Source organism: Erigeron canadensis, chromosome 2 (genome assembly GCF_010389155.1).
Source record: "Erigeron canadensis isolate Cc75 chromosome 2, C_canadensis_v1, whole genome shotgun sequence".
NCBI lineage: Eukaryota > Viridiplantae > Streptophyta > Magnoliopsida > Asterales > Asteraceae > Erigeron > Erigeron canadensis.
Genome location: NC_057762.1, coordinates 27,638,514 through 27,913,008, shown reverse-complemented (window position 1 = coordinate 27,913,008; position 274,495 = coordinate 27,638,514). Strand labels below are relative to the sequence as shown.

Sequence of the window (274,495 nt, the reverse complement as noted above, 5' to 3'; positions counted from 1 at the left end):
CCTATAATACCCTTAATGAGATAATTTACAGTATAGATCCTCTGACACTTAAAATAACTACAATATCACTTTTAACATCAAATATTACTTTTAAATTCACCACCATCATCGCCCCATCACCGTCCCCACTGGCCACTGCCGTTCCCACCACCGTCACCACCACCATTACCTCTATCGTCGCAACATTGTGCGGGCATAAGTGTAGTAATTACCAAATAACAAATGTCTCTCAAAATCTAAGGGTGGAAGTTCACTTAAATCAAAATACGTCTAAACCAGGCACAAAGGCCCGTTGAATGGGAATATGAGATTAACAAGGATCGGACTCTATCTGTGCATGGGGACCTAGATATCGCTATTATTTAAACTAACATAATTGACAAACAAAATCTATATTTATTATCACTTTTCACATAAACAAATGAACCTTTTATTTTAAAAAAGTACTTTTTGTTTCTTAATAACATAAACGCACTTTATAATGATAAAGTTCATATACTTTTCTTAATAGTGTATTTAAATGTTAGCGACAATGAGAAACAAATTCTAGTAATTTCTCGATTTGTTTGAACGCTGATAATTTGCTTGATATAGCTTCAGATCATTAAAAATTGAAATTTGTATACTTTCGGTTGATAATCTCGAAACATGTTTTTATAAAAAGAACTTTTCAAACTTTGTTATAAATGCAGAAAACTATTGAAAAACAAGCTACTCAAAACTACTGGATAAATGGCAAAAATACATTACTGGAAAACTAAATTAAAAATCCCCGTGAAAAGTGGCTCTAAAACTATGAAAAGAAATTCAATTTGCCACAAGGTTTAATGGCGAAATCGGCAAATATGTAATGATAGTACGATAACCAATATGAATCTAGCTTTGTAAAATAAAGCATCATGTTAATGAGAGGTGTATGCTTAATATTCTTCATATTTTTCAATGGATTTACTTTACCATTAATTGAAAAACTAATAAAAGTGCTCCTAAAAATATTCATCTTTGTTATAGTTTGGGTTAAGCTACAATGAGAGGTGACTGTTTGATATTCCCTGATAATTTTTTAAAACCAATTTTCAATATCATAAGATGCCAATATATATAATATACTCTTCATGTTTAAAAAGGAAAGAAAAGACAAATTGAATGATATAAATTATAATGGCACAATAATGTTTCGCATATGATGCATAAGCGTATGTATGTTTGTTATGCAGTTTGTTATGCAGTCACGTACTGTGGGGCAAGAATTAATGTTGTGTTATACAAATTAAGTGACTTTAAACTGTCTATTAGTCAGCCATTGGTGACACAAATCAACTTAGAAGATGCTTGTTTGGACAATAGAAATGCCGAAACCCTCTCCTCATTTTGTAAATATTTATTGGTTTTGGGTTAAATCTTAATTTTCAACCAGATGGTTTATATCTAGAGTTATTTAATATCATCTGTTGTTAAAAATAAAAATAAAAAGAAATGTGGATATATGGTTTCGTATATGCCCATTAGTCATGTCATGTGTTTCAGGCAACCGTATAACGCAAAGACATGTCCACATATGGTCAACAAAGAAGAAATCCAAGCCATGTGCGGTTAGGCGTTTGTTGCTATCGAGCAGGGGACAACAAACTATTTGACTATGAACTCCATATTCAAGTTTACTTCTTATAAAAGGACATATTCATGTTTATTTCTACTTGAACGAACCTATTTTATGTAGTTGAAGACAATTTCTCTTAGTATATATTGTCATCATTTATTTACTCAAGCATTAAATTGCATTTGGAATTAGCACCGTCACATTAAAGATAGTTTATTGAAGCTGAACGAATGGGGTTTCATTCACAAATAGGAGACTTGCGTTTATGTAAATGTATGTATTTATATTTATATCTATATTATAAAGTAAAAAGCCTCTAGATTTTCAACATTGAACTTAAATTTTTAATATTGATTTTTAAGTACTTCCTCAAAATGCTTCTGCTATCTATTCTATATTTACCTAAAATAACCATAATACCTTTTATCTCTCATCAAATTTCAACCAATCATTTTTTTTTTCTCTCATCCATAAATCATTTATTCCTCCAATTCATTCAAAATCTTTTATCTCAAAAACCGTACATCAATAAATCATAAAAATTATATGGGTGTTCTTAAAGTTTCATGTTCTTTCATTAGAGATGTCATTCGATATACTTTCGATGAATTTTTAAATCCGAGGACGGAGCCCGTACGGCTAAGACATTTGACTATCATACTCTATGACATATCAACTCCTATGACCTATTACACTTTATGACATATCACACTCTATGACCTAGCTATCACCCCCACCATTTCACTTCCGCAACGCACGGGTACTTACTCTCGTATATGAGAAAGGGAAATGATTAATCCTTTTAACTAAATAGCCTAAAGATTCTCTTATTATGATTTCATCTATTAGACCTTAGTTTTGTTATATGTTGTTTGAAGATAAAACATATAAATATTAAAAACTGATGATGTACAGATTACTTATAAATATGTATTGGGGTGAACGGTGTACTCCGGGGACCAAGCTGGTAACGGTTGGTCATCAGATTGAATCATTCCGCCCTATAGATACTTGATGGGTGGTGAGGGAATTGAGGAGGTTGGTGTCCGGGTTCATCACCGGTCACTTTTTTATTGTTGTTTCTTTTGTTTTTATTTGGGTGCGTATAGAGTAGGGAAGGGTGGTAAGATATTCCGTGATGATGGGGAAAAAGTAGAGAGAAGTAGAAAAGGTGGGAAAAAGTGATGATGAGTTGTAAGGTACTCCCCCACCCTTAGTATATATGCATGACCCGTATATTGACTTTGCATATATAGTTTACCAAAATTGTTTTGTCTTGAGTTGCATCTGAAAACCTATTAAGGCCGGGACCAACGGCCTGTTGTTGGCCACTTCGTCACCCGTGTCGACGAGGAAAGGGTTGGCAGCAAGGTGTTCGTGGGGCTCTTTGATGAAGGTGGTTCGTTGGGTGGAATGGGGATGACGAGAGAGAGAGGAGCGGGTGTGGGCCATTTTTTTGTATTTTATTTGTTTTGTAGATATTATATATGTATATGTGTAGTATATATTTATGTATCTGAAGAAGAGAATTTGTATTTTTTTAATAATCAAACACATTTTATTATCAAAACACATTACAATAACAAAGACAACACAAAATTAAAAAAACATAGTACTTGATAAAAACAAACTAATAATAATATAAAAGTTGATTTCTTTTTTAAATTATATAATTTTGTTAAATATAAAATAAGAATAAAATAAAAGTTGAGGAAGAGTTGAGAAAGAGGTGAGGAAGAGGTGAGGTTGGTAGTGAGTGATGAAGAGGTGATTTAGGAGAGAGAAAAACTGATGTGACAGTGAGGAAGAGGAAGGATGGTGTCGTGGGTGGCTATGACCTAAGGACCCATGAACTCTTCTGCATGCGTATCTTAAATTTGTTCCACGCTTCCACCGAACAAATATAAATGTGTTTTTTAGTGACTTTTTTCAATGAGAGTGTCTAAATATACCCCCAATATAGTAATTACACGCCTATACAATCATTATTTTAATTAAGTACCTTATTAAATATCTTTTTATTCATCATAATCATTAACTTTCAATTATAACATTTATTATTTTTTTTCTCTTTCTTAATCATTACATAATTTATATATTCTTTTTATTTTATTTTATCTCAAAAAAGAAATATATTTAATCTTAACTAAATTTTTTAAATAATTTATATATAGTTGTGTTAGTGATATTATTAATAAAAAAAAACTTATGTTTTTTATAAAAAGTCCAAAAATAACAAAAATAAAAGAGAAATATTTCAAAAACAATTGCAAATATAATGACATTAGAATATCTAATCACTTATATCAACAAAAATTCTTTCATGTTGACAAAGTTGATCTTATAAATCTACATGTTGTTTATACACATTTTTTTGAGAGACAAGTTATGCTTGTCGCTCCCTTAGCTTTGTGTTTACTATCAAGATCACATTTAAGTGCAACTTTGTATATAAAATTGCTTGTATTTGCTTTAGATCTTTTGTAACAATGACATAACCAAGAGAGTGAGCCGTTGTTTGTACCCAATTTATCTATAAGTGACGTGAATATCTACGATAATTATTTTATAAAGTAAAACAAGAAGTTCAAACAATAATAATAATAATAATAATAATAATAATAATAATAATAATAATAATAATAATAATAATAATAATTTTTATTTTTTTAATAATAAATTAAACTTAGTGTTTAAATAAGAATTTACCTTATTTGATGCATTAAATGCAATGTTTGAATATAATTAATTTGATATGTTTAATGTTAATACTTGATATAAAATTTATTTAAATATTTCATTAGGAATATAGATGAACTAAAAAATTGACTGAAAATTAATGCTATAGAGTGTACCTAGTAAAATGAAGTTTCTATAGCATGTCCCTTTTCAATGTTTGAATGGCGTCGAATAAAGTGCTAACACATAAGAGAGTTCTCGGGTTGTAGGTGGGTTTTTAAATCTAGCTCAGGAGTCTGCGTAAATTTTTTAAAGACATGCCAAAACATGCTTACATTTTAAATTTTTTCTGAAAGAAATAAAGGATAACTTAGTTACACTCACAATTTTGGTGCGTTCACCTCAAAAATGCTGGTTAATGATATTTCATTTTCCTTTATTGATTTTTTTAATAAACAAAGTTTAAACAAGTTTCCTCTTAAAAAAGGTTAGGTTATAAAATTACAAAGTTTATATACGATTTTTATGAAATAAGTTTACTTTACATTAATTATCGTTAGAGTTACTCTTAGATTATATTTTTATCCATAAAACAAAATATAAATGAGAGATGTTAGACAAATTAATTACAATCAAAAATAACAAATTTATGTGTCATCAATAAAACAGGGAAACTGGGAAAGAGAAACATGAACGGGAACAAAAATATTTTTTAATTGGTATACATCTAACAAATAAGTTTGTAAATATTTATGGCACATGGTAACACCACCAGGAAGAAGGTCAACCCCACCAGGGTATTAGTGGCGACGTCGTCGTTAATAGTGGGTCCCCGGACAACCCTGTACGTTTGACTGACAAAGCACGTTTTCGACTCGCCACGTATGAGTATTAGCGGCGATGTCGCCGCAAATAAGTATGACGTGACCACTGAAATACATGATGTGTCCGACAACCGTGCCGCTTGTCCATGGTCCCACTATTAGCGGCGACGTCGCCGCTAATAGTCCGACATGGAAAAATTCTGAACCATACAGTCCAATTAGATATTTGTAGTTTAGGTATATATATAATCTTTCTTTCGTTATCAAAAACACTCAAATTCTTTCCATTTCGCAAAATCGTATTCAAAGCTGCAGACCAATATTCATATCTTTTGCAAATTCGTTTTCAAACCTGCTGACATTTATATTTCGCACAGGTATATTTCTTACGTAAACATATATATATATATATATATAGATATAGATATAGATATTATACCTATGTGTAAGTTATGTATTTAGTATGGATACCGTCAATAGTTACTGAACCAAATGTTTACTGAATTTATTCAGATGGATAGTTTTGAGGATATTTGGGCAGACCCAGAAAACGTACGTATTGAAGTGCCGGATAATGTGTTTGAGATACCTGATGCGGACGGTGATTTTGACTGCGAAGCTGGAGACTTACAAACCGATGAGGTGTTCGATTCCGTTGAAGACTTGACAGAATGGGCTCAAAGATCAGCAATGGAGTTGGGTTATGTTCTAGTCATACGGCGAACGAACAAAAACTCGGTAAAGGTGGTTAATAAAATTACACTAATATGTCACCACGGTGGACCACGCGATAAGAGGTTAGTTGGGCCACCAAAACGGTCCAATAAAATAGACTGTCCCTTTACTTTGGAAGGTCGCCCCGGGCGTGATGGTGGTTGGAGGGTAACTGTCAAGGACTTGAGACACAATCATGATCCAACTGCCGATCTGCATGGAAATGCATACGCGAGACAGATGACGGAAGAAGAAAAGGAATATGTGGGAAACCAATCGGATCACGGTTTGTACCTACGTCAGATCCTGGTAAACCTCAAACATGAATTTCCGGGAAACCTGACTCAAAGAGGAGACATTACCAACTTTCTGAAATCAAAACGAAGGTCGTGCCAAGCTGGACGTACTCCAATGCAGGTACAAACATCATATTAGTGATTATGTACTACGTTGTTGGAAGTGACTTATTTACTATTTGTTGTTTACTTTTCGCAGGTTATGTTCTCATTGCTGCAGGATAAGAACTATTTTTACCAGTTCACTACAAATAGTAAAAATGGACAGTTGGAGAACCTTTTTTTCATGCATCCAACATCAATGACCCTATGGCGCGCTTTTCCCTAGGTTATTGAAATTGACTCCACGTATAAAACCAACGTGTACAACATGCCGCTTGTTGAGATTGTCGGTGTGACTTCAATGGGCAGGACCTTCAGTTTAGCATATGCTTTTATCGTAAACGAGCAGGAGGCTAATTATCGATGGGTGTTACAATCTCTGAAGTCCACCCTTGTTGAAGGCTTTGCCGTTCGTGTCGTTCTAACTGACAGAGAGTTGGTCCTGATGAGAGCATTGAAGGTTGTTATGCCTGAAGCGAAACAATTGTTGTGTAGGTTCCACATATGGCAAAACATAACCAAACACTGCGAACCGACATTGTGGCTGGAAGATGTTTCCATTGAAAGGCTTAAGGTCTGGTGGAAAGGGGTCTATGAATCTCGGACTGTTGACGACTTTAACTCAAACGAGAAAGAGTTGAAGAAAAAATTGAAAGATTTTCCATCTGTCTACAACTACCTGAAAGATAATTGGTTGTCCCTGTACCGAGAGCAGTTTGTGTCATGTTGGGTCGATGAACATCTCAACTATCAGAACCATACCACAAACAGAATGGAGGCCGAGCACCACTTGCTGAAGGAAGAGCTGAAGGGGAAATGTACGTTTACCAGAATTTTGCAATGTGTTGATTCTGTCATCATCGGTCAAGACACAGAAATAAGGGGGCAACTAGGGTATAGTAAGGAAACCCAGCAGGGTAAACACAACTACAACTGTGTGAAGGCCCTGCTGGGAAAGGTTTCACATAAAGCATTGGACATAATGGGCAATGAAATCGTTCGCTTAGACAAAGAGCTGAATAAACAGGTGAAAAAGTGCGGGTGCAAGGTTCGGTCAAGTTGTGGGCTACCATGTGCATGCAAGATTGCCGAGTACATGCAACGCGGTTAGTATGTTTTTATATATATTTTTTAAATCATAAAGACTTAATGTTGTAAAGTTATTGATATCCAAAAATGCAGAGAGTCGTATCCAGCCGAATGTGATAGACCCGTTTTGGAGAAAGCTTGACTTAACGCCGGCGACATGCTTAAAAGACGTAAACGATGAAGAAGATGTCCATGAAGTCGTAGGTCATCTTACGAATTTCTTGGTTGAGCAAACCAAGCCCCAACGGAAACATTGGTTGTCAAAGATAAAGGACATTTTTAAGTCGGGTGGGTCAAAGATAATCCTGAATTTTTCGGAACCTGCACCCATATCCAGGTGCAAGGTTCGGTCAAGTTGTGGGCTACCATGTGCATGCAAGATTGCCGAGTACATGCAGCGCGGTTAGTATGTTTTTATATATATATTTTAAATCATAAAGACTTAATGTTGTAAAGTTATTGATATCCAAAAATGCAGAGAGTCGTATCCAGCCGAATGTGATAGACCCGTTTTGGAGAAAGCTTGACTTAACGCCGGCGACATGCTTAAAAGACATAAACGATGAAGAAGATGTCCATGAAGTCGTAGGTCATCTTACGAATTTCTTGGTTGAGCAACCCAAGCCCCAACGGAAACATTGGTTGTCAAAGATAAAGGACATTTTTAAGCCGGGTGGGTCAAAGATAATCCTGAATTTTTCAGAAACCTGCACCCATATCCAGGTCTTGATGATATATGTACATTCGGGGAGCCGTCCCAATCCTACGGGGTCTGGGAAACACCATATGTGACACAAAATTTATATGGCTTTGGGGAAACGTCCCAATCCCATTGGCTCAACTATGACCAACCATATTCCAACTTAGTTGATGACTTCTTCGGGGCACCATCGACACAAGTATACAACCAAACTACGCACTCATATATGAAACAACGCATGAACAGGTGTCAGAGCCAGAGCTAGAGGCCAGTTGGGTTGGGTATGTTGCAGAACCGATGAACGTCATGATGTCCACAAATTACAATTGGGTACTTCCAGAGCTACCATCGTATTTACGACCTTACGTTGTGGGCGCACAAAATGTAAAAGGAGATGGTAACTGTGGATTTCAAGCTACCGCTGTTGCTTTGGGGCTAGATGAGGACTACGGTTCAGAGTGGGTTCATATGAAGATGCTCGAGGAGTTTGAATCAGACCACGATGGGTATATGGAAATGTTTGGGGACAGAGAGGGGCCACGCATGTTACAGGCACTGAAAACATCTTATTATAAACAATGGCGACCCGAGCAATTTTGGATGAGTAAAGTGTGGTTCCATATCCTCCTGGCCAATAAGCTGGGTATAATAATCAACTGCATAAGCTTATGTGACCCTCGCACCGTATTCCCGATGCATCATGGGTTGGATGAATTAAAGTTAGGTCAACCGATAAGTATTGCTTTCATAAATTGCGAAACCCATTTTGTTGCAGTGCAATTGGCAGATGAGTACCCTATGGCTTTCAAGAGTCTAGAATGGATTCACCACGCAACCGGTCATGCACGTGCAGTGGCAGCAATGTACGCACATCGAGAACAAGCATATCAGAATTGAATGTATGAAAACTGCCCAAAAATACCAGTCGGGCCTCCTATTGTTATAAATGATTAAATTCATTAGATGTTGTATATACGTTGGGTATTATGTATTATGTGTGAACCACACCATATGTATTATGATAGAAAACGTAGAAAAAAAAATTAGTACATATTCAAAATAACGATACAAACCTTAGAGAGGAATAAAACATATTTAAAATACTACATAAACTTTTTAACATAAACCGTCTTCAGCTTGCAATTTATAATATGTTGCAAAGTCCATTTTGTTGTCATTCAACTTTAGCAATTTATCAAGTTCGGAGGTTATTTCTTTGATCTTTGGTAAGGTCATTTCAAGATATTTGCAATGCATATCTTCACTTATAATGGTTTGCCTGCCCATTTTCCTTATTTCTTTGATTTTCTTCTTATGTTCGACAATTCGTTGTTCCATAAGAAGCTTACAATCATTAATTTTGTGGTAAAGCTAATACCCATCGTCTATATCATCTTTACATTGCGCTTTCAATGCATGAAATGTTACCCTAGATGGTGATGATGGCCCAGATGACGATGAAGAAACCATTACCTTTTTTAATAGGAGACGGTGATCGGCGGTAAATGGGTAAATGAAAGAAATATGGAGAGAATTTCGTATGTGTCCGGATGGTTTATATAGAAAACGACACCTTATCCGCAGATTGGGACGGGACGATTCCCGAGGTGCCACGTGGCAGCATTTGTTGCGCAAATTAATTTAACATATTCTTAACACAACAATTTTTTCCAACTTATTATCCCTAAATGAGCACAAATTTTCAACTTCTTTTTATAAGCTTATTTTCTAACAATAATACTTGCAATCATATTAACGTAATAACAACTATATTAACAATTACAATTATACTAACAAGTGTTTATTAACATAATATCGTATATGGGTGACCATAAAATTTCAAACATTCATATCATTTATAACAATGATAACATAACATTTATAACACTAATTACAATTATAATAACTTTTTCTAACATAATATACTAACAATCAAATAACCAATAATCATAAACTACAAAAAATTTATAAAAATCACTGAACTTGTAACAATCATATCATTTTTAACTATAATAACATAACCATCTAACACTAATTTATAACAATCATATCATTTTTACTAACAATGTGTTTTCTAACAATCATATCATTTTTAACAATCATATCATAATTAAATTATCATAATTAAATTAAAAATAATAACATTTCTAAATATAATAGTATAACATTTCTATAACAAACAAGTTATATTAAAAATAATAACAATAATAAAAATTTAAATGAGTGTTGGTAAATATACCAAGAACACGTCGGAAAAGTGGGTCGTCGGAAAAGTAGTTCGCCGGAATTTGGAACCGGTTCGTCGAGAAAGGAGTCGCCGCTAAAACCTCGTCTGAAAAGTAAGGTGTGTGATGGCCGGAATTTTCGCCTGAAAATTCTCGGTAACAACAAAAACGGCCGGATATACGTCACAAAAAAAGGGTGGGGTGGCTAGATTCTTGATAGGAAGACTGACATGATTGATGGCCGGAATATGGATACAAAATGGATCGCCGGAACTGAGGTTTTTTTTTTTTTTGGGATGGCCGGAATGCTTTTTGGAAGACTTTTCCGTTTGGAGGGGATAGTGTGTGAGGGAAGATGGTGGAGTGGTTGCCTTTTAAAATTTTAGGGTTTATAATTAGCGGCGACGTCGTCGCTAATAGTGGGTCCCCCAGGCACGTCTTTCGGTCAATCGTTACTGCAGTCTGTCAAACGGGTCCCGCATTATTAGCCGCGACGTCACCGCTAATACCCATGGTGGTGTTACCCTTTTTTGCCTAGTGGTGTTACGCGTTTCGATATCTATTTATAATTTATTTGTCGTTATAGCATTTATCAATACAAATATTAAATGTTGGATAAAGTAGAATGTGGGGGGCGGCGGGACAGTTTTATGCGGCCAACAGTTTGTTAATCTATCTAGTAAGTAAACGTTTGTTTTGTGTCGCTTTAGTCTATGACGAGGCGTGTAGTGTCACATTGGTTTTTTAACACTTCCAAAATTGCGTTTATTTAATTTTGGCTAATCTTTGCCTCTTATCAAAAATGGATATTTTTTTCCGTTTTTCTTTTCTTCATTTATCATCATATAAAATAAATTGTGTTGTCATAATCGAACTATTTAAAGAAAACGAAAATTGTCGTCCATATCTTCGGGGTAATTACAAAATCATATGTTTACTTAAATGGCTGGTGATTTTTACACGGCTCATTTTGATCCATGCAAGGAATATTGATATGAAATTACCATATTGTCCTCAATTTTGTTTATCCAATGTGAAAGTCAACATCAGGATGACCTTTTCCTTTTCTATTAGGCTTCTTTCACGGGAGTGTTTAACAATTAACATATTTACAAATCTAATTCTATATACACAAAGTGCATCTTAACAAATACATATCAAATGATCTGCAAGATAGTAAATTAACATATAGCAATATAATAAAACCTTCATCTTCCTTCTTTCTATAATCAACACAAGTTCATCAAATCACCACATCAGATTCGCATAATTTTTTGACAAGATAGCCACGAACCCTAGATTCCGTCATTACCTTTTCGGGTTTCGGGTTTTGTGGATTGTTTTTATTTCTACATGTTTTGATACATGAGGTTACTAAGGCTTTGTGGAGATGATCTGTGAATGAATAGCGAGTGTTTAAACCTTTGTATAGCTTATGAAAACATCGTATTTGACGTTGTGATAATGATGTATGAGACTGATTTTTTAAATGATGATGATGATGATGATGAAGATGAAGATGAGTGAATCCGTCATGAATCTTTCAAGTTTACAAGGTGTGAAATTTTAATTGAGAGGTGGGTGGATTATCAACGAATCTAAACTGGTCAAGGGATAAAAGATGGTAGAATAAGATCTACATCGTAAACATCTATGAGTTGACTTGGCTAATTGGGTTGATTAATACGAGGGTATTAATGTTCAAAAAATATATGAGGGTATTATTGGAATTAAAGTAAAATATCCGTGAAACTATAAAAAACTTCTGTGTAAATATCACTTCGCTTTTATAAAATACATTGTCTTCAAATTTTTAATTACAAAGATCCAATATACCTATTATGCCCTTCTCCATCAACATGATTATTATCTAACTTACATTTATACCAAAAAGGCTAAAATGTATGTGATAAATTAATTTACAACATTTATGCTTTAACTTTTAAATAAAATACACTATTCTTTTTCACATCAATTATATTTATATCAATATTTTACACTACTCACTGTCACTAACCACCATTCGTCGCTATTACCACCACACCATCGCTGTTAACATCATCGTTGTTGCATCACATGACTTCCGTACATAGTATTTATTAATATACATTTTTAAAAAGGTATAGTGGTTGAAATCTCTCTATATAAAAACGTATAGATATTCAACTAGATTTTAGACCAGTGTCCAACACTGGACACGAGGCTTACGACATTATTAATATTAAATATTAATACATGTAACTCGTAAAAGCTTATAAAGTAAAAGTTAAAGATATAAGTAGATACTGAGTGTTCAATTCAAATACAACCACTACTAAAATCTTAATATATTTACAATAAATTTTATTATTTTTATACATATGATAGAACGATATATTAGTTATTATTTTATTTAATAGATATTTGCTATTATTTTATTGGATATATATAAGCTATTATTATTTATTTATTATATTTAAATTATTGGGTAAAAAGTGTAAATTTGTGATTGAAAACAAAAAAGTGTAAATTAAAGTCAAAATTGAAAACAAAAGTCAACATTAAGAAATCGTAATTTATATATATGATAGAACATATTGTTGGATATATATTAGTTATTATTTTATTGGATAAATATTAGCTATTATTCTATTGGATATATATAAGTTATTATTATTTATTTATTATATTAAAATTATTGGGTAAAAAGTGTAAATTTGTGATGGAAAACAAAAAAGTGTAAATTAAAGTCAAAATTGAAAACAAAAGTCAACGTTAAGAAATCGAGAGCTGATTGGTCAATAAGTTATTAGAACAATTGTGATTTAGTATAATAAAAGATGTTCCATGCAGAATATTCACCTTTAATAATTTACTTTATCAAATATATAGGAAAAAAACAAATTCATATAAATAAAATAAAATACGATAGAGAGTTTGGAGTGTAGAGTGAAGATGTAATTAACGGTATCTTGTCGGGAGAAAACGACTAAACGGCAAAAATTAAGCCATCCCCTTCCACAAAGAGTCAATTTATATGCATGTGATTTGATATCTATTTGGCTAAGCTGGGCTGGCTGGCTCTCTGTCAGCTTCAAAAGCTGCCTCACTTATAATGGTTTCTCAATTTGACACATAATGTTTAAGATATGAAATAGAGAGCAATAAGAAAACGATTAATTCTTACCAATTATTATCTTAAAAATCATCTTGTAACCATAAAAAAAAACATGTATTGCACTTATTCTTTTTTTCAAACTTCATCTTTCAGTTTTGTCGTATATCATAATTTTATAATTAGAAGAGTTTCTATGAGGATGAATTCAAAAGATATTTCATTAACAGCAATAAACTATAATAAATTTCAATCATTCATAACAACATGATTTATGTACTTGCTTAAATAAGAACTATTTAAATAGTCATTATCTTTTCAACATTTGTATGTAAATATTACTATTGTATCATATACTTGTCACTTCTATTGTATCATACAGTTGTCACTTCTCATTGTGTGAGTCGGCTTTGTGAATAATATAAATAATTTATCAAAAACAATGTAATTGTATATTGCTATAAAATATACAATATACAATTAAAACAGTTTTAAATTTATTGTGAATAGTTGAAAATTGTTTTATATCTATTGTCATACGAATAAATTAGTCAAAATGTTTAATAAAAAAATGCTAAACTCAATAACAATTATAATTAACATCGTATAAAAAAAATTATATTTTTTATATCAAATATTTTATTAATGATTATCATGGAAAATGTACGATTAATTTATGTACATCAACTACCATCAGTTAAGTTGTATTACTACTTGTATTTAACAAACCTATGTTTGATTCATAAGGGGGAAGAGAGTCATGTAGTTAAAAATCTCAACCCTTTCAAATTCTACCAATTACATTTTTCCAACTCATTTATCCTTTTCAACCCTCTCAACCAACCCTCACAACAATTTTTCATGTCATTCATCACTTTCTCAACTTTTCCAAAATTTTTTTTTTTTTATTTAATTTAATCAATCATTTTTTATCACAAAACAATATAAATAAAACATAAACCATTCATAAACAATACAATAAAAAAAGTTCGACAAACTCTTGTTATCTTTTGACCAACCAATCTTAAGCTGTCACGTAGTCACTCAAATTTGCAAAATAGTTTCTTCTTGTGGTCTTTGTGGACGAGAAACACACCACACTCCACACCACACAAATTATTTGTCTTAATAATTTATCAAAAGATAACAAGAAGCAAAGTATAGCAGCAACAACAACTCAAAATATTTATAGCTTTGTGGTTTTCTTTGAGGCCACACAGCAGCAGCTCAAGAAAAGGCAACGGACAATTCTTTTTTCTTTTAATAGATGCAACGGTCAATTCAAAGTTGGACCCTACCTCCTCACACGCTCCTCAATGTTCGAAATCTCCTGACCCGCCACCAACTTAAAGGCCGCGCAACTTCAACCCTGCTTCAACCCGCATGCATGGTGGCGGTGTGCCTGGGAGGGCTGAGCCAACCCACACCCAACCCGCCCACCACTCCCTTCCCCCTAAGAGTTATAAATGAGTTCTTATCCATTTGGGAATTGCATTAAATGTGTTATGTTAACACTTTATGTATATCGTAATTTTTTTAAAAATGTTACTAGCATGGTACCCGCATAATGTTGCGCGGTGACAGCGACAGTGGTTTAGTGATGTCGGGACGGGTGGTGATGACATCGAAAATTATCGTCGAGTGGTCTAACTAAAAGGATTAGACTCGATAAACCGAAAAACACAAATATTTTTTATTTATTATTTTTTTACCCCTACTGTGTCGCAGTGGGAGAAAATCATCTCGGAGCCGCGGGTTTTCACTGTGCCACAGTGGGCAAAATCACCCCCACTGCGCCGCATTGGGCATCAGATCAACAACCCTAAACTCATTTCGACACATGATCAAACTTACAACCTTCAAATTTCAAAACGAACTTCATACTCAATCTTCATGAGATTCAAACAAGTAATTGACACATTTTTGAACATAGTTATAACGTCCATTTGATTCAACATTCATATACACCATCAAATGGGTCATTTTACCCAAATTGACGCTTTTTAAGTCAAAATACAAGTTTTGTAAAATCATGGAACCACACTTGATCAAAACTTTGCTGACATGAACCAAATATACAAATGTATCAAGGAGCCAAGATGAAGAGGGACATCTAAGTCTCTAACCAAAAGTATACCATTCTTCCGTGAATGGCCAATTACCTTCAAAATTCAACTAGCAACTTCCAAACCAACGCTTCAAATCAATCGAACCCAGTTCCTTCTTTCGGAACTACCTATAAAATGGTAAACAACTAAAATATAAGCAAATGCTTAGTGAATATACTTGCATACATTTATGAACACAAAGGAGGGCAACGTACAAAGGACTATTACATGTAACCTATGACATCGTCATGTCACATTTACATACTCACCTTTGCACACTAAACACTTGACATGGATCCATATAAGCAAACAACATAAACATGATCGACTATCGGGGTTCTTAGGCCCCGGAGGTTCTTAGGCCTCACTAGATCAACTATCAGGGTTCTTAGGCCCCGGAGGTTCTTAGGCCTCATAACTATGCCCCATATGAGCCTACGCCAAATCAATCACCACACATGGATAAACAAACTTCAACATAATGTAGTCGATTGACCCAACGTATACATGAAGGTATGCAAATATACTCACCTCCTCCACAACTTGAACAATAACGCTAAAACGATAATGCACAAACAAGCTTCAACCTATGATCATAACATACAATGTATAAACTTATATTCACAAATTGACTAGCTCAACCTAGTCATACTCAATCACTAGCCTTTTCTAAGCCCAAACCCAACCCATTTGTCATTAAGTTGCTTTCATTCTCAACAATAATACTAGGTAGTTCAACCTACCATTTTCATCAACATTTCAATAACTAGTAAAGACTCATCTTTTCTCATAAACTAAAATTATCACATGAACTTATAAATTTTATAATCAAACTCAACACATAACTCAATGACAAACTAGGTTATCTAAGTAATTGGGGTAAATTAACCATAATCTATATTCTAGCAAAAACCCCCAAATTTGTTCACTCCATGAACCCTAATTCAAAAGAAAGATGAAAAACTCAAATAAGGGAAATCAATACCTCCACAATGGAAGAAAATAGATTAGGGTTTTCAATTCACAAATTCCTTCCATTTTTTTCCCCTTATATTTTCGGCCACCACCACAAACCCTCAAACCCTATCTTTTCAATTTTGCTTGATGAGGATTATTGGTGATGATTATTATTATAACTTCTATCTTGAATTTGAAGGAGTTTAGCTTTGATTTGGAAGAATTAAGAAGAAGTTGCATGAAGAATGGTGAAGAGCAAAATGGAAGTGTGAGTCATAGGAGAAGAATTTGGCTGGCACTTCATGGGCTTGCCACGTCCCTTTCTCATATTTGTTGGTATTTTACTCGCTAACCGCTAAAGTTCCAACTAAATTAATCTCAAGTCTAAAAATAAAATACTAGGAAATTAATTAAATGTCAAAACTATAAAACGGGTTAATTTCTTTACCTTAAAAACTTTGGGGTGTTACAACTCTCCCCCACTTGGAACGGATCACGGCCTCGTGATCCAAGCCATATGCAAAGACGGATAGTAAACTAGAACATCATGCTCGGACTCCCATGTACAATCGGACATCCTACCATGCTTCCACAAAATCTTATAAGTCCTCACCGTCTTATTTTGTACTCTTCTAAGCTCTTCTTCTACTATGGCAATAGGCTCTTCAATATAGTTCAACTTGTTATCAACCTCAATTTCGTTCAATGGCACATAAGTAGATTTATCGGCAAGGCATTTTCTAAAATGAGATACATGGAACATAGGGTGAATTCCCGAAAGCTCCTCCGGTAACTCTAAACGGTATGCAACCTTGCCGACCTTAGCCAAGATTTTAAACGGGCCAATGAAACGAGGGCTTAACTTCCCATGCTTTCGAAACCGTAGAACGCCTTTACATGAGGAGACTTTCAACAAAACACGATCACCCACATGAAATTCAATCGGCCTTCTCCTTTTATCCGCATAAGATTTTTGCCGATCTTGAGCCGCTCTCAATCTCTCCTTGATCATCTATCTTCTCAATAGTTTTTAACACCACTTCCGTGCCGCCTATTTCTCTTTGGCCTACTTCTCCCCAACAAATGGGAGATCGACACTTCCTCCCATACAACATTTCATATGGTGGCATTTGGATGCTAGAATGGTAGCTATTGTTGTATGAGAATTCTACCAAAGGCAAGTGAAGATCCCAAGTACCTCCAAAATCGATAATGCATGACCGTAGCATGTCTTCAAGCGTTTGAATAGTTCTCTCACTTTGACCATCCGTTTGAGGGTGATAAGCGGTGCTAAGCTTGAGTTTGGTACTCATATCATCATGAAATTTTTGCCAAAAGTGAGAAGTAAAACGGGTGTCCCTATCCGAAACAATGGAGATGGGAACTCCATGTCTTGCTACCACTTCCTTCACATAAATCTTCGCCAAAACTTCGGGGTTGATAGTTATTATAAAGGAGTATAGATAAAAGTTATACTCCCATCATTTCATATTAAATTTTTTATTTTGATTTTTAGATCGTTTCCTTTTAACTTTCAATATAAATATATATTGGGAAAAGTGAGTATGAGCCTGTTATGCATCTAACTTAGGTGAAAAACCCCTCACATATTAATTTTTTTTAATATTTTGAATAAATATTTGGGCCCCATGTTTTTTATGGTTTAAAAAATGGCATATGATGGGTTTTTCACCCAACTTAGAGGCCAAATAGCCTCATATTCCCTTCCCCCATATATATTTGTTTGTATCATATGCTAGTTGATAAAACTTATATCAATAAATTCAATCCATTCATGTATTTATATCAAAATTTATATGACACAAACAAAAATAACTATAATTAAAGTTGAAAAAAACCCCATTAATAGTCAAACTATGATATCTAAAGTGAAACGAAAAAAATATCTCTTTATATAACAAAGAGAAGATATGTTATTGATTATGTGACAATTATCTTTATTTAACACTTAGGATCTTTGCTTAAGTGTCATTGTATTCTTTTCTTCTTTTTTTTTGATTTTTTCTTCTTATTTTGTAACATTACTTGATCTTGTAACATCCCAAAACTTTTTGACGTTGACCGTTAACATGCCGTTAGCGACCGTGAGTAACTATGTATTTTGTATGTGCTTATGTGAATTAAATGATTTACGTGAGATATGTGTTAAAGTGATTTAAAGTAATGGAATCAAAGTTGATAATGATTAATAAAGTCAATTAATGTTCCCGATAAAATATAAAGGTCGATAAGTATTCTCGTAGGTGTTAAAAGAGTCGTTAAGGGCCGAAACGAGTTGTAACGAAGTGCGAGGGCCTAGATGTAAAGTTTTGAAAGTTGTTCCAGCATATAAAAGGCATAAGGCACAACCCAAAGGCTGGGAAATCAGATTAAAACCCTAGAAAAGTCTTTCACACAAAACCCTAGGTCAAATCTTCAAGTTATAGTCGAATTCGGGGGATTTCGGAAAGGTTTTTGCTTGGTTTTCGATCCGTTGATCAACCCTACAGGTATTATATCATCAATTGATTTTTGATTAAGTTTTAAAGTATGTTTTGTCCCTGTAGATTCGACCATGGCGGCTGGTGTTGTTGGAAGTTGATGTATTCGGTTAAAAACGACGTTTTCGTGAGTAAAATCGTTAATAAAGTTGATTAACTATGTCAAGATGCAAACTTTAATGTTGAATAATGTTGTTTATATGTAAGTAAGTGAATCCCAGGTGTTTAATTAGATGCATGTGTGTTTAATTGTGTTTTTGAACCAAACGTTGCAGTTTCGAGTCGTTTTGAAGATCAAAAAGAGGGATTCATTTATGCAATTGATTCAAGGATTAATTGATGTTTTCACATGCTTAATTGTGACCTATTTGATGTCAATTAAATGGGTGTAAGCCGTGGTGGAGGTTTGGGATCCGTTTGGAAGGTGAATAAAGAGAAACGAAGTTTGTTTTGCTGGTCGACACCCGAGGTGCGGCGCACCTAGGCCTTGGTTTGGCGCACCTGATGCTTGGCAGAAGTCAGTGGTTGTTTGGTGCGACGCACATATGGGGGGTGCGGCGCATTTGGAGGTCTGGTGGTCGTTTAAGCTTGTTTTAGTGCTCATTTGACCCATAGACCTTAGGTATAAGTTATGTTGATGTTTAGGGAACTTGGAGATGTTCTTTAAGATCCCGTTTATGTTACATGTCGATTATATGTGTGATAGGTAGTCGGGAACTTGAACAAGATATGTTAAAGTTGCTTATTGATCGTTGTGCTCGTCATTAGGTAAGATACATGACTTTTCTCACGCTGGAGGCACAACAAAAGTAGTTTTCTTTAATTAACCTCTTAATCGGATTATCTTATGTGTGTTGGGTTATCCGGCTCATGCGGGAGGTTATATGGGAGCATATGCATGTTGAAGTAGTTAGTTATGTTGTGATGACTTTTAAAGTTGAAGTAATTATATGCATGTGTAGTGTGATGATTACAATGATGTTTCCATGAAGTGTTTATGATATGTGTTGTTGAAATGATTTATGTTGATAAGTTGACATTTAAAGTAGAAGTAAATATGTGTATATAAAGTATGATGCTTATAATTACGTTTCCATGATATGTTTAAGCTATGTGTTGTTGATAATGTCGTTGATATGCCCTAATGTTGATATATGATGGCTTATATGTGCACTTAAGTATGAAATGTCTAGTTCACTAGATACACGAAGAATTGTTATGAGATGTGTATGTTAATGTGGTTACACGTTGAAGTAGGTGTGAAACTCATTAGGTAATGAATATACCTAAAAGTAAAGATGTTGATATGTGATTAGTTTAGGTGAAAGTGTAGCCTAAGCTAATATAAAATAAAGTAAAGATGTTGAAAAGTGATTGGTTTAGGTGAAAGTGTAGCCTAAGCTAATAAAGATAAGAAGTCTCGAGCATATGTTGTGTTAAGCTTAACCCGTGCTAGTTGAAAAGCTAGTGCGTACGTGGTCGCTTGAGTGGCTCCTTGCAATATAGTTATGTTGATCTAGTATTTCCGGGTGGAGTGACTAACCATCAAGACGAGATACTAAAAAGTGGTCGCTTGAGTAATTTTTTGCGACATAGTTATGTTGATCTAGTATTTCCGGGTGGAGTGACTAACCACCAATGTTAAAAGCATAACAGAATGCTTAAAGTTGATTAAAGTTGATAAGTCAATACGTTGATTAAAGTTGATAAGTTGCTAAGACGATAAGTTGACATGTTGATAAGTCGATACGTTGATTAAAGTTGATCAAGGTTGATAAGTTGATAAAGTTGCTTACGTTGATTACAAGTATGATTTATTGTTGATAGGCACAATTAGGAGTATATATCCTACATGTGCTATACATATATGTGCGATATGTTTAAGTGTGGTATGTAAGACGTGAGATGAAGTTGATTAAGTTGATAATAAGATTGATATATGTGTGAAAGAAGTATATGTGCTTTACGTTATAAGATCACAATGTGACGTGAGAATATGCGCTAATATGAATACGTGTGACAAGTTTATGTGTGATATGGCAAGATATGATATGAAGTTATGTTTAAGTGGTAAGTCTTTGTTGATATGATATAAGATATTGATTAAGATGTGAGTATATGATGATACGATGTATATGTTGCTTTGAAATGAAATGTGATGCAATGTGGGAAAAGGGAAGTGTGGGTTGATCTATGATTGTTGTGGATGTTATGTAATGTAATTATGTTTTGATAAGTAAAATATGATGAAGTTTTATGAAAGTAAAATGAAGAACATTTTATCAAAATGTATGTATCTTACTTAGCTAATTTTATTAGCTAACACTTGCTTTTATGAAAATGTTGTGTCTTTCAGGATAAGCAGGTTTGAGCTAGGAAAGGGTTAGCTCGGTGAGATGGGTAGATGCAATAAAAAAGACTAGCATAGTTTGTTGAATGCTTAGACTTTCCCTTTTTGCCTTATGTCTTGGCTACTTTCATTTACGATTTATGAACATATAATCATGATGACATTTATGTTGGTGCCATAACTTGGATTTCATTTATGTTGTTTTGATGATGCACGTTAGTAACACCATTTTATAAAAGTACCATCCGGTTACGGATGGAGCGGTTTTAAAGTGATCCTTTTCCGCTACTTTTTAAACGCTGTTTGGCGAAGTTTTTTGAAATCCAGGTTTTTAAAATGACGGGTGTTACAGATTTGATAATTGTCATGTGTGTTGTCATGTTGTAATTATTTATTAACCATTAGTTACTTCTGAAAAATTGTAACATCCTAAACTTTTCATGTTTGACTTGTTGACTTGTCCGTTAGTTAACCATAGGTTCCGTCAAGTTATGTGCCTTAATTGGATTATGTGATTAAATGCTTATGTATTTAATATGTTATGATTAAAGTAGGCTGAATGAGAGTAATTAAAAGTAAAGGTATGACAGTCAAGTGTTGGTAAGTTATAAAGTATTCACGATAGAAAGAAAGTCCTTAGATGTAACGTTTATAGAGTTAAGGAACTTAAGATGGAACTTAAGGAGGTTATGGCCAGGGGTTATATGATAATTAGGTTCCCTTAGTTATGATTCTTCAGATTTTACGTGAGAAAGAAACCCTAAGCCGCCCCCTCTTCCCCCTCAAATCAATTCTCCATCCAAGACCCTACGTTTCTTGGTGTTTGATTGAAGTTTGATCAAGATCCTTCGTGCTTGTGATTATATACATGTAATATAGATGATTTCCCTTTGATTTGTGATCATATGAGTATTGATCTTGTTTCTGGTCTTAGGGTTTGGGATGAGATGATTGCAATTCGTTATCGATTTCGGGTCATTCGGGTGATCAAATTGAGTGGGTAATGTTTGTGTTTGATTAAGGGATCAATTGATGAAATAAAGTTGATTATAAGAATATGTAAGATGTAAGAATAAGTTGATTAAGTTGATTATAAGAATATGTGAGAAAGATGTACATATAGTTTAAGACGTGGGATTACAATGTGACGTGAGATTTAATAAGATATGATAAGACGTGTGATAAGTATGATATATCGTTGATCGGCACAATTAAGAGTATAAACTCTACATGTGCTAATATGAATACCTGTGACAAGTTTATGTGTGATATGCCAAGATATGATATGAAATTACGTTTAAGTGGTAAGTCTTTGTTGATATGATATAAGATATTGATTAACATGTGAGTATATGGTGATATGATGTATATGTTGATATGAAATGAAATGTGATGCAATGTGGAAAAAGAGAAATATGGGTTGATCTATGATTGTTGTGGATGATATGTAATGTGGCTATGTTTTGATAAGTAAAATATGAAAAAGTTTTATGAATGTAAAATGAAGAACGATTTATCAAAATGTAGTATCTTACTTAGCTAATTTTATTAGCTAACACTTGCTTTTATGAAATGTTGTGTCCTTCAAGATAAGCAGGTTTGAGCTAGGAAATGATTAGCTTGGTGAGATGGGTAGATGCAATAAAGAAGACTAGCACAAATTGTTGAATGCTTAGACTTCTCATATCCTATGTTTCGGCTAGATTACCTATGTTTATGATATATGTAATAATGAATGGCATTTATATTGGTGTCATGACTTGGATTTCATTTACATTATTCCGATGATACTATTAGTAACACCGTTTGACAAAAGTTTTTGAAATTCAGATTTTTAAAATGACGGGTGTTACAAAAATAAACACTCAACAATTTATTTAAATTAAACTTTTTTTTATTATATAACTAAGAGAAGATAATTTTTCTCTTAATTGACATATAGAGTTAATTGCCACATTAGATTTGTAACACCCTGCTTTATTATAAATGTGAATTTCCATAAATTTTAAACATTAAATATAACAACGTTAACAAAATGTGAAAGTGACGTTAAAAGTCCCAATTGATTCCTAAATGGATCATTTATCAACTTTAAATGGTGTTACTAGCAATATATCATTACAATAATAAAAGGAAATCCAAAATCGACATTATGAAATACCAGTCGACATAGCACATAAGTCTACTTAAAGCTATTAGCAAATGGGTAACTAAAAGCCATCTTTATGTATTATAATAGCTACCTCATATCTCGCAAATCTACTAGCTCCATCAACGCCTAACCTGAGGGCACAACACATTTTCCACAAAACACAAATGTCAATTTAAAAAGCCGAGTAAGATAATAGGTTGATACAAAACCATAATTGCCAATTAAAATATTTCATAAGAAATCATTTCACACATATGTATAGGCACATCACACACATCCACATAATCACACAAAACATCAATCCTATAATGTGCCTAGCAATCCTCAATACTCCACTTTAATCCACTTAATAATTCCACCTTTATCAACTTTGATCCACCTTAGGTTATGCCAATTATTTACATCTTTAAAGGTTTTGTGTGTAGGCGGTCATAAGACCTCACAAGAAACCTTACACCCGACTTGATGGGTAGACCTTATGGTGTTTCATCGTTGTCGTTATGGATAAGCGTAACCATATCCACGAGTAATCCGTTACACACTAATGGTCAACCACGCTACCGGAAATACTCTACCACTTTAGGTTGTGTAACACGGGAGCATGTATGGTACCCCCGAGTGATCCACTTTCCACAATAGCCAATTAGACTAGTGTGGTTAAGCTTAACTCTTTTCCACTTTAGTGCTCAAGAAATTTGCACACTTAATAATGTCCACAAATCCACTTTATCTATTTTATTCACTTTGTCTACTTTAATCCACTTTATCACATTAGGGCCCTTAACGTGCACATGACATGAAAACATTAATCAAGTTTAGTGTACTATGTGTACAAGTCCACAAATATCCACAATATCATATTCACAAACCACTTTAATCCACATTATCATAATATAGCTCACAATTACTAAGCATGCATACATGATGTCATTCATAAACTACTTTAAGCCATAATATCACAATAGAGATAATAACTATTAAGCATGCATAGCCATACCCATCACCTGCCACATATATCTCGTACCCAATATATGCATGAGATATTTTAAAATACATAAAATGGAGAATAATTATCAAATCTATATTTTGTAGTGTTCCTCGTGTGTCAAAAGTAAATTATCTTACCTTTAAAAGTTTCATAAACAACACTTGATAATTTGCCGAGTGTATTCCCGACGACGGATAATGTCGATCCATCCATCATCTAATATTGAAATCTTGACAATTATGAAATCTCCCTTTCAAACAGCGGCTGCCGGCTGGTAAAGCACCTCCCAAGTCTTCTAATTCTCTTATTGAGATTCTAAATTAAACTATACTATTAATATTATTATTATTATTTATTTTGTTTATTGAAATTAATCAAACAATGACATACCTTCTTTTTGCTGCTTGACAAGACAAAGGGATAATAGACTTTTGATCCTATATTATTTTTACTTCTTGATCTACGGCTACACCAACGAAACAATTATCTCTATTTCTTTTGTTATACTCCAGCGGCTACATAAAGGCATGAACCTTTTTTTTTTGTTCGACGGCTACTATGGATAGAATGGGAATAATTTTAGACTTTGCATGTTTTATGTAATTAGTATCTTTAATAAAATATACTCTAATCAGTTTACCCTATTCATTAACTTTTAACCCAAATAAGTTTTAGTTACCCTCAAACTGTATAACTATATTTTACTTCGCTTAAGACCTAACGGCTATCCACAACATAATAAGTATTAATGGTAAACATTTATCGACATTTTTAATCACACTAGTGAGAACACTATCCGAAATTATCCACGTAAATGACACACCTTATTCTACTTAATTAACTCAAATATTAATCCACGTAAATATATTACACCACTTGGACGACAAGTCAACATTGACTAATGGTCAAAGTTAACTGAATAGAATATAATAGATCGGGATGTTACAAGATTTTTGATTATTTTTAATTTTATCGCAATATGTAGTTTATTACGTCATGTGTATAGTCATGTCATACGCATTACTCCAAGTAATAAGTTGACTAATAAAATATTTTGTCAATCAATATAAAATTTAAGAAATATTAGTTGATATAAATTTATTTTTACTTTTCCACGTCAACATATCATTATTTAGTTTAAATTATAGTCTAAAATTTATAGTAATAAAATAGCTTATTGTACAATAATAATTAAAAAGAATTGCAATTAAAAATGTTTGTATCAAATTTATAGTATAGATTTTTTAACAACTGCGCATCGCGCGGGAAACAAACCTAGTTTAAATATATAAATGAATGGATGTTTATTAAAAATATATTCACCTTTATCTTTGAAGTTTCTTTAAGAAAATACCAAAATCGTTATGTAAATTACTAGCTATCATGTGATATGCATTTATTAGTACATATAAATATAAATATACAAAATATATATGGAAAGTAACAAAATAAATTTAACACTAATAAATATAACAACCAGGAATATAAAAATTTAATGTCTCACGAAATTTAATACTTTTTAGTTTTTAATCTTTTTTATAAATCGCTATTATTCGTGTACGGTGTATCGATTTTTTTTTTTATCTAAGACTAGTAAATCTTTATACAAGAAAAGAGAGCAAAGTGATCAGAAAATCCTAAATCAAACTGTAAGCACATATTCAAATACCTAGCAACTCCAATCTTTTGTTTAATTTCCTAGCCTTGGTTTGTGGATAGATATTCTGTACGTGATATGTAGCAAATGTTTTGCACTTTTGCATGGTTGGTTCTTCGTTTTGATGTCTAGAAGTCAGGAGTCAGGACTTTGTGTGCTAGTTTTTTGGAACTTTCTTGTTGAATGATTCACTTTGATATTCTATTCTTGTTGAATGATCCACTGGTTTAATGGTATGTCACCTGAGTTTTATTTTTTCGATGAGCGTAAGCCTACCAGGCTAAAAAAAAGTCAAACCCCGACCAGGAAGTGTTGACGGTGACGTCGCCGCTAATACTGCAGGCCCCCATGTCCATAATGGTAAATCTGACAGAGAAAATAGCGAGCCCCCTGTCAGTGTCAGAGTATTAGCGGCAACGTCGCCGCAAATACTTTAGTCGGGTTGACTTTTGCCTTGTGGTGTTACCCTGTGCTTTTTTTTCTCATAGCAAGAGTTTCTATCTTTGTCAAAGTGTAATTTTGTCTCATATTAATTTCAATGGTGTTAAGAGAGGGAGACCTAGTTTACACAACTGACTGCCTAATATTGCGAATGTCATCTTTAAATGATAAAGAATATGCTGGCATTATAAAATGATGTATATATTTGTAAAAGAAAATAAAAATTTACCATTTAATGATGATTGTATATGACTTTAGTAGCGAGTCCGACTAGTCAGAGGTACTCTTGTTTTACCTAATGTCTTAAGTTTAATCTTTAAAATTGACAAACCTTGGGATTTTTTTCTTCCGAATACTTGTAACGGATCATACATGGTCAACATTTCGTAATCTAGGGTATACGTGCAAGACTTACGGCGAGGTTTCTTTGATGTCGTATCACGACTAAATGTTTGGAAAAAATACGACTTTAGTCATTCATTGTTCCACATTCTTCTATGGATAATTTAATTTGCATTTAATATCTATTATGCTCTATATATTCAACCTCACTTGTCTTTTAAGGAGGTATTTAATAAAAAAAATAGAAATGATAAAAAAAAATGAAAATGAGTTCTCTTGGTTTGAAAAAAAATGATAAAAAAAAGAACGAAAATGATTTTTATTCTCTTCATTCTTTATAAATTGGATAGAATAGTGAGAATGTAAATAGTTTTTGTTTTTAGTTTTGATGGGTTTTATCTATCAATCTTCATTATTTATTAAATGATAAAATGATTAATTTGTATTTTTTTTTATTATTATTTTTGCTTATTTTGTCATAATTTTCTTATCTTCATTTTATGTTTAAACTTTAAACTATATATTTTCTTTTTAAATACTCATTTTCTTTTTTATTATTTTTATTTTTTACTACGTTCCTTTTCTTTATGCTTATTTTCTAGCAAATTTATTGGAGAGAATGTTTCATTGTTAATACCTATTGTTCATTGGTAAAGTCTTAAGCCTTAAAAAATTCATCAGAGTTCGGATCTCACTTTTTACATTTATAGGAATGGATTATTGGGTGAGGGTTTTGAGAATTCCAAATTTCATCTCAGACATGTGTGGTTTGATCTCTACTGACTACCTAATTGAATAATGAATGCTAACTACTTGTTATCATACAATTTTGAACCCGAATCAAGTGACTATGTTCAAACTTTAAAAGACTTTAATATTCCGTAAAGCATCTCTTCGCACGATTATGAAGTACTCACAAAATGAAATATTTAATTGCCGACCAACGTTTAATACTCCGTTCTTTTTTGTTCCTGGCCTTATGAAAGTGCATGTTGCTAACTTGCTATGTGTCAAAGTCTACCATGTCGAGTTGCCGCAATGACGTTCCAATAATGTCAACCTAAAATAATTCAACTAACAATTATTATATAAAGATTCTAAAACCATAACACTTCGTTATATCTACAAACTTTGCATTATTTAGAAATAATAATATAAAATTTAAAGGATCGATTTCACATCTATTATAAAATATTTTAGTCATGTAACATTGTGATTGTATCATCAAATTTGTATAAAACTGGTTACGAAATTGCTGTTTTATGTTATATTTACTAATGTAATTTTTGTAAGATTCTAGAATTCAAATGATACACGAACTGATGAGATCCTAAAGAAATAATAACATGAAAAACTACGCTAGCCTAACAAATGACTCTTTATTAATAAGTATATAGAATAAAAAACACTAAAAGATCTCTCCATTGCTAAAACAGAGCTCACATAATGTATATATTTCATCTAAGATTAATTCTATCGAAATGACAATACTAAAACTTATAATATGACTATATGAGACAAAAAGAGTAGGAATTAAAAAAAAAAAACTGAACACAATTCTACAAGTTAATATTTGTATATAGAAAAACTTTTAAGATTCTTATTCATCGAAAGTGGATCCAAGAAATTATTATAATAGGGTCAAACTAAAAAGAAAACTGAAATACAGTATTTACATAAAATTGGAAAAAGTCAAGAAGTCTTGCAACTGCTTTGACTCATTGTAACTCCGCCCAAGATGTTCATCAATTCATAATCGCACTAGAATACAATTTGCAACAAGTAATCGACATAATTTTTTTTTTTTTAAAAAAGGCAAGAGTATTTTCATATCCAATTTTTAATAATATACTGTAAACAAGGCTACTTAAAATATTCAAAAGTTGGATTATTTTAAGTTTTCACGGCGGCGATTTTATCATCATGCATAATAATGATTAAGCAGTAGAAGACAAAATTTGCCAAATATTTAATTTATTTATTTAATCTTATTACATTAATACAAAGAGTAATAATCAATCTTCTTAAGTTATTAGCCTAAAAAACTTCTTGATTAATAGGATTGTGATATATAAAAAATCAGAGAGTAAGATTAGAAAAAGAATTAATGATATTCACATGTCACCATCTAAAGCTATTAAGAAGCTAATTTTTAAAAGGATAAATCATTTTTTTAATACAAAATGTTGATTAACAGATACTCCGTATTTATTTAAGAGAAGGAGAAAGCAAGTCAAATGTCCAAATTTCATAATTTTAAGAGTAGTTGGCCGTTGGCTTGACTGAGGAGGTTTACTGCCCCCAAATCAGTGTTCAGGGTCACTTTACATTATTTTATTGCAAAACATGTTAATGGGAATATCTTAAAAGGAAAATGATAGATAGATATGTAGTACGAGTAATAATTTAATAAAGTTGTAATGAATCTACACATACATATATTAGCTAGTAATTTAATAAAGTTGTAATGAATCTACACATACATATATTAGCTAGTAATTTAATAAAGTTGTAATGAATCTATACATACATATATTGGTTGGGAGCTTCGACACATGTTTAGGGATTACTGTGGGCAGTTAAACGAGAAGTTTTCAGATCGACAGTTGTATGATTAAATGTGTAAAACATGTTGAGTGCGCAATTGCTTTTTGATATTCGTATATCATAATTCAAAAGTGCACGGTCTTGGAATTTAATTACTTCTAGACAAATTCATTTTGATTAAGGCCTAGATTATCGGGTATTTAACAATCCACTAATATCGACCTTGGGTGTTACTCATCCGTCCCATTTTAATTGTCCAATTTTGACTAATCAAGCCTTTTTTTTCCGACTTTAACCGTAAATGTCTTTATTCGTGTTATATATTATTTGATGAAAATTATATCAATGAAAAATACATGTAAAACTCAATCAATTCTATATGTTATATCAAGGGTTATCTAACACAAACAAAGATATTTACGGTCAAAGTGAGAAGAAAAAGACTTGACTAGTCAAAATTGGACAATTAAAATGGAACGGAGAGAGTATATTATTGTCATATTGTTTTCGTCATTTCATTATGTATACATTAAATTTATTCAAAATATTCCTTAGCCCTTACCATGTTATTTTTATGTAAAGAAAAAGGAGGAGCCCTTTGTACTCTACATCCAACTGGTTTTCGAACAACGCTTCAACCAGAGGACCCCCACGCCAAGATCCATACATATTATGATGACCATGGTGGCTCAAAACGCCCAACGCAAATAGTATGTATTTGGTGTTCTTAAGATCGATTAAGTTCTTTGAGGTCTTTATAGTACTAGGAGGAATTCGTCCTTATGGCCCGTTTTTTTAAGTCATCAAGTGCTGAGTGTATTAAGTGGTTGAATGCATTAAGAATGTCTGTATGTATTAAGTAAAATATAAGTAATTGATGGTTTTTTTGTATGTATTAAGTTAAAAAAAACATAATATTTGACTGAATGATTAAGTTATTAACTATTAAGTTCATTAAGTAAAAAAGAAATGAGTCTAATGGATATCGTGATTTTAGCAAAAGGGGCATAATTGCTTTGGAGATTATTTATTTAAAAAATGTACTAATAAAATTATGCTATTGATTTTTATAAAAAAGTAAATAAACATATACATGTGTTACAAATGACGTACAAGTCATCGAATTAAATATATCTAGAGTTGTGAATTTCAGCTATTTTTACTAGTTTTGTCAAACATATCTATAAAAAAAACCAAAAATGCATCATATGTTCTCAATGTATAAGTCTTGCTATACAATGTAATAGTGTCTTTTTTTCCGAACATCGAGATACAACATCAAAGAAATATCACCGTATAATGGTGAAGCCTTGCACGAACCCTAGACAAAGAGATGTTGACTATAGGCCGTTACAAGTATTCGGATAAAAAAACACCAAGACTTGTCATCTCAAAGGATCGACCTCAAGACTTCAGGTAAAACTTAAAAGTATATCTGACGAGTCATCATTGGCTCAATGTAATAGTATATAATGTCAATAAACAACATCATTAACATCAAACATATCCAATCTCATCATGAGTGGGATATGAGATATTCCCAAATAAACAATGTTAAGATAGTGTCACATAGTAAAAAGTTCACGTGAGAACCATTTAAATTAGAGAAACCAATAGAACTTCTATATTATAACTTGATATTCAAATATGAATGATATATGTGAATATATTCGTTCATATATGAACTATCAAGTAATACTTATAATTCCTTATGTTCATTGAATATTTCTCACATGAATCTTACCCGTATCACATATATACAACTTAGACTGAATATATATATATATATATATATATATATATATATATATATACTAGGTCTTTTACCCGCACGATGTGCGATTGTTTAAAAAAGTTGTTCATATTGTTTAGTTATATCTATAAACAAAAAATGGCATGAACAAAAAGTAATCAATAAACATAATATGTTCAATTTAGTTGTGAAAATTATGATTTTTAAAAAAATATATCTTGATATAATATAAATATTAGAATAGATTGTAAGCTATATGTGTTATATCTTGATATAGGATTTGATTTTTTATTTTTATTTTCTTAAAACTTTATGCATACATAGTTTTTATTTTACTTTTTTTTTTTAATTTTTTGAACGGCTAAACCTACTCCTATTCTAGATCTAATATACCAATTGCTCCTTATGGAGCTCGAACCTTCGTTCGCACCACCAGAGGCATAATGCCCCACCAGCCCACTAAAGTGAAACTGGCTATATGGTTTTTATTTAATTTAGTATATTTTGATAGTACGAGGACTCAAAAGCTCGTGCTACGCACGTCGAATGTGAAATTCGTTGTTTGCATGCATTTTGTTGCCGATGTTTATACAGTAATATTTTTTAGTGTCTAAATCAGGTTAAATATGTGTATAATAATAAACTTCTTATGGTATGTAAAAATAGGCAAGACTTTACGGAGGCAATCTTCATAATAAAGAGTAAATAGTCTTGATATGTGTGAGAGACTTATGTCTTCCATCTTAGATCTTACCTTATTAAAAAAAAATTCAAGTAATTTTATGCGATAACATTATGCAACCGTTTGCAGTTAAGACCATGTTGATGCCAAATAAGTCGACACACACCTAATGAGCTTATTGGGGTAAATAGGTAAAAGTATTACAACTACTATTGAAGCGGGTGAAAACACTCACCTTCTTCCACAAATTCCAGTCAGCATAACCCAACAATAATGACGTTAAAGAAACTCGAGGGCAGGAGACCCTTCCCAAGAGATGTCAAAACATTATGCAATAGTGCCTTTAGTGATTTACTGATTTTCCTTTGAAGTTGGAACATCATGCTCCATTCTACTTGACCCAGTCAGTTGCAAGTACCTTTAGACTTGACCGTTCAGTTGCAAATATGTGGCAAGACACTCCATTAGTGCAGAGCTTGTTGCCTATGAATGTACAAGAAAAGAAAATAGTCCCAATGGGAAAGCGCACAATTTGATTAACAGGGATATCCTTGACACAAATAGAATGTCTTGATATGTTTGAAGTGATAAACTTCAAAAGCATGTAAAAGTAGAAGCCGTTTCAGTATGTGTTGTAAGTTCTCTATGAGTCCTTGGTCATGGCATCTCCAAGGAACCTATATGACACATCGGAAAGCAATTTTGGGCTGAACAGAAACAAATCAATGACATGTTCTCTTTTTTGTCTTACACACAGCGAGTCTTTGTTATCTCGGTATTGCTCAAGCTTTGAGCCGCCACCTGAGAAGTGTCAACATCAGCTTCAAAGTCTTGATAAACAATCTTGGCGAATCAACAAATGAAAGGGTCATTATAGCTTGGGTCCATATGAGTTACCATCTGCGGTTATTGTGTCACTTAATATTTTCCTTTTACTGGGTTCGTCCGCCTTTATAATCATAAATTTTAACCCACTCAATTATATGATGATATACCTCTATGCTCATGTGGTTTAACCGTTCAGTTATACAATACTCATTATATAATGAAACACCTTTATGCTAATGTGGTTTATAACATATCATTATTGTTGTTTGGAAGTATGAGATAATAAAACAATTGGGTAGAACTAAGACCTCATATATAAACCACACTTTTATTAACATAGCTTCTATTTATATTCTTTGAGTGATGGTCCAACTTTCGAAGTAAAATTCTATAGGAGAGTTATGCGTTGAAAGTGAACTTTGAGAGATTTTTTACCAGTTTGACCCATTTCCTTGATTGGTTTTAAAATGTACTAAAATATGCCATGTTTCAACTCAAACCCATCTTGAACCAATACCCACTTTGCACAACCCACCCAATTTGCCGCCTATAAAGTATTGGAATTACACAAATTAAATACTTAGCTACTGGCGTAAAAACTGCCATTTTAGTATGTGCAAACAAATTTTGTGAATTGGTGGTCCATTAAAGTTGAGTTACCCTGTTTTCAGATTCGTGATCCAAATTTGGTGGCAATTTGGTCTTTATAGAAGAAGATCATCATTTTATGTGGATGGGGCCTTTTGCACAAATCTTGTGAATTAGTGTCTAAAAAAAGTAGAAATAAAACTTAATAGTTTATAATGATCAAAGTGATTATTGTAAGGATACCTAAACACCGCATTGTAAAAAGCACACACGTTAGGTTATCAAAACTTTTGACAACTACAAAATTTGTGTTTACCATGTGCATAACATATTGTGATTTGCTATGAACCATAAACCTCATGGTGCTTTCCCTTCTGGGTCTGTGATATGCCACGTAAAAAAGTTCCCTTCAATAATTTATACACACACACACACGTATATATATATATATGCCTGGATATAATTTCCATAATGTTTTTGAACTTTGAAGTAATTGTTATAGTTAAACATACCGTACTAATTTCTATATTTAATATGACTGTTGGGATCCATTAGCTCATTTGGTGTTGTGTCCACCTTTTTGAATACGCGTAGGGTTGTATCCACCATGGCAGCCATCGATAACTCCGTGCCAAAGTGAGCGTAAGCATGCATAAGGGTCTTGTTGGAATTGGGTCCTCACTAATATTTAGCCTTTTAATGCTGCATCTGTTGACGTTGTCGCCGCTGAAATGCCCAAGTAAAAGAATCTCGTCTCCGGGAAATGAATTGCAAAACGATGCAAAGTAAGAAAGTGTTCTTTCTTAAAATCATAACCCATAACCTACATTTGTTTTGTATACTGATAAATAATTCTTTTAAGATATTTTTAGATCAAAACTACTTTGCCAGCAGTTCTAGATGCAACTCAACCATTCACTTTAGTCGAGGTGGTGAGTCGATCCAGTTACCCAGGTATGGGTTGATTACATTTTCTCTCAGAAATGAAAGTTAGCTTTATAGGCAATAGGTCTAACGGGTAGAAAGTAGCTAATGTATGCTTTAAAGCAATTATATATCTTATATCAACTTTTTTCTAAAATTTAGATTAGTATGATAATAACTTTATTAATAATTCATAAAATGAATTTAAAGTGGGCAAAAGGTGTTTTCATGTGAGACCAAACGGGCACACTTACATCTACAAAAAATTGACCCGTTACCCAACCGGCTTACCAGCCCATCTTGACACATGACACTGCCACTGAATCGAGACAGAAAAGTTAAACATAGATACATTCTTGGGGGGTAATAGTTTCCTTTTCAATGAATCAAGAATGTTCTAATAATACATCATTGTTTCCGTCATATGGTAATTCCCTATTTCACACATTTAGGTAAGGTGTAGTTACCTGAACTTTTGATCGAACGGCTAATGACATCCCCCGAATATAAACGACAGTTAAAGTCCAGCAACATGTGATCAATGAGACTACTACTATTGATTTCGTGTTGTTCAATGAGCCTGCAGAGAAACAATTAAAAAAAACCTACGAAGATGACAATTACAAAAATCCATTGGTATGACGTATGATTTTAATTTTTGAACTTCATATTTGTAAAAGATTTTCTTTGACTCTCTATTTGAAACATGTATTTTGTGCCGATGCCGGCTTTCAGAGCAGCCGGCAAGACAGATGCATCGAGATGCTCTGGCAAAATAGATGCATTAGGTGAGTCATCCCGCACCTGTAAAGGGTGAACTGGCATATTACATCAACACAAAAGTGCACATTGTTCACCCATTATCTACAACATCGCATTGATGCATTTATACCTTAAGGTGTTCTTCCAACAGTGACTTGGCATCCCTATGAGCAGCTTCTCATTGGTTTCATCATGCCATCATCAATCTCAAGCTAAATCCTATACATGTGAAACAATGCAAAACCACAACAGTAATTCTAGTCAAAGCGTTCATCATCTAACATAGACAATGTAAGTAAAACTGTTACTGCATGCTAACATAGGGAATCCGTGTAGGTAGAATCAATACCTTGTCCGTGGATGATTGACTTTCGCTTTGGAGCCTTCACAGTTAAAATGCCCATCCTCTTGCTTGAGATCTTTCCCACACAAATTCAGATGATTAGAACATTGAACTTACAAATTTAAACCCAAATGTGAGTAGTACTTTAAAACCAATAGCTAAATATTGAAAGCCAAAATCCAAAAGAGGCATGAAGAAACAACAAATAAGAAATCTACAAAGTCATGCTGGCAAGAGGTTTATTTGACGACTGATTTTGACCACTATATTTCATAAGCAACCATTTAATAGGATGATGTGGTTTAATGCAATACCAATTAAAAGGGATGAAGGAAGGCTGGAAGGGTCATGTGTTTAATAGAATAGTTATTTGTCAGAGGCAAACAACTTTACCCTTAACTATGAGAAAACGAAAGATACTTCTAATTAAGTAAGCTGCTTATGAATTAATTGAAACTACATGAGATAATTAATAATACCATACTGTTAACGTTTCCAATTCCCAAATTTCACTAACTGATTACATTCTCTTTCAGCTTCCGGCGATCATAACTCACTCACTAATTACATAACCCATCATACATAATTCACTAACTTATTACTAACTTATTACATTCATTCATATACATAAATCGGAAAACGAACAACTTTTATATATATATATATATATATAAAGATTGCAAAATTTAAAAAGACACTCAATAATTCATGAATCATTCCATTAATAACAATTAAATAAAATTTAACACCTACATATACATAAAATTTTTACTATAGCTCCGAATAACCCAATCACCACCATTAATAATTAGTAAAATCATAAATCCAAGTAAAATCATTAAACCCTTAATTAATTTTTAAGTCTTAGCATTGATTTCATTTTTACAACTTTTATATATATATAAGATAATTAAAAGAATTTAGGCATTGAGTAGCTGAAGAAATATGAGATGAAAAGATAACTTTAAAACCTCTAAATCCTATATATATTGTATTCGATGAACACTAATGTGTTTTATGGGTAGGTAATATTTAATTCATTATATGATTAATATTAAATTAATGTTAGTATAATTAGAGGAAGGTAGGAAACCAAATATTTGTTAAAGAAAAATATCGTCCAACGTTAAATAATATCTCTTGAGTTTTTAGTTTTATTTCATTTTTTTCATAATTAAATTAATGGCAAAAAATTTATAAAAATGCCACATAGGATTAAAGCTTATGTGGCAATGTTATAAGATAGTTTTAATTTGAGGATGCTTTAGTTACATTCGGTTAACTACTATTTTAATAATTACTCTCATATATATATATATATATATATATATATATATATATATATATATATATTCGAGCGAAATATGTGATTCGCATTGGATAGTCTGAACCAGGATCGCTTGCTGCGATAAGTGAGTAATTTAAAAGACATGTTGTGTTTTATTTTTTTTGGGGTTGGATATTGTAAACAAGTATTAATGTAAAACAAATAGAACAAGATCTTACCCCTTTGATTATGGTTAAGTTGATGCACAAAGATTCACGAGTAAATTGATGCACGATGATTTTCAGTGAAAAGAAACCTATTGTTTTATTTGTTTTACTTTTATACTTGTTTTATTTCAACTAAAATCTATTTTTCTTTATATGTATATCTTTAATTTGATGTAACTAATAACCATGTGTCAATTTTCGATATAAATGAGGAGGCATTATGGGAGGCCATTTCTATAACCTACAATTGAATAACGCTTGCAGTACTTTATATCCATGTAATATCGTGTGAACCGATCTTGAGAGAGCACTTGTACTTTGGCAAATAGATAAAAAATTATAGCAATTAGCAAATGTAGGTATAGACACTAGCTAATAAATAATTTGTCACAATCTTAAATTAGATGACACTGTATTAGTTTAAAGTAATGAGTAGTGATACATCTGTAACACTTTTTTTTTTTTCAATTTACAACAATCACTAATTGTCTTAGACAATTATATATGAAGAAGTCAATATAGGGATGTTAGTATGTTACACACCTAATTTAGGTGAAACCTCCTAACAGATTAATTTTTAATACATAAAAATTATGGGGGTTCAATTATTTATTTAAAATGTTAAAAAAAAATAGTATATCAAAGATTTTTCACTTAAGTTGGATGTATGTTAATTTTATACTCACTTTTCTCATTATATATTATACATTAGTAATAGATTAATAAAAACGGTCATAGTTTTATCACCACTCTAAAGAATGTGTAGTATTTTGATAAAAATGTGGTGCATGTGGCTTATGACTAAGCACACAAAGAATTTACTATAAATATGTCATCCTCTTCTCCTTCATTATCTTTTGCCATATGTGAAACAAAGACACTAACACAGAGACAATTTAAGGGAAGAGAGAAGTTGTTCTCTCAAAAATCGTAAGGGCTGAAGCATTAAGGGGTTAAGCAAGGCTTCAAAGAAGAAGGTAGAGATGGCTAGCTAGTTTCGAACACCACGACAAGGTAAATTCATCCCTGTACTTTACTCCTTATTAACTTCAACATTGTTGAAGTCAACCTATGAAACATTTTGTTTTGTTTATAATAATAATAATAATAATAATAATAATAATAATAATAATAATAATAATAATAATAAATCAGCCCTATATGCTCTAATTCATGTATTCTAATGTATTCTGTAAGAAATAGATGCAAGGATCATTTGCATTTCATGATCATAGTTAGAAAATATTAAGCACACACAATCATTATGCTACTTTTGGTTATCTAGAAATAAATATATAGCTTTGAAGTTGGGACTTATTTGACATAATTCTAACATGCTTTAAATATGTTTAAAAAGTTACTAGTCATGTGCCCGTGCGATACAACAGTGTGATGGCGGTGGCGGCGCGTGATGGTGCTGGAAAAAAATAAAAATAAAAATTCAAGAGGGGCAAAATTTAAAAGAAGGTAGTGTAATTATTATAAAGACCGATGGATGTATATAAATAATTTTTATTAATAGTATTATAGATATATTAGATAAAGATATTCAAATTAGTGAATAAAAAAGATATATAGTTTTGATAGATCAATTTTCCTTTTAAAAAATGAAAAAGAATCGCATATTTTATAAGATAGAATAGATATAGAAGCAGGGGTTGTGAAAGATAAGTTATGAATGATAGGGCATTAGGGCTTTAGGGCCTTTGATTTTTGAGACTCCACCTCAAAAGTTGCCTCAAAAGTCAAAGGCTTAAAGCCCTAATGCACAAGCAGCATGGTTAGATCAGTGGTAAACACCCTTGCCTCTGGAGACAGAGGTCATGGGTTCGATCCTCATCCCATGCAAAGGTTGAAGGTCTTTTCTACCATTTAGGTAGAAACTTGAAGCAGCCTCTCTACTTAGATAGAGGTAAGGTCTGCCTACATCTTAACCTCCCCAATATACCGTCGAGGTATTGGGGCTCAAAACTCACGAAAGGCGACACTGAGCAGTTATTTTTTTTTTTCTTTTACTTTTGAGGCTCCACATTTGAGAATTATGAGCATACTACATAAGCTCATTGTTGATACCAAAGAAATATGCAAATTGAATTTTGAAGGTCCATTAATTTTTGGGTTTTGCTAAAACACTAAGGACTGTAAATAACATGTATTAAGAGGGTGTTTGGCTTTGGTATTGTGATTACATAATAAATTTTGTGTTTTCAAACTAAATTATGTGTTAACAAAACTGCGTTTTGAAAAAGCATGCATACAAGTTTTCCCAAAATTGTGTTTTTGTAGCAGCTAATCATTTTTTCATACAAGTACTTTTTAAAATTATTAAAGCTTTACAAACATAATAATCAGATACATTTCAAAACGTAATCTCAAATGCCCTCTAAATTGTTGTATATTTACCATAATGAAACCCATATTTGTATCACAGATTTTTTTTATTAATCTACCACACTGTGCAACTTTATTAAAAGTATATAATGATGGCAACTTTATTAAAAGTTGTGGTACGATTATCAATCCCCATAAAGCGCATGACTAATTTTTGAAAAACTTTATAAAGAAATAAGCCAAAAGCGTATCTAACCTTTAGTATGGAATGTGAAAAGTCTAATTAGTAAGGCCCTATTGCATTAATTTGTTCTCGGCAGGCAAAAGCAGTTGAGATATCCCTATTATTAGATAAGCGTTTTGTATGTAAAAAAAGTCTCTATATGGGAAGTTGGTAATTTTAGAACGGAACAGAAAAACATATGTAAGTATGTAACTACTAACTAGTGACTATTTATATATATTTACTTTGTATATAGATCGTTGCTAACTAAACAACACCAGGTTCTAAGGATTGTTAGGCCTATGCCGTTTTTCAACAATTTTCTCACCTATTTCCTAAAAACACCATTGCAAACATGTTTTCTCCACTATTTTCTAAAAAAAAAAAAAACCCATTAATTTTCTGGTAAGAAAATCCCAGAAAATAGAGGTAGAGGATTAGGTAAGAGAATTTGTTTGTTTTATATATGTTTGATTTAATATAATTGGAAAAGAGGTGAGAAAAATATATAGTTAGTAGTAGTATTTTTTAAAATATAAAATGAAATAAAAATGACGCTGATATAATAGTGAAAAAAATGTGAAAAAAAAGGTTAGAATTGATCGGTTGAGTAAGGCCTTAGTGACACACTTTTTATGCTGACTAATTAGTAACCTTACGTTTACTTTTAACTATGTCATATACACTTATATGTTTAATGTTTTTTAGACTTATTAATCATCTTCCTTCTAATAAAACTACTAACAAAGAACCTAATACCAAGACTTTTGAATTATGCTAATTCACATAATAATTGAATTCATTTACTCTAAATGTAATTAATTAAGTTTATATGCTAGTAGAAAAGAAAATTCAATACCTTAAAATGGTATATGTAACCATTAAGGTGGTGGTCTATTGGTAAAGACTTTTGTTTATAAAAGTTAAAAAATAAGTTTTATCCTTGGCATAAACCCCCTAATGGCCACAGTTATGACTTCGGGCTTGCGATGCAAGCTGTCTCGGGATTAACTTGCTCGCAAGAAAAAAACACATAAGAATAATAAAGAAAGAAAGAAAATTACGAGTATAATTTAACAGTTAATATCGTTTGCGATTCTCCTAGAGAACATGGTGGTAGGTGGATGATAAAAAATCCCAAATGGTCAAAATAAGGGTTGGTGAAGAGTTTACAAAGTAGCCACCAACCACTACAATTAACTACTAATTAAACTTGTAATTAAAACTTAATGATAAAAAATGACAATTTGTTGGCATTAGATTAGTCAAAATGCAAACCACATGCGGATTATTTAGTACACAAAATCAATTTGGATTCTCCAAAAATATATATTATATATAAACTTTAATTAATAGTTACACTATTACATGGAAGAACTTGTGCGAAATCACGTTTTATATGGCTCAATCTAGGATAAGAGTTTAAGTGGGATAAATGTAAAAAGATTTGACATTCATTTTTAGAACATAAATGAATGTCTTTTATATATTCACGTTTTATGTTCTACTTGCAAAAAATAATGAAATCTGGTCGCAATTTTAGTTACGTTACAAGTGAATATTTAAAAGACATATACCCACGCATAGTTAAAAAATCATACCAAAACCACCTGACGGCCACGTTAGCGATGCCGGAGGACGCAGCCCCTATACTGTTGCTCTAGTGAAGCTAAAACCCAAAAGTTATTGGCTTATAAGTTATAGACATAGAGTACAGATTTAAATTCAACTGTTTTGCAACACTAATGAAAAGACAAGATGCCTCAAAATAGATTGAAAATACTTATCACTACCAACTGAATGATCATTTCTCTTAATTGTTTACAAACTATTAATGGCAGTTGCAATTTGTTCGCAGACGATACAATACACATGGATTCGAACAATCAAGATTAAGGCGATATGAAGAGATCCCATGCATAGCAGAGAAAAAGTAAACCCTAGATGACTCCTTCCATCTGATGTATTAAAATTTAGAAGTTTTTGATAGGTAGCCCGTTCTTGACTATTTTTTGACATCTTTTCATAAACTAGTGATTTCAAAGCTGACTTTTAGGGTCCACGGCGACACAATCATAACGCAATCATGATCATTCGGCTGGCACATCCACCTACTAAGCTATTTCATTGTCAATCTTTTAAACTACTTTTAATCCTAAATGAACTTCTAGTCTACATCCTACCAACTTTACACGCCTTTCATTCTTAAACAAAGATTCATGTCACTTCTCCAAAAACCTGAAAAAATTCTGATTCACAATCACACCTAAATGTCTGTCAAAAGAAGTGTCATTTGATGTTTGTTTGTAATTTTAATGGGTCTGAAATGATCTACATCATCCAATTTGGTCATAGTTTAAATATAGAACTTACGGTTTAGACCCATTGATTTCTCAATAAGTCTATTTGGGCTATTTAGGTCAGGCCACCAGGCCGTTATGACCAGTACTAAAAAGAACCCATCTCAATTCTAAACCAGTATGTATTTAACTCTTTGCCCAATCCATCATGCCAACTCCGCATATGTTAAAAATTTTTAAGGTAAACAATCAAGATCAGGGCATGTGAAGAAATCCATTGATGTTGGAGATAGGAAACCCACCAGACCCACACCATAAAACTAATGACTAAGACCACACGGCATTGCACTTGTGTACGCTGAAGTGAAAGACTTAAGTTCAAACTTATAGAGATCATCTGTAGTTTGTCTTAATCCAAGAATTTTTTTAACATTGGGTATATATGTATATAGATATATGTGAATGTGTTATGATGATACATGGACAAAAGTTCCCTGTATAAAACAAACGAATAAAACCTGACCCAGTTTAGTCGATAAAACTAAGAACTAATCACTATAAAAAAAATAAAAAAAATAAAAACAAAAGAAAAAGAAGAAGCCGGTATCAACACTAAAACCCCTATATAGGTTAATTGTTTCATATGAATAAAACCCCGAACTAGATAATCTATGTGAAACAATGTTAAAATGGTCAAGCAATCCCATATTAGTGGCATAAAAGATGATTAACAGCTTGTCATTCGACTCAAAAGCTAAAACTAACCATATCTCTGCCATATTTTTCTTTGGTTTAGAACTGGTTTTGTAAGTGTAGTCTCTACATGATTTCTTACATCTCATGTATTGCAATTCCAAAGGTCTTGATAAATATTCGCTTATTCTTGACTATCTGTGAGATCTTTTGTTAAATAATTACGTGGTTACGTAACTACTAGTATAAGTTTTGCGGTCAACAATGCAACCCTCAAGATCATTGGTTGACCAGTCCACCCAATAAATTTTCATGGTCAATCCTTAATATAGTTTGTTTGTGTTCCTAAATTAACTTCTAGTCTACATCCTACCAACTTAAGACACCTATTACTCTTAAACTAAGATCCACCATCCCTTCTTTCAAAACCTAGGAAAAAGATGTTTCTACCACCAGACCTGTATGGCTAGATGTCTCTATCTCAATATATAGAAGAAATATTCCTGAAATGATCTACAACTTCGTTTAAAAAGGTAGTTACTAAACACGCCTAGGTCCCCGGGCGTCGGGTAAAACGGTTTTGGTTGCCCAGGAAGTCGTTTAACTAGAGGTGACAGTATAGGGTGCTATACCTTTGGCCACGGAGGTTCACCTGCTATAACGTTGGGCTCGCAAACCGAGTCACCTTGGGATTACTCTGCAAACTTCTGAGAGGCCCAAAAAGGGGAGGAAGAGGAAAAACTGATACCATTACTCACTAGTCGGTAGTCGCTACATATTTGTGGAAACTTTTGAAATACAAGTGAAGACACGAAGTATGTACTTGTAATGTAATTTTGTTATGTAGAAGTGATTTTTAGTCAATTTAAAGCATTTTTTGGTAGAAAATGGTATATAATATTGATACAAGTACTCAGTGAAAAAGGGGTCATATATAGAAGCACCTAGCGACCATCATCTTAATGTGCTGACCCTAATCGCGTAGAAGCACCTATCACCTTTTAAAACCAAGATCTACAAGACTTTATACCTAAAACTTGCGATTTAGACCAATTAACATCTAAATGAGTCTATCTCGGCTTTGTTGGTAGGTCGACTAATACTTCAAAAGAGCCATCTGAAATCCCTCAAGGCCTATTTATCCTTTACCCAACCCGCCCATCTTGTCAACTTTAACTATACATCGTTGAAAACAAATAACGATAAAAGAATTAAGGCAATGCTAAGCTGGTAAAACAAGGGGTAGTATATCTGAATTTACATTAAGAAATGAAGTTCAATACAACATTTATCAATAAAAAATTACAAGAAATTGAAATCAACTATGATGTTGGCACACATTAAAGCACTAATCTGGGTGACTAACAAAATCAACATATATGAAAAGTAATTGAAGATGAGAATCATGACTCACTGGGTTCTCCGCAATCATTTTGATAAAATTGTGATAATAAAAAACTTCTTTGAATTCCTTACCTAAATCTCAGTGTCAAAGAGACGGATTGTCACTTTTGAGACCATTGCACGAGCAAAAGGTATGTAGCTCAAACTGTACCTGAAATAATTCTATGCAGGTTACATTTTCATTTGAGGAGACCATTGTGTCCACACATGTAGCAAAATGGGCTGGTTAAATAAAGAAAAAAACGGGTTTGGGTTACATGATGCAGCATGTCAGGTAGGGTAGACATGAAACACTATTGTCTCCATATGTAACATTTTTACGAATTTACTAAGTTATATAATTACAAAAACTATAGTTCAATTATCTATTTTTTGAGGAAAAGAATTAGGATACCGTAAGAATTATAGATACACTATGATCGCCTTTGAACCTGTTCGGCATATTTCCTTTTTAAATTTTCATTTAAGGGTAAACTATAATACTTTCTTCCCATATTATGCAATATGTTTCATTGAATGGCTGCCTGGCTGGTAAAGGCATATTTGTTTGCATTAAACTTTGAATATCTAGATAAAAAATGATAATCATGTTGCAGTTATCAATAGAGGATGAATAGTGCAACACATTTCTTGTATTTTGCACATCTTTTTTTTTACCAACTGACCCCATTAGCGATAAAACATAAACAGTAAATGGTTCCACATTGCCACTTTATGTACACATTTATGGCATGCAGGTAAAGAGTTTGCATGGAAATGATCAAAGGTGACAGACTCACCAGATAAGTGCACATATCTCACATAGTATGGCAAGGAGGGTTAGTAACTTATCGTGAATCTGCATAAGAACGGAGAAAACAGTTACATAAAAAGTGAAAAAATTGCAAATGGTCTGAGTTTACTATCTATAATAATTAATAAATGTACATGTGGTATATAGAAAGGAGATTAACTAGTAAAGTTCAGCTTCTTACCCAAAGACCACAAATGAGAGCTAGAAGAACGAACCCAATATAAATAGTTGTGGCATACAAACGAACTGGATCAAACATCATTTGCAGTTGCCGTGTAGCTCCCATAAGGAAAGTTGTGCTGTGAAACAACCAACAACAGCAAAAAGTTTCAGAAAGCGTATAAATCAAAAGAGTTGACTGATGGGCCAGCTACAAGAAAAGTCGGTTTTCCCAACAAAACATAACAATTTTATATTTTAAGATGTTTACATCAGTAAAGTATTTGTTTTTTCCATTATTGAAACGTTAAAAATTTAATTTATAGTTAAAAACACTTGCTAAGCTCTATTAGGAGCAAATTCTGTGTTATATAAGATGACGGGTCTAAACATCAACAAGAAAATATGTCCTTTGGTATGATTTCATATTCACAGCAAAACAACTTTTTTTGAAAACTTTGGGACATATAAATGGAATTGAAACGTATCTAGTTTATATATACGTGGATTTGACATGGCTCCACTTCCGGGCAGTGAAATTAGGAACCAAGTAACGAGAGATAAATTCAAATGCTATTGGCTTGACAAACTATAACCCACCTTCCAACAGCCAACAAGTTGCCAAAAGTAAACAACATAGCGAACTTAATCGGTATGGCAAACACAATCATTGACTGCAAAATAAAAACCATTTGGATAAAATGAGGTATCAGTATGGCAATTTTGAGCGATTTTATAAAAACAAATTGCTTATGATTGTCTGCTTGTTTGAGTGAAATGAGCAGCCGTAAGAAGGCGTTTAGGATTGCATATTTCAAATGCTTATGGTTCAAATGTCTTGTTCAAAATAAACACACTTTGCTTAAATTAAATGCATTTTTTCCTCTTAAATAAGCCAAAATGCACCTAATAGCCAAACAATTCCAAACTTAATTTTTCCATTTCAGTACATTTAGAGCGATTAACGTTGTCAAACAGTCCACATCAAAAAAGCCTGCTACGTCTACCCTCACAATCACACTAAACCCCTTTTTACCTGTAGCAGATCACACTAATTTTAAACATTCAAATTTTGGGACTTTTCTATTCATAGCCTTTTAGGGCTATGGCAGGGTGTTGTACCCGGCACTATAAAGTGGTTATGCCTCCACCCCAACTGCTCTTACCAAACACTCGAAATGGTTACTACTTATCATTCACAATTTCACATACTAGATCAAAATAAAAAAAGGGTGGGGGGTCCAGTTATATCAAAGTCAAACTAACACTTGATCATTTTTCTTCATCTTTAACCATAATTACCACTCAATAGTGTGTGTGTATATCTATATAATATTGTAAAGAATGTAAATACTTAGTACCAGGAACATACAAACGAGTCCAGCTAACGAACAAGCAGCAAACCCATATAATCTCTGTATATATATTTTGTGGGATTCATCAATTAATTGTCAAAAGATCTGAATACATACAGAAATATAGATATAGATATATATATGTACCTGTGTGGGAGATAAAGAACAGAGATTATCAGTATCTTCCAAAAAGTTTTCTTGCAATTCTTCATCTTCTTCTTCTTCTTGTTCTCCTGCGAACAAAGATTGTGCCTGCTTCCACATTTTTTTTTTTAAATTCAAATCTTGAGATCGCTCATCAATGGCTATTTTACTTCTTTACACATATTTCACAGCTGTGATTATTGTTACAGGGGTGTATTGGTGAACTTCACAATTATTGAGGGGCGTAATGGTGAACTTTACCATTATTGAGGGGTTAATTGCCAAAAGTAATATTTTTTTTTTCCTTTTCACCAAAAAGAAAACCTTTTAGTCTTTTTCTTTTTTAAACATTCAGTCGGTATATGACATCAAAAAAACCTCATCTTATAATGGTGAAGTCTTGCATGTACTCTAGACAACGAGATGTTGACTATGAGTCGTTACAAGTATTCAGAGGGAAAAATCTCAAGGTTTTGCCATCCTAAGGATCGAACTCAAAACCTTGAGTAAAACCGGAAGTACCTCTGACCAGTTGGACTGACCTCATTGGCCTAATAAAATCGACTAATTAAGTGATAAAATTTGAAAAGTTTTTTTTTAATCAAAATTTGTGTAAAAATATATAAGAGCATTTTTAAGAAAAAAAAATTATGTATTACAACGGTTAAAAGTTTTACAAACATTAAAACTAAATAAATATATTATCGTACCTTATAGCAAGAATAGGTTAAAGAAATAATTAATACACTATTAAGTATAAATCCATAATTTATTAGAATAAAAACTTTTTCAGTTATACTATTAGAGATAGAGATGCTTTCAAAAGAAGTATGGTCATTTGCATTTTTGGTAGTTTAGGGTAGTCCCAAAATCCACCTTTAGGCAACTATTACTTCAAAATATTAAAAAATAAAAATCACATGACAACTTGTATGAGTAGCTCGGTTTACACACATTCTCTCTTTCGTGTCTCCCTTTCTCTCTAATAAATAAATAAATATACTATAATATTAACCCCATATGGCGCAAATCTCCCCATATTAGGTTAACCTCACTCATCGGATAGTGATTGTCTAAATTTGTAAACAACTCTACCAAGTAAAGTTAGATGAATATTGATCCTTAGATTAAAGTTGTTGTGAACTTATATTTTTAATCTTTTCTTTTTCTCATTTGTCATATATCCACATCTCTAATCCATACATTTTATGTATTTATGACTTGTCATTTTTATTTTATAAGTGTTATTGTTAATATATAGTGATATTTTTGGCATGGAGATTGTGGGAGCTGTTAAAGTTTGACTTCATTGTTTAGTAAATTCAAAGTTATAAGTTTTGTTTTTCAATAAAAACTAGTGTTATACCCGGCCAATGGCCGGGGATAACAAACTATAAATAAAATTTACTTTGTAATTTTATTGTTCATTCTACATTTTAGTTTATAAATAATATTTAAAAATAATTCAATAACAAAAGAAGCAAATTTAAACACATAATAACATTATATGAAAAGAAAAATATATATTCTTTTTTTACCATTAGAATATTATAATAATAGTAGTAATAATAAAAACTACACAACATTGTAGAGACAACAAAATAATGACAATAAAAATTAATAATAATGATATATTGATATTAATATAAATAATATTAATCTAATAATATTATTAGCACAAAAAAAATATTAGAATTTGGTTAGTCTGAATTCGAATTTGGTCTTAGCGAAAAACATGTAATTGTCCATCTTAGATATTATTATAAATAATGAAAATATATTAAATCAAAGAAATAAATAAGAAAGGTTGCATTATCTTCCAACAATCCAACTAATTGATTTAGTGGAGATCAAACGACAAAAAGTGTTGGTGTTTGTTTGAAACCCACAACCTAGCTAAAGAAGGCAAGCATGCAAACCAATCAACCTATCTTAAAAGTAATGAACCACTAATGAAAAGCCACGAGGACAACTATTGTTAACGTGAAAAGTTTTTAATTAGGTTATAATTCTAATAGCTTATGTTTATATAACTTCCAAAACTATAAGCAACTTGAAATAGTTTTTTAAAAAAACTTTCATATGTAAGATTTAAATCATTTTATTTTTATCAATAAAAATAATGAAACCTATTGATGAATTTATTGTTACTGTTGAAGATATTAAAAAACAAAAGTTGTCTAATATCCAATGATAAATTTTTGTTATTAGTGTTATGATTATAATTATTTTTAAAATTATGGAAAGAAAATAATAATAAATTTATTATCTCCAAAGGTAATTATTGTTTTGATCGTCATACGATCTCAAATGAATCAATCGCTAGTTATTTGATGGGGTAAAATTTATTTGAGCTAAGATAGTAATTTTATGAAAATTAAAGTGAAACCTATAATTTCATGTTGAAATTCTAAGAGGATGTTTGGTATAATAAAATGGAAAGAGAAGATATAGAATGAGAATAACTTCTCTTGTTTAGTTGCATCGGATAATGAAATGACAAATGAGAAGTGAGAATTGTTTTCATTATCTACAAATTCTAAATAATGAATGAAAATAATAATAAAAAAATTAAAATTTTATATTACTTATTTTGTATCAATAACATAATTCATCTATACTGCCTTATAAAAATTATTAGGTGGTGTTGAAAGTTTAAAATGTTTGGGATATGTGAATTTACTTATTTGCCCATACAACATCCATTAGTTATTACCCTTCTTTTCCATATTTTATAGCCTTTTTTTTGCAAACACTCTCCTCTTTTTTTGGCAAACAATTACACTATATTCTCGAGTTTTTGTTAAATGAAAAGAAAGGAGAAGATTGGATAGGGGAAGAAAGGATAGATAATTACATAAAAAAGAGGCATTCTCGAGCTGAAAGAAAAGAAAATAAAGTTGATAGTTAAATGTATTATTGAGTTAGAAGGGAAGGAAAAGAAAGGATAAAAAGATACAATTTTACATTTATAGCCTTGTAGTAATTAAAACCTTTATATAAGTTTGAGGGGTATAATAATAACTTCACCACTTTTCTTTCCAAATCTTGCCAAAAGTGGCAAGAAAGTTTTGAGATCAAAACATCCTACTTTTCCCTTTCTTTTAAAACAAAAACTCAAGAATATAAAAACTAAAAGTTTCGTACCCTTTATTTTCTTATTTTTTCAAAATAAAACTCAAGAATGCACTCTTAAAGACACAAACGAACCAAATCAAGAGTCAAAAACAAAATAATCATGATACGATAAACCCTGTCCATGATATCCGCCGCAACGTGCGAGTTTCTCGTTCTCTTTCAAAGTATTCTTTAAAAAAAATAGTATTTTCTGTCGGAAGTTAATATTTTCTTTTTTGTTACATTTACATTCTTTACCAAACACCCCCTTAAAAAAAAACAATCAATCCCAAATCCAATTCCAGTCACTCCTCGCTTTTCCATTTCTTCTAAAACCCTCGATATCCAGAAACCCTAAAATTCAATCAATCGAACCAAACCGATATCACAAAAATGTCATCTACGCTATTAGAGCTAACACGAGCGGCTCACGAAGACACCGAGCGGCTCGAGAGACTAATTGTGAAGGATCTACAAAAAGATCTGGCTACAACCAAGGACCGTCTTGCACGGAGCCACCGTGTTCGCCATATCATTGATCAAATCACTTCTACAACTCACAAACTCGTAAGTTTTTTCTACATTTATATTACTTTGTAATATTCTGTATCTATAGGTTTTGAAATCGGATATATGTACTGTATTTTTAGGTCACCTTTTTTGATATATTCCATTAAAATGATATAATGCTTGTAATAAATTAATTGTTTATAGTTATATGCTGCTTCTATATTTATATAAATAATATATATGCTATATCTATAGGTTTTGATGTGGACCAGTGGACGCATGTTTTGTTTTTTAGGTTATTTTGCGAGTATAAATTTATACGGTAAAATGCATGTTAATAATATAATTTATATGTGTTAATACTTAATACTTAATAATGATACGCCGTATCTATATGTTTTTTTAGGCTATAATCTTCTTATTTAGGTGTTTGAAATCCGGTAGATGTATATTTTCTAGGTTATTTTTTTTTTGTATATATTTGTGTTTTGACTGTGTGATTTTATGCTGCATCTATAACTCTTTGAATTGACATCTGTACTGTTTTATAGGTTACTTTTGGATATATTAGGTTAAAAGTATAATGTATGTAACAATCTAATATTCTCTTTTAGTATGTTATATATAATAGAATTATATAAATAGGGAAATGTGCGTTGTTAATATACTTATACCGGCTTTGGTAGGCTATATGTACAGGTTTCAGAATGGATCATATGTACGTTTGTAGGTATATATATAAGCTAATAAGACAGTTGTAATACATGCTAATGATCTAGTTATATAGGTATTTGTCTATTTGATTTGTAACTGTATGCTATAGGTGTTGAAATCGAAGGTTGTACTATTTTGTAGGTTTTCTTGTGAATCACATAAGCAATGTCACTCATGTTTATACATCAATTATGTAGGTACTGGATTTCTGACAGTATGCTGCAGGTTTGAAATCAGATAGGCGTACTGTATTTTTAGGCTGCATTTGTGAATTATGCATGCTTATAATCCAACTATGTAGTTTTTAGATCTGCGATGATTTAACTTTAAATTATTGCGCATCTGATAACTAGTTATGGTTCTTGTGATCCCAGGTTGAAATCTATGAAGATCAAGACAATTCGAGGAAAGATGAAATAGCTGCCTTGGGTGGACAAACTGCATCGGGCACTAATGTTTTCAGCGCATTTTATGACCGACTGAAAGAGGTAACGCTTTCAGATTTTTGTTGTTTTTCGGATTGTAATTTAATTTGTAGGCCTCATGTATTAATGGTTGGTTACCCCTGTAGATAACATGCTAAGTAGGTTTTTGGGTGGCTATTGTATCATCAGTGGTAGTTGCTTTCATAGTTATTTAATGTTGCATATCTGTAACAGTAGTTTAACTTCCTCCCAGTTTTGTCTTTCTAATGGACACACTGGCAGTCTGCTGGAATGGTTGTGGAGCCATTTATTTTGTGCTTGTATCATATGTTATTTTACATTGTTTGATCATGTAGCTTTTGATCAAGTAGTACAACCCTGTACTTTGTTGTAGTTTTTATGATTGGAGTATCAGCTTATTGAAAGTATGAAATTCTCCCTCGTTCTCTATAGTTTCTTGATGGCCAGCTTTGAGAAATCATAATAACTCACATAATTTAGAAACACCATAACGTCCTAGAGGAAATGAATTTTGGCTAACATACCCCGGGCTATTCAGATTATGTTGTCACTGCATATACTTAGTTGTAAAACTTTCTTGCACAGATTCGTGAGTACCATAGGCGGCATCCATCAGCACGAGTTATTGACACCAGTGATGAATCCGAGCAATTACTTGAAGAGGAACCACAAATTGAGTTCAGTGGAGAGGTTAGTCACTCTCCATGTTTATCCTAGATTCCTAGCATCTCTTTCTCTTTCTACGCATTCACATTTAATCTTTTGGAGTTTTTTATACGAATCATATTTATCCAGTTTATAATTTTTGGGCATTATTTGCTTCCCTGTTAAGTTATTTCACGAAGCTCCTTTTTTGCAGGAAGCTTCTGGACGCTACCTAGATCTGCATGAGCTGTATAATGATTACATCAATACTAAGTTTGGCAAGGAATTCATCAAGCAGTTTGACAAGCAATTTGATTATTCCTCTTACCTTGAAGTGTTTTCACAACCACATCTTATCCCCCGAAAACTGAAAATATCAAGGTATTAGATTTAGAATGTTACAAGTTCTGGCTGTAGTATCTTATATGTGTTTATACGTGTTATGTGGTTATATAGTTACTGATCACTTAGTTGCAAGTTACATGAAATCTGTGGGAAAATTTGTAGTTATATGTTAACATAATATAAAATTCTTTTGAAGATTATTATAAACTTAGTTGTGGCGGCATATTGGTGTCTTGATGTTTATCTAACGTTTTGGTATATGTGGCTGGCCTAAAGAAGGGAAACCCTTGATTGAGTGTCTAGTTCTTGTTATCTCTTGATTTTTAATTTTCAATGAATTGTTCCTAAAATCGTCTGTTTATCTAAGCATGTGCATTTTCATCTATAGATCTGATTGTTTTTGTCTCTCAAGGCAATACAGGGAATATCTCAGCAAAATGATAGAGTATCTGGTGTATTTCTTTGAGCGCACAGAGCCCCTGCAAGATCTTGATAGAATATTCTCAAAGGTACTTACTTGTGTGATCTGCTTGTGTCTTTAATTTAGTGCCCATGTCAATTTTTCTTTCATTTGTTATTAAATGATGTACATATGTTTTAAGCTATGGGTAGCTTCAATGTTTGACATGCAAGCTGAAATGTATACTGTTATTTATCTGTTGAATTGCTAAGCAGATCTAGGGGACCTCTATAGCTTTGTTGTTTATGGTTTATCACTAATTATGTGGACACTTAGGTGGAAATATATGTAGTTCATCTCATAATATATGAACTATTATTGTTTTTTAGATTTGGCAAATATATATGAGTATGAGAAGTTTCGTACTATACTATTTCATACATTTGCCTTTTGAAATGACTAGTTTTAGTGGTAGAATTACTTGAAGGACTGCAAAAGTTAAAAGATAACTGATGAATACAGACTAGTAAAGCTGATCAGTTGTCAGCTCTAAATTTCTTGATTCTGTGAATAGTTCCTAATAAAAACGAAATTTATAATGGAGTCATATGTCCAAGCATCCTAAAGATTGGTGCTGCTAGTAACTTAGAACTATCAGCTAAGTTTTTTTGGACCTTCTTAGTGTCACACACAATAGATTAGCTATTTTTTGGATCATATTATTGGTCAAACGTGAAGGTGGCAAAATAGGCAGGTCGGGCTGGTTGGATATCCAGTTGAAACATTTAATGCAATACTTTTCTTCCCATGTCGGGTTTGGTTGTTATGGAATTCAATTAAACTAGCATACTAAATATATCTATCTATCTATCTATCTATATATATATATAATAGTATTATCTTAATGCTGTTATTGTTAGAACTTAACCTGAAAGTAGGAACTGACTCAGTTTTGGTTTGATCAGTCCTTCGGGCATACTACATGTTGGGCAACCCCTTTTGACCAGTTTTGGATGCTTAGATGGTGACTTCAATAGTTCAATCTACCTGTCTTAATTGGCAATCTATGCATGTACTGATTCTTAAGCATATAAATATGCACTAATTTGTCAAAAATCTATTCACGAGTTTATCTTATTTCTTGGTTTCAGGTTGTATCAGAGTTTGAAGAGCAATGGGATGATGGCAAAGTTGATGGGTGGAAGGACGAGGCTCAAGAAAATGGACATGATCCTGAACAGCATGCTTCAATTGATCTGGACTACTATAGTACAGTTGAGGAACTCATCGAACTTGGTCCTGAGAAGCTGAAGGAGGTAAGAGGGCATATTATACAGATTTTTGGTAATATCGTGTGATCCTAATAATGGACACAATATAGGGTATTAATAGAGAAATTTTAACTTTATTTTGCTAACTAATATGCTTGAAGTACCAAATCTAACATGATTTACTATCTCTTTATATTGCAGGCATTGAGTGTCCTAGGATTAAAGACAGGAGGTACTGTTCAACAGCGTGCCGAAAGGCTTTTTCTCACAAAGGTATTTGCGTTATGTTTTGTTTAATTTGTTTCACTCTTTACTCTTCTATTACGCGTAAGTAAACTGAGTGTTTTTGTGGGGTAAATGATCTTTTGAAAAGCTAAGAAGTGAAATACTTATTAAGTCGTAATGATAAAGTAGTATTTCGTTTTGCATCGGGGATATTACTCGTCATAAAATCATGATAAATAAGGATGTGGTGAATCATTCCATTTACATTGAGACTTTACTTTCAGGTTTTGGGGCAGATGTATCCTCAATGTGAGTTATTCCATGGCGCTTGTATTCTGTGTCTTTTATTACTAAATAAATCAAATACCAGGGTGTCACTTTTATTGACATTGTATTTTCTTGCAGCACACCCCTCTTGAAAAGCTGGACAAAAAACACTTCGTTAAAGGTGCCCAAAGACCCCAACAGAATGGGGTGGTTGCTACTTCACACCAAGATGATTCTAAAGAAATTGCCCTCATGGAGGCTAAGTTAGTGAAGCTATGTGAACTCTTATCTGAGGTAAATATTTTTTTTTTACTTTTTATTGTTTTTTCCCTCCCTTTGGATGATGTAAGAGACCTTTTGTATCTTTGTGCAGATAATTACTCGAACCAAGGAGAACTGTGTGAACAAACAGGCTCAGCGATACGAGGAAATAGATAGAGAGGATGTAAGATCAGTTTTATGATTTTATCTTATTATATATATGTAATGTCTACTGTGGCCTACCTTTTTTACCATAATTTTCAGGAGGAAGTACCTGAAGTGGAGAGTGACGAAGATGACCAGCAGATTTATAATCCTTTGAAATTGCCAATAAGTTGGGATGGAAAACCTATTCCATATTGGCTCTATAAGCTTCATGGTCTTGGTCAGGTAATGTTATACTCCCTTCATCCTATAATTTTATTTGGTTACGTTATGCATATTGATATTTTATATAATATAATATTAACATTTATGTATTTGTGTGTCTAATTATCCTTCAGGAGTTCAAGTGTGAAATATGTGGAAACTACAGTTACTGGGGGCGAAGAGCTTATGAGCGGCATTTCAAGGAATTTCGACACCAATATGGTATGCGTCGACTTGGCATCCCCAACACCAAAAATTTTAATGAGATTACATCAATAGAGGTATGTCTTACTATAAAAAAAAGTTTACTTATTTTGTTTAGATTTGGTTCATGTATATTTGGAAGTATTATAATCTTGTTTATTACTTCCGTGATTACTACACAGGAAGCCCAAAAACTTTGGGAGAGAATCAAAGAGAAGCAGGGGGTAAACAAGTGGCGACCGGAACTCGAGGAAGAATATGAAGATAGAGAGGGAAATATTTACAACAAAAAGACGTACACCGATCTCCAGCGCCAAGGCTTGATATGATTCTCAAGTAAGTTTATCGTTACGTTTATAAAGGTTAATTATTGATGATACATCCACATTCTACCTTTAAGTTTCTGCTCTGCTAATGCGTTTGCTGTGTTTTGTTTGCAACATTTGTCAGAGTGGAGATTCGAATTGTATCTGGGTTGCATTTTCTGTGAATCTGTGTAACCTATGTATTGAAGTGAGAGGCTGCTAGCGTAAACTGAGTAACTTTTGGTCAAAGATGTTAAAATCTTTATGCTTATTTTCCGAGAGCTACATGGTAGTATTTATTATAATGTTTAGATCATTGATGCTGATCAGTCAGTTTGTTAAATCTTTCTTTTGTCACATACAAGGAAGCCTGACCTCCATCTCTGTTATGCACACTAGTTATCATTTTGTGTTGGAGCAAATGTAACAAGCTATTCAGGTCCTTTGCCAACTCGTTCTGAGGTTTAAATTAGATGTAATAATATCCTTCTGAATGTCGACCTTTTTGCGTCAGGTTTTTGTTATTTGTTTTGTGCTATGAACATGTTAGATGTTTACAAATTATCATATAAGCATATATAATATCTGATAATATTCTGCACCTATTGTCCACTTTTATCTCACTATATCACTTTGTTAAGATGCTGAGTAGGTTGCTTAAAAATCATATGAGGTTTATCAAGCTCACCAAACTAATGTGATGTCTTAATGTTCTGAATAGAGGTCTTGATTTAATTTATGTTCTCAAAGAAAATCTCAAGTTTGAACATTCTTAGCTAAACTACATCTCGGGGATGGCGATTATCGTCACATGTTAACCTGGTCAGGTTATATACATTTGATTTGAAGATTCGTTTTCCCCAGCTAACTTGAACATGTAGATTTGGCCCAGGTTCAAAACTCCTGGCTTACCAGAACTTTACTGAGAAAACCTATTTCATTTATGACCAAGGTGCACTTCACTTGATAGGCACCAAGGAGAAAAATCCCAAAGTTGTCCAAGTTTGTGTCTTGCACAAAAAGAAGTTTTATTAATCCAAGATGCCTAATACATCAAAGATCATAAATTCTTATAGATCATAAATTATCTTCATGTTGCAGTGAATGTTTTCTTTTTTGTAAATTTTCAATTGAATGAAATATGAACACGATGTATCTCACCATATATCAAGATTATAATGATAATTTACATGATATTATAACATTAAGTAACTTGCTAAGCAGTCAACAAAATACTTAGAGCAAATCAAAAGAGTCATAATAAGCCAAACTTATCATATCAATTAAATAGCTACCTGGTTTTGTAGTTTAAGCTTACCCGGTTGCCCGACAAAGTTCAAAAAAGAAACTTTACCTATTTATCTGAAGTACATTTAACTCGATAGAGATTTACATAAATCGGAAACAAAACACCAAAACTATGATTGAAAAATTAATGAGGTGCCTATTAATGTAGTATCTTTCGAACAACCCTAAAAGCCTCTGCTACAGGTCTTTTACTATATCTAACATTCTTTATTATCTTATACAAAAGAAAACAAAAAAAAGCAGGTTAGGTTAGTAGAAGAGCTCCTCCTTTGTCAAAGACACCATTTCTGTACTCTTTTCCCCTATATCGCTATCACTCTAATTCATAAATTTTCTGCAATTCGGTGCTTTACATAAACACGGGACTTTGCTGTCATCACTCTCATCTGGATCAAACAAGTAATCGTACCTATAACCACAAAATACCAATCAAGGTCAATAGAAAGTAAATCTGAGAGTTAATTTGGTGACTGGTGTGGCAATAAAATCACTTACGTTAATTCATCACCAGTGGTCACATTTGTTCTTGCGATAAGTACAATGCGGCTTTCGTCACCACCAACACTCATGATCCTTGCGTAGCAGTTTGGCATGCACTAGGGACAAATAAATGGAAAATGATAATCGGGTGAAATTATGGCAAGATAGATAGGGGTGTTAAATGGGTGGGTCAAGTAATGGGTCAAAACAGGTAATGTAAAAGTATGTGGTTAAATACTTAAATGAGCCAGGGTTGACCTACAAATGTTTTTTGTCCATTTCTCAAAGAACTAAATAAAGAATAGACATGTTAAATATAATTACAACATTTTACTAATTACAATAAACAAGTATTTTAACCCGGGCGTTGCCCCGGGAGAAAAACAAAACTCTCATGACAAAAGTTAAAAAACATTAAGCCGGAAAATACAAAAGTTAAAAAACATTAAGCCGAAATATAAAATTTTCGTGGCAAAAGTTAAGAATAAAAATTGTGATCAAATGTAAAGAGAATGAAGCTTTGGTAACAAAATTTGGAAACCAAAAGTTAGGTGGTAAAAAACAAATAAAAAAACTTTCGGAGCATCAATAAGTACTTGTAACTTAAGCATGTAGGGGTGTACTTTTAGCTACAGTACTCCCCCCTCACATGCCAAAGTTCCATTTTAGTATATATATATAATAATTATCAAAGCATTTTTATAAATGATTTCAAAGGTTATATCAATAAACAAATGAACAATCCACTTTGGGCTATTTGTGACCAATTTCATTTTTAGCATCAATTAACCTCACCTATTTGACCCATTTGAGGTTAAAATAAAGATAATTCATATATAAATAGGTCGAAATTGCCAATTCTGGAACATAAATTATGTTATAAAAGAATAGTTCGGGGGCCTACAGAGTGATTGATAAGGCGAGCAACATTTCCTTTATCTGTTGCGTCTACAACGACTTCTTCACTGATTTTAAATAGCTGCGAAGAAACAAGATTTTGACCAATATGATTCAGTTTTATTCTTGGTTTGAAGTTGTCACTTGTATGAAAAGATAGGAAAAAGTCAAAAAGCTCACATAGCAATCTTTGCCTTCTCTTCGATATTGTGCTTCCCTTAAATCAGCAACACTTCCCCTCACTTGTTCACCACGATATTCCAGAACCTGGAAAGAGTGTTCATGTAAATGTCCAAAATACCCATCAACGAGGACAGAATAGAAGAATCTAGTTGAACCAGTTTCTTCTATTGGCTACTAGTCTACTGCACATAATATTTATAAGTATAACAGATAAAGTATTCGAATTTACCATTTCACCTTCCATGATATTTCGACGTGCAAAAAGGCCCCATCCATGAATTCCTGATTTACCAAAGCAGACACGATCATTTTCTGTTCTCTGCATGTGCAACGAAAGCAAAAACTTTACAAACTCATTTTAAAGAAAGATGGTTAATTAGTATCATATCCAAGATTGAACGCCCACTGCAGAAAATTATTAAATGAAGCATGCTGATGTTTAAAAAGGTTGATAACTTGCCTGTAAATGACACAGTCTTTCTCTGAAAGTAGAAAAACTTCGAGGTTCTTGCATTTCCTGTTAAAAGAAAATATCATGAATTTGATCAACAAGGCTTTTACTGAAATTAAAGCTAATACACTCAACGTCAAAACTTTATTAATAAGAAAAGAAGAGAATACCCTATGGCTGTTCAACCGTTGAATTGTTGTTAAAGAGTGATGACATGGTCTGGTAACTCGGTGCATAATTAGCCCATCTACTGTCTTCTTGCAATAAAAAATCAAACAGGGTGTAAATCATTATGTTTGTGGCTTAGTAACCTTCACCCAGTTTACTTATACATGGATCCATTTGGATTATTATCTCAAATCAGTAAAATAAAAAAGCCTTGGCTAAAAAGGGAAGGCTCAAATGAGTCAAAAGTCATCCAGTGTGCATTTTCAATGCATTCAACAGTTCAACTTCATAAATTGTTGAATTCAAAAACGATTATTTAATACTACAGTTAACACATTAGTTACTCACTTTTTCTAAGACAAATGTTTTTTGGATCAGCCCAAACCAACCATAACCCGCACTAAATATTGGTCCTTTCGACCAGAATGTGTTTCAATCTGCAACCTGCCCCTTTTGCCATGCCTACATATCTACTACTTAGACTACCTTGTTGTGTGATCTTTGATGCACCCTGCACCTTGCTGCTGAATATGGCTCCACCTCTGTGGAAATTTCAGAGATTGAAGCTTCTTGTAGTTGTAGTCTTCTAGGTGTAATCAATCGTGAAGCAGTCTTTGTATTGTTTAAAATTAGGCTTTTAGCAGAAATGACCCCACCAGGTGTCTGTATTATTAACACGGTATCAGGATTCGGAGCCCTGAAAAAAAAGAACACCCCAAGACTGAGACTCTACTAGAGGCAGAAATTGGTGAATTGGTTAACAGGTAGATTTTTGTATGGGTCAAATTGTGTTGGGCAAGGTTAACCCAAAACACTATTGACCTGCCCATCACAAATGATTTGTGTCAAATATGATTACAAACATCATATTTAGTGCATTACTAACCTAATATTTTACATAAAAAAAACTTGGGAGGTTTATGCACTAAAAATATTCTTTGCATCATTCATGACCTGTTTGACACATTTCTTTTTTAGCTGACCTTTCTTTAATACCCATTTCGGTTTGAGAAATACCATACCCCAAACTGACCCATCCATATGTAATATGGATGGAATTGCAATGCTATCGCTTGGTTTAGAGCAAAATGTGAATTGAACCAAACTGTGAACGTCTTCAAATCAAAGTCAACGGCTGATTTGGTTCAGTCCAACGATTTATAAGTTTTCAGTTATAAATTTTTTTTGAGTTGTATCAGTAACTATAATCCAAGTATTGGTTGATTGAACTTGAACTTAAAACTCAATACACTTGACATCTTGTGAACTATTACCTGTGATAAGCACAGTATGACACCATTTTTGTAATCTGCTTTCCATTCTTTTCCAGGGAATGCAGCTGTCGAAGAACAATAGACTTAGAATTGTTGTAACTTCCATTTCGAGGCTATGGAAGACTGATGATTATAGTTAACAAAAAAACCCGAGATATTGTATGGTATATTAAGTAGAAAATTAACAGGCTCACCTCCATGCGATAGCCAGCCCTTGATGCACATGTTGCATGATAATAAGTAGAACACTTGGAACATTGTGTACATGATCCATGACTTTGCTTACAAACAACACATATCTGAATTTAAAAAAATAAAAAACAAAGTCGAGTCAACTTAAAGACATTAGAGTCAAAGAAGGCCGGATGTAAAGAAAACTGGTGCTAAGAAGTTTTTTTTTTTGCCATTCAAGGTTGTCTTACGAAAGAAACCAAAAAAGCATACTTTTGATGTCGGTAGTTATTTGGTCCGAAAGAATCCATTTTTTGGTTCATATTCAGTGTTATTTTTGCAATTTGACTAACAGTCATTCTCCTCAGACTACATCAAGTCAAACATCAATCCTTTATAGGCGGAGAGAGTAACTATTCTTATGCTTTTCTGTATAGTAGAAAACAAAACATGGTGTACCTTTACAAAAGTATTAGACGGGATACTTAAAATTCCAATCGCAGGCTCCATTTTCTCATCATTTGCAAAACAAACTTCAGGCCTAAACCAAGCACATGTTACGTGAACCCACAGCGGCTGAACATCGGTAGGTTTCAAAGCACCACCTAAAATAGAAACCAGAAAGTGAAAATCTGATAATTACCCTAACTGAAGCTTACTAACAGAACTGTTCATGCATTTGAGAATAATGTGTGAACGCAATATTCATAGATAATGTGAAAAGTACATGCCTTTTACAGGACAGAGGCAGCATTCCCGCTCAATATGTGGCGTCTCACAGGATCGGCAGACCCACGATGTGAAATCCTGAACATTTCTTGCACCATAGCATTCTTGATGCACAGCTATTTGACATCTGTCATGCATAATGAAATATCAGAAAGATTTCTCAGCATCTTTTAATGAGACCCACCAAAGTGAAAATGTTAAATGACCAAAACAAATAGGATGCTGACTAGACCTGATGCATATAATGATTTTGTTGTAGTCCCAATCTTCAATCCAGCGGCATACAGCACAACGTTCGGTTGTCCACTTGGCATATACTGGCTCATATTTTTCTATAAAATAAATCAATTTAAAATATGTGAATAAACCAGAGGTGGCAAAATGGGCGGGACAAGAAATGGGTTAAAGGGTAATTTGGGACGGTTCTGGTTGATCCAAAACACATTTTGTCCAAACTATATAAACATTCTAGAAATAATTAGTTTGTCAAGTATCTCTACTAAGCCAAATTTATCCGTAATAATCCCATGTTTTCATGACCAATTTAAAAGATTTAATGCATTGAAATTGCTATAAGGGCAACCTTCGACTCATTCATCCCGTGTATTAAAAGATTCTTAGAGCCGCTAGAGATAATACATAGCATGAATTGACTTGATGACAGGTGAAGGGGTCAAACTTAACACTCTTAACATATATATAAGTTATTAACCTCAAGCCTACGTCCTAGAAACTTGTACAAACCTTGTAGAAAGCTAAGCAACTTCTGCTTTCGTGCTTTCAGAGAGGGGCGTTTTTGAGAATTGGCGGAAGCAGCAGTACGAGCATGATACTCAGCAACTTGAAGCATCTGCAAAATAATAAATTTTGTCAAATTCTGAAAGCAACCCCTACATTATTGGTATCCAAGTGTAAACTGCCGAATGAATTTAACAATAATCAGAAAAGGCAATAACCGGTTCTGTGTACAGACCCATTGTTCTAAAGGCAGCAAAGAATCCTTCACTCTGATGCTCATCTTCCAATTTTTAACTTTTGACCCTGTATGCCGCTCCCATTCACTTAGTGCCAGTTTTTCTGTACCACAAGATCCACAATTGCACACAACCCTAAACAAGAAAGGATAAAAAAGTAAAGTTACAATATTAGATTCATTTAACTATAAAAAGAAGTGCAAAAATTGTTTAAACATCCCATCTATCCACATTAAACAGTTTAAACTAATAAAATGACATTTAGTCATAAGCTAAGTGAATCTTTTTGAACTATATATAAGTATCAATTTAATGTACATAAGAGGCTTATACATTAGCATGCCACTTTACTCATATAGAGTTCCATCTACAAGCCACCCGTATAAGACATTTACATCAAGATTTATATGATTTAACCAATACGAGAAAACACAAAAATAATACAACTCTGACCAAGTGTAACATTTTCAGATAGTGCAAGTAATGTAATCTAATAAGAAAAAACTATCATCAAACTCAAGTTTCCTTTTTTGAAGAGAGATAGTGTCATAGTGACGTGTTGTATTAATTACTAAAGGTTTCATAGTTTTTATACATATATTAAGAAAAAGAAATAATTACTACATTTTAAAACAAAATCATGCATTTTCGGGACTAATTAAAAGTGGATACATAACCTATGGCCTGAAAGTGATATATATGCTTACAAATGCAAGCTCGGATAATATATGCCTTCCACGCCGGTGCAAACAACAGTGACCTTGTCAGGTTGTACCATATCCTCCTGCTTTTTATTATATCTGGAATACAAACTTTATCATTAGTAAAGAGACATTGTTACTTGCTTTGGTATAAAAATGTTATCAATAACTAATTTAATAAAAACCCTAAATCATGCATGTCTAAGTAATATATCACAGACTTACCTGTTTTTAGGCTGATAAGTTTCTGAATCAGATAACTCAAAATTAAACTTTACTTTGCAATCCGGGCAGTAGTAATCGCTTGTCCCCATATCCTACAAAATGAACTTAACTTATAAGCATGTAAAAAATTATACACTAGACTTTTAAATAGCTGCAAAGCTTGATGATCACCTTGAAACGATGACCAGAGATTTTATCGCATTCTGCATGTACCCACACTTTACAACCATCGCATCTTACCTGATGTAATCACAAACTTAGTTCTTGAACGGGAAAGATTTCAAATAGACTATGATATGTTTCTTACCCATTTAACAGTATCGGAACGATTCCATATTTTTTTGCATATTCCACAAAAATGTTTTAATTTTGTCATCTGCAAAAAAAATTATACAAAAAATAGAGAGAGAGAAGAATGTGATTATCACAACTATATGATGACAAGCAAGAAGTGAACAGCATAAAATCAGACATGTTACACGAACCCTGGCACAGGTGTTACAGAGTAGACGGTTATTAGAAGACGCGTCTTTCATTTTCTGCAACATTCTAAGCGAGATAGTTGAGCCACAGCCTTCACATGACTGGGAGGACTGCCTCTTGATTATTTCCTGCAAAAAAAGCACAGAATGTTAATATACATGAAATATTTGAACATTAGAGAAATTGTTTACTTACCATCCTTTGAGAAACACGTTGACGTTCATGTTCTTGATTTGTTTCCAGGGACTCGTGAAACCCTTTTGGGATAGAATCAAGATAATCTAAGTTACCAGCCGCTGCATTGATTTCAACCATTAACATTTCCGTAAACCCGTGTTCCGCTAGAAATGCCTCCTCAATGGCTGAACGAAGCACACTCGGTTCACTGTCATGCAAGTCAGTCTGACCCTGAAACCTGAAAAACAATAAACTTCTCATCATATCCATCCCATTATTAGCTACAAGGTGAAAAAACATATTAAAAAAAACTGAAGTACAAGCAAACCTGTCAACATTTTCTAAGAATGAATATATCATGTCACTTCCAATCCATGCATAGTCCTGTTTATCGAATATTAGCATATCATAATTTTTCACTATCCGGTACCAAAGACTATAATGACCAATGAAAAAAATCCAAATAATCTTACCCTTTGTGTGCCATTTCCCGAGTACCCAAAAAACATGACACAATAAGCATCGTCAACCCGAAAGCCAAGAACTTGTTGAGGAGCATGCATTATCGGGTCAAGAACAATAGCTGGCCAAGCTGGATAATGCTTTCCAGATTTAGCCCACACAATATCACCAGGTGAAAATTCATCCGGCACTTTGGTAATCTCATTATTCTTCGAAAAAGCTTCTCTTTTCTTCCCAACCAACATTGTCTTACCATTCTCACCATTTTTTGGCTCATTATACCTCGAATACTTCTTCACCTCAAAACCCTTAGACACCTCCTCCTCTTCCTCATCCTCGAATTCTTCAAACTTAGGTATCGACTTACGATTCTTATAACTAACTTTATCCACATTAGACTTCTTGGGCAAAACTTGTTCTTTAATTTTCGTTACCTTAACACTAGACTTAGGTGCAAATTCAGGGTCTAAGTTAAATTCTTGCTTATCATTATTACTACCATTATTATTATAACTATTACTACAACCATCATCATCAAGTTTACATTTTTCTTCTTTTTTCCAATTATCTAAAATCGAATCTTTATACCGAGAAGGCAATACCTGAACTCTTCCTCTTGATGTCCTCACCAATGGGGGCCTTTGCACCGGTTTCGCCACAATTTCATCACAAACAGCCACATTGCTTTCATCTTCCACCACTTCCGGTTTAACGACCACATTCGGTTTCGAGTCAACGATCACCACCGTGCCGGCATCCGTACAGATACGCGGAATCACACCAGCAGCAACATGAAACCCCAATTCACTTAAACTTATGATCCCAGCAGCAACTTCACCCAAAAGATGTAAAGGATAATACCCACCATTATTTCTCCGGCTGCCGTCTCCGGCGTCAATTTTCCGTTTCTTCCGTCGTTCGCCGTCGCCGGAGTTACTATTACCACACCGTTCAATACTCGGCATTGCTGATTTTAACTTCCTCTTAATTATCATATTCTCCCCAAACCCTAATTTATTAATTTAAAAAAAAAAAAAAAAACTAAATCTTAGAAAATTGAAAAACATAAAAGCACTGAAATTTAACACAAAATCGAAATGGGTATTCGATTTTATAACTGGGTTTTTGATTTCATGAAAGAAATTTGATTAATTTTGATGGGAATTTGTGTATTTATATAAATATATATAGATATAGATACAGATAGATACAGGTAAATATATGTATAGATATAGATATATGAGTTGTTGTTTTTATGTTATATATAAAAGAAGGTTAATAATTTCGTGAAACAAACGTTAAAACAAATCATATGAAGTGTGAGAGATTATTTTAGAAGAAAGAGATTTTGTTTTATTTATTTTTGGATATATAGATACAATGTTGTGTATGTATAGGTAAGACTGAAAGAAGGAAAGAAAAATGAGAGAGAGAAAGTTTTAGTAGCATAACTTTAATGGCTGGCTAACTTGTACCTAAATTGGATTTCAAAGAAAAAACTTTTAAGTTAAACTAGTACCAGTACTTTCTTTGATAGATTTGTATATATCTATATCTATATCTATATATATATATATGTTGTACTCGTTCTTCATTCATCATTTGAAAAAGTTTTGTTTCTTGAAGAAACTTGAAATTTGTTTTGGTTTTTGTAAGAAGTGATATAAATCAATTGATTTATATTTTTGGTTATGTAATTATAAAGGCTGAAATAAAATTCTTTGATTTTAAAGATTTGTGATGATGATTTAATTAGCTAGCGAAATTTTCAGGAAACATTCTTTTTTCACTTTCGTACTTATATAGTCCCGCCAAGTTTTGTAACAGTGATAATGTGTTTTTGATTTGAAAATATAAATGAATACCCTTATATATATTTAATTCACATTGGGTCTTAAGTGAAAAAAACCACAAACAAAAAAGTTATATTATGATGGGCAAAATTGGTATTTTATATTGGAACTTCGATCATAAGAATGATGAAACAGAGAACCATGATCATGGTTCATGGCTGCCGGATTAAAAACTTTTGGTAACCGGGTATCAAAAAAGCTAGTGATAATGTCTCTTTAAAATCTATTTTATTACAAAACGCAATGTTTCGGTTTTGGTTTTTAGTTTCTATGCAACTAACAAAAAAAGAGTCATGTCTTTTTGTTCTTTAATGGATGATAAATGGTTGTACAATGATGTATTGATGTATAACACCGCATTTTCTTGAACTTTTTGTGATCAATTATTGGCCATTTTGGGTGAAACTAACCATGTGAGCTACGCCGGATGTTCGCCGGAGTGTTGGACCTCTGATCATGTTTCTGGATAGGTTGAAAAAGACACACCCAAAGAGACTATTCTTTTATTTATGGTCTATATATATATGAGGTGGTTTTATGGTCCAAATGCAAGTGGAGTTTAAAGTTGTGCTTTTTCTTGGATGGGGTCAATGGTGTGCCTATACATACATGTATATATAGATATATATGTGTGTATGTGATGTTTTCATAGTTTACTTTATAGTCGGAGTTCGTTAAAGAGTAAAGGTTTTAATTTTGGTTTCTTATTTATATGAAAGAAAATGGATATGGTAGCTAGCATACAAGTGGGAATTGGTTGGTTTAAGTTAAGTTGGGTTGGTAGCTAACAAAAAGTATGTAAGAAAAGTTGCATTTTTATCCAGAGTTGTAAGGATTCTGGTTTATATACATATAAATCGACATAATCGATAACTTATGATGATAGCTTTTATTTCTGTGTAAAATGATGTGAGAAGCTACCGTTTGACTTGAAAAATGATATGTAAGTGGTCAAACTCGGGTTAAGTTTGTTTATAAGAAAAGTCAACTATATTGTGAAGACTTTTGCAGAATATTTCACTTAAAACACTACATATTGATTAAGCACAATTTGGAAAATAAATAATCCTTTAGTTCCATTTTGATTGTATGTACTAATATTTAAATAATGGGGAATATTTTTTTATCTTTAATACTCGTAATATCTTTTCTTACACTTGCTATTTGAAGAGGAACAAGAAGAATACCATTATATGGGATAATCGCTTCTAGATCCTCTTTTGCATTGTTCGGATCGAGTTTCTGGTGGCAAATGATGGTTCGGTGTACTATCATTTGGTGTGTTTGTGTGGAGCAATTTTCTGGAAGTAGGTGTAATGGCCAACGGGAGCATAGTAATAGTGATATTATTTTGGAGTATTGTTGATGGGAGTATAATAATAGGAGCTACGCTGACATTTTTCGGAGTGAGAATCGAGTGATTATCTTTGGACTAAAATGCGATGTATGTTTCCCTCCTGTTTGTCATAGTTTCGGTGTACCTCTCTCAGCTATATCAAGAACACGAGTAAAAAACGATAACTCGTTTTTTTGCAAGATGAGGTTTTTCTCATCTCTCAAGATCGTAATTGACATGGATTTTTTTTAACCCTTTTGATGTTTTTACAGTTAAAGGCCTGAGATGGATATAGAATAAATAAGTGTTGATTTCTAGATTTGTAATCGTACATTTTTGTTACTGCTAGCTCCTTATTAATGGCTTTATTAATATATATATATTTTTTTTCGTTCAAAAAGAAATATATATACATCAATATATCTTATAAACTTTTACCTTCAATTAAATATGATAACGAGAGTTATATAAACTATTTGGTCTTAAATCAAGTGGCCACATGGAACATTCTTTGGGGATTCCGGGAAAAAGATGTTGATGACTTGAATACCAAGGATCGAATCTCAATTCTCTATAATTTCAAATATTTACCTCTTTAGTCTCTATGAGTGCCTTCAGGTTTCAACTTTTAGCATATTATCCATTTGGATGTCACTTCTATTGTCCAAACCACTTACATGTAGTTCTTAAAAAAATCAAGTGAGAGTTATATAATAATTGTTTGTATTAATCGTACATTATACCTTATACTAATTTTAATAAGTTAAATATAGTTAGTTTTGGACTTTTTCATATAGAAAAGGTTATTGGTAATTAAACAAATTTTAGAAGCCTAATTTTTAAGTGTTTGTTCACCGTAATGAAACTTAACCAAAATACCAAGTGACATTATTTTGATTGAAAAATCATGTTTTAATTTGTATTCTTGAATTAAACATATTAAAATTAGATTAAATTACATCAATCTATTCTATTATATAAAGCACTTTGCCATTTTTTAAAATTTTAAAAGATGATTTGAACTATCTAAATTATCACTATTCTTTATTCACTAATTTTAACATCTCTACCTAATATACCTATAATACCCATAAATCTCACCCATTCATTTTCTTCTCTCTCTTCAAATTTCAACCACTCATTTTTTTTCTCTCCTCCATAAATCATTTTATTCATCTAATTCATTCAAAATCTTTTATCTCAAAAACCGTATATCGATAAATTATAAAAATTGTATGAGTGTTCTTAAAATTTCATGTTCTTTCATTAGAGATGTCATTTGATATACTTTCGACGAATTTTTAAATCCGAGGTCGGAGCTCGTACGACTAAGGCATTTGGCTATCACACTCTATGACTTATCACATCTTATGACCTATCACCCCATCATCTCAAGGTCGTAACGCGTGGACATTTTCCCTCGTTTTTGATAATACGTAACGATGTAAATGCAAAAGTTGACACTGCCGCATTTTCAACATTTATTTGAAATAATTTTACTCTCTTACACACACTAGTCTCTAGTTCTTCATATACGCACGCATACATACACATGTCTGCGCGTAATACTCATTGAAAATTGATACTAGGAAATGGCTGAAAAGTGTCACGACGAAAAAAAGCGAGAATATTATAGTGTGCTTGAAGACATTATAGGTCGTCGTAGATTCCGATGCTACGACGGTGAACAGAAATGAATTTTTTAAGGATGTTATTCAACTGTTTAAAGATCTAAAATGGACCCCATTTCTTGATATTATATTGAGTGATCGACACAAACCGTCCTTGTGGTTTGTCCAAACAGTCAGGTTTCATCCTTTAACTTTCAAAACCTCAGAGACAATTCTTTATAGGCGGATAATGTTCACGTTTCATCCTTTTCGATAACAGACGTTATCTCTAGTCCGTTAAGCCCCTCACGTGTAAACCACGTGAGGGTATAAGGTCATTTTCATTGTTAAAGGACAAAGTTGATTTTTTTCTTTTTTCACCTGCAAAACTGATAAATATCATCGATCTATATTAATCTCTCCATCTATATCGATATCTATAGTTTAAACCATATCCTTTAGTAAAAGAAATCAAACACTAAAACTGTATCTACAAGTTTCTTAAAAAAAAACTATGATCAATCTATCAATTTGTATATATATTCATTCTACATCCCATTTTCTTTATAAAAATAACCAATTTTATAAAAGTACGGAGCTAGTTGTTCACCTAGTTATATAGACTAGTCTAACTTGCATCCTTATCCCAGATCTAAACCCCTTTGTATCTCCAACTCCCTTTTATACCTTTAATTAATCTTAATTTCTACATATCAATATATATAGATATTTCCAAAGCAAAGCATATATAGATCTGAATATATCTGTACTAGAAAATCGGAGGTTAACCACCAAGACCCGAATAACCCACCTCTGTCACTTTTCATCGCCGGAAAAGCCGCCGCCACCTCCGCAGTTTGTTGGATGCCAGAAAAAGCCATCAAACCGGAAAAAAACCACCACCACTGCGATATGTTGCACCACTGAGATCCGTTGCCCTTCCTCAGAGATGATATTGTTCTTCAAAGAGGTTAAAACAACAACCATGGTTGATGTAAATGTTCTTATTTTTTTTTCTTCTCTTGCTTAGATTGCCCACCACCAAAATCGAGTTTATATATATATTATTGTGTGTAACTATGTATGTATGATTATATAGATTAATATAAATCGAATCTTGGTTGAATGTCTCTTCAAACCATCAATATACATATATTATTGCCCAGATGAAGAATGACTACATATGTATGGTTGTATAATTATTGGGTTTTGGTTAAAGATTTGTACAGATGAAGAATGGCTACACTATGATGTGTGATGTATGTATGACTAGGTTTATTTAGGTTTGCATGTAACTAAAGAAGAAAAACAGAAAAGTATCACGTTTGGTCCTTTAAGGCTGGAAAAATACAATGGTACCCTCACGTGATTTACACGTGAGGGGCTTAACGGACTCGAGATAACATCTGTTATCGAAAAGGATGAAATGTGAACATTATCCGCCTATAAAGGATTGTCTCTGAGGTTTCAAAAGTTAAAGGATGAAACCTGACTGTTTGGACAAACCACGAGGACGATTTGTGTCGATCACTCTATTCTATTTATGACGATCTTGTTCGACAATTTTAAGCTAGTTATGCTTATGAAAAAAACACTGAATAAAATTATTTTTTGTCCTCATCAACCATCTTTACCTCATGACTCTTGAGGATTTTGACACCTTTGTGTACCTCTTCTGGAGAACGTTTTTAAAATTGTGGGCCTAAATCTCCGCACTTGCCTTGCCCTGCGCTGTTAACAGACTTGAGGCTAAACGCCTACTTTGCCATGAACTTAAAAAATATCAAAGACTAGATATTTGGCACCGATCCTAAGGAACATCATGATCTCAAGTACAAAAGACTCTTGATTGGAATATATATTGTCGATGGTAACCATAACGAGGTTGTTGATTTGGTGTCTAGAGCACCTAATTGAGGTTAATTAACTTAACATTACTTGCTTAATTGCCAAATGATAGAGTTTTTCTTAAAACCAAACTAAACATAAAATTTAATATCAAGATTTGAGGTGATGTGTGAATAGGTTAGACATTGGGTTGAATTTATAGATCAAGTAATTATACGAGACACATATAGTAAGGGTGGGAAGAGTGCTTTAGGCACCCAACTGGTACCAGTCCGGTACCTAAAGGAATACCGCCCCGTGGTACCGGTACTGGTTGGGCGGTGAGTGGATTGGAGAGCGTCGTCCCCGACATGGTCTCGCATATTCGACCATTGCAATAAAAAGAAAAAGGAAAAAATGTGTGAGGGCCACCTTCAAACGGCTAAGTCTACTTTTTGTCTTTTCCCTCTTTTGCTTCTTCTTCTCCTCTTCTATATATTCTGCAAGTTTTTTTTCCCTTCATCTAGTAGCAGCCGTAACTACGACATCACAAGAACAACCATTTTCTTTCTATACACACACACACACACACACATACACATATATATATATATATATATTCACAAACAACAATCATGAACCTTTTATTTTTCGGATCCGGTTCAACACCTTTAAATTTGCCATCGGACTCGAGTTCTTCCGATGAGAGGGATCGATTAGCTAATATTTTCACAATGGCACATCATGCGATTGATCAAAAGGCTCGCGATACTGTCTCCTCTTCAAGAAAGTATACAAACAGAGACAATCATATTGAGTTGCACGATCGTCTTTTTCAAGATTATTTCGCTGAAGAACCGAAATTTGATGCAGACTTTTTTTGGACACGGTTTCAGATGAATAGACGGTTGTTTGTAAAGATAGCTAGAGATATGGAAAGCAACTTTTGATATTTTCAAAGGAGGATCGATGGTCGTGGGAAGATGGGGTTCTCGACTTTACGGAAATGTACATCCGTCATTTGCCAGTTAGGATACGGTACTAATCCCGACAGCTTATATGATTATTTAAACATGGCGGAAAGAACGTCACGTGACACCCTTAATGTTTTTGTGATAGAGTCATTAAGTTATAACGACATGAATATTTGCGTAGGCCAACGCATAATGACGTCCAAATTATATTTACTTATAATTTTCGGTTATATCTACATAATTATTTAATTCGGTTATACATACATACATATATATATATATATGTATATGTAATAGTTTCGGTTTAATAATGTATATATAGGGAGCCTTGATTGTACACACTGGGCTTGGGAGAATTGTCTGGTGGCTTGGCGTGGCCAATACACGAGAGGTGACCAAAAGGGGGAGTCAATAATGCTTGAAGTAGTGTCGACACAGGATACATGGATTTGGCACGCGTACTTTGGTATTGCCATTTCAAACAATGACATTAATGTGTTGAATCAATCTCCCTTATTCAATTACTATGAAGACAACACAACACCAATGGTTCCATTCACTCTAAATGGAACCGAATATAAGTCCACGTATTTCCTCATGGATGGGATCTACCCAAGATATGCGATGTTTGTGAAAACCATTTTCTCATCCAACCGATGAGAAAATGATTCGATTTGCTAGGGCACAAGAGGTTGCAAGAAAGGATGTGAAACGACCTTTTGGTATTATCAAAAAACGCTTCAAAATACTTTTAAGAATCAGCACGACAAATGGATGAACTCCCCATCCGTAAGATCATGTATGGGTGTTGTATTCTTCACAACATGATTTTAAAAGACGAGGACCACGCATTATGTCCAGATTATATCCCAAATCCCCCGGTCGTGCCATAGCCGTCAGATGTTCGACTAGCAGAGATACATGACTCAAGCATACACGAAGATCTTCGGATGGATTTCATTGACCATATTCATGCCACATTCGTCCCGGGCATCGATCGCTAGGTTATTTATGTATTGTGTTGTCGTTTCGTTTTAGATTGTAGTTTTGTGTTTTATTTTGTTATGTAGTTTAATATTGTATTGGTTTTAATTTATTATATAAAAGTTTTAGTTATTGTTTGAATAAAAATAAATAGAAAATCGATAAAATAGAAAAAAGTGGGAAGGGGTGGGGAGGGGCGGGGAAACACTTCTTGCGATTAGGGAGCAAGCGAGGAAAAAAAACGGGGAGGGGTGGTGAGACACCCCCACCCTAATAATGAAGAGAGATCTAGTAAAAATGTGGTTTAAAGGAAAAACAGAAAAGAAATGGTTTTTTATTTTTATTGAACTTGTGTTTTCAATTTTTACTATTTATTTATTTGTATATATATACTTTATTTTAATCAAAACAAAATCCAAAAAAAAAATAAAAAAAATATACCCTACATATTTGTAAGTTGTATGCTTTAGAACTTAAAATGTCACATTATAACTTATGGTTGGTTGAAAAATCTTCTTTGTTTGATTTCCCTTAGTGACTTTCTTTCAGAATTTCTACTTAATAATACGAGAATGATACCCACGTGTTGCGGCAGTGATGAAGGTGATTGATGACGGGGTGGTGATGTAATGGCGGCGGTGGCGGTGATAGGGTGATCTACCTGACGGGCTCCGCCCTTGAAATTAAAAATTCGTTGAAAGTATATCGAAGGACCACTCTAATGAAAGAGCATAAAAATTTAAGAACACCCATATAATTTTTATAATTTTATCGATGTACGGTTTTTGAGAGATTTTGAATGAATTAGAAGTATAAAATGATTTATGGAGGAGAGAGAAAAAAATGATTGGTTGAGATTTGAGGAGGGCGAAAGGGTATTATAGTTATTTTAGGTAAATATAAAATAGATGAGAGAGACATTTTGAGAAAGTACTTAAAATCAATATTGAAAATTTAAGTTTAATGTTGAAAATCTAGAAGAAATCTGCTTTATAATATAGTCCTGATTATAAATTAATACAATAGTATAATATATGTGATTTATATAAATTATAATATAATGTATAAAAGATAAAAAAATAATAATTTGGTCACAAAGACTAAATTAGGTATGCTAGTCAGAAATACGAAATTAACGAACCAATCTGTAACGTCTTAAATATTTTTTTTAGGTAATATTTAAATTTAGTATTTAATTTTAAAACTATAAGTATTAAATATATAAAATAAATATATAAATGATGGATTAAAATAAATATAATAAAGTAATAATAAAATTATGTGGACACTCGGCAATTAAAGAGACAATAACCCGTGATTAGTCATACGATATCTAGCTGAGTCATCTATTAACCGACCTTAAATGATATTCACGCCCTTTCATTTGAAGTAGTTTATTTTTAAGCTTTCTGAGCAATAGATATACGAATAGATAAAGACATCTTCTCATGACTAAAATAATAATAATAATAATAATAATAATAATAATAATAATAATAATAATAATAATAAGGGTGGTATGTCAAGTTATTAGTTAAAACAAAGAAATTTAATTTGAGGGTGCTTGTGTGCGTGTGGATGATCGCGTAAAAGGAAAAAAAAAAATCAAAGTAGCAGAGAAAGGAATGACTAGTTAGTGAACCAAGATTTTTAGCTAATAATCTAAGTAAGTTATATATTTTTTTTCAAGTTATGATTTAAGTTAATTAGTATTGTTGATAGTTCCTATAATTTTTATAAGAAAAATATTATATGGTAATATTATTATGAGTATTGTTTAGATAGACTTAATATAATTATGTATCTGAATATATGTGTTTATTTGTGTTAGGATTGAAGATGTTTTAATGGCCATGATTATTTGATACAACGTATTAGTATGGAGTATCATGAATTACAATTCTTTGTTAATTAATTGGTTACCTGATGTAACTTAATCAGATAGCTAGATAAAACCGAATGAGCATTTAAAAGCACCAAAGATCACATTTTGAATTGAATTTGTTTTAGATCTTTTATATTATATTAACTAGAAACTAACATATAATAATTAGGAAGATGGAGATAATAATTGTTATAGATGTAATGGAATGTATTCATGATTGTATGTGGCTGTTCGAAAATAAAGGAAAACAAGTCAGTTCAATAGATGAGTTACGAGACTAGGCAATGGTTAGTTTGTCGATGATTATATGTCCAGATTGTGTATGGATGTCAAAATGAACTATGTTAACAATGCCATGTTTTTAGAGAAACTATAAAATGAAAATGGTTAGTTACTACAATGATGTTCATGCGACTAGTAATGAAAATGTTGATTTTGGAATAGGTAATAATAATCAAGAAGTGACGTTGGCTAGGCAGGATAACTCGGTGCAAGGTGAGTTCTACTTTACAAGTATAATTGTTAAAAGAGCCGGGGGCTCATGCTGTGTGATAAGTACTGTGTGATAAAAGCTGTGTGATAGGTACTGTGTGATAAAAGCTGTGTGATAAGTGTTGTGTGATAAATGTTGTGTAATAAGTACTAGTACTAAAGTGCTGTGTGCACGAGAAAATAAAGTACCGGGGGGTACATGAAGTGGCGGGGCCACATAAAGTGTCGGGAACACATGAAGTGCTGGGAGTACGTGAAATGGTTATGCCTGTAGATTAGAACTCATTAAGCATTAAGCTTACATTTTAGTTGTTAACATTTTGTAGGTGGGGAAACGAGCAAGGGAAAGACTCAAGTAAATTGATATGCAATACGTTGAAGCATGCGATCTTTTGGTTATGTGAGACCGTAGTGACATATTTTGAATCAAGCTCTGGGTATCTGTTTGAACGTTTGTAAAAAAAAAAAGTTTAAAAGTTGTGTTTAAGAATATGTAGTTATGTTAATCTTTTGTAACGTTTGAACTAATGTTTGTGTAGTCAACTTTTATAAATAAATATATAAATAAAATTTTTATTATGGTCAAAATTGATGAAGTTGTATTAAAAAAAAAATAGAATAAAAAGGGTTGGGTGTTTCACAATGTATACTATTTATATAAACAAACTACTCTCTAAAATTGAACACTCTACCTTTAAAATCTCTAATTTACCCTTTTAATCTATACTACCATCAAAACTTGATTCCTGAAATTCCAAATATACCCTTAAAAAAAACTTTATGTGTGTCCCTTCCCTCCCCTGAAGTTGCTCACATAGTATACCAAAAAAGCACACATGCGTTACTGAATTTAATAATCGATCACATAATTACGTTCACTCTAAAACAACAACGGTGGTTTGCACTTTTTACCGGATTAAGAAACATTTGAGTTGAATCATACATTAATGTAATAACATGGTACCGCTACTTAACCAGTGTTTTATTATTATGTCAAAAACAAGGAATCAAGTCTGAGTGTCTGACTCTTGATGACATCGGGTTTGATTTTGCAAGATTTGTTCGTACCTTCATTATGATTTTGTAACCATTTTGTATGAATCAGCCCAATTGGCTAATGTCTGATATGGGCCTGTCTGGTACTCCCATAGTCCCACTCCCATTGACCGTTGTACCGTACTATTAGTCTGATTTTATTTGGTCTATTGGTCCAGGCTTTTTTATTAAGAAAAATAAAATAAAATTGGTTGTTCAGTTTTCATTCCTCACTTAATTCAGATTATTTTTTTTTCGTTTTTTTATTTATTTATCATAAATTACACATTAAATTAGTGGAATTTACCTTTCTGTTTATAATTCCTCACATCATATAAACTTCTAAGATTCATGAATTATGAACTTGGTACCATTTATTCCATTTCTACATTTTTTTTACAGTGACGTTTCAACCTTTTTTTGTTACAGAAAAAGGAAAAATCAAAACAAAATTTGAGATCAACATAGATTGATACGAGTACATTTTATAGCATAATTAACAAGGGGTTTGTTGGGATGTCTTGGACCATCTCCATCTTACTTAGCAAAACCTGCTTAGAACGTAACTATGGCTAATAAGATTTCCCGATGATTTATATGATCATATTAAAAATGTCTGATTACTTTCTTAAACACGTTGGTTTCTTCTTTCTTGGCAAACCTTCCTCCGATCCTTGGTTGATTATCTGCCAGTGCTTTCCTACAAGCGTACTAACACGAAATAAAGCCACAAGTTTAGTGACTAACCCAGCTTTCAGTTTTGGTTTGTACAAAACCAAACATAATATTGATCCAATAGTTTCGACCAGGGTATCTACTTAATAATTATACCGGTATTATATTACACTAAAAGTTAACGGTGTCTATTCAAGGTATACACGTGCATACCCTCACTTCCGTTGACGACCACCCATGATTAAAGTGTCTATTTTTGTGGGTCTCATCTATGTTCCTGATTACAGGGGCAGATTAGGGGTGCCTGTGAACCACATGATTTTTTATTTATGTCCGTGTAGTGTAAAATTTTATAAATGAACTGATCTTTTTAAATGCATTGCTACAAGAAAAAAATGCATCATGTCCTGATATATTGTGAAGCTGGTGGTATTTGGCCCCCGGGTCCATTGGTATATGGCCCCCGGTGCATTGCCCTTCATAATTGATGCCCACAATCGTATCTACATGGTCATTCATAAACAAACCCATAGCCAGTAATCTTCAAATCAACACTACATCAATTGAAAGCATTTTCTGTCAGATAATTATTTACCTTGACTTTTCTTTTGAAGTTCCGCTTCATCTTCTTCTCCCTGTATCTTGAGAGTTTTTGCATCCGGGTTTCTGTTAAGTGATCATTTATAAGTTGTGCCTGCCCAATAAAAAAAACGATAGTTTATGCTGTAACCATTGTAAGAAAACATTAATAGCTAGCCTAGAGTAAAATGGAAACAAATTGCGGATTTTAAATAAAAATTGAACCTTAATGCATCCTTCACTAAACGCCCTTCGCAGCCCATGACCCTTCATTTTGGTATCAGTCACAGAATTTGGTCTAGTTTGAGGACCGTCGTCCATAGAGGTTAAACAATAAGAGCTAACACTTTTTGTAATTTTTCCCAATGGATGCAAATTTTCTTCCGTAATGATACCATTAGAATTCATAATCTGTGAAGGTGATGATGGTTCGTTTGACAAGATATCTTCAAACTCTTGAAAAATATTGGTGATGGAGGTCTCATTTTGAGGTGATTCGACATTTGTAAACTCGACTTCTTGTGAAATGAGATCTTCTTTAAACATGGAAGATGTCATGTGATCAAGGGTTAGAACCGGGGGTTCTAATATTGGTTGTGGCGCTTTGAAAAGATCCCCTGCGCCACCAAGGTCATAATCCGACACACTAGATATCTGAACCATCCAAATTAAGAAACCAGCAGTCATTAGACACATATATCCATGAGCAAACATGCCAAACATACTATGAAATTAAACACAATCCATTTTAAGGAAACAAATAGTTTGTGTTACTAAAATTTGGAGCATGTTGTGTATCAATTCGGCAACTCAAAAGGGTGACCCTCATTCAATACAAGTACTTTCTTCGGTCTAGCTACTGGATTGTGCAAGTACATTTTCATTTTTCCAAAGAGACTGTTTTCGATATCAAAGTCCTAAAAATTACATGTCATTTGAAGACACTTCCTAGTTCCTACAAGTTTTTTGACACTTCCTAGGTGGCATTTTGACTATTTTACTAATGAATGGGTTGACACGGGTTATATTTTATTTTTAAAGGGTCAAGCGAACAAATTAGTTAAAAGAAACGGGCAAAAGTATTTTGATTTTCAAACCGTTACGTACATTATTATCGAAATAATACGTTTTTTTTTTTTTTATAATTATATATGACTCATTTTTGATTATTTACATTGCAAAAGAAGTGTTTTGGGTCAAACTAGAAGACTTGTAATTTCGAAACTTGAGATGAAGACCAAGAAAGTCAACAACTGATATTTATCAGCCCATAAACTAGAAAAAATCAGTGAAAATATAATTACCAAGCAAGCACTGGACTTGTACGAGGGAAAGAAATCATCAAAGTGTTGATCATCAAGAGATAAGTTATGTAAATAATGAAACATTGTATGCACACTTCTTTAATTTCTTTGACGAAAAATTCAAAAACTTTTGCTCTTTCTTTTAGAGTTTTGAAGCTAATAATAGACCACACAACAGATAGTATAATAATATGAAACTCCAAAGTATATATAGAAGGAAAATAATGAAACATAGATATGGTTGAGTGGTATTACACATTCAATATTGATTATTGAATGTGTTTGTTTCATTTATATTGAGATGAACAACTAAGAGACATCCACTAGAGGCCCCTTCTCTTTTGTCCAATTTCATGTTCCTTTTCTTCAACCAATTTTTACTAGACTAATTATTATTTTTGGACTATTTATTAAAATCTGGCGCATTAAATGTATTTTATATCGGACTATGTATTTTTTAAAATCCGACGAATTAAGGTATTTTATATCAACCAACTATTAACAAAATGACTCGTATACGAAGAGATTTAAGACTTTAAAGTTTTAGATTCAAAATTGGATGTGAGTAAAATATTTCCCGAGTTGGAGACATAGGTTTTCCTATAAAAACCGAGTTTCCTCTGAAATTGAAGATGATTATATGAAAAAATGATATTGTTGAGCACAAACATGCAGTTAAAATAAAATTATTTTATATCAAATGTTAAATATGTATATGTAAAAATTTTACGAATACATCTCAACTTTTGAAATAATAAACTTGAAAATAACATTGTATTCTAAGACTATCAACCAACAATTAACAAAATGACTCGTATTCGAAGAGACTTAAGACTTTAAAGTTTCGGAAAATATTTCCCGAGTTGGAGACTAAGTTTTCCTATAAAAACTGGGTTTCCTCTGAAATTGAAGATGAGTATATGAAGAAGCAAGTTGTTGAACACAAACACGCCGTTAAAATAAATTTATTTTATATCAAATGTTATATCTGAATATGTAAAAATTTTACGTTTACTTTGACTGAATACATCTCAACTTTTTAAATAATAAACTTGAAAATAACGTTGTAATCTAGGACATTTTTATTAGCATGACAAATTAAGATTCAACATTACAATCACAACAAATTATCCTATATACCTTGTGCACTTAATAAGAATGTGACATGTCTTTCTTCGTGCCCTTCTCCAACACAAATGATGTTTTTATTATTTTGTGTGCATTTTTTTCTTTGTGTTTTTAGTTATCTGTATCACCATGTTACATTTGCAATAACTACAAGGATATTAATATCAATAAAATCGTTAAATTTGCCGACCAAACCAGTTTTCTTCTAGTTTGGCCTGTTTGATTCTTAAAGTGACGCTGTCCGGCTAGTTTTGATAAATTTTGAAAACGAAAATCCCAACGTAGTTTTGAGATTTAATTAAAACTTGACCAACTTGGACCTTAAATACGCCGAATTGATGTACACAACCTTGGTAGAATGTTTTGATTTGCACTCACTTTGTAGCATTATTGTATTATCATTTTCCTTCTACATGAGAATCATTAGATTCTCTTATCTTTTACAATGATTGATCTTTTCTTTATCGAATGACCGTTGCATTCACATGAGTAAGACAATATTATCAATCATATTTACATTAGGAAATGTTTATACAGCAAAATTTTGTCATTTATAATATAAATATATATATTCTATTGTATAATGTCCGTACAACTATATTATGTAGGAATTGTTGTAGACAATTAAAATTTGTTTTAGCAATATCACTTTCCCATTACACGATCCCTTTTCAAAAATATACTCTAAAATTCATACAATATACTATTAATCCATTATACAAACATGTAAACTTAACCTTTTTGTTATATAGAAGAACAATTGATATGATCTTTTTATAAACTATAACAAACACTTATAATGAAATTGGAAAGCTAATGATATAAATTTTGGGATTTATATCTTGCTATAATGTTAGCTTTTAGTTTTATAAAATCATCATTATGATTCCATAAATTTCTTATTACAAAACAAGAAGAATAAACGGAAACCAAGAAGCAAATAGTGGCTTAAAAACTAAAAAAAAAAAATAGTGGCTTAAAAACTAAAAGTTATTTTTTTTTTGTCTAAGATTAATGGACTTAATAAAGTACACTTAATTTATCAAGTCAATTAAAAGTAATTATTTTTTTTTATTTAATAGATAAAAAATCACTGTAAGTTTAATCCATATAAATATTATATGTTTATTTAATTATTTTATTAATTCATTTATTTAACTTAAAAGAAAAGGAGACCCTAAAAAACATATATAAAACCCGTTCAAATAATAGTATAAAAGTTTGGATTGATACTCATCTTATGCAAAGGTTTGAGGGCATTTTCTAACATTTAGGTAAAATATATGAAAACAGTCTCTCTACTTAGGTAGAGATGAGCATGGTACCCGCGTATTGCGACGATATTATTGACGGGCTGTAATATAGCACAAAAGAGGTTTAGATCAAAGGAGCATACTTAGTTACTTGGTGTGTGTGAGCAGATAATGAGTAAGGGTAAAAAGTAAAAAGGTAATATCGTATGTCTCAAACTTTGTAAACCTTCGACACATACCCTATAGATAAGGTTTGTCTAAATCTTTAAACCCTCCCCTCGGTGGGCTCAAAACCCACAAAAAACGGCATTGAGCAGTTTTGTATTACTTGAAAAATAAAAGTTGAAAAGTTATCAATTAATATAAAGAAAACGAGCATGGTACCCGCGCAATGCGGCGGTAATGACGATGACAGTGACCTGGTGGCATCGACGGATGGTGATGGCGGCAGCGACCGTTGGTGGCGGCAGATGCATCAAGTGGTGTAGGTAATTGATATAAAGATATTTGATTTAAAAAAGTAGTGTATCTCTTTTAGGAGATAGTGAAATGATTGTGTAATTTAATTTATTAAGGGCAAAATTGTAATTTTGCATGTCAAAAAAATGTTAACTTTTCAACATGGGGTATAATTTTTATATAGTAGTATAGATGATAATGACAACCCTAATGGTGATCATTAATACCTTATATATGCATAAGAAATAGTACTTTATATATATTTTCCGAATTTTCGCATAACAAATTACAAATTTTAATGCATCCAAATAACTTATACTGACAACCATAAGGGCTGTCATTAACAAAACCCTTGATATAAAATAATAGTAGTAACCACGTGATCTATGAAACTAAAATACTACTCGTATATCTTCGTAGTGGGTTAGTAGTAGAATTTAATTCGCTTGTCGCATTGTTTTGGGTAATGAGGCATATCCAAATGTCTGCGATCCAAATCACACTTGTATTATACACTCGTATAAAACACATATTTTTGTAGATATGAAAGATATCAGTTTTCATATAAACAGTGGCGGCATCATGGTCGAATGTGACTCGTAATACAAATATTTTTTGTTGCTCTCGTATCGGCGTAAAATATTGATAACGTCTAGATTTTTACGATCTTGAACATTTTTTTGGATTTTATTTTCTATTTTTGACGGGTTTAAAAGGTTTTTTTCAAGAAAATCTTTTGAAACTTTAAAGTTAATTAGATTAATCGGCATCCCATATTTATATGACCCGTAATATTAATAAAAAATACATCATTTTTCAGAAAAATTATACTACAAAAATATAATGGTCTCGTAGTCCAGGCTATCTCTCAGTACTATGTGGTTCCGCCTGTGCATATAAACATAATTCGAGATGATAAATGAGTTTTTTAATTTTTAAGTGCCTGTCTAAATTGAATCAAAACAAAAATTTATAAACTTCAATCACATGAGAAAAAAAGAGATCGACACTCAGTTCCGTCAAAATAAGCCACTCCAATTTTTAACAGCTAATCGGTATTTAACATCATGGGCAACACACCATGCAATAGTGAAAATATGCACGTACACTAGACTACGAAAAATAGACCATGAGCCGTCGCAGGTTATTTAAAAGAGAAAAACCTCTAAGACGCGTCATTTTAGAGTCGAACTCATGATCCGGGGTAAAACCGATGATAGCTCAAGTCAATTGATCTAACCTTTATTGTCTAGTCCATGTCTCCATCTAATTAGTTATTTTGATAATGTATATAAGTTCGTGGGAAACTATTTGGTTTCAACAACTACATTCAATAAGTTAATTTGATTATGTACTTCATATTTCCTTTTCCCAAAACACTTAAATCTCAAAAACACAAACATTGTGTTCTTGAGTTTTGTTTGAGGGTGGAAAAGAAAAAAATCCAAACGATTCTAAAATAAATTGTGTTCTTGAGTTTTTTTTTAACAATGAAAAGGAAATGAAATAATAGGATTTAGAATGAATTTTTAGTTGTTTTTGTTTAAAAAATCTTCCTCTCATATTTGGGATGATTTGAATTGATTCAATCTCTTCCATTCTTATCTTATCAATTCTCTTCTTTTCATTTAAAATAATCCTCAAGAACACACTGAAAAATGACAACAAACGCTACCCGCGAGATTGCTACAAGGTGAATTGCCACAATAGGGAAAAAAGGTATGAACATGATTTCAATAACTCGACAAGTGCTTCCCAAAAGGATGTCCCTAGATGGCACACAGATGACGCTCATGTCTCAAACAAGAGTAGTGTGACATAATGCTTTCCAATGGATACGTCTCTAGATACATGGCACAAGAATAATACACTAGGATGAGACCTTAAGAGATCAATCCATTAATTCAAGGCGACGCTTGTCGTTCCAGTATGTCTCTAGATGGCATAGGGGGAAGACCACCCTACAAGCCCCGACCTATTACACCAATCCCAATGGATTTTACTCTTGTCTCTAAATCTTTTATCGTTTCTATATCCCTTTGATTTCGCACTGGGTAACACCACCAGGTCAACGGTCAACCCCACCAGGGTATTTGCGGCGACGTCGCCGCTAATAGTGGGACCCCCGACAACCTGCAACGATGACAACGATGGCTGACAAACGTGAGCCACATCACCACTATTTGCGGCGACGTCGCCGCGAATAGTGGACCCCCCACCGATTGACAAACCAGGAAAGTCTCAGGAATGGTTATTTGCCATACTGATAAAATGATGCCATACTTTGATAGGATAAAATGATGGCAGCCCATCGTTTTCAAACACTATATGTAGTCGTCGTTTTCATAACACAAATTGTATCTTTCCTTTTAAAGCGTATTGTGTCTTTCGTTTTCAGACATTACTTTTTCGTTTTCATAGCCGCTGGCAATTTCGTTTTCATAGCTGCTGGTATATTGACGTATGTTTATATATATATATATATATATATGTTATGAATATAGATATAGATATTATACATATGTGTAAATATATATATATATATATACATATTATATGTATATATAGTATGGACACCATCAATAGTTAATGAACTAGATGTTTACTTGAATTGTTTCAGATGGATAGTTTGGAGGATATTTGGGCAGACCCAGAAAACGTACGTATTGAAGTGCCGGATAATGTGTTTGAGCAACCTGATGCAGACGATGAATTTGAATGCGAAGCTGGGGACTTTGAAACTGATGAGGTGTTCGGTTCCGTTGAAGAATTGACGGAGTGGGCCCAAAGAATAGCAATGGATTTGGGTTATGTTCTAGTCATACGGCGGATGAACAAAAACTCAAAAGAGGTGGTCAATAAAGTGACACTTATATGTCACCACGGTGGAGCGCGCGATGCAAGGTTAATTGGGCCACCCAAACGGTCAAGTACGATAGGTTGTCCCTTCACTTTAATAGGCCGCCCTGGGCGTGATGGTGGTTGGAGGTTAACTGTCAAGGACTGGAGACACAATCATGATCCAACTACCGATCTGCAAGGGAATGCGTACACGAGACGGATGGCGGATGAAGAAAAGGAATATGTGGGGAACCAATCGGATCGCGGTTTGTACCCACATCAGATCCTGATAAACCTCAAACTTGAATTTCCGGGAAACCTGACTCGAAAAGGAGATATTACCAACTTCCTGAAATCGAGACGGAGGTCGGGCCAAGCAGGGCGTACTCCAATTCAGGTACAAACATCAAATTAATGATTATGTACTACGTTGTTGGAAGTGACTTATTTACTATATCTTGTTCACTTTTCGCAGGTTATGTTCTCACTGTTACAGGAGAAAAGGTACTTTTACCAGTTCACCACAAATAACAAAAATGGACGCTTGGAGAACCTGTTTTTCATTCATCCAACATCAATGACCCTATGGCGCGCATTTCCCTGGGTTATTGAAATAGACTCCACGTACAAAACCAACATCTACAACATGCCGCTAGTTGAGATCGTCGACGTGACTTCAACGGGCAAGACCTTCAGTTTAGCGTATGCGTTTATCGTAAACGAGCGGGAGGCGAATTATCAATGGGTGTTACGATGTCTCAAGTCCACCCTTGCTGAAAGCTTTGTCGTTCGTGTCGTTCTTACTAACAAGGAGCTGGCCCTGATGAGAGCTTTGAAGGTTGTTATGCCGGAAGCGAAACAACTGTTGTGTAGGTACCACATATGGCAAAACATAATCAAGCACTGCGAACAGGTAATTGTGGATTTCGAGCTACCGCTGTTGCTTTGGGGCTAGATGAGGAGATGGGTGCAGAGTGGGTTCATACGCAGATGCTCGCGGAGTATGAATCTGACCTCGATGGGTATATGCGAATGTTTGGGCAAACTGAGGGCACCCGCATGTTGTCGGCGTTGCGAACATCTTATTATGGAAGAAGCCGACCCAGAGATCATTGGATGAGTAAAGTGTGGTTCCATATCCTCCTGGCCAATAAGCTGGGTATAATAATCAACTGCATAAGCCTACGTGACCCCCGCACAGTATTCCCGATGCATCACGGCTTGGATCAACTGTTATTCCAACAACCGATAAGTATTGCTCTCATAAATGGCGAAACCCATTTTGTTGCAGTGCAATTAGCAGGCGACTACCTAATGGCTTACAAAAATCAAGAGTGGGATTTCCACGCAACCGGTCCTGCACGTCGACTAGCATCAATGTACGCGAATCAAGAACAAGCGTATCAAAATTGGATGTATGCAAACATACCAAGAGTACCACCTGGGCCTCCTATTGTAATAAATGATTAAATTCGTTCGATGTTGTATATAGGTTGTATGTTTGTGTATTTTTTTATTGTATATATTTTTTATGTTCGAGTTTTCGTTGTTCCAAAACAAGTTTACAATCATTAATTTTTTTGTAAAGTTGATACCCATCGTATTTTTATAAGCCGCATCGGATCATATTTTTATAATATTTTTTATAATATTTTTTTTATCAACAAAGGTATACAAACATAAAAAATACAAATGATTAGATCACGCAAATCAAGATTATAAAAGGAAATCGAACTTCAGTTAAACCATGAATACAAACATAAACGAACAAGTTCATAAAGCGTAAAAACTAATCACTTTCACTATCACTATCAGTACCCAACCGCTATGTGGGGGCCCGTGACGTGCTAGGCCCAACCTGGGATGATGACGTGCTAGGCCCGACCTGGAGTGATGCCTGGCTCCAAGGGCTAACCTGGGCGAACATATCACTCACGTTAAAAAACGGTGACTGCTGGGCTGGGAGAGGTTGCTCTATATCCTCTGGGAGGGGGACATTCAGTCCACGTGTTCCCCTAACGACACGCCCAACCACACGAGTATGTCCCGATCGGGTCCCTAAAGCGTCCACAAATGTCTGCGTAGGCGGGGTATTGGGCACTTGGGAAAGTCTATAGTGGGTATCAACAAGCCGCTCCTGTACCACATGAACAAAAAAGTACAAAAAACTACCAATTAGTTATACTTAATAGAAAATTACAAAAAATTACGAGTTTAAGTGTTGTGCGAGAACTTACATAAATGGGCATAGCTGCGTTCTGCACCGTCCCATCTCGTCTCGTGTGGGCCCGCAAATAGAACTCAGGCGGCTCCTCACGTCACCCATCATTATCTTCCTGTATATACATTAATCAAAGTTATATATATGTGTGTGTATCTCTCTATAGATATATGTATACATATGTGGATATAAATATTTAACTTACAGCGTAACGCCATTCACGCTGAGCGTATGACTGCCGACGGTGAGTACTGACAATATTATCTTGTTTCTGCCTGTTAGTCGTGTTTCTTTGGGCAGCAATCATCCGGGGCTCCCTGGTCCAGTAACGCAGTAGATAACTCCAGACCTGTGGAGACATTCCATACGGCGGTTGACCCTCCAATTCTGCCAACCTTTGTGACCCACCCCTGTCGGTGAACCAAGTCTTCTTGAATTTTGAATTTTTTCCCTGTAGATCTTCAGGGCATCCTGACGAATCATCTTGGTCACGGCCTCTCGTAAGGGGTGAGTTTCCGGGTGATCTAGATAGGGTTCCAAATAGAACCGTCTCTGCAATTTTGTAGTAATAGTTAGCATCTACCCTATTTTTTTAATGACGTATTTAAATTGTAAAAAATAATGTTTTATACCATAAGCCATTCAGTAAGTCCATCCTTGATGGGCTGGGGCACCTGATCCCATGACTCGTAATTATGTGGGACGGTAGCGGCATAGGTCCCCAAATAACTCTTGTACCATTTGGCGTGATCCCCGATGGCCTGCCACCTACTAAGATCGTTATTAAGCATAAGAGAGATACGGTGTCCGGAATTCTGAAACTCCCGCTCCAGATCATTGTTAACAGCGGCAGCTCTCCCTGTGCTAATACCTGCAAAAGAAAATAAAATAACAAATATATATACATATATGATATATTTATATGCTTAATACATCAATATATACTTACCACCCGTATGCCTACAGCCTCATTCGGGATTCCACCCCCAATTTGGAGGGTCATTGCCACCATCTCCGCCGTGAAGGGCAGCCATTTTAACCTACATCAGTTATACACAACTTATAAAATAATATAAACAATCATAAATATCAAAAAAAAAAAAAACAAATTAAATTAACATATTTTGGACACAAAATTGTTTTTCAAACTTATTATACCTAAAATGACCACATTTTTGCAACTTATTTTTCAAACCTTCTTTTCTAACATTAATACTAACCTAATAACAACTATATTAACAATTACAATCATACTAACAAGTGTTTTCTAACATAATACTAACAATCATATTAACAATAACCATAAATTTTCTAACAATCATATAATTTTTAACTATAATAATATAACATTTTAAACAATAATTCTAACTACCAATAATTCCTAAAAATCAATTAATTTCTAAGAATCATATCATTTCTAACTATAATAACATAATCTTTCTAACAATCATATTCTACAAAGTTTTTACAATCGAACTAACAAACATATTTTCCTAACCATAATACTATAACATTTCTATAACTAATATTTTCTAACATACATTTTCTAACATATATTTTCTAACATATATTTTCTATAACAAACATATATTTTATAGCATTAAACTATAACTAATTTTTTCTAACACATATTTTCTAACATTTTTTTTCAACATATATTTTCTAACATTTTTTTTCTTTAACTAATAATTTCTATAACAAACAAATATTTGATAACATTTTTATATATTAAAATAAAAACAACAATTTAAAAGGTAAATGAGTGTTATCTCGTCTGAAAACTGGTTCACCGTAAAAATGAGTAGACGGAAAACCGGACAAACTGGGTCGCCGGAAAAAATATTATCGCCGGATATCGCCGGATATCGCCGGAAATCTCCAAAACTGGTTTGCCGGATATCAACGGAAAAAAGTTCCCCGCAAAACTGGTTGGCCGGATAATTTATTCGACGGAAAACAGTCGCCGCTAAAACCGCGTCTGAAAATGGAGGTCGGGACGCCGAAAAACGTGGGACAAACAAATAGGATTGATGATAACGAGGATGAGAGGATAGATGGTCGGATTATGCAAATAAAAAGGATAATATGGAGAAGAAAGGAAAATATGGAGGAAGAGATGGCCGGAGGAATTACGGAGAAGAGAGAAAAATATGAAGGAAAAGGAGAGATCTGCGCTTTAAAACGATGTAGTTGCAGTGGGGGCCCCACTATTAGCGGCGACGTCGTCGCAAATAGTGGGGTCCATTGCATGTGAAACGGTCGCTTTGAATGGATCAGTCTGTCAGTGGGACCCACTATTTGCACGTGAAACAAATAGGATTGTTGATAACGAGGATGAGGGGATAGATGGCCGGATTATGCAAATAAAAAGGATAATATGGAGAAGAAAGGAAAATATGGAGGAAGAGATGGCCAGAGGTATTACGGAGAAGAAAGAAAAATATAAAGAAAAATGAGAGATATGCGATTTAAAACGATGTAGTTGCAGTGGGGGGGCCCCACTATTAGCGGCAACGTCGCCGCAAATAGTGGGGTCCATTGCACGTGAAACGGTCGCTTTGACAAGATCCCCTTCTTTAATAGCGGTATCACTACCAAAGACAACAATCCCTACATTATCATTCTCAAGATTCAAGGTTATTCATTTCACACCGCTAGCAAATTCAACCATTTTCCCAGCTTGAATCTCGTTCAACCCATAAACACATGCAATTCTATCTCCAACAGACCACTCGACCAATCTCATCCACTTGAATATTCGGGTAAAGGTTGCTAATTATACTTTCTAATAGAGTCGTTAATTCAACAGCTTGTTTCTAACACTTGTAATCCTAATTTATTCCATCTAATTAGAATTATGATTCTCTTTTCATAATTTTGAAATATTATGTACTTTTAGCATTGTAATATATTTTATGTTTAGCTTTAAAAATGCGAATGTCACTGTATTACTATGATTTTTTTCACAGCAGTTGAATAAAATGAATGTAACGCTTAGAGGGATACCCAAATGCTCTAGTACAATTTCTTATTTTCTTGTTCAGTTAAACCCATTAGCAATTATCATATTTCTGTCTGTTTTTATTTTGTATTCTTTGTATAATTGTGATTGTAAATACTTCAAAAAAAAAAAAAAACCAAAAAAAAAAAAGATTAATTACTACCTCATACTTCATATCTTACGGATAAATCAATCGGGTTAAACTAACTTATCTTTGATAAAAAGAAAGTAACATGAAAATGATATAAAGGTTGAAAACATAAGATAATATTAAAAGTTTTGTAAACATTCAAGTTTTTAATCCATTATTTTTTTTAGGTTGCAAGTCCAATCAAACTTATGATTGGTTAGTTTTCCTGTATGAAAGTTCGCTTTCATTGATTCTTAAGAACCACCAACATTTATATTTATTCTTGATGCTTTCATTTTTTATACTGGTTTAACATCAACTTCATCAATAACAAGTCTTTTGGTAGGTTAAAAGAGTGATATTTTGTTATACATAAGATTGAATAAATTACACGAATGGTTCTAAAACATAAAATTTAACGACCCAAAATCAATGATGGCCGTCAATATTTATTAACTAGAGGGATACCCGTGCGTTGCAGCGAAACCTGTGAAAAAAGAAAGACGGTTAAATGTGGGAGTATCATGAACAAAAAACAATGGGCTGTATTGAATAGAAATACACGTGATGCAGCTAATAATTTTAATCGAATATAGAAATTAAACTGAGATTTTGTCTTTTACATCAACTAACTCTTATCAAACCAGCGTTATAAAGATTAAAATAAAATTGAAAAAAAAACTACTTTCAATCTACATGACTATACATAGTGAACAACCTGCAAACATCAATATACCACAATATCCATTACCTAAACGCACAAACATTTCTATTCCAAAAAAATGAATGACAGATACGTAGATGCATAGGATTTTTCTAAGGGTATTTTAGGAAGTTCAAGAATAAAGTGTTTGGGAAAGTGTAAATTATAAGGGTAAAATAGGAAATTTAAAGGTAGAATGTTTAATTTGAGGAGGGGTAGTTTGTTTATATAGGGAATATAGATGGACGTAATTAATTTCCAACAATTCAACTTGAATTTAAAAATATTTTTTTTATTTAGTTACAAAAATTTATAGACATAACAATTTTTGGTGGCTCCTAAATTCGAAAGACCCTTATATCTCGTTGACGGCCATTAGACGATGACATGATAATTTAGACTACAGCATAAACTACGATATAAACATCGATGATGACATGGATACATACATATCACTAACATAATGACATTGTATTTTCATATTTGCATATATATTATCTTAAATTTGATTGTAATCCTTTTTTATGACATGAAAATATCCATTTTGTAGATTGTTGTTTCAAAATAGGAAAGAAGTAAAAAAAATCTAATAATTAAAATAACATGTATAAAATATTAAGCGTGTTAGTAGATGCGAAACTTGTAGCATTTTAAACATCAAATCGATGGAAGTTAATCAAACTAAAGTTGAATAGAGAACCACGAAAGTATGCATAATTCAATACAAACAAATAGATTCTAGAAAACGAAAAAATGTATTGTTGTCATTTCAATACAATATTAAAGGGTGTTTGGGATTGGGTTATAAAGTGATTATCTGATTATTACGTTTGTAAAACGTAAATAATATAAAAAAAAGTTTGTATGAAAAAGTGATTATCGGCTATGAAAACGCAGTTTTGGAGAAGCATGTACATGCATGCTTTTTCAAAACGCAGTTTTGAAAACGCATAATCTATTTTGAAAACGTAGATTTTGTTTGTTAATCGCAATACCAAACACCCATAAGATTACAAAAGGTATATTCCCTTAATAATTGTAAAATGTAAACGAGATAATCTTAAAAATATCGAATAAAGCATCTAGCTTTTTACATTTTCGAAAACCATATAGTGAGTCCAAATGTACATCTTTTCTCCTTCATAATCAAAGGTTTGATAGCACATTTTTGTCGACTAATTACTTGGTCACTTTCATTAGCGAGGTTTCTAGGATGCATTTTATTCCATCTTATAATTACAGTAATAATAATAATATGATATATCAAGACTAAGAAAGGAGAATTGTTTCTTTTACACTCATATAACTTAAATTACTTTGTTATAATTTAATACCTAGTAGGACTTTCTTTAAAAATTAGGCTAAACTTATCAATTTTGTTTGCTTAACAAATTTAATAATCATGGAGAAAACAGTGAACCGGATCCTGGAAAATGATTATTAAGTACAACTTGTTACAATCTCTGTTACAACAGTAAAAATTGCAGTAGGAGCCAACATGTACATAGGTAGATTATGGACTTTGTGTTTAAGATGTTTCAATTCGTTTATGGATGTTTGTAGATTAAAACGATGGTGAAACATACCTTTCTCTCTTTTTTTTCCCCTTTTCAGAACAGAGGATAACCTTTTAAAATGTTTAATCCCACACACGGATTAAAAAAAGGAACTGTGAGTATATTACATTTTATATGGACCAGGTGGGTTAAGAACTTAAGAGTTAAGATTAGTGTTGAATATCCTAACTTAGTTACCTTGTGTATGTATCATTAGTTTTGAATCATAGTTTGTAGTTCATTATTTTTGAATCTTGGTTTAACCAGCAAGCTTGAACAGTTATTGACTCATCAAGTGTATTTTACATGTATTATCTTACAACGCCATATCTATATCTATACTATATTATAAAACAAATAGGGTTTTAACTTTCAATTCAACATTTACTTTCCCAAAATGCCCCTTCTATCAATTATATATTACTAAACACCATTTCTCTCTCATCAAATCTCAACCAATCATTTTTTTTCTCTTTCATCCATAAATCATTTATTCCTACAATTCATTCAAAATCTTTTATCTCACAAACCGTACATCGATAAATTATAAAAATTATATGTGTATTTTTAAAATTTCATACTCTTTCATTAAAGATGTTATTCGATATACTTTCGACGAATTTTTATATGCGAGGGCGGAACCCGTACGACTAAGACATTTGGCTATCACACTCTATGACCTATCACCCCCATCATCTCACCGCCGCAACGTGCGGGTACTTGCTCTCGTAAGGATTAAACATAGCCTATACGGTTTTGGACTTATTCCATTGTTGATGATACCACATCTAATTCCCAACAAGCTGTACGTTGTTCTACAAGATCTAAAAAATGCTTTCCTAAGTCGGGTATTTACCAGGGAATGTGTAAACTTCTAAACATTAGATTAGGAAGTACCGCCAATGTGTTTACGTATAAAACCACTAGCCTAAAAGGATTTTGAAAAAATCTCGAGTTATGTATGTTTAGTGGTCATATTAGTAAATTTTGGACCTGAAATCAGAGAAAAATAACTATTTCTATAAGAAACGTTGGAGAATTTCATGCACGCAAATACAGTACTCGGAATCTAGTCATTAAAGTCTCATGATAACTGGTTCTAGGATACAAACCAATACAAGATGCTAAGAATACCAGGCCCATCAATATAATTATGATGCAGGAGCTAGTTGTTTCAATTTGGCTTGCAAGACTATTCCTGCCTCATCTGCTATGCTTTTCTTCTTGCTTGCCACCTGCATAAATTATCGCATTTTTCATGTTAAAAACCAAATACACAGCTCATACACAGAAGAAATAAAAACGCCATCAAAAAGTCGATATCTAAGTACATAGTTTCTTTGACCTAATTTCAAACATCTATCTCTGGTCTCCAATTTTATTTTTTGTTTAAAGCCATAACAAATTTTCAAGAGATGCACTATGACAAAGATACTCATTCCATTTGGTGTGCGGGTATGGGGGAGGTGTGTTTTAGACGGTCATCAGCTAGAAGATGCACTACAAAGAATAAAATAAAACTACATCGGAAAGAACATCAACAAGCCCATACCCAGCAGGTGAGGTAGTATTTGCACAAAAAAAAGGGCATCCATAAAGTTAATGTTGACAAAAGAAAATGCAGGGAATAATGGTGACCTGATTGATAACATTTTTATTTATTAACTTATAGTATTAATTAATTTAATTTAATAAGTATCCATTTAATTAATCAAATATGTGATTTCCTATTTATTAATATAACATACTTTTATTCTACTAGTACTAGTATACACATGCTCAGTGACAAGATAGTCAATTTGCTATTCGCGTTTGTTTAACAGAATTTGATGGAATCTGATGGAATTGGAATTCAATTCCATTCCTTAGTGCGTTTGGTTGTTCAAAGAAGGAGAAATCTCATTCCGTAGGAATGTAAACATTCCATCATTTGATGGAATCTCCATTCCTTGGGGATAGAGGAAGGAATTTGATTCCTTCCGTCACTTGAATTCTCAAAAAATCAAAAACATTCCGTCAAATTCCATTCCTTCAAATTCCAATTCCTTTGAAAGATTCCATTCCTTCCAAAAACATTTTGTGAACCAAACGCGCCAAAGTTCAAAATTATAAGACAACAAGCCAAATGTTTTATAACATAGTATAGATCTATGTAGTCAATTTCGGTGGTATACCAGTGGTATTTCGGTTTTTGGTCCTCCACTGGTATACCAGTCAAGATTTCTGTCCAAAATTTCGTTACCGGGATTTTCGGTCAAATTTCAGTGAAATCGGTCAAATTTCGGTCCAAATTTCGGTGGTATACCAGTTTTTCAGTTTTTATTTATTTTTTATTTTTGTCCTAACTTAAAATACAACATAAGAAACACTAATTTTTGCAAGTATTAACACTAGTGTATTAAGTATTGACACTTTTAAGCTTGACTTTTGATATTTAGATTAAGTATTTAATTAATATAACTGCTATTTGTGTATAATTGTGATTTTTTTGGTATATATATAATTATATATAATATTTTACATGATATTAAACTTACCGAAATACCACCGAAATTCCACCGAAATTACCAAAATTTCCTATACCGGTCCTTGACCGAAACACCGAAATTTTGCTCCTTAACTACTTAGGTATAGATATAATGTATCTTCCACATAGGAACATGGGTAGGGTGTGGAATCAATTAGCAAGCAAAACCCTTGAGAGATCAGAGATGATAAACAAAATCTTTGCTTTAAGAGAATTTGACTTTATATACTGAAATCTGTGGACATCGAAAACGATGAAATAATAGACAGGGGTTTAGTTGAAAACACAACGAAAGAGTCTTGAAATAACTAAAGATGTTACTTCTATAATAGAGGCTTGCTGTCCAAATGCAGCACACTAATCTTATTTTATCACTTATCGAAAAAAATCTTATTTTCATCAGGTTAATTTGAGTTTGACCGAGCTAAACTTTATAAAGTCCAAATAATGAGATTATACTTCATCAAGTCATAGTTCACACGGCTTTGACTTGAGCATGTACCATATATGTTCTTTCTGTTTTGATCAGTGGTGGACGTACTAAGTAAAGAGGGTACCCTCCAAAGTCCAAAGAAATATATTCAATGCTAAATTTTTTGTTTTCAAAAAATTGTAGAGTAATTTCTGAAAGTGTATATCTCATTTAAAACCATGGATATGGAATACCCTCTGTTAAAAAAAAACATGACCCATAAGCGAAAATAATACGGAGATATTAATCTTGAGCCCACTATAGAAAAACTTTACCACTCAAAAGAAAGAAAAAAAGCCCCAAAAAACCAAAATATCAAGCTGTGATTGGAAGAATACTAAAGATAAACCTAATTAACTTCAACAGCTTATTAATATGTATGTTTTTTCTGCTTAGCTGAGTCTGCTTTAAACATTGCGTACTTGATGTGGTTGAGAATAGAAGGAAAACACATACGACAAACCCAAACTGTAAACACGGAATTTTATTTAACTTGGGCAAAGAAAAAAGTTTTTGCACTTATTGCATACTCAAACGATTTCCTAAATCCGCCACTGGTTTTGATACTTACAACATACGAAAAGCTACCCAGATAATTTCAAGAAAAAATAATTGCAACAATCGAATATCTATATCCAACAAAGTACATACACTGGAGTCCAATTCATAAGTAAAAGCTTACAATCAAAAGATCCTTGGGACACAGTTGTTAAGAAGTAAAAAAAAAACCTATTTATCTTTTGATTACTATGAATTCGACAAGGATAAAAAGTACAGTTTTAGCTAAGTAACTTGAACAAAGAAGGTAGCTGAAGGCACTCCTTCCAACTTAACCAGATAACTTTGCATAGCATAAACATTATCTAAATAGTAAGATTGATAGAAACTATTTGAAAAGTGCACACTACATAACCATTAGATTTATAGAAAGAAATGATACATACCTCTAAAAGTTGGTCATAATTTGATTTCAGCAAGTTGATTTTACGTTCACAATAATCCTTTCCTTCCGTCATTGTTTTCTATTGACACACAAGGCAAGGAAACAGGATATGTAAGGCTCAAGCATTAAAAAGTTATGCACGTAACACAAAAAGATATCAGATATATGCTGCATTTATTGAGATATATATTCCATCAAAATAAACTGAAAAACCCGGCTCCCTCGCATTATCCAACTCAACGTCTTTGTTTAAAAACCGGTCAAATTGATCATATGCATGGATTTAAGAAAGGAGGAATATAAGTTTCACATATGAATATATGATGGAATGGGTCATGTATTTCATTATCAACTTTAAGTCTGCAGTTTTGGGAAAGATGATTTGATTATGATGTTTGCAGAGAGCAATTTATAAATAGTCTGAAAATATTGTTTCAGAAACCATCGATGACAAAACGCATGTTTGAAGAAGCACGGTCAAGTGGTTAAGCAATTAAGTTTAGCCCAAAGTCTATTGTATGTATCTAACTTTCCAATATTTCAGTCTGGTGGCATTTTTAATGACATATTGCAAGTTACACGGACGTTAGATCAGCAAAAAAGTACCAGATGATGCATACAACAACACTAATAAATATCAGTTTGATACGTTAAAAAATAGATTTCAGACGACTAAAGTAGGATACATTCACAAAGGCTTGTAATTCTTTTGAAAAAGGCATTTTTCAAAAACGAAACACCTCACTAGTAATAATGAAGGAAATTGGTTTACAAGTAAACTAGTTATTAGTTTTGTAGTATATGTACCTGAATGAAATAACCAGTACCGACATCAACAAGAACATTCTGAGAATCATCAAGTGTCCCAGGAACATACAGAGAAGCTGTTAAGGGAACCAACATTTTCTTTCCTGTATATATATATATATATATTCTGTAAGGAGGAGGGAAGGAGTGGCATATATATATAAATTAAAATGAAAAAAAGAAAACCTTGAGGGCGAACAGAAAGATCTTGGAGAGCAGTGGAAGCAAGATCAAGGCGATTAGTGGCAGTACGGATGTTATTGAGGCTGTCTTGAAGAAGATTGACTTCCATTTCTGTTTGTTCTTTTATTGCTTTTAGCTGTTCCACGCTCATCTTCTCCATCTCTCCTATCATCACTCCTCTCCCCGCCGCCGCCATTCCTTGGGTACGGTTGATTTGATTTTTTCTAATTTGTGGAAACAAAAACTATCTGGATTCCGGGAGGAGGAATTTGTGATTTGGATGAAAAAGTGGTGGGTTGGGTTAAAGGGTCGGGCCGGGCCGGACAGATTTTTAAGGTCTTTGAAATAAATTTTGATACATACGACTCGTATCAAATAGAGTTGATTATAAAATTTTCATATTTGTCAAAAAATTATAGACTTGATCTTACTTTCCGTAAATTACGAGCATGGTACCCGCACAATGCGACGGTGATGACATTAGTTGTGATGTGATGACGTCGATGGATGGTGATAGCATCGTCGACAAGTGAGGTGAGAAATTGATACAAAGATATTGAAATTAGGGACAGTGAATAATGAGTATATATATATTTTAAAAGATTATAGAATGATTGTGTAGGTTAATTAGTTAAGGGTAAAATGATAATTTCGTATATCCCAAAGTTGTAAACTTTTCAACATGGGTGTATAATTTTTATATAGTTATATAGAAGCATAGATGACGCTTTTAATCATAATGTTGAAATTCTATCAACAGTTTTGCTTAAAAAGCATTAATTTTTTTAAGTAAAATTATTGATTTTTAAACCAAAAGTTTGAACGTAGCTCAAATATCACGGATCAAAACTATAATTTATAAAGAGTTTTGCTAAATAAAGTCTTAAGGGCTTCATTTAACATTTTTCATTTATAAAATGGTAAGATAAAGATTACAAACTTAAATAAACGACTTTAATTATTAACTCTAATAAAAAACATTTTTCTACTATGTTTAAACATGTTAGATAGAATATTATGAGCCATATGCATTTAAAATGTTTTACATAAATCACTTGCACATTTTTAAACTTATACAAGGCTTTTATGTCGAGTCACGATTTAAAGTTTCAAGCGAAATTTATTTTTTAAAAAGGTTATATATTCAAAAATAAAAATAAAAAAACCAAAAATATCCTTATCAATAATTTAAAATATTTAAAATACTTATAATATCTTTATTTATGTTTATATCCTCACTAGTTTATGTTTATCTAAAATAATTTTTTATCTCCTCAATAGTTTTAAATGATTATGATGGTATCTTATTTAATTTATTTATCATTTTAATTTATGTTTTATAAAATTATTTAATACAGTTATACAAAAATTTGTATTTCATCGAAACATCAATCATTCTACAATGTTTTTAAGAACGTGTCTTTACCGCATAAGCTTAGGAACAAATTTTAACCAGGTAAATGATGTGTCAATGTTACAGTTTTAAGTATATTAAATGATTAATTTTTCTAACTAAATAACCTAAAGATCTTTCTAATCACGAGAGGATAACATGTGGAAAATCATGGGCAAAATTAGAAAAGAAAATCAGTGAATATCATATGTCACATTCTTATAGTTTTAAAAGGATTTTTAGGTTATTCTTTAAGAAGATTTATCATTATCCATTTCATGGAGATGCTAATGAAATGAGAATTAATATTCGTACCATTTACAACAACAACGGTACTTAATCCCGGCGAGTGCCGGGGCTCGAGGAAGGTATGATGTAGAGTTGTAGACAATCTTATCCCTACCAAATGGTAAATAAACTGCTTCCTAAGGACTTCCGGCCTAGGTATTACCCTTGAAAAAAATGGTCTCAACGACTAATCGGAGAAAAGCCGAAAGAGAAGCAAGACTCTCGATCTCAGATCGCCGGAGAGTGTTTCGACGGCCTAGGGTATTACCATTGAACAAATATTCGTGTCATTGTTTTGATTAATTTAACATAATATAAAGTGAAACAGCAAACTCTACATAGGTACTAATACCATCTCCATGATGAAATGGTTACAAGTACAGTATAGTTGGGGTTGAAAACAAGGAAAGTGAGGGCAGAGAATGGCAGGCGCTACCAGTTCTTGCATCTTCTGTCAAATTGCTCGATCTTCTTCTTCTTCAACTACCATTCTTCACGCTGTTAGTTCCTTCCTCCCTACTGCCCACTACAATTTTCAATCATTATTTCTTTGTCAATTATATTATATTTATACAGATATATATGTATTCGTTTTTGATGATTGTGTGGTTTAGGATGACAAGGTGGTTGCCTTTCCAGACATTAATCCTTCCTCTTTTAGGTTCTCTTTCTATCTCTCTTTCTTTCTTAATTATTTGCATACTCATCTATTACTCCGTCCCAAATTAATTGTCCCCCGAAATGAATCAACCCTCTAAGAAAAGTGCAGTCCTTATATTATGTCCCCGATGATATTTGATTTGTATCGTTTACATAATTTTTGGTTGTTGCATTTTCTAGTGGACTATTGTATTTGGATGTATACGAGTTTGCTAAACATAGTTATTACTCGTATTATGTAGAACTTTATATTGCGTGTTAACCATATCCTTGATAAGCCCTATGATTAACAAAATACTACTGATACTAACACCATCAGCTTCAGCTCCCTAACACAAGTTAAGATAGTCTAATTATCATTAGTTTTTCTTTTCTTCCATTGGCCTCTCGAAGTGATATTTAGATGCTGGGGGAAACGTTGGAGTGTGATTTCTTCCTCAATCTTTATATTTAGAGGGAAATGAGACCGACTTATAAAGGAGATGGGCATAAGCTTTGATACATGAGGGTCATTTTAGTGAATGCTAAAACAAAGGATGCAACTGTAAGTATATCAATACATGAAATATGGACCAAAAATAATGCTTGTTTCAACTACACAACTTAAAAAAGATTCTCCCTTCCAAAACATAGCGATTTTGATAGCATATCGCTATGATATGCTGCTCAATGGTACCATTCTTGAAAGGTTGGACAAAAGTGTTTGGGAGTTAACCCGACTTATTCTATATCAACCCACACATAACTATGCGTTTCCAGAACTCGTTTGACTAGTATGTTATCCAATCACCCATTATGGCACCAGTAATCACAATCCTACAGGATGCTTTCGTATGCAATGCGTAATGCCCGTACGTTTGTTCGATTCTATCTTCTAAGCTTCGTAACTAAATAATGTTAGTATTGAACAGTTTAAGGAGTATGCAACAGAAGTAGAAAGTGAGCAATGCTCCACCTCTCTAATCGCCTCCTTCCCATTTTTATATTATACAAGTTTGAAAGAACAGTTTTTTTGCTGATCAACTCGGCAAAGTCAACCTCTACTTAGCATTGGCATGTCAATTCCACTTTTTCTGAATCAAATATTTGTGACTTCAAATCCAATCGTCAAAACTAAAGTTTATCAAATTCATAGAGAGAACAACCTTGGTTTTAAAAAGCGCGCAAGCTTAGAGCTTTTTGGTACCTAAGACACAGGGTGTACAAAAAGCCCTCTCTTTTTGGGCTTTCTTTTGAGCCCAGGTGCTAAAAAGCATGACCTTTTTGTACACAACAGGATTTTTATCAAAAATAAGTAATTTTTTTCCCTTACCTTTTCTTTCTCAACAAGATTGATCTCTCCTTTCTTCTTCCTAGAAAACTGATGTAACCATTTGACCCCCATTGGCCAACCAAAACTGGCTAATAATATTCGACACCCAATTGGACCCAGACTAAATCATTTGGTTACCAATGACAACACCTTTTGGCACATTACCCAACCAACCTGACTTGTGGACTACTGACACTCTAGTTTCAAAGTTAGATCTAAATTCAAACCATTAAAACACCACTACTACGGTAGGGTCCAGACAAAATCCATTAAAAGTTGAATTCAAATTGCATAGTCTCTTCCCATCACAAGTCCAACCGATTCCAGCTAGTAGTAGCAGTTTGTGGTTGCATATTAGGAGCACGATACCATTGCTCGCTAACATAAAATCTCCTTAAAAGCATATACAAGTTAATATTTAGCGGTACATTAATACAAACATTGGAGTTATAGTTGACTTTACTCATGGGTCAACTTGGGTTGAATTGTGACAGAAATCCATTTGCATATTACAACTTTCCCATATGGAATACTACGTCATAGTTGTCGAATTCATTGATTTGAATAGCTTTTAGTAATGACGGTTCCTAAGTGGCAATTCTCATATAAATTCGATACGTCACATTCTGCCTATAAGACTAAATTGTCACCATGTTTTATTTTTCTTGTCTGCATGCACGTATTCATCACACATTTAAAAATTGGTATATGAAATAAGCCAAGCAATGATATTGTTAACCTCTCTGGTGAATGATGCTTAGTATTATAAACTGGCAACTTTTTCATACAACTGTAACCTGAATGGTTCTTCAATCTTGATTACAGTTTAAATTTCACTTTTTGGAAAAACTACAAAAACACGAAATTAGCAATAACTTCTTAAATGAGAATACAGACCTTTATAACTCACCACATTTCTCCTTTGTCAATAGAGTTATAAACTGGCCACTCTTTCACACAACCACTAACTAGCACATGACCTTTTTAACTCTATCGATAAAGGCGCCATTAGCAGAATATTAGGCAACATATTTGATATTTCTTCTTTATCTCACAATATGCAATCACATAATTTTCATCAAACGAAAAGATATATTATATTATTATATGAGAATACAGATGGATTGATGTGAATTACATGGGTGGTAATTGAGTAAACAGTTCTTACATAAATAACTCGGGTATACTCAAATTTTGATCTAATGGCTACTTGAAATAGGCCGTTATGATGGCTAGATAGTAACTTTAATAAATTGGAAGGTCCAGAGTTAAAGTCAATGGTTGCAGTTGAAGATCTGCCAACCATAGATATAGAATACTTTGTTAAGGGTTTATTGGATTTTAAGTGTGAAATTTCCCCTATACATTGTTTTTGATCATAATTGAAATAAAATCAAGAAAAATGAGCATATGATTCTTTTGATCTAGTGACATACAATCCACCATTGATCTAGTGATTCTTTCCTGCACTACAGAGGATTGACATAAAGCTTTTTTCTTTGGCCTCAATGTCAAAACTTAGATGCCATATTACATGATATCTGCACGTGATTTAGGTTTTGAAGAACAATTTGATGTGTCAAGAAGCATAACCCAGTAACAGTACTAATACTCTTTCCTTGCATATCATACAATGATTGGATATTTCGATAGGCATTATTTGGTGATTCCTGTGGAACACATTGCAACAGTCAAGGACCTTCGTAGGACGACAGAAGACCATACTCTGGGTATTATTTTCTCATATAGAGCAATAATCTTTTCTAGCCAATTTTTAACGATATATCAATTTCTTTTTTCCATATGTTCATTGTTTGATACCAGTTATCATCTTTTCCAGTCAATCACATGTTTAATGTGGGGCAGATGCTACTAAGCAGAGATGCACCTAATTCCATTCAGTACAGGTAGCAATTCCATCTTTGAGTTTGGCTAGGAGTCTAACACTAAACTTTAGATGCTACAATTTATAGCGAACTTATGACCCAAGAGTCCTAAAGCTAACACCATTTTCTATTTATATTATTTGTGTCTTTACTGAGCATGACATGTAATCTTTTTTACCTCTTGCAACAGATTTGGTTTTCATCAACCTCCGTTCAACAGCGTTAACCATCTCCACCTTCACTGTATGGCACTTCCGTATGTACCCAGGTGTGCATTCTTTTGTTTCATCATCACATTAATCTTATTTTTGTTCCGACTATTATTACTCCTAAATAAAGTCTCAAACAACCAGTTTAACTTATTCAAATACTACTCAGGTGGAGAAGGATTAAATACTCATCTTTGGGACCCTTAGGTGGATTTATTGAAGCCCATAAACTGTTGGAAAGATTGAAGCCATAATCAACTCTCCATCATCAGCAATACTTTTTAACGGTCCTTCAACTGCTACATATAAAATCAATTAGTTTTACTAGTTGCAGATCCAAGAATAAACATCTACACATTAAAGGTGTCTTATGAATGGGTCAAATGAGTTAACCAAAACAGTCCAGGCTGGTCGTATTTGTATTTAGTTCACAGTTAACCATTTCTAATAAACTGTAGCTACTAATGAAAAGTTGCTCTGGAAAATTAAACTTTTTACCGACATTATTAATATGATGGATTTGAATGATTTTAAGGATTAAACATAGCGTCTAGACAGTTTTTGACTGGTTACATTACTAATGATACCACATCTACTCGGGTTCTTGGAATAACAATCAACAAAAAGGAATATTGGGATTCTGATTAACCAGAAATATAACACAGGATGCATTCAACATTACTAATCAAGTCGAACTGGGGCACTGGGCAATTGATAAGAAAAGATGACCTAATTTCAATACCAACAACGATGAGCTTATAACATTCTGGACACTATTGTTTCAGTGTGTTAATAAGAAATAGGAATAAATGCTAGAAATCTAAGCGTAAGTTGGTAACAGTGAAATTTAGTTGTATTGCAAATTTGCAAGTCAATGCCTCGACTGGAAAGCATAATTTCTATGGGTGATGGCATCCCATTCACTCACCACATACTCACCACTCACTTCCAACCAATCACGTTGTGCCATCTCAAATGCATCACTCACCACTCACTCAATTTTTGTTGGCATTGTCACCACTCACAACAATTTTAAATAACATAAAAAAATGGGTGAAAGAGACAAAAACAAAAAAAAATCTGTTGACAAAAAAGAGTCATTATTGCCTTGATTTTCGTTCCACCCACTTATCACCCGATGTGGTTGGACCACTCAAATTCATTCACGCGTGAGTGCTTAGGTGATGGCGGCGGTGTGTGAGTGAGTCGTCCCACCACTCACTACCGGGAACATCCATCGTTGCCAACACCCTAAGCATGTATCGTTGAAGGCATGTAAATTTTTTTTTTTTTTGACAATGAATTATCACAACATCAATCAAGCATATAAGTATATGACACCTTTAGGATAGAAAACAAAGGCATTCAAACACAAAGACCAACACTTGGATTCGCAAATGAATAGGTTTTTACCATACGTATTTTCACAAAAGAACTACTGAAGTAGCCACAACTAATTTTGTATTGATAGATCTCAACCAAGTTTGTAATCTACTTTTTCCAAACAGAACCAAGGCGAAAACATCACACCACGTTCTCACGGTAGACGGTACTACACAAATGTCAAGTTTGGCATCAGTAGCTAAGTTACGCCACACAGAAGCAACGATTGGAAATGACAATTTCAGTTGCTTATACTTACAAGCTGGTCGGTCAGTACTTTATGGATCAAATTACATAGCATAGCCACAAAGAAAACCAAAGTTTTCAAAGTCAATTTTTGCAACTTTGACCTTGAATATCTTTTTTTGTATTATATAATACTCAGTGAAAGTTATACCGATGTAAACATATGTAAAACTCAATTAATTCATGTAATTTTCATCAAGTGTTATACGATACAAACAAAGATATTTAAGGTCAAAGTTGTAAAAAAGTGACTTTGAAAATTTAAAAGTGGACACATTTAGTGGAACGGAGGGAGTAAAATACAGCTGAACTAATGACTTATTGACCAATTATATCGTTCGAATTCATCAAATTGACTTTCACTTCTGTCATCATAATCCTAATAATCATTATTTAAATATATTATATTATTATTTATATTAATATTTATAGAAACAGTCTCACTAATTTATACAAGTACCATTTTGTTTTCCATCAATACACTTTTAGCTCTAAATATATATTTATATCTATCAGAATTTTTAACCATCGACTTGAGAGTTTTTTTTTAAGATAAATGATGAATCCTCCTAAAATAATGACCTAAAAATCCTCCTAATTATTACACATGTGTCAAAATCAGGGGACAATTGTGAGGGTGGATGATTTTCAGACATACGTGTAATTTAGAAGTAGGAGTGAAACAGAATGCCGTTCAAAAAAAAATTGGTTAAAACTTTTTTCAACATATGAAACATTGTTTACAAAAAGTATTTCAAAATATAAAATACAATATATTTGTTCAATATTCTCGAAGTATATTATTTTAAATTTGTTTTTTCTTATATTTAAATTAATGTATTTAATAATTTATTACATTTTAAAAATATTATAAATAACCCGTGTATTTGACACGGACATAAATCTAGTTACTAACTAAAACACTATCGTAATAGCATAATTCCCAAAATATGTAACTGTTTGAACTCAATTACGAGTTAATCAAAGTAGCAAAACCCATAAGGCCATAACAAATCTGTTTCTATCAAATCATTTGTGATCCATTATCCAGCCAATTGCCAACCCAATTTGCCAAATCACGTATGATGTTTAGCTTATGATGAAACTCTTAAGAATTCTAATTTGAAAAACGACTAATTTTATTCATTGTTGCTTTACATTCATTAATATTTTTTTTTTTGAACAGTTTACATTCGTCATTGGTTTATTTTTGTTTTTAGTCTCGACAGAATGATTTCACCTACAATTCCTGATTGCGTGGCCTTTATGATATTTTTATGAGTTCTTACGATAACTTTTTTTACTAATAGAGATGTGTTTTTAGACTTCTTTGATCATTGGGTAATATGTTCTGAAGACTTCTCTTCAGCATTCTGGACAGAAAAAAACCATGTGGCAAAAGCGGGAATAAAAGCAAGCAGCTGCCATGAGTTATTGGCATACATTCATACAACTGAGTTATGAAATAGACGTTTTTGTTAAATTTGTTCTCTCCAATTAGTCGTATATCTTACGGGTTAATATGCTCCTCTAAATGTTTCGACCAAGGACTACAAAACAAGACCTTTGTGTCAATCAAGTGTGGCTTATTGACCTGGTGACTTATTGGTCCGCTGAGGCTGAGCCATGAACTAAAGAGTTGATCAGCTATCAACCAAACATCTATCATTAAATTCATGTTACTGTATTTGGAAAATGAATCAACACATCATTATTCAAGCAAATAACACCATTTAGAAAGAAAAACAGCAAGAATTGAAACAGAAAAGCACAACACTTGGATTCGCAAATGATTAGGTTTTGACCATACATGGTTTCCCGAAAAAGCTAGCCTTAACAAAGTTTGTATTAACAGAGGTTTGAACCAAGTTGCATTCTAGTATTTCCAAGACAGTACGCTTCTATCTCCAAAAGGCAAAATTGCCAAGGCATTTGCGGAACCAAGCTCAAAATACCACATCCTCGTTAGTTTATCTTCGCCCTTGAAAAGTCCATATCAGGGTGCTGCATGGATTGCAATATCGTTATCAGTAAAAATAAGTTAAGCCAGCCAGAAACTACAGTAACAGGTGCCAGTATAACACAGATTATACTTGCAAATAACTGAACCTGGATTATGCTTTATCCCTAATAACCACAAAACTATAATTTAGCTACGAGTTTAACTGGTCAAAAAAGTGATCCATGTAGACTGGGTCGGAAGCCAAAAGTATTAAGTTCAACACTTTCAGCTTCTACATATTATATTTTAAATAACAAACATTATTGATAATGATATAGCAATCATAATAACCTTAAATTCTTTTGCTGGAAAAACAGATAACTTATGGATGAGTTGGGTAAACCAAAACCATTTCAACCCATGATAAATACATGTCCCAATCAAGCCAACTTCACCCGATTACCCGCCAACCGATATTTTGAACATCTAGCATCTTTGTATAAAAAAAAAATTTACCTCTGACATGAACTTCTTCAGAATGTCTTGTTTCTGCATCTCATCACTTGTTGGCAGGCCCATCTGCTTCTGTCGTTGATCAAACTATAACAGAAACATGGAAAGAATGTCAGCACAAAATTATAATTGTTTGATTATTTGGAACAAAAGAGACCATGAGAAGTAACGAATACAAAATCTAAATCTGTACATTTGTACATTCATACCATCATCTTTTCAACAGTAGATCGTGTTTCTGGATCCAGGTCACCTAATTTACTGCTCTCGGGTTCTACCTTCTGGGTATCAATTTCAGGTTCACCCTTGATCAAGAACTTCCACCAGTCCATTTGATCCTGTTTGGTTAAAAGGATTGAGATGGCTTTCTTATCCTCTGAAAGAGAAACAATGGAAGATGGGTCATGTGAATAAGATGCAATGCAACAAATTACAGAATAAAAAACCAAACTATGCTTCAAAAACATACCTAAGCTCCAGAAACTATCATCAACCTTCACAGACTTGTACAAGTCTCCCTGTACACAAAGAAAATAATTAGCATTCTATTTACAGTTAAACCTTGCATCAGCACGTTTGAACAACTTTAATACACTTACCTCAAGAAGTGGAGGCTGACCCTTGAGTCCAACTTTAAGGCGGTTCTTCTTTATGTCACAGACAATAGATCTTGAAAGGGTTCCAGGAGGAACAGGTATGTTTATGTTGACCTCTTGTAAAGACTGGCCCCAAGAGTAGTTCTCCATGTCCAGTCCATTACCTTTGTTAGGAGCTGTTTGTAAAATCAAACGAGATAAGAAGAGTATTCTTGACATAATAGAAGAATGCTTAACCAGTACCATAATTTAAGATGAATCACTAAACTACATATATACGAAGGGAGAAGAAGACCCAAAGACTAATGGATAGGATGTCTTGATATATTTGGTGGCAGGAAAGTGGTGACATTCACATTAATGATTTACATGGCTAAAGCTGGAAAAATAAGCACTACACGTCCTATGGCCGGTACTCCAAAAATCCAAAAGACCTATTTAGGCCAAGCTACACTAAAGGAACAAACTTTAACACATATAACAGGCATTCATCAATCCCCAACAGTTAATTAAACTTATAGATTCGAGTATTTTCCTTTTGCACAGATTGAATACATTCAAGCTAAACAAAAGCCAATACAAAACCTTTTCCTTCAAGAAAATCATACACTATGCCATAACATGTACCTATATAAAATTCAAGAAAAATAGCTTCACTTGAGAATGTTTTGCCTTCAAGAAAATCACACAAAGAGCAGGTAACAATTGTCCATCAACCGTTGTAAGATGTCATATATACGACTATCCAAAACAATACAAATCCACATTCAACCCAATTGTTCTACCATCACTAAACGATACTACACAAATCACAATAACATGTTAGTTTGTTAGCTACCACACTCATTCTTCCACATAGATAACATAAATCAAAACTCTAATCACTATGCATCAAAATCACTTATAAGTAGCTTATATACTATACACTTCACATAAGCTAACGATTTGCTAACTAAAGATACTTATCCACAGCAATACTACAACAGATTTTCGATAGCTTAAAGAAACCACAACTAGCATATATAGGACCTAAATAAAACAATATCAAACATATAGAGATATTAACACACACACAGATAAAAGTTAAATTAAACAATATCAGAAAACTTCACATAACTAAATACATATAGATATAAACACGCATAGTTTATGCTAATTATTGTGCTTAATTATTTTTTTATAAATATAAAAAAACATATACACATATAAAAGCATAAATATATAAATATATATATATATAAGTGTATCTATATACCTCTCAATCCCTTCTTATCATCCTCCTTAGTCTCCTCGGCCTTCTGATCACTCTTCTTCACCGCATCTTTCGACGGTCCAGCCGTCGCATCCTCCTTCGCACGCTTCACAGCTGCTGCGCCATTAGCAGCACCAGAAACAGCTTTCTCTTTGCGTTTCTTCTCGTCAGAATCAATGTTTTCCTTCACAGACCTGACCAATCCATTCACATCTCTGACAACCGACTCTTTTTTGAACAGATCGGTTTCGTTAGCCACGAATTCGATCGCCGTTTTGAGAAACCCTAACGGATCGGCGCAATCGAGAACCGCCTCGAACGGTTTCTTGATTGATTCTGGTTGTTCTTCGTATTCGGAAAGAATTGCCATTGCGATTTCTTTGAGAGAGAGAGAGAGAGAAATTATTAGGATTTTGAAATTAGGGTTTTGAGATCGGATAGTTTTTGGGGGGTTTTGAGATTGGATAGTTTTTGGGGGGTTTTATAAAGTTAGGAGAATCGGAAGATTTGTTTTGTTTTTATAGAAGTCTCTAGAAGTCTTTAGTTTGTTTTGTGTTCCAAGTTTGTTTAGGAAAGTAGAAGATGAGTCTAGTACGAATTGTGTAAATTTCATCTTTATATTTTATCTAATTTTATCTCTACTCTTTACACCTTTTTAGCCTTTTAATTACGGAATATGATATATGTTACTTTAATACGGAGTAACTATTACTTGTTATAAATGTAATATTTATATTATGACTATCCACATGTACATAACCTAAATTTCATTTATGTTTGTAGGATTACTTGAACCCTATAAATGGTGGTCATATATCATTGTTAGAGAGATATTAATAATATAAGAACTCTCTTAATCTCTATATGTTTGTGTCTCTATAATCTCTAATTAGTCATTGTTATCTAATATTACCCTATTAGTCTATCATTATCTATCGATCAATTGAATGTCCTAAATTACTTTTATTCTCTTATTCTTTATTGTGTTAAAATGTTGTTTATATGCAAATAGCTAGTTTTAGTTCTTATTTATAAAAAATGCTTAAAGAGAAACTTCTAGTTTAGATGAAGCTTTTAAATTATAAAACACAAATGCATTTTGAAGTTACGGCTATAACTATCATACCAAACACATCTAAAACTTAAAAACTATAAATAAAAACTAGAGTTAATTTCATTAGGTGCCCCTGTGGTTGTCGTTATTATTTGTTTCCACCCTGTGCTTTTTTTTCATTGCTAGGTACCCCTATGGTTCGTGTTAATTTCATTAGGTGCCCTTCTGACTAACAGTCGTTAATCTCACACCGTTAAATTCCCCATGTGCATTGCACATGAGGGCATTTTAATCTTTTTACATCCAAAGCACCCAATCTTCTTTTTCTTTCTTCTTTTGATCTGCTTCTCTCCTCTATCCCCAACCATCTTTTTCTTTCAATATTCTTCAATTTCTTTTATTCCTATTTTTCAATCATCATCATCTCCAACCATCTATATCTATATTTATATATCTTTCTATACCTAATAATCTATATATAAATGGAAATACATATACATAAACACATCAAATCTATACACATATAAAGATGTACTATCATCATTTTCGCCCATTATAGTTCACTGACACTATAACTGCCACCATGGCAGTTGCCACCATAACCCCTACCACTTCCACCATCTTCATCAATGGATACGGTTAAAACAACCCACCACCCGCTGCTACGATATCTATATGTATATGTATGTCTATATCTAAATTTAATACTCCCGTCACCTCACCTCATATACAAAATCCGGCCACCACCTTACACTGCGCCCGTCAAATCTGGTCACCACCCCACACCACCGATTTTTTCAGCGATGGTGATTTCCAAAGGTGGTGGTTGCCGCCTTATCTACTTCCACTTTTTTGATCTACACTACTTTAAAGTTGTAATTGTAGTGAATTTATTTTTAAGTTTTTGTTTTATATAATATAGTTTTTTTTTTGTTTTTTAAGATATGGCAACAAGCTGATATACGAATTAGATTTCTTGTTTGTGTGTAACATTGTGTTTCTGAATAACAATGTAACATTCAATTTGTGGGTTTGGATTTTATTATTTTATTATTATTTGTTAATGATATATTTTGGTTTATATTAATGTTATTTGGTGGTTAAAAAGAGAAGTTGGATGAAAAAAAAAAAGATGACTTTGATCTATAAAGGAAGAGGCAGAAGAAGGAGATGGTGTTTTAGAGGCAAAAAGACGGATATGCCATCATGTGCAATGCACATGAGTGTTTTAACGGAGAGAAACTAACGATCGTTAGTCAGAAGGGCACCTAATGAAATTAACACGAACCATAGGTGTACCTAGCAATAAAAAAAAGCACATGGTGGAAACAAATAATATCGACAACCACAGGGGCACCTAATGAAATTAACTCTAAAAACTTTGTTTAAAAATTTATATATTACGGGAAACTACAACTACAACTACTAGCTACAATTATTTTTCCCCCCAAATATACCCATAAACCTCACAATGCTAGATTCAAACACGAATTACATAAACATCACAATACAGCTACAATTACAACTACGAGTCTTGTGTGTAAATGGCCATCGTCTCTACATTACATGAATTTAAAATAAATGTGTTGTAATTTATTACACTGTCGCAATGTGCACATACGCATCTACTTATTACTCGTATAAGTCATAATAAATAGACTAATAAAATATGCTTAAAAATGTATCTAATCCATTCAATTATTGACACAGGAATGACATATTTAATTTCTTGTTTTTTTTTTTTAATTCTTATCTTAATTTTGCATATGCAGATCATCTTTTATTGAGTACATCTTTAAATTTACCTTTTAATCACATTAAACATCTTTTATTAATTCCGTCTTTATACTTAAATTTTACCTTTTAATCTATAATCTTAACTACCTTATAAAATATTTGTCTTTCATATTTTGTCAAACAAAGAACTTGATATACCTAAACTATGCGTCTCATTTATACAGTAATTAAATATCTCCACCTAATATACCTATAATACCTTTAATTGAATTATTTAGACTACCCACATCAGTGAACTCCATCAACCAATCTTTAATTAAAACCTAATTTCTCTCTCTTCCACCTATACAATCCAATCTCTCTCAATTTTTCACTTACATTCACAACCCAACTTAAACCATTTTTTATTATATAATATAATTTAGAATTATTTTTAAGTTGTTAAAAATGATTATTTTACCTTAAATAATTTTAAAATTTTTAGGATTATCTTATAAATATAGAAATGACGACTAGAAAATACGAAATCAAGTAATAAATATATTTTTTAAAACACCTTCGGTTTTAATAAAACTTATGTCAAAATGTTCGTAATGAAAAAATAAAAAATACCATGTATTTATTAAATTTATATAAAACTTAATAAAATGTAAGATATTATAGAAAAAACAAATATGGGTTATTATCAATTGTAATAATAATATACTTATAAAGAGTCACCATTCAATTATTGACAAGTGTACACAGTCAATTGTCTTTTCGTGTTCAATCTAAGATTTAAATGAAGTTTGGTTTGTGCATCAGTTCGTCTCTCTCATGTTTTATTAATATTTTAATTGGTGAACCATCTCATAGTTCACTGATAAGGATGGTCTTACAACATTCATCCCTCAACCCTTAAAGTAACTACAATACCTTCTTTTTTATATCAATTACCTTTATATTAACCACCCACTACCGCCGCCAACACTCCCCGTCGTCGCCGCTACCACCGCATCGCCGCATCGTGCGGGCATATTACTAACCTATATATCTGTACTATATTATAAAGCAAATAGTCTCTATCTAAAGTTTAAGTTTGAACATTTACTTCCCTAAAATGCTTACTATAGCTATCAATAACATGGTGGCGTCTGGAAGTTTTATACCAGCCAAAGTTAACAATATAACCATATCTTACTTATTCTTTGCAGATGACGTTATCATTATTGAAGAGTGGTCAGAATCTAACCTGGAAGTTATAAGAATCGCCTTTAAGTTCTTCTTTTTAACACTCGGATTAAAAATAAATATCAATAAGTCTTCTATTATTGGAGTTGGTGCAAGTAGAGATGAAGTCGCTCTTATGGCCAACCGGAATTTTTTCCATTCAAATACTTGGGGATCCTAGTGGGCACTACAATGACACGCTTGAGTGATTGGAAAAGTTTCATTGACAAGTTTTCTAAGCGCATGTCAAGGTGGGAAGCTGGTCTGCTATCAATCAGAGGTAGGCTGACTCTTATTACCTCGGTCCTAGGGGCACTTGGAAATTACTTTTTCTCAGTATTTCGAGTTCTATCAACAATTTTGTCTAGATTGGAAGGTATGAGGTCAAATTTCCTTAGAGTAAGGGGGGGGGGGGTAATGAAGAGACTAGAAAAATGGCTTGGATTAAATGGCCATTGGTCTTAGCACCGAAATCAGTTGGCGGCCTGGGTGTGGGAAGCCTCAAAGCACTCAATTTGGCTCTTTTATACAAGTGGCAATGGCGTATTCTAAACAGTCCTAATGCTCTATGGGCAAAGGTTATTTTGTCAATCCATGGCCTTGAAAACGTTTTTACATTTCGGGCTAAACAAAAAGGCGTGTGGTCAAGAATATGTACAGCGATGGCAGCTTCTCATGATCAACTACCCTTACCTCAGTCGGTTATTATTCGTGAGGTAGGTGATGGGACTAACACTAGTTTTTGGAAAGATGTTTGGATTGGTGAATCGACTTTAGCCAGCAGATACCCAAGATTAGTTGTTTAAGATACTCGTCCTAATTGTTCAGTTGCTGATTGTTACTTTGAAAATAAATGGAAATGGGAATGGCGTAGAAATTTGAGGGGAGGGCGTAAAGAGACAGCACTATCAGATTTATTAGCCGAACTGCAAACAGTGAACTTGGGTGATAATCCAGATTCTTGGAAATGGAACCTTAATGGTAATACTTTCTTTTCAATGCGTGACATCAGACTTGATCTTGATCTCTTTATTTGCTCGCCGAAGATAAGTCATCCATTTGGAACTCTCTTTTGCCTAAAAAAGTCAATGTATTTATTTGGAGAATGCTAAGAAATAGGATACCCACAAGATTCAACTTGAGTGCTAGAGGTATGGACATCGTCTCTATAACTTGCCCTATTTGTAATATAGGTGCAGAAACTGTAAATCATCTTTTCAAGGATTGTAAAATAACAACTCAAGTGAGAAAAATGTTAGCAACATGGCTCCAACTCGACATTCTGGATGCGCAACCTGCCGACATTTTAGACTGGATTTCGGGATTACATGTGACGAAGATATATAAGAACATTGTCCAAGCAATATGTTTCACTTGGTGGTGGGTTCTCTGGAGACAAAGGAATAACGTGGTCTTCAAAGGAAACAACTCCTCTAGTATAGACATTTTTCATGTTATAGTTTCTTTTTCTTATTTTTGGATTAATTGTCGTAGTAAAAATGATAGCTTAGTATGGCCACTTTGGCAAATTTGTCCTAACTATATGATGTAATTTTGGTGTCTTTCGGTTTTTCGCCGAAAGTCATTACTCCTAATGATATAATTGCTGTTCAAAAAAAAAAATACTATAATACTCTTTCTTTCTCCTCAAATCTCAAACACTCATTCGCCCCCCCCCCCCCTTCCATAAATCATTTTATTTCTCTAATTCATTCAAAATCTTTTATCTCAAAAACTGTACATTGATAAATTATAAAAATTATATGGGTGGTCTTAGAATTTCATGCTCTTCCATTAGAGATGTCATTCGATATACTTTCGACAAAATTTTAAATCCGAGGGTGGAGCCTGTAGCTAAGGGTGGAGCTCGTCCGGTAAATCACCCCATTACTGCCAACGCTGCCACCGTCGTTACATCACCACCCCCATCACCGTCGCAACGCGCGGATAACTTCCTCTCGTAATATTATAAAGCAAATAGCCTCTGTCTAACATTTTAAGTTTCGACATTTACTTCCTCAAAATGAATCTCCTATATATTCTATATTTATCTAAAATAACTAAAATACTTTTTCTCTCTCCTCAAATCTCAACCACTCATTTTTTTCTCTCTTATCTATAAATTATTTTAGTTTTCTAATTTATTCAAAATTTTTTATCTATAAATTATAAAAATTATATGGATGTTTTTATAATTTCATGTTCTTTCATTAGAAAGAACATTCGATATAGTTTCGACTAATTTTTAAATCTGAGAGCGGAACCCGTACGGCTAAAGGCGAAGCTCGTCAGGTAGATCACCCCATCACCGCCACCGCCATTACATCACCAACCCGCCATCACCGCCGCGACGCGCGGATACCTTTCTCTCATACCTTATAAAAGAGGAAGCCACCCTTAAAAATCTCAAATAAGGAACTAAACTACTTAAAATACCTATTTATTCAATAGTTTAAAGATTTCCCACCTAATACACGTATAATATTTTTAATGAAATAATTTAAAACATAATTTTTTTAATATTTAAAACAACTACACTACCTTCTTTAATATCAATTACTTTTACATTCTCCACCATTGCTGCCCCACCACCACCACCAATACCATTGCCACCACCACCCCGCCTAACTGCCACAATTTTCGTCGCATTTCTGATTTCACATTAAACATTTCATAGTTACATTTTTTTTAGTTGTGAGACAAGTTACTTTAACTTTAGGGTAGCTAAGGAACACCATCAAAATTTTTACACGTATCCATACATTTTTATTTCTTTTTAACCTTATTTTTCTTTTTTATGAATTTCTGCTTTTTTAATTTTAACCCCTTCCGCTATCAGACTATCTCCTTGCTTCTTCTCTTCTTAATTTCTTCCACCATCAAACACCAACATTTCACCCATCTGCTCATCAACACTCCGTATCATCCCTCGCTATATCTCTCTTTCTAATAATGGGTTTGTTTTTGTGAATGTGTATTTGAGCTAATTGGTGACATCATCTTCCCCTGGCCTGCAAAGGTTTTGCAATCGATTCTCTTATTTCTATCTATATCTATATCTACATCTAGGACTTGTCGTTTCTTGAAAATTTACACTTCCTTTACGTATAATATATATGCATTATATATCTCTCTGTGTATGCATAGGCTTTTTTGTGAAGAAAAGCAAATAAGCAATGATATAGATGGTTGTGGTTCGACATGTTTTTAGTTAATTTTATGTTTTTGAGGTTCTTGTAATTATGTTCTTACGTATAAATTATTGAATTCCTTCGATTAGGGGCGAGTTTTGTTTATATAAATTAATTACTTTCAGTAGTATCAAGTTTCGTGTAGGCAATGTGTTTGACAAATTGCTTAAGAGAAAGTTATAGTCCAAAAAGTCGAGATTTTCGTGTAGGACTTGTAGCAAATGCTTTCTTTGTCAAGTAATTACATTAGTTATAAATCAACCAGCCATTTGGACATTTGTTAGACATTTATAATTGAACCATTGAAAAGATTGAATTTCAATCGTACCACACGATTGACTTATTTTGTAAATCTGAATTTTTTTAATTATGTTTGCTTTTAGAACAATGGAAGTGGTTAATTGCTTTGAAGTTTCACCACTAGAAGGAGAAGAAGATTATATTAGCAGCATGCCAGAGAATGTGATCGTTAATGTTATGGATCGTTTGCCCGTAAAAGACGCGGTGGGAACTAGTATTTTGTCTACAAGCTGGAGATTCAAGTGGACTCTTCTCACAAAACTCATACTTGATGTAGATTTCTTTGATGGTTTAGATAACCACTTTGATAAAAATAATATAACTAAACTTCTCCTCCATCTTAAAGGTCCAGTTACGAATTTTAAACTCTTCGTAAGCAATCGCTTCAAAATAGATTTCGAGGATATTTATCATTGGGTTATGCTCCTATCTGGATTACGAGGATTAATGGAACTCACTTTAATGAATTGGCGTCAACTGGTTAGGTTGCCTACCCATCTTTTCTCTTGTCTAGAGCTGAGACATTTGACGTTTAATCGCTGTGTTTTCCCCCATGGTTTTCTTGGTTTCCCAAAGCTATTGAGCTTACACTTGGAACATGTATATATTCCAGATCACAGATGTGGAGAATTAATCGCTCAGTGTCCCTTACTTGAGACTTTGCAAATTTCAAGTTGGAATGCCAACCTTGGAGGGGTATTGAAATTGGTCGAGATTGCAAAACTCAAAAATCTCAAGGAGTTATGTTTGTCATTGTGTTTGCTTGACAATTTGACCATGCTCAAACTTTCCACTGTCTTCCAGCAAATGTCTCTTCTTCCAAAACTTCAGGAGCTTTCTTTAGATTTTGAAAACTGCAAGGTAAGGCTAAATTGGTCTTTGAACTTCAATTTACGCAAATATTGAAACTTAGATCATTGCCCACTTACACCTGTTAAAACGGCTTTTTATATATCTTTTTGTAGTTCTTGCCAGAAGATGTTGCTCTATATCTGGTCTCCAGCAACTTTCCCTTCCTCAAGACTCTTGAATTATGGGAAATGGATTTTAGTAGTGTTTCTATGTTATCATGTGCTTTTGGGATTCTTTTTGGCTGTGCAAATCTGCAGAACCTTAGTATCACAGTAAGTGAATAGTATTCAATGATACATGCATCTGCCCTGTACTTTATAACATGCATCCGCCCCTGATGATACTGCTCGTCTTAATCTTCTTATACATGTGTACATGAATACTATTTTATCATGCAGGCTATATACAATAAAGTTGTCCCACTGCCTGCCATATGTCTTCCGGAGGTAGACTGAAGCACAATGAGGCAGCTGCAGCTTCAGCATGTGATCTTAGGATCAATAAAAGGTTTGGAAAATGAAGTATGTTTGATTAAGCATATGCTGGCTTGTTCCCCCATGCTAAAGATTATTTATATTCTACTCAACTCGTCCATAGAGAGAAATGGAAATGAGAAGTCTAAGCTTGAAAGCAAGCTGTTGAAGCTCCCTCAAGCCTCCCCAATGGCGGACATTATCGTCAAGTTTGATGGTGAGGAATGGAAATGAGAAATCTAAGCTTAAAAGCAAGCTGCAGAAGCTCCATCGAGCCTCCCCAATGGCGGAGATTATCGTCAAGTTTGATCAAGTTTGTTATTGTTTGGACTAATTTGTGTGGTAGGAAATCACCTCCTCTATATATTTGGTGTAATGAAGAATTAAGACCTACTTCATATTCTGTCTTTGCAGAAATCTGAAATGTGATCATTGCTCGACTGATTAAGCATTATCTCATTCATCGGGAGGTGGCTTGTTTTTAATTTTTTGATGTGCATACTGAGTCGATAGGTTTAATATGAACCTGTCATTTTATTGCACCGATTAGTCCAAGTGGGTTTGAGTCAATGGAGGTTTGGTTAAGCGATTAGTGAGTTAAGTTGCTGTGAGTGAGATGCTTAACTAGAAAATTGGTCCATTGTCATGTCTAAAACCCAAGATTATGTGGCCCAAATGTACAGCAAACACTAGTTTGAGAAAGCCCGGGTTCATTAACTGATGAATCACCCACCCCAAAATTTATTTTTTTCTGAGGAAGTGGTTGTTTATTAATCCATCAGATCATATATGCTTTTTTGTGTAATTAGTTAATTGATACCTAATTGTAAGTTTGATGAAATTTAGCTAATTAGCGTTTGTTTCAGACTTTTGACTTTTTACTTGTGAGACCAAGCTATATTCGTATTAGTATTGATTAAATTGAGGCTTTCAATTCGATTGAATTTAAGCGGATTTTTTGGGATTGATTAGTTGTAAGGGTTCTGCTGCTATAAAAAAAAGTAGCCATGTACATATTTCATTTTATATTATGTCAAAATGAATTAATGCCAGCCCATTTCAGAAATAGAGTATGCAAATGATATGCAAAGTCAAAGTCAACACCAAGTTAAGGCACAAACGAAGTCAACACCAAACTGATTCTCATGTTTATACACATTCTTCAAAATTAAAATGTTGTTGAATGATACATGTAAGTCACTACAAAATTTCAATATATAATAGACCACATTACCTTCTGTCATATTTCCATCTTCATTTGTAATTTTAATTCTGATCAAGTATATTTGTATATATACTATCATCTTAACAGCAGCAGCAGCAGCAGTATGAGAATTCACATAAGAAACTAACCCGATTCATTAAGCTCAAGTCGAGTCATCATGGCCTCACCCCGCGAAATATTTGATGTTTCGGGACCATTGCACCTGCTAACTTCTTTTGACTGGTATATTATGTTAAGTTGTTTATGAATTGTTACTTGAAAATTCTGCTTTGATGTATCCATAAATGATTTGACTATGCATTGCAGGCGAAATACATTCCATCGAAGATCCCTTGCTGCAAGCCTAGTGCAAGGTGTTTATATTTTGGAACGAGATCGCCAACGAGGAATAAGCACTGGGCACGAAAACCATGCCCATGCTTCGCAATGGTGGGAACGGTTTCATTTTCAGTTGAACCATGTTCTAGTAGACGAGAGCGATTTGTCTTTCTTTGGAGCTATTTATGAGCTCAAATATGCACATCCTGTTTTCTTTCAGTCTAGACCATTCCCTCCACGATATGTCATAGCTTTTCGTGGAACAATCACGAGATCTCTCACGAAATCTGAAGATATGAGACTAAACATGAAATGTATCTTTGATAAACTTGAAGATAGCCCTCGATTTCGTACTGCTTTCGAAGCTGTTTCAAGCACGGTCGCGAATGTAGGCCCGACTAGTGTGTGGTTAGCTGGACACTCTTTAGGTTCACAATTCTTTGTTTCTTGCTATTTTCTTTCTTATTTTGAAAGGCAAAAACTCAAGTACATATTTTAATGCGACTCATTAGGTGCATCAATAGCAATGCTGGCTGGGAGAAACATGGCAAAGTCTCGATTTCAGCTCGAGACCTATCTATTCAATCCACCTTTCTTTTCAGTTCCAATCGAGAAGCTAATAAAAAACGAAAAAGTGAAACATGGTGTTCGTATCGTTGGAAGTCTTGTGACAGCAGGAATAGCAACAGCAATGAAACTTGACCGAAAGGATCCTGAAGAGGATCCATTTAATGTGTTATCTGAATGGACGCCTTACGTGTTTGTGAATCCATCAGACCCGATCTGTGCTGAGTACATTGGGTATTTCCAGCACAGAGAAAAGATGGAAGGGATAGGAGTTGGGAAAATAGGAAGGATTGCTACTAGGCATTCGATAGGAAGTCTAGTTTCCGGTGCAATGGGGAGGGACTCGGAACCCCTGCATCTTCTACCGAATGCTTATATAACGGTGAACCTTAGTCCGTCAGAGGATTTCAAGAAAGCTCATGGAATTCATCAATGGTGGCAACCACATTTTCAATGGCAATCGAAACTATACAAATTCGTATAAGATCTCAACTTAACTGCTTAGTTCTTTGCAGGGTGCAAGACAATAGTCCAAGTTTTCCCATAATGTAACAGGCTTATGAATTATGATGTTTGTAAAACTTGAATAACATGCAAAAGATTAGTTGAAGAACTTGTGTTATCTCCTTTGCATCTATAAAATCTCATATTTGTTATTTGGTTTAGTATTTGATTTCAATTTGTTTGGAAGAGTCTCTCTACTCTCGGGTGATATATGACAGTCTACATCTCACCTTCCATTACCTTTTCTTTTTTTTTTGAAAGGTGAATTTCGCGTGTCGCGATTCGATAGTGAGAGGTCTAGCATACGTTGTTTTAACCGGATCCGCGCTAGAGAGCTCCCTTAAAGTAGAAATGCCTATTTTAAATACCCGATGGGGGAAAACCTCCTACTAATCCGCCCGAAGGCACAACGATTAATAGGAGTAAACCCTGTCCCTTCAGACTTGAACCTGGGTAAACCCAAGCCAAACCCTCATAAAAGGACTTCCTTATGTCCACCCCAAAGCTTGAACACAAAACCTCATGTATAGGGGATAATATTTCAACCATTGAGCTAATGCTACTTAGCCTTTGACCCAATCTGTTTTGGCGTGTCCCTAAAAGTTTTGCTCATTTTGACTGCCCATTTTATTACCTCTATCATCGTCACCTCGTATGGATACATACGAGTATCATCATGCAAGTAAAATTAGCAATTTTGATAAGGGTGTAATTATTCTACTATTGTTACTAATAAAACAATAATCTATATGATAAACTTTGAATTTTTATATTAAAAAGTTTTTTTAAAAATATGTTTATCAAAATTGTTTATTGTGACATGCTTAGTAAAATTTGAATATTACAAAATCATAATATGCCCATGAAAGTTGTAGAGTGTAACATAATTAGCGATATTCGAATATTAAAAAATCATAAAAGGTGTCACCAATTTATTTGTTTTATTGTTACACATGATGTATTAAATATAAATAATATTTTATTTTTAAATGAAACATATTATAAACATTTTAATTAGAATATGACAATGTTAAGGCGTTTCCTAAAAAATGATATTTTAGCATGCTTTGTTCTTATATGTATCATGACAATTACTAAAAAAAACTTTTAAAAAGGATAATAATACAATTATTTTTAATACAAGACACATATATTACTCGTAATATAGACATATTTTTGTAGGGGTTGGGTATCGTAAAACAAAAATTAAAGTAAAACAAATAAGACAAGATCTTGACCCTTAGATCATGGTTAAATTGATGCACGAAGATTCACGAAGCAATTGATGCACAGTAATTTTCATGATGCACGGTGACTTTCATTGAAGAGAAACCTATTATTCTATGTATTTTACTTTAAAACTTGTTTTATTTTACCTAAAACCTACTTTTGTATAATACTAACAAAAGGCAAAATTGTATGTTTGATTTTTGTTTACAAAAGGCAAATAACCAACAAGGAATTAGCCTAGGGGTAAGGAAAACACTTTGTGACCTTAAGGTCCCAGGTTCGATCCCCGCTGGACGCAAAAAATAATTTCCTTAAGGTACCCGTTAGATTAATTTAGAAAAATCGGGACTTGTGATTGGTCAATTGAGGTTAAGTTAGTTGTCTTTTAGCATATATAAAGATAAAGATATCACCCATAACCCAAACCAATTAAATTTATATGGGTTTGATTAACCGAATAACGAACCCGAAACCAAATAACCCAAACTCTTTCGGGTTAGGTCGGGTTATTTGGGTATGGTTTTTTCAACACCCCTAATTTGATCAGATATCTACCAAACCCAAAACAGGTTTGGGATATTCTTAAAACGACATGTGACGTAATCCTTAATCGACACATGTCATTTTAGTTTATTTATTTTATTAAATTAGTTTTTTTTAATTGTATATAGATTCAATTTCATTATTAGACTTAGAATTAAACACTACACTTGGCTTATATAGATACAAAAGACATTAAAATCTTATCTGATTGATCGTTTTCTCATTACTAAAATTGTTTCCTTTTTTTTCTCAATTCTGTAACTCCTATTACTTATAAATTATAATAAGTTAGTAACATGAAAGACTCTAAAATTTTGAATTTACGATCCGAAATCACAAGGATATTTATCTTCATCCACTACGCTTACAAGTTTCGATTTTGATGTGATTGTAAAAACTAAGGTAAATCCAAGTGATATTGCTACAAGAAGTTTTAGACTTCTACAACAAATCCTGCATAATACAGTTGTACACTGCGTAATAATTTTTGTACTTTTATTGTAGATGACCAATATTTGTTGTATAAATATCACTTCCCAAATCAAAAACTCAACTAAACATATTTTATATTTATCATTACTGTTTTTTATAACCTGAGTTGAAAAAAAAAAAAAAACAAGACGCTCCCTACATAACGTCAACCATAACACCATTCCTCGGTTATGGTCCCAGAACTTCAGCCATAACATGAGCGGAGGAGAATAGGAGATGGTCTACCACTCGAACTCAAAAACAAACTGAAAAGTGAATAGTAATAGTAGCTGGAAGGTGACTATCACATATAAAAAAGACTGTTTTTATGGTTTTTTGAAACTATAAGGTCTTTGGAGCTGACTATTACCAAAGCAGCTGTTTTTCCAAACACAGTTTAAGCCCAAAACAAACCGCAGCAAACACACCAAGGAAACATACAAAACTGAAGGACCTTGCAAAATTTGATCTTTGTTGAACCTTTGTCATGAAAATGTTAAATTGACTTCAAACTTTGACCGTTGAACATAAAAGAATTACCAAGTCAACGCAATCACAAAATTCACAAAGATATATCCTCAGGCTTAAAAATTCACATGAATTGCACCATGCTCGTCTTACAGGCCTTCCATTGTCATAGCAGATGGACTGCATAACATAATGAGTTTCTCTACGATCTGTAAGCTAGTATCTTCACAATGCACCAGCATTCGCCACATAATGTATATATTATGGCATTTCCCTTGGCCATATTCAACATTTTCTCCTGTGGAACAGATACAAAAGCAAGGTCAGCTACTCAGCTTTGCATCAAATTTGTTGCACTATCACAATGCAAATATTTGGATGTTACATTTACGGGGTGTGTTGTACAGGGTATACAACACAAGCATATGAAACAGGTTAGGTGATGGGTTTCTGCTGTTAAAAAAAAGGTTAGGTAATGGGTCCAATACGGCAAGGGGTGGATGCTGGATTGAACAAAACAATAAATAACTTATGTGTTAATTATTAATTAGCACACTATTAGTTTGATAATTATCTAAACAAAAAAGATTTAGTAGGTTGTCTGCACTAGAAAAGACTCCCGAGTGACCTTCACATTTCAACTCATGCCCTGTTTCCTTTTAGCTATATATTTTTATTTGACCAGTTTGTGATTAAAAAAAACACTACTCAACTCGATCCATTCAAAAGCAAATTGCTAGAAATTTACATGTCTCTGGAATGAATTAATTCAGCGTAAAAGAAATTTTGACCATTTCAGAAAATAACTATGAAGAGTTGAACACATTCAGGGTCCTGGGTATGTAGCATACATCATCATCATCATCAAAACAGTAGAGTTCCCGTGTCTCAAAATCCTTTAACACGGGAAAATCCAATAGAGCTATATTACTTACAGATTGGTGTACGAGACAGATCCATAAATTGTGCAAGATTTACTGGTAGGGACACAAACCAAGCATTGGTTCCATATCGGCCAAGTGACATTGAAGAAACCTGTACACTGATTCAGTTGTTGTGGCAGCTATCCTGATGACAACACCGACTCCCTGCAGGTTTATACAAAGTAAATATGATCTAATCCACATAAACTTTTAAACAGAGCAATACATCAGTAGCGAAGGGCATGAAATATGTAATCAGCAGGCTTTTGGCCTAGAGCTATGAAGGTGGGCTCGAATCCCTTGGCTTGAAACTTGTAGTCTCTAAGCTATAGCCTTTACTAAGGTAACCAAGAACTTTGTGAAGACAATATTTTTTCTTGAGACAACCAAGGCTGTTCCACAATGATGCAAGTATTCATAAAGCACAATTAAGGAGAAAGGAGAAGAGTCTATTTCATTTTCAATGCCAACTCAATAACCTAATCATACATTTGATGACTATCTAAATCATCTAACTCGAGGGGCAGAGTTGTTTATCAGGTTAGAGGTAAAAAATTTGACAACGTTTACCTTGAAGTGCTTATTAAACCTCACACCCAACACGCCTAGTTACAAAGGAGAGAGATCAGCAATGATAAGGTAACAATGCTGTCTGGCTTCGCCTGAGTGACTAAGCGACCCGACTCCCGAAATGCTCACCTTTGACTATATTGGTCTCATCAACCAAGAGGATATGGGATTAAAGTCCCACTTGGGTCAAAGGGTGTGTGAGTAACTGAGTATTTACTGAACAGAAAAAATTATGTGAGTAGCATGCATTAACAAGATTTAGTAAAATATAATCATTGGTGTGTCAGGATTGATATGCAAACTGCCAAACTCAGGATCCCTTTAATTGTCTAAAGTGGTTTCTTAAGATCTTCATTTGGTAGATTCCGAGTTGTGGTTGAAGAACTCTGGGAGTCTGGGTTATGCGATGTAAGGTTGATTATTCATTCAGTCATTCCTCTATAGACATTGATATACTGTGCCTACTTAATCATTAATCATCTATGTTCTTGACAAAGTAATAACTCAAAAAACATCTTATTAGCATCCACCAGCTATATCATCAACTAAATTATTTTATAATCTAACTAGAAAAATGAACCCTTCATTATAGCCTTAATTCAGGTTTTAATAAACTTTTTTTATGCTTAAATTGTATCATTCATACTTGAATACTGTATAGGGTAGAAACAAATATTATACACTGTGTTATATAAAATAGCAGTTTCACAAGAAGACCTGTTTTATTCCAACCAGACATAAGAATGGAATGTATAAATCCATTCCATCTCTTTGTCATTTCATTCCAGCCAATAAAGACAATCATAATATGATCATTCAACTACCATGTCTGGCAATCCATTGCATCAAAACAAATAAGTCCTAAATCGTTAAATAAAAAAAGTTAGGATAGCTGTATGCAGTAACTAAACACAGGCTTTTAACCAGTTTGACGGTTTGACCACTTCTCCTTTTGATGAGGGCTTATTGATCGAAAATATATAGAACATTTCTCAAAGTTTTATTGTATGTAGTCAACAAAAAACTTTTATGGAGACATATCAAAGATTATCTCCAACTATATTGATTAACTATCTATGGCAGGCTTAAAAAAAGATAAAGAAAGGCATAATTAGCTTTATTTCGGAGCTATGTAAATCCAAGTTAAAGATATGGGTTTTGCCGGCAAGTTAAAGCTAATTATCCACGGTGAGGCTGGAAATACTGTTGCCAGGATAAAAGTGAAGTGGGTTAATATAGATTGTCATTTGAATTTTCAAGGTATCATTCTATGTGAAATGGAAATGTCATTTAGGAACTCTTTGTGATAACTGAAAGATAAAGAAAAGTAGTGTTGCCGGAAGAAAAAGGTGTCTTCGGAAATTTGATACTGGCTTGAAAATGATGTTGAAAAAGATGGTGACATGGCAGCTTATGTGTCATTTATTTGATTCTTAATAACTTTTTAAAAAAATGAAGGTGACCGGTTACCTGCTGTTCAGGTAAACCAGTACAAACGAAACTTATTTCTTTCATAGTTTATCTAATACACAAGAGCTTTTTTTGTTGGCTACAATCTACATACTATAGGATTTTAGAGAAAAAACTTGATACCAATTGATTGTTTAACCAATGATGGATCTCAAGCAACACCTATTTCATTTGACGTTCAAGGGCAGGGGCCGACCGGTTCGACCGACTTTAATTTCCAGAAGATCAAAAAGTGTTTTTCAAAAAAATTCAAAACAAAGGTGACTGGTTACCTGCTGATTTGGATCGTTTTGAGATAACAAAAAACCAAAAACGACCCATTCCTTAGTAACTGGGTCAAAATGTCCATATCTAAGAAAAGGGATCAGTACCTTTGGACCAAAAGAGTTGCAAGAAGCGATAAGGGATGGCTTTGCATAGCCACCACCTTTAGATGCGTTATTGCGTCCCCCGGCAGACGGAGCATGTAATTGCCCTGACATCATCTTCTTAACATCTGCTTGGACTTGGTTTTGTATGTGCTTCAACTTAGGCCTGCATAAGATTAATACAGAACTTGATTTATAAAACTTCATATCAGTACTGGGAATGCAAATTAACACAAGCATAGTTTCCCAAAACTTATAGGGTTCAATGCCTAGAATCCCACCCTAGCAGAATAACCATTGCAATTACTTGGTAATCCTGCATACGTTCAGTGATTGTTGTAACATTTCCGTTCTCAAGAAGCACCTGAAATTGCCATAAACCATTATGGATAATAACATTGGAAAATTCAGGACTCGCCAATACTTAATGGCAAGGTTAACGTAAACAAGATTTGTACCGTGAAATTTGGAAAAAAGGAGGGGGGAGTTCAATGGATTAAACAGGTCGAAACTAATGTGTATTCAAATGCTTATAATGGCCTATCTTATAATAGTTATTGTTATTATTACATTATCGTTCACTTCCTAATAATATTAAATGCATTACTTATTTACTAAATTCAAGAATTGTGAAAATGGTGTTGGCGAGCCAACCAACCGACCTGCTTTAACCTGTTTATTCACCTAACTTGTTCATTCTGCCAACTGCAGTAAATTTATTTATTTGGACCCTGTAAGTTGTGTTTTGTATCACCTTTTACCATAGGTGTGCATGGTTCGGCCATGACCCAAAACATACTTTGTAAGTGGTTTCCTTAACCAATCCGCTTCGATTAAATATTGTCCGTAATTAGTTTTTGGTTACGGTCATAGGTGAATTCGGTTAACCATGAAAAACTATCATGTGAGCTATATAGTCAAACTCAACAATTAAAAATTATACATAGCTACAACCATTGCAATTTGAAATAACATAATCAGTTTTATCATGCTTATCTAAAGGCTAAAACACTGCCTAAAATTGACCATTGAGGGTTGGAAACAAGTTACGACAAAATAGTAAAAGGTTTTAACAAATACCCTTCCATAAGTGACTTTAAAAGAAAGATAATGAAGAGAAAAGATACCGTGTCAAGAAACAAAGGTTTATTTTCCAAAAATATATGATTGGTGCTTCGATATAGAGTGAAATCCCATTTTTCTCCACTTTCATGGCGCCCACTGGTGATCCAATCAACAAGAAGCAAACTCGAGCCGGACATGATGTTGAACACTTGCTTTTGAGAGTACCTTGCGGTAGAAAAACATGTCACCGGATCTGGAATGACAACCAAAAGGGCATCACTCCCTATTCTTGCCTATTACATTGGAAATATTAGACATTTTAACAAGTTTTCAAATAAGAGAAAAAGTCAAAGCAGATATCTTACTTTAGTTAAACCGTAAAACTTTAATTTATATTTTCTGGGTTCCATTTCAATTCTTCTCACATTTATGACAACGACCATCACTATATTTCTTCCCATTGCATAACATTTTGTAAGATTATTAGACCATCTCCCCAAATTTGGTGTTTTGGTGTAAAAAATCAATCTCCAACCAAGATACCAAATTTGGTGGAATTTTTAGTGTAACACTACATTTTTGGACATTTTACACCGCATTTCAGTACCTTCTATTTCTATTATATTACTCAATATATTTTTTTTTCATTTTATAACAGAGCTATCTGTTTTAATTTATATAATTCCTAATGTAAAATTTTTAAAATAATACTTATTTTATACAAACATTGAAGAGAAACCAAATTGGGGTACTCTGTGTAAGTGTGTATACATTGGGGCAAAAACCATATTTAGTGTCTAAAGATATCCATTTTACACCAAATTTGATGCACGAATTGGTGAATGGTGAGTACATTGGAGATGCCCTTACAAGATTTTGGTGTCACCATCACATATCAAATCCTTCAACATAGTTTAAACGTGACACATAAGAGCCCATCAATCCAATAAATACTGGTTTTACACTTACCATGTAGCAATGATAGATAAAATAATATAAAATTTGAACACATGATCACAATAACGCACTCTGTCTCATTAAACTAGAATGTTTGGCATGCCAAGTGGTTTAATATAACTTCACTTATAATAATTTCGAAAAATTTCTAGATGAAAATTAATAGCATCAATCATATGTAAGGAGGGTGCTGCTTCAAAAGAGGACTTTAATATATAACTTCGCCAAAAAGACGTGCTGAAACTCAATTAGAGGTAATGAGTTTATTTATGCATACATTCAAAGCACATATAGAGAACTTGTAAGATTATCGAAGCACATATTAGAACCTTTTGGGATATCTTACCTCCATCATTTGCTGAGAGCACTTCAGGGCCACTGATTTGTAAACCTATACAACCATGCAAAACTTGTCACACATCCAAAGAGAGCGTATGAAGCATCGAATCAAAATACTTAGCAAGGGCATTGCAACATAATAGATCATAATTACATATGTGTATGTGTGTGTGCGCGCGCGCGTGAAGAAGAAAATGAAGCAGTACCTTAGTAGATGCCTGAGTTGTCAAAACAGCAGTGCAACCATCTTCAATTGTTATATCAAACAAAATACAGTCACCCTACAATCACAAACACATAATAACAATAATTAAGAAACGAAACACATGCATAAAAATGTATTAAACTTGTCACGTTTTGCTATTGCATAAGTATACAACTCTCAAAACGTGTATTATATGTATCAAACTTCCGATTTCTAGGATGGTATGTAGGCAAAGCTCATAAAATTGTGAACCGCCAAAGTATCATCAGTGTTGATGACGAGGCAACTTGTATGGCCGCCACGTTTGAAGAAAAAAAAAAGTCGTAATCTGTTAAATAGGTAGTTGGATCCGTACAATACATAAAACAGAGGTTTTAAGAGTTGAATACATATATCATTATCAATATACAATAACAAAAGGGGATAACTTTAAAACATATTTCAGAAAAATCCATGATATGGAAAACATAAATATATAAAAATACAACAAAAGAGTATTAATTAAAATCAGAAAGTTACGGAAACAATGCCACCGCCGTAAGTAAGGGTGTAGATCCATACAGAATCAACATCGGAACGCCCTGCCTGATACACACCAGCAACACCATATACAGATATTAGTTATATATAAAATTTGTACATACAAACCAATCAAGTGGTTGGAGCCTTTGCCTTTGGAGACAGAGACAGAGGTCAAGGCTACTGGAGGTCATTGTTTAACTTTGGTAGAACTTAGAAGCAGTCTCTATTTTAGGTAGGGGTAAGATTGTCCACATCTCAACATCCCACTACACCGTCAAAGACGGTATTGGGACCATGGAAGATGGCATTGACGGTTACTTTTTTGTGTATGTATGTATGAGCATTGAGCAATATATATTCATAAATCTATGTATGTATATATATAAGCATTGAACAATATAAATCTATGTATATCAAATTTAAGTTAATAAAGTTTTTTTTTTTTTTTTACCTTAGAGGGAAGGATGAACTTGAGAGGGTAATTGGAGAAGCATCTTGTTACAGTTGATTTTCCACCTACTTTTTCCACTACCAACTTCCCTCCTCCTCCTCCACTTTCCATCTTCACCCCCTTTACTTTAGTTGCAATCTCCCATCATTCAATTGATTTCAATTCAATGCCAAAAACATCACAATTGATATTTCCAATAATAATGTTCAAAGACAACTGGATTTTGATCCAAATCAGTTACTTATTAATTTCACTGAAAATATATAGAGTTTTGACTTTTCTTTACAATTTCGATGATATGCAACAACTGCAAAAACAGTTCCCTTCTGGTCGAATTTTACATCATAGGTCATAGGTCCCTGTACTGTTTTCTTATAAAACTTTCTACCCGATCTACAAGAATGCTCACTATAATTATTTTTTTTCTTATATCAAGTGTAAAAGTTTGTTTTTAGTGGAAAAAGATTCTCCTAAAAATTATACTCTTTCCGTCCTATATTAAATGTCCAATTTTGACTTGTCAAGTCTTCTACTTGTAATTTTGACCATAAATTTTTTTTTTTGCGTTATATAATAGTTTACAAAAGTTATATCAATGAAAAGTACACTGAAAACTCAATCCATTCATATATTTTATATAAAGTGTTATATAATATAGACCAATATATTCACGGTCAAAATTTTAAGCAAAAAACTTGACATGTCAAAATTAGACATTTAATATGGGACGAAAGGAGTACTAAAACTCTATACCATTAAATATTTTTTTAGGTTTTTTTCAGAGAATTTACCTTTTCTTTTTTTTTTAGGTTTGTTATCCGTTGTTATTATTTGGGTAATTAGCTTCATTCGATTTAGTTTAGGTGTATTTTATACCAACGATCATTGATCATTTTTTTCCATTTAATTATTTAGTGCAATATATGCTATAAACATTATACTTGTTAAACTTAACATGACTTAACCGCCACTATTTACATGCTCAATGTTACATCAAGTTTCACAATTCTTCACTTTGAGGTTATAAATTGTTCAATTATAGAGGATGAATTGAAGCTTGTTACATACTTGCATTGATAAGGTTTGCGAGTCCCTTAGTCATGAATGACTGTCATTTTGTACCTTACTTTCGGTTTAGTGTTTGTTACTGATTTTACAACTTTTGATCAGCTTCATTTGTTTAAGCAAAGACCAACAGATGTAACAAGAGTGAGTATAAACACATATATCCAGCCAGAAGATTAAAGAATCAAGAGTGCTTAATAAATCTTTATCGTGTTTTTCTTGCCCAAATTAATCAAGAGTGCCCCACCTTGGAGATGGTTGAAACATATACAAGCATATTCCTATCTTAATCATATCAAAGTGAAATGGAAACAAAGTAACAAACATGTTTCTATGTTATTCATTACATACCAATTTATTCATTAGTTTTTATTTTTCTTGAATTTTTAGTTGATCTTGAGTGATTCAATGAAGGTCTTCCCTTCTAAAATGTCAGTTCTTGTGAGAAAATTCAAGAAATCCTGAAAGCTACTTTCCTTGTACTTTTTCGGATATTCATCGGTAATAAGTTCTTCAGCAGGTGCCATTTTCTCATCCATTCCCATACTATGTAAACTTGCAATAGAAACCCGAGTCTTATCATTGTTGAGGGTAACCCTATGAATTGTGCTCTTGTATAATCCATTGCTTAGTACTTCCATATGGTCACCCACCAGGACTTGTAGAGCCCCGTGTAGCTCAGGGACTAGTCGCCAAGTTCCAGCTGAACCATCCATAATTTCAAGACCACACGAGCTGTGATGCAAAATGGTGATGCAACTATGGTCCGAATGAGGTGCTAATCGTAAAGCTAGATGTGGTTCTGGACACTTTGGGTAGCAATTAACAGCCATCACTTGCATACCATCTTCCATCTTGTTTTCAAGATATTTTGGGCCAATTCCAAGACTTTCGGTTATGGCACTCATAAGTTCGATGGCCAACTGTCTTGCTTTCGTGACATAATCCCCCATTTTATCTCTACATGATATTTGAAGTTATCAAACATAGTTACAAGAGAATGGAATAAGAAGACATATACTATGCGGTATTTAAGCAGCAAGATTGGATCAAGTGGTTAACACCTTTGCCTCTGAAGAGAGAGGTCATGGGTTCTCTCCTCATCCCTTGCAAGGCCGAAGGTCTTTTTCAATCTTTAGATAATACCTGGAGCAGCCTCTCTGCACCGTCTTGGTAGGGGAAAGACTGTCTACATCTTAACCTCCCCCATACACCGTCGAGGTATTGGGATCCAAAACCCGTGGAAGACGGCATTGGGTGTTACTTACTTACTTAGTATACTATGCGGTATTTATTTAAGGGAAAAACCAATATGTTGTTAGCAAATTCCCCTAACATAAATTTGATCGAGTGTTAAAAAAAATTCAAAAAACAACGGTGGCTCAATGCTGCTCGCAGCATAACAGTCAAGCCCTCAATTTAATACTACTAAAGTGAGCATCAAGTAAATAACTTTGTTATGAGTGAAATGAGGAATGTTAGAAACCGAAAAGTAATTAGATTTGAATTCAAATTAAATAATGACAATATAGATATGATTAGTTAAAAGAATGTTACCGGTAATCAGAAGGGTTATCGGGCCATTGTTGGATACAATCATTCAAAGGATGAGCATAATGTTTAAGAAAAATTCTCCAAGGCTGAGCTTTTTCAGCCCCGTCCTTTACACTTGTCCCATAACGAACTGGCTTGTGAACATCATTAGACATGAACCTTGTCTTCTCTGTTGTTGGCAGGTTGAAGAACCCAAATGCAGTTCCTAATGCATCGTCGAGCACTTTCTGTGATATCCCATGATTGATTATCTTACCACAAACAAAGAAATTGATTAAAGACCATACTAGTATTTCGACAATGGTACATAAAAATGACTTAAATGCTGACCTGGAAGAACCCACTTTCGCGACAAACATTTCCAATGTTCTTGACAATGGATGGTCGTTGATCAGGATCATTGAGTCCATCTAAGTCAATGACGACCAGAGATGCCATATTTCTTGTAATCATCATCATCATCGTTTTCCATGTTCAAACGAAACCAAGCAGTGAGTTTAAGTCTAAAAGAACCACACTCCTATTTAGGGTTGTCTATGGGTTCGGGTTGGCGGATTGAAAATCTTTGACCCTAACCCAACCCACTAAAAATTTCAGGTCAGAAATTTCAACCCTGAGCCATGACCTATCAACCCAAACCGAATCCACCAACCTGAAAAAAAATCGGGTTGGCGGGTTGACGGGTCGAGTTTCAGGTTGGCAGGTCAAATGGGTTGGGTGGTATGGCGACTTGACTAGTTGATTTCAGGTCATATAGGTTGTCTGTTGGTGGGAAGATTTCAAGTCAAATGGGTCATGGGTTGGCGGGTCAGATGGGTTGACAGGTCGACCTATTAAAAAAATTATATAAATTCAAATCATTTTCAAGTTGGCGGGTAGACGGGTCGAGATTTTAAACCCTGACTTGATTTTTTTCATTGGGTTTTGAGTTAGATCGAGATTAACAACCCTATTCTTATTAATAGGTTTGATAACGGTTTCATTTCAAATACAACCTTGCTAATACTAGCTATAAACCAGAATATCAAAAATCATATGATTATAATATCAAAAATCATATGATTATACAAGTGGTAAAGATGGTTTTGGTAGGACAGGTGGCCATAATTTAATTAACATCAAGTAATATATTTTTAAAGACAATGTATCCTCTCGATATTCATAATCATAAGTAATTCACACCCTTTTTCATTTTGTTTAATATTCCACACATTCTCATAGAGTTCAAGATGACTGAGAAGGAAACCCACAAATTAAACTTGTCACTTTGAAAATAATGAACCCAAGCCGTACCTACTACCTAAACTAGAAATGCATCGCCATTTATACATCTCTTTACGTATTGATACTTTTCAATTCATATTTGTATTAATTGAAAAGGTAAATTGGATATTTTCACATTATATTCTTTAAAAAAAAAAAGAGCAATGGACGAACAAACTTTTTAATTTTTTTCTTTTCTCATGATAAGAATATAATGGGGGTGTTGGGACAGCTCACTCAAGTTGTTAGACCACTAACCGGGCCGAGGTTAAACCGTTGTAAAAGTGCTAGGTGGTGGCTTGATGAAACAGTAAAAATATATAAAGTAGTAAAATAAGAAGAAGAAAAAAGATACCTGAAGGAGATTAATGGATCCAAATAGTTGACTGAATATTGTTAATTTTATGGTATACCCTGTATGATACTATCAGAGCTTGTTAATTTAGAGCAAGTGAGTAACTCGTATACACGTACACACTCCTCAAATCTCTCTTTCCTTTCTCCTTACTAAATGGATTGTTAAGATAAAAATACATATACATACCTTACAGTGTATAAAAACCACTATATAAATATATATGTCACTCGCATGATATGATCCATTTACGTGTCTAATTGTCCTAACTTGATTTGATTCTTAAAGTACTAATTACACGTGGTTGTTGGTTTACAAAAGTTAATTTGTCTTATTTCCCAACTTGATCTGTTTTTAAAATACTAGCATGTGGTTTGTAACTAAAATTGGTTTACAACATGAAAGTGGTATTAGTCGTATTCATCTATGTATGGAAATGGAAGTGTTTTTAAATTTAAGATTGTTATTAACGTGGATTTTTTTAGGATCTGTGGTTTGTTGGTTTACAAAAGATGAGTTTTTATATAAACAAATAATTTTTCTTTTTTAATGAACATTAACAACTCATAGGGCTATAGTTAACACTTTCTTTAAACTTATAATAATTATAACTACATATAATAATGACAAGCATAATATATAATGTACACTTTTATGAACGTACTATTTATTGATGTACACGAAAAAAAAAAATCACTTTGAAATTATTATTGATATATATATATATATATATATGAAATATAAAAGTTGAGAGTACGTGATAATTTTGTGTGTCGATTCAATTGTTTTAAAAATCAAGATATGAATTTTTATTTATTTATTTTTACATACGGTTCTTATGTGTCAAAAAACTAAACAACAAATCAACAATATAACTTTCATGAATAAAGTTGTTTGGATTGAGTAATAGTGATGCAGGAGTGATACCAAAGGTATTCGGGCCTAAAAATCGTATATCCTTGGCAGCTTGCGTCATGTCTATGTAGCATGTGGATTAGAAAAGTTGTTTTCCAAAAAGATGGAAATGAGTGAATTTTGGAGAGTGAGACTATTTGCGTCATGTGACAACATGTATAGTAGGAAGTGATGTATTTATATAGGAAGTGATGTATTTATATAGAAGGATGAAGAGAAAGATAAATAAATTAGACTTTATGAATTTCCCCGTTGGTCAACAAAAAAATAGGCGACCTTGTGGCTTCACTTGGGGGCGAGTTCACTCAACGGGGGTGGTGTTCCGGGCGGGTGAACTTGGGCAATTTTGGTGGTGGTTCGCCCCTTTTTATTTCGCACTGCCTTTAGCCTTACCATTTTCTGGAGCAAAAAGATAGTATATATTTGCGAGTGATCAGTCCTAGCTACTTAGCTAGATTAAATGTTATGGAACATACAAGTTGGATCCATATGGTGTTGATTCACTTGTCACAAAGAAATAAATTCAACAAATTTAATTCGGACCCAAAGTTTTTAAGTTATGTTCGTGTATATAATTTGAAAATTTAATAATCTTTGTCTCATTTTAATTATCCTACTAGCTAATCAACCCGGGTTAAACCCGAGTATTTTAAAAAAAGTTTCGTAAATACATACATTAAAATAGATTTCCGTTATGTATGTTTTAGCTACACGAGAATTTGATATGAGGACAAGGAAGAGAAAATATATGTAAAAATAAACACATCAACAAACACAATGCTATAAAATTTCTTAGTAGTGACCATGTAAATCCGTCATAGGAAATAAAAACTCGTAACAAAAAACAACAGCATGTCAGCATACAATTTAATGCAACTCATTCTCTTGTGAACTCGATTCCAACTTTAAGCCTTCTTATATCACACTCGTACCATCATATTACCATTCCAATTTTCCAACCATATTCATCATAAAAAGACTTTTATGTATAAAATAACTATATTATAAAACTCAACCAATGCGGTTCATCACAACGCCAAGTAAAAACTACAAATTTAATTTATATCAAAAACTCAAAGCATCAACCTGAAATCCACATTTAGAATTTGATTGATGTAATTGGTTGTTGTCCCTGCCCGGGGTGGGGGTTTGCTTCACTTGTCTTCTACACTTCTAAAGACTATAACCTTCTCAGATATCTCTCGCTCCACTGCATCATATATTGTGAGTAGGTTTTTGTTTCCAGGGGTGAGTAGAGGCCGCCGTAGAAGCTGAAGATGAGGGTGTTCAGCGATTTCGAATGTATTTTTAGTTAGCTAAGGGTACGACTTCTGCAAACACATTCTCCCATCCTGGGTAAATCCTAAAACATTAGCATCAACCAGAGTTATTTCTTCATCTTTATCCTGATCACAACTCAAATCCAATTGTTGTTCGTCCGTATTTGCTACTACTGCTCTCACCCACCCTAACTTCAACCATTCGAGTCTGATACATAATCACGCAATATAATATCAAAGGGAGGACCCATTGTGAGAACAAATTTTCTATAACACTATATGAACTCAAATCAAAATATAGATGTTAAACTCCTAGAAGATATATATATCTTCAAGTACTTAAATTTAAATTAATTTGCATAATTTCCATCATTATCATGAAGTTGATTCTTAACAGGTCGTACTTAAACTAACATCAAAGAAATGTAAACTATCTAAATTGATCTTTTACCCGAAAGTTGCACCACCAACATCATTGTTTGTCCAATTCCAGTGACCGGGTTGATGGCCATCTAAATATTCCATCTATCTCGTATTGTCATATTGATAACAGTGTTAACATGTTAGATGTGTAACACACAAAAAATGGCTTTCTATTTATATGAAATTAAACACAAAATACTTAGTACTATACGATAAACAGGATAAAAGTTGAATCCATTGTCTCTCAACTTACTACCCATGTGTCATATTTGAGATAAGTAATTCTGTTGCTTCAAATAATACTAAAGCTTGTTCCATGTTGGTTTAGTTTCTGATGTTTTTCAGGTATGTTTTAAAGAAAAATGAGCAAATACACCTCCACCAATGGTTAGTGGTTATATTGACTAAGCTCTATCCCTTAAAGCCAAAATATCCTACATAATCAAATTGTTTAGACGGGCCAAACGGGTTAGTCTAAGTAGATAGGAAATGTGTTGACAGGGAAGGGGTTAGTATCACAAATCTTAAAATAAAAGTTGAGCGTTGAGGATAAAAAATTGTATGTCAATTTTCAAGACCGACAAAGTATGAAATGAATAATATCTACTATGGCTACCTGTTAGTTTCAAATTCACAATATAACTCAAGAAATCGGGAGTACAAATATGTTTTTAGATATACAAACTTCACATAACTAAAGAATAAAGATCATATATATCTCAAATTTGAATACCACACAATATTGAACCCCTCAAAAAAGAGAAAAAAAAAAGAAGCTTAGCTTGGATATTGATTCCATCGAAAATCATATCTTCTTTAGATGTATAAAACAATAAAAAAAAACCAATTAATCAGTATATCAAAGTATCAAACATTTAGTGTGCATCACATTATTTTTTATCAAACAAGTATGTGTAAAAATCAAATTAAAAAGCTAAAAAAAAAAAAAAACTCCAGACTAAAAGAATAATAATAAAAAAATACCATATATATATATATACATAAATTAAATAAATGATTTCTGAAATTATACATGAAACCCTGTATATATTCAGGACAAAAAAATTGACTGAATAGCGAACAAAAAGACAACCAAATAGAAATTAACCAAGCATATTACTTACCTTTAGTTATAAATGGTTTTGGGATGCAGAATGTAGAAGTAGAAGATGAAAATAGCCTATTAGGGTATAATCTTTTATGAATAGGTTTGAAAGAATGATTTATTTTGCTTTTTGATTAATTTTAATATTATTTTCTTAAACATAAGTTTTGACGGAATGTTTGATAAGGAAGAGGGAGAGATTGCCACGCGGCAAATTTTTTTAAAAGGTTTAAGTTAGGAAGCTTGCTTTATTATTAGGGAGAGAGATTTTGACTGGTCAAGTCTTTTTCATCTGATTTTGACCGTAAATATCTTTGTTTGTGTTATATATTAGTTGATGAAAGTTATATCAATGGAAAGTATATTTAAAACTTAATGAATTCATATATGTAATATTAAGTGTTATATAACATAAACAAAAATATTTACAGTTAAAAAATAAAAACTCGAAAAGTCAAACTATTACATGTAATATGAGATAAAGGGAGTAATAAACTAAAAAGCAGGGAAGACATGCAATGTGCGAAGAAGAAGTGTTTGACTTATAAATGACGAAGTTAGTTTATTACAACTTGAAACGGTTTAAATTTAAATGACGAAATTAGCTTTCCAACTACTTAGTTTATTCCAACTACATATAAGGTTGACTTAATTTCCAACTACTTGGTTATACCAACTTGAAACGGTCTAAACTTTAAATGACGGAAATATATTCCACAATAGGTTATCAATTTAAATACTAGTTATGTTTTATGTTATATACATATCGTTATCCAATAAAAACGGATAACTGGCGCATAATGGGCTTGTCATCAACTGGTTACACGACCAACACAAAAAAAAAAAAAAAAAATCATGTAACATTATGATTAAAGAAACATGAAGTGAGATTTGAACCCCAACCCCTGGTAGGTAAATGTCGTACAACTCGACCTAAAGTCTAACGTTTTGAGAAGTGCATTTTTCCATTCTGGCATATGTTTATGCAAGTTGATCGATTTTTTTTTTGGATGTTTATTGTTTATATTGTTGGAATATATGAACATACAAACATACAAGATCACGAATAAGCGCAACGGAAGAAATCGAAACATATATGCAATCACATTAATTAACAAAGAGAGAATCGAGACGTGTACCTTATATGCTTAGATCCAATAATAATAAGATTATTATTAATGCTTAGGGTTTAAAGCAAAACCCCTCCACGATCGCACACTAGACACCCCGAATAATGTATGCTAGTACCCCGATCACGAACCTAAACAAGCCTTTGTTTAAATCCCTAAACTAAAGTTGAAAACCGAAAACCCCTTTGTGATGGGGAGATCGGCCGAACCAAAGAAGAGGGAGAGAGAGGAGAATTGTTTGTGAATGAATGAATGAAAAACCTAGGAATTAACCCTTGTATTTATAGGGAATAATTAGGTTAATTATAACTTGGAAACTAAGCAACATCAAGGCTATGGAAAGCCTTGATGTGCCGTCCCCCTCTCATGGACCAAGGTCCAAGCCCACTTTCCAATTTTCACATTTTAATCCTCCTTTTTAATTAATTAAATATAATTAATCCTTTAACTATGTTTAATTAATTATTTCGTGATCAAACTAATTAATATATTACTTTAATATATCAATTGTTATTATCGAGTTACCGTGTCATTTCGTGTGACCCCGTAGGCTTAAATTATTCCCGGACATGCAACTTATAATAATATGATCATATGCCAACAGCTCCCACTTGAGCATGTTATTATAAACGCAATAACATTGGTTGGCGTCTAGCAACACTCCAATGCTCCCGGAAATACTTAAGAATAGATTCTTAAATTTGCCAAGTTGAAATGATTTAGTCTTTAATATCCCTTTGTTCAGATACCCTTGTTAATTATGAATATGGATCAATGTCATTTCATAATTTTAACGATTATGTTTCTCATTTCTACAACTAATCAAGATCACCAAAATTAGTCAAGAATCCTCTTGAATTCATTTGGGTACGGCCATACAAACATCTTAATTAATTAATGAGGGGCCCAAATGGTATCATTCTTCAGTTGCAAATTGAAGGAACAAATCCTGTATTGACTACAAGTGTCTGGCCATGTCGTTTCTTAACATTTCTGAAAATAGCCCTTTATTACTGCCTTGTTCAGGACAGTTAGGAACTATATCAAGAAATGCAATCCACACATGCATAACTCACTTGTATCTCAAGTCAAAGGATAAATAAAGTAACCATTTCACGAATTTCATTTAATGACGCCGATCCATAAAATGATAATTCGTTCTATGGGGTAAGTCTAATATTCATCCTTTGAATATCATGTGAGTTTGGTACGATCCACCATCTTCAAAATATTCCCTTAAATATTTTCACCAATCTCTCACAATTGTCTTGCTTTAATTATATTCCCATATAATTAATCGACAATAGACATTTAGAATATCGAACTAATATTCATGGATTTAAACATGCAAATATAGGACACAATTATTATAAAAATGAAACCACTTATACCGCGTATAAAAATTCATTTATTTAAAATAACAATTGTTTAACATCCCATTATCCAAATACTAATCACAGATTTACATGAAATAACTTAGCAATATCTAAGACCTAAGCCTTCTGCATGCTTGTTGAGCTTTCCCTTCGACAATGCCTTTGTGAAAGGATCCGCCAAGTTATTATCTGTGTGAACTTTGAGTAAATTGATTTCACGTGATTCGATTTGCTCTCGAACATAGTGATATCTCCTTTGGTAATGTCTGGCACCCTTTTGAACCCCAGGTTCATTGGCAATGATAATTGCTCCAGAATTATCACAGTACAGATCCATAGGTGTATTATTTGATGGCATCACATCAAGCCCAGAAATAAACTTTCTGATCCAGACAGCTTCCATTGCTGCATCCGAAGCAGCTATATACTCAGACTCTGTAGCAGACATAGCAACGGTAGATTGCTTCTTGCTCTTCCAATCTACTGCTCCTCCATTTAGAATGAAGACATACCCTGACTGAGACTTGGTGTCATCCTTATCAGTCTGAAATCCAGCATCACAGTATCCAGTGACTTTAAGCTCTTGATCCGGATTTCCTCCATACACCAAAAACAATTCTTTAGTAGCACGCATGTACTTCAGAATGTTTTTCACAGCAGTCCAATGATCCTCTCCGGGATTTTGCTGATATCGGCTTACAATATTTTGCGCGAACGTAATGTCAGGTCTAGTGCATCTAACCGCATACATGATAGAACCCACCGCCGAAGCATAAGGAACTCTCTTCATACGCTCCACCTCTTCAGGTGTAGAAGCACCATTCTTGTTGGATAAATTAAGTCCTTCTTGCATAGGCAAGTTCCCGCGCTTAGAATTTTCCATCTTGAATCTTTTCAAGATTTTATCTATATACGCACTTTGACTCAATCCGATCAACCGATTACTTCTATCTCTATAGATTTTGATTCCGAGTATGAATGCTGCTTCACCTAAGTCTTTCATAGCAAAACACTTTCCAAGATAAGATTTAACGTCTTTCAACATTGGAATGTGATTTCCTATTATCAATATGTCATCGACATACAAGACAAGGAAAGTAACATTACTCCCACTAGCTCTGCGATATACACATGGCTCATCAGGATTCTGAATAAAACCAAACTTTTTGATCTCTTCATCAAATCTTTTATTCCAACTTCTTGATGCTTGCTTTAGTCCATAAATGGACCTTTGAAGCTTGCATACTTTGTTGGGATGTTTTGGATTGACAAAACCTTCAGGTTGGTCCATGTAGACTTCCTCGTCTAGAAAACCATTCAAGAAAGCTGTTTTGACATCCATTTGCCATATTTCAAAGTCATAGTACGCCGCTATGGCTAAGATGATCCTGATAGCTCTAATGTCCGCAACCGGAGAAAAGGTTTCCTCATAATCAACTCCAAAGAGTTGAGTATAACCTTTCGCCACAAGACGAGCTTTATAGGTGTGTATATTTCCATCCATGTCGGTCTTCTTTTTGAAGATCCATTTACACCCAACAGTTCTACCATTTGGTGGAAGATCAACCAAGCTCCAGACTTGATTGTCTTTCATGGATTTCATTTCCACATTCGCCGCTTCAAGCCATTTTTCAGATTCCGGATCTGATAATGCAGCATTGAAATTAGGAGGTTCATTCAAATCTCCTACTACGTGTTGTTCAGACTCAATCATAAGATTTAATCTATCACGAGCACGTATAGTCCTTGAGGACTTACGAAGTGAAATCGCTTCATCTTCAACTTGAAGTTCATCTAGAGATTCATCTCTTTGAACATTTTCCCCCCCAAGTTGAAGATTGCTAGTATCTTTAGAAGCTGACACATCTTCTTGATGCTCATCAAGTTCAACAATCCTCCCACTGTCTTCTTGAGATATGAGTTTCTTTTCAAAGAACTCAGCATATCGATGAACCTTGACAGTGTTTTCCGTAGGAAAGTAGAAGTAGTAACCCATCGTTTCTTTGGGTATCCTACAAAGATGCACTTGACAGATCTAGGAGCAAGCTTGTCAGGCGTATCTCGTTTCACGAGCGCCTCACATCCCCAGACCTTTAAGTAAGACAATTGAGGAATACTCCCATGCCACAATTCATGCGGTGTCTTGTCAACTTTCTTAGTTGGAACCATATTGAGAATGCGAACAGCAGTCTCAAGGGCATAATCCCAAAACGAAAAAGGAAGAGTCGTATGAATCATCATTGATCGAACCATTTCCAACAAGGTTCGATTCCTCCTCTCCGAAACACCATTGTGTTGAGGAGTATATGGAGGAGTAAGCTGTTGAACTATACCACAAGCTTTGAGATAATCCTTAAACTCTTGACTCAAGTATTCACCACCTCGATCCGAACGGAGGATCTTGATGGTTTTACCGAGTTGATTCTCCACTTCACTTTTAAAGTTCTTGAATGTTTCAAAGACTTCATGTTTATGATTAATCAAGTAAACATAACCATAACGACTGAAATCATCCATAAAAGTGACGAAATAGCTAGCACCTTTCCTTGACACATGTCTAAATGGGCCACATACATCTGAATGTATTAGTCCAAGCAGATCTTTAGCCCTCTCCGGTTTATTTGGAAAAGGTTTCCTTGTCATTTTGCCAGAAACACAAGACACGCATTTTTCAAATGATTCATCATTTGATTGCAAGACACCGTCCCTTTGAAGTCTTTCAATGCGTTTCTTGCCAACATGAGCAAGCCGACAATGCCAAAGATAAGTCGAGTCCAAAGTGGACTTAACTCGTTTGCTAACTTGATACATTGAACTATCCTTTGAATCACAACCACGCATATCAATTTCATAAATACCATCACAAGCAATAGCATCAAAATAATGAACATTATTTCGAGAAACTGAAATTCCAATATCATTAAAGACATTAACGTAACCGTTGTTTTTCAACAAAGAAACTGAAATAACACCTCTAGTAATAGAAGGTGCATAATGACAATCGTTCAAGACAATTATTAAACCACTAGGTAAAACCAAATGATAATCCCCGATCTCTTCCACAGCTGCAGGTAGACCATTTCCCACGAACAGTTGTAAAGATCCCGGCTTCAGTTTCCTTCCTCTTCTAAGCCCCTGTAAAGAATTACAGATATGAGTACCACACCCAGTGTCGTAAACCCATGAATTCCGCTTAGAAAAAGAATATAATTCAATGGTGAAGAATATACCTGAAGTCCCGGACGTACCGGGCTGCTTCTTCTTCAACTCAGCAAGATACTTGGGACAATTCCGCTTCCAATGACCCACTTCATTACAATGGTAACAAGGTAGGTTCTTAGCGGGATGTTCCTTCTTCGCTGGAGGGGTCTTCTTAGGTTTAGGAGCAGCAACTTGCTTTCCTTTGCCATCAGCCTTGCCCTTTCCCTTCGGTTGTTTGCCTTTTTGGACCTTACCCCCTTTTATCATGAGACAATTGGGAGTAGCAGTTTTCTTTGGCAACTTCTTTTCAAATTCAACAGCCATTGCAAGAAGTTCCGGAACGGTTTTATCCATGCTATGCATAGTATAATTGCGTCCGAATTCTTCAAAATCCTTAGATAAGGACTTGAGAATCAAACCAATTTGTACTTGCTTTGCATAAGGAAATTTCAACCTTTCCAACTGCTCAAAGTATCCTTTCATCTTAAGGATATGAGTGCTCACCGGTGTTCCTTGTTCATGTCGCAAGTCATGGAGTACATCGATAAGATCGTATAACTCCACGCCAGCTTGCTTCTCGAACATAGACTTGAGTTCAGTGAGCATATCACATGGAAATGAATGCTCAAATTTCCTTTGTAGGTCAGCATTCATGCTTCCCAACATTAGACAAGCGACCTCATTATGTCTATCATATGCAGCCGCATATTCCGCTAATGCTTCAGTAGAAGCATTGGCAACAGGAGCAACGGGTCTTGGCTCTTCAAGGACTTGGTATTTCCTCTCAGCTCTCAAAACAATCCGGAGCTGACGATACCAATCATTGAAATTCGGTCCAGAAAGCTTTTCCCTTTCCAACATCAGCCTGAATGCCGATTGATGTATGTTTTGAGTGGTATTGATTGTTGCCATCTACAAAACAGACAAAAAGTTCAATTATCAGTATTCCGATAATTATCCTTAAGAAATGTAATTTTACCCTTGTTAAATTCATTTAACAAATTACTTTCACTAAGGCTAGGATCCAACTTGACATACAATCATTTCATCAGTTGATCTGCTAGAAATGACGGCATTCAAAAGGTAATCGAAAATCGATAATTGCATTCATGCAACTCCTAGATTTATGGGACTTACAATAACACTGTAAAGGGGTATTAAGCGTTTTGTAAACATGTTTTGTCCCATCTTATGCCACGGGTTAAGGTCTCACCTCTTAACTCGTTTTAAGTCGCCCAATTAAGAACATGTAGATAGTCCACCGCCGTCTCACGACGAGTGGTAATCCACCTTGAAGAGATACAATTCACCTACGTCTCACGTAGAGCAAAAAGCACTGGCAAGTGTTCTTAGCAAAGTGGGTGGCATTGACTTAACTTTAAATGGGTAATGCATTTGATGTGAATCAAAAGTTTATGTTTGAAGACTCATGCATAATCTTCAAAACATAATATTTAATAAAATCTTTTGTATAGTCTTACAACACAAGAGAGCTCGGTAGCTCCATTTGAACGCACAAAGAAGCGCAAGGGCAAAGGTATGCGATAAACGCGATTTAAAAACCCGCCCTTTTAGAAGGCTAGCGCACTCCGACTTATACCTCTCTTAGAGTTTGTTCAAATGGGTGAGCCGGTGTATCTCAAGGTTGCAAAACTCCAATTTTATTAATGAAATCTCTATTTCGATAGTTCTTAGTCAAGTTTATTTTCAAAACTAATTTTGCATCACCTTTATACAACTTTATAAATAATATACAAAATCAATAAACTTACTAATTACCGAACTATTTAATCAAATAACAAGTTAAGGTGGGCCACCTAAACATGGTCACTATGGTTCATGCAAAAGTTCAATCACGGCTCCCCCTTCCGAAGAAAAGGACCACATGCATCAAGTTACCTTGATTGCGTAAGCCTTTAAACAAAACAAGTTGCACATAAAACACAAAAACTTGCTGTCTGGAAATTTCCAGCAGCTTGATGACCAGTTTACACCTGTTTCTGGTCCGATTCAGCTTTCGACCAAAACTATAAAGTTGTAGCCCTATGTGTTGGGCTTCTACAGTCCAAAGCATGACACCTAACTCATTACAGATTATTTTATATGATTTTTCTAGTAAACTGTCGCACATCAGAAAATTTACACGCAAAAATCACATTGTCACATAATTATCTAATAATTAACCCTAATTATTGGATCAACATTCTTTGTATCATATAACTCTTTATATATCCAGTAAAATCACAATAAAACTTTGCATGAATTTCTTGTGATTTTACTATTTTATTTAACAATAAATAAAACGATACACGTAATCATGCAATTCATCACATAATTTTTATCAATTCACAATTCAAAACTTGTTTGAGGGTTTCAATCTCCATTGAACAAGGTTAAATCTTTTAATTAAACAAAACCCTAATTTTTTATTTAATTAAAACGCAATTAATAATTAATTAAAATAAGAAAACCACTTTAATTAATTAATTAAAATTCAACCAACCCTTAAACCCCCCTTCAAGTTTTGATCTTTGTAATTAATAGATCACATATGTGGCTCGTGATACCACTGTTGGAATATATGAACATACAAACATACAAGATCACGAATAAGCGCAACGGAAGAAATCGAAACATATATGCAATCACATTAATTAACAAAGAGAGAATCGAGACGTGTACCTTATATGCTTAGATCCAATAATAATAAGATTATTATTAATGCTTAGGGTTTAAAGCAAAACCCCTCCACGATCGCACACTAGACACCCCGAATAATGTATGCTAGTACCCCGATCACGAACCTAAACAAGCCTTTGTTTAAATCCCTAAACTAAAGTTGAAAACCGAAAACCCCTTTGTGATGGGGAGATCGGCCGAACCAAAGAAGAGGGAGAGAGAGGAGAATTGTTTGTGAATGAATGAATGAAAAACCTAGGAATTAACCCTTGTATTTATAGGGAATAATTAGGTTAATTATAACTTGGAAACTAAGCAACATCAAGGCTATGGAAAGCCTTGATGTGCCGTCCCCCTCTCATGGACCAAGGTCCAAGCCCACTTTCCAATTTTCACATTTTAATCCTCCTTTTTAATTAATTAAATATAATTAATCCTTTAACTATGTTTAATTAATTATTTCGTGATCAAACTAATTAATATATTACTTTAATATATCAATTGTTATTATCGAGTTACCGTGTCATTTCGTGTGACCCCGTAGGCTTAAATTATTCCCGGACATGCAACTTATAATAATATGATCATATGCCAACATATATTATATATGACATAACAAAAAGATAACGTTAATGACAAAATGCAGGCATCATAACAATATTGTAATTGTAGTGAAGTGTATATATTTTAGAAAAATTACTTTACTCAACATACATTAATTTAGAAATTTTGTTCAATTTAGAAAAAAAATTTCTAAAAAATATTACTCTGATTGAAGAAATAGTAGTATGTTTCTTTAATTGATGATTTAATTCTTCCTATTAAAATTTTGCCAATATATCCCCATGAAGTAGCCCATTGACAAAAAGTCACCAATAGCTGTTATAGATCCAGGCAAACCGAATAACTCATCCCCGCCGGTAATCATGAAAGTTTACCTCAAATATCGACTTCTGGTCTCCAATTACAACGCCTCATATAATTGGTCTCCATGCCAAGTGACTCACAAATTATGTTTCTTGTAATACATTTTTTCTCATTGTATTTAGCATTCTTAGTGCAACATAAGTCAAGAAAGAAATTAAAACTCCATTAGTACGCCTTATATGCAATACCCGACATCATATTGGCCATTAAAAAAACATATACTAGCAAAGTAAAAAAACAAATTATGCCTCTAGATACAGAAGTCAAGAGTTCTATCTTCATGCTTTGTAAGATTGGAGGTCCTATCCTATCTTAGATAGAACCTAAAAGTAACATCTTTACACCGTCGTGATAGGGGCCGGTAAGTTTCTCTACATTTTTACCTCCCTACATGCCGTCGAAATATTGAGACGCAAAACCCATAAAAGATGACATTGGGTGCTTCCTAATTACTTTTCACTATGTATTCAATATATTGTAATTGTCATACTAACTCATTTGAGAAATAGAGTGTGCATATGAAGAGTCAAGTCAACAGCAAAATGTGATTGGAAGACATATACAATGTACATGTAGCTTCCTAGATATACAATAGACTATATTTCCATATGAAGAGTCAAGTCAACAGCAAAATGTGATTGGAAGACATATACAATGTACATGTAGATTCCTAGATATACAATAGACTATATTTCCTTATATCAAGTTGTATCTGCTTAGCATCTTTTATGCTAATTTAATTATCTTTTTAGTTCTAATCATAGAGTTTATATATGTGCAGGTAAGCATGTACTATTAGGTACATCAGCAGTATGCAAAACTGTATAAGAAACTAACCTTACATATTCAGCTCAAATCGATCGAGTGATCAGGTTATGGACACACCCCGCGAGATATTTGATGTTTCGGGACCATTGCACCTGCTAACTTCTCTCGACTGGTACGTTGTTGTTTTGAAAGTTGCTACTTGAAAGATATGCTTTGATGTATCGATAAATGGTTTGAATGTGTTTTACAGGCGAAACACATTTCATCGGAGATCCCTTGCTGCAAGCCTAGTGCAAGGTGTTTATAATCTCGAACATGATCGCCAAGGTGGAAGCACTGCCCACCATCACTATGCCCCTTCTTCACAATGGTGGGAGAGGTTTCATTTTCAGTTGAATCATGTTCTAGTAGACGAGAGCGATTTATCTTTCTTTGGAGCCATTTACGAGCTCAAATACGCACATCCTTGCTTCTATCAATCTAGACCGTACCCTCCACGATATGTCATAGCGTTCCGTGGAACAATCATTAGATTTGCCACCCAATATGAAGATATGAAACTAAACATGAAATGTATCTTTGATAAACTTGAAAATAGTCCCCGGTTTCATACTGCTATTGACGCGCTTCAAAACGTGGTATCGAATGTGGGCCCCGAAGGCGTGTGGTTGGCCGGACACTCGTTGGGTAAATTTCTTTCTCTTTTATCCTAGTACTTTCTTAAATACAAAGACTGTGGGATCTCAAATACTAACTACTAACTCGCTCTGATAATATTAAAAAAAAAAAAAACTCTGTTTTATAATGGGACTTCATTAGGTGCAGCAATAGCAATGCTTGCCGGAAGGCATATGGCAAAATCTCGATGTCAGCTTGAAACCTATTTATTCAATCCACCGTTCATTTCAGTTCCAGTCGAGAGGCTAATTAGAAACGAAACCTTGAAACATGGTGTTCGTATCGCTGGAAGTCTCATGACAGCCGGAATTGCAACAGCAATGAAACTTCACGACAAGGATCCTGAAGAGGATCCATTTAACGTGTTATCTGAATGGACACCTTATGTGTTTGTGAATCCATCAGATCCTATCTGTGCTGAGTACATTGGGTATTTTCAGCATAGAGAAATGATGGAGTGGATGGGAGTTGGAAAAATCGAGAGGATTGCAACAAAACATTCCATAGGAAGTCTAGTTTACGGTGCAATGGGGAGAGACTCTGAACCCTCGCATCTTCTACCGACAGCTTATGTAACGGTGAACCTTAGTCCGTCTGAGAAATTGAAACAAGCTCATGGAATTCACCAATGGTGGCAACAACATTTTCAATGGCAATCGAAGCTATGCAAATTCAATTAAGGTTTCTCTTTTAGTCCTGCTCCTGCATCATGCTGTTTCATTAAATGATGAAAAACTGATGAATTTCTTTTGATAGAACCTGATATTGTTTGATTGTTTGTAAAAGTTGAATAACATACGAATTAAAGACTAGTTGAATTAGTTTTAATCTCTTATGGTCATTAGAAACGCGGGTTAAACACTTGAAAGGGTCAAACTGGTCGAAAGTCGCCAAAGTTAGACCCAAATGCGGCTAACATCCTAGATCATTTTACTGAAATAATAGATAAATATTGTGATAGTTTTTTTGCAAAACATTTATTATTTGTAGTCTTGTAGATATCAAAACAGAAAAGAGAAAAACAATTATGGGTTGCCCTGACCCGTTTAAGTTTGATCATTCTAACGGGCATCTTATCATGCAAGGCTTTTCAATGGCTGCCATGAGAATGTAAGATACAAGAACAATTGTAGACTGAACTTCAGTCTTGAGATGCATCCTCTTGTCTATCTATGATGATTCAAGCATTCATTTTTTGTTTTTTCATAGCTAGGTTCAGCAGCATCTAAACTGGCCTCGTACCGAACCGGTACCAAAACCTACTAGAACGGAAACTGAAAACAACCCAAAGTAAGAACCAAATACCATATCGACTACATGGATACAATACCGGTTTGGTATTTCAGTTTTGTCCCGGTGAATAAGTTATATGTTGCAGTAAACATCAATAAATTTCATTATATGGACATCAGCAAGTTTATATGTGTATTCAGTTTGATAATGATTGTTGTTGTATATTAAAACAATGATCGGAAGAAGACTTTAATACATAATTCACGAGTGCATTAATAAATTGCATTATATGGACATGGAACTAAGAAATCATTAACAGAAAATATAGATAACAGTTGTAGCAAAACAATGGACACTATTTTCGGTACAACATTTAGTTTCTTACCAAACCGGTTGGTACCAACACCGTCTAGACTAAATCTTGACATCGGTACCGGGTTTGGTTTCTCGGGATTTTGCTCATGCCTACCTCTTACGCCATTTTGAACAAAAGAGATACGGAACTAGAAAATAAAGTGTTAAATGGGAGAGAAAATATAGGAAGAGAGCAAATTTCTGTATTTGCATTTCCTGTGTGAACCCAACCTAAAGAAAACGATGGTAACTACCTACCAAAAGACAAATGATTCCAGTGTTGTCAAAGGCAGGCGAGGCGCACCTCCGGCGCCTGAAACACTAGGCCCAAGTCGACCATGAAAAAGGCGGCCGATCTATAATAGTTAGCAACCTATGAACTGTTACAACGACTATAATTTATAATAGTCTTAACTAGTAAATTTCATTGCTAAGCTATTAACAAGCAAATGTTCATATTGCTAACTTTGTTACCTCACAGATTACATTGGTCAGATCGAAAGAATCTCTGGAGTTCTCACCAGGCAAGAAATCAACCTACCGAAAGTTACATTACTAGACACCACGTAAACCTTTAACAAATACTATGCCGCACTAAAAATTACTCATTAACCCATGACTCACATGGTAAACCTTAAACACTTGACAGCAATAATTTGATCAAGATAACCTTCTGGAAAGACAAAATGAATGAAGTCAACAACAAGGATGCGTTCTATGGTATGTCAAAAGTTAAAGTTTTTTCATTTGAAAACCAACTTTTCTAAGTCACCTTACTATTTTAAAATAGCCAAAAATATCCTTTTAGTTTTCATATAGAAGACAGGCATAAAACTAACCATCGATTTACTTGATCTAAGTTATGTAATTCATAAATAGCAGTGCTTGATATACGTACATGGTCTCTATAAGCTGTAACTTTGTTGTGCACCTGCTCATACCAGAGAAAGTTCGAACCATTTAATAATGAATGGGTCAATTTGGATTTCGGTTATCTCAAACAGGGTATATAAAAATACCTAAAAGGAGACAGGTCAAATAGGTACACATACTGACATTAAAGGAACACATTTGAAGGAAAGTTAGCTATTGCGTTATTGTTGTGAAATCCTGGTTTGTAGTTGTGTTGATGAACCAGACCATGGTATTTATTTTTGTTTCTTCATCGTTTAAAATGTTGGAAAGGGAAATACAGGTGTTGAGGGCTGATACCTGTAAATCTGAGCATAAGTTGTAACTCCCTTAGTATAGAAGACCCTTTTTAAAATCGCTGCTAATGTATTTAAAATTCACTAACAGAACAATTATAAAAAAATTAGTACTATACAAACTGAAAATGCATAATTGTGTTAAGGGCATTCGGCACCTGAATGCAAAAAGAAGCACTAGAGGAATAGGGAAAGTTAAAGTGTAAAACTATAAAATTAGTAATAATTAAGAGGACATATTGCAATTGTTCTATACATATGCAATTATTTGTTTTAGACGCTGGACTTATAATTTGGCACTATCATAAAGATGCATGCCATTTTTCCACTGAATTACGTACATATAGTGATACAAAACTGATATCGGTCGAAATTTAGAAACACTTACTATATCATTATCAAAACAAATACTGTTATCAAATCTTATTTTTTTGTCTACATGTTTCCTTTAACTGTTATATTACATTGCAGACAACTTGCAACTAGAATCAACATTGGCCACCACTGCTACTGTAAATCCTTCTCTGCAGACCTACGTGGCTACATCAACAGGTAAAACAAAACATAGTAGACGAGACTGAAATCATAAATACATCATATGAAGAGATGGTAGTCAGAAACAACTACTATAACCTGAAAACCATACCCAAGGATATTCTAAACATACAAGAAACACCATACCTACTTCACCTTACCATAAATAAACACAGATCCCTCTTAGTGAACAAAGCTAAAAAACAAGCAACAATGACTCCCATCACTCCCGACCCAAAGGTAGCCACCCGTAAAAGAGAGCTGAATGAACCAGGTAAATATCACAACTTACTCTTTATTATAGTTCAAATTCCTTTCGCTTTCATGCTAAGGAGGTACTAGGTACGTACCAGGATCCCACCACATAGCTTTTCAAACACAAAAATTATATGTTGTAATAACTTCATCAACCTATATGTCATTTACAAATGCTACACTTCAATTTTACAGCAGGTAAAGAAGGACCAACGAAGAAACCAAAACCATAGGACCTCCCAGGCAAACGACAAAGCTTTTGGACGACAACTCTTTTGGACGACAACTGATCAGAGCAACTAACCTGTCTTTTTGTTTTCTGATCAATGTCGTGCATCACCAAAGTTATGCATTGTAATAAATATAACAAATGAATGCACCAATGTAAAAGTTAGCATCAACTAATGGCACATCTTTTTTGACTTCAGGTTTAATAATTATTATATTCTATAGAAGAATTACAAAGCCCGCCGCAACGCGTGGGTCATTTTCCTAGTATTCACTAAAAAGTCTAAAAGAAACATATGACTCGAGCCATTTTATAAACACTGCTTTTGTTGCTTCTTTGAAACTGTTATAAAGTCATGACCTATTGCTTCACGTCTGAACAATCTATATATCCCTATCTCTATAAGCCCATCTTTAAAGAGTTGGTGGTAGAGTCGATGGTCACCAAGGAAGAGAGAAAGGGAGGGGGGATAGGAGATCGATTAAAAAGGCTTGGTGGTCGGCCGGTCGTGATGGATTCACTGTTAATAACTTTTTATCATGTAATGGAGTAGAATAAGGACCATTGATCATTTGATCCGGTAATAACTCTACATCATGTGATATAGAAGAACCAGACCAAGACCATTCAGATGGAGACGATAAAAACCTATTGCAATCTTGAAGGAAAAGTTTAATGGTATGTTGGAGAGAATAAAGATATGGGTAACATACAGAGAGAATAAAAACAAAATTACGGGGTTAGAAGGAGTTAGTAAAATCTATGTATGTTGTGGATTGTCCAGCTCACCTGGCCAGTTTAGTTCTGCATGGCATTTTTCATAATCAAAAGACAAAAACATATTCAGAAACTATTTACTATAGTCTGTTTTATTACAGATGAATACCATTGGAGTCACATAGCAATATCCAAACATTGCCTTCATGAATTCATCTTATAACATAAAATGCAGCTAACAAAGAATTTAATTAGTTCCAGCATCTTCTAACTCCTTACTTACTAGAACCAACGTTGAAATATTTATGAATTACCTGGACGATGCATCATTCTCTTCCACCACCTCACCATCTGCTACATCCTTCTGATCACCATTCTCATCATCATTCTCGTTCTCTGCCTCATCTTTATTACCAAAAAGCTTAGACGGCAACAAAGAAGAAACAGCAGCTCGTGCACTAGCTTTCGCTCTCTCTGCTTCTTCAGCTGCTTTAGCAGCAGCCTCTGCCTTTTCTCGCTCAATATCTGCCATCAACTGCACCAAATCTTCCTCTCTTTCTTCTTTGCTAAGCTCCTCTCTTACAAACTCCTGCAACTCATCAGAAAAATCCAAAGGATCCTCCCTCAACATCTTACCAATAGTCTCGAGAACTTCATCATGTTTCTTAATATCAAATAATGCTTTCATTATAAACTTATAACTATCATCATCCATCCTCAGCTTCGGCACCATCATATCAAAAAACGATTTTGCCTCGTCAATCTTCCCAACTTTTACCAACCCATCAATCAACCGATTATAAACTCCTAGATTCGGCCTCAGTTTAGCTTCAACCATAGTCTTGAAATATGCAGCTGCATCATCAGGGCGATCTTCTTTAAAGCAAGTATCCATCAACACAACAAAAGTATACTCATCCGGACTCACCCCTTTCTCACTCATACCATTATAAACTTCCTCCGCTTTACCCAACATCCCATTCTCACACAACTGATCAATCAAATTATTATACGAAAGAGTATCAGGATGACACCGTTTCTCCCACATACTGTTAAACACGTTAACCGCATCATCAAACCTCTTCTCGGCACAATACCCATCCACCACCACATTATAACTCCCTAAATTAACCGCCAACACCTTAGGCGGGCTATGTTCTTCCAACATTCTATCAAACAACTTAACCGCCTCGTCAAACTTCCCATTCTTAAACAAAGCATCCAAAACCGAATTATACGCAATGGCACTCATTTTAACCTTCGAACCCTCACCCATAACTTCTTCAAAACACTCCATCGCCTCCTTCTCCATTCCTTTCAAGAAATACCCATTCATAACACTCCCATAAACAACCCCGTTTTCCACAAAGCCACCAACTTTCTCTTTCAACTCCTCAAAAAGCTCGAAAATTCCATCATGGTTACCGTTCTTAGCATACCCCGACATCAAATAACTATACACAACCGGGTCGGGATCAACCCCTTTTCCTAACATCTCATCTTTAATCTCCAACCCTTTATCCAATTTCCCATTATCAACCAACCCTTTAACCACAATCCTAAAAGTACTAACATTCGGATCAAACGGGGCATTTTCAATCAACTGTTTATAATGCTCCATTGCAGTATCGGTTTTTTTACATTCCATATAAGTACTAATCACAAGATTATAAGTAACCACATTAGCAGCAATTGCAGCCTGGGTAATGAACCTATGTAAATTCAAAAGTTCGGCGTATTTCGCCTGTCGTAAACAACCATTCATAACAGCATTACAAGTAAAAATAGTCGGCTTACAGTTCGAATAAACCGAATGCCGAGTCAACAAAACAGCTTCTTGGAGATCATTTTCACGGATCAGTTTCAAGATTCTGTTGTGTAGATTAAGCCGGTTTCCGGATAAAGCGGAAACGTGTTCGGGGATTTTGGGGGCATTAGGGTTAGGGTTTTGAGCAGGGGAAGGGCGAGGGGATGGGGATTGGGATTGGGTGTTGGAACGGAGAGCATTGAGTGGTGGTTCGATACGGAGACGGCGTTTACGGCGGCGGCGTTCGGCGGCGGCGTCTTCAGGTGTGGCGAAAGAGAGGTGGCGGAGAGGGATGGTGATTGGACGGAAATGGTGGTGAGATTTGAGAAGGGTTTTTAAGTGATTGATGAAAATGGGTTTTGAAAGAGCCATGAGAGAAATGGGGTTTTAGGGTTTTTGATATAATGATTATGACCAGGGAGTGAGGGTTTAAGAAATAAAGGAGTGATAGATATATAGGACCATTTTATGTATCTAATTATCCTCATGGTTATGGATGGGTGATCCAGGTGATCAAATGGGTCGAATTTTGCTGTGATATAATGGGATAAGTACCCGTAACTAATTATGACAGTACCAAGAATTAAAATGTTGGACATACATTTTATGTTTGTCGAGAATTTGATAAAAATGTTCATGTAATCAACCAATTAAAAATATACACGTAGTATCATGTTACATGATTTGAAATATTTATCAAATTAACATATAATGTTCAAAATCTTAGTTTGTTTATATGATTTATTTACATCCCAGGATATTTATTATTCTCGTTATTCTCTTTCTTTCTTTTTTTTTTGAACGGAATTCTCGTTATTCTTTTGCGTTTTATGTCTTTTTGTTTTTTTTTGTGCATTTTATTAGAATGTTCGGAGTTTATTATAATTAAGACTATTTATATCTTACCTCTTTCCATAACCGTTGACTGAGATTCGATATCATTGTTTACTATCTACATGTCAAATGTTGTATACGAGTATAGCTTTGTTTATATACAACTTTGTAACTTAAGTTAGTTGCTACCTACAAGTTATAATCTGTTCTATACATACAATATTTAACCAACAGAAAGCTGGGAAAAAAAATTCTGTTTTTATTAACGAGAAATTTACTTTAGTGTTTAACTAACTTATTTAGTTCTAACTTAAATAATTATAAAATCATTCAAGTCGAACACAGAACCTACATTTCATCCCAAGAGAAGCGAAATGGTGATAGTTTGATACATTTAGTTGAAATGGGTCTTCTGAGTAGCGGTAAGATAATGTAATTCTTTTGCTTTTTTATATGTTACTATTTTATTAATATGTCACAATGTTTACTTTTACTCCTCTTAAGATTTCAAAAGTACTTCAATTTATAGCTTAACACAAGTTCTCTATAATAATCATAGAAACAGTTAAATTATAGAATACTATATTTGAAACATGAACATAGAATTGGGTCCGTGGGAGGTCTGACAGGTTGTTTAACATAACGATAATCACCACAAAAACTGTCTTCAGATAGATATTTGCATTACAAAGCCACGAAATTATTGTGGTGCTCACTCACTACCTTATGTTAAAGGCCAGGTTCACCACTGTTGAAGAATCTCATCGATTCCATCATTCATTTTCTAAGCAGACATAGCTGATTGATTTTTGAGCAAATCGCCAAATCACTATAATCTTCGACTCCAACCTCAGAAAATCTAATAACCAACTCGTTAGAAGGCTTGGATCCAACAGTCTCTTAGTAAGACAAAAGCGCAGTCCTCTAACGGTCCCTCACTCACTTACACAAACTCACTAGTCACTACTGATGGAAAAAAAAAAGAATATAGCTCCCAATTGCTTCACTGCAGCAAGCCAACAAGGTGACAACACATTGGTATCAAATGCTAGAGGTTATAGCATACAATAATGTCCTTTCTTATCGTTATTGAAGGATATCTCTTATATATTTGCAATACAGTCAAACCATTTAGTGCTGGATAGTCGCTGGCTTTCAAATAAGCATAGGTGGCAAAATGGGAAGGTCAAGTGGGTTGGGTTTAGCCTTTAGCACTTTTTAGACTTCACATAACAGATTAAAACCAAGCGTTTACCACTTTTTAGATTTTATAGATAACCAACACTTACATAAGTTTCTATCTAACGATGAGCAACTGTTTGTGAATAACAAAAAGTTTAATAGCCTGCAAATAAATGTTTACACCATTAACACTTTTTGAAAGGTTCACCCATTAGCAACAAAACTTAAGCCAAATTGACCCACTTTCACATATTCGGATTGCAAATGTCGCCTCTAAGACTAAAAAAGATGTGATCAAAGAGCTGTTGTACCTGCAAGTAATTCTTTGGCAAATGCTTGATGGTCTTTCTCAGCTGCCATCGAATCCACCAAAACTAATCTTGCCTCTGGATATGTTATCTGAGTCATGTAGACCAAAACCTTGGCAGATTTTTTAGTATGAGCTGAAATTCATTATACAGTTCAGAAAACTGAGCAGTTTAGTCAACAAATTGATACCATATGTGGATGAATGCCTCAGAGCATAAAAAGTTAGAACCTCGATCCATGTAGTAGTATAGTAGCTCCAAGCAGTCCTAATGCCTCAGATTCTACTAATGTTAAAAATGACTTCTTCCCATCAGCTGTGTAAGTTCTAGACCACTACGAACTGATCCATCAAATATTTTCCATCCTGAAATAGAACAAACAGAGGTTAGAACCAAATAAGAACGCAGGGTTATACAAAAAGTCAAAAAAGTTTTGTAAGTAACGAAATACTAGTATCTTAATCAGAGATGCTAAGATGGCAGTTTAGAGCAATGTACCTAACTGGGCTAATTCGGGTTATGACTTATGATCAATATCCACCAAGTCAAACAGGTTAAGTGGAAGAATGTAGTTAATAAATAAACTAGTCAGAAAAATCAAGTAGGTTGAAAGTCATTCAAAAAGTATTTGATATGCATAAAACCTCCATTTTTCATATTTATTATTTTTTTTTATTTTTTGAACAGCAAAAGGCCTCCAAAATATTATTAACCTTTATTAAAGTAATGTGATAATACAGAATTTGCTCTCCTATGCAGCACATTAATTATAAATTAAACTAAAAACAGGATAAACGAAGGGTTCTAGGCAGTCCCAACCCAACTTGGCCAGTTTTGACCTGCAATTAAGCACCCAACCCGACCTATCAGCATTTTGCCAAATCTATTAATAGGGTGTATCAGCTAAACCAGGCTTCGGATTGAAGAACCTTGATCAAGAAGGCAGAGTGTAACACTAGCACATGTGGCGGTTGCAGCTTTTTGAAGTTGGTGGAGTCCCAGCAGACGCAATTTTACATCATAGAGCTTAATAAACTACAAAGTTTACAAGTCTGGGTTCACAATTGAAATGATGAGATAGCATATTTAGGAGTCAATCACAATTAAGTATGATGCAAGGAAAAATTATGGTGCATACTAGTTGCAAGTCTTTCTCAATGTCAAGTATGATGTCAGAGACTTGACAAGGACTACCAGAGACATTACTAGTCTTCTTAATGTTACTTTATTTCCAGAATCAGATGTGGAAATTACTGGATAACACATTGAAGATGCTTTATTGCAAAGAATGAGCTAAATGTGGGGAGGATAGGGCCCACCTAGAACCGCCTAAAATTTTTCACACTTAGCAAGGTCAGTCTTACGAGCCTCGTTACCGAATGTAATCCTAGTCAGATGATATGGTTCAACAAATAATGCCGAATTGAAGATGTACCATCTGATTGTTTATAAAACTATCAAAAAGTAAGACTAATTGTTACTGAAGCATATTGGAATCATATTAATGATGTGGTACTGTGGTAGAACCTAAAATAAAATTAATGCATGTGAACTGGGGAAAACCACCTAACTGGGCGGCCATGTTCAATAATGCTGGACTTTGCATTTGCAATACTCTCCAACCCTAGTGCAGCCAAATGTTCCTCGCCAATCGTTGTTATGACAGAAGCTGCAAGATCTGAGCTAGAAATTATGTTTGTTGCATCATGAGAAATGGAATGACAGTACCATGAGAAAACAATGCTAAAACAATGATTCAAGAAAGGTTTTTGGAGATCAAAGAAGATATCAACCTCGATAAATGCAATGATCTATCAGTAAATAGATTAAATGCCACAGCAGTGAGAACCTATGTCATGAGATAAGACGGGCCAAATAGTAACCCTATTACAATTAGGGAACTTCAATAACACAAGTAGTGATAAAAGTGTCATGGAAACGAGTTTTTAATATGCTTTCCACAACATCCAACAAAAGGGATACCTCGAAATGACCAAGATTTTGTTAGAATATGAACACATAAACATACATAATTACGAGTAAGCGCAACGGAAAAAATCAAAACATATATGCAATCAAATTAATTAACAATGACTATAATTGAGTTGTGTACCTTATGCAAGCTCCAATAAAGATAATAATAATAAGATTATTATTAGTGCTTAGGGTTTAAAGCAAAACCCCTCTACGATCGCACACTAGACACCCCGAATAACGTATGCTAGTACCCCGATCACTTAACCGAATAACCCTTTGTTACAAACCCTTAACTTGAAGTCGAAAACCCTTAAAGAGAAAGAGAATTTCGGCCACTTCAAGAAAAAGAGAGAAGTTGAGAGAAAACTATGTGAAAAGAAAAAGAATGAAAAACCTAGAATTAAGCCCTCTATTTATAGGGGATAATTAGGTTAAACATAGCTTGGAAAATAAGCTACATCAAGGCTTTCAAAGCCTTAATGTGGCCGGCCCCCTTTAGCTTTAGGGCCCAAATCCATTTTCCAATTTTCACATTTTAATCCTCATCTTTAATTAATTAAATACAATTAACCATTTAATTATGTTTAATTAATCATTTCGTGATCAAACTAATTAATATATTACTTTAATATATCAATTAATATTATCAAGTTACCGTGTCATTTCGTGTGACCCCGTAGGCTTAAACTATTCCCGGACATGCGATTTATAATAAAATGATCACACTCCGACAGATTTTAAGTTGCACGACCTGATCAAGATTAACTTTTTCATCTTCTGAAACAAGTAATTTACTGTGCTGGCTGACACCAGGTCACCTAGTCTTCCTACCATTATACGTTCTCTTACGGTCTTGATACGAGGGCTTCTCAGAAAGGAACCACATGGTTAATTGCTACTTCACTTATCATTTACGTAGACACAACACCAATCATTCTAATCAACAAATAATACCATGTGAAGCAACCAACAGAATAGTCTTCAGCACGTAAAATATTGGACAGAAATGCATCAGTTGAACCTTTTCCTTTGGTCCCAGCAATGTTAATGTCCAGTGTAAATGATACCAGTACAAAACTACTAAAAGGCTCGTCTAAACATAACAATCATTTTATGTTGGTTGAATTAAATGCAATATTTAAAGCAAATAGTGAACCAACCAAGTTCCATAGTTCAATCAAATCTAACAGAAATGAAGGTTCAGCCAAAACACAGACCTTGCATTTAGACTGAGGGTTTTCAAGTGATCGCATAAGTCGCCTCATCTTTCCACAATCATAACCATCATCCAAAATGAGTCTTGAACAAACAAAACATCCAAAAATAAACACTCCCACGCTGAAGTTATTCAGTGTTTAGATAAGCTATTAATGATAGAGTTTAGGTCTGTAAAATCAGATAAGTCATTCTTCAGACTTTAAACCCACATTTCAAAAAACAAAGAAATGGACTGCCCACAACTTTCAAACAATCCTCTCTCACAAATGCAATAATCATATAATTATCAATCATTTAACACAATCTCAAACACCCTACAGGAAAAAATGCTAAGAACATATAATTGTATTCTTGCAAGCATAGGCATACAGAGGAATGTCTTATTCTTTCACGTCCTAATAGTCGTATCAGAAGAGAGTTACTGAATGTAATAAGCTGAAAGCCCATACTAATAGATGGATAACAATCAGTGCTATATCATTTCGTATTTTTCAAAATTGTTCAGCCACCAGATACAAAATTTCAAGTATAATGAATACAGCTAAAACAGCTCGAATTTGTTTGTGGAGGAGAGATGAAATAACAAAAAGAACAAGATTAGCTATGTTACGTGACAATGAGAAGAGCATCTAAATTCTGACTACAAAAAATGCTAATCTTCATGCCACATCATGTATAATTATTCTCCTCCTCCACAATTGAACTACAAATGAAGTCTAACAGAATGAACACTTGTGTCAGCTTGGTTATTGAGTTGCAATTTGTTGACGATGTAGAGCATACTTCACAACCTCATAAAATGATATCACGATTCCAACTGAAGGCCCTGCACGTCCGACACGAGGCCCCACTCCTGTAAATAGTCCCCTCACTCCCCCATCTCTGTACAAAAAACAAGTCTTCACAGTTACCAAACCATATGCTACAGTCTGGAATATACCAATGTGCTATTTAGTCGCATAAAAATACTTGCTTTAAAACAGGAACATACCTCCAAACCTCCATTAGAGTCTGTCTCGTCGTCATCCTTAATGCTCTCGCAGGATCCCTCTGCAATAATAAAAAAGCAAAGAGGAAATTTAATCATGTAAAATCGAAAAGGTTTTTCACAAACTTTGTGTATTAAGAAGAAAATGCTGACATCAAGCTTCAAAGACATACCTCTATTTGTCTTCGGGTTTTTGCAACGTCAAGTGGACATGTGGCAGCAGCAGCAAGGCTACCTGCAACAAAACCAGCAGAGAAATTTGCTCCAAGTACAGTGGCAGCATTGGCTTCATCACCCACCAAACTCAGAAGCCTTCTTCTAACAGGCTCAAGAGTAGACCAACAGATGGCAGAAAAAGGTACATCACGTGCAAGTTGTGCCCCAAGGCCTGTCCAGAGGGCACGATAACTTTGTACTGCAGTCAAAAGAACGAGGCCAGTTAGAACTCAAATCTCAAAAGCAATTATGGTTTTGTAAATATGAAAAATCAGTAGTGTACCATTGCTATTCATATTTGGTGATGTCTTGACATTAGCTAATACATCAACCAACGTCTTCCACACTCCGGGAGCTTTCTTACCAGTGTTAAAATCTTTGAAAGCCTATGCATTAAAATGGAAACTAAACACAGTGAGGATGGGTGTATGCATACTTTGTTTTCCCTTTCAAAACAAAAATAATGAAAAAAAAACTAATATTCAATGCTAAGCAGCCTCATCCTAAGTTTATGACAAAAAATAAGTCTAACAATATACGCTCAGAGCCTCAGAGTTTCTATTGGTGCTACAAAAACAAATGGCAGCTATTAGAAAAGCACCTGCATACGAGTTCGAGCAAGTTCAATGGGATAGCAGGTAGTGCAAGCCAATGAACGTGATAGTGAACCAGCAAGTAAAGGGGCATACGGAGTCATGCTTGGAGCATTCTGAGATGCAAACTCTTCAAGCCAGTTTCGGAATATGTCATAACAAGGAAGATATATTCCCACCTATTGAAAGAAAAAAATATGTTCTAAATAATATTAATAATCAACACAAGCTCAACATTACGGGTCACTTCATAAAAGAGACTTACTGTTGGTATAGCTAGTGCAAGACCAGCATTTGTGCCTCTCCATAATCTAGCAACTCCCTCCTGAAAACGACTCATGTTACACAAGATTTCAGAGAAACAAAAGAAAGAAAGAGGCAGTCGTCAATATAATAAAAAGAAGACAACCAACCTGTCGAATAACTTTGTAGAAAACATCGAGTGTTCCTTTGTACTCGAAACATTCTGGTGGACAGATGGACACTGTCCCGTGTACTCCACCACGAGTACATGATGGAGAACACCTTAGATCCGCAAACAACTGCATAGAAATGATTACAGAATAACATAAGATGATTACCGAGTATACGACCAGCCTTGGAAAGTTCTGCAAATACGTATCTTTTAACTATGTACACACGATAAACAAAAATCCTCCGAGACATGAAAGCAACAAAAAAAAAACAAGTGGTTTCTCACTACTTACAAACTGAAATATGGGATTTCTCACATTCCTCCCAAAAGGATACATAAAGTAATACTCTTGGTAACATTAACTAACTTAATATATATTACAAAACATGAATTAAGAACAAGAAATGTTAAATAGAACAGGTACCATGTTTGGTCCGAAAACTGCCATTCGAGCGGTATGATTAGTCATGGGATGGGAGTAAGCTACACCTGCAGCCTGTGCTTGCAGCCTCGTCTGTAATTATCACAACCATTCAACTATCAATACATACATACATATATAATTAACAATTGATAGAAAAAGAAAAAATAATTAAAGGAAATGAAAAAAAGGAACATACTTTGGCAACATCAAGGGGGTTAACAATAATGGCGGAAAGAAAAGCGGCGCCAGCGGCAGATAAAGCTCTTTCGGAAACCCCTAAATTATCACCGGAATTAGGGGGCGGCGGCGGCGGTTGTTTAATTGGTTCAGGAATCATATTAGAAGCAGGAGGAGGAATAAGTTCAAGTTCTTTTTCATATTCATGATGATGTATTATACAACAAGAATCAGAAGATGATGATGATGTTGTTGGATTCATAAATAAATTATTATTATTATTTTCATCATCATTCTTCTTCTTCTTCTCCAATTTTTCCGTTTCAAAATCTTTGGAATTTTCAAATCCTGTCAAAAACGAATTGCAAGAGAATTATTTATTCGATAATTGTGATTAAATTAGTTTTAATGATAAGAATTTACCGTTTGATGATCGCATTGAAAAGGAAAGGCGGCGAATGTGAATGTGAATCCAAATTGCTTGGAATACAGAGAAACACTCCCAGGCCACAAACCAACCAGGAAAATAAAAAAATTAATTAAAGAATAATAGTAATTAGAAAAACCCAACGGCTGCACATAACGTATGCCATGACTGCCTAGTATATGTTTTCAGACGTGTCGATTTCTAGAACAAACCCCAAATACTAGGTCTTCTATTTTTCCTTATTTATTAATATTTATTTATTATTTATATTTATTATTTTGACCGACTTCTAATTAAGGTATATATTATTTTCCATATACATTTTTTTATCGACAAAACGGATATATTAATAACACTCTAATTCTAAAGCACTCACACAAAGCAATATACTATAAGGTATGGTTTTATAAGCGTAGATAGGTATAATATTGTTAAGGCTCTCAATGTGACGATTTTAAATATACTGTAAAAGAATCTATTATTAACCTCATTATTAATCTTCATAAATCCTATTGTGAAAATATATAAATATTTATAATCTATAATCTATATCTATATATATTTATACTTCCACATAAAAGAAATGATCCATTTTATTTATGGTAATGTTGAAAGTTACTCTATGCAATATTATTAAAATACTCCTTATTCTTTCTCTAAATCATCTTCTTCCTTTTTCACTAATTTAACTATTTTCACTATTATACCTAAAATACCTTTAATGAAATAAATTACACCACCAAGCCTTCCACTCTGACACTAACCATTATATTAATTACATTTATATGAATAGCCTAAATTGTTCATCGTCACCACTATCAGTCGCCACTAATCATCATCACATTGCCGCCACCGTCGTCGCATTTGCACGGGCACCTTGCTAGTATAAAAGAATATCACTTTATTTTTGAAAGTGTAAAATATTATGTAATAGTTTCACTTAACCCCTCTTAATATAATTCACCTACATTATCCTTTAACATTAATGATTATATTACATTATCAATCTTTTAAAATATATCAATTATTTTTACATCAACTATATACATCACTCGACGCCTCATCTAACATCAAGAGTCGCCCCCACCACCACATCATCGCTTCCACGACTACCAGTGCATTGCGCCGGTAATGTGCTAGTATTTAAATATGATTTTCACCATAAATTTAATTTACAATTTTTTTATTTTCTCTCATATTATAAAATATAAAAGTCCAAAATATCATATTAAGTAAAAATATTTAAAAAGTAATAATTAATTATCATAATTCATAAGCATAAAAATTCTCCTAATATATAAGATGATGACATGTGATAAGATTCAGCTTGTCACAATGATGTAAGATTAATCATCTTCTTCATTTAAAGTTAAAGTTAAAGTTATCGTTCAAATTATGATTTAATAGGGACCATCATTAACAAGCTACGGGAAGGACGATTGAGATGGTTTTGTCAAATTAGGAAAAGAGACCAAACAACACCTTTAAGAAAAGCAGAATCTATTCACGTTGACAGCATTTGAAGAAGGGGTAGGCCTAAGATGAGGTGGGAGGAGCGACTAGCGAAGGACCTAAGGGAGCTTGGATTGTCGGATTACTTGACGTCGGATAGGACGGCCTGGAGAACTAGGATTAGAGTAGAGGATTAGGTTAGGGTTGGGTTTTGTGTGACTAAGATCAACATTTTTTTCCCATATTGCCTTGCCCAAGGATGTTAGTGATGGTTTGGCCAGAAGAAGTGGGCCCAACTAAGGTGACTTGATGTTACAAACGGCTTCGCCAGGAGAAGAGCTAGGTCGACGGAGGTGAAAGGACAATATACCAAACACTCAAATAGAGTGTTCTGGAGGAGGTTAAGGAAAAGGAGTAAAAGGCATATGGGAAATAGGTTATGTAGACTTTTACTTAGACTTTCGTTTTCAGTGACCTCCGTAGTAGTTTTTGGCCTTGAGTAGTTATAGACCTAAACCGATGGGGGAGGTCACTATAGCGTTAACCCCAAAATGCTTTGCCCAACTGAGGACATAACCAATGAGAGAATACTTTGAGGACTAAGATTAGTTTAGTGGTTTTGAGAGTCATGTGAGAGGGCTTGAATTAGTCTAGTTAAGCGTTCTTAGTTACTTGGTTTCATATGTTGTTTAGAATCTGTAGGCCCATCGGACACATAAATTATTAGTTAATTACTATTTATATGTATGTATGGGTCTTTTCTTAATACACGTTTTGGTTTCTTGTAGGGGGCTATGCCTATTATGTTTAAATTTTTATTATGTTTATTTGTTACAAAGTATATGGTTGTTATTGTATATGTATTGTCGAACTTGTAATATAGTATGTTAGGTGCATGTCGTCTTAACGTAGTCGGGGGATACTTAGCAGATAGGTACATCTTCTATGCCATTTTTTTCGGCCGACATGTATGAAAACTAAACTCTTTACACTTTTCTACTACTTCTTCTGGCCAAAGGTATTTATGGAAGCAGCCTCTCTACCTTTGAGTATAGGTAAGACTGTCTACAACTCACCTCCCCATATCCCATTTAGGGATTAGGTCTTGTTGTTGGTGTCGTCGTCATCAACCTTTTAAAAAGACTCATTTATGCATATGATATAGTATGTATACACATGGGAGTGATACATTATTTTTCATATTTTACTTGTTTTGATTCTTATTTTTCACCGCCACCACGGGCCTTCTTCACTGCTGTCTGCTGCCATCCTTCCCACCACAAGCGTTTCGAAATGAAGACAACATTTACGATAGTTGTGTCTTCATGTATGGCGAAAGAAACGTGGCGGATAAATTAATTAATGATTTTTGTTTGTTGAAAGATACATTTGGATCATAGATATATGGGTCACTAGCCCACCGGCTCCACATATTATATTTATTACTCTCTCCGTACTACTAGAAGTGTCTTGTTTTAAGTTTTCAAAGTCTAACTAATCTAACTTTGACCCTTAAATAATTTTCATTGTGTTAGATAATACTTGATGGAAGTTATGCGAATTAATTGTGTTTTAGAAGTGTTTTCATTGATATAACTTTCATCAAGTTTTATATAACATAAAAATATATATTTAAGGTCAAAGTTTAAAAATAAAGTCTTTGAATATTCAAACTAGGACACTTCTAATGGGACGGATGGAGTAATTCATAACACTTTTATTGTTAAGATTACTATGTCTATGTGTGTCATATGAACCACTTAGAGCATCCACAATGGTTCAATTTGAAAAGCTTTTTTTATTAAAATAGTATGTAAAATGTGTAAGAGTTTTTTATAAAAGTCTTCTCCTCCAATGATAAAAAGCTTTTAAAAGCTTGAAGTTGAATATAATATAGGTTTTTAAGAGGATAGAGATGATGAAAAGCTTTATATATATCAAGCTATAGGTTTGATCCTAAACCTATTTTTGTACTATATTTATGTATTTTATTTTGCTTTGAGTCTTCAAAAGCTTTTTTTATCATTGGAGAGTAAGACTTTTTTTTAAAAAAATCTTACACACACTTACACACTTTTTATCAAAAAAGCTTTTCAAATTTTGCCATTGTAGATGCTCTTAGACGGATGGTTGTTGACAAACTAGTTTACTCTTATATTTTAGTCGAGAGTTTGCGAAATGAATAGGAGATAAATGTTATGCCTTGAGATATAATATGAATGTTAACTAATCAATGACAAGATTTGATTATAATTATTTCGTATTACAATAAATAAATAGAATTGTACAACGTAATGTGGTGATGGACTATGGTTAAGTGGTGGTGGTGATCGTTGGTGGTGGTTGACTGTTAGTGGTGATAAGTGTAATTGTGTAAGTAATTGATGTAAAGAGTTAGTGCAGATATTTTATAAGATAAGAAATTGAGGATGTAAATTAAATAATTATGAACAAAATGATAATTTTGTGTATAGAAAATTTATGAGAGGGAATGTTAGAATTAAGAGTAGAATGGTATCTTTCATATATATAACAATTTTATGGGAGGGAATATTAGAATCATTATAAAATAATATCGAAAACAAATTCAAATCAAACCGTTTTTATTGTAACACATTGAAAGTGTAAAATGAGACAGAAAGAAAGAGAAACGGGTAAACAGTGAGTGATCCTAGTCAGGGTGACTTGAGCATTTAGCTCTTAAGTGGCCTAACCGATATTCTTATGGTTGCCTTAGACTCTTTCCCTGACTATATATCGAGAGATGTTTACCCTAGGAAGATGGTTGAAACATAAGCAAACATATTACTCGAAGCTAGTGAAATATAAACAAAGTAACAAATTATCATCCGTTACACAAACCTATTTATTCATTAGTTTTATATAGTTTATATATATATATATATATATATATCTCATGAACTTTTAGTTGATCTTGAGTGATTCATTATTTTAGTTGATCTTGAGTGATTGGATGAAGCTCTTTCCTTCTGAAATGTCATTTCTTGTGAGAAAATTCAAGAAATCCCTAAAGCTACTTTCCTTGTACTTTGTGGGATGTTCATCAGTAATAAGTTCTTCGGCAGGTGCCATTTTTTCATCCATTCCCATACTATGTAAACTTGCAATAGAAACCCGAGTCTTATCGTTGTTGAGGGTAACCCTATGAACTATGCTCTTGTATAGTCCATTACTTAGTACCTCCACATGGTCGCCCACATGGACTTGGAGAGCCCCGTGTAGTTCAGGGACTAGTCGCCAAGTGCCATCAGAAGCGTCCATGATTTCAAGACCACACAAGCTGTGATGTACAATGGTTATGCAACTATAGTCCGAGTGAGGTGGCAATCCTAAAGCTAGATGTGGTTCTGGACATTTTGGGTAACAATTAACTGCCATCACTTGCATACCATCTTCCATCTTGTTTTCAAGATATTTTGGGCCAATTCCAAGACTTTCGGTTATGGCCCTCATAAGTTCGAGGGCCAAGTGCCTTGCTTTCATAGCATAATCCCCCATTTTGTCGCTACAAAATTATCAAACATAGTAAAAAGAGAATGTAAGTAAACAACTAAACATATGTGGTATTTAAGTACTAAACATTAATCAAATTCTTACATGTTAAATATATATCCATATTTGTTTGCTATTTACATTACATTACATTTTTGATCAATCTTGATGGTCTAATACGTTCACTACACATTCCGACATATCTGATCACATAGGTATTCTAAACTGTTGTCCAATAAAATTACTTTGCCAATAATAACACGTGGGATTATTCAAGTCGTGAACATCACAACGTGGGCGACGTAAAAACTTTACCAAAAAAATCCTTTTTGCATACGTATTGTCCAACAAGGTTGACGTTACTAATTTTTCGAGTGTATACATACGCATATGCATAATTATACCCTTGTATGCGGTTTGAATCAATATTCTCACCAATTAATTATAACTAATACTGTGATACAAAAATGATCCAAGTCATAAAAGTTGTGTAATTTGGATAATGAGTCGACGAAAAAATGGAAACCAAAAGTGATGGGTACAAAATGAATATATTTAAACAAGGGTTTACGTATAGCCAAATCCAAAGTGGAAGGAGATAATTGAAAATATCTCATTTTACCATATTTTGATTTGATTTTTCTTGTATATCTTCTTGGTCAAATTAAAACAATGGAAAACGTACATAAATTTATGATTGTTACCATGTTTTGGACTTTTGGTTTGATTTGTTGTATATCTTCTTCCCATAGAATAGTGATTGTTTTATACGCATGTGTAATTTCTTAAAGTAGGAATTTTGAAAACTGAATAGTGATCTAGTTGACTATAAATTAGATAATGACAAAAATAGATCCGATGATGTCCCAAGTCAAGTGGGGTCTTTTTCTTCAGATGGGCGTCATCAACATGTAACAAAATTGTATTGTAACTTTTTCTTCAGACAAGAATATTTTTCTCTAGACTCACTTAAAGCCCAATCAAATCAACCAGGCCTTCAACTTTTAACATTTTTTTTTCTTAAAAACATATTTCAAACTACGAAAATTTATATATAGAACACAGTTACTTATTGTATTGTAAATAAATGTTATATTGTAATTAGGGTAACAAGTATGCTGTTAGAAACACCATACTTCCATGATTTTGTGAGGGGGGAGATTTTATATTTATACATGTGATTTTCATGGGGGAATTTGTGAGGGGAAAACATGTTTCTTCCCTACTGCTAGAAGCATATTGGTTTTTCCTATTGTAATATAAAGAACGTTATATATAAAGCTGAACTAAGATGTTTTTAGCTAATAAAGAATGTAAAAAAAAATGTCTTGTAATTTAAAAGAATGTTATAAAGAATGTAAAAAAATGTCTTTAGCTAATAGAATGTTACCGGTAATCAGATGGTTTATCGGGCCATTGTTGGATCCAATCATTCAAAGGATGAGCATAGTGCTTAAGAAAAATCCTCCAAAACTGAGTTTTGTCAACCCCATCTTTTAGACTTGTCCCATAGCGAACTGGCTTGTGAACGTCATTAGACATGTACCTTGTCTTCTCTGTTGTTGGCAGGTTGAAAAACCCAAATGCAGTTCCTAATGCATCGTCGAGCACTTTTTGTGATATCCCATGGTTGATTATCTTAATTGCCACAAAAAAAAAAAAAAAAATTAAACAAAATATTGGCATTTCGATAATGATATTGAAAAATGTCTAAGACACCTACCTGGAAAAAGCCACTTTCGCGACAAACATTTCCAATGTTCTTGACAATGTTGGGTCGTTGATCAGGATCATTGAGACCAGCTAAGTCAATGACCACTACATTTGTGATTTCCGGGTTCAAACTTGGTCTACTTGATGTTGAGATTTCATAAGATTTAGGGACATATGAAAACTCTTTTTCTGGTGGTGTTTGGCCTATTGGGTATCTCTTGTTAGCATCATCATCGCTCTCCATGTTCAAATCAAACCAAGAAATGAGTTTAATTCCAAAAGGACCATACTACTATTTATAGTTTTCCAAATACAACCTCAAAAGTACTATAAATAGAAACATTAAAAGTTATATGATGATACAAGTGTAAAAGTTAGTTTTAATATTTGACCATTATTTGTTACCACAAACATATCAAGTTGTGCTAGTGGCGAGTACGGGGACAACCCTGTTTTTGTTAAATGGTATATTTCAAAAACGGTTTCCACAAACGCAGACATCTATGTCGATTTTTAGAATTTTGCATCATTTCTTTTGTCATCAAACAAATTTTCATATTAAATTTAAGAAGTATACTTGCTATATGAAAAGTGCATTTTGGTTCTTTCCTGAAAAGACAATGACTACTATCATTTTAAATGAATTTACTTTAAATTTTAAGTACTTTTTCAAAATATAATAATACAAATGATTTATAAGTAAGTATTGGATACTCGCAAGTTAACGAGAGGAGAATCTCGAACTCGGAGGTGTGCCCAACTAAGATTGTCCAAAATGTTAAGTCCCATGAAATCTTGAGGTATAACCGTATAAGAATAAAGATAATACATAATGCAGGTGTCCCTAGTAGGGAGGATTGATGCAATTTTAATCTGATATAATTATTGTTTGAAACCAGCACGTTACTCGTACAATGCGGCAATCATCGTGATGGCGACGTTGTGGTATTGAGGCCGACTGTTGGTGCTAGATGAGGCGTCAAGTAGTGTAAATAATTGATGTAAAGGGTTGATGGAGATATTTTAAGAAATAAATGATTGATATTGTAATTTAATCATTAATGTTAAGGGGGTAGCGTAGATGAATATATTTTAAGGGCTGATAAGTAAAAATATTACATATTTTTTAACATTTTCAAAAATAAAGTGTTGTTTTTTTATAATATAGTATAGATATAGATTGTATATTCAATTGGTGTTTTCGTATGTTTATAAGGGAATACTAGCACGGTATTCGCGCAATACGGGGTAGTCATGACGTCGAAGGTGTGGTGATGGGGCGACGTACCTGTGGTAATAGAAGTGACATCGGGTGGTATAACGCAGTCCTAAGGGCTGCATTTAATGTGTATAAAAAATTTGTACATTTCTATATCAAAAACCCACCCTTGAATTTTAAGATAAGTGTACAACTATTTAATGCACCTTAACTGCAGCCCTAAAAGCTGCGTTTAGCAAAACCTATAAAAAAAATAATTAATATAAACAGTTATTAGATATATTTTAAAAAATAAAAAATTAATAGTATAATTTAATAGCTTTTTAGATAATTCTTTCATATAACTTTCTTTAACAAATTGGCGATTTTTTATAATATTACATTGAAAAAAAAATAACGTAACAAAATTAAAGAAAATGCAATCTATCTAGCAAATACCGCCTTTCAAAAAAAAATCTAGCAAATACCAACGGCTGCCTTTTTTGTCTTTTTCTTAATGATAGAAATGGAGTTCCGAGAGTATTGAAAGCGGAACCACCTCAAATTCCGTAAATTGCGAACGGGAGGGTACTCAACTTGTTACGGTTTTATTTTGACCCCCCAAACCCCTCCTCGCACGATCCATTTACTTGTCTTATTTCCCCAACTTGATTGATTCTCCTACTTCATTCTTATCTAATCCGTTCGGTTCGATTTTATAAATACCATTAATATGGTTTGTTGGTATACAAGTACATGTGTGAAACTAAAACTTGAGTGGTAATTTTGTTTGCTGATTCGATTGTTTTGAAAACCAAGATATGATTCTTTTTATTAATATTATTCTAAAATTTTCCTTATATATGTCGAAAGCTATACAACAATACAATTATCATAAATTAAGTTGTTTGTTGAGGGCTTAAGTTGTTTACATTGACTAATAACTAGACGGATGTTCGCACAATACGTGATAGTGGCAGACTGGCAGTGTGGTTGTGACAATGACAGGTGGCGACTGGTGATGGTAATGGTGACAACAACGAGTAATGTAAGTTATTTACATAAGCATCTACAAAAAGAAGTATACAACTATTTAAGTGTGATTATATCAATTGAATGTTGCACCATTCCACCCATGTTACATTTTTGTTTGTTTGATTTCTATATCACAAAATCTCTATGTTATTAGAAATCATCGTCCTCAAGCTATAGCATATTGCCATATTGTTTGAATTTTTGATGATAAAGACAACGACGATCACTCTTTCCAAAAGGTGACGCGTCTTCGATAGTTTGATGATTTTCATTTTCAAGTAAGTGGGGTGACTATGTACATAATAATATATGGTCAATTTTGATTTTTAGCGTTAACCTATCACCAAGGCCCAAGGGGGCGTTTGGTTCTCAGAATATTTCTATGGAATTCGAATCTGTCAAATGAATTGAAATTTGAGGAATTGGAATATGAAAGTTTTAAAATTTGTTTTGTGTTTGGTTGACAGAATTCAATGTAATTCTATTAATGGAATTTGAATGCAAACTATTACAAATGACAAAAATACCCTTTGTTAAACTCTTGTATTTTTATCAATTTAATAATATATTATTATACATCTTATATAATAATAATAATAATAATAATAATAATAATAGTAGTAGTAGTAGTAGTAACTATTATTATATTATCATTATAATTATTATTAGTATATTATTATTATTATTTTTAAGAATAACAATATATAATAGTAATAATAAATAAGAAACAAATAAATATAATAATGATAATAATAAAAATAATAATAGTAATAAAATTAAAAATAATGAATGATAATAAACAAATATACTAATAAGAATAAATATTTCTAAAATAATACTAAATGTAAGTACAAATATTAAAAATAATAATAATAATAAATATATGACAATAATAATACATATAAAAATAAAATAATAATATAAAAAATAAAAACAATAATAAATAATAAAATGTTAATACTAATAGTAATAAAAATAATGAATGATAATAAATAAATATAGAAATAAAAATAAAGACTAATAAAGTAATAATAAATATAAATACTAATATAAAATAATAAATAAATAATAATAAAGATATGATGATAACAATATTAATAAAAATAATAATAACATAAAAAGTAATAATAACAATAACAATAATAAAGAATAAAAAATTTAATAATAATAAAATAATAAAAAATTTAATAATAATAAAATAACAATGTTAATAATAATAAATAAGAATAATATTAATAAATAAAAATGTCATAATGATTATGTTCTACTAATTAAAAATAAATAAAAAATAATAATATATTTATACCAATAATAAACATTAAATATAAAAATACTAATAATATTAAGAAATAATATAATAACAAATAAAAATATTATTAATAATAAATAATATTATAAATATATATTTTTTAATAATAATAGTTAAAAAATGATATTGATAATAACATTAATGAATATTAAATAATAATAATAATAATATAAATTATTATAATAATATTATATATTAATATTGAGAATTAGTTATATTAATAATAATATTGATAACATTAATATAATGATAACAATAATAACAATAGTAGTGATGTGACTAATTTATACCCATTACCCACATCATTATTGGCCATTTTACTATATATTTTAAGTCGTTTTTGTATGCATTTGGCGCGTTTATGGTGTTTGTTAGTGTTTTCATGCTCTGAACAGGTTGCACATTCATTTGGTACATTTTCGGGTGATTATTGGCCAGAAAGTACGTTATATTGATGAGAGTTGATTTGAATGGACGAGACGGCAGAGCTTAGCAAGTAGTCGAGACCAAAACAAGTTGGTTCTATACAAGCTCTTGACTGCGCCGCAGTGGGGATGCACAAGCCCACTGCGTCGCAGTCCTGATCCACGGAATTTTATGGACAAAGCCCCACTACGCCGCAGTGGAGATGGCTAGGAGTTGACTGCGCCGCAGTCAAGTAAAGGTGAAAAGGGTCCGTGGATTCATACTGTGCCGCAGTGGTGGTGACATAAACCACTGCGCCGCAGTAAGCCGAAGTCAAGTCGAACAATACCCCACTGCGCCGCAGTAGGTGCACGGGAGAACAGATCCTGACTTGTTTCTGCATCAGATTTTGAAAGGGTATAAATAGGAAACCCTAAAACGAAAATTAGGCATTCAAACTCTTTCTAGGAGCTGCTTTATCAGGATTCTTCCTTCTCCAATCAAGTGTTTTACTTAGGCGGATTCATCGAAGATATTACGGGCACCCATCTAGATCGTATCTACGTTATTGTCTTGCAATTTATTTTCTTCAAACAATTGGTACATCATGTTTCTCTTTTATTTTATTCAATATTTTGAATTGATCATGAGTGGCTAACTGTTTAATCATCCACCTTGATGAAACGAGACGGATAATGTGATTGCTATATTTTTGATTCAAAAGGGTTTATTTAATTATCATTGTTCCGTGATCTTGATTATTTTAATCTTTTTCATTTAATTAATTTCGATATTGGTTTGCATATGATTCTTCGTTGGTGGTACCAGTTGAATGTGTATGTGATTTTAAAACGGTTACTTGTCTATAAGTAATTATCACTAGTTCATGGTATGATAGTGAATATCATTTTAAGAAAAGATTAATTTTGTCAACGTGATTGATATCGGTTGGTGGTACCACGTTATTGTCACATAAGTTCAATTGATAATTTGATAAACAATAAAACTGATTGTTAGAAGAATTGTTTTGGTTTTGGTGGTACCGGCTTGGGTAATTCAACTAGTAGTTAGGTGATTCGATAATTTGTTCACGGTTGGTGGTACCACGTGAGTAGTATAATCTTATCACGATTATCTTTTAAACTCTAGAGAATTTGTTCTTCATCAAATGCAATCACATTTGAAGTCAAGGAAAGTCAAGGTGGATGACTTTTAATTATATTGTCTGAATTTGTCTTTTAAATTTATGCAATCATTTTGCAAATCAATTTATTTAATTGTCAAAGGGGAATTTCGAAGCAATACCTGTTTTACAAACCATTTAACAAGCAACTAATCATTTCACAGTCCCTGAGAACGAACTCAGATTTACCTCTCAACTATATTACAAACGATCGGGTCCACTGCCCGTGAGTGCGTAGTAGTGAGTTCTTTGGTAGTTTTAGTTTATAAATTTTAAGACTCGAAATTACACATCAAGTAGTAATAATAATAAGGGTCTTTTGGTCAAATAGTTGAAATCCTATGGAATTCAAAACATTCCATTGTTTTTGTGAAGGAATTCTAAATTCCATGATGTAAGGAATTTGAAGAAAAGCATCAAATTCTAATCCCATTATTTTCTCCAACAAAAAATGGTTACGAATGAAATTCAGATTCCAAATTCAGAGAATTCCTTTAAATTTTGCGAACCAAATACTTCCTAAGGTGACATAATATATGGCCAGTTTTGAAACATCTTAGAAGTGGTTAGGAAATATAGTTATACTAAACCATGGGATCCCAGATTAGCACCATTCACCTAAGTAAATAAATATATCATCTCCAAATAACGTAAGCAAAGAATAATTTCATAAGTTTACATGTCTTATTTTTATTTTTATTCAATCATTTTGACTCGCTATATTTTATAATTAGATTTTAGACCCGTGTCCAACATTGGACATGGGGCTTATACTATTATTAATATTATATTTTTATACATTTAATTTATAAAAGCTTATAATTTTGAAAATATAAGGTTCTAAGTGTTATACTATGCAAGTTGTAGTACAATAATCACAAGTTTGTCACTGCCATTATTAGCTGAGACATATTAATGGAATTGTTTGCCATAGTCATTCCACAAAGGGGAAGAGAGTGGGGTTCGGGTAAAGGTAAAAGAGTGGGGTTCGGGTAAGTGTTGACACCAATTGGGTACCAAAATTATTATTATTATTATTATTGTTATTGTTATTGTTATTGTTATTATTATGGTTACCATTGTTACTAATTTGGGTTGTTTTGGGGTAGGATTGATTAATTTTGAAAAAAATAAATTTATTAGATATAAATGACATGACAATTTGAATATTTTCACCAAATCGGTGACCATTTTCTCCCCTAAACATAAAAAGACTATAGTTTTACTAAACTCTAAAATCTATCACCTTAAAAGAAGTATCTCAGTTCTGGAAAACATAAATTTTAATAAAACACACAAAATAGAAGAAAACAAAGTCGGGTGTTCAACTGCCATGCAACAACATTATCATGCCTCCAACCACCAAACAAATTATTTTATATAATTCCCAAGTAACTTCATTATTTTCTACATATGGTTCATCAACCCACATACAATGATACAAGTGTTGACCAAGCTAGGCTTTTGATTTATTATACATTTGTACCGTACATCATCATAGTTTAAACAATCAAACTTACCGAAATCGTAATGATCATCACCAATACCTAAAGATCGTGGTAAAAGTACCTGGTATGGGTGTTGGACGCCGACCCCGATGCTGTCATGAATCATATATGATTGGTCCCACCATACCCCCTTCCAAATAAGCTTCCACCTAAGTTCAAAGTTCGTAAAAGACTAGCCAAAGTTAAATTTTATTAAAAAAATTTATAAGTTGTTTGATAAAAAATAATCTTTAAAATGTTCCTTGAATATTATTTCCTTTTTTTACATAGTTATTAAATTATATGGTTGAAATATATCAGAAATGAATTACCAATATAAATTTAATTGATTGCAAAATTAAAAAAAAAAAAAAGAAAGAAAGAAAAAAAGAAGGTTATTTTATTGACATGACAAGCATATCATAACGAAATGGGAAACAATAATTTCTTGATGAGGTAAAATATAAAACTCGTGCAATTTGAAGGTAAAACTTATATTTAAATAATTATCTAAATTTTTTAATGGGATTTAATTTTTAGTTAGTTATATAGTGGTTAATTAGGTTATCTACACTTTTCAAATATTAAGCAACCTACCTTAACTATATATAAACCAAGAACCCCAAAGATCACATAGACTTAAAAGACATGGGGAAACAACTTGCATTTGTGGTTTTTTGTCTAATAATAGTCTTTGGATTTGTAATAACATCCAATGCTAACACATATATAGTCGGGGACAACTCTGGTTGGGACATTAGTACGAATCTCGACACTTGGGAGCAAGGGAAGAAATTCATCGTTGGTGACGTTTTGGGTAACAATTAATTATTTATGTACTTTGTATTATTTTCATATATGTATATGTTGTGGTGTTTAAAAATTTTTGTTTATATCGTTTTCAGTGTTTCAGTACGCGTCCACAGACAGTGTGTGTGAGGTGGGGCAAGAGAGTTATCGAACATGTAATACAACGAAAGTTATTAATTGTTTTAGTGATGGGAACACGTCTATTCCTCTTACGACTCCTGGAGAAAGGTATTTCTTTTGTGGTAATAGGTTGTATTGCTATTCCGGGATGAAACTTGATGTGATCGTGGAAAGAAATCAATCGGCAGTGGCGCAAGCACCTCTTAGTGATGTACCCAAGTCGGATAGTGGTGGCTCCAAGAAGAATACTCCTTCGACCGTGGTAGAGAGTGGTGGTGTATTTGTTCGTGTTGGATTGGATTCCGTTTTGATGGGAGCTTTGGGGATTTTGGGTGTTTTGGTCTCGATTTTTTAATGCACAAATCTTGTAACTATGTTTTAATATTTGACAATTCAATGAATTTAATTATTGTGATTTTGTGAGAGTTTATGTACTACTACTAGGTAAAACAGTCTGGTATTTTTTTTTTTAAACATAAAGCAGTTGGTTGAACTACAATATAAGGAAATATCTTCAGTGACAACAAATTTCATACCTTGACTATAATTTATCATCGTATTCCCCTTATTATGAATTTATGTTCTTTAAGCCGAATAGTCCAAAAAATGGGAGTGCACAGCTCGTAATTATGGCTCACTTAACATCTTCTTTACGGATAAGTTTCATACGACACCTACAAACTTATAAATGATGCTAAATACGTCTTGCCAGATATTGATTTTTGGACATACATTTCAAGAGACAAAAATCTCTATTTTAATGGGTTAACCTCATATTGACTGGTTCACTTACCTTAGTCATGTTCATATAGTATTTTACCAATGTAGCAATTTCACTTAACCTATGAGTTATCATGTGTCGACCCGATTGTATTAACATAATTGGATAAAAATATATGTACAACATTAGGTTATACCTATGACAATGGAGTTTGTTAATTATCAATTGTTTAATCCTTAACTATGAACAAATACTCAAATAATGGCAAACTTGTTTCTTACTTGTTCGAATGCCATAAACAAAAAAAAAAAAAAAAATACAAGAAGATGTATAAAAACAGTCGCTTAAAACGAGTATTTATATTTTTCATTTGGGTAATGACAAATCCTATTAAATTAAAAGCTTAAAAATTGAAAAATAAGATTTGGAAAAAAGATTTAATGAGATCTAATTTGTCACATTTATGTGAGTTTAAAAAGACTTTTAAGCTAATATTTAGGTGAAATCATCATTTTTCTTTTTTACATTTTAGTTTCCTTTGTGTTTATATCTATACAAACAAAAGCACAAAACCTTATTTTGGTACGAGTGAGAAAAATGACCCAAAACGTATGGGCCGTTAAAATCTAGACCGCGGGCTTACAAAATCTACATTTATAACCCGGTTCAATACGATACAAAAATTTCTATCCATCCCCCTTTTTCTCCAAAAAATAAAAAAAAACAAAGAGATGGCGGAAGAAGAGACGAACGGCGGTGCGGCGGCCGGAGAGTTTTACCTGCGGTACTATGTAGGACACAAAGGTAAGTTCGGTCACGAGTTTTTGGAATTCGAGTTCAGGCCTGACGGAAAGCTGCGTTACGCCAATAACTCAAACTACAAAAACGATACTATGATCCGTAAAGAGGTTTTCCTCACTCCTTCTGTTCTCAAAGAATGCCGCCGCATCGTCTCCGATTCCGAGGTTTGTATATATATATATATATTTGTATTTTTAAATTTTGATTTGAGCTTGTTAGGGTTTTGTTAGCTCCTACACTTCAGATTTACAATATGTATGTATTTATGTATATATATGATTTGAGAAAAAATTGTTGCTGCAGTACATAATTATTTAATTATTATTTTTAGAGTTTATATCAGCTTCTAGGGTTTAGTGTTCCAGATTTTCATTTAAATATTTAATACTGTGGATTTCGTTTTTCTGTTTGGAAATTAGGTTATGATTAAAAAGTTAGGATTTTTATGTGGAAATTTTTCGGGCTGATTATCTTTGGCTAGGTTTCGGTATTCTTGATATATCTTGCAAGTGTTGGGCATTTTGTCAACAGTCAGAGATTTAGGATATTAAATACTTTCACTTATTTAATAGTATAGCATATGAGTTAAGGACTTAAGGGAATTGAAAATCGTTTTCTTGTTTCGAAATGTTGCACTGCTGGGGTTGATTGTTGAAGCTGGATCCAGATAAATATGAGTTTAACGACTGGTATGTCCATGAGGGGTTTCACGTGTCTAAGTGTGACCTAATCATTTTATTAATATTGTTTTGGGAACATCATTACTAATCTCAACAGTGGTTTTCACCTACTGGCGTAACATTTTCTGTTGCTGTTATCGTTCAGAATATAACACTATTTTTACTTGGTCTTTACTTTTTAGTCCACGATAGCATGACCTTGGAATATACTGAAAGCTATTATCCGATAATGTGTCATAATAAATCAAAAACTGTCCAATTTGTTATATTATGCGGATCAAGTCAATACTTACATTTACTCTTGTTTTTAAAATATCTTCGTTTGAAGCAGTAACAGGCATACATTTGTAAAAACTAAAATGTTATTTTTTTACTCTGATCTGAAGTAATATTTTGAACTTGGTTAATATCAGGTCTTGCACTTTTAGATTTCTTTTGGTTAAAGCTTACAGTTTGAGCTAGGACTTTTATTATGTCCATTTAACTCTGTTGATCTTGTTAAGGTTTTCGCTGCTACGATATATTTTTATATTACTTGAATTTCTGGGGCCTGATGCAACATGAATGTTATTTATATATGTTTGTACTTTGTATTGTAGATTATGAAGGAAGATGATAACAACTGGCCAGAGCCTGATCGTGTGGGACGACAAGAGCTCGAGATTGTGATGGGAAATGAGCACATTTCTTTTACTACTTCAAAGATTGGTTCACTCATGGATGTGCAGACCAGTAAAGACCCTGAAGGCCTTAGAATCTTCTATTACCTTGTTCAGGTTTGCAACAGATCTCCGTAGTTGCTATCAGTCTGAGTTATCATACCGCATCTTGGTTTTCATCTCTTGATCATTTCTCATTCTGATTTGATAGATATCTATAAGATTATGAAACCTATATGTTATCTTTCTGTGTCATAAATACACATAGGGAGAGACTAGTAGTGATCGAACATAGATTTGACCACCCAATAGAGCAGTCATCTATCTTACATCTGAGTTTTTTTATAACTAAAAGATATAAAGCAAGTTATGGCGTGCTTTATGTTATAGAAACACAGTGGATGCTGTTGTCATTCTGTCTACTACATTTGTGACAACAGTAACTGGAATGAAACGCTTCTTAGTCACCCAACATTCCATGTCCTCTCATGTTGCTGGAGTATGCCTTTGTCTACTACATTTGATTTTTTGTCATTCAACATCTCATCTCTTGTTCTGTTTGCAAATGTTCTTAGACATTATTTTTGACCATGTAGAAATCTGACAGCAGGGTACTCTTTCTTTTTCTTTTCATTTCATGTGGTGTGAGATACCTTCATCTGATTAAATTTAATTGTATATGTGACTATGTGAGGCATGTCCTCATAAGCTACTGTATGGTTCATTTTTTTTTTTGTATTGCCGACCATTCTAACTTAATCCTTTTAGGAGCCAATTAAGATGTTAAACCTTAGAAAGATGGCTAGGAAGACGCTTATGATAATTTTATGGTAGTTGTTGATACATTTTATCTGCTTCACAAACAAATGCGAGTTATGAATGATAATATTTTTGGGTAAGTAGCTTTGCGAGCTAAACATGCACAGTAAAAGTCTCGATAAGATATTGTCTGATTTCAATAGCAAGTGTTTAGCTGCTTACATTCTAATTACATTGCTTTTCTACTGGCTAAAAATCGGCTGCCAATGTATTTTTTTCCCCCTGAAGTTATGGGAACTGACATTCGTACCATCATTTTTGATGGAAGTACCACATATACAAATTGTATAGCTGACCGTACAAACCAGTAATGCACAGTTGTGGTACATCAATTTAAAGAAATGGTACAAATATCACTTCCCTAAAGTTATACTACGAGAAGAAAGTACATTTTTATGCAAGTTGTTTGATCCATTTGGTTTGTCTTCACTTTTTTGCTGATCCAAGTTAAAATATGCAGGATTTGAAGTGTTTTGTGTTCTCGCTGATCTCGCTTCACTTCAAGATCAAGCCAATCTAAGGAACTACAATGGTTTTGGCGGTACTTGCTGGATTGCCGAAGATGATGTTTTATGTAGTTCAAGTTTGTACGAATATGGCGGAGCTAACTTTGGTGCTGAACATTTATGTCAGCTTGGATTTGGGTTGTCTTTTACTATTGTCTTTTGTTTAGGTGGTAATTGATATTTGATTGAAAGTTAAATTTAACGCGTGACAAGTAAAATTGCCTTGAGATATATTGCTGTCGAGGTTGCTTTGCATGCCTTAATTGGAAATTTGAACTTTTGGTCTGTCGAGTTAGGAATATATGTTTGTCTGTTTTTCTTCCTTTCATACGCTGTCAGTGTTTTGTTTACAATGTAAGATAAGACGACTTACATTCTGCAGTCGTGTATCCTGGGCTATTTCACTTGTTGCAGGGCATAAGTTTTATTTACTTGCATGAGTTATTTACATCAAACAATCTATAGCTATCTATTGGTTACATATAGTACAACTTGTTTTAGTTGTGTCCTGAGTAATTTCCATTACAAATTTGTTACAATGAATTTCATTGAGACGAAAGCATGACTGAAACAAAATTTACCCGATAATGAAGAAATATTTAAAAAGCTTTAAAAAGGTTTCAGGTTCTCATGTACAGTAGGTTTTATGCCTTTACTAGTGTGGACATCGAAGAAGAAACAATGGTAGTAAAAGGATATCCAAAACTAATTTGACATGGAAATTCCAAAAAAAAGAAAAAAAAGAAAATCTATCTAGCTTCTACAATGGAAAAGAATATCATACAATGCACCAATTAAACTCCAAGGGGAAGGACTTTGAATTAAAAAGTGTGGTACCAAGCCACCAACAAAAGCAATTAAGTATGAACATGTTCTGTGAGTTCTCAAGAAGTATCCAAAATGGTCATATGTCCAATTAGATGCTGAGCAATAAAAATTAATAATAGTGTATTGATTTTCTAGTGCAGGTAAATTTCGGCCCTAGCCAAAATACTATTTTGTCACTTGTGTGTTTAGTAGATTTTTCGACCTATCCTGAACCAAAATCATTCGAGTCCTACCAAAACATACACAAACGACACTGTCTGATGCTCAAGGCTCTCGGCAAAGACGGTGATGACTTCTTACAAGAAACTCACTGACCCCCAAGAGGACTATTTTATTTTTAAAAATAAAAGTAAAAAAAACCTTTATAAACTGAAAGATATTGACACATACCAAAACCAAACTAACTAAAAAGCCCATGTACCGCTTTTAAAAAAAGAAACTTGAAAGCCCATGTACCGCTATCAGATAATAAGACCACATATATATATATTTGATCGCTGCTACCTATATTTGTGTCCACGATCCTGCTTTGTTTTCTCCAATCGTAACTCTAGTACGTTTTCTATTCGATTTTCTTTTAACTGTCTTCTTCAGTTTTATTCCTATAAAGTAAAACAAATAAAACAATAGGTTTCTCATAATCACCGTGCATCATGAAAATCATCGTGTATCAATTGTCCTATTTGTTTTACTTTAATATTTGTTTTACAATACCAACCCCCATATATATTATTTCAAAAGCATAATTTTGTTCCAGACTTCGGTGTATGCGATGTATATTAGTATATATATGCAAAATACTTTTATATTTTTTTCTTATTCTTGTTGATATTGAAATAAATTAGAAAAAAATATGTTACATACATTGGTATTTATTTTCTAGGGTATGTTATTTTCTAGGTAAGCTTTATACATTGAAAAAAAAAAACCGAATTGAAAGTACGTTATACCTTTATAGTTTTGCATTAGTCTTCCAACAGATACTACTATAATTGCTTAGCTTAATTTTGTGAATTTAGTAGTCTTTCATGATGTTGCTTTAGAAAGAAAAAAAAAATATCTTGTCCCTTTTTTTTTTAATCGAGAATTTGTTCTAATAATCTAATTAAAGTCATCCAACACTATAGACATCATGTTTGTCCCTCTTTTAATTTGACATCTCTTATAATTTTGCTCTGTTTATGTTGTAGTTTATTAAATAGTCAGTCTATATTTCATGGAAACTCCAACGTCCCAGATTATGACAAACCAAGAGATAGATGACGCCATCGAGACTGAGAAATCCATGTTTTCGTGCAAGATGGCTGAAGGCGCCTCAGTTAGTGCTCATGTTTTGAAGATGAAAGGCTACATTGACTATCTCGTTAAGGTTGGCTTTCCAACAAAAAAAATAGAGATAGAGATAATTCTTAATTCGCTCCCGCAAAGTTATAGAAACTTTGTCATGGTATACAAGATGAATCATATGAAGAAATCTATACTCGAGTTGCACGCTATGCTAAAAAATGCTGAACGTGCTATGGCCTGGAAGCATGATGATCATGTCCTTATGGTGAAGAAAGGAAGGGTCGCCAAGAAATCAAGAAAAGGGAAATTTGGGAAGTCCCGTACCAATAATCCTAAAGTCGATTTCAGGGCTAAGAACCCAAAAGCTCGTTTTGGTTCTGCCTAACTCGTCAAGTAATCAAATTCAAGTTCTATTATACGAGTACTTTTTTTTGAATTCGAGATGAATATTTTTTAATTTTCTGCTCTATTAGTGCAATAAATTAGAGGTTTGATTGCATTAATTTTACATCATCTTTAAACTCTAGAACAATCAAGAAGCATACTTTATGATCAAACTATGGGCTACCAACATATATTCTCAAGAGGGCCTTTTATTATTTGCCAGTTTGCCAATAAACAAGGCCAAAAGGGCAAGCTAGTTTGTCATCCTATGCATTTACTATATTATCTTCATCAATTTTTGAAAAACCTTTACTCATCATTTACCAATATTATCTCTGCATTAAAAATGTACCCGGAAAATACACGATGATCAATGAGTTCTTAAAATCATTATAACTCATATACTGTAGTTAGGGTGATGCTCACCAACGGGCGACCAACTTCATCAGTTGTCGGGTTTGGGTTATTAAACGCATAAGTATATTTGTATGTATAAGTTGTTGATGAAATATTTTTGAAAGACGGTATTATTTCCCATTTCTAAAAATACTTAAAATTAATGTTAAGACCCTTGCCTTTTTTTTTTGGCCGTCGATGTGTGGGTAGCCCACTTGGTAGAGGCATATGCCTGTTAAATTGGAGGTCTTAGGTTCAATCTCAAGCAGTTTAGAATAATTAGTTTAGAATATTTGGTATAATAGAATACGAATACATTGCTGTTAAAAAAAAAAAAATTGCCTCCTCTTTTATAGTAGAGATATATTTGTCATCCAATATACTCGTATTATATTTGCCTGTTTACCATTAAACATTGACAAGACTGTCTTTTTAGTACTATATATGAACAATCACCTTGTTTTTGTTGAGCTATTTGAGGAATTAATTGCATCCCTGCACTACTCATTTTACTGAGCTATATAGAGAATTGCATTAGTTAGGCTTCATTTTGTTATTTTTTTTTTTGGAATATATAACACGTTTTTTTGGGGTTAAAGGGATTTATCCCGGCCGGTTAGCTTTTGGATTAACACGTTGATTAACAGATCAACCCTGGTTATGTTATATATACCATGTGTTGTGAGTTTCTTTTAGCTCCTTCATGATGTAGTTGAAAAGACAATCTCAATACATATGCCTTCCCATCTTCAATTAGATAGTTAGATATATCCACTTTGGAAAAACACACTGCTTTAGTAAATCATAATCATTACATCAAATCGTGTTAGTTTTTAGTGGCAGCTAGCTTATCGTTACATATTTGCTTATTAACATCAATCATCAAGGTTTAGTTTATTGCTTTTTAACAAATCCGATGTTGAAAGGTTAATAAGCCAAGTTCCATATGCTTCTCGATCAAAATTAGATTTGTAAGCTCCTAAAAAGATGATAAGCATAAGCTTATACGAGTTCGTTTATTGCTTTTCAATTAGCTTTTAAAAAACTCAATAAGCTAATAATTAAGTCAACTTTCGTTGATAACTTAATAAGATGTTACTTATAGAAGTGAAAGCTTATATTTAGACAACTAAAAAAAAAAAGGAAAAAGGTCATGGAGGCCTGGAGGGACTGTTAGTCTTTCACCACATTACATACGCAATTGAAATACATTTACCTGATTCCCACATGATCTGGGCATCTCAAATGATTAAACCGGCCCGTATCTACCAACTTCAATTCATATGTAAGCCTAGGCGTCATTAGTAACAACGAGTATCGTTCCATAGCATGCATACATGTCAATGGAACAGATGGAGTAGTATTTAGTAAATGTGATCATTGATATATTATTAATAATTAGATTAACACTTGAAATCATGATCCTATGATTCATGAGGAAAAAACTATATATAGAAAAACACACTTAATTTGTTACATAACATAGGATGATCATACCTATATATATTGACCATCTCTACATAATCATAAATTACAATCAAACTTGCACACAACATGCTATTACTTAAAACACATACCTTGTTGAACCATCAACCTATTTTACTATTTTGAAACATACATGACCAATTAATTAGGGCTGCAACAACTTAATTATCCGTGGTTGCCAGGACCGCTTCCTCCACCTCCATAACCGCTTCCTCCACCTCCACCTCCACCTCCATAACCAGAACCATAACCATGACCACCTCCATGAGCTCCACCACCACCAGACCCATAACCATAACCAGACCCTGAGCCACTACCACTTCCACTCCCAGAACCATACCCAAAACCATAACCTTTACCAAATCCATTAGGAGACCGGCCCGATCCTGACCCATAACCCCAACCACTCCCTGGACTTGACCCAAACCCCCAACTATAGTCCCAATTCTTACCATGGCCTGATCCAGTAGTAGTAGTAGTACCACTTGGGTCTGAAGTGGCCATTTTCTCCACTAGAGTCTTTCTTGCACCTTTAGAACTATATGCAAAATTTGCACTGCAAATACATAAGAAGAGAACAATGATAGAAATTTGGTATATTTTTGAATGCATCTTGTTGTGGTTTATTTATGTAAATGTGAACTTAGTTGGATTATATATATAGTGATCATTATGGGGTGTAGACTCTAGTGCATGAGGGTTATATGTGTAAATTGGCATATGAGCATGAGTACCCGTAAATGGTGCAAAGATTTTTATTGTACACTTGGTCTGATCTTGAAGGTGGATTTAAGATGAGGGTAGTCATTTGCCACTTGTGATTGACCCCAATGGACCGGCCATCCCCAACTATGGTAATAAAGTAATTAATTGCATGCATATGAAATGTTATTATATGCTAGTCCATGTTGGAAAATTATATGTTTCTAGTGCATGTTTGATTCACATAAAAAAAAAATTAGAATATGTTAAAAGGAATTTAAATTCTGAAAGAATGAAATTTGATGAAAGATTTTTTTTTTATTTTAATTCAAAAGAGGATAAAAATGAAATTTCATTTAAGAACCTTAAGGAATGGAGATTTCATCAAATGAAGGAATTATTACATTCCAATGGAATAAAATTTCATCATTTTTTGACAACCAAACGTATTATGGAATAGAATTCAATTCCATTACTATCAGATACCATTGAAATCCGTGAACCAAACGCTGGTTAATTTCTTACTAAAATTTAGTTATAAATTACTAGCATATTACATAAGTACAAAGATCCTCTCAACTTAATTTGCCTTCGGTCATGTTAAGAAGTATTACTTTGACGTATGTGAGATGGAATTAAAATAACAAGTCTTTCATTTTTTGATAACCAAACGTATTACGGAATAGAATTCAATTCCAATACTATCAGATACCATCAAAATCCGTGAACCAAACGCTTGTTAATTTCTTACCAAAATTTAGTTATAAATTACTAGCATATTACATAAGTACAAAGATCCTCTCAACTTAATTTGCCTTCGGTCATGTTAAGAAGTATTAATTTGACGTATGTGAGATGGAATTAAAATAGCAAGTCTTTCATTTTGGTTGGCTTTGAGTCCAACTTTTCATTTGCATAGGACAATATATATGACCTATATATATCATGTTGATTCAACTTAAAAGATCGAACAATATATCGTAATATAAAACGTATGCATACTGTGTATAGGTTGTGCAAACATCAGTAATATATTTTGCCTTCACAAAAAGACTTAGCAAAGGACTTTTCCTAAAACATAATTACACGCATCCCGTTTACGTTGTTCAAGGCCTTTGTGTATGCAAGTCAAGCAATATAATTGCACAGATTCTTAGAGGCTCGAAGTTTATCAACAGAGGTGATGATCCGTACACTAATACTATGTCTTCCTTTCACCTGTTTTGAGTTGGTGTAGTGGTTTGGAGTTCCCTTGATGACCTATAGGTCCCAGGTTCGAATCTTCATTCCACCAACTTTGAGATATAGTTAGTCCTTCTATGAGGGCTTGGCTTGGTATATCCAGGTTCAAGTCAGAGAGGGCAGGGTTTACCCCTATTGATCGTCGTGTCTTCAGACGGATTAGTAGGGGGTTTCCCCCAATGGGTATTTGAAATAGGTATTTCTACTTCGAGGGAGCTCTCTAGCGCGGACTCGGTTAATACAACGTATACTAGACCTCTCGCTGTCGAATCGTGACACGAAGTTTCAAGCGAAATTCACCTTTAAAAAAAACTAATCCAATTCCTTTGTCTCTCTCTTGTGTGTCCCAAACATAATCTAAGTTGTTGTATTTGTTAGCATTTATGCATATTATCAAATAAATAATCACGTATACGCAGTGGAAAGAATCATATATGCAATACTACAGTATTAATTAACAAAGTAAGAATTGGATGTGTAGCTTTTAGCGTAAGCTTCCAATAATATTGATAATAATATGATTATTATTAATTAGGGTTTAAAGTAAATCCCCTTTACGATCGCACACTTGACACCCCTATGATGTATGCTGGTACCCGATCACGATCTATAAGGTCTATATCCCTAAAAGTCAAAACCCTAAAACCCCAACCCTTTGGGGTTTTTCCTTTTCGGCCGATCGAACAAAGAGGGAGAAAGAGAGAGAGGAGAGTTTTCACAATTGATTGCATTATGAATATGTTAAAAATCCTTAAACCCAGCCTTCTATTTATAGGCTTAATTAGGAGGGTTTTCAATTTGATGGACAAGTAATATCAAGGCCTAAAGTCCTTGAGAATTTCGGCCCCTATAAATGGAATTAGGAAACAATACAAATTCCTAATTTCACTTAATTCCTCCTCTTTTAATTAATAAATACATATTACACATTTAACTTTTGTTTATTAATTATTTATAACATAGAGTTTACGTGTCATTTTGTGTGACTTCGTAGGCTTAAATAACTTCCAGATATGCAATCTTTTAACGTGATCATATTCCAACAGTATTATATAACATCTCAAAGAATTTTTGGTGATGTACGACTAAATATTGATGGTGTATGGATACCACCGTACTTGTATGTTTTGCAGTTTATGCAAACGATAATGAGAGATGTGCTCTATAGATATGCATCAAGCTTTTTTCAATATTTCAAATACGATAAAGGGACAGGTAAAAAAGTCTCAGTCTAGTCTAACATGACTACATGAGTATATGAAGACCAATATTTAGGCCAACAATATATATCTAATACATAAATAAACCCGATAAAGTTTATATCAAAAATTAGTAGATGATACTATGATAGAGGAACTACTGAACTAGCCCAATGTTTATATATATTGTGCGCGCGCATTTGTTTCTTACATTTTTGTGGACGTGCGTTTGCATCAACAATCCTCACTTTAAACTAGAGTTGATTGGGTCATCCTTCGAACGATAATCAAAACCAAAGATTTCGGAGTAGTAAGGCACTAGCCTAGGGCCCAATTTCGATAGGGCCCCAAAGATTTAAGTTTTATAATTTTAGGTTTAATAATATATATATTTTTTAATAGGGCTAAAGAATATGATCAACAAATAATCAAGTTTTATAATTGGGATTAATTCCCTCGAATGTAAGAAACTTTGAACGAATGTCTATAGTAGGAAATAACTAAAACTGTGTGTATTGTATGTAAACAACTTTGAAATAATGTTTATTGTATGTAGGAATTTCGTTTCAACCAATTATAATCTGACAAGTGTCACTTGTATATGGCTGTCACGTATGTTTTCTTACATACAATAAACATTTTTTCAAGTTGCTTACATACAATACACATAACTTTAGTTTTTTTCCTACTATAAATAATCGGTCAAAGATAGTTACATTCCAGGAAACTAATTCCATTATAATTTCTAGGACCTATTTTATTCTTTTTTTTTTTACTTTTCCTTGAAAAGTAGTAAATTTTCTTCACACAAACCCCGAGCGGCCAAATTAACTATGTACAAGAACACATAATTACAAGTTACAACAATGTAAAATTACACCAATCACGCCAACTAAGAGTTTTGTGTGTCGTTCTATTCTTAAACCAAAGATACCCAAGAGATTTACTCTTTCTATCCCATTTTAAATATCTTAACTTGACTTTTAAAGTCTTTTCTCTAAACATTAATCATAATTTTTTTTGTTGTCTTATATAATACTTGACATAAAGTAATACGAACGAATTGTTATTTTAATGTACTTTCCAATTATATTAATTAAATTAACTATTATATATATAATACATACAAAAATAATTACGATTAAGTTAAAAACTACAAGCAGAAGCTTATATATATGAGTTGAGAATAATGTGTAGACTTTGTATCAGAGTCTAATATATCATCCATTCATCCCAAGCGTTATTATGTCAAAAATTTAGAAATTGTACGATAGATATATAATATAGTAAAACGAAAGTTTAGTACATAAAGCATAGGTTTTGAGAGATAAGAAAAAATAAAACAATGTTTGAAAACTTCTTACACACGTGCCCAAATGTTTATAGAACGTTTTACACATAGTCTTATACAGTGTCAGCTTAAGCTTTTTTGGGACCCTAAGCGACATTAATTTTGAGGGCCTAGTTGATTTAGCTCTATTTTTTGTTTTTTTTTCTTGAATGTTGTAATTTCATTTGTGTGGTGTATTTTTTTTTGCATTTTCGTTTTTGGGTTTTGTTAAACAAAACCCTAAGGGCTTTCGTTAAGGTGCATTAAATAGTTGCACACTTACCATAAAAATCAGGGGGTGAGTTTTTGATATGAAAACATACAACCTTTATATGCATGTTAAGTAAAGCTCTAAGGGCTTTGCTTAGCATTTTTTTTTTTAAGGTCTAAACCTCTAAAGCCATAAAGTTTATTTCCCTATTTGTTTTCTAAGCTAGGCATTCATGTTACCCTTATATAATAATAATATATAACATAAAAGTCTAAACTTTAAAACAGTAAACCCAAATTATAAAAATGCAGGCCTTTGTATTTTGGGGGCCTTAGGTCCATGCCTAACTTATATATATAGTTAAGTTGTCCTCGGCCTTATAAATGGCCCTAACTAAATTCACGGGCTCTTAGTTTAATCTTACGGATAATGATGTTTATAAAATTCGATTCGAATTAATGAGATGAATCATTACCCGGTCGATCGATCAACTTAAATCTAGGCAGATTTTTTATGTAACCAGACAATCATTAAAACGCCGTGTTTTGTGGTTTTTCTGTTTTAACATATAGATATAAACCGGATATATTAAAAAACCATTAAATATTTTTAAAGGTATTTTTGAGTTTTTAATCTCATTTATTTATTCTTAAAACTAATTGTTATAATATTATTGCTCATTTGTTCAATTTGATGATTCTATGGATATATTAGATATTATTTATGTTATATGGTACGGTACGTTATGTGGTGTCGTGATTTGAATTGTATGTAATATGTTTGTGAAGTTTAAAGCCTATATTATTGTTGGATTGTACCTACTTAATTATTATTTGAGTAAATTGAAGGTTGTGTTCGATTTCATAGGATGAAAGGTGGAATCAAAACCTTATTCGACTTAATTCAATCCATTGGCCGGTTCAATCGTTACCAATGAGCTGGTCTAACTAGAAAACCGGTCAATTCAATCCGTTCATTGGTTAGAACTCGTATAACACATAACAAAATCATGTTCATTGGTTAGAACTCGTATAACACATAACAAAATCAAACCTTATAAGTTATAAATCATTATGTTTCTCCTAAAAAGAAAATTGGTGTGGTTAAGGAATAGCTATCGCGTTAGAAAGAATTTCAACCATGTAAATCCCACTCTTGTAGGTGGGATCTTCTAACTTGGTGGATATTATATTATATTAATATTAAAGAGGTTAAGTAGTTAAGTACTTAAGTGTTGAATTTTAGTGAAAGTAGCTTAGGTATCTTGATTTTGTAATCTACAAACTTTAATAGTATTAACAAAAATATGTCGATTGGTATAGGACAATGATGTATATCATCGTCTGGATAAAAATGGACACCCATTACAAGAGTTGGGACATATACGCTTACCCTTATTCATATATCCACTAGATTAAGTTACATTGCATTTTTCGAAAGTGACATTAGTTGACATTTCTTAGATATTTGAATAAATTTTGTAGTAGTCCTTAAAATGTAAGATATGTGTGTGTATTGCAAACTGCCTATGTAATTTGTTTTAGCTCATTCATTTTTTCTTTTTAATTAATTTTGTGATTCTCACTTTCTTTTATTATTATTAGAGGGTTCCTACCAGTACTCTTGCTGCTTCATCGGCTCTCGTTGATTTAGCGACACCAATGGTAGCGTTGTGCCGGTTCTTCGGTTTCCACTACAAGAAAAATGTTGATTAGTGATCATTTTCCTTAGCAACAACTAAAATTTGGTCACTAATAACCTTATTTAGTTATCATTAAAAAAAGTGGTCACTGAATTTGGTCATTAAACAAAATTAGTGACGGACCTTTAGTGATGAAAAATAACCACTCAAGATTTGGTAACTAACCACAATAGTGATTAAATTTTGATTGATAGTGATGAAAATTTGGTTATTTTGATAAATTAGTGACCAAATGTTTTTCGTCACCAATCAACATTTTTCTTGTAGTGTTCCATAGTCACTTAACAGACGAGCGTTAGACGGACAGTATGTCGGTCACCTCAATTTTATATATTATTGTGTTTAATTAACATAAAATATATAGATGTAGAATTGATGAGGTATTCTTTGCAAGAGTATTTTAGTTTGTTCCTCAGTTTAGGAGTCCTAATGTATTCAAATTAACAAGAATTGATCTTTCACCACTAACAGGAGTGTTAGTTGATGAAATTGAGAAAAAATGAGTATGAATTAAGAAATTAAATAAACGGATAAAATCTGAAAGTTGTAGAATTTAATTAAAAGGGAAAAAGAACTTTTTCTAGCACAATGGAGTAGGTTTCTTTCACTCGTGGTGTCCGAATGTTTTTAGTAGTGGTTATCCCGCGCGTGTATTTTAATAGTGTCAAATAACGCAAATTGTAAAAAATATTACTATATTCTAGGCTTCTAGCCAGGACTTGTTCAAACCAGTTAGAGGCATTCTTAGAGTTTATCTAAAGTTTTAAGTTGGATCCTTATCAATGTCAAGTCTTGAAGTTTTTCCTCTAAATACTTGTAACGGCCCATAGTCAACATCTCGTTGTCTACGATACGTGCAAGGCTTCACCATTATACGGTAAGATTTCCCTGATGTCGTATTTCGACCTGAATGTCCGGGCAATAAAAAAAATTTACTATATCCTCTAAGACTTCTGATCAATCAAACTAATTATAATCCCAACTCTCGATCTGATTTGTCTTCAACGGAGTTAGCTAATAATTCTATACTAGAGGTCTAGAGCGCATTAAAGATTACAACAATTGGTCTTGGAAGTTGGAGGTTAATCATGTTCTATCAAAAACTTGCATTTTAATAGGGAAGAAAAAAAGTAAGCTGCTTAGTTATATTTTATTCAAAAGTACGTGTGATATATTTGTTTTATAGGCAATAATATTAATTGGAAGGATATTATGAATTTATAGTGGAAAGAAAGCCTAAAACTGTAACAATCGTCGACATTCTTGGCCTTTTTAATGTTATATAAGAAAAGATTAGAAGGATGCAATATATGCTTTTTCATGATTGAATTAATGATGGAAACCAGTAGCAGACTTTGTTGACAAAATATGACAAATGCATTCATCTTCAATAACCAGTACGTACGTGTGACGAAATGCAGATGACATAGACATATTGTTAAATCTTACACGTACTTTCATTAGAGATTTATTCGGAAAACAACATTGTTATTGTTATACTAGTCATGATGCCTTTTACTTATTTCCATCAAGAGTAGTACTAACATCTAGCATTATCATATATTCATTTTTGGGACCACATTGCTACATATGAGCATCAATTTGTATAGCCAACTATTAAATAGTTAAATCCATCCATCATGGCTAACTTTTTGCGGTATTGAAATGCTTGTATGGGGCAAGGTTGTTACATATGGTCATCAAAATAATGATGCCTCCTGGTAAGTTGCATCAAGAGTCAAAACCAGTGCCTTTTGTAACCAAAGATACTTTGTTGTGGGCAATATTGTCATATATGAACATCAAATCATCATGACCCCTTATATATGGTTAATTAATTCTGTTCTATCAAGACTAAACATTTGAGCAATCAAAAGTACATGACTTGTAGTGCAACATTGTTACACACGAATAGTACTAATGATGCCCTCATGTTTATTTACATTCAAGACTACCTTTTAGAGCTAATAAAAAGATATACTAATTGCTATTGTTATATGCAACATTGGTAAGCATCATGACCACGAATTGCGGTAAGATACGTAAAACTGGTATAGTGGAGAAAGCTGATGTGACGTTGATGTGCCGTCCAGTGTCTAACGCCATACATGATGCTCTTGTAGTTACCATAAATGGGTGATGTGGATTGGTCCCATAGGTAAGGGTTAGTGTGTTTCAGGAAGTTTAGAAAATGACTTGCAATGGCCTACAATACACTATAGAATATGTCTGGAATATGAGAGAACTAATGTGGCGAAGAACAGTCACTCACATGGGCATATAGATAGATATTTGTTAAAACTCTTGCACTCCACACACCAAAGTCCAAAAGTTGAAACCTCAATGGGTTCTGTTCCAACACTCATATATGTGCACAAAAAAGATATATGTAGCGTGGTCTACTACACGGATCTTTAATATTAGATATCAAGACATGGATTTTCATAACCATTTTCTTAAGATGCATTAGAATAACAAAATATATAGAACTGTTTTTACAAGAGAAAGCTTAATATTACCAACGATAAGAATATTTATGTACGTACTCTAATCTACCTTAATCAAGTGTTTTTGTTTCCAATTTATATGCTCCAGTTAATTGGCTGCCTCTTTAAATGTTGCAAGTCTTTATGGATATGTGATAATACTAAGATCAAGCATATATAATAAGTAACACCCACTGCCGTCTTATATGAATTTTGGGTCCGAATACCATGACAGGTTTCGGGTGTAAACATCCTTATCCGCCATACTAAAGATAAAAAGACTGATTTGAGGTTCTATCCGTTCAATCTAATATCAAGCATATATGTTTTTCTGTAATTTCAGCAAAGCACTACTTATGGAGTTATGGTCCCTAAAAATGTTAAAAACTTAAAATCATACAACTTTTAAAAGGACCATGGAGGCAAAGGCAACTATTTATTGGGTCAAGTAGATGTTCAAAAATTTGGGCCTACCCATGTGTTTCAGCCTTTCAGGACTTCAGTAAACTAGATTATTACCTGCGTAATATGCGGGAAACATGTATAATTAATGACATGTTAAAATTTGAAAACATTATAAGTTGACAAATATTTAACCATGTAAGAATTTAATCATTAAAAAAACATGAAGTTACATTAGTGGTCATTTAAACTCCGGTTAATAATGACCACAAAGTTGAAAAATTAATACATCATCAATTAAAGGTCTCGCTAAGTAACATTTCGTTTATTTGGATTTCTTTCATTCATTCGGATATGTCTGCATTGTCATTATACTTGTACTTTAAGATTTTGCTTGAATAATTAAGTTATACACTAAAATTACTAAGCAAGTTAATTATCAATCTATATATCGCTTGTGTTAATGTTAGTTAATATTATGCATAATATCAATGCAATTTTTATACAATTATTTTTCTGATATATATTATTGTGATAGCTTAATATAGACTTCATCATTGTTTTTTAATTCTTTATTACGAAGGCCGATTTGACATCCGGTCCAGTTGTTAAAGTATTGATTTAGTAAAAACGTTATACGATAAAAATCCTATACAAAAATCCTTATAACCAAATTTTATTTATTATATGATAAAAATCATATACAAAAATATAATCTAATAAAAATGTATTACATTAAAAAGAAAGTTTTATTGTAAAAAATTTAAAAATTTATTTTAAAGATAAAAAATGATGTAAAATATGAAAATATTAGTTTCCAAAGTTATATCATTAAAAACATTAATTATTATTGTCTACAAACCTAAATAAGGAAATAATAATAATTTAAATTTATTAAAACACAATTCAATCTAAAAAAGTTAAATAAGGTATATGACATCATCATTTGATCTAATGACTCTTGTTAAAAGTTAAACTTCATCTAAGGATCTATATTTCTTTAATTATAAATTAAGGTTTCTTTTTATATATATTTAGATATAGTGAAAGCATTATTGTCCATTTAATTTAGAGAAATTCTTTTAAGAAAAGAAAACCTAGAAAGCTAGAATCTGTGAAAGGAGGTATGATTTAGTGAAATTAAATAGATTAAAATCTTGAAGAATTAGATATTGAATGAATTATCAAAATAAATATATCTTTTTAACATCGAAATAATAGTTAGTAGCTATTAAATTAACATTGAGGCACCGTAGTAAATTCATAATATCTCTTTATATAACTAAAAGAGGTTAGTTTTTTTTTCTCTAAGTGGCACTCCTCTTTTCGTGCCAAGTAAGCTTTTTGCTTATGTGACATTTTCTGGTAATTTTCATGTATTTTTGTAGATATATTAACATTTAAATCTATATTTTTTAGTACTTATGTGTCACTTAATTCGCCACATCATCATTTGTCTACATGGATATTTGTTTTTTTTAATCAATTTTAAATAACATATAAAAAAGCCATATACAAGATTAGAATTCATGACCTCTAACTTTTAATATTATACACATACCACTTGATCTAACTTAATATTTGTTTATTTTTTACAAACTACGATATATATTTAGTGAATATTAAAAATGATGACATTGATAATAGAATTATCAATCTTTGTAACTTATCACTTTCTATTTTGCTTTTATATTTAATTATCTTTGTACGTGGAATATAATTTAATTTAATATAATATAAAACTAGATTATATTGATAATTTTATCTAATATTTTACTATCCGATTATTTTATCAATGTTAAATTAGATATTTACTTTATCAATTTCACATATATATTTTTTATATTTGTTATTATATATGATTTACTTTACTATCTTCACCTTTATATCTAAATTTTTTTCTCTTATTTTTTTCTTTATTCTACTTTATATGTTCCTTTTAGATTTTACATGCGTAATAAAAGTATAATATTATTAAAAATCCATTTAATTATTATTATATAACATTTATTAATACTATTGACGTATATATATATATTAAAATAGTAGTTAACTGGACGATTCTAAAGCATCCTCAACTTAAAACTATCTTATAATATTGCCACATAAGTTTTAATCCTATGTGGCATTTTTATAAATTTTTTCTCAATAATTTAATTATAAAAAAATAAAATAAAACTAATAACTCAAGATATATTAACACTAAAAACTCAAGGTATTATTTAACGTGTGGTATTTTTTTCTTAGACAAATATTTTGTTTCCCTACTCTAATTATATTAATATTATATTAATATCAATCATATTAGGAATGCAATATTATCTATTCAAAAAAACACATATTTCTTCACCTACTCAATGCATTGTAATTTTGATTTGGCTTTTAATTATCTTTAAAGCTTTTTATTTTTTAGATATTTTGTTACTTTGATGTAAACTTCATTAAAGTATTCTATTTGAATGAGTATGATGAAATTCTCACGGATTACATATTAATTTACAAAAATAATATATTGCTATGGTCTTACATTACATTACATTACAATTTAATTTAATTTTATGTTTATTAACATTGCATGAAGTAAAATGTGATATATTAAATAAGAATAATTATAATTACTTATTAATCGATTAATAGTTAAATAATATCGCATACTGCCCAATTGGATATTACTGTGGTGGTTCGAATGTTAACTGTTAATTACTAACTACTAACTCGCTGTTCAAAATAATAATAATAATAATAATAAAAATAATAAAATAATAACAATTATATTTTGGATTTATATATTATAATATATATATATATATATAAATATATTCATTACCGATAAATATAGATTTATATATATATATATATATATGCTTAAAATACAAGTTATAACTGTTAAAATTTATAATTTATACTCATATAATATAACTAAACAACATGAACAACTTTTTTAAACAACCGCACATCATGCGGTTAAAAGACCTAGTATATATATATATATGTTAATCATTATCTTCAAGTAATATTACATAAAATCTTATATTAGTAATCAATTTAATGTAATGTGTATATTACCATGCATCGCATGGGCTTAATCTAGTTAATAATAAAAAAAAGGTTAACAAATATATTTTTTTAATTAGTAATATGAAAATTTTTTACAAAATATAAAAATTTATATAAAACATTAATGACTTTTTATAAACTTTTTACAGAGCAATATTAAATCTTCTAAACTAAAGTTTTAGTTTTTATATTAAAAAATATTTTTATTTAATAGTTACAAGATTTATAAATATAAATGATACTATACATATTTTGTTATAGAATAATATTATTAATAATTATTTATATAAATATCATAAATATTTTTATAAAGTAACATTTTTATAATATATATATATATATATATATATTATTTTCTATTAGATAATGTTTTTATACAGAATAATATTAAACATTTAACTAAAATTTGTTTTTATAGTTAAAATAATTGTAGTAAATAATAATGAACTTTATGTAAATTAATAAACTTTAATAAAATTTTGAATATTTTCTATATAATATAATAATTAACAATAAACAAAAATATTTAGTATTAGTAATAATAATGAAAAATTATAAAAAGGTAACATTTTTATACAAAATTCCTAACAAGGTGGGAACCAATTTAGTTTTTGTTTACTAAAATGATTTCATTTTAAAATATTTCTCAATAAAGGTAATATCGTTCATTTTTTAACACTAATCCTCTGTTAACTGCCAACGTGACATGCCATATCATTATCATCTTCACTAGTTTTTTCCGACGAATTCCGGTAAATATTCTAGCACTCATATTTTTCATTTTTAATTTAGGGCAATATAATTTAGGGTTTCAATACACACATAACCAATCTGAAAATATATTAAGAACAATCTGAGAATTTAAATCTTTTCATATTCATATAACCAAGAATTTGAGAATACAACAAATCTACAAGAAAATCAATCTATATAATAACCGACTCCAATACTAGTAAAATGAATTTGGCCAAAAAATGATGGTGGCACCTGAAATCTCCACCGCCACAACATTCTCTGCCCCCACTGCGACTGTTGTACTAAAAAATGTCTTCCAACACAACCGTCTCTGAATACCACCTCCAATACAAGAAAAAAGATGGTGGCTAGAAAACGATGTTGGCACCTGATATTTCAACAGCCACAACATCCCCTCTACCACCACCACGATTGTTGTTCTGGAAATTGTCACACCCCACCTTAGGCGGAATCGTAGGATATGACGGAAAGACATAGCATAGCACATGAAATTTATAATAGAGTTATACTAAATGAAATCCATAAATGTAATTCCCACAAGCGGAATAAGTCTAGGCAATACGCCCAACAAAAAGCAAATGATGTAGCAAATAGCAAATAGAATTCAATGTTCAATGCAACTAGGAGTCCATGAAGGATCTCTTAATTAGTGTTCCTAAAGTCCTTATGCTTAATCTCCTTAAGCATTGTTATTACCTGAAAATGAATGCTCGAAAATGTCAACATAATGTTGGTAAGTTCATAGGTTTAAAATAATACAAATGAATTTGTTGTGCAATGATATAAGTACTTTGGACAATAGTGTAAATATAAACATGTAGTAGCATGTATGCATACCAAATACTGATCAATGCCATCATAGTTATCCAACAACATAAACTCTCCACTACTTGTCAACAACTCAATCACATCACTTGCCAACAACTCAATCACACATTGCCTATCAACAACTACCAGTTGGAGTATAAAGTTGGTTAATAGTTATCAAATAGTCTTCAATAGATATCGACAAACATCTATTGCATCATAGGAATCAACATAAGCAAAGCTAACATATACATTTCATAATTACACGTATTTGTCCAATAAAACAAACAAGTTTTGGCACAGCTAGTAAAAGAAATGAAAAATGTTTTGAGCATCATTTTCCCTCAAAGAAATAATATAAAAAGGGGTCACGAAACTCACCTCAACAAGCAAGTAGTTGTGCAAAGTCCAGAAAGGTCACTAGAATCTACACAAGATATATATAAACAAGTTACAATTATGGACATGGTCAATAACCGTCCATTGTAACCCGTATTTGATGAAATACACATATGACTACTTTTAAAATGTTTACAACCTGATTTGTCATGTATTATTAAGTTACAAGTCACATAACTTAATATAGTGTATTTGTTTTAATGATGTATCATTGGTTTCTACAAGTTCATATTCACTGAAATTTTTGGTAACTTTATCTATTTTTAATTAGGATGAAACAAACAATTCAATCTTTCAAATCTTAACCACTGTAACCTTAGAGTGTTAAATACTTACATGAATTTTTACATAATTTATTTGGCACATTATCTATTTTTAAAAATTCCATAATTACAGACTAGTCAGAAAAATAACTGTTCTCGCACAAGAAAGTTTTACAAAAGTTAAGGACCTTCGAAACTTTAAAAAAAATCCATTCTTTTGGCTATCAACTCTTAACATCTTAAACATGTTTCTGGAAAAGCATAAACTTTCAGTTCTTAAAATCGACCAAGATATGACTATTTGAAGTCGACTCAAATCTGTTTGGAAAACTCAGCTTTGCGCAGTTTTATTATAAAATTCGTTTGACAACCTTAAAGTTCATATTTTGACACGAAACCAACTCCACCAGAAATTACACTTCCTGAACTTAATTTTAGACACCAAAAAACGTGACTTAACCCTCTTCCATGACCAAGATACGACCTTTCCAAGTTAACAAACCGAATCTGTCCATATTCTGAAATAACCTAAACTTACTGTTTTAAAGACTACTATAACTAATATTCATATATAAACTTTCAAATCTTTCCAACACGTCTTTACATCTGTTTATGATTTCCATGCCTTCATAATTGGATTTCTTTAATTACATTAATTATTATGTTATAATAAATACATAAACTTTTAACATTACTATCATTTGTACTTCAAGCTTTTGATTTAACCCTAAAAAAAAACCTTTCATTCATTATTATAAATTTTGCCATAATATATATATATATATATATATATTCATCAACATAGGTTGCTTTATAAATAAAGATTAATAAGTAAAAAGATATATTTATATATATGAAAAGAAAAGATAAGTAATTTACCCCAAGATTAATGATCACTCCTTAGATACCAAAATCCAAGAGACCTTTAGGATTAATGCTTTTGTGAAAATAGATTATGAAACTTTGATTCTTGGGGTGGCATGTAGCTATCGACGGCAGGAGCAACAATGGGAAATTTGGTTTAGGTTTTTATAACTAAAATTTGTATATATATTTGTAGAGAGGAGTATTTGAGTTGGTTTAAAATTAAGATCAATAATTTATTATAAATAAGAGTTCTAATGAAGTTTTAATTCTTGTTGACCGTAAATCACATTTCAGTGTTGGAAAGATGTATTAGATTATTTAAATTTAAATGTTACTTTTTCTTTAATTATTATCTTATAATTATATACTATAGTTAATTATTATATATATACTTTTAAATATTATCACTAAAAACTCATTAGTACTATATACTTTGACTTACCACTAAATAGTGCATAGAGATTTATGAATATCCAGAAATGAATATGACATATAACTATATGTGTAGATATCAACGGGAATAATTATATCCCGTTTAAATTTAAAGAATAAAATGACTAAATACTAACTATTGAAATCCCAGTAATTGGAGTCACATATTGGATTGATCACGACAATTCTACATTTGTTATATACTATGTAGGCACATTGGCTAGTCGATAAATTAAGAATTCAAGTTAAAGACTATAATAAACTACCGGTTTTGGTGACGGATGTCACAGAAATCGCCTTCCATCGCACCATCATTACCAAAACCGCTTACCTTTTGTTAGATCCAGTGCGGTGTTTTTTATGTTATTATTGGTATCACCCAAAATATCTGCCAGTACATCTAATATAATTTAATTTAACTTTTTATAAAAATCCTACCAAATTTGTTACAATTTAAAAAAATAGTCAAAATACAATTACAATCTACTCAAAAATAATATCAAATAGGTATTTTATAACAAAATATAAGTTTTAAATTTCACAAATTACAAAAAATACCATTAAAGTACAATATAAATAATTTTTTTAAAAAAATAAAAAAAAATAATGAACAAAACAGTAGTACTTGAGATATTGGCTGATATTAAATAATGAATTAACAGAACAAAATATCGGGATAGTTGTACCGATATATAATGGTATTTAAAACATTACAATTTAAATAGCTCGTCGTTTTAACTTTTTTGTCTTGTGACTCAAATGCCCAATTAAGCATTAAACCATGCGTATTTCGGTTCTTTGCTTGGGTTTAGAGGGTGTTTTGTGTTACGATATAAAGTGATTATTTGATTATTACGTTTGTAAAACGCAAATAATCTAAAAAAATGTTTGTGTGAAAAAGTGATTATTTGCTATGAAAACGCAGTTTTGGAGAAGTATATATACATGCTTTTTCTAAACGCTTTGAAAACGCATTATCTATTTTAAAAACGCAAAATTTATTTTCTAAACACAACCCCAAACACCCCCTTAGTATTATCTCACTTCCTACCAAAGCTTGTTTTTTAAAGGATTTTTTCCTAAAACCTCTATATACTTTTTAATTTGTCCTTTCCAGAACATCTTACTTTTTTTTATTTCTTCATCTATAATTTAAAGTTGTCTATTTGTCCTAAGTCATTCAAGTCTTAAACCTTATTGACTACTCACATGGCTGGTGAATGACATTGCTTATATCGTATTTAATAATACAAATGGATTTCTTTATATAAATCAAAAAACAAAATAAATAACAACAATCATTTCTCTTTAACAATAGAAAGGGATTTTTTTGGTTTTAAGTATTTTATACTACACCACTAATATTGTATCTGTGATAAGGGTCATTTTTAAGTATTAACATCATACACCTCTTACTAAGTTACATAAATATGATACCTCCTTCGAAAACAAATCAACTCTTATTCATTTTTTTCTGAATAATTTTTTTTTTTTGAACAGTAGAATTTTATAAATAATCTCCGGTAAGGTACCGAAGGGAAAAAATTACATCATATAAGTCGGACTAACTTGCCATAAAGGTCACAGGAAACTAAATTTCTTACAACGAGATGATAGTCATAAAAAAGATAAGGAACGAACAGAAATGAAAATGTTCTCTCCTCTTTCTTGCTCGGAAGAAAATGAAGCCTGGTTCATATTTTTCCATAAATGCCACCACCAAATGGATAAAATACCTTTTAAGATCCGCTTATAATTAGAAGTGTAATGCAAGTTGTCGACCCAAAAACTTTTATTTAAAACAATTTACTCAGACCCGTGTTTCCATGAGATCAAAAAAAAAAAAATCTAGTTTTGATCTATTGCACATGGAAATATACTTTTTCTTTTATCTTTGTTGGTTTAATCGTAATGCACATGGATGGTTAGAATTTACGATTTCCTCTTTGTATATACATAGTATATCATTATATATGTAGCTCCTACACTACAAAACAATTGCCAATTCATAAAAGAAAAAGTCTATATCATCTGCCATGTCATTCACCATGTTATCAGTCATGCCAGCCAATCAACAGGGTTTAAAAAGTAAATAGCTAAATGAGACAAATAGACAACTTTTAATAACCCTAAAAAAGAAAAATACGATGGCTTAAAAGAGATAAACTAAAAAGTACATAGGGGTTTTAAATAAAAAGATCCTTTATATCATTGATAAATTTGATGGTATTTAGCTTTAGGGCATGTTTGATACAAGGAAATAAGGGTGGAGAAATGAGATAAAACCATTTCAGTCGTTTGAAAGGGAAAGAAATCGATAAACACATAGAAATACATTTCCTGGGAAATCACTCCCTTTATATTTTGATTTCCATCCAACAGGCGAAGAAATGTGGAGAAATTGGATTTGTGAAAGTAAAATTTCTGCGTGTCTTTTTATTGGAGAAATTGAGAGGTTTAATAAAATGAGGGTATAAATACTAAAGCATGTGACATCCGCATCCCTTGAAACAAAAGGGTCCTTGCAAACCTTAGCTTCTCCAATAGCACCTCTTATCCTCTTCCGATTTCTTCTTCCTTGTCATCTTTCTTCTTCTTCCTTGTCAGCTTTTTGGGTTGTTAGGCCGCTCACAATAGGTGTGTCGACCACGAGCTTATTTAGAGCACTTCGTCTACCATGCATGTCGTCCCCAAAATTCCTTGGGTCGAAGAGGTTGGACGAAGAGGGGAGTGTGTGTAACGACAACTTTTTGTTTTTGTTTTTTTTTAAACGGCTAGTTTTTATTTAAAAAAAACCCCTCCACTATAAAAACCAATTTCTATTCAACCATTCTCATCTCATTCACTTCATCTCATAAAAATTGATACAAAACAACACACACTCTATACATTTTCACTAAATATGTCGAGTTCCGACGAAGATTCAGTTTCATACATTCGTAAATATATAATAGATCCCGAAATGTTAAACACTTTCGTTACTTTCCTAGAAGATGGAGACGAAGAAGCAGAGAGCTCGACAATGGCAAACATACCAAGAATAACAAGAAGTACCATAACCAGAAACCATATGGAAGCTGCGACACGTTTATATAATCATTACTATTTCGAAGGCGTTTTCAAATGCCCAAAGAAATGTTTATTCGTATAGTCAAAGATATACATTCCTTTAACGCCATACAACCATTACCAAAACACTTTGCTTACTTCCACAACACTCCAATCGACTTTATGGTTCGCCTAAATATTTTTCAAAAATGTACTTCCGTTGTATGCCAGTTGGCTTATGCTTCTACTGTCGACCAATTAGATGAATACCTCGAAATGGGTGCCTAAGCGCCATACGAGTCATTGAACTACTTCTACAAATGTGTTATTCAGTTATCTCACTCAGAGTTTTTGAGAGGACCGACACAAGAAAATGTTAATCGAGTGACCGCTAAACACGAGGCGGTGCATGGTTTTCCGGATATGCTTGGAAGCATTGATTGTATGCATTAGGCTTGGAGAAACTGCCCAACGGCATGGCAAGGCCAATACACTCGTGGTGACAAAGGACATTCGATAATTATGCTTGAAGTAGTTGCTTCATATGATTTGTGGATTTAGCATGCTTATTTCGGACCCAGCGGTTCGAACAACGACATCAACGTCCTCAATAAATCTGCCTTGTTCGACCAGCTTCTCCAAGATAATGCTCCCGCTGTAAATTTCACCGCTAATGGCCAAGAGTTTACAAAGGGTTACTATCCAGCTGACGGTATCTATCTAGAATGGACTACACGTGTGAAGTCTTTCAAGTGTCCCATGGACCCCAAGACTAATAAATTCAAACGCTTCCAAGAATCTGCAAGAAAAGACGTGGAGCGTGCATTTGGGTTCTTCAAGGCCGCTTGAGAATTCTTCAACAAGGTGCCCGTCCATTAAGTGTTAACAAAATTAAACACATCATGTACTGTTGTGTATTTTTGCACAACATGATCGTTGAATATAATAGGTGTGCAATCAGTCTTTTCGGTTTGGAGCTAATTCCCGATACAAGGCCAGAGCATACTTGGGACGAACGGGTTGACCTTCACTTATGTATGACAACGGAGTTACGTGATAGGGTGACACACAACCGTCTAAGAGACGCCCTAGTCGGACACATTTGGAACTTGCTAGAAAACCACCGTGCATGTTGAATTGCCTTTTTTAAGAATTGTCTCTCTTTTTTTTTTTAATTAATAAATGTAATGTGTTGCTTTTTTTAATAAATGTAACTTTTTTTTTTTTTTTAATAAATGTAATGTGTTGTTTTTTTAAATAAATGTAATGTTTTTTTTTAGAGATAAATGTTGAATTATTTATTTTTAAGTAAATATAAAAGAAAATAAATAAAACTTGTGAAAAATGTGATTGTTAGTGAGTATGGAAGAAGTGGATAATGAGAGAAAAAAAACTGATGTTAGAGTATAGTATGAAAAAAAACGTGAAAAAGATGTAGATGAACCTCTATTGTCCGAGGTAGAGGTGCAAGAAAAAATCGATTAACCGAACCGAACCGATTTGTAACCGATAACCGAAATCGGTTAATAACCGGAATAGTAAAAACCGATTATAGGTTACCAGAAACCATAGGTTACCAACCGATTACTCTTTTCAAAACCAAAACCGATTATTAACCGGTTAACCTATAACCGGTTAATTATTCCAAATAATAACCGGGTAACCGGTTAATCACATATTATATACATATTATTAAATATATCTATATATATCAATATCAATCATATTATATACATACACTGATATTTAACCAGAAAGATCGCACCATCAGATAATTTCGTAAGCTTTCGATATATCTATACTATATATAGATTAATGCTCATTTCATCAGATCCAACATCAATTTTTGTTTTTTTTTTTTGAGATTTGGGATGATGAAATTTGTTGTGTTTAGAAAATGATGTTTATTTGGAATATAGGTTTTTTTGGAATATGGGTTTGTCGCTTAGGCTTGTCGGAAATGATTGTTTTTCCAGATTATAATGGGCGGTTAAAAAAACCCGAATAGGTTAACGGGTATCGGTTAACCGGTTATTATTAATCGAAATCGGTTAGATAGGTTCTACTTTTAAAACCTAGAAACCGGTTATTAACAGTACAAGTTAACTGTAATCGATTATTACTGTTTCAAAAAATAACCGAAACCGATTATTAAAATTAATAACCGAAATCGGTTAACCGTTTCTTGCACCTCTAGTCTGAGGCATTACTACTAATTTTTCTTCTCTGTATATATGCATATAGGTATTCAAGAATCAAAGAGTTAATTTTTCATCTTAAATTTTAGACATGATTTGAGATTTTTTATTTCATTTTTATTTTTTATTTTATTCAGGGATTTAATTTTTTATTTATATATTCTAAAACTTACCTATGCTTCAGTTTCATACTTTCATTGAGTTATGCTTGATGTTGTGTTTTTCTTGCGTACCTCTTCTAATCCATGTTTTAGTGTTGCAATCTATTCATAACTTAAAAAAAAACTTTTTATCTATTCAGTAACCATGTTAGTGTAGTTGAAAAATATTTTCATTTCTCAAATTTTTAACCATTAGAATTGATTTCTATTCATTTCCTACATCAATTTCTCTAGTCAATTTCATTTATTTGTTCTTTTTGTTTCGAATTTCTCTTTACGTGCCCTAAATTTCATTGGTTACATTGATTGGGGGATCTAATTTTGTTAAAGAATGGATTTGGTCATTAGCCACCATAAACCAAAATTAGGCCCAACACTATCAGATTTTGAACACTAGTCACCCCAACCATCTGTTCAGACATGTCAAACTTAGTAAGGGGGTTGGCAACGGATTGAATATGGGTGTGTGGTGGATGCGGCACCACCACTCAACACCGCTGCCAACACTCCACCAAGCGTCGTGGCATGAAAACGAGTGGTCACACCACGCACTCGACCACTCACTCTGTGTGTGTTTCGAGGTTGCCAACGTTTACTTTTCTAGCCATTGGCTAGTATTTGAACAAAATTTGTGATTTTTTTTTCTTTTGTTCACTAGCTTTCTCCTTCTTTTATATTATCCCACCCACCATATCTCCTTTCTTTTATATATGTATATATGTATATAGTTATAGTTATTTGATTGTATATAGATATATCTATGTTTCTGTTCGATTGTATGTATATAGATGTAGTATACATATGTTTCTGTTTTTGTGAGATTGTATACACATTGTATGTATATTAATATAGCTATTGTTTTATTCAATTGCATTTATGTATATAGATTTAGATATAGTTTTGTTTTTGTATATATGTGTTTTATATTTGATTTATGTTTTAATGATTTATGTTTTATTTATGTTTCAAATAAAAATAAAAATGTAGTGAGTGGTAAATAAGCGGTCGAATGTCAATGAAATTTGGATGAGTGATGAGTGAGTGGTGAAGTTGAGGTGGCATGCTGTGATTGGTTAGAAGTGAGTAGTGAAAATGGAATGAAAGGTGGGTTGCCAACCCTCTAAGAACCATTGGTTTGTGACGTCTTCATAGTATATGCAATGAGCATTAGAATGTTTATCTTTAAAAGATGAATTGGGTTACCAATGCTCACAATCCTATCATCAATAATGCTAAGGGGGCGTTTGGTTACAAAAAATCAATCAACAGAAACTTAAGGAGGCGTTTGGTTACAGAAAACAACCTTGTTTTCCATTTTTATTTTCCAAAAAAACATGAAAAACAAAAAACGCGTTATAATCATAGTTTTCTAAGAATATTTTCCAACAAAAAACAAAAACAATGTTTTCCATTTTTCATTTTCTTTCATTCATCCCCTCCCTTACATCTCTAACATGTTTTTTTAATTTTTTTATTAGAAAACATATTCAAAATTTTTATTTATTTTATATAAAATAAAAACTCTTTTCATTTTTAAAAAAAATAGAAATAAAAAATTAAAAAACATTTAGAGGTTGCATAAAACACCCCCTGTTTTCCAAAAAAACATGAAAAACAGAAAATTGAGTTCTAATCATAGATTTCTAAGAATGTTTCCAAAAAACAAAAACAATGTTTTCCGTTTTTCTATAGATAACTTGAAAACATTTTTTTCTTGATTTTCATTTTCATTTTCTATTTCATTCTTCTTCTTTTCCTCACATCTCTAACATGTTTTCTAGTTTTCTAATTAGAAAACATTTTCAAAATTTTTATTTGTTTTCCGGAAAACAAAAACTCCTTTTATTTTCTAAAAAATTAAAAATAAAAAACTAAAAAACATTTTCTATAACCAAACGTGCCCTTAACAATCAAACACTCACTAACTATTTTTGTCTCTACCTTTGAAACTACAAATATAAATTTAAAAAAGATATAAGACATTATCATTTTATTTAATAGTTCTAATTAAAATTAAACTTCATTAGGGTCTAAACTTCATTTTATTAATCATTTTATATTAAGATTAATATTATACATCATGTATATATAATGAGATACAAAAATTAAAAACAAAAAGTGCCAAAAATAAGAATTCATTTCTGTTTTTTCAAAAATACTTTTGATCATATTGATATTTTAAAGAAGTTAAAAAGAAAACATCCGTTTCCTTAAAAAATGATGGCACAATAGAACAACTAAAGCAGCACATTAAAACAGCTAAAGATTCAGAAGCAAAAGATAATAATCTTGTGAGAACAAATCTCTCAGTCCAAGTGTTGGAATATGCATATATGTAGCTTCATCCTTATCCTTCATTATATATGGAACCACTTGATTAAAAAAAATCAAACACAAAGAAATATTTTTGAATATTATAAACTATATTAGCTAAAAACAACATAAAACAATTTCATACTTATTTAAATAAAATATATGAAGGAAAATGAAAACTCAGATGGCATGAAATAATAATTAGGTTCGATTCTGCCAGCAGTGTTATCTTCAGCTATTTTATCAGAAGAGGGAGCTTTGTATCCTCATTGTTAACATTAATCCTTCATTTTTTTACTTATTTTTTTTTTATAAATCTTTATAAACAAAATAATATAAAAATTAGAAAGTGCATAAGAAAACTAAAAAACATAAAAAGAATAAAGAGAGATCGCTCAGTTCAGCGGGATTATCGACACGCAAACAAAACTCTAAAAAAAGAGAAATGACTGCATTCCGGTCTGTTGAGCTTGAATTTTCCGAGTCATCACCGCGATCTACTTTTATTTCTTTCTTTTCATAATCTTTGTTTAAGATAAAAACGAAAAATAATTAGAAATTAAATAAAGTATAAGTTTAGGAGTAAAATAGAATGGAGGAGGAGGAGGAGAAGGAGGAGGCTATATTTGATGAATATGAAGAGTAGTTGTTTGGGTTTGTATATATATAGGTTATTATTATATATATGAATGAAACTAGGGTTTTCTGATTACTATGGGCTGTAATTTTAAATGGCCCATTAAGGGTTTTGGACATGGACTTCATTTTTTGTTTCTTCTCAAAAACATTTTATGTTACTCTAGCGGGCCGAGAAGGATGACACAAAGGTTAAGAAGAAACAAAAATAAAAGTGTGTCGTGAATAAAGGAGAAACAAACAAATGTTCATTAAAAAGCCAGCAAAGGATTGTGACATTGTGTATATATTTTCATCAAAATTGGACTTTTAGGTTTATCTAAATATACAAATGAAAAAGCTCTTGAAAACGGTATTTTCCTTCCCTCGCCTTTTTCCTTCGGAGATTGTATTAAGATATATCTTTTTGTTTAAGGACACCATGAACTAACTTCATTAACATGTCTTCTAACAAATTAATAAGGGGTTTTTCTTTCTGACTAGGGACTCTATAACGTAAACCCGTTAAGGCAACATAATCTAGATTCTCATTGTGATATTCGATTCGCACCTGTCAAAAGTTAACGGTAATACATATTGAAGCTAAAGTTGACAAAATGTAACTTTACTCTAAAAACGTTTACCTTATACCATGTACTAATTTTTTTATTTTATTTTAAGTGTTATACTATTTAAATCGACTGCTAGTTAAATTAAGGGTTGTGCTATAAGAACACCCTAATTCGGCATTTACACCCAAAATACGGTAAGTATAAATGTATACTTCATGTATGGTATTTTCACTTTTTAGGTTAAAACGAATATACTTCCTATATAAAAGCATACTCGTGTATAGTGAGTGTTTATGTTGAATCGGTCAGTGTGTATAGACAATAGACGTTCCCTAAATCAAACCTTGAATCACCAGTACATGATGTTAAAAGTTTTGATTTAGCAAACTAGTAAAAATGAGAGCAGTAATGTTGAACAATTAAACTGAAAGTTAGATAAGAACTAGCTAGGATATGGTAGATTCGATTTCTACGTTACCATATGCAACCCGTAAACATTTGTCGTGGGATTAATAATGAGTCGGTTATATATCCCGTTATTCACATTCACAACCAACAATATATAGCATATTATATATGATTATTTGTACTAATACCTATACGATATACGAATTTATCTATGTGGATTAGGTGAATCGATGTATGAATTGATCATATATATATATAATACAATCAAATTTTTATAGTGAAACTAAAATTTAAACATGTTCCGTTACATCTATTTAATTTGTGATTGTAATTTAGTAATGAAAGACATGTATTATATAAATATTGGTCAATTTTTAGTTTTGATTCTGTTAATGATATAATGAAAAAGATATATTTTCTATATCTATTATGGATTCTAATATATAAAGGTATTATATATAGGAATATAATCATTAAAAAAAAAAAGAAAAAAAAATGCCAGATTTACAAACAATTTATAAACATATGGTTATAAACACATGTTTTATGTGATGTGGACCAATCATCAAAAAAGAAAAAGAAGAAAGAGAAAACATAATTTGATTTAATTGGTTGAAGATTTGTTTGTAAATTTTTGTTTGTAAGTTGTTTGTCACCCTGACATTTCTTAAAAAAATATATTAGATATGGTTAAAGAATAAGTGAAATGTTTATTTGAAAACTAAATTTTCTGTGAAACTAGAATACTGTTCAAAACACATTGTGATTTGAATTTAACACAATGTGTTTTAATTGTGTTTTATAAAACACAATGTGTTTTTATTGTGTAATCTAAAATACGTTGTGTTAAGTTTTAAATCACAATGTGTTTTTTATAGCGTTGTAAATCAGAAAATTGTTCAAACACACTGTGATATGAACTTAACACAATGTGTTTTCGAAAAACATATTAAAAACACATTGTGTTAATTCAGATCACAGTGTGTTTTAGTCCGTTTTCTAATTTTCACGAAAATTTTAGTTTTCAAATGATCAAAACCCCAAAGAATAAATATAACATAATTAAGAATTAGGATCCGTAATTTTTATTTAGCTGGGATGCACATCGTTGTATCATGGTAAGGGTATTTTAATATCACTATTGGATAACCGTATGTACTTTTAAAGATTGATATAGTCCAATTATTAAAAGTTTGCCAGCGTAATAATTCTTATGCAAATAATTCACAAAGTGAGGTAAAAAAATATACTTTTACGAATTGATGAACACATGTAAATTGAAACAAATATCTTTACAGATGATCCATATAAACACTGTGTAGCAAAACATCCAAGACTGTTTGATCTTGAATTACCTAACACTAAACTCCAAACTTAATTTCCTGTCTTCTTGTTCAGATATAGAACAAAATGAAATAAAACTAATATTCCTTTTGAATACCAAGAATTCCGTTGTTTTGTTCTTGCCATTATAAATAAAACTAGATCTATACCGGTTCGTTGATCGGGTTGAAAACAATAGATATATACTTAAAATGTAACTTTACCTTTAACCTGCAGATTTAGTCTAAACGGGTCCGAGTTGACTTCTTGGGTTATTCGGTTGATCCGTCAACCCGAATTTATAACTAAGTTTTTTAGAATTAATGTTGACCCATTTGACCTCAAATTAAACCATCTGACTTAGCAACACACCAACACACATTACCAAAAAACAATTATTTGATCCAAAAATATTTGGGAGATTATCATATTTTCCCTTAACTTTTAAAATAACATATTTACCCATCTAAACGACATAATATCATATTTCTCCAAACTAAACACCAAATTTCTCATATTTACCCATTTCATAGAAATATCATAAAACCCAATTTCACATAACTAATTTCCCATATTATTACATATATTAGATAAATTAATAAATAAATTCTCACTCTTACAATAACGATACGAATTTTAATATAGTAATATGAAATTCAATTCATGAATCATGACGGCACCATTATCATACGAGGTTTTGAAGTCAAGAATATATATACATTCTCTGCAGCACATATGTTAGTTTTAGTGTCAGTCCATTCTCACCCCATGCAAACAAAACTTTGTTAATATTTGTAGTGGTCTCTTTCATTGTCAGATTTTTAGTTTCTTTCTTTTGGTTTTAATATCCTTTGCTTTTAAATTAAAAAAAAATGTTAAACATAATAACTTAACAAACAAACAAAACACTTTCTCTCCCACCCTTTTATGATTCCAGCCAGCCACATACTGCCGTCGTCGTCCGGTCACCGGAAAATCACTAGACATCTTTAAAGTCATCTACAACCACCCAACATCTTCTTTCACCACGAACACCACTCAACACCATCCCACTACCACTTCACAGCCGCACCACCACCACCCCAGTCCCACAAGGAGCCGCCGCTCCACCACCAGGACACCAACGAAGCACCACTTTTCATCAACAACACCACATTCATCATCTAAACTTAAAACCCAACACTTATATAAAACCCGTCAACAAAAACTCCATTATCATCAAACAAGTTTTAGTCATCCTTTGTGGTTTTATTAGTTATTTAAGTTTTAACTTTGATTTTAAACACTTGAATCTTGATAAGAACATGAACTACCTTTTTTCTTCAAAATGAAGGCTTAATTGGTAATTGGTTTTGTGTTTTGTAAAATTTTTTTATCTCCTATCAAGTGACATAAATGATTTTAAATAGAGAGTGAAACACTGGATATCATCTAACTTTTAATTTTATGTGTGTAAGCTAATTTGGATGTAATAAGGGATGTTACTATTTTGTTTTGGTTGGTGTATGAATAGTACAACCCTAGTTTTATCCTATATTTGTAGAATCCGGAAGAACAAAATTGATCAGTTTGACTATAAACATAAATCTATGAATTCATTTGACTTTAAATATAAATCTGTGAACACCACGTTGGTTAAGTAACGATAATTTTAAAATAAGTAATATTCTGTATATTTCTTGTATGTATGTCTTAAATGTATCAATCTTCAACCTCCATTGATAGTTCTAAAAGAAAATGGTTCGAATCTTCATTTTTTCTCTCCTATTTTGAGTTTATTGATATGAATCCAACAACACATCAAATGGTGGAGACTTAAAGTGCTTCGGAGTTGGTTTTGCTTAATAGATACAGACATTTCGTGTTGAGAAATCATATTAGAATGAGAATTTATTTATTTAATTAATCTAAGTATGTGTGATAAATTGAGAAATTAATTGGGTGGAATTGGATTTTATGATTTTTTTAATGAAATGGGTAAATATGAGAGATTTAGTGTTTAGTTTGGGGATATATGATATTATGTTGATTAGATGGTTAAATATGTTATTTTAAAGGTTATGAAGGGGAAATATGATAATCTCCCAAAATATTTTATATGACCGCCAACCCGCTTGACCCTAAATAACTCAGTTGACCAAGACTAACCCTTTGACCGGCCGCCCACTTAACCCCAAAACAACCAATACCAATTTGATCCGCCAACACATTAACTTGTCAATTCACATGACTAAAAAAGTACTGATTATATTTAACTTTTTAAAGTTAGTAAGCATATGTTTTGGTTAAAAATATTTATGTAACAACCCACTGTTGGCGGAAACATGAGGTGTCACGAAAAGTACAGCACGACATGAAATTACATACATAGTGCTAAATGAAATAGACTATAATAAATATATTCCCAAAACATGAATTCAAAGTCATAACAATGCTTGAACATCTTAATAAAATAAGTCCATAAAGGGTATAGTCCAAGGCATGTAGCCTTAAAGGCTGACAAAAGCAAAGGAGCTCTAGTCTCCAAAGTCCAGTCCTAGCATGAAAGTCCTTATCCCTGATTTGCCTGAGTACCTGAAAAGTATACTAAAATATGTCAACGCAAAGGTTGGTAAGTTCGTAGGTTTTAGTCAAAAAATCTAGTCAAGAAAGAAGTCTTTTGTCGATTCTTTTAAGTAAAAATAAGTATTTGTTCAATATATAATGAGCAGAATTACGCCATATAAGTCAAAGTACTCAGGTCTCAAGTCCAAGTCTCAAAGTCACAAGTCTAAAAATGGAAAACGGTTTTAATGAATAAAATGGAAATAAAAAAGGTGTTTTAATGTCAACAAATCAGTAAGTTTAGGATAAACTTTTCACAAATAATTAAATACATGCACAAGTTAAATATTTTGCAAAAAGTGTTAATAAACTAAAAAAAACGTTTTGTAAATGCAAAATAAGGCAAATAAAAGGTAAAGACGATGAACGCAGAACAATTTTACCTAGAAACGCCCTTAATCCATCTGGATTGCTAGCATAAAAACCGAAAGGATGCAATTGCTCCTGCCTTTGTTGTTTTATTATTAAAATTTCAAGATAATTACAATACGAGGGCACAAGTGATCGTTCTAAGTGATGAATCTGGGGTTGAATCTTGGTGTGAATGAATTTTGAGTGTTTACAGAGGTTTATGAAGTTTTTGAGAAGATGTGTGTATTTTTCTATGGGAAAAACGAATAATTCAGCCTATTGATCACTTGCCCCTTTTATAGGGAAAAAGTACAACTAACTATCCTAAAACTTTGGGATCTTGGCAGATTCTTCTCTTGACTTGAAGACTTAGCTCTTGAACGTTAAAGGACCATTTTCACACGTTTTCCAACGACTAACTCCGACTTTAGGGGCAATAAAACCGTTAGTAATCTCAGAACTCAAGATCCTGGACACATTTCGGATCTTGACCCATATCTTGAGATCCTGGGAATATGTTAACTATTTAAACATCTATTAGGATCTTTAGGCATGTTTTTTAGGATCTTAAGCATGTTTATGATCTTAAGCATATTTTAGGATCTTAAGCATATTTTAGGATCTTTCTCATTTTTCATATTTATGATCCTGAAGTACAAAGTTTAGCCATGAATAGTAGTTAAGGTCTTGATACCCCATGATCTTAGATTTGAAAATCTCACCCCAAACAGCCGCCACCACCCGCGTTACTACCATCATCGCCGCTACATTGCGCATGCATATGTCTCGTTATTATAAATACACATAGATGACAAATATAAATTGTCACACCCCGACTAAGGCGGAAAACTCGGGATGCGACGCATAGTACACGCGTCATGGATATTACATAGGAAGACTAAATGAATCCACAAATATAGAAAGGCTTGTCATAGATTAACACAAACATTTAACATAAATCCAAACACAAAGAAAGCATAATCTAACTCATACGCAGGGGATCACAGGTTAGGCATAATGCCATACTAATACAAAAGAGAACACAAGATAACATAGTAGCAATAAGGATTCCTAAAGTCCAAAGTCTGCTATAAAGGCTCCATGCTACTCTCTTCAGCCACCTCTAACCTGTGCTCCTGAAAGGATACTTAAAAACGTCAACACAATGGTTGGTGAGTTCGTAGGGTTTCAGTCTAGATTGTGAGGTTAACGTGATGCATTTCATGTATACTCAATGTGAGTATGTGACCATGTCACCAAGTTGCCAGAATCACAAGGTTGCCAATATCACAATGTTGCCATGGACTTATCAAGTTTGTCTTAGTGTAGTCAGGACTTACGGTTCAACAACCAGCCGATGCATCTAGTGTAGTCAGGACTTACGGTTCAACAACCAGCCGATGCATCTAGTGTAGTCAGGACTTACGGCTCAACAACCAGCCGATGCATCTAGTTTAGTCATAACATAAATCAACAAGTATCAAGTTATAAAATCATATATGCATCCAAAACATGTTATCAAGATGTATCCAAAATAGGTCGTCACACTATCGTATCAAACAAGTCTAGTCTTACAAGAAAACATTTTGTATCCTTTCAGCCCCAAGAAAACATGTAAAAAGGGGACTACGAAGCTCACCTGAACGCTAGCAACAAGATTAAGCTACGCAAGATATCAGAAAGCAAGTAACCGACATGCAACAATCTGTTTCAAGTTATCACAATTAAGTATGTGTTTTATTATAGGTAAACGTGCTCATAACGTGCCGCCAAGTGTTGACTATGTTGTCCAAAAGCATACTAGTTTGACTTTGACCAAATTTGACCAAATCGACTAAAGTTGACTAAACCGACCAAAGTTGACCAAGGTTGACCAGATTGATGTAGTAATCGAAGTCTAAGGTCTCAATTGAATATTGAGGTCTTAAATTGATTTTGGGGTCTTATTTCACTAAAAGACAAAACTGAAATTAAGAGGCTAGATTTAAGAGGCTAAATTTGAGAGGCTAGTAAATCTGGGGTAGTATTTCCAAATACGAGGTCACATTTGAAATACGGGGTCGCAAACTGGGTTGCTCTTCCCAAAATTCATTCTAGAAAACCGTAATCGTTTTTTTCAATCTGAAAGGTGTTTTTAACATCAGATTATACTTTTAGACACCCAAATATGATAGAAAAATAATACTAACGTTGGAAACTCAGAAACGGACTAAAACTCGAAAACCCATTTGAACAAAGTTTATAAAAAGTGTACAAAAATTCATATATCTCAAGATTTTGTTAACGAAATCACACGAAACTTTGGCAAAAGCTGTAGTATATGATCTTAAACGTTTTGGACGTAAAAGGTTTGATACTTGGCGGGTGTAGTGTGTGCATTAAAAGAAAAACCGAAAATATTTAAAAGAAGAGCATAAAAAGGGTTTGATTTCTACATTAATCTGACCAAAATAGATGTTTGTAATGATGTTACGATGGTAGAAACTCAGTTTTTGACACTAAATCTAAACAAAAGTAAGGTTGGATTTCATTAAAACTTGATGTAAAGTGAGGTAGTATGGTGAGGTAGCAAAATGGGGTAGCAAAGAGTATGTGTGTGTTTTTCTTGGAGGCTAAGTTGGGGGAATGAGGGGTTTGTGAAAGAATAAGACTATTTATATGTAGGGTAAAATAGAAGGTTTTCATACAAAGTTATCTTACTTGACCGTACCAAAAACGATGCAGCCACCAAAATACGAGGCCGACTCAAATATGAGGTTACACCAAATACGAGGCTAACTCAAACAAATACGATGCCAAACTAAAATTACAAGGTCGACTTAAATACGAGGTTGAGTCCAAATTACGATCTCATATTTACTGACAAATTTATTTTGACTCGAAAGCTTAAATGGTCAACTCACGGGTGTTACATAAATAAACCAATGTTTTTAAAACATATATGAAACGTATTCACGAACATAAATGAATAGGTTTATATTTTTCTCTTTCTAGTCTCTACTCCCTTATTAAGCAAAAGGTCCCTTTTTATTTTTAGTAATTTCTGTCGTTGAAATACCAGAATTGCCCTTGACATTTATTTTAATAATTAACACTTTAGGCCCTTATCTTTTTAAATATTTCACTACCACCTTTACATCAACCTACACCACTTGAGACTTCACTCCGTCACCACCAGAAATAATACCATCACCGACAATACTAGACCGCCGTGCCCACTACTGCCGCCGCATTGCGCGGGTACCTTGCTCGTTAAATGAGTATATTTAAAAAAAAACAAATGAACATTTGATGAAGTTGTCATTAGATGGTTAATCATTGATTATTCAGCTCCAACGTTATGACAATATGATTAATCTTTTAAAAAAAGTATTTTGCTGATGACTAACCCATAAGTTGCTTTTAACATATATGTGATAAGTGTCCTGGAATGTAGTCAACTAATGCTCAAAAGTTATTGTATGCACGAACTCTAGGTCAGCTTTATTGTGTTCAGGAAACTTGAAATTATGTTTATTGTGAACATAAAACTGGATTATGCCTATGTGGGACCGGTTACTTCACATTAAACTTGTTTATTTTTAATTTGATATATATATATTTGCTTTTTCACTTTCCTTTGTGACAGCTCCTCAAGTCCAACCAAAAATCACCCCATCGAACAAACTACCACCCCCATCGGATAACACCTCCGGCCATCACCACTACCTTTCCTTCACCTGCCTCTTGCAGCCCTACTCAACCCGCCAGGAACACCATCACCACCACCAAACAGAGCACCTCACCCACTGTCCACACCATCTGCCATGAAGATGTGTTTTTGAGATCTGATCGAGATTGTTTTGAGTTAGGATTTGTGCGGACGTCAATTTTGAGCAGTTTGGTGTTGGTTTCAAGTCGAAACTCGAAGAAACAACAAAGTTATGGTGATTTTATTTTTTCCGGCGAGTTGGTAAATTTTCCGGCGAGTCTCAATCGATTTAACTTTTGATGAGAGTTTGTTCGCGACTGATTTTTAAGTATTTTGGTGCGAATTTCGTGGTCTAATTCGAAGAAACGAAGGTTTAATCGGATTTTTAAGTTTTCCGACGAGTATTTGCAGTTTTCGGCGAGTTTGAAAAAAAATAATATGTTTTTTTTTAATTGTGTGCAGAAACTAATCCCAAAAAGTTATTGTGTGTTTGCCACGTAAGCAGTCAACGTGAAAGTGGTGACCGGCTAATTTTTGACCCGGTCACTTTTGCATGCTATTGGACTATTGAACAAGTTTCCTGAATACAATAAAGCTGACCTAAAGTTCGTGCACATAATAAATTTTGAGCATTAATTAACTGCATTTCAAAGCACTTATCCCAACATATATAACATTTTTTTTGTTTTTTTTGGTTCTCATTAACTACTGTAAACAGTGAGCTTATACTATTATGCATTTCAACTCGTTATCAGTGAATACCTTAGAACATGTGCTCAAGATACCTTATGTCTAATGAAAGATACCAATTTTGTTTTTATATGTTATTATTTATACATTATTTGTTTATGGAAAAACTAGATAACACGAGTAATTTTCAGGATTCAAGAATTTTTATATTAAAATTATAATCATATTTTGGGATGTACAATAAATTAATGATGACGCATTTAAAATGTAAGGGCACGTTTGGTTCGCGGAATGTTTTTGGAAGGAATGAAATCTTTCAAAGGAATCGGAATCTGAAGGAATGGAATTTGATGGAATGTTTTTGAATTTTTGAAGATTCAAGTGAGGGACGGAATGAGATTCCTTCCCCCATCCCCAAGGAATGAAGATTCCATCAAATGAGGGAATGTTAACATTCCAACGGAATGTGATTACTCCATCTTTAACCAACCAAACACACTAAGGAATGGAACTCAATTCCAATTCCATCAGATTCCATCAAATTTTGTGAACCAAACGCGACCTAAGTATTTTACAATAGTCTACGAGTAATTATTAGTTCATTATCTATTTAACTGCGTTAGTACTTAGGCGATCCCCAATTACAACCCAATCCACCAATACTATTTATTAAAAAACTATTTTTTCTCTCTTATATTCATACAACCCAACTAATACCAACTTTTATACTTTTATTCACAACTTAATCAAAATCCATTTTTTATTTAAAAAGCTCAACTTTAAACACTACTAAACAAAACTAAATCATCTAAAAACCATTAGATTATTATAAAAAATGAACCAAACTTCAGTTGGCTATGTGAACAAGACGGTGAATTTTAAAGGAATCTTAACGCAACCCACTTTAGTCAACCAAAGTACCAAACAAAAGTATATACACACCGACAGGGATGGTCTTAATGGTTTAGGGACGAGGGCTGTTGGTGGTTTAATTGCGGTTCCATGTTTTGATGCCAATGTGTGTTAGTTGGTTATAGCGGAGAGATAGTAGAAAGACTACATATGCTATTATTCTTTTTCTATATCCTTATATTTTCAAATTATTCTCACTTTTGATCTTAATTTGTTTTTTCAAATTTCAATTTTGAATTTTAAATTGGATATACATTTATACTTTAAATCTATATTTTCAATTTGGAAATACATTAATATCCACTTATAAATTTTGCTACTCGTATATAATAATAATAATAATATAATAATAATAATTATATAGTAGTTAAGATGAAAGTTGGAGAAAAACTTTCAAAAATTTAATATAAACAATTTAAAGAAGGCGACTGTTATTGTGATTACTCTAACTACAAGGTAGCAAACTGAAAATTATTCACTAATAAAAGAGAGGAACCCATTTCGTTTCTTCTTAGTTGGTGCACAAAATAAATCTTAAAATTAGCAAAAAAAAAAAAAAAAATTAAAATAGAATATGGAAGCATGGTATCATAGTGTGGGAGTGGCAATGATACTAGTGTTGACCACATGGATGTTCTTAAAGTACACGTGGTTCGAACCAAAGAAGATGGAGAAATCATTAAGAGCTCAAGGTCTAAATGGCAGTTCATACAGATTCTTGTTTGGCGATTTGAAAGAAATGTCTCATATGACTCACCAAGCTAAATCTAAACCCATGGATCTTAAAGACGACATCGTCCCTCGTGTCTCCCCCTTTTATCTTAAATCTGTTGCTGCTTTTGGTACGTACACATGATTGTTTTGGATATCTATATACATGTCAAAAGTAGCTGTAACTAGTTGTAGCTTGTAGTGGAGACTTTTCGTTGGAGCTGTAAGTTAGCTTTTAAGCAAAGTTGTTAGCTAAAACTTTTTTTTTAATAGGTGTTTGACATTATAATTGTAGCTGCAACTTAAGAGTAATTTTAAGATTGAAAAGTTTCATCCAAACTAATAAGCCTATCATTAAACGCTACCACAAGCAACGTTTCACTTTAGAGCTTTTTTTTGCAAATAAAAGTTAAGTCAGTTGTATCCAAACATAACTTTTAGCATAATAAAAGCTTATTATTCATAATAAAATTAAAAGTTAAAGCTCATGAAAGTTCTAACCAAACATGCCCATAAATTGTTTTCAACGTACTTGGATATATATATATATATATGAAAAAACCTTTTTGCAATCTTGAATAGTATATGTATAATGAACATAATACATGTTGTATGGGTATTTATACATAAAAGCTCGTTTAGACTTAGTGAGTTTTATAGTTAAAGTTTTAGGTCGTGCGGCTGACTTGCTGAGTTGATTAGTAAATAAGTTTGAACTTATGTTCAAGCTCGACTAGCTTTGTTTGAACTCGAATCAATCTTTAAAGGGATAATGGCTTCAAAATGTAACATTAAGACTCAACTGTCTGTAGATTAATGTTTATAGTATGTATCTAACTACGATGATGTTTATTGTACGTACGTAACTTGTTATGTTGTCCATTTGATGCAGTGAACCTTTATGTGTAACCATTTGGTGACACGTAGATGTTATGTTGGATTCACACAATGAACATTAGGACATAGTTGATTATATTTATATCTGGTGACTTCAAACTCCGGTCATCATCTCCGGCACCATCTCCAGTGACTTGATAAACTTTTTTCTTGATCAAATGTAACTTCCGAGTCTGTCTTATCAGCTGAAAATTTGGTTCTTTTTTCTCTCGAGTCTTCTTAGACTCTAACTCCACTTTTTCAGTTGATTTTGTGGGTTTTACAGTTACTTTTTCCCATTTTTAAATGAGGTCTAGCTCAAGTAACTCACAATTAATAGTTTGGTTCCCTAATTTATATCCAGTTACCCAAGTCTGTAAATTGTTAGTGAGCCAGAAGAGAAATGGAAAAAAGAAAAGTTAAAGTAAGGGTTATGTAACACTTAGTTTATGTTTGATTACTTCTTATGGTTTATTTAATCCTCGTACTTTACAAACCTGTATTCATTTTATATAAGTAATCATATATAGCTGTTGTGGTTATTGTAATTTGTCACAAACAATTTTTGGTTTAACTGTATATATAGGTAAGATTTTCTTTATGTGGATGGGTCCGAAACCGATGGTGCACATAGCCGAACCAGAAATGATGAGAGAGATCTTGAGTAACTATCTTGTATTCCAGAAGTCAAGAGGAGGAAATTCGTTAATGAGGATGCTAATGAAAGGACTACTTGACACCGAAGCTCAACAATGGGTAAAACATAGAAAAATTATCAGTCCTGCATTTCATGTGGACAAGCTCAAGGTTCCTACCTTAACTTCTATATAAGAAAGAAATTACACATTGATTTCGTTGTTGATTTGTTAAAACATTATTTTGTGCGTGACTGTAGTATATGGTACCTGCATTCTACGTTAGCTGCGATGAGATGATAAAAAAATGGGGCGCTATGCTAATCAAAGAACACTCGTGTGAAGTTGACGTTTGGCCATATCTCCAAACAATGACGAACGATGTAATTTCACGTGCAGTATTTGGTAATAGTTTTGAAGAAGGAAGAAAAATATTTGATCTTCAACAACAGTTGATAGAGTTAATTTTAAAGTCTGCACAATCGATGTATATTCCTGGATTAAGGTAGGTTTTGCAGTTGGGTGAAGAAGTTAAACTATGGATCTAATCGTGTTTATTGTTCAATTACTAACTGCTCGTACCATTTGTAGGTTCTTGCCTACAAAGTCGCAAAGGAAAATCAAAGACATTGACCGACAACTGAAATGTGAGGTAAAGAGTATTATTGATACACGAGTAGCCGCTATGAAAGCTGGGGATAATAGTAACCATGACCTTCTGGGATTTCTTTTGAATTCCAATTATCAAGAAATCAAACAAGACAGGTCTAGGAACTCTGGTCTAACAACAGAAGAAATCATTGAAGAATGCAAGCTTTTCTTTCTTGCAGGGCAAGAGACCACGCTAAATTTGCTTGTTTGGACTATGGTTATGTTAAGTCAACACACGAATTGGCAAATACGTGCCAGAAACGAAGTTTTACAAGTTTTCGGTGATAATGAACCGGATTTTGAAGGATTAAGCCATCTAAAAGTCGTAAGTCGTTCCATACCTGATTTGCTACATATATATTGACTACAACAGGGCATCCCCATGGGCTATGTGGATGAGTTGGGTATCATTTTTTTCTATTTTACCCGAATAACAATGATTTATTCAGTACTTTAACAACAAAGTTTATATTATTTATAACAAAGTAAAAAACTTAGTTTCGTTTTAACGAATCAATTTTGAAGTTTTCACGTATTTAATTATAATTTGGATGATTATCAACTCTTTTAACCTGTTGATGGGCTTTTAGTTCTAATTAAACTTTTGATTTAATCTATGAAATATAAGATAAAATAAAAATTTGTAACCCAAGTCGACTCATTTGCAGGTAAATGATACTAAATTGTCGCGTATAATGCTAGTTATTTTTTGTGCAACAGGTAAACATGATTTTTAATGAAGTTCTCAGGCTATATCCGCCAGCAATCAATATAGAGCGAAAGGTACATAAAGAAACCAAATTAGGAGACATAATGTTAGCCCCAGGAACTCTGCTTAAATTAAATATTCTTCTTTTGCACCATGATCGTGAAATATGGGGTAATGATGTGAAGGAGTTCAAGCCCGAGCGATTTTCTGAAGGTGTTTCCAAGGCGACCAATGGAAAACTATGTTACCTCCCATTTGGAGGAGGCCCGCGATCATGTATAGGGCAGAACTTCGCCATATTACAATCAAAAATGGTACTTGTGATGATTCTACGGCAATTCTCTTTTGAATTGTCTCCGTCGTATTCACATACCCCACATGTTGTCCTAACTCTTCAACCTCAACTTGGCGCTTACTTGATTTTGCACAAACATTAACAACGATGTTTCAGTTTTTTTATGTTTATGATGGGGATGCATGGTTACATATGATGATTCAATTGTACCATATGATAATGGTACATATATATGATGATACATTATTGTTACCCATGAATACAAGAGTGAGTTATTTGGCCTTGTTTCTCATGGTGTCTTGCTTCTTACCCATTGCTCCAGGGTCAATGTAAACCCGACTTTGATTTGGGCTGTGACTATGGAATTTTCATGATGGCTCCAGGGTCAATGTAAACTTCTATAGAGAAGTCAATGAAATTATATACCATTGTGGATTTTTCTGTACAAGAAATTGTTCTTCTTTTTATCTTTGTAATCTTCACTATTCCAAACGTTTTCGAAAAAAGTCTCCCACCTCAGATCGTTTGGTCAGCCAGCAGAGACTATCCGGCCGTGGATACTGCAATACTTAATATCACTGAGAAGGGAGAGTTGGTCATTGGTCCTGAGGGATCCAGATGGAACCACAGTTTGGACAAACACACTGCAGGAAATCTGTTGCTGGTGTGAACTTAACTAATACTGGAAAGTTGGTGTTTTTTGGTGTCAATAACTCGGCTGTCTGGCAATCTATCGATCACCCGACAGAATGTTACCTGGCCAAAAGCTGTATGAAGGTAAAAAACTGAAATCTAGTGTTTCTTCAACCAATTTGACTTTGACTGGTCTAGATGGTATGTATTCTCTTCAAATCACGAATACAGATTGGTTTGCTTTTGTTGAGTCAAATAAGTTTATAGCAATTACCTAGTCAACGGCACCCACAATAATAAACAAAGCCGTTCAAGATTTTACCACACTCAAGAATGTCAATCACCTCACCTCTATTGCTGACATGAAGATGGTGAATATGGATTTTTGCAAACAAGCATGTTTGAACAATTGCTCATGCAAATTGTGGCTTTATTTAAGCAATATGGGATTGAGAATATTTCTAGTGGGGACTGTCATTTAATCCTAATGAAATTTATTAAAATGCTTCAGTGCCCATAAAAGTCCAGAATATAGGATCAAGTCATTTGTCTCGTCAAGTTGCAATGGTTGCTTCTACAATTTGAAGAGGTAAAGGCATACTAACCAACACACCCAACATCAATTTCATCGGCCCAATGGTGCCGATGTGGGAGTTATTTGCCCCAACCCCCAAGCTGATGGGGTGCCGATTTAGAAAGGGTGGAGTTGTCTCTAGACGATTGGGGGCCAATGTCTAGTCACTAGTTTTCACATTCAAGTTTTTTTTTCTTCATGTATATATATTTTCTTTCCCTTTTTTTTTTTAATCAATATTATGGGGTATATTTTTTTCTTGTGAGATTTTTTTATATTTTTTTTTAATGGATGTATTATGTTTAACATGAATGTGAATTTTTTAGTGTTTGTTCTATTTGTTTTTTTATGAATTCTTAATTTGCTTTTACCGCGTACAACTTATTCAATTGAAAAGTTTATATTTGATCACATTTGTTTGGATCCTAAAATATATTGAAAACTTTATTCAAACCTTTTGCGTATTGTGTTTAAATAAATACCTATCACATATGTCAAAAGTTTTTAATTACATACTTGAATGTTCAATGCAAATAAACTAAAATAAAAAAAATACTGTCCATTGTTGTCTTCACATATTTTTGGTCTCAATACCTCGACGATGTATGAAGGGGGTTAAAATGTATACATATATTACCTCTACCTAGGTAAAGAGATTGATTCCATATTCTACCTTATATGTAGAAAAAGGTCTCCACTCTTTGCATGAGATGAAAATCAAACCCTAACCTCTGTCTTCGGAGGCCATAGTGTCTACCACTGATTTAAATCATGCTGCTTAAATAGACTAAAATAAGTTAGTTTTTTTTTTAACGTATGGTCAGAGACTCGTCATCCTACTTATCGACACACATGTCTTTCGGGCAGGATGTCATTCGAATTTTCAGGGAACTACGAAGAAAGAAAAACCTCTTATTAATCCTCAAAACGATACACCAATTAAGAGTAGTAAACCTTGACTCCTCGGAACTTGAACCTGGATCTATTTAGATCCAAGACTCTCATGAGAAGAGTGAAATATTGAATTTTACTTTACCATAAGACCATTTGTAAAGGTCGGTAAAAAGGTTAGGTGAATGGTAAAGGTGAAAAAAGTGATGGTTAGGGGGTATAGGAGATGAGATAAGATAAAAGGGAGGAAAGTGATTATGATCACCTAGCTAAAAAGACAAAATGTGTGGTCCATTTTTCATTTATATATTTTAATTTTTTTTATTTTGATCTGATAAAAAGTGAAATATCCTGCCAACTATTCATGCTTTTGATTACAAGGCTAGCTCATCGACAACTAATACAAAGGTTTTTTTGAAGCAAGCTGCCTCCAATATATAAATGTTTGATTCTAGCCATCACAGTTCAAGTAAACCTTTACATTTGGTCCATAAATGTAAACCATTGTAATAAAATTCTATTTTACAAACATTTTATTAAATGATTATGTCTTTCACATTATATATTATATACAACAATCGAAAAAGAAATACGATTAAAGCCTTTAAATGTGAAATCCTGGCTTGCCTCTCGTTAAAAAGATCATGCTGACGTGGGAAAAAAAAATATGAAAAGAGCAACATTTGTAAATAACTATTACGAGTACATGTGAATTAAAAGAAGTGGAAGACACGAGGAAAAACATAGACCCATTAAGAACGGCACGACTTCAGTGTTTTTCACACAAGATCATGCCAAGATCTCATCATCACGTCATCTCGTCTTCAGTTTTTCACTTCACAACTTCTTCTTAATTTTTCTTTTGTCTCTCACAAACACAATTCTCATCTCATTGTATTCGATACAAACACCAAAACATATATCTATAGATACCCTCAATCACAAAAAGTAGTAACTCGATTTCGATCACAAACTCCCCATATGTATCTTTGTTAACCCTAACAAATTTTTGATTTCATTCTAGATCCCGGCCTTACATTCTCTATATCAGATTATATATAAAAAATAATATAAGATGAGGGGCAGAGGTGAAAAAGATGAACTTGGTTTTAAAGATTCATCATCAGCAATTGGATTCTTATTGAAAGTATTATTTTTATTAATACTATTTGTCATGGGAGTTATAATTGGTTTGACATCAAGTTCACATATTGATAGATATTTTACTTCACAACCCCAAAACTTTTATATAGATTATGTATCTAATACTCCTGCTGCTGCCCCTGCACCTACTACCATTGCTACAAGAAAGAATAATACTTATAGTTCTAGTACTTGTGAAGATTGTTTGAATATGGAGAGTTTTAAAATGCCTAAGAATTTGACTCATCGAATGACGGATAACGAGCTCTTTTGGAGAGCTTCGTTAGTTCCTGACAAACCCGAATACCCATTTGAGAGAGTGCCTAAGGTTGCTTTTATGTTCCTCACAAGAGGCCCTCTTCCGTTTTTGTTGTTGTGGGAGAAGTTTTTTAAAGGGATGGATGTGAGCAAGTATTCGATTTATGTGCATACTAATCCTGGGGTTTATTTGAATGTTACCAATTCTTCGGTTTTTTACAATCGTCAGATTCCTAGCCAGGTATTCGCCAGCCTGCTTCCTTGCATAATGTATAATGTTATTATGTATGCTGGAATTTTCATGCTGCCTTATGATTATTAGGTTGTGATAATTGTATCTATATCGTTGCATGGTATAATGTTATTTGCTAATTTGTGTCCGAATGGCTAGTTAATGCGGAAGTTGCACCTTATTTAGTGTCTTAGAGTGAGGTTATTCGATATTGTTGTAACTATGATAGTGTATAAATCAGTAATTGCAGTTTTAAAAATTGGGAATACAGAGTTTACATCTTTTTTTTTTTTTTTTTGCCTTTTTAGATAGATTATGTAGTATAGTTCTGGGATGGATGAAATAAGCCTTCTGTCTTTTGTTAATTATGAAAATATTGGACTCACCTTATGTCACAGTTCTTAAGAGATGATCAAATGGAGGGCTTGAAGGGTTCAGTCTAGATGGTTAGGGTGTTGGTAATGGTTGAAACAGGATGCATTATGTTGTCCATCACTTTTTGTCCAAAATTTTAGGGTTTTAGCATAATGATCTAGGAAGTTTTATGCTCGAAAGTAAAATTGAGCTACTTTTAGTCCATTCAAGCAATTTTAGTAAATATTTTGATTTGATCTGTTTGAGATACGGAGTAAAACACAACCCGAATTAACCCATTCGTAAACTAAATGGGTTGAAAGTATTGCCTCAATCTTGCTTTATAAGTTATTGTTTTTACCTTTTTTAACGCGTGTTTGTTTTATCTTGATTTTAGGATGTGAGATGGGGATCTGTTAAACTCGTTGATGCTGAGAGGAGACTTTTAGGCAACGCCTTGCTTGACTTCTCTAATGAACGATTTGTTCTTCTATCAGAAAGTTGTATCCCGATATACAACTTCCCGACTATTTATGATTATCTCATTGGTTCATCCTACAGTTTTCTCGACTCCTATGACGATCCGTCTCGTTATGGAAGGGGGCGTTACAGTCGACGCATGAAACCTGATATCAAACTCCGTGATTGGAGGAAAGGGTCTCAGTGGTTCGAGATTCATCGCACTCTTGCCATCAAAGTAGTGTCAGATACAAGGTACTTTTTGTTTGAATAGTTCAAATTCATTTGACAAAATATAAAAAAAGGAAAGAAAAGAAAGCAGAGGTGGCACATTGGGCGGGTTGGGTTACGGGTTCGGTTTGAAACAGGTTTAGTCAAACCTGTATATAATCATAAAGAATACTTTAATTGAATAATTATTTTGTCACCTAAGATTTAAAAAAAAAGTCATATTCTATCTAAGTAAATACACTTCGGATTATTTTTAGCTTTTTGCGTTTTATTATCTTTCCTGTTTGACCCATTTGGTATCAACATTTCCCAAGTTGTTCCACTTATAACTAAAGGACTGAATGTCTGAATTTGCCACCTCACAATTAACTATTTAAGACACAAAATGTAGTATATGTCTGGTGATTTTCCTATTAAGAGTCCAATATATGATGATAGGTACTATACTCTCTTCAAATGGTATTGCTTGCCTTCCTGCTACCCAGATGAACATTATCTGCCAACATTTGTAAACATGTTTTATGGCAGTCTCAATGCTAATCGGACAGTAACATATGTTGATTGGTCATTGGGAGGCCCACATCCGGCAATGTTTCAGGCCGAGCATGTTACAGAGCATTTAATACAATCTATTAGGAATAATGGAACAAGCTGTTCCTATAACAAAGATTCAACTTCGATTTGCTTCTTGTTTGCTCGGAAGTTTCACAAAAGTGCACTTGACCCTTTACTCGGCCTTTCATCGACCCTGCTTGGATTTTGAAGGTTTTGGTGCTTTCTTTTTATCGGTTTTCTTTTTTGGATGGGAAGCTTTAACGATATGCATTCCCAATATGTTGTAGATTTTGTTCATTTTTCTTTAGCAACAGTATACTTGTAATTTGCTAGTACTTATGGGCTTTGATCGGTCAAAAGAAATTATACTCGAATATTGCATTTGTAAACATTTCAAAGAATAAACATAATAATTTAATAAATCATATTATTGTTAAGCATGTAAAAGCCATTCTGTTCCAGTAATTTCTCCATGCAATGGGATGTCTGCATAGAATAATCTTTATTTAGAGTTCCAATCCAATTTTGTGCTATTGGGGGTGTATACAGTTATAAGATGGTATAATTATCCCGCATAATATGCGGGTGAACTTATATAATTAATTAGATATTAAATTGTTTGTAATAGCCTGCATTTATATATCGCTACATGCTAAAAACGACTACTTCAGAGGGCACATCATCATAACTTGTATTTTGTTGAATGTGTTTAATTTTACTCTCAGTATCTGTTGAAGTCGATTTTCCTCCGGCCTCAAACAGCGAAAGGTAACTCTGGCCCTCTTTCGGTTTTTGCTTTATTGTTTTGTATCTGCTGTTAGCTTGCTATTGATTTGATCTTTGATGTAACTATTTGGTTGACGTTAATTAAGAATCATGATTAGTAGGGTTGTATGTATAGAGGTTAATTGATTGATTATGATACGTCTTTCCTTATTATCATGATGACTGTCCATCAAATCACTAATAAGTGTTGAGCAGTAATATTATTTCACTTATGAATCAAGTTGAAAATTTTATCGTTTTTATGCTTCGGATGCTCATTGGTTGTTTAGAACACTTAAACACCGAGGGGTATATACAGAGATATGAGAAGGATGGAAGTCAAATTATGGAATGGCAAATGAGAGAGGGAGATGTACAACAATTTGGTAAGCTGTATGCAATCATCATGGCTACTAGTAACGCCTGAAAAAGGCTTATGTTAGAGTTATTATTTCGTCAACTGATTACAAGATCGAGTGCTAGAAACTGATTGCTCAATTGAAAAAGCTCTCTTCCACGCTCAGAGATACTGTACCATATATCAAGAGGTTTCATGACATTTACAAGATGGACTGCCCTTCTGCTATGAACCACCTTATAACATCTGGTGTGTCTGCTACAATGAAGGATAGAGTGGCTGCAGCCACTTCTGGAGTGACCTCTGCTGCGACTGTGGCAGAGTGTGCAGAATTTTGTAACCGTGATGGATTCCCTGAAGCTGAATATGACTGGTGTTGATCAAGTTTTCCCGCTGCTGTCTGATTTGTCTGGTTCTTTGAACAAGCTGTCTATTTTACCTCCAGATTTTGAAGGGAAGGCTAAGATGAAAGTGGCATAACTGCACACTCACACGATCTTTGCCCAAGAGAATCTGAATCAGAAAAAGTACCAAAGCAATACTAAGCGAGAAAAGCCCTTTCTTCTTAGTCATAGCCCGTCGTGCGGGCCCCCACTGGGGGCAGAGCATTTCCATTATTTCAATTATAGAACCATCTGGATTGGTAGGCTAGCAAAGATGGGAGCTTCAGATGAGTTGACTGAACAGCAGGCTAGGCAGGTTCATTTTGATCTGGAGTCGTCATACAATTCCTTCATGGCTGCATTACCTACTGCTGAGACATAATTCTGACGGGTTAGTTTGTTCATCCTCTGTTTTCTTTTTTAGTTGGTGTTTAGGAATTTGAGCTGATCTGCTTAGAATTTGTATGTACATCTTATAATGACGTAGTTTTCCAATCTCAATTGATTCTGCCTGATTCTTTGTTTTTCATTAATTGTAAAATCCTCAATTTTGGCTCTTCTTGTTGATTACGTTAAAAACTTTTATTTATGAAAGAAAATAAAAGCCAAAAAAAGGAAAGGAAGCTGCTGTTTGGTACTTCATAACTTCATGTAAACACTTCAAAAATGCTTGCTTTGAAATGGGTGGGGCTCATGTAAGTCTTTTGGATTCCAACTCAAAACAGATCAACCAAAGGATCAAAATTCAACATTTGAAGATACACTACGAAGTTACTACCAAAAAAATTTATATCCAAAGAAAAGCACGAGATAATGCTTCATACCATCTAATCCTTAGTCAAACAAATCGAAACCCATCTCATCATCCAATTCTTCCTTCTCTTCAACCTTCTCCTCTTTCTTGGTCTCTGCAGCGGATGCAGCACCACCAGCAGGAGCGGCAACAGCAACACCGACACCACCTGAAAGAACGGAAACAAGTTTCTCCCTACAAGATGAGTTACTATGCATTGTACTATATCTCTATACAGGATCACTCGTGCTAACACATGAATTTGAATAACTCGTAGGTTTGCTTGGAAATATTTCTTGGGTATATAGGATTATGTTTGTTTTTTTACTTGTTCATGAATGTTATTGATTCTGAAATTTTTGCAATGTAAGATGGCTTATCTGTTATACATTGTTGATGCTTATTCAACATTGTTTGATGATGACTTTTTTACTGAACTACTGGGGTATTTTGTAGTCAATCATCAAATATAGAACTGTAGAAGTTATGGCATATGTGTTTGTGATTTCTCTGGCTTATTATCACTGTTTGTTCTTTTTGCTATGTTCTCCTATCTATTTACCTTTTTTTTATTTAAAATTATATATTTTGCTTATTTATTGGAAATTTGCAATCTTAGTGAAATTTAACAAATGGTATCAATTAAGATGTACTAGGTTTTATTTTTACTAACTTGTATAGTCTGCCTTTTTTATTTTGTAGATGTATAATTTTTTGGGAGGTTGATAAATTTGATACTGCAAATGTATCATTATTTGGAGAGGACAAAATTTGAACTTATTGAACTTCTGTATAACGATACCTTACACCTAGCTGTTCTACTTACTTTTAATTCTGAATTTTCTTGTGCTCCTTGCTGATCTGGATTTGCACCCATTGGAAAGAGGGTTCTACAAGTATATCATTGGTGTGCTGCTGCTGTACGACTTGGCATGTCTCTCTCGTTACAAACCGGGTAAGTTGAGAGTGCCAAACAATCATTTGAGCCTGTGTTGCAGGCAAGTCATGCTTAGGCCATCTCCAATGGTGTTATTAGTTTGTTCAAGCAAACCGGCCACCTCAACAACACATTAGCAAACTGTTACCAACAAACTGAACTTATTTTGCCTCAAACCCAACACACTGAAACTCAGTTTGTTTATGCCACATCAACATTTATATTAAATTAAAACACATAACATTTACTAAAAAAAGGTTATATTAAATTTAAAAACCATCATATTAAAAACAAAAACACTAACATATTTATAAAAAAAAAGGTACTAGTACCTTGAAAAAACTTACCAATACATTAAAACATTCTTGATAACTCGCATATATTTAAAAACATTCATAAAAGTAATTGTTGGGGAGCATATGTAATTTTTTTAAAAAATTTCAAAGTTTTTAAAAATTTTTCTAATACAATCTCAAATAATAAAAACAAAAAGAAAAAAAAATTAGCAGGTGATCATGAAATGAAACGGTCAATACAATTGTTTAGTAAATGAAACAAATAAAGGCCCACATCCACATCATTGTTTGTTTTCAATTTGCCCACAAGCAAAACTAAACAAATTGAGAAACACACAGAATCTTTAATGCAAACAAATTGGTTTTCCAAGGAAGCAACACACTGGTATCATTAAACCATTGGAGATAGCCTTACCATCTTTTGAGCGCTCTCAGCTCTCTCTCTCTCTCTCACACACACACATACGCACGCTCACACATACACACACTCAAAATTCTACCTTAAAAAATCTGGAAAGTGTTATTTGAAAGTAGTACATAACTACATGGTCAAATAGCTACTGCTACTTGCACCTTTTTTTGCTTGTTTAACTATGTTGATGTCTTCTTATAGATCATGGAGCATTGTCAATTTAAGTTGACTAGCGGGTTAGGGCATATTTAAACCATAGTAAATCGTTATCCCCTTTTCTTGGATATTTGGATCGTATTACTTTGCTTCTTTAAGCAAACTAGCATCTTTGTTTCTTTTGTTGTTGTTGTTGTTGTCAGACTTGTAACTGTTATGGTACGCCATCAGACTAGTATAGATTCAAACTTCCTGTATTTACCCAACATGCCATGATAGGAAGGCAAATCTCTTAAAAAAAAAAGAAAATGTGGAAGTATCAGTTGAGCTTCTCAATCTCAACAATAATGGAGTTCGAAAGAGAGTTTGAGGTTTCCTTCTTTTCCATGCGTATTTGGAGTTCAGTTATAGAAAACCTCGTTAAAGATAGCAACACATATGACATACCAGTCGAATGAGTGTCAGGGTGTTGCTCACAGCCCAATAAACCAAATCCAAATAGTAGTCATTTACAATATTAGGTACATCCAAAATCCTTTTGATATCAGGCGAGCAAAAACCGAACCGGAAAACCAAAAACAAAAAAAAATCGATAAAATCGAACCGAAAAAATTAAAAACTGAACGAAATCCATTGGTTTGGTTTTTGTTTTCCAAAAACCGAACGGATCGGTTCGGTTTTCGGTTTCATATGTCAAAAAACCAATCAAAAACCAAACCGAACCAAACCCATTATATTTTAATTTATTTTATATTTATATCATATTACATTTATATTTATTACTTATAATTTGTAAATATGTTAATATATTTAAACTTTTTGTCTTTTTGTTGTACAAATCTATATAAATTATATGTTTTAGATGAAAACGTATAATAAAATCAATTCGTTGTATAAAAGTTATATCAATTTTAACACCTAAAAAATATAATTAGTTATTAAAAAGCATATCTATATTTTAGTTTTTATATCATAGTTTTTTTGTTAACAATTGAAAATTAAATATAGAACATCATAAACAAAAAAGTAAATTTTTTTTATAAAAAAAAAAACCGAACAAAAACCGAAACCGATCCAAACCGAACCAAAAAACAAAAAAAACCGAACCGAACAAAAACCGAATCCAACGGTTTTGATTTTCTAAAAACCGAATTGATCGGTTCGGAGGTCGGTTTTAGCCAAAAACCGATCCAAACCGAACCATACTCACCTCTAATATCAACTACTTTTGCCGTTAAGAATGTAACCAAGTGCCAAAAAAAGGTGATTCATTATGATAAAATTACAGTTCTAAATTTCTACTAACTTAATAATTTATCCAAACGGAGATTGAATAAAACCATTGAGATTGTGTAAGACAAATAAACTTACAAACCCAACAAATAAAAAAAAAAAAAAAAAAAAAAAAAAAAAAAAAAAAAAAAAAGAAAAATATGAAAAGGTTTTTGCTCCAAGTCAACAACATACGTGGAGATAATTAAATGCTTTAGCGATGAATTTAAATAAAATGTAAAGTACATTATCTTATTGTGAGAGTCATTACTTTTTGGTTTCTCTCACATGTAACTAACACGGTACCTGCGTAATGCGGTTATGGTCATAACAGTTATGGTTTGGTGATAGGCTGTTATTGGTGGTAAAAACGGCATCGAATGGTGTTGATAATTGATATAATATGTAAAGAGTTAATGAAAATATCTTAAAAGATAAAGGATACAGATAATGTAATTTAATCATTAAGAGTATTTTAGACAATTGTTTTATGTAATAAGAGAAATTTCTTTTTTATACATAATTCATAGAATCATAGTATAAATATGTAATATTAGTAGAAAATTACATGCTTGACATATATAACATCAAGTGTCATGTAGTTGTAAGTACATTAGCTCGACAAACATCATCCAAATCCAAATTTTGCCAAAATTAAATGAGAAAAGTGACTATTGGTCTGTTATGCACCTAACTTATATAAAAAACCGCTTACATACCAATATTTTAATGTTTTAAATAAATGTTTGGCCCCATGATTTTTATGGTTAATAAAAGGTATGTGAAGAGTTTTTTCACCCAGCTTAAATGCCTAACAACCTCATATTCTCTTCCCCAAACTAAATAATGGATCACATCTTATGTACATCACCCAAATCCAATTTTTGCCAAAACTAAATAAGGGATCACACCTTATTTAGAACCAGAAACAAATTGCAAGTCAATATCAGACAAAAACCAATCATAACGAAAACCAAAGCTATAAACAAATACTGTTTAGTTTCTGACTATCATCTTTAAAATAAAATTTTAATAATAATAATAATATTAGTAATCTTAATCTTAAATCTTAATCTTAATCTTAATCTTAATCATAATATATATTAAAACTGACCTAACTTTAATTGACCAATCACAGTTTTGGATTTCACTAAATTAAGATAAATAAGTCAACGTAATTTAGATAAACTATAATCATATTATTTACAAAAGTAAAGTCAAACAAAACTCCACCATATGTATTCTTAGTATCTTTATATCTATAATCTATAATACCTATATAAACAAACTACTCCCTCCCCCATTTAACTTTCTATCTTTGAATTACCTAATATACCCTCTACATTTAAACTATTTCCATACACCTTATCCCTGAATAGCCAAAATTACCCTTAATAAAAAAACCCCACAATTACCTAAAACCCATATTGTTATAAAATCCCCATTAACTCTAAAAATATTGCTGAAAGTATTGTTACGGATAAGAAAAAACATCTTAATTGTCATAAATTATATTACAAAATGTTTAAACAATAATTACCTTTTTTATAACTCACGAAATTACAAACTAATTATGTTCTTTATATATTCATATTAAATTTTAATCTTTGACAAAAAAAATTTTAATTGCCTTGGTCTCCTCCCCTACAATTGTAAGTGGTTATTTTTCATGGCTAGTGTTTGCACTTCATTATTTTTTGCACCTAATACGCGACTTAATTTTAGAATGATATATATGGTTAGATCCTGCATTGACGCATCTCATGAAAGTAACTGAACGCTATAAACCGTTACGGTGTCTAAAGCGTTATAAACCGTCGCCGCTGCAACGCGCAGACATCACTCTAGTTTATATAAAACAACCTGCCTCCTTTTCTTAAGTTATTAAGATTTTGAAATAACCATATTACCCATTTTCTTAATTTACTAATTTAAACTTTTTAGCCTCACTAAATAGTTAACTTAATTAAAAACTTATAGTTATTTTATTTTCTATCCATCAACTTAAAAAGATTTTTGAAAAATTTAAACATTAAATTTATTTAAAAAAAACTTAACACATTATTTATAACTTTTTCTCTTTCATAAAATAATAAAACTTAACATCAATTATCTTGTACAAAACACCAACTTGAAGGCACTTGGGAGCACATGGTCAAAAAGGGATTACTAACCATCCAATTGATCATACATAATGGTAAGAACTTCTTACCCAAAAGCTTCACTCAAGGCACTTTTACTTGCTCGAATCTTTGCCACAGCTACTACCAACTCCTATAAAAATGTTAAACAAGTAAAATGTAAGCAATGCTTAGTGAATGCATATACGTATATGATCACAATCAAGTTGCCAAAACATCAAACATCATTTATAGCCTATCTTTTGATAGCCATTTCATTCATAACAATCATAAACATAAAATCAACACAAATCATTTTCAACATGGTCATGGATAGTGCTAGTAGAACTTTACCCACCTACTAGTCTTTATCAAACAACTATGCTAGTAGGAATTTACCCACCTACTAGCTTTCGTAACCAAACTTCAAATATGCTAGTAGGAATTTACCCACCTACTAGCTTTCGTAACCAAACTTCAAATATGCTAGTAGGAATTTACCCACCTACTAGTTTACATATTCATAATGTAATTCTTGCTAGTAGGAATTTACCTACCTACTAGCTTTTATAATTAACAAACATATGGGGCATAGGAATTTACCCACCTATGACCTCTATTAACAAGAACATGATCATATGCATATACACTCACCTTAATTTTTGGCTATTAAGCTCTACATGACTACTAGGCACAATTACATAATCTTCTCCACCACCTAAACAAATTCATATACCACATAAGTTTTATAACTCTAACTTTTTATCTCTTAATAAACCCAATTCACAATTAACCAACCTAATAGAGTATTTGGATACACAATGCATTTCAAAACCTTTTTCATGATAAAATTCTATATCAACAATCACTAGCCAAACATCAAAATATAGTATTATGATTATGGGGTTTTCATCATCAAAAGACTCATTTGCATTAACCTCCAATTTCTCATTTAAAATCACTAGGGTTCTTTATTGGAATTCCCAAATAACAAAACCCCAAATTTCATAAGAACCATAATTAAATATAACAATGATTTTTAGGTTAAATTTTTACCTTCAAGTATTGACAAGACTAAATGAATTGAAACTCCAAATTACTCTATTTTCTTCTTGTGGAATTTGACCCGCACCAAAGCACCACCAAAATCCTTGATTTAAATTCTTAATTAAATGAACGAAATTGGGTGGATTTTATGGAAGAAGATCACATACAAACTCTTTGCTGGAAGAAATTGAAAGATTTGAGATACAAGGGTTGAAATTTGAAATGGATTTGTGTTAGTGGAGTTGATGATACATCAAAAATACATATGACTGGCTTCCTTCATGATGCCACGTTTTTATCAAATAAAATAAGAGTATTATACCCGCTAGCCACTAAAATTTAAAGTAAACTAATCCCTTATCTCAAAACAAAATACTAAAAATTAAATTAAATGTCAAAACTATGATAAGAGTTAAATTTATATTACTTTTAAATATTGGGGTGTTACATTAACTTACATTTTTAAATGAGTATCTAAATCAGAAATATAGAATATGTTTATTTTTATAGAATTTTCATTTATATTTTTTAAATTTTAAGTCTAAGATTTCAGTTTTTTCCCAGCAATTTGATATATTATGCACCAATTAAGAATTCATGTAAATCGTTACTAACTATTTTTAATCTGAAATATAATATATGTGTTCAATGTTTAAGGTTATATTCTTTTATTTTGATTTTAATTACATTTTTAATATTTGAATTTAACATATTTAACAATTTATTTTATCTGAAAGATATCATATACAACCCGTGTATTTGATACGAACATAAATCTAAAAATAATAATAGAAGTGGTGTTTTATAATAAAATAATAATTATAATAATAATAAATAATAATTATGTAATATTAAGAGAAATATGACCAAGTTGTGCATTATAACTCACAAAAAAATGATTAAAGTAAATTAGAAAGGTCGCATAATGTGGCGGAAGTGATGTTGTCGGTGACAACAGTGAGTAATGTAATTAAATGATATAAAAATAGTTATATAAAAAGAAGGGGATATGTTAGGTAAAACATGTTACACCTATCTTAGATAAAGTAGGAGGGATTATGTAAAATTCAGGGGCTATGTATGTTTATCAAATTCAAAGGTTTAATTTGTAACTTTTTTTTTAGTGACAGTACTTAAGCTTAGATAAAATGAACCATTTTTCCTAAAAAAATAATACATGCATTTTTGGAATAGTTAATTGATGTAAGACCATAACTATCAAGTACGAATATTTTAATGTTGAAGTTGTGTAACATTTAACCATTGGTGTTATATTATAGATTATTATATTATTATTTTATTTGTATTTATATTTTTGGAAAAGTAAATGTAGTGTTGTCACACATATAAATTGGGTGAAATCTTTCTCACATACTAATTTTTTAATTCATAAATGTATAGTGAATAAATGATGGGCCCCCATATTTTTTATGAATTAAAAACTAACATGTAAGAGAGATTTCACCCAATTTAAATACCTAACTGCACCACCTTTACTTCCCTCTTATATTTTTATAAGAGTTATATTTTTATAAGAGCAAGAAGAATGAGAAGAACATAGGATAAAAATCGTTTAACTAATTTAATTAGGCCACATCACCAAATCGTATCGTTTGTGAATTGTGAGAGGGAGATTTTAAAATTAATTTTGAATGGAAGCATTCTCTCTCTCTCTTTTTTTCCCTCTCTATATATATATCTCTGACAGACTCATATCACACACACATTCCACATCACCAATGGCGCTCACCAACTCAATTCTTCTTCTCACACTAATAACAATCATCTTCACAGCTCAAACCACCACCGCACTTCCACCAGAAACACTCACAAACGCCATAGAAACTTTATCAAATTCCGGCTATAACGCCATGTCCTTAACCCTAAGTGCCATCTCCGACGGATCACTCTCTCACCACAACGCCGCCACAATCTTCTCACCGCCGGATCATGCTTTCGCTGACTACGGTCAACTGTCACTCTCTCTCCTTCAAATCCACATTTCTCCGATGGCCTTCTCTCTCTCTAGCATCCGTTCTCTCCCTTTCGGTACCAAAATCCCTACCGTTGATGAATCTACTTTCCTTATCGTCACATCTTCATCGTCAAACGACGTCGTTTCGATTAATGACGTCAGGATTACCGGTTTTCCTATCTTCGATGACGGTTCGTTGATCGTTTACGGTATTGAGAGCTTCCTAGATCCGAATTTCACCGTTCCGGATAGTCCGATTCAAATCAGTAACGTGAATCACTGTACGGCGTCGTTTCGAGGTAGTAGTGATAATAATAACATTATTAGTTCGTTTCATGATGCAGCTAATGTGTTGATTTCTAGAGGTTACTCTGTATTTGCTTCGTTTCTCAATTTACAAATTGGAAGTCAAAGTCAAAAGGAGAGTCAAAGTCAAAGTAGGTTGACTGTTTTTGCGCCTAGTGATGAAGTGATGGTGGAATATTCCGGTAGGTTTCCTGATTATCAAAGTCTGTTTCATCGTCACGTGTTGAAATGTAAGGTTTTGTGGAGAGATGTGATGAGCGTTGATGACGGAACTAGTTTCGATACATATTTGGATGGATTTAAGGTGAAAATTGATAGATCTGGTGGTGTTTATAAGGTGAATGAGGTCTCGATTACGTTTCCGGATATGTTTCATAGTGACTGGCTTGTGGTTCATGGAATTCGTGATGTTTTGAGTTTGCCTGAGTTGTTTGATGAAATTGGTGATGGTGAGGAGGATCAGGATGATAGTGATGATTCTGTTGGTGAAACTCTGGTTAGAAGTTCGGGTAGAATGTTAATTACTGCTGCTGCTGCTCCGGATCGGTCTGAGTTTTGAATCCGTTTTTAGGTGCTGTAAGTTTGTTACCGATCTGTAAGTGAAGCTACATTGTTAGGTTTTACGGAGACTGTGAATCGATAGATACATACATATACATATAATAACAGTTTAGCGAAAAATAAAGTTGTTGAGTAATTGGTTCATGTAGTTGTTATTCAAATTGAAATTTCAAATTACCTCGTTAGTGATCTCATTGTTAACATGTTCTTTTGATTTTGTGTAAATGATAGTAATCAAGTTTGTTTGATCAATAAAAAAAAACAAATCAGTAGTAAAGAACTGAAAGTACAAGCAGATCCAAATAACATAAAGCAAAAATATACACAACCAATACATATAGGTATGTATATACGTAAAATGCAACAAACAATTCAATTTCAACCCCAAAAAGGTGGTTTGTTCATAATAATACCCACCCTCTTTTGGTTTTAGGGACTTGTTCATCAAGCTTCAGGTGATGTTGTAATATATAAGGTAATATCTTTGCAATCATTACCAACCTAGAAGGTAATAGAGCTCACTCGAGCATGGTTGCATCAGGAAGGCTCAATCCATTCTCACGAGTGCCGTTATTGGTCTCTAAATAAGTGGTGAATGAAGAATCACCGGTATATATTTGTTACTTGCACACTGTAAATTTCACCATTTGCACATAAAGCTCTTATTTGATAAAACAGACCTGAAGCCTAAGACAAACTTTAATTGAACAGCAACAAAGTAAAGTTATTATGGAACCAAACATTAGGAGCTTAGTTAAGGCTATCGACAACGTGTTCTAACATTTCTCTAAATTTGACCTGACTCTTATTCCAATATATACAATATCAGTTACAATGCAATGTAATGTCTATCTGCTCACAAAGGATCATGGGATAACTCACGCTAACACTTGAATTTGGAAAATTCGTAGGTCTGCACGGAAATATTTCTTGGATATACAGGGCCATTTATTATATATGCTCGTTTTCTTTCTCACTTGTTTGTGAATGTTATTGATTTTAAATATTTGTAATGTACTATGGCTTATCTGTTGTAAGTTGTTGATGCTTATTAAACATTGTTTGATGATGAAGTTGTTACTGAACTATTTTGTAGTCAATCAGCAAGGGTCAAAGTTATGGCATAGAGGATCAAATGTGTTTGTGATCCTGCAAATGTATCATTATTTGGAGACGGACAAAAGTTGAACACTCTGTAAATTCTGTATAGCGATATCTTACACCGCTATTCTACTTCAAATTCTGGATCATTTTCTTTTTCCCCTGTTGCTCTAAATTTGCACCCATTGAAAAGAGGGTTCTGGAAGTGTATCCTTGATGTGCTGCTGACTTGGCATAGGTCTTTGTCGTTACAAACTGGGTGGGTTGAGAGTGCCAAACGATCATTTGAGCCTGAAAATGAATATGTTTGTTTAACTATGGTGCAAGCCTTTTTAAGTTATGGAGCATTCTAAACTTAAGTTAACTAGCTGCATTGGGCTTATTTAAACCGTAGTAAATTGATATCCCCTTTTTGTTGTATTACTGTACGCTAACTAGCATTTTTTTTTTTTGTCTGACTTATAATTGTTATGGTAAACCATCAGACTAATGTGGATCTAAACTCAAGGCATCTACCTAGCAAGTCATGATAGGAAGGCAATCTTTAAAAAAAGAAAATGTGGAAGTATCAGTTGAGCTTCTCAATTTCAACAATATTGGATTTCTTGATTTTAAAAGAGGAGAGTTTGAGGTTTGCTTTTCCATGTGTATTTAGCTTTCAGGTATAAATAAGTGCCATATCATTCTCTTTCAAATCACTTAATTCCTTATGCTTATTTGATCATCTTGCGCTGCAAACTTCTAAGGAGGCTCTTGGTGATAGAACACGAGTCAGTTTTATTATGAATGAACCACAATCTGACTCTGATCCTGTCAGTAAAGGCAGAAAGCTTTATACCAACCCATGGATGCCAGTTTAGTTGCTCGAATGTACAAGGACATGCAACTGCTACATAATATTGATAAGAGATTTTATTGCAGTAGATTTACCGTTGAATAAGATCACAACATTATCTGGCCTTGCTAGACTGTTCGAGAAGCTGCATAAAACGGAAACTGCTAGCTTTTTATATAACGTCTGATCTTGGTGATCGTTGGAACATTTTACTTTGATAATCTTTTATCCATCTACGCCTGATTTTTCTTTATTTTGATCAGCTTCCAGAGTATGTAGATGCTTACCAAAGGGCCGCTGCTATTGCAAAAGCACGGAAGAATGTCCCGCTAAGCCTTGAACTGGTTCTTAAGCCCTTCATAACATCCTTGTTCACGTATTATTATTTCATATACACCTTTGTTTTGCATCTAGTTGTCAGCAATGTGATGGTCTTCTGTTGTAGATCCGTGATGCTCTAGAAGTGGATGATTAAAAAAATCTGGATGCGTTATGCATTTTGGGTAACATGGAGCTTAAAAACAACGATTGGGTCAAGGATGCATCTAAATGATTTATATGCTACTCTCTCTGGTGAAAACCATTCTCCCTAAACAATACGAAAGCTTAATATATGTGCAGATTTTTAAACTATAACTCTCTTTTGTATGCAAAGGGGAATTGGAACTATATTGTGGTAGTCAGAGGTTTAACAGGACATAATTCTTATGTAACTCCTTTCTGGTGAAAACTATTTTTCTTAAACAATATGAAAGCTTAATATATTTCCAGATTTTTAAATTATGAATCCCTTATGTATGCATGTTTGGATACAGGGGAATTGTAAATATTTTGCAGTAGTCAGATGGAAAAAGCAAGGAATCATACACAAAGGTATGATTTTTTATATGAGATCAAACAGAAGTTCTCTTTGAATTTTACCAACAGTTCTGAATATTGATTTTAAAATACATTATAATGCACCCACTTTCAGGTTTTGGTAGGCATCGAGCTAATATGTATGCTACCAATGGTGCTGGTGTGGTGTTGGCGGAAAAGGTCAGTTTCATATTTCAAAGGTACTGTTTACACAGGTTAGCCTGAACTTTATAGGGTATTACTTTTTTGTGCATTGGGGTTTAGTTTTCACATTGGATATTAATCTTTAAGAAAGTTTAAACCCCGAAAGCCCACTAAATCTGATGTCAACACGTCATAACTAATGGTTAATATTCACAAAGAGAGGATGCGTAACGTCGATTCATTTTCACACTTTTCTCACTATGAATGCTAGTGATTGGTTTTGTCTTAGCACCAGATTCCCAGGCTTGTTCTTGAGCCTCTCATATTAGTTGTGTGATCGATGTCGTTGGACCGATCAAAATTAAAACTAATTACCACTAATTAGCTAGGGTAAGTCGAGTATCATATCCACAGGGAATCAAGGGAAAATGTTAAATGATTCACAAAAATTAGTTAAACTAGACATAAACTTAAATTCGATTGATTGATTGGTTTGGTTAAGAACTAAACTTGATATTAAACTTAACAAAATAACTCAATTAACAAAGGGATCATTCTCATGCTTTAAATTATGCTTTCTTATATGTAATCTAACCTATATTCGTTGGAAATCACATAGACATGATTCGTTATACCGTTTGGATTGAATGAACTTAAGAACTAAAGTAATTGGTTGTGATGATTCACGATAATGAAAAACCGAGGAATTGACACAACTAGATTTTTTATTCATTAACATAGAATTACAAGTTCATGAGAGATTCTTTCAATAATCCATGATAAACAATAATTTGAATTCAAAAGATGGATGAAATTCATTCAAAGTCATAAACATGTAATCATTCATTCAAATCCAAACAACATTAGATGCAAAACACAATTAAGAATTAAACATCTAATCCAACATGAATATGAGAAAGGTTGAACATAAAAGTCTTACATAATTGTTCATATGAGAATGATCAATAGAAACCCTAGCCTATAATCTTCATCATTGATTCTTCAATTAAGGCTTTGATCTCCATGGAATTGTGATTTGATGATGATCTTGGGGTGTTGTGTTTGTTAGAAAACTGGCCAGGGATGAGAAAATATGAAGTGGTAACTTCCCAATTCGTCCATGAGGGAATTATAAACTGAAAAGTAATTAAATCCCTAATTTTCGGATTTTTAGTGCAGCTAGGGCCGTCCCAAACTGTCTCTTGGGCGTCTCAGACTGTGTCACAGAAATGACGATTTTCCAGATTTTTGCCTTTGACTTTTCTTGACTCGTTTCTTCATCCAATTAGCTCCATTTTGCTACTTAGGACCTGAAATCACTCAACAAACATAAAAACGCCCTAATCCTCTATTAACAAGCACAACAAGTGTCGTTTTAATCCATTAAGATTATGCAAATTAGGCGTTCATCACATTCCCCAACTTAACTCTTTTTCGTCCCGAAAAAGACATTCATCATGTGACAAGTCAATTTACAATCTCATAATACTTCCTATCACCAAAGAAGCTCCATATAAGAATTATATCAACTATATATACTTATAAAACTCAACCTTCAAGCAATCTTCAAAGTACACTTGGGCGAAACTAAGTAATGCAAACCAAACCACATAATACAACCAACTCACAAGACTTACAACTATCAAAAGATTTACGACTAGCAAATAGAAATATATAAATGTTCAATTAAACCTAATAAACCTCAAATTCGCCACAATACATGCATCACACTCTCACAATGTGCACTTCCCTTGGGTTCATATTTGAGTGAATTAGCAAAAGATGTGCCAATATATATATATATATATATATATATAGATGAAGCTCTCAACTCATTATTGCACACTAAAAGTCATAGGCTAGTACACAAATCGAACCAAGACCTCATAACTCAAACTATTACTTCGGTATTCATACAAGATTGATGGAATTATGGAATGAAACACGGGAATAATTCTCAATTGGGTGATTTACTAGAATGATTTTTGGAACATTTCACTTTTGGTTCTTTTGATCAACTTACATGGATAATTGAATTGAATTTCATTTATGACCATATACTTTGACTTTTCAACCGGATTTCTCAATTTGACTTCGATTTGTTCTTTCTTTCGATTCATCATCATAAACAACACAACTTTGAACTATTAACGGATTTCATGGCGAAGTGAGGTGAACTATGGAGTGATTTGTATGATTGTTTATAGTTTTAAGCACATAATTCAAGCTAGAGGTCTCGACACGGTAAGTGTACTAGTTCTAACCTAATGTACAATAATGGTTCACACAATATGATAAGGATCACAAGAAACAATGCTACGCTAACAATCTAAATCAATTGTCGACGTGACATTTTTCTCATGAAATTGAAGGATATAACAGATAAATAAATGTGATACATGCATTGCGACTCACAATTGGCATATTACCTTCAATTGTACATTTCTATGTTTTTACTTTCTAGCAACTCTATCAAGCGGCTCATAAGTCAATCATATCATGCAATCTAGCCTACACTACCTAGCCCCACTTACATGTACTCATCCAATCACAAGAAAATCTCATTTTACAAACATATATAACTAATATAACTCGAACATTTTGTCTATTTGATTCAATTCCATGTTATAAGAAAGTAAATCAACATCTAAACTAGAAATATAAATGAAATTAACTAGAAATTAAATCTACCTACGAATTGAAAATGCAAAACTATAAAACAAACACAGAAAAGCACATAGTCACACAAGAGAAATAGAAAAATGGATAGAAAGTACCAATCACTGGCGTGGACCCTGAGATGGTCCAAAGATGGACTCCATCAAACTCCGATACAAAGATTGGCCATCAAATGAATCATGAGCAACAGTAGAAGAAGAAGCTGCAGAAGATGATACCAGGGGATCTCTCGGACCAGTCTCCATCCGACCCACACAAGACTGCTGTGGTAACCACTCAGAATCGTGGCTCTGAGGATAAGCTGAATGTTTCTCCTCCTCATAATCTCCTATGGTCCGGAAGTTATAAACTGGAGGAGTCTTAATAAAAGGAAGTCCTGCAGTGTGATCCTCGTGATGGCGAACGGCTTCAGTATATTGGAATCTTCTCCTGATCTCCAACTCATGAGCATATGCCATTGCCCGCTCATAATCTCTCTGCTCTTGTCGCCTAACTCTTGCTTCTTCAGCTTGTTGAGCAGCCAAATCCCACATATTCCTCTCAAAAGAAGTCCATCGATGATAGTCACTAGGCCACTTAATCCCAACACTCGGCCTATTTTCTCCTATTCCTGCATCTAACACACCACCACATATCCTTGGTAGTTCTTCCTCATTCCCCACATTATCACCACTAGGCTCACCATGCTCGTCAACATCCACAGGCCCCACAAGCTCCAATTGAGCCTCAACCTCCTCCAAAGTTAACCCATCCTTAGGAGCTATCAAACGCTCATTTGACTTCAAATTCTTCAGAATCCTACATTGAGGCCTATCCTCCAAAGCCCACTCAGTTCCATTCAACAACTTCTTCATAGTGACAACAATTTGATTGACCGGAATTGTGGGTGAGTCAGTTGTAGCAGCTTTATGACTCAAGATTAGGCGAGTAATGAGCCTCGGATAAGGAATGATCAATTTAACCTTCTTGTTATGACTTTCCCAAATGTTTGTCATGATAATGTGTCTAAGTGACAAAGCCAACTTTCCTGTTACCAAAGCATACAAAACTACCACTTCTTGTAATCTCATTGAACCCTTGTCACTACTTCTAGGACAAATATTCCAACTAATAGCATTCATAATCAAACGGGGTAATGGTTTCAACCTAGCACGACTCAACTTAATATTTAAGTTCAAAGCATCTCGAGGATAGGTGAACAACTCGACTATCATCTCTACCAAATTCATATTCGGAGCTACCCCATTTAACACATCATGAGACACAAAATATAATGGTTTTTTCGACTTAGCACCTAAATCAAACTTCACTATTTTATCCAGAGTTTCAAAAGACATTGTTACATCTTTGCCATCCACTTTACCGACTAACTTGGTGGTCTCGGGAGGTTTCTTACCGGCAACTTTTTTCAATGTACCCAACCATTCAATAATACCCTCTAAATTTACTTCAGGTTCATCATTATTATTCCATAATAAGGCATTTTTCCACCCAATGTTTTCAAAAGCCTCTATAAACCCAAAACCCCTAAAATCTTTCAACATAACTTTCCTTTCACCCAACAATTGTTTTTTCATGTTTTCTGCCGTAAACCATTTTATCTCTAAACAATTCACATTGCCATTTATAAGGTAAAGAAGATAAGGGCTTACTACACGGCCATTCGGGCTTTTCTTCTTGTTACTCCACCTTCACTATGACATCTTGGACAATTCATCTTGGAAATTTTAGTGACAAATCAGCCATCACCAAGGTGGTGTCGACTTTTTCCAATGGTCCAAAGTCATGTTGGTCATACAACATACCCGGTAGGATACTCACACCCGCCCCCATATCCAAAAGTGCCTTATTCATTTTAAAATCACCAACTTGAATTGTAATTAAAGGCGCTCCCGGATCTTGGAGTTTAGGTGGGAGTATACCCATCACAACGGCACTAACTTCCTCATTCAAAACAATCTTCTTTGGAAGTTTATGATGCCGTTTTTGGGTACACAACTCCTTGAGATATTTCGCATAGGCCGGAACTTGTTTAATAATGTCAATAAGAGGTATATTGATTTTCACTTGTTTAAAAATTTCCACATTTCTTCCTCATGGGGACCTCTTTTCCGAAGTGTAGGCCTAAGTTTTGGATCAATTAAAGCCAAAGGAAAAGGAATGGTATTACCCTCCATATCCTTTCCTTGTTTTTCAGAAAATTTAACATTAGACTTATCATTTTCTACCTCTTTAAAAGACACTTTCTTATTTAATTTTGGTAGAATAAGTTCCGGTTCCTGCTCACTATCTTGGTCATCATCAACATCCTCCACCACACCATTAACAAGTGATGATGGAGGTTCAACTTTATTATCATAAATCCTACCACTACGAAGAGTACTTACATTGTTTATCTCCACATTCTTGACATTCTTTGAACCGCCACTTTGATGTTGTGGATTGATCTTCGTGTCACTTGGTAGCTTTCCCGGATTCTTCCTCAATTCCGACACATCCTCTGCCAATTGACCCACTTGCTTTTGCAAAGATTCAACCGTTTTATCCTGAATCTCATTCTTTCGATCCATTTCCTTCAAGTACTCCATAATTTCCCCGGTTGACACCTCATTGCTTCCCGATGCTCCACCTTGGTTATTACCTTGTTGAAAGTTTCTTGGGTAGCCTCGATTGAATCCTTGATTTTGGCCACCTTGGTAATTCCCTTGGTTGTAATTTCGTCCTTGAAATGGTTGAAATGGTGCTCCACTGTTTTGGTTGTTTCCTTGAAAGTTCGGGTTGAGTTGATTTGAAGAATTTCCATACCGAAGGTTTGGATGGTTTCTCATTCCCGGATGATAAGTGTTGGAGTTCATGTCAAATGTTCTCTTTTCTCCATACACTTGATTCACTTCTTCCACTTGTTCCGGGATCAATGGACATTGCAAAGTCGTATGTCCAAGTTCATCACAACTTTCACAAATCGGGTATTCTTGAGAAACATGAGCAACACCCTGATTTTCAGCTTTCCCCAACTTAGCAAACTTCCGTTCCAATGCTTCAAGTCTATCTTTTGTAGCTTGATCACTTGTAGATGATGAAGAAGCTATTGGATGCCTTGCTTTCCTATTTGATTGAGCTTGTCTTTTCGAGTTCACACTCATTTTCTCTAAAAATTCCCAATCAACATCTTCCGGATTAGTCAAGAAAGTTCCATTACTAATTGAGTTCACATCTCTTTTCTCTTCCGGTATTAAACCATCATAGAAAGCCGTGATCAACTCCCATCTAGCAATCCCATGGTGTGGACATGTTCTCAACAACTCATTAAACCTCTTGAAAGCTTCATGAAAAGTTTCACCCGATTGTTGTTGAAAAGTTCTTATTGAAGTTCTTGCATCACTTGTCTTTTGCATCGTATAATACTCATCCAAGAATTGTTGTTGCATTTCAGCCCATGTAAAGATACTACCCAATGGCAATGCTAAGAACCATTGCTTTGCTTTATCCTTTAAAGTGAACTGAAATAAGACTAGTTTAACTTCATCCGGAGAAAATCCTTGACCTCCAATGGTACCACAAATAACCTCAAACTCCGACAAGTGCAATTAAGGCTCATCCGTTGCTTTACCATAGAAACTCGGTAGAATACTCAAACATTGAGGTTTAACTTCAAAAGCACTACCCCTCAACACCGGTAGTACTATAGGTGAGGCATTAACGGCTATGGCGGGTCGGAAATGACTATCAACTCCTTGTGGCGGAGGTTGAAAGTTCATGTTTGGCATGGCACGGTTATGTAGATGGTAAATAGGGTTATTTCCACGACGGTTTTGGTGGGTGGTGGTGGACCATGAGGAATTCTTGGTCCTTGGTTGACATATTGAGGTTGGTTATATTGAGGATATTGAATGTTTTGTGGTTGCACATAATCATCTCCATCATCATGATTATCAAACCTCCCATCATTCCAATTATCAACCCTTTCATACACCGAATCTGTATACTGTGATCCCTCTCCAACAAAGGTTGGTGTTCCAGTTCGGTGAGGAGTTGTGAATCCGCTTCTCACGGATCGGGGTGGATGTTGTTGTTGAGGTTGGTTTTGGGGTTGGACATTTTGTTCAAGATTAGGTTCTTGCTAGGTTCCGGTTGGTTGAATAATTGGTGGTATATTTCCGGGATTACTCATGTTTGCACGGTGAAGTACTCGGTTTCTCCTAGCTTTTTTTCTCAATTTCCGGATCAAACAACAAAGGTGATTTCTTCTTTGAATACCTCGTATGCATAAACAACCTGTAACCTACACAAATAACACACCTAGCGTAATTCGAAAATACAAAAATGCAACGAAAATAAACAAACTACTAACAAAACTAAACTAATTCTTTTTTTATTTTCTGAAAATTTTAACAAATTGAAAGCAATTTTAACACTTTGTACACTGATTCCCCGGCAACGGCGCCTAAATTTGATCGATGTCGTTGGACCGATCAAAATTAAAACTAATTACCACTAATTAGCTAGGGTAAGTCGAGTATCATATCCACAGGGAATCAAGGGAAAATGTTAAATGATTCACAAAAATTAGTTAAACTAGACATAAACTTAAATTCGATTGATTGATTGGTTTGGTTAAGAACTAAACTTGATATTAAACTTAACAAAATAACTCAATTAACAAAGGGATCATTCTCATGCTTTAAATTATGCTTTCTTATATGTAACATAACCTATATTCGTTGGAAATCACATAGACATGATTCGTTATACCGTTTGGATTGAATGAACTTAAGAACTAAAGTAATCGGTTGTGATGATTCACGATAATGAAAAACCGGGGAATTGACATAACTAGATTTTTTATTCATTAACATAGAATTACAAGTTCATGAGAGATTCTTTCAATAATCCATGATAAACAATAATTTGAATTCAAAAGATGGATGAAATTCATTCAAAGTCATAAACATGTAATCATTCATTCAAATCCAAACAACATTAGATGCAAAACACAATTAAGAATTAAACATCTAATCCAACATGAATATGAGAAAGGTTGAACATAAAAGTCTTACATAATTGTTCACATGAGAATGATCAATAGAAACCCTAGCCTATAATTTTCATCATTGATTCTTCAATTAAGGCTTTGATCTCCATGAAATTGTGATTTGATGATGATCTTGGGGTGTTGTGTGTGTTAGAAAACTGCTCAGGGATGAGAAAATATGAAGTGGTAACTTCCCAATTCGTCCATGAGGGAATTATAAACTGAAAAGTAATTAAATCCCTAATTTTTGGATGTTTAGTGCAGCTAGGGCCGTCCCAGACTGTCTCTTGGGCGTCTCAGACTGTGTCCCAGAAATGGCGATTTTCCAGATTTTTGCCTTTGACTTTTCTTGACTCGTTTCTTCATCCAATTAGCTCCATTTTGCTACTTAGGACCTGAAATCACTCAACAAACATAAAAACGCCCTAATCCTCTATTAACAAGCACAACAAGTGTCGTTTTAATCCATTAAGATTATGCAAATTAGGCGTTCATCATCGTGCGTATCTTTTCTTTTTTATTAAAAAACTTAAAAAATAGCGTATTGCATACCCATAAGCAATCAATATGCGTACTTCAATCTGATTATAAAGAGGTTTTGTATGAACCTGACAGGATAAATATATAACATAGCCAGGTCATTAGTATTTTTTATATGGTATTGAGGATCAGATTGTTAGATATGGGCATGGATCTAATTCAGTGGTCAAAGACTCGAAGGAATATTGTGAAATTAAGTTTCACACTTTCACCACAATCTTTAAACCTCAAAAACTCCTAGAAAGGCCAAGTATTTAAATAATAGGTACCGAGTAACAAACATTTTGCTTTTTAATTCAAGTACATTTCTTATTATATTTATCTCAAAAAAGATCTCTTTTATTTTCTCACCTAGGCCAATGATGCACCTTTATTAAGACTATAATATAATGCCCATATATTACACACGGGCTCCAGCCTTAGTGGTATCAATCTCACAGTTTAAATGCTTTGTCGGACTATTGTGGAGGGTTTCGTTAGGAAGTGATCACGAGTTTAAATTCGTCCAAACTTAGCTGGGTGGTACCTAAAGACTTAAAATTGTCCTGGACTAATCTTTGAGAAATGGTCAGTTGGATTCAAAGGACTACAAGGTTAGAGTTTCTCTCTTGTTCCATACATTTGTGCTAGAATTATCAAATTTTACATTTATTCTCAAGAATCAGAAATGTGTACTACACAAAAAAAATAAAAATTCCCACATGAGTGAATTGCAAGACTGTGAAGCACAATAATGTGTTTTGAAACATTACCAGATTCTTCATAAAAAAAGAGTACATGTGTTTGATATGATGATAGATAATTTCATCTTAAAACAACCTATCTAAGTTAACTTAGTTTAACTTATTTTGCTAAATAACTTCTAAATTCAATTTGATAATGGATTCAACACACTACAAATCTGTACTCATCGAAACAAGCATATTTAGACAAAATTCGAAGGATCAATGCTTTTATAGGTGGATAAAAAAAGCACATAATGTAACAACAGTGTGTTTTAGCCTTAAACCTCGTGTTTTCTGCAGTGAGATAAAGACACCAAAAGCAAATCTATTGAACAATAATTGACTTATGATGTGTTTTTAAAGTCTTTAGTAAATGTTAAGTTTCTTTCTCTTTTTTTTTTAAAAAAAAGTTGATTCATGATTTTGTAGTTTTGCTTCTGATTCCATATGCCATGTGTTTTCCCCTTTTTATCAAGTCTCAAGTGACTTTCTGTTTTGTATACGAGCATAATACCCACACGTTGCGGCGAAATTTTGTTTTAAGAATGAGATAAATTCAGGGGTAGTTTAGTCCAACTATAGAGATGAGTATAGAAAGATGTATTAAGGACAGTGAGGGACATTTTAGACTTTTCAGGTTGACTTAAAGCTAGTTTGCTTTATAAGGGAGTATAGATAAATCATAGATACCATATTAGGTAGTATTATAAGTACAATACTACTAAAGTACGTATGTTTTCAGTGTTAGAGATTACTTGCTATGTACAGCAGTACTGGTTGTGATTGGCTTTTTCATTTTACACGTACCTGGAGTTGATGGGCTTTTTCATCTTCATCCATTTGATTCATTTTTGTTCAGAAATCTAAAAAAAAAAAAAATGTAATCTTGAAGATGAAAAATAAGAAAACCAACTTAATGTGTTTTTCTGGGATAAATTCTTAAATGTGACTTGCATTTTATATAAGATGCTTGGGTTTTGAATCTTTTGTGTAAACAAGACAAGAAAGAACAAAACATTGTGACTTTTGCTTTTGCGTGTGTTTTGATAATAGTGGAATATTGAGGTTTCTTGAGGAGGAGTGATTCTGGGCTTTTTTTGGTATTTTTATTATTCTAAAGTACGCTCTAATAACTTATTGACCAATCATAACTCTTGATTTTTTAATAGTTGACTTTTGTTTTCAATTTTGACTTTAATTTACACTTTTTTATTTTCCTTTCACAAATTTACACTTTTTACCCAATAATTTCAATATAGTAAATAAATAATAATAGCTAATATATATCCTATAGAATAATAGCTAATATTTATCCAATAAATTAATAACTAATATATATCCAATAATATGTTCTATCATATATATAATTAATTAATTAACAATAAATTAAATTTAATGTAAATATATCAAAATTTTAATAGTAATTGTACTATTTGAATATTAATAGAGACAGTTGAACTTATGACTTATTAGCCAATTATATTGCTCGATTTCATTAAATTGACTCTCGATGATGTCACCATTTAGTTTTTTACATAATTTTATTTAATTAATAAAAAACAGATAACTAAAATAATTATTTTTACAATGTTGTTAAAATTAGTTTCTAAAGTCTGGCTTTTACACAAGAACAATTGTACATCGCAGTATCTTGAGTTAAGTCGAGAAGGGGCTTTAAAGTGTTAATATGTGACAAAGATGAGAAGACAAAAGACATTATAACAAATTTCGTCTATAAAAAAGTCTTTCAAATGATAAAGCATGGTATATGCTTCCAATGTTTTTTTATTACATTAGTTTTCTTTCTATTAGCTTAACATTCTTGGCATTTGAATTAAACACATAATATCTACATATATTTTTAACTTTGAACTTATAAGCTTTTATGAGTTACATGTATTAATATCTAATATTAATAATGTTGTAAGTCTCGTGTCCAGTGTTGGACACGGGTTTAAAATCTAGTACACGTATTATACATATATTGTTAAGAAAAATTAAAACATGATAAAATTTTCTAGTTTTATATTATTGCTAGAAGTACAACATATGTTTTTAGCCATAATCTATAAAACAAATTATTGCACCGAAAACATATGCATGCATGATCAAATATATACTTTGGTAGATGAATAAATTTTGTTATAACAATATTATTCTCCATGTGTTTATATTGAAATAAAATACTATTTTTCATTTTATATTGGTATTTTGGTCAAAATACGTACTATACGTTTAAAGTTCACCTTCAGTTAGGCTTTTCCCTTAGGCCAACTATCTAATATCTAATACTATCAAATAAAGCATTTTCCTCTTTTTTTTAATCTCAATTAAGTAATTGAACTATTTAAATTAACTTTTTTCTTTATTCACTAATTTAAACATCTCTACCTAATATACCTATAATATTTTCTTAAATCTCAACAATTCATTTTACTCTCTCCTCAAATCTCAATCACTCATTTTTCTATCTCTTCCATATTTTATTCCTTTAATTCATTCAAAATCTTTTATCTCAAAAATCGTATATTGATAATTTATAAAATTTGTATGGGTGTTCTAAAAATTTCATTTTCTTTCATTAGAGATGTCATTCGATATAATTTCGACGAATTTTTAAATTCGATGGCAAAGCCCGTACAGTTAAGGCATTTGATTATTTTACTTTATGACTTGACATATCACCTTCACCATCTCACCGCCGTAACGCGCGGACACTATGTCTTGTATATATAAATCCATGTTTGATGTTTTCGTTTTCACTCAGAGTTTTATACTGTAATATTTTCACAAAGACAACATCAAGTAAAAAAAGATGTTGAAAAGGATGAAGCCCACAAGTTGGAATAATGAAGTAACACCACCACCACCACCACCCATCATCAACCAGCAACACCATATCAGCATAATTCCGACTGCTTCTTCACGACCACAGCCGTTGAATCTACCATGGCGAGACCTTCCAATTAATGGTAATTAGTGAACCTACAATACAATACATGCACTTTATTAGTTACCTTTAATTAATTACAACTAACTACTCGTATTAGTTAAGATCATCTTCTTGTTAGTTATAATTGGTGAGTTTTATTATTTAATTATGGTGACATTGAACTTTCAAAACCAAAACTATTTCCATAATACTTGTCTATTAACATGCTTCAATTCCTTTGCAGATGAGCCTAGCTAGCTAGCTTTTCTATATTTATAAAAAATATATGTAAGTAATGGATTTCTTAATTATACTTTGAAGCAACAGGAGAAGACTACAATGAGACATGTCTTCCTTTGTATAAAGCCTCCATGGAGGGAAATTTGGAAGCTGCTAGAGTGATCCTTGACAACCACCCACACGCCATACGATTTAGCCTAACCGAAAATAATGACAAACTACTTCACATTGCGGTATTAGGGTCGGAGTCAAAGCCATTTGTCGAATATCTGATGACCATTATGTCAAAAGAGGACTTGGAACTACAGAATAAGAACGGTGAAACCGCTCTTTGTATAGCAGCTATTACTGGAAATGTTGAAATAGCTAGGATTTTGGTGACTAAAAATGACAGACTCCCGCATATCCCTGATAATGAAGGAAAGACGCCGCTATACATTGCCGCTCTATACAGGAAGGAGCCTATGGTGAATTTTCTCTACGAAGCATCTGACCAAATGACCGGTGAATTTTGGACACAAGAGACTCGAGGTTCGGTTCTTGTTAAATGTGTCGAGGCTAATTTATTTGGTAAGTATACAAATATAAGTCTACATACGAATTAAAATTCATAACTTATTGGTTGATAGGTGGTCTTTTGCCACACAACGTGATGATATGATGAGTATTTTTTTAGTATAGATGTTTAGTTTTTGTTGGTAATTTACACATGCATGCATGAATATATGAATTGCGCTGTTGAGTATATAACTATTGGAAAAATTTTTCAAAACGGACGTACTTGATGGGTGTTTTGTCAAATGACTTTTGACAAAAAAAAATTTGTGAAACAAGGTAAACCGGTATTTGAAATACCGGGTTCAAAAAAGTCACCCGAACCCAGTATTTCAAATACCTTGTTTCACAAATTTTTTTTTGCCAAAACTTATTTGACAAAACACCCATCAAATACGCCTGTTTCGAAAAAAAATTCATAACTATTGGTTATATTTTGTAGATGCTGCGTTAAAGATGGTGAATGAGGATGAGGAACTTGTTAAAAACAAGAGTGTACTTGGACAATTGGCTCGGTATCCTGAAGCACTTTATGTTAAGAGACCGGGTATAATCAAAAGATTCATAAGTTCGTGTAAGATCGAATCTATATATTCTTTTAATTATTTAAATGGATTATCAGGGCAATCGTGTAGTGACAATACGTGGTTAATTGATAAGTTTTGGCAACTTTCCAGCCAATCATAACATGACACGTGTCGAAGCCAAACTTTGCCAAAAACTAGCTAAAACATGTCAATTCTTGCCAATTTGCCAATCACTAAAAAAAAAAAGGTCACTGTCATACGCTCCCAACGTTCAGTTGCATCAGCCAAAACTAGCCGATGTTGCTTGCCAAAACTTGCCGATTAAAGTTGTCAAAAGAAGCCGATGCATGTGCTATAGGTTTGCCGTTTTGCCGATTAATTAGCCGATGCTTTTTACCGATTACACCCTTGCCCCTTATACATTTACTCCCTATTTATTTTCTGTTTTCTATATTAATGTCTTTAAATATTAATTATTAGAAACCACAAATATATTTACTCCCAAAAATCTAAACAACTCTCAAATTTCACTAATAAAATTTATCCAACTCATTTTACCTTTTCAACTTTTCCAACAACTTTTAGTAACGCCCATGATTTATTTAACTCTCCCGAATTTTATATAATTATATATATATATATATATATAACCAAAATACATTATTTAATCTTTTATTTAATAATAACAGCAAAGTATATAAATTATAAACAAAATATATATTATATACAAAAAAATGAGGTTTGAAACTAAAACTTATAAAACTTTAATGATAATATTGTAAAAAGGTAAAAGTTCAAAGTTTAAAATGAAATATAAATTAAGTATTCTACTAGATTTTAGACCCGTGTCCAATACTAGACACGAGATTTACGATATTATCAATATTAGATCTTTATACATTTAAGTCATAAAAGCTTATAAGTTTGAAGATATACGGTTCCAAGTGTTATATTTTGCAAGTTGTAGTACAATAATCACATGTCCGCCACTATCATTATTAGCTTAGACATATTTATGGAATTGTTTGTCGTAGTTATTTCACAAGGTACATGCTACAAAAATTTCTCTATTATAGAATTTTTTGAAACCAGTTATACTCGTAATATGATATCTTTTTGAAAGATAATTAAGAATTAAAATACATACATACTTATGATCTTATATTTGACATTCAAGTATATGTATTTGATCATGATGTAGGCCCATAACACAAATAGGTTTATTTTCGATCACTGGCTCTATGATAATTAGATAACAATTAAGATTTTTTTCATATTATTTGATAACAATTAAGACTCTTAATTTGAGTGACAATTGTAACTTTAAACATTAATACGCAAAACTAATATATAAAAAGGGAGTTTAATACCTTTTTATTGAGTGATAGAATGAATCTTGAATGGAGGTCATATTGATTTGGATTTAGTATTTAAGTGACCATCTGTTATAAATCGTGCTTTTAAAAGAAGACGTGTAAACTAATGAGACTTTTTCTACATATATATATTAATATAAAGACTAATATAATAATATATTTAGTCCTTGAGATTTAGCTCAACTGGACATTTAATGCCCCTTATGTCGGTTATAACTAAGTTAAATGATGACATAAGCGGAAGTCAATTTGGTGAAATTGAGCGATTTGATTGGTTAATAAGTTATTAAATTTTCAAATAATTTTTTGTAGAAAAATATTTCTATATGTTGAAAATTTTTAATTAATTAATTGATTAAAGTTTTAGAAAACCCTCTCAAGTTTATGGTTTAAAATAAATATAAATGAAGTATTCAGGGCTAAAAAGTGTAAATTGTTGATTGAAAACAAAAGAGTGTAAATTAATGAGACTTTTTCTACAAATTAATATTAATACTAATAGAATAATATATTTAAATAATAATTATTAGGATTTTTAATTTATAGTTAAATTAAATGATGACATAAGCGAGAGTCAATTTGAAGACATTGAGCGACTTCATTGGTTAATAAGGCATTAGTTCAACTGTCTTATAGTATACATTATTATTATTATTATATTATATTATATTATATTATATTAAGATTCTCAGCCTGTCAAACTCCCTGCCCGTCTTCAACTCTCTTAGGCAGTGGCGGTGTGCGTTGGCGGGTTGCCCTTACTTGATGACAGTCTTGCTTGACTCCGTCCTCCTTAAATCTTTTTGAACACTTAGGAATCAGGAATAAATTGTAAAATTAAAAGATTAAAAAAATATTTAAAAAAATATATAATGTTATCCTCCTCTTGGTTACCACATTAACTTTTCTCTTTCTAGTATTATTCAAAGAACGCCCTCCTTATCATGACCACTTCTTCCATTATTCCACACTTAGACTTTTCTTTTTCTTTTTTTTTTTTTTAAATCATTTCCACATTACTTAGCACAAAGCTAAATAAAACTTTTATTTAATAATAATAAAAACATTATTATATATAACATTTATGGTAGCGTTAGCTAAAGTAGAAGCAGCCTGCATGCCGCTTTTTTTTTTCTTTTTTTTTTTTTACTTTTTATACTTTCATTTTTTTAATTTTCGTCACGAAACTTCATTATTTTTACTTTTTATCACTGAAACTTTTACTTTTTCTCACATAACTTTTATTTCTTTTACTTATTGCACGGATTTTTTGTGTTATTTACTTTTTACACTTTTGTTTTTCTAACTTTTGTAACAAAAGATTCATTCTCTTTATTTTTTATCACATAAATTTACTAAACTTTTTGACACATCAATTTCGTTTCTTCTACTTTCCACACAAAAGTTTAGGTTTATTTACTTTTCATACTTTTATTTTTTCCACTTTTGCTAGGCAAGTTTCATTCTCTTACTTTATTTTTGAATTTTTAACTTTTGTCAACGAAGTTTTATATTTTAAACTTTTTACTACATAACTTCAAAACTTTCAAAACTTTTTATCACCAAAGTTCCATTTTCTTTACTTTTTACCATGTAATTTTTCACGTTTTAACTTTGGTCGTGAAAATTTTATTTTTATATAATTTTTTTCACATGTGTAGATATTATATAATGTTTCCCGGGGTAACGCCCGAGGAAAAAAAAACTAGTCATATTAATAAAACTAAACATACATTAATATAAAAAAAAATTATGATGCTAGAATAAAAGCGACATTACCATAAATAAAACATTATGACACAATCATGATAAAAAGTCTATTAATCTTGATCGCAATCAATCCGGTCAAATAAAAGTACTGTTTCCCAAATTCCTTTTGCTCACACCTTCGCGCGGTAATTCATATGCACGAGCAAATTTTCAGCCGTCAAACCAGGCCTGGCAAAACTTACCCATTCCTTTGTGTTTGGGTAAGTTTGGGTAACTTTGAACATTGGATTGTTGTCTAACCAAGTTGTTAATATTTTGGGACGCCTCCAAACCCAATGATTGGTCGGATGTTGCGTTTGATGAACTTGACAACTGACGTGCCACGTTCCGACCCGGAGCTCGCAGAATGGGGTCATCACTCATCCTGGAATAAAGCCTCCATAGCCGGGGTGCAAAGTCCGGATTGGAGCTGCATGCGGTCATTGGAGTGTCGTTGGCCGTCAAATTTATTGTCCGACTTGCGCCTACATCATGTTTTGAGAATGTGAAAACAATCCTCTGATAAAAACGGTTTATCGTCGTTTTGTTCATTAACCTTTTTGAACGCGGCTCCAAAGTCTTTCACGGTTTTTTAATTTTTTATCTTGTTCCAAAGTGGTTTTTGTACATGATGCCTTGGTCTTCTTCTTGTTGAACCATGCACAAATTTACCCATAACCATGTTCGTTTGAGCATTACCGGTGACCGAGTCTTCAGACGCATGAACCCTACACGACGATAACAGCACTTACAACCTTCGTCCGTCCAATTTCTTTTCTCTATGGGCGCGTTCTTTTGCTTCAGCTTCCCCGAGCTTGGAACCAGTTTTTTTCTTCTTCATCATCCATGTATGCTACACTGTCGTGCCATTTGGCAACATTCTAGCTTGTTAATTTGGAATGTTTATTGTTGCTCTTGCCATAGCCGCAATTGTTGTTGTTGTACGGATATAAATCTTTCCAACGTTGTTGTGGATCGTGATATTGTGATGGATATGGTGCAAAACTTTGTTGCCCGACAAAGGATGTAAAAATGGTGCAAACCCGTATGGGTCATTGATGGCGAAGGTTGACTCAATATTTGACCTGCCGACGATGAGAAGGCGGGCAAAGGCTCATCGAGTATTTGCTGCCACATGTTGGAACTCACGGTTCCTGACTTGTTTTTGCTGTTTTGGTTGGCCATATAAAACTGTGTTTGTATGTGTGATAGTATAAAAGTTGCGTTATGATTTGTAGAAAATGTGTGTATAGAAATTGTATATGTAGAGTTAAATGGGTTAAAAATAAAATAAAATCAAAGGGTCGAAATATTTGAAATTTAGCCGTTAACCCCGGTCTTCACTCGTCTACTCGACCACTCCACTGGATGCATCCTCACGACGTGATGCCTCAACGTGGCGCTGCCTATCACGTCCACCACGACATGAAGCTTGATGGGAACCTCGACGTAAGATATGGAACCGCTTTAATCGCCCTGGACACACACGAACCTCCAGTTTTTAAGAAACGAAAATAGTTAAACCCCGGTTCTTTTTTGCTTATACCAATTATGTAGTCATATATTCTACGTTCAGTTTCACATCACAAGCATGTAATATTATTACGTTTTTTGCAGTTTTAGCCATTTGTCATTGGAAGAATATATTTCCTGATGAAGATAGCCAGGCAATGCAATTACTAAAAACAATTTTGAATAAGATGGAGAAATTGTCCAAGGATGATTTTGATGCAATTATAAAGGGGCCTCCTGATGATGAGACTAACCAAGATGAAAGATCGATAGTTTATCTTCAAGACACACAAGAAGCACTACATCTACTAAGAGCCATATCGGAAAACATTGTGAAAATGCCAGCCAAATTTTTTAGCCTATTTAGAACGCAGCCGGCTGATGAAAAACCAACGCCTTTAAAGGACATTAAGCCAAAATACTCTTCACGGGTGCTATTTCTTGCTGCAGAAGTGGGTAATACTGCATTTGTTGTTGAGGTCATCCGAAAATATCCACATCTAGTTCTACAGGTCAATGATGATAACCAAAGTATATTTCATGTTGCTGTCTCGTATGGTCGCGAGGGTGTCTACAAACTGCTAAAGGAGATCGGCCCTAGTAAGGATATAGTCATTGCTCTTGAAGATAAGAATGGCAACAATATGTTACATATAGTTGGCGAGAAAGCTAAGAATAATCAAGTTCAAAACATCAGAGGTGTGGGTCTGCGATTAAATCCAGAAATTTTTTGGTTCAAGGTACATCTTTCTCTAAAGGATTCTACACTGTTAGCTACTATACATACAAAATTAAATTTATGATATGATCCTCTCTTTATATGGTATTAATAATTGATCATTTGGCTTTTTCCAATATGTTATTAATTTGTAGAATGTTTGATAAGACGTTTAATTGTAGCTTTAAACATTTATAATGCTAGGAAATTGAGAAAATGATCCCTCTTCATCTTCAAAATAAAAAGAACGCTGAAGGTCTAACACCACATAGAGTTTTCATCAAAATCCACAAAGATCAATTTTCAAAATGTGAAGAGTGGATGAAAGATATAGCTTCCCAACTAATGGTGGTCGCAGCTCTTGTGGCCACAACATCATATCAGGTAGTCTTCAACCCTCCAGGTGGATACGATGATACTGGTGTACCGAAGTTTATCACTCTTATACCTTTCAACGCTTTCTTAATATCCAATTGTGTGTCATTGGTATTCTCTACAACCTCAATCCTCATGGTTTTATCTATCCTTGCGTCTAATTATGAAGAATATGATTTTATGATCCCACTATCCAAACAGCTAATGATATGTCTCGCTACAGTATTTATCTCTATAGCGAGCATGATCATCACTTTTCTTATCAACTTTTTTTGCGTTTATATTGATTTCTATTACTGGATACCATCTACCTTCACCGTTTGTGCTGCCATCCCGTTCGTAATTTTTTGCGTCTCCAAGTATGATGTTCTGGGTCACTTTATACGTGGTTATAGAATGCTATATCAGACCAATGTTTCTACTACGAAGCTTCACTTGAAGTAATGTTCTTCTGTAAGGCTAGCTATTGTTTGAAAGTTGATGATTTGGTGTTGTATAAGTTTATACAAGACATGTATTTCGCTACCATTTGTGGCTATTAGGCCAAAACTTATGATTGTTTGAATTAAGAAATGAAGTTATGTTTATTTTTTGTATGATGTTATGCCTGGCCATATATATGCCCCCCTCCTTTTCTTCTTGCTACAAATTTAGTTATCCTGCAGGTGCTTTGGTAGAAATGAAACAAGCATCTTTTTGTACTTGACCCAATAAGAACATATCACATCGGTATCAATTTCGTTGTAAATTCATGTGTAGATTGAACATGTGAGGTGTGTTTGGTAAGAGGTTTTTAGTAACTTAAACTTCATGCTTTAAGCCTTTAACCATATAAGCTTTTACAAAACTCATACAGCACTATTAGGATATGGTATTAGCCCTAAAAAACTGCTATAATTTATCCTCTTAAAATTCCTAAGAATCTGCAAATAAATGCTACCATAAAGGATGGACAAAACAAAACATCTAGCACCATACCTAACAAAGATCATTTTCAAGAGGAGAAGAGTGGATGAAAGACATACCAACCCAACTAATGGTCGTTGCACAGCTCTTGTGGCCACGACGTCATATCAGGTAGCCTTTGACGTTCCAGGTGGATACGACCGGGATAGTGGTCAACCAACATTTCTCAAATTTCCAATTTTCAATTGCTTCATAATATCTGATTGTGTGTCATTTATATTCTCTACTACTTCAATCCTCATGGTCTTATCTATCCTTGGGTCTAATTATGAAGAATACGATTTTAGGATCTCGCTATCCAGACAGCTAATGATATGTCTGGCTTCAGTATCTATCTCTATAGGGAGCATGGTCATAACTTTTCTTATAAACTATTTTTTCGTTTTTGGAAATGGGTGTTACTGGACAGCAGTTGCCATGAGCGTTTGTGGTACCACCCCAATATTCCTGATTTTTTCCTTCTCAAAGTATCATCTCCTGGGTCGCTTTATATATGGTACTAGAATGCTATCGTAAATCTGTGTTTTACTGGGCATGTGATGCCAAGGATATTGCAAGTAGATTGATAGATGAAAGGTATGATACATAGATATAAATATAATGTTTTGAAATGTGATTTAAAACTCGAGAAGAAGTTTAAATTTAATAGATTAGAATGTCGTTAAAAAGAAAAAAATCACATCATTAAATATTTTGATATAATGTCATGCAATTTTTCAGGTAAAAATACATTTATAAAAGACTACCAAGTTAAAGATTGTGAATAAACAGAGACACCCAATATGTTAGATACACACCTATATAATCATTATTAGTTTAATTAATAATCTCATTAAATGTTCTATTTTTTTGTTCCTAATAATTAAATACTCATTAAATAAACCTCATCTATTATTTTTTTTCTTTTTAGCCATTTTTTAACTTTATTCATTAATAATTAACACAACATATATATTTCTTGATAAACTTTTTTTTAATAGTTATATATAATTGTGTGAGTAATATTATTAATAAAAAAAAATTCCATAAAAGTCCAATATTAAAACGAAAGTTTAGGTACATAACAGTCTTATATTCTCATCCCCATATATATATATATATATATAACTAATTTTAATTTGATGTATTAAATGTAATGCTTGAAGCTGAGGCTGAGGCTGTAGTTAAGGGCATGGGGCTGGAGCTTGACGTTGGGGCTAGGGGCTGGGGGTTTTTTTCAACTCTCTTCCTATGAGCTTTTATTTTAAAGACCTTTTGGTGCTTTTAGGAATTTTTCGGGGCTCGGGCTTTTTTTCGTGCACTTGTGATCAAGAATCCAAATCTCCACATAATTGTATAACGGATGATAATCCATTCCTTCACACAATTATAAACTTTAAAATTACACATAAGTTATTCAGAAAACAATCAAAAAACAATTTTCATGTAAAGAATAATCATTAGTTTGGCTTGATTTGAAAGTTCTCAAAATAACTTTACCCTATATATATATATATATATATATCTTTTTATATATTAAGCTAAAGTCCTTGCCTAAATAATAGTTAAAAAATATCTGATTTGGCATAGTTATAATCTCTAATTTTTTTAAAAAAATTTATTTATGATGTCATAATTAATAAAATTGAATAATTCATTTAAACAATTTCCAAGCCAATAACCTGTTCTCCCATCATTTCTTTTCAAATAAAATTTTCTTTTCCTATTTACTCTCCAACTTTTTCTACCAAAAAATTAAATTGGTTATGATTATTTAAATCATTCGCAGTTATGAGTTATCACCATTCATAAACAGTGACCATCCATTCAAGTTATACATGATAGAGATATCTTTTTTATAAAAATTTTTGTTTTCCAATTATACACCATTCCACTTATATATTATTTACATTGGTTATTTATTATTAAACTTTATGTTATTCTTTCTTTTAAGTTTCCTATTTTTTTTTAATTTATTAAGTTGCCATTGAATAATTAACTTATTTGGTCGGGTTACTCGGATTTTAGGTTATATGAGTTTTAACAATTATGATGTGTCCTGGATCCTTCAAATCCGACAAGAAAGAGTTGTCTTCTACTAATCATGTTTCCATGTTTGGAAATTTGGCCGATTTTAAGGAAAAAAATCCAATTCGATAACGAAAATGAGTTGATGTTTTTAAACTAGATTTGGAGGCCTTATCATGTCGAGCTATTTTGATCCTTTTATCATTGGGTTAAGTGCGTCAAAATGTAACTAATTATGATCAAATGTTTATAGTGGGAACCAACTATCAGATTGAGTATTGTGTGTTAAAAACTTCGTAAAAATGTTCAAATCATGAGCCAACCAATCAAAAACTTGCACGTGGCGGCTCATATTGATTGACACGTATGTCATATTACATAATTTGGACAATTTATCAAGTTGTTAGCATACAATGTCCAAAACTTTAGTTCGTTCATAATATAGACATTTGGTTATAGTTTGTTACATTTTAAGATACTTAACCCTTTATTATTTGATTATATTTTGAATTTGATTTGATATTAGTATCATGTTTTATTTTGGACATGAATTTTTTACTTATTTTTATGGGGTTCACTAAACACCGCCTTTAGGGATGCAGTTAAGATGCATTAAATAGTTGTTTTTTACACTTACCATAAAATTTAGGGGTAACTTTTAATATGTAAGATACAAATTTTTTATGCAAGTTAAATGCAATCCTAACATTTCCCGTTAATTATTTATTGCAGTAACTTTTAGTGTATATAGCTAAAAATGTCTCATTGTTACGCCATCAGCTATGTTGGCGTATTTTTCATATTTAACATTTATATCATATATCATAATCGAAATAACTATTAACGAATTAACTTAATATTACCCGGGTGTTACCCGGGTGCTTAAGCTAGTATATATATATATATATATATATATATATAGGGGTTGGATATTGTAAAACAAGTATTAAAGTAAAACAAATAAAACAAGATCTTGACCCTTAGATCATGGTTAAATTGATGCACTAAGATTCTGATGGTGTACCCACCGTCACCCAGAATAAAGCCTCACCCTAGGTAGGCTAAAAAGATCACCCAGGGTATCACATAGCCTGGGGAAAAGAAGATAAACATGAAAAGATACGATCATATCACTTCCTTAAATAAAGGAGATCGTTACCAAAGATACAAAACGCGTGAGAGACTTATTCTCCACGAAAAAGCAGCTATAAAAGGGAGAAAACCCTAATCATTATCATTATGCCTACTACGGCAAAAACCCTAAAACATATACAAGATCCACGGGCAAAACCCTAAGAGATCTAAAACACATCTAAACCGGCGTACAAAAGGTTCTCACACCTTACCAGCAGGGAATCGCCGTCCAACCCATCAAACACCTCCAAATCCTTTAACTTAATCCGTTGTACAAACAATTGGCGCCATCCTCGGGACAATCGCTACTCATCACCACAACCTACATCAAAAAAGGTTCAAATCCGGAAAATTTTACACCAAAAAAGGTTAAAATCCGGAAAATTTTTCTCACAAAAACGGTCAGATTCCCTGATTTAACGCTCAGATCCAAATGATGTATGTCGGCAAAGATCCTAATAAAGCAAGCATGAAACGAAAAGATCTAGAAGACTCGCAAATCCAGTCAAGAGATCTATGTTTTCCAGCTTTGGGAGACAAAAAAGCCAGCAAAGATCCGTTAATAATACAAGCACAAATATTCAATATCTCAGTACGAAGAGTATATATCGATAATGGAAGCGAATGCGACATTATTTATGAACATTGCTTCCTGCAATTACCAGAAGCAATAAAGGCAAGAATGACAAACCCTACAGACCCACTCGCAGGATTCGTCGGAAACTGCGTATGGCCCCTGGGGGAAATAGATCTCGATGTTACCCTGGGGAACCCTCCGTTTGCACGGACGGAAACCCTAGACTTCATTGTAGTACGAGCACCCTCACCATACAACCTTCTCCTGGGAAGACTAGCAATACAACGAATGGAGATGGTACCTTCCACAGTCCACGCCATGGTACTATTCCAAACGAAATCAGGCGTCGGAATGATAAAATCAAGTTACGACCAAACTAAACAAATTAGTGAGGTCAAAAAATCAAAGGAGGAACCAGAAGAAGTGAAGACACCCATCCAGAGCGATCAGGCTCAGGATAATGACAAGGTACTTGTGAACCCAGCCTTTCCTGATCAATTAATTACCATAGGGAAAGGGCTTCCAGAAGATTATAAAAAGAAGTTACTCAAATAATTGCAACAAAACATCGACATATTCGCATGGGAATACGCGGATATGACAGGGGTCCCCAGGGTGCTCACCCTAGGGGAACAGACCTTTGTTACGGAACATAGGTTGAATGAACGAAAAATCATGGAACCTGTAAGGCAAAAGAAAAGAAGTTTGTCGAATGATAGAGATGAGGCAGCATGCAAAGAAGTAGACGAGCTTCTAAAAGCCGGAATCATAAGAGAAGCCACGTACCCTACGTGGATCGCAAACCCAGTAATGGTGAAGAAAGGAGACGGAGGCTGGAGAATGTGTGTAGACTTCACAGACATAAATAAGGCATGTCCAAAAGACTGTTATCCACTACCAGAAATAGACTGGAAAGTTGAATCTTTGGCAGAGTATAAATGGAAGTGCTTCCTAGACGCCTATAAAGGATACCATCAAATACAAATGGCTAAAGAAGATGAAGAAAAGACATCTTTTCATACAAGCAAAGGAACATTCTGCTACACAAAGATGCCATTTGGACTAAAAAACGCAGGAGCAACCTACCAACGACTCGTAGACAAAGCATACCACAAGCAAATTGGGTGAAACCTAGAGGTCTACGTAGATGACATGGTCATCAAAAGCAGAACGGAGGAAGAACTACTTGCAGACATCCAAGAAACCTTCGAGACACTGCGAAAGATAAAAATGAAGCTCAACCCCAAAAAATGCTCTTTTGAAAAGGAGGCTGGGAAGTTCCTAGGGTACTATATCTCGGATAGGGGAATCCAAGCAAACCCATCTAAGGTAAACAAGATACTCGAGCTACCAGCTCCAAAGACAGTAAAGAGGTACAAAGCCTAAACGGCAAACTCGCAGCATTAAGTCGCTTTCTTTCAAAAGGAGCGGACAGGCAATTACCATTTTTTAAGACATTAAAGAACTGCGGGGCTAAAAAAGGGTTCGAGTGGACAAAGGAGGCTGACGAAGCATTCGAACAAATGAAAAAGCACATAGCAGAACTCCCCACCTTGACATCCCCAAGGAAAGGAAAGACCCTGTACATATATCTCGCAGCCTCCGTCGAATACGTAAGCGCAGACCTATTAACAGAAAGGGAAAGAAAACAAATGTCAATCTACTTCGTAAGCAGAATACTGCAAGGAGCAGAAGCAAACTACCCAGAGATGGAGAAGCTTGTGTTAGCACTTGTTCACGCAGCAAGAAGACTACGCAGGTACTTCCAAGGGCATCCAATTGTGGTACTCTCAGACAAACCACTAAGACAAATTTTAACAAAACCAGAAAAATCTGGAAGAATGGCAAAATGGGCAATCGAGCTAGGAGCATATGATATCGAGTATAGGGCAAGGCACGCAATCAAAGGACAGATCCTAGCAGACTTCATTACCGAAATACGGGAAACATGAAATTCAGTAACTCACTCCACGACACTCACAGTGACTGGGGAAGCAGATTCTGAAACCTGGGAATTATACACTGACGGAGCATCAAGTTCAGAAGGCTGCGGGGCCGGAATACGACTAGTAAGCCCAGACAAGCAAGAATATACATATGCCCTAAGATTCGAGTTTGAAACAACGAACAATGAAGCAGAATATGAGGCATTGATAGCAGGATTGGACCTGGCCAAAGATATGAAAATCAGAAGCATCAAAGCTTTCGTGGACTCCCAGCTTGTAGCCAACCAAGTCAAAGGTGAATACGAAGCCAAGGGAGAAATCATAAAGCTATACTTGGGAAAAACAAAGGAATTAATCGAGCAATTTGCAAGCTTCGACATCGAGCACATACGGAGAAATCAAAATAAAAAAGCCGATGCTCTAAGCAAGCTAGCCTCGTTAACATTTGAACACCTGGGGAAGAAAGTACTAATAGAGGTCCTGAAAGAAAGATCCATATACGAGAAGCAGGTGCATGATTTAGTTAAAAAAGAAGGAAAAAACTGGATGACACCGATAACCGAATATTTGGTGAGCGGAATATTGCCAGAAGATGAAAACGAAGCAAGAAAAATAAGAATCAAAGCTCCACAATACAAGTTGATGGATGGGAACCTTTACAAGAAGGCATTTTTGACCTCATGGCTACGCTGTGTGGGACCCAAACAGGCAGAAACAATAATTTTCGAAATCCATGAAGGAATCTGTGGACTACACGCAGGACCCAGGTCAGTGGCAACAAAAGCACTGCGCCTGGGGTATTTTTGGCCATTCATTCACAGAGACGCAGCCAAGCTTTTGCAAAGTTGTGAAGCATGTCAACTGCACGCAAACGTCCCCAAACTACCAAAGCAAGATATGACATCGGTAACATCCGCATGGCCATTTACAAAGTGGGGAATTAACATAGTGGGGCCACTACCCAAAGCACCAGGAAAGGTAAAATTTCTAATTGTGGCTATTGATTACTTCACAAAATGGGTAGAAGCAAAACCTGTGGCAACCATAAATGGAAAAACAATTGAGAATTTTGTTTGGGAATATATAATATACCGCTTTGGACTACCACACATGCTAGTCTCAGACAATGGAAAACAATTTGCGGAGGGTACATTCACAGAAATGTGTCAAAGGCTAAACATAAAACAATCCTTCACATCAGTGTATCACCTACAAGGAAATGGACAAGTAGAAGCAATCAACAAACAGATTGTGAAAGGCATGGAAAAAAGGTTGGGACGTAGCCATAGTGGCTGGGTGGATGAATTACCATTGGTACTCTGGGCACATCGTACAACACCCAAGCAAAGCAATGGGGAAACCCCATTCTCCCTAGCCTTTGGATCAGAAGCAGTCTTACCTGCGGAAATACAAGTCTCCACATGTCAAACAATAGACATAAATGAAGAAGACAATAATACAAAAATGTGTATAAACCTCGACCTTTTGGAGAAACGGGGGGAAATTGCTTCAATAAGAGAGGCTGCGTATAAGCAAAGAATTGAGAAATATTACAACAAAAGAGTTCACCCAGACAGCTTCAAAGTCGGTGATTACGTCCTCAGGCTCAACAGCGCAAGCCAGGTGGAATACCTGGGGAAAATGGGGCCAGCGTGGGAAGGACCATACAAAGTCGATAAAGTCATCGGAAATGGTGCGTACAAGCTTTCAACGACAGATGGCAACCCCGTTGACAGGACATGGAATGCAACAAATCTGCGTAAGTTTTATTGTTAAAATATATATATCTAATATATATGTATATGTATAAATAAAAAGAGAAAAGGAGAGAAGATCTCCAACTCTTATGTGCAAATAAATACTCTATTGTTGAACAAGAGAAAACGAGAGAAGATCTCCAACTCTTACAACATATCCTATTAAAGTACACTATTAAAGAATGGTGGTGACGCCTACCGGACTAATACAAGGACGGGTTACAAACCCTCCGGTGTACAAAAACTATGATTCATGGTGAAGAAGTATCGCAACCTCACACACGTAGTTTCGAAAAGCCAAAAAAGGCAAAGCATATTATAATAAAGTCATGACTATAACAGAATGCATGCCCAAAAACGCCAAACAAGGCAATGGCATTTCAAAATCATACTCCTATGATTTTATCAAATCATATGCCTAACTGCTGAAAAAGCAAGTGCATACAACAAAATCCTAAAAAGGGTATAAAGACGTATAGCATGGACAAAAAAACTCCAAGAGCTAAAACTACGAAACGGATAACAAAAATCCGACAACTTAAACCGGATGAAGAATCCGACGAATTTAAACCGGATGAAGAATCCGACAACTTTAAACCGGATGAAGAATCCGATGACTTTAAACCGGATGAAGAATCGACAAATTTAAACCGGATGAAGAATTCGACAACGTTAAACCGGATGAAGAATCCGACGAATTTAAACCGGATGAAGAACCCGAGAACATGACTATGGCCCAACCGACGAATCCGGGCATATTTTATAAATATCAAAATCTTCACAAGCAGCTTGGTCGACAAGAGATTTCCCGGAAAGTGGATTCACCTTCGTCAAGTGGTGTACAAAAGGAATTACTTCCGTCATTACCTTCTTATACTTCACCTGCAGAGCTGATAGATCGGAACGAAGAAGTTGCAACTGATTTTCTCTATTCACCATCCCATCTCGAGCGGTCTGCAGCTGGATATCTTTAATTTCAAGAGCTCGCTTCAAATTTTGAACATCGGAGGAGCAATCATCGGATGAAACAAAGGCAACACCAGCAGACGTGCCACAATCTTCAGAACGGCGCCGTAGGATTTCCAGATCCGACTCCAACCGACGAATTTTTATCATATCCACATACGACCTGGCACCGAGCTTAAACTTCTAGCCAATAGTCTTGATCCGGCCATGCTTGCAGAAAACACTCCTCTTTTTCCGATAACCCCACTTCATCTATTTATGGAATCTATCAACAAAAGTGAAAAACAAAAACCCGGATCCAATTGCTTACCTTATATAGGGATATGAACCGCACTACCGTCAATTTGCAAAAAGGGCCATTCAAGATTCGTTTTAGTACAAAATCGTCCCTTTCAAAAACCTTCTGAAAGACAGCGGACTCCCAGATGCAAACACGCATGGTATGCTTGAAGGGTACGTTTCACTCTCGATAAACAAGGAACAGATTTGCATTTATCAAGAATCCCATATCTAGGGAAAGAAGATCAAATCAAATCCCTTATTCTTAGAAGTGATATACACGGCCCGAAAAACCCTACCTGGGGAATAAGTCACGAACTCCCTGCACACAGGGGGAAAGATGGCTAGAATTAACTCTTCGGCTAAGACTAACAACACGATCTTGGCATATCATATTATTAGTCTGGGGGCTTGATAGCGTACCCACCGTCACCCAGGATAAAGCCTCACCCTAGGTAGGCTAAAAAGATCACCCAGGGTATCACATAGCCTGGGGAAAAGAAGATAAACATGAAAAGATACGATCATATCACTTCCTTAAATAAAGGAGATCGTTACCAAAGATACAAAACGCGTGAGAGACTTATTCTCCACGAAGAAGCAGCTATAAAAGGAGGAAAACCCTAATCATTATCATTATGCCTACTACGGCAAAAACCCTAAAACACATACAAGATCCACGGGCAAAACCCTAAGAGATCTAAAACACATCTAAACCGGCGTACAAAAGGTTCTCACACCTTACCAGCAGGGAATCGCCGTCCAACCCATCAAACACCTCCAAATCCTTTAACTTAATCCGTTGTACAAACAGATTCATAGAGTAATTGATGTACGATGATTTTTATGATACACGGTGATTATCACTGAATAAAAACCTATTGTGCCACTCCGTGTTTTGTGTGAATGTCTATGTGAATAAAAGTTTCTTAAAAAAGGTGTGAATGTCTATGTGAATAAAAGTTTCTTAAAAAAGGTTATGTTATAGTAACTGCGCCTTTCACAAATTGTACTGATGGGAAGACATTAAATTTGGCGGAAGCTAATAAGTTGAACCCACCTTTTGGGCAGGAATGAACTTTCTTTCTTTTTTTTTCCAGCGGGAATGAACTAAACAGCGGACGTGAATATTAACTTTTTTTTTATTAACCTTTTTTTATGATTAGGCATTCAACATAAGTCATATAAATTCTATTGTTTTTTCCTTGTCATGGAAAATATATAAATAAACGGTCAAAATTCATCTCAACTTGGTTAATTATGTTCCTAAAACATTATAAAATTACAAGTTGGGCGTGATACCTTGAAATGTCGGTTAACAAAATATTTTAGTAAATTATACTCACTTATAAATCTTTTATATGAGTTAATTTTTTTTTAACGTTCGTGTCATGGGACGGCTAGCCGTTACATCCATACAGGCAGTCACTAGCGACCGATCCACGAAGTCAGGGACCACAGGAGAGGAAAACCTCACCAATTAAACCGATACAGAAAGCACGACGTTAAATTGGAGGTAAAACCTCGTCTGCTCAGACTCGAACCCTGTCTCCCAGAATTCAAACATCATTGCAGGACTTCGGAATGCCACTAGGGTTTTAACCCATTGGCTATATGAATTAATTATTATGATACATGATATTAAGATATACTTTA

The 274,495-nt window shown here is 33.2% G+C and overlaps 23 protein-coding genes, 2 non-coding genes and 2 pseudogenes across 31 annotated transcripts; 13 read left to right on the top strand and 14 right to left on the bottom strand.

Annotated features, from left to right (window-relative positions):
* Positions 1-5,793: 5,793 nt before the first annotated feature.
* LOC122588013 lies at positions 5,794-6,441 on the top strand. The gene is made up of 2 exons (XM_043760160.1): positions 5,794-6,234; positions 6,313-6,441. Exons 1-2 carry the CDS (start codon positions 5,794-5,796, stop codon positions 6,439-6,441), a joined length of 570 nt encoding a protein of 189 aa, XP_043616095.1.
* Positions 6,442-43,518: 37,077 nt separating this feature from the next.
* LOC122589431 (vesicle transport protein SFT2B) lies at positions 43,519-46,352 on the bottom strand. Of its 2 annotated transcripts, XM_043761721.1 has the most exons (6): positions 46,146-46,352; positions 46,005-46,058; positions 45,244-45,317; positions 44,666-44,783; positions 44,471-44,529; positions 43,519-43,842 (listed from the first exon to the last, which is right to left on the bottom strand). In XM_043761721.1, the coding sequence occupies exons 1-6, from the start codon at positions 46,260-46,262 to the stop codon at positions 43,764-43,766; spliced, it is 501 nt and encodes a 166-aa protein (XP_043617656.1). In that variant the 5' UTR covers positions 46,263-46,352; the 3' UTR covers positions 43,519-43,763. The 2 variants fall into 2 exon arrangements, with proteins under 2 accessions (XP_043617656.1, XP_043617658.1); XM_043761723.1 differs by lacking the exon at positions 46,005-46,058.
* Positions 46,353-49,534: 3,182 nt separating this feature from the next.
* Positions 49,535-55,734, top strand: LOC122587053 (splicing factor SF3a60 homolog). Its single transcript, XM_043759123.1, has 13 exons — positions 49,535-49,826; positions 50,858-50,971; positions 51,515-51,619; positions 51,789-51,955; positions 52,332-52,428; positions 53,471-53,635; positions 53,792-53,863; positions 54,221-54,376; positions 54,456-54,527; positions 54,608-54,733; positions 54,847-54,993; positions 55,099-55,252; positions 55,367-55,734. The coding sequence occupies exons 1-12, from the start codon at positions 49,653-49,655 to the stop codon at positions 55,243-55,245; spliced, it is 1,542 nt and encodes a 513-aa protein (XP_043615058.1). The 5' UTR covers positions 49,535-49,652; the 3' UTR covers positions 55,246-55,252; positions 55,367-55,734.
* Positions 55,735-56,482: 748 nt separating this feature from the next.
* LOC122589639 (histone-lysine N-methyltransferase ATX5) lies at positions 56,483-64,903 on the bottom strand. Its single transcript, XM_043761954.1, has 23 exons — positions 63,916-64,903; positions 63,771-63,826; positions 63,461-63,680; positions 63,268-63,393; positions 63,090-63,158; positions 62,954-63,022; positions 62,783-62,874; positions 62,564-62,656; positions 61,856-61,991; positions 61,627-61,732; positions 61,115-61,214; positions 60,885-61,009; positions 60,613-60,758; positions 60,177-60,281; positions 59,983-60,047; positions 59,195-59,405; positions 58,711-58,794; positions 58,550-58,606; positions 58,319-58,408; positions 58,087-58,173; positions 57,914-57,988; positions 57,025-57,125; positions 56,483-56,938 (listed from the first exon to the last, which is right to left on the bottom strand). Exons 1-23 carry the CDS (start codon positions 64,897-64,899, stop codon positions 56,848-56,850), a joined length of 3,288 nt encoding a protein of 1,095 aa, XP_043617889.1. The 5' UTR covers positions 64,900-64,903; the 3' UTR covers positions 56,483-56,847.
* Positions 64,904-75,127: 10,224 nt separating this feature from the next.
* Positions 75,128-77,841, bottom strand: LOC122588012. The gene is made up of 4 exons (XM_043760159.1): positions 77,380-77,841; positions 77,171-77,269; positions 76,525-76,611; positions 75,128-75,133 (listed from the first exon to the last, which is right to left on the bottom strand). The coding sequence occupies exons 1-4, from the start codon at positions 77,839-77,841 to the stop codon at positions 75,128-75,130; spliced, it is 654 nt and encodes a 217-aa protein (XP_043616094.1).
* A 14,908-nt stretch (positions 77,842-92,749) lies between these two features.
* Positions 92,750-96,978, bottom strand: LOC122589153 (probable prefoldin subunit 5). The gene is made up of 4 exons (XM_043761399.1): positions 96,686-96,978; positions 96,500-96,603; positions 95,694-95,771; positions 92,750-92,985 (listed from the first exon to the last, which is right to left on the bottom strand). The coding sequence occupies exons 1-4, from the start codon at positions 96,876-96,878 to the stop codon at positions 92,902-92,904; spliced, it is 459 nt and encodes a 152-aa protein (XP_043617334.1). The 5' UTR covers positions 96,879-96,978; the 3' UTR covers positions 92,750-92,901.
* Positions 96,979-98,605: 1,627 nt separating this feature from the next.
* Positions 98,606-102,972, top strand: LOC122588838 (bifunctional adenosine 5'-phosphosulfate phosphorylase/adenylylsulfatase HINT4). Of its 2 annotated transcripts, XM_043761049.1 has the most exons (7): positions 98,606-98,624; positions 98,747-98,863; positions 98,978-99,024; positions 101,989-102,065; positions 102,176-102,242; positions 102,412-102,489; positions 102,600-102,972. In XM_043761049.1, the coding sequence occupies exons 2-7, from the start codon at positions 98,786-98,788 to the stop codon at positions 102,682-102,684; spliced, it is 432 nt and encodes a 143-aa protein (XP_043616984.1). In that variant the 5' UTR covers positions 98,606-98,624; positions 98,747-98,785; the 3' UTR covers positions 102,685-102,972. The 2 variants fall into 2 exon arrangements, with proteins under 2 accessions (XP_043616984.1, XP_043616983.1); XM_043761048.1 differs by lacking the exon at positions 98,606-98,624 and having other exon boundaries at positions 98,664-98,863.
* Positions 102,973-105,814: 2,842 nt separating this feature from the next.
* LOC122587107 (protein BOBBER 1) lies at positions 105,815-108,773 on the bottom strand. Its single transcript, XM_043759184.1, has 6 exons — positions 108,366-108,773; positions 107,114-107,286; positions 106,984-107,032; positions 106,724-106,890; positions 106,518-106,601; positions 105,815-106,063 (listed from the first exon to the last, which is right to left on the bottom strand). Exons 1-6 carry the CDS (start codon positions 108,730-108,732, stop codon positions 106,025-106,027), a joined length of 879 nt encoding a protein of 292 aa, XP_043615119.1. The 5' UTR covers positions 108,733-108,773; the 3' UTR covers positions 105,815-106,024.
* Positions 108,774-115,185: 6,412 nt separating this feature from the next.
* On the top strand, positions 115,186-117,632 carry LOC122589252 (F-box/FBD/LRR-repeat protein At1g13570-like). 3 transcript variants are annotated; one of them, XR_006322241.1, is made up of 5 exons: positions 115,186-115,381; positions 115,937-116,714; positions 116,819-116,977; positions 117,104-117,212; positions 117,303-117,632. XR_006322241.1 is itself a non-coding variant. In XM_043761517.1 (4 exons), the coding sequence occupies exons 2-4, from the start codon at positions 115,941-115,943 to the stop codon at positions 117,158-117,160; spliced, it is 990 nt and encodes a 329-aa protein (XP_043617452.1). In that variant the 5' UTR covers positions 115,186-115,318; positions 115,937-115,940; the 3' UTR covers positions 117,161-117,632. The 3 variants fall into 3 exon arrangements, 2 of the variants coding, with proteins under 2 accessions (XP_043617452.1, XP_043617451.1); XM_043761517.1 differs by having other exon boundaries at positions 115,186-115,318; positions 117,104-117,632; XM_043761516.1 differs by having other exon boundaries at positions 117,104-117,632.
* An 877-nt stretch (positions 117,633-118,509) lies between these two features.
* On the top strand, positions 118,510-119,910 carry LOC122590028 (GDSL esterase/lipase At4g10955-like). Its single transcript, XM_043762365.1, has 3 exons — positions 118,510-118,625; positions 118,710-119,149; positions 119,234-119,910. The coding sequence occupies exons 1-3, from the start codon at positions 118,561-118,563 to the stop codon at positions 119,770-119,772; spliced, it is 1,044 nt and encodes a 347-aa protein (XP_043618300.1). The 5' UTR covers positions 118,510-118,560; the 3' UTR covers positions 119,773-119,910.
* A 2,581-nt stretch (positions 119,911-122,491) lies between these two features.
* LOC122590190 (urease accessory protein D) lies at positions 122,492-129,784 on the bottom strand. Of its 2 annotated transcripts, XM_043762522.1 has the most exons (9): positions 129,375-129,777; positions 128,921-128,986; positions 128,403-128,477; positions 128,204-128,248; positions 126,963-127,193; positions 126,117-126,199; positions 125,839-126,001; positions 123,440-123,592; positions 122,492-122,802 (listed from the first exon to the last, which is right to left on the bottom strand). In XM_043762522.1, exons 1-8 carry the CDS (start codon positions 129,483-129,485, stop codon positions 123,479-123,481), a joined length of 888 nt encoding a protein of 295 aa, XP_043618457.1. In that variant the 5' UTR covers positions 129,486-129,777; the 3' UTR covers positions 122,492-122,802; positions 123,440-123,478. The 2 variants fall into 2 exon arrangements, with proteins under 2 accessions (XP_043618457.1, XP_043618458.1); XM_043762523.1 differs by lacking the exons at positions 122,492-122,802; positions 123,440-123,592 and having other exon boundaries at positions 125,908-126,001; positions 126,143-126,199; positions 129,375-129,784.
* Positions 129,785-130,726: 942 nt separating this feature from the next.
* LOC122586324 (flavanone 3-dioxygenase 3-like) lies at positions 130,727-132,163 on the bottom strand. Its single transcript, XM_043758322.1, has 2 exons — positions 131,997-132,163; positions 130,727-131,399 (listed from the first exon to the last, which is right to left on the bottom strand). Exons 1-2 carry the CDS (start codon positions 132,146-132,148, stop codon positions 130,826-130,828), a joined length of 726 nt encoding a protein of 241 aa, XP_043614257.1. The 5' UTR covers positions 132,149-132,163; the 3' UTR covers positions 130,727-130,825.
* Positions 132,164-147,191: 15,028 nt separating this feature from the next.
* Positions 147,192-148,921, top strand: LOC122589834 (GDSL esterase/lipase At4g10955-like). 2 transcript variants are annotated; one of them, XM_043762155.1, is made up of 4 exons: positions 147,192-147,213; positions 147,429-147,587; positions 147,666-148,102; positions 148,235-148,921. In XM_043762155.1, the coding sequence occupies exons 2-4, from the start codon at positions 147,523-147,525 to the stop codon at positions 148,771-148,773; spliced, it is 1,041 nt and encodes a 346-aa protein (XP_043618090.1). In that variant the 5' UTR covers positions 147,192-147,213; positions 147,429-147,522; the 3' UTR covers positions 148,774-148,921. The 2 variants fall into 2 exon arrangements, with proteins under 2 accessions (XP_043618090.1, XP_043618089.1); XM_043762154.1 differs by lacking the exon at positions 147,192-147,213 and adding an exon at positions 147,263-147,303.
* Positions 148,922-152,746: 3,825 nt separating this feature from the next.
* Positions 152,747-154,868, bottom strand: LOC122586688 (pentatricopeptide repeat-containing protein At3g49240, mitochondrial). Its single transcript, XM_043758673.1, has one exon. The coding sequence runs from the start codon at positions 154,800-154,802 to the stop codon at positions 152,934-152,936; it is 1,869 nt and encodes a 622-aa protein (XP_043614608.1). The 5' UTR covers positions 154,803-154,868; the 3' UTR covers positions 152,747-152,933.
* A 1,173-nt stretch (positions 154,869-156,041) lies between these two features.
* Positions 156,042-160,396, bottom strand: LOC122588011 (annotated as a pseudogene).
* On the bottom strand, positions 160,372-163,372 carry LOC122586689 (mitochondrial carrier protein MTM1-like). Its single transcript, XM_043758674.1, has 10 exons — positions 163,186-163,372; positions 162,782-163,110; positions 162,586-162,675; positions 162,160-162,288; positions 162,012-162,071; positions 161,755-161,925; positions 161,437-161,539; positions 161,111-161,352; positions 160,941-160,999; positions 160,372-160,831 (listed from the first exon to the last, which is right to left on the bottom strand). Exons 1-10 carry the CDS (start codon positions 163,199-163,201, stop codon positions 160,696-160,698), a joined length of 1,335 nt encoding a protein of 444 aa, XP_043614609.1. The 5' UTR covers positions 163,202-163,372; the 3' UTR covers positions 160,372-160,695.
* Positions 163,373-167,592: 4,220 nt separating this feature from the next.
* Positions 167,593-170,111, bottom strand: LOC122586421 (flavanone 3-dioxygenase 3-like). Its single transcript, XM_043758413.1, has 3 exons — positions 169,878-170,111; positions 169,545-169,792; positions 167,593-168,167 (listed from the first exon to the last, which is right to left on the bottom strand). Exons 1-3 carry the CDS (start codon positions 170,109-170,111, stop codon positions 167,594-167,596), a joined length of 1,056 nt encoding a protein of 351 aa, XP_043614348.1. The 3' UTR covers position 167,593.
* Positions 170,112-177,132: 7,021 nt separating this feature from the next.
* On the top strand, positions 177,133-177,829 carry LOC122588010 (mavicyanin-like). The gene is made up of 2 exons (XM_043760158.1): positions 177,133-177,301; positions 177,390-177,829. The coding sequence occupies exons 1-2, from the start codon at positions 177,133-177,135 to the stop codon at positions 177,767-177,769; spliced, it is 549 nt and encodes a 182-aa protein (XP_043616093.1). The 3' UTR covers positions 177,770-177,829.
* Positions 177,830-178,814: 985 nt separating this feature from the next.
* On the top strand, positions 178,815-181,977 carry LOC122588712 (protein mago nashi homolog). Its single transcript, XM_043760882.1, has 3 exons — positions 178,815-179,100; positions 180,216-180,392; positions 181,555-181,977. The coding sequence occupies exons 1-3, from the start codon at positions 178,867-178,869 to the stop codon at positions 181,612-181,614; spliced, it is 471 nt and encodes a 156-aa protein (XP_043616817.1). The 5' UTR covers positions 178,815-178,866; the 3' UTR covers positions 181,615-181,977.
* Positions 181,978-185,925: 3,948 nt separating this feature from the next.
* Positions 185,926-186,628, bottom strand: LOC122588713 (glycine-rich cell wall structural protein 2-like). Its single transcript, XM_043760883.1, has one exon. It carries the CDS (start codon positions 186,590-186,592, stop codon positions 186,146-186,148), a length of 447 nt encoding a protein of 148 aa, XP_043616818.1. The 5' UTR covers positions 186,593-186,628; the 3' UTR covers positions 185,926-186,145.
* Positions 186,629-209,503: 22,875 nt separating this feature from the next.
* On the bottom strand, positions 209,504-209,596 carry LOC122590367. Its single transcript, XR_006322503.1, has one exon. It is a non-coding gene; the product is annotated as a small nucleolar RNA snoR31 (small nucleolar RNA).
* A 348-nt stretch (positions 209,597-209,944) lies between these two features.
* On the bottom strand, positions 209,945-210,053 carry LOC122590363. Its single transcript, XR_006322499.1, has one exon. It is a non-coding gene; the product is annotated as a small nucleolar RNA Z107/R87 (small nucleolar RNA).
* Positions 210,054-221,295: 11,242 nt separating this feature from the next.
* On the top strand, positions 221,296-224,740 carry LOC122588009 (cytochrome P450 CYP72A219-like). The gene is made up of 5 exons (XM_043760157.1): positions 221,296-221,563; positions 222,895-223,115; positions 223,204-223,448; positions 223,535-223,919; positions 224,315-224,740. The coding sequence occupies exons 1-5, from the start codon at positions 221,296-221,298 to the stop codon at positions 224,738-224,740; spliced, it is 1,545 nt and encodes a 514-aa protein (XP_043616092.1).
* A 2,705-nt stretch (positions 224,741-227,445) lies between these two features.
* LOC122588944 (glycosyltransferase BC10-like) lies at positions 227,446-230,350 on the top strand. Its single transcript, XM_043761163.1, has 3 exons — positions 227,446-228,338; positions 229,081-229,397; positions 229,812-230,350. Exons 1-3 carry the CDS (start codon positions 227,772-227,774, stop codon positions 230,134-230,136), a joined length of 1,209 nt encoding a protein of 402 aa, XP_043617098.1. The 5' UTR covers positions 227,446-227,771; the 3' UTR covers positions 230,137-230,350.
* A 675-nt stretch (positions 230,351-231,025) lies between these two features.
* Positions 231,026-232,316, top strand: LOC122590187 (annotated as a pseudogene).
* Positions 232,317-240,206: 7,890 nt separating this feature from the next.
* LOC122590251 (putative fasciclin-like arabinogalactan protein 20) lies at positions 240,207-242,445 on the top strand. The gene is made up of 2 exons (XM_043762581.1): positions 240,207-241,324; positions 242,406-242,445. Exon 1 carries the CDS (start codon positions 240,207-240,209, stop codon positions 241,305-241,307), a length of 1,101 nt encoding a protein of 366 aa, XP_043618516.1. The 3' UTR covers positions 241,308-241,324; positions 242,406-242,445.
* A 13,562-nt stretch (positions 242,446-256,007) lies between these two features.
* LOC122589584 lies at positions 256,008-263,803 on the top strand. The gene is made up of 5 exons (XM_043761889.1): positions 256,008-256,195; positions 256,477-256,965; positions 257,393-257,524; positions 262,220-262,854; positions 263,037-263,803. The coding sequence occupies exons 1-5, from the start codon at positions 256,039-256,041 to the stop codon at positions 263,649-263,651; spliced, it is 2,028 nt and encodes a 675-aa protein (XP_043617824.1). The 5' UTR covers positions 256,008-256,038; the 3' UTR covers positions 263,652-263,803.
* Positions 263,804-274,495: the final 10,692 nt, after the last annotated feature.

Excerpts from the sequence above, each read along its gene's own strand:
- LOC122588013 (XM_043760160.1), top strand. The coding sequence starts at position 5,794 with ATGGAGTTGGGTTATGTTCTAGTCATACGGCGAACGAACAAAAACTCG. Across the intron at positions 6,235-6,312 it reads CTGGACGTACTCCAATGCAG|GTTATGTTCTCATTGCTGCA; the intron begins GTACAAACATCA and ends TACTTTTCGCAG.
- LOC122589431 (XM_043761721.1), bottom strand. The coding sequence starts at position 46,262 with ATGTGGAAGCAGGCACAATCTTTGTTCGCAGGAGAACAAGAAGAAGAA. Across the intron at positions 45,318-46,004 it reads GACTCGTTTGTATGTTCCTG|TCAATGATTGTGTTTGCCAT; the intron begins GTACTAAGTATT and ends TTTATTTTGCAG. Across the intron at positions 44,530-44,665 it reads CTCTCATTTGTGGTCTTTGG|ATTCACGATAAGTTACTAAC; the intron begins GTAAGAAGCTGA and ends GTTCTTATGCAG.
- LOC122587053 (XM_043759123.1), top strand. The coding sequence starts at position 49,653 with ATGTCATCTACGCTATTAGAGCTAACACGAGCGGCTCACGAAGACACC. Across the intron at positions 49,827-50,857 it reads CTTCTACAACTCACAAACTC|GTTGAAATCTATGAAGATCA; the intron begins GTAAGTTTTTTC and ends TTGTGATCCCAG. Across the intron at positions 52,429-53,470 it reads TTGATAGAATATTCTCAAAG|GTTGTATCAGAGTTTGAAGA; the intron begins GTACTTACTTGT and ends TCTTGGTTTCAG.
- LOC122589639 (XM_043761954.1), bottom strand. The coding sequence starts at position 64,899 with ATGATAATTAAGAGGAAGTTAAAATCAGCAATGCCGAGTATTGAACGG. Across the intron at positions 61,992-62,563 it reads TATTATCCGAGCTTGCATTT|GGTTGTGTGCAATTGTGGAT; the intron begins GTAAGCATATAT and ends TTTCTTGTTTAG. Across the intron at positions 61,010-61,114 it reads AAAATCATTATATGCATCAG|ATGTCAAATAGCTGTGCATC; the intron begins GTCTAGTCAGCA and ends TATGCATGACAG.
- LOC122588012 (XM_043760159.1), bottom strand. The coding sequence starts at position 77,841 with ATGACTGCTGGTTTCTTAATTTGGATGGTTCAGATATCTAGTGTGTCG. Across the intron at positions 77,270-77,379 it reads TTAGTGAAGGATGCATTAAG|GCACAACTTATAAATGATCA; the intron begins GTTCAATTTTTA and ends TTTATTGGGCAG. Across the intron at positions 76,612-77,170 it reads ACTTCAAAAGAAAAGTCAAG|TACGCTTGTAGGAAAGCACT; the intron begins GTAAATAATTAT and ends ATTTCGTGTTAG.
- LOC122589153 (XM_043761399.1), bottom strand. The coding sequence starts at position 96,878 with ATGGCGGCGGCGGGGAGAGGAGTGATGATAGGAGAGATGGAGAAGATG. Across the intron at positions 95,772-96,499 it reads GTACTGGTTATTTCATTCAG|AAAACAATGACGGAAGGAAA; the intron begins GTACATATACTA and ends GTGTGTCAATAG. Across the intron at positions 92,986-95,693 it reads ATTATGACCAACTTTTAGAG|GTGGCAAGCAAGAAGAAAAG; the intron begins GTATGTATCATT and ends TAATTTATGCAG.
- LOC122588838 (XM_043761049.1), top strand. The coding sequence starts at position 98,786 with ATGGCAGGCGCTACCAGTTCTTGCATCTTCTGTCAAATTGCTCGATCT. Across the intron at positions 99,025-101,988 it reads ATTAATCCTTCCTCTTTTAG|GCATTATTTGGTGATTCCTG; the intron begins GTTCTCTTTCTA and ends ATATTTCGATAG. Across the intron at positions 102,490-102,599 it reads GCACTTCCGTATGTACCCAG|GTGGAGAAGGATTAAATACT; the intron begins GTGTGCATTCTT and ends AATACTACTCAG.
- LOC122587107 (XM_043759184.1), bottom strand. The coding sequence starts at position 108,732 with ATGGCAATTCTTTCCGAATACGAAGAACAACCAGAATCAATCAAGAAA. Across the intron at positions 106,602-106,723 it reads CTACTGTTGAAAAGATGATG|TTTGATCAACGACAGAAGCA; the intron begins GTATGAATGTAC and ends TTTCTGTTATAG. Across the intron at positions 106,064-106,517 it reads TGAAGAAGTTCATGTCAGAG|CACCCTGATATGGACTTTTC; the intron begins GTAAATTTTTTT and ends CAATCCATGCAG.
- LOC122589252 (XM_043761517.1), top strand. The coding sequence starts at position 115,941 with ATGGAAGTGGTTAATTGCTTTGAAGTTTCACCACTAGAAGGAGAAGAA. Across the intron at positions 116,715-116,818 it reads TAGATTTTGAAAACTGCAAG|TTCTTGCCAGAAGATGTTGC; the intron begins GTAAGGCTAAAT and ends ATCTTTTTGTAG. Across the intron at positions 116,978-117,103 it reads TGCAGAACCTTAGTATCACA|GCTATATACAATAAAGTTGT; the intron begins GTAAGTGAATAG and ends TTTATCATGCAG.
- LOC122590028 (XM_043762365.1), top strand. The coding sequence starts at position 118,561 with ATGGCCTCACCCCGCGAAATATTTGATGTTTCGGGACCATTGCACCTG. Across the intron at positions 118,626-118,709 it reads CTGCTAACTTCTTTTGACTG|GCGAAATACATTCCATCGAA; the intron begins GTATATTATGTT and ends TATGCATTGCAG. Across the intron at positions 119,150-119,233 it reads GTTAGCTGGACACTCTTTAG|GTGCATCAATAGCAATGCTG; the intron begins GTTCACAATTCT and ends GCGACTCATTAG.
- LOC122590190 (XM_043762522.1), bottom strand. The coding sequence starts at position 129,485 with ATGGAAAGTGGAGGAGGAGGAGGGAAGTTGGTAGTGGAAAAAGTAGGT. Across the intron at positions 127,194-128,203 it reads GCTCTCAGCAAATGATGGAG|GCAAGAATAGGGAGTGATGC; the intron begins GTAAGATATCCC and ends CCAATGTAATAG. Across the intron at positions 123,593-125,838 it reads GCAACTCTTTTGGTCCAAAG|GGAGTCGGTGTTGTCATCAG; the intron begins GTACTGATCCCT and ends ATAAACCTGCAG.
- LOC122586324 (XM_043758322.1), bottom strand. The coding sequence starts at position 132,148 with ATGTCTAATGATGTTCACAAGCCAGTTCGTTATGGGACAAGTGTAAAG. Across the intron at positions 131,400-131,996 it reads GATAACCCTTCTGATTACCG|AGATAAAATGGGGGATTATG; the intron begins GTAACATTCTTT and ends AATATCATGTAG.
- LOC122589834 (XM_043762155.1), top strand. The coding sequence starts at position 147,523 with ATGGACACACCCCGCGAGATATTTGATGTTTCGGGACCATTGCACCTG. Across the intron at positions 147,588-147,665 it reads CTGCTAACTTCTCTCGACTG|GCGAAACACATTTCATCGGA; the intron begins GTACGTTGTTGT and ends TGTGTTTTACAG. Across the intron at positions 148,103-148,234 it reads GTTGGCCGGACACTCGTTGG|GTGCAGCAATAGCAATGCTT; the intron begins GTAAATTTCTTT and ends GGACTTCATTAG.
- LOC122586688 (XM_043758673.1), bottom strand. The coding sequence starts at position 154,802 with ATGGCTCTTTCAAAACCCATTTTCATCAATCACTTAAAAACCCTTCTC.
- LOC122586689 (XM_043758674.1), bottom strand. Across the intron at positions 162,072-162,159 it reads TCTACAAAGTTATTCGACAG|GAGGGAGTTGCTAGATTATG; the intron begins GTTGGTTGTCTT and ends AGTCGTTTTCAG. Across the intron at positions 161,000-161,110 it reads AAACCCGAAGACAAATAGAG|AGGGATCCTGCGAGAGCATT; the intron begins GTATGTCTTTGA and ends TTATTATTGCAG.
- LOC122586421 (XM_043758413.1), bottom strand. The coding sequence starts at position 170,111 with ATGGAGAGCGATGATGATGCTAACAAGAGATACCCAATAGGCCAAACA. Across the intron at positions 169,793-169,877 it reads GCGAAAGTGGCTTTTTCCAG|ATAATCAACCATGGGATATC; the intron begins GTAGGTGTCTTA and ends GTGGCAATTAAG. Across the intron at positions 168,168-169,544 it reads GATAAACCATCTGATTACCG|CGACAAAATGGGGGATTATG; the intron begins GTAACATTCTAT and ends ATAATTTTGTAG.
- LOC122588010 (XM_043760158.1), top strand. The coding sequence starts at position 177,133 with ATGGGGAAACAACTTGCATTTGTGGTTTTTTGTCTAATAATAGTCTTT. Across the intron at positions 177,302-177,389 it reads CATCGTTGGTGACGTTTTGG|TGTTTCAGTACGCGTCCACA; the intron begins GTAACAATTAAT and ends TATCGTTTTCAG.
- LOC122588712 (XM_043760882.1), top strand. The coding sequence starts at position 178,867 with ATGGCGGAAGAAGAGACGAACGGCGGTGCGGCGGCCGGAGAGTTTTAC. Across the intron at positions 179,101-180,215 it reads GCATCGTCTCCGATTCCGAG|ATTATGAAGGAAGATGATAA; the intron begins GTTTGTATATAT and ends TTTGTATTGTAG. Across the intron at positions 180,393-181,554 it reads TCTTCTATTACCTTGTTCAG|GATTTGAAGTGTTTTGTGTT; the intron begins GTTTGCAACAGA and ends TAAAATATGCAG.
- LOC122588713 (XM_043760883.1), bottom strand. The coding sequence starts at position 186,592 with ATGCATTCAAAAATATACCAAATTTCTATCATTGTTCTCTTCTTATGT.
- LOC122588009 (XM_043760157.1), top strand. The coding sequence starts at position 221,296 with ATGGAAGCATGGTATCATAGTGTGGGAGTGGCAATGATACTAGTGTTG. Across the intron at positions 223,449-223,534 it reads ATGTATATTCCTGGATTAAG|GTTCTTGCCTACAAAGTCGC; the intron begins GTAGGTTTTGCA and ends TACCATTTGTAG. Across the intron at positions 223,920-224,314 it reads GATTAAGCCATCTAAAAGTC|GTAAACATGATTTTTAATGA; the intron begins GTAAGTCGTTCC and ends TTTGTGCAACAG.
- LOC122588944 (XM_043761163.1), top strand. The coding sequence starts at position 227,772 with ATGAGGGGCAGAGGTGAAAAAGATGAACTTGGTTTTAAAGATTCATCA. Across the intron at positions 228,339-229,080 it reads ATCGTCAGATTCCTAGCCAG|GATGTGAGATGGGGATCTGT; the intron begins GTATTCGCCAGC and ends TCTTGATTTTAG. Across the intron at positions 229,398-229,811 it reads AAAGTAGTGTCAGATACAAG|GTACTATACTCTCTTCAAAT; the intron begins GTACTTTTTGTT and ends ATATGATGATAG.
- LOC122590251 (XM_043762581.1), top strand. The coding sequence starts at position 240,207 with ATGGCGCTCACCAACTCAATTCTTCTTCTCACACTAATAACAATCATC.
- LOC122589584 (XM_043761889.1), top strand. The coding sequence starts at position 256,039 with ATGTTGAAAAGGATGAAGCCCACAAGTTGGAATAATGAAGTAACACCA. Across the intron at positions 256,966-257,392 it reads TGTCGAGGCTAATTTATTTG|ATGCTGCGTTAAAGATGGTG; the intron begins GTAAGTATACAA and ends TATATTTTGTAG. Across the intron at positions 262,855-263,036 it reads CAGAAATTTTTTGGTTCAAG|GAAATTGAGAAAATGATCCC; the intron begins GTACATCTTTCT and ends TTATAATGCTAG.